This window comes from Pinus tabuliformis, chromosome Q, assembly GCF_031772625.1.
Source record: "Pinus tabuliformis cultivar Carrire ecotype Pingquan chromosome Q, CPIR1, whole genome shotgun sequence".
Taxonomy (NCBI): domain Eukaryota; kingdom Viridiplantae; phylum Streptophyta; class Pinopsida; order Pinales; family Pinaceae; genus Pinus; species Pinus tabuliformis.
The window spans coordinates 1,261,609,114-1,261,897,471 of record NC_142296.1 but is presented as its reverse complement, the minus strand read 5'-3'; the positions used below and the strand labels follow the sequence as shown (position 1 = coordinate 1,261,897,471).

Below are 288,358 nucleotides of genomic sequence, written 5' to 3'. Positions count from 1 at the left end.
ATAGAATTATGCTTGAGTAAAGTAGTTGCACTAACAATAGGCCTAGAAAGCATATCAACAACTTTATTGTAGATACATTTCTTATACCTGATTACCAAGTGGAATTGTTGAAGAAAACCCATCCATCAGAAGTGCCTTGATTGCTGCAACTTTTATTGAGATTGCAAGTATTGCAATGGTTGATGATCAATGTGAATGATTGTTTCCTTACCCATCAAGTAGTGTTTCCACTTTTTCACACTTTGCACCAATGCATATAATTCCTTGTCATATGTAGGATAGTTAATCACTGCACCATTAAAATTTTCCGAATGAAAATAGATAGGCTTACCATGTTGCATGAGGACTGCACCCATGGCGTAGTCACTAGCATCAGTCTGAATCTCAAATGATTGTCTCAAGTCTGGAAGTGAAAGTACTGGAGCTAAACTAATATTTTCCTTCAATGCATCAAAGGCCTTTTGTTTTTTGCCTCCCTACTAAAAAACCTTTTCACACTTGTCAATGCATGCAAAGAAGCTGCTATAGAAGAAAAATTAGTAATGAATTTCCTCCAATATTGGGTTGCTCCTAAAAAAATTCTTACCTCAATAACTGTCTTGAGCCTTGGCCAATTCAAAATGACATCAACCTTGGAGGGATATATTTTCAACTCACCCCATCCAACAATATGACCGAAGTAAACTAAAGAAGTTTTTCCAAACTCACACTTTGACATCTTAAGATACAATTGTTCCTTCTTCAAGACATCAAGTACTTTTCTTACATGCATGACATGTTCATCACAACATTTACTAAAAATAAGATGTCATCTAAGTATACTATAACAAACTCATCAAGAAATGGCCTCAACACATCATTCATCACACGCATGAATGTAGCAGGATCATTACATAAACCAAAAGGCATAACTAGCCATTCAAGAAAACCTTGTTTTGTTTTGAATGTTGTCTTCCAAATGTCTCCTTCAACTATTCTAATTTGATGGTAGCCACTCTTTAAGTCCAACTTAATAAAATACTTTGCATCTTTCAATTGATCCAGTAAATCATCTATTCTAGGCAGTGGGTAAGGGTTCTTTACCGTAATTTTTTTCAATGCATGGAAGTCCACACACATGTGCCACGTTCCATCCTTCTTTGGCACCAAGAAAATAAGTGAACCACATGGCGAGGAAAATGGCCTGATGATCCCTTTATCCAACAAATTATGAATTTTCTTCTTCATTTTTACACTTTCCATCACTGACATCCTGTACATGCCAATGTTAGGATGAGGACAATCTTGCTGCAACTGTATCTCATGTTGGATTCCTCTCTCGAGAGGTAATCCCTTTGGTTCTTGAAAAATCTCATCATATTGGTTAACTACATCAACCAATTCAGATTTCAATTTTGAATCACAAGCTTTAAAAGCTTCATTATCAACATCATTCTTGGGTTTGATCATTAGAAGCACAACATTCTTGCTTGAATTCACTAGTCTCTTCATCTACGCCACATTAACAAGTGAAAGATTTAGTTTCTTGTTATGAGCTCTCACAATATATTCTACTCCATCTTTGAACAAATGGTATTTGTTTTCATGTCTATGGAAGATAGATTTTTTGTCATAAAGGTATGGGCTGCCCAAAACTATCCAACAGATGTCTAATGGCACAACATCAAGCTCCACTTCATCTATGAAATTTGTAGTAATGGCGAATTTTAGTTTACACTTTCTAGTAACCTACAATTGTGAATTGTCACACACCCATCCAAGTGGATATGGTTTATGATGTGGAATGGTTTCCAAGTTTAAAATTTTGACAATTTTTTCAGAGATAAGATTGCCTTGAGAGCCACTGTCGAAAACTGTATCAATCTTGTTATGTTTTGAGATCACCCTTATGTGAAAAAGTTCTATCATCTTCTTTTCATTTGGAATTTCATTTTGTGAATTTGGAGAACTAGTGCTAGCAATGCATTCTTTTCCTTTTATACACATGGCTGTAATTTTAGTTTCATCACCTGAATCAGATCCCAAATCTTGTTGAGTTGTTGTAGTTGTCTTTTATTTTCCCTTGTGTTGATTTCTTTTGGTTTCATTTCGGGATGAAGCTTCCAACAATGAGCTTCATCGTGACCCTCTTTGGAACAATGTTTGCATGTTAATTTCTCTCCTTATTTCTTGATAGATGCATTTTTCTTTTCCTTCCCTTTGAAACCCTTTTCTTTTGCTTTACTCTTAAATGGATTTTTACTACCTTCTTCTGGAGTGTTTTTCCCTCTTGCCTCAAGATGAGTGCTTTGCGCCCACACATCATCTAGATTATTGGGATTAAACATTAAGATAGTATGCCTAAGGTAACTGTGTAAACCCCCTATGTACTTGAGCAACGTGTCTTGTGATTGCAAATATATGCCTAACATTAAAGACCTTTTTCTGAATTATTGGGTGTAATCTTGGACATTTTGACCTTTAAGCTATCTAAAGTTCTGCCAATTCATGATGGCTTTCTGCATATAAGCTAGAGGGTAGAATTTTATTTTAATTGCAGCAATGAAATCAGACCAAGAAATTGAGATCTTACCATGTTTTTTTATCTCCTCTTGTGTCTTTGATTCCCACCATACTAGTGTTGCACCCTCCATTCTTAAGGAAGCTAACTGAATCTTTATGTCATCCTCTTGAAGGTTTTGAATTCTGCAATATACCTCCAACTAATGAATCCAATTATCAAGCTTATCTGCATTCACTTCACCATTATACATGGGCAACTCAAATTTAACATCAATTTTTAATGAGGGTGATTTACCAGTTCCTTTTGAGGTATGTTGATGAGTATGAGTCAGGGTTATGTTAGTGGAAGAGGGTGAAGATGCTTGTGAAGAAGAAGATGAAGAAGATGGTGGAGAGGGTGGAGGATTATCTCCATTTCCATTACCTCCTCTTAAAGAACCTTCTCCTTTGGGAGGTTTGGAGCTTTCACCTTGCAGCCTGGTATTCCTCTCTTCATAGAGGAGCTTCACGATCCATGTCATATCAAAGAAAGCCTTCCTGAAGACCTTCTCATCTTCTATCATGTTTTTAGGTTCTCCTTCATGAGACATGCTATCTGGAGTCTCGACTGTAACTTGAGGATGAACTGGTGTTGGATTTTGTGGCAACCTTTCCCTCCTTCCCCTTGACCCAACTTCAGGGCTTCCAACCAACTTCCCTTCTCCTCTTTTGAGTTAACCTTGTAAGCATGACATAAACTTGAAAACAGTTAAATCCTTCTTTCACAAAGGAAACCTAGTGCTCTGATACCAAAATGATCTGATTAATAATATTAGTTTGTTGTGCTAATATCCTCCTAAGATTAGAAACAAAATGGTATTCATGTGCTTAAGGATTCATGAGTTCTGAAAGTGAAAAATGAGTTTTTATGTTAATTTTTTGAGCAATTTTAACATAAATAAAATAATGAAAAGTAACATAAAAATGTACAGAACATCACCAAAAACACATCACAACAGGAACATGATGAAGTAGTTCACCCCTCCTGGGCTACGTCTCCTTTGTGTAGCTTTCATGGCTTGGGCCTCTCTATTATGCTCAAATGTGTAAAAATATGTGTTTACAATACTCAAATGCTTCTGAAACCTGCTCCAATGAGTCTAGAATGTCAAAAAATGGCTACCTAGCCTCTTTCTGCATCCAATTTGGTCGAAAACTGGAGAATTTATGACCTCTCCTAGTTTTCCCACTATTCGCTCTACATTTTCCTCAAAATTCGGCATCATCCTACAATTTCGCACACCAAGCGCTCTAAAAGAGCGAAAATTTTGCCAAAAATCGGGAGAAATTGTCGGATCATTAAAAATATCTCTAATGCTTAACTTCCAAAAATTTTGGCCATGTGGGGGGCCACGTGCCTGGGTATTAAGGCCAACGGCCCACCCCCACTGGTTGGGCCTCCCACTCCACCTTCGTCGTAGCATTCACATGGGCGGTCATGGTTTATGTTAACATGGCTGTGTAGAACACAATTTCTGAGGCATTCACATGGGTGGCTACATATTGTTTTGGGGGCCGTGGTTAGCCCCTAACCATGGTCCGTGGAGCGGGGTTGGGGGTTAACCACGATCCCCATCCCCCAACTGCATGCGGTGTAAACTTCAAATAGAAAGCGCCTCGCACTATGGTTAAGAAGCATCAAGTAGGTGGTGTGGTAAGGACTTGTGTTGTGTGTTGGGAGGTACCGGTTCCAAATCTTTTGGCCTTCGCTCGGTCATTGAACCAACTTTTAGTGGCCTCCGCTCGGTCACTACTTCTGCAATCGCTACGTGTGAGCCCATGGTTGGCCATTGTTCCAACCAATAAAAATGCACAAATTCTAACCAATACCAAGGTGCCACTTGGCATGATCTAATTCGCTAAGAAAACCTTGACTCATTCAACTACCACATAAAATGTCTAGTCAGCGCCGCATTAGCAGTATGGACTATTGACTGGGTTGTCCATTTTTTTTGAAAATTTACCTATTTGAGAAAACAGATAGAACACATTTCTGGGAGCATACGGTGTTCGTTTTGTGCGAAACAAGTTGCGTCAGATTCAAGATGACGATCACTATGTGGTCGTTCAGGTTCCACACCATTCTAACGACTTTGATTTTTGAGCATAATTTTGAGCACCTGGTCAACCAATAAGGTTGACACCTCAACAAATGGATGAAAGAAGAGAAAAGGAGCAAAGGGACTATGTTTTGATTGTAATAGGAAGTAGAGTAATGGGCATAAATGTAGTGAGAAGAAATTATTTTACATAGACTATGAAGAGGAAGAAGATCAAGAATTAGAACTATCAAAATATTTGGAGCTAGAAGAGACTACTCCAACAATGTCTTGTCATGCATTGCCTAGCGTCAATACTCCAAGAACATTGAATATAGAAGGGTATATCAAAAATAAAAAGGTAATAGTGTTGATTGATTTAGGTAGTACCCATAACTTCATCAATTACAAATTGGAAAAGCTTCTCAATTGCTTTGTATTTCCAACACCATAATTTCAAGTAATAATTGTAGATGGAGGTACCATAATTTTTTCAGGGAATTGCCATCATATTAAGTTGAAAATGGGGGAGTATTTCTTTGATATTTCCATAATTGCAATCGAAATGGGTGGTGTTGATGTTGTATTATGGGTCCAAAGGTTACAATAATTGAGATTAGTGGCATTTAATTTTCAGGATATTTGATCAAAAGATCTTAGGTCAAGTGGTTTGGTGAACAATTTGTTTTCCTAACTACGTGGGTTAAGGTCTCCAGAGACATGTTGTAATTGGCTTGTTAGTGGCATTTACGAATGCTTGTATATGGTGTAATAGTGGCAGTTGATCTATCAAAGTCGTTGATTCTCTAGAGATTCTCATTACTGTTATATATATATATATATATCTATATCTATATCTATATATATATATATATATATATATATATATATATATATATATATATATATATATATATATATATGTATATGTATATGTATATGTATATGTATATGTATATGTATATGTATATGTATATGTATGTGTATGTATGGATGTATGTATGTATGATATTTTCCTCAGAAGGCACCCTTTAAAGTGATAATACCTAACAGCATGAAAAAATTACTTAGAAAGGGACACCATGGTGTAATTACACAATTATTTTCATTGAATGTTCAAACATCTATATCCTCTACTCCAATGGATTTCCAAAAATTTATCAACAATCATTCCAAGGTATTTGGAGATATTCCTAAGGGCCTTCCACATGCTTAATATCATGACCATGCTATTCACTTACAATCTAGAAGTGTACCACCTAAGATTAGGCCTTATAAGTATCCATATGCACAAAAGAGTGAGATTAAGCATCTAATTTAAGAAATGTAGAGGTTGGCTTCATTCAACCCATCCAAAGTGTTTTCTCTTCACCAATGATGAGGGTTAAAAAAAATGTGGGGTTCATGGAATATGTTTCTAAATAAATTAATGTTGAGGTATTATGGTCCTTATAAGATGCTACAAAGGATTTAAAGTATGGATTACAAGTTAGAATTGGATCCATCTTCATGTGTGCATCCAATATTCCACGTTTATTTCTTAAAGAAGGTAATCAATAACAAGATGACAATCAAATTATTTTACTAAAGATTAATGAATAAGGGAAAATTATACTAGAACCAAAAGCAATCCTTTAGCAACTAGGAAATTGAATAATAATTGAATACCTCATCAAGTGAAAAATATACTAATGGAAGAGATGAAATGGGAAGATGAGTTATTCATTCAAAAACACCTATATTTAGTCAAGTGTTGAGGACAACACTTGTTTGAAGGGAAAAGGTGTGTTAATCCCTAAATAAACTATGTTTTAACCCTAAAACCCAACATTAAGCCCTAAATAAAGAGTTATGGAATTTCTATTGTCATATTATTATGTCGACTAGAGATTTTCATTATACCCTTTCATTATAATTGTACTATTGGTCTCCTATATGTGTGTGTATATGTGTGTGTAACAAGGAGACCTAATCTTAGGATAATCATATCTTGTCTTGTATTGTATTAATTATAAAAGGAGGTTCCACCCTCAAAGTGGATTTTAGTGAAAAATATACTAATGGAAGAGATGAAATGGGAAGATGAGTTATTCATTCAAAAATACCTATATTTAGTCAAGTGTTGAGGACAACACTTGTTTGAAGGGCAGGGGTGTATTAATCCCTAAATAAGCTATGTTTTAACCCTAAAACCCAACATTAAGCCCTAAATAAAGAGTTATGGAATTTCTATTGTCATATTATTATGTCGACTAGAGATTTTCATTATACCCTTTCATTATAATTGTACTATTGGTCTCCTATATGTGTGTGTGTATGTGTGTGTAACAAGGAGACCTAATATTAGGATAATCATATCTTGTCTTGTATTGTATTAATTATAAAAGGAGGTTCCACCCTCAAAGTGGATTATTCATTGACTTCTTATCATTTCTTTTTAACAGAGTCGGTTACTGGATTTCTATTCCAAAAAATAAAAGCGGAGGCAAGCCCCCATTACATCAATGCCAAATGGAGAGGGACGACCCAGAAGAAAATCAGTGGGCAAACATTCCCTATCTTCCAAGCCCTTCCCTTTTTGATTCTGAAAGTACTGATTGCACTATCCTTATAAATACCTACGAACTGATTCAACAAGAATATACATTTACATAACATAATAAACTATTAGAGGAAGAGCTTTGCAGAAAGAAGAAGAGAAGAAATGAGGAGACTATTTTTTGTTGACTAAAGATTCATAATGAGACGGAAGTCGATTCTTGTTGCTTTGATAGTTAGAGTTCTCTCCCATCTGGTTAATTAGTAAACTCTTCAAATAGTTGATCGTTTCTTCCATATGCTTGCATTTGTGCTTTAGTTCTGCAATTTCCTTCCTCTGCTCTTCTAGCTGTCTCTTCAGGAATGAGTTCTCAGATTTTGCTTCAAATTTATAGTCCTTTATCATTTCTCTTATTTGTTCGATCATGAATTTGTTGGCTCTACACACAGTGCAGCTCTCGCACTTAGGTACATTTTCCACAGGATTCCATTCCATTTTTCCTGAGGGATGAAGGCGTTCTTTCCAGCAGGGAGAAGAATAGATGTTGATTTTTCCACAAGACAGGCCACCAATAATTATAAACCAAGAGTCAAAATTGGAAATAATCCACTAGAGCAACGCTAAAGGAAAAAGCACGGGCCATTAGGAATGCGCGAGGGGAGGCAGAGACCTCTAGAGCTACGCGATGAGGAGAGGCAGATACCACCAGAGCAGCGTGAAGGGGAGAAACGAAAACCACCAAAGCTACGCGAAGGGGAGGGGAAAGACTATAATTGAGAGGAAAAGCAAGACCAAAGGAGTGTAGAGACAAATATAGGGAGATTGAGAGCTTCTTTTGTGACTAGGTAGAGAATTAAGGAGAGGAGAGGAAAAAGAGTGACGATAGAGGTGAAGGCATCCATTCCAATAAGCCAAGAGTTGAAGCAAGGAAAGAAGCCACCAGAGCAGTGCGAAGGGGAGAAGCATGATCCACGAGAGCTGTGCGAGGGGGAGAAGAGGCAGAAACTCCCAGCTCAATGCGAAGGGGAGGAACCTATACCACCAGAGGTGCATGAAAGGAAGGGGCTAGACAATATCATAGAGGATAATCACGAACACCCAAGGGGCACATAGACAGATGTAGGGAATTTTAAAGCTGGATCTGGAACTCGACCGAACTAAGCCCAGGGATGGGAGAAATACAGAGAGAGAGAGAGCAGCGAAGAGATGGGAACAAGCACTCAGAGAGAAATATTATATATCTACACTGAGGGCCTCTACAGGATAGATAATTTGTTCATTTCATCGGGAGCCTGAGTGGATGAGACTCGCTTGATTGACAGAGTCTGACAATGTTGTCTGTACATTGTGATTTTCCTAATTCTATTATGCTTCTGAGTTCTAGATTTTTGTATTGAGGTGACTGATGCCCACCTTGATGACCTCAACTTGAGTGCAATTCTCTACACTTGAGAGCTTGAAGTCCTATGGGATGGATTTTTGAGCAGTTTCATTGTCAATTCTGGATTCTCCCATAGGACGATTGACAACCAAATTGGCCTGCATATCAATTGTACCATTATTTTCTCTTAGGATATGATTGAAGGTGACTTCTCCAAGATACTGAAGATTTTTTTCCACCCTTTTGATTATTTGACTCAGAATCTGGTTCTTGAGGCTTCTTCTCTCCACCATCGATTGAATAATTATTTCCAAATCCCCCATTATGACTGGGTTCTTCATACCTCGTTGCCTTAATATTTCCATTCCCAAGAGGAGGTTGTATGATTCTGCCCTATTGTTGGATAATTATCCTAATCCCCATTCATAAGTGATGGGATTTATTCCTCCTGGATCAAAGATGAGACCTCCAGATCTAGCCTTGCTTGGATTAGACTTAGAAGCTCCATCAAACAATAAGAAGGGCCTATTTAATTTCTCCACCCATGCTTTAAAATCCTCTTTTTTAATTCTGATTTTCCAACTCTAAGTGCTAATAGCATATCTACAGATGGTTGATTTGCTGGTGTTTGATTTTTGCTGCTTGCTCATCGCGAATTACAACCAGGTTCTTTCTTGATGTTGCATATGTTTGATATCTATAGCTTTAGCTCCTTTGGAATTGATGAACTCGACTGTCATGCTCCAAGTTTTAGCCAGTACTGTTCTGTTGCTTGGAATGTGATCTTTGAAGATCCTCTGGTTTCTTGCTAACCAGATTTTCCAGCACATAAATGAGGGCAAGCTCAGCCAATATCTTTTGATTGTTTCTTTACTTTTTAAAGTATAAGGATATTTTTTTTTCCAATTTGTTAGGAGTGATTGTAGAGGCAGAAAATGTTGAATACTTACCCCCAAAGGTCTTATGAGCTCTTGCCAACAGGCACGAGCAAAGGGACATCCCACGAAGAGATGTTGGATGTTTTCTTCACTTTTCTGACACATTGCACAATGTAAAGGGCCTTCATAGCCTTTCTTTTTAAGATTATCAACAGTAAGAATCTTGCCTTTCAGGAGTGTCCACATGAATACTTTGATTTTTGGTAGGGATTCTATTTTCCATGCCTCCCTCTAGTGATCCAAATCACTATTTTCTTGCTGATGTAAGGAGGCATATCCAGATTTGACTGAAAAAATCCTCCATCAGGATCCCAATGTAGAGAGTCCTTTGAGTCCAAGCTCAATGGGGCAACCCCTTTAAGATGCGAGATTAGAGACCTCCACTGAGGGACAAGGCCTTGGGGAAGATTGTGGACTCTCCAGTCCTCCCAATCTCCATCTCTCCAAATAGAGATGTCTTCCAGCATACTGATACCTTTTGAATTCATCCACCTTCTCAGGTCTTGAAGATTTTCTTGGAAAGCTATAGGTTGATTTCCCATTATTCTGTCCTTCCATATTTTGATGAGTCTACCATTCCCAGGGATCTTAGAGGAGTTTTCTTTGATTAGGGGAAGGGTCTTTTTAATCAAACTCCAGATCTGGGAACACGGCCTTATTGGGAAACCTTTTTCTAATAATAGGATTCTATTATGGTTCATATATTTTTCTTCCAAGATTTTCTTCCACCAACAACTCTCTCCAGTTATAAATCTCCAAGTGATTTTTGCCCCCAGTGCCAGATTCATTATCCCAGGAAGTCTTATTGCCAGGCCACCTTTCTCATAGGGTTGCGTTACTTCATCCCATTTCACTAGACTGTGCTTCTTTGTTTCTACTTTACCTCCTTGCCATAGGAACCCCCTGATTACTAGCTCAATTTGTTTATGTATGCTTTCCGGAGCTAGTATTGTTGCGTACTGATAAATTGGGAGTGTTGTGAGTAATGCTTTGATTAATACCACTCTTCCTGCCATGTTTAGCCAGTTCATTCCCCAGTTTTTCACCTTTTTTTCATTTTTTCTATGTACTTATTCCATATCTTAGTCTTCAGATTTTCTTTGGAGATAGGGAGGCCTAGATAATGAAAGTGGCTCCATTTTTCTTGTAAGGGAATTTCCATAATTTCTGAAATTTTTTGTAGATTGCAAAGAGGAGAGTTCCATCCAAAGATTCTACATTTTTTATTATTTAGAAGTCCACCAGAGACTTCCATAAAATTGTTCAACACCTTTTTTATTCTTCTTTCCATTATACAAGAGGCCCCTCCCATGACCAAGGTGTCATTTGCGAATAGAGAGTGGTTTATGCTTTTTACTGCAGGAGAGATTGAGAGACCTGTGATAGACCGCTCTTGTCTGCATTTCTCAAGATTTCAGCTCAGAGAGTCCACCATTATAATATATAGGAAAGGAGAGAGGGGGTAGCCCTGATAAAGCCCTCTTGAACTTTGAAAATATTCACTTGATCTTCCATTGATCAATGGAGAAATCCAGGGACCTAATATACAAGCCTTAATTATATCTATTGCCTTTTTTGAGAAACCAAATTGCTGAAGGACTGCCTAATCCAAATGGATCCTAAAAACCTCTCAGTCTTCACATAGTTAAAAACTATCACATAAAGAAAACATTTAAAAAAAAAATATGGATTACACTATCGGGAGCAAAAAACATGGAGAAATCGTGGAAAATAGGCTTATCGGCGGTCAAAGGTATAATGCAGAGGAGCCGTCGGATCTGGCTGATCAACGGTACAGATCTGATCAACATATCGCAATCGGTAATGGCAAGCAGAGGCAATCGAGGGCTATCACATGATAGTTGCGATCGGGATCAGCACGGGTCAACGAGAACCGTCGATCAAGCGCGTAGATTGACGGCCTAGGTTAACGCGCGATATCACAATCGGAAAATATAGAGGAGCACTTACCAAATGGCCCGAGGGTCTATGCGATATGCGATTAGCGACAAGTCACAATCACAGTATCACGTCGGAGCATTACAAGGAGCGGGGCCATACATATATGTGCGATGCGATGGCCGGACCCGACGGGATTATGGACCAAGTTTAAAATATTTTCAGTTTCGTAAAAAGGTGTTTTGCTATGTATTTCATGTATTTCGTTTAATAAACAAAATACGAAGGGAAGCACCAATGTGATGAAACTAGACCCGAAATGGTTTGTAAATGCCACTTCATAAATATTTCAAGTTCACCATAAAGCTGTTTTGCGATATTTCAATGTTTTATGTATTTTTAAATACAAAGGGAAATCACGATACAAGCGGGATTTCAGGTGGGCCGAAGGTGTAAGAGGTTTTGGCCAAGCTCCAACCGAGCCCATACACTGACTGCCACGTGTCCAGGCCTTGGAGAGAGAAAACCATCATTTTCGGGCAGTTAACCCCCGTACGAATGGGCCGCCTGAAATGAACCACAGCCGTTGGATCTAGATCTCCCAAATCAACGTGGAGATGCGATAAGCGACATAAAGGCAAACCCGATAGGAGTTATAATGGGAATTTATAGTATTTCAAGTCCGATAAATGATAGTTTGGCGAATTTCCTGTGTTTTTAGTGTATTTCTCTATGAACATAGAGAATGCTATCATTGGGGATTTCAAAGGCCCGATGAACCAATCAGTTACAGAACAGGTGGCCACCATCCTTGAAAGAATTTAGCAATGATTGCTAACGCTCAAAGGGGGATATGAGCGGACAGAGGCTGGGGAGCCAGAGAGCCCGAGAAGGAGAAACGAACAGACAACGTCAATTGGCTTTAAATCCATAGATTGACAGGAAACAGACTTATCTAATGCTAAGACAGAGAGCTAACAGAGACAGAGAGGCAATGAAGAGAGTCTGTGTACTCAGAAAGACTTGGGGGATCCAAGTAAAGCCTTGTTGTTTGTATCTGTGTGTGAGACTCAAATTGAGCTCACTTTTGTAAAACTCTATTTTTGAAGACATAATATAGAGGTCACCACTGAATGCTAGACCAGGAGATGTAGCCCATGAGTGTTGAGTGAATTCCTTATTAAACTTGTCGTGTTTATGTGTGTTTGTCTATTATGCTCTTTAACTAATTCATTGTCTATGTATTTCACAATCTTATCGATCCATTGCACAAAGTAACATAGGCAAATCTATGCACATGAGTCTATAATACCTTAATAATTGTCTAAGATCTCATAAAATCTCATAACTAGATCAAGTGGTATCAGAGCTTTAGGTTTGCTAAGGTTAGACAAGCTTGTCTTGGATCGTTGAATGCTAAATAGATCAAAGCTCAAACTAGGAGAAGGAGAACTTGTTGAGACTAATCCAAAAATTGGAAGAGTCTATCCTAGGAGGAGGATGGTAGAACAAACCTCATCAGAATCAGACTCTCAGTTCATGGATAGTTTCATGACCATGAGAGCCATGGTGGAAGAGATGTATAGAGAATTTAAGAAAGGCAGAGGTGAAAGCACTTCAACATCTCAAACAGAAAAAGGAGCAGAGGAACCTCTTCTAGATGGCCATCCAGAAGGCAAAGGGAAAGAAGAGAAGCCCTCTCCACCATCTACTCCATCATCACCATCCTCATCATCTTCTTCACATAAAAATAGCCCTGAAAAGAAAAAGAAGAAAAATGTTGTGATTAAATTAGATGTGAAATTTGATTTACCAATTTATGATGGTGAATTAAATGCAGAAAATCTAGATAACTGGATTAGACAGATTGATGTATATTGCAGGGTGCAGAACATCAATTCAGAAAGGAGAAAGATTTAGCTGGCTAGCCTTCACCTTGGAGGAACTTCCCTAGTGTGGTGGGAAGGCAAGACACAAGCAGATTTGAAGAAGCATGGTAGAATTCTTTCTACCCGGAATGAATTTGTTTCTGCCATTAAAAAGCAATTCTATCCACTAGCTTATATGCAGAAATCAATGATGAGCTGGCAAACTCTTCGCCAGCTAAAGGGCCAAAGTGTACAAAGCTATACCCAAGAATTTAGAAAAAGAGCTTTAATTCTAGGCATTTCTCTAGACTCACCTGAAACTTTGTTGAAGTATATCAGTGGTCTACATAGCTATTTGAGGCACACCATTCTCATGTTTAACCCCACTAGCATAGATGAGGTATCCATTCATGCTACACATCTAGAGGCTAGAGGCAAGAATGTGAACCCGGAGATTGGGGGATCATCAAAACCCACTGCAAGCAATAACAAGGAAAAGAAGAAGCAAAAATGGAAGGAGAGAAGACAAACACTGTATAGAAAGACAAACCTTCATGCACTCACTGCAAGAAGGATGGGCATGATGAGAAGTTCGGTGGTAAGAAGAAGAAGATTGTTGCTGCTATTCAGAAAGATTTGGGGTCAGACTCAAGTGATGAAACAACAGTCACAGCCACAGGTATAAAAGGTTATCCGCTTTAGAGAATGTAGAGATCAAGAAGCAGGTACATGAGTTGCTCGATAAAGGGTTCATAAGGCCAAGCACATCACCATGTGGATCTCCAATTGTGTTGGTGAGAAAGAAAGATGGTTCATGGAGGATGTGCATTGACTACAGAGCACTGAATAAAATAACGATCAAGAATCGTTATCCTCTTCCTCGCATAGATGATCTATTAGATCAGCTGAAAGAAGTTGTTTACTTTTCCAAGTTGGACTTGCATAGTGGCTATCATCAGGTTAGAGTAGCAGAACAAGATGCATGGAAAACTGCTTTCAAAACAAAGAAAGGGTTGTATGAATGGCTAGTTATGCCTTTTGGCTTAACTAATGCTCCTGCCACTTTCATGAGAGTTATGAATGATGTACTCAGGCCTTTTATTGATGATTTTGTAATTGTATATTTAGATGACATTCTTGTTTTCAGTAAAACATGGGAAGAACATTTAAAGCATGTAAAGCAGACTCTAGATGTTTTGAAAAGAGAAAATATCTATGTTAAGTTATCAAAATGTGAATTTGGCAAAACATCTTTGAATTATTTGGGTCATATTGTAGGGGGTGGTGAATTGAAGATAGATCCCTCTAAGGTTGAAGTCATTGTGAACTGGCCTAAACCCAAATCTACTACAGAAGTTAGGAGCTTCCTAGGAGCAGCACAATATTGGAGAAAGTTCATTGCTAACTTTTCCTTGATTGCAGCTCCCTTACATGCTTTAACAGGATTGAACAAGGTGTTTCAGTGGGGAGTCAAACAATAGAAATCCTTCGACACCTTGAAAGAAAATATTAGTACAACACCAATACTAGCATTGCCAGATCTTCAAAGACCATTTGAGATTGAAACAAATGCCAGTGACTATGCCATGGGAGCAGTGTTGATGCAACATGGTAAACCCATATGTTATCATTCTGAGACATTTAATTCTGTAGTAGTTAATTATCCCACATATGATAAAGAATTGTATGCATTAGTACAGAGTGTGAAAAAGTGGAAGCATTACCTAATGGGCAAAGAAACAGTTATACATACTGATCATCAACCACTTCAATATTTGCACTCACAAACTAAATTGCAGCAATCAAGACACTATAGGTGGATGGGTTTTCTACAATAGTTTCATCTTGTCATTAGATATAAGAAAGGCATACACAATAAGGTTGCAGATATGTTATCCAGACCAATCATAAATGCATCTACTATACTTAAGCATAACTCAGTATTGCATGAAAGCTACATTGAACAATATGCTCAAGATGTAGATTTTAAAGATGTATATGCAACTTTAAGTCATGGCAAACAAGTAGAAGAATTGGATTATCATGTTAAGGACCAACTCTTATATCATTTGGGAAAGTTATGCATTCCTCAAACTGAAAGAGTTAACATAATCCGAGAAGCACATACTTCTCTAATATCAGGTCATTTTGGTGTAAGTAAAACAGTTGCACAACTGCAAAGGTTCTGTTATTGGCCAAGAATGCATGAAACAGTTTCTAGATATATTAAAGGGTGTACCATGTGTGCTAAAAGCAAGCCCAACAATAGAAAACTAGGCTTGTACACTCCACTTCTAGTTCCTTCTCATCCTTGGGAAAGTGTTTCCATGGACTTTGTTGGGGGATTGCCAAAATCTAGAAAAGGTCATGACTATTTATATGTTATTGTGGACAGGTTCAGCAAAATGTGTATTTTAATACCTTGTAACAAGCATATTACAGCTGAACAAATAGAAAAGTTGTTCTTTTAGCATGTATGGGTTCATTTTGGGTTACCCACTTCTATTGTCTCTGATCGAGATTCCCGATTTGTTGGGAAGTTTTGGTCAAGTCTATGGGAGTTGATGGAGACCAGATTGAAGAAGAGCACAACATTTCATCCATAAATAGATGGCCAAATAGAGATGGTCAACAAGACAATGATCCAGTTGCTCAGAGGTTATTGCATCAAGCATCCCAGGCTTTGGGATGAACATTTGTGTTATGAGAACTCCTTATTAAACTTGCTGTGTTTATGTGTGTTTTTCTATTATGCTCTTTAACTACTTCATTGTCTATGTATTTCGCAATCTTATCGATCCATTGCACAAAGTAACATAGGCAAATCCATGCACATGAGTCTGTAATACCTTAATAATTGTCTAAGATCTCATAACTAGATCACCACCACAATGAAGTCTAGATTGAAATTAGGGGAATTTTGAGGTCTAAAATGGACCTCCTTAGGAAATCATAAAATAATAGTGGAAATAATAAAATAAGATTACATTACATCATCAAATTTTAGAGGGGAAAAAGAAAAAACAAGTTTTTAAACTTGTATTTTCAACTTATCTCCCTATGGGATTACTAAAATTTCGAGCGGAAACACCCGTTGGATGAAAAATTTGATTCTTCATCCAAGGAGTACCCATGTTGCATACTTTAGATAGATCCTACTACACGAAAAATGAGAAATACATGAAAAACGTGATTACAGTCACATTTTTTCATGTATTTCTCATTTTTCTTGTAGCAGGGTGCATCGAAAGTATGCAATATGAGTACTTCTTGGATGAGGAATTAAATTTTCCATCCAACAACTACTCCCGCTCGATATTTGAGTAAAACCTTAGGGAGATAAGTTGAAAATACTAAATGAAGAAGTAGTTTTATTATTATTATTTTTTTAATATTTTTACTTTTTTACTCCAAAAATGGTGAATCATCCCCCATGGTTCACATCATCATCTTGAATACTATTGGTTCTTATAAATTTTATTTTGGTTGTACATTTTTCATAGGAGGCCCCTTTTAGACCTCAAAATTCTGCTAATGCCCTATCAAAGGCATTTCCCATATCAAGCTTTATAATCATACCTTTTTCCTTTTTAAGAAGGCTAAAGTGCAGAGATTCTTGGACAATTAGGATAGTGTCAAGAATTTGTCTTTTTGGAATGAATCCTCCTTGATTTTCTAAGATAATTTTTGGGAGCATTGCTTTTATTCTATTTGCCATAATCTTTATAATAATTTTGTAGGAGGAGTTACATAGAGAGATCGGCCTGAACCTACTAAAAGTGTTTTCATTTGGTTCTTTTGGAATTAGAGCAATGAAGGAGGAATTTGTGAATCCTCCTATCTTGAATTTCCCAAAAAAAATTCTAATCATTCTTATCAAGTCTTTTTTTATGGTACTCCAATTATTTTTATAGAAGGAGATAGGGAACCCATCCAGGCCTAGAGCCTTATCTGGATGTAGATCCCAAATAACAACAACCACTTCCTTTTCTTCAACTTCTTTTGTTAATTCATTGTTTTCTCCATCGTTGATTTTTTTGGGGTATGCTGTAGAAAATCTTCATACTCACTATTTGGTGCTGAGGATGATAACAAATTTTTGTAATATCTAAATGCCTCCTTCTTTATTTCCTCTTGTCCTCTCACTTCTTTGCCCTCATTATCCATAATTCTATCAATATGGTTTTGCATTCTCCTGATCCTGGTAGTATTATGGAAGAAGGTTGTATTCTTATCACCTGCTTTAAGCCATAAACTTCTGGACTTTAGTCTCCACTCTTCTTCTTCCACTCTATTTTTCCTATACAATTCCCAATACGCTTGTTTTTCCTGCCATAGACTCTCCTGCATTTCCACTTGCTTCTATTTTTCAACTTGGATTCTCTCTATTTTTTTTCTGTTATTTCTAGCTTTCTTTTTTGTGTTTCTATTTGTTTTCTCCTTTCCCATTGTTTCAGCTCTTTCCTCAATGATTTAAGTTTAGTTTCCCAGACATAATTAGGAGAGCCAATGATTTGATTTTCCCAAACATCTCCAATGATTTTTTTAACTTCTTCATCGTCGTTCCAAATGGAACTGAATCTGAAAGGAACAGGGCCAAGTTCTCTAATAACCCAAGTGAGAGTGCCACTAGTTTGTGATCTGATGCTATGTTATGAATGATTTTGGACTTTATTTCACTGAAGGAGGTGGCTATTGTGTCTTGGATTAGGAATTTGTCCAGCCTTTCCTTTATATTATTTTTACCAATTCTTTTGTTACTCCATGTATACTTCCCATTCCTAGGAGGCATGTCCATTAATATGCAAGTTTCCATGATAGATTCTACCATTTCCCTTGATGGATCAGCATTATATTTCCCACCAAACTTCTCCTCTGCATTCAGTACCAAATTAAGGTCCCCTCCTATTATTATGCCTCTGTTTTGGACCTGCAATAGATGATTTTTTAAGGTGTCCCAACAGACTTCCTTATCCCTATAATGATTTGGGGCATAAATGTTGACAATGTAGTATATCTCCTTTGTCTTTTTGTTTTTCAGATCTATTTTCATCCAATGCAGCTCTTTTTGTGTTTGAATCAACTCCCACTTCTTTGTTTTCCATAATGTACAAATCCCTCCTGAAGCTCCTATTGCTGGGATTGATGTTCCTTGGTAGTTTTTCATTTTTTGAATCATTGTTTCCATTTCCTTTTCATTTATCTTTGTCTCCTGGATCATAAAAATATCAGGCTTCTCTGACGCTATTAAGTCTTTCATTGCCTTGATTTTTGGCATACTTCCCATTCCTCTACAGTTCCAGGAGACTATATTCATTATCACTTGGAGTTGAGGGTAGAGGGACCTTTCCCTTTGTTGGGTTGAGTGGGTTTCTCCTTGTTTTTTTCTAGAAAGGTGTCCAATGGTTGTTGGGTGCCCAGAGCCATATCCTTTTCCACTGCTTCATCTTTGATTTCTCGCTTGGATTTTCTGCCTGCCCATTTAGGGTGTTCGAGGGAGGAGAGGAGATCTTTGGAGATGGTTCGAGTGATTATTCAGTTGAAGGAGGAATGGGAATGGCTATGGGAGAGGATGGGAGAGGAGGGGGAAGGAATGGAGGGGAAGGGGAGGAGAGGAGTGGAGGAAGGAGGGGAGGAGGGAAGATCAGGGTCCCCAAGAGAGCTAAAGGGATTAGAAGCCAAAATATCCAAAGAGGGGGGGTGGGGATAGAAGAAGGAGGAAGAGATGAGGAGGGAGAGGAGGGATATTTATGAGGAGAAGGAAAAGGAGCCGAGAAGGAGGGATGGGGGTGGGGGAGGGTTGAGGATGGGAGGGTGGAGACAGAAGAAGGATGGGATGAGGGTTTGGGTTTGGTTGTTGACTTTTTCTTCTTGCTTGCTCTCATTTTGGCTCCTGGTTTTCTATTTCTTCAGATTCCTGATTTTTAGCACATCTATTTGCAAAAATGACCATATTCATGACAGACCCTGCATTTGAATGGAATTTGTTCATAATCTAGTTGTTGAATGTGAACCCAACTATCCACTTGTGATCCATAATGTAGTAAGCAAGTCTTTTGGATTAATCACATCAGAATTATTTGGTCAACGTTTCGAACCAGCTAATGTGGTTCATCTTCAAGACAAAGGTGAAAAAATCCATAGATCCAAAGGAATAAATAGAAAGAGAGCATCAGGGTCCAGAATTAGCCGTTTAGAAACTAGTTAATTAATTAATGAAATAATATATTTTTAATTTTTAATTACTAATTGAAAACTAGTTGTTATAAACTAGCCGTTAATTGTTTATATAAATGTTTAACTATTTGTTAAAAATATAAAATTATTATCTATATATATATATATATATATATATATATATATATATATATATATATATATATATATATATATATATACATTAATTATTATAGTAACCAAATAAGAAATTATTAATAATATTAAATTGTTATGTACTCACCCTATTTCGTATCATAACTAACAAAGAAATTAATAAATGGAATAATAAAAATAGAAATATTTATTAAGAATGATAAAATTATATATATATATATATATATATATAAATTATTTGTGACCGAATAAGGAATAATATTAAAGAATTATTGATATTAACAATCAATTTTTGTTTCTAAAACAAATTAATATTACATAAAAATTCTATCTCTATTTCGAAAGTAGATATAATGTAATATTTACTAATAATATATATATATATATATAGAGAGAGAGAGAGAGAGATATAGATATAGATATATATATGCAATTACAAAAAAAAATACTAATAATAATAATCAAGGTAAAAGCGCTGGAATCCAGCTTTTACTTAATTTCCACCCATCATCCCTATTGAAATTGATAGGATGTTTCTCAATCTCAATGGCCTCTCTTAGCTTCCTATGGTGGAAATGATCAACCCTGGCAATGACCTTAGTATCCTCAATGCAAACATGGCGCTTATATTTCTGAGCATGCTCAACAAGTGTTGATGAGAGAGATTGGTTGTGCCCAATGTCAGCGGCATGTTCCTGGATTCTTTGTTTAATAGAGCGGTCAGCTTCCCCAATGTAGGGAATACCATAGGAACATGGGATTGAATAGATGCATTTCATGTCCTTGGGGTTAATAGGGCCCTTTACCAAACTAAGAGAATTTATAATGATATTAAGGGGCTTGAAAGAAGAGGAGACATTATTCTTCTTCAAAATATGTGCAATCCTGTTAATGGTCCCCTGGATCTTGACTGCTTCTGTAAGTCCTTTCCCCAGATCTACTTCCACACATATTCTCACACATGCATGCATGTTTTCCTTTGGCTCACTTCTGTCGATATATTTCCCCACTGCATTTCCTATTGCTTTAATAGATTCATCTCCCCAACAATGTAGAGGAAGATGGGGAAGCCTCACCCATACTGGCACTACATTTGGCACGTCCAACTCTAGATCGAAGTCTGGAGTCCATCTGTTGAGATAAAGCCCTCTTGAATCCATGAAATATGGTCCTCTTTCGATTCAAAGTGGAAGGTAAAATAACCTCTTCCACAAAACCTGATGGATATTTTCCCCATGATAGATGAGGTCCAGTTTCTTTCCACCCATTTGAGGACCGAACGGGGAGAGGGTCAGAGTCCAGTAAACTGACACACCAAACCATGTTTAGAGAGGGACAGATCTACGTGGTGAGGAAGGGAGGGAGGAATAATTATTTCAGGTATTTCATCGATCTTCTTAACAAACTTTGATATGGACGGTCTGGGACAAGATGATCCCAAGGAGGAGAGAAGAGAGGCAAAGGCTTTTGCATTTTCTCCCAGCTGAGCTGAAGTTCCAGCAGATGAGACTGGAATCGATGTAGCCTCAGGAGGAGTCTCTGCATGGTTTGTCGCGCACCAATTGAGGGAAGCAAGCCCCAGGAGCAGGAGGCCCCGGGAGCCGAAGGAAAAAGGTGCGCTCCGAGATTGAAATCGCCAAGGCGGGAGTAGAGTGCTTCAGTTACTTGGCTATGAAATAATCAACTCCTTATCATTTTTAAGGTGCATTGTTCATAATAGGAACCATAGGATTAAAGCGCATATCCCTCAGGAATTTTGTTAAAATGGATCTTGAAGTCTTTGTTTCCTTACATATCAATGGATGTTTCCCTATTAAGGACCACAATGAAATAAGAGTCCATCTTGATTTGGTTTATTCCCAATCTATGGTTCTATATTAGATCCTTCACAATGCATTAAGGCTAGACATGAACCCCACAAAGCCAAATCCTAGATCATAAATTGATGGTATGGTTGGTTCCATACAAAATTCCACATCTATTCAAATGAAAATCCAAATGAGAAAAATGTATCTTCATCCACCTATGGCTCCACAAGTTATTACTTCTACCTATGACTGCTTCAATTCTTAGATGTCCACAATGTCTAGAAACCTAATTCTAAGGACAACCAAAAACCAAAATGAAAGAATAAGAAAAAGGATAAAAAGGGTGGTGCAAGAAATAATATGAACAATAATGATGACAACGATGGTAAAAAAAAGGTTAAGTCTCCATACAAGCTTTGTTAGGACGACTTTTTGATGCATCAATGCCCCAAATTTGAGGAGGCCCAACAATTGTTTGCACAATGAGATTCCCACTAGCAACCTGTTTTGTTGAATAACCCATCCCATCCACATGGCTAGCAGATGACTGCTATATTTCTAAATAACCATGCACCTCTACAAGGGGGAAAATCAAGGATCCCCTTAGAAAGTGGGAAGCCTAGTGAATTTATACATATGTGAGTGAGATGTGAATGTACATAATAGAGCTTGTTATTATGATTCCATTGGGTCTAACTCCAAAGGAAAGGAAGATTCCTCATATAAATGACATAATCCTCTTCAAATTGATCCCATGTGTGTGTAAGGGTGTGCTTAAAAGGTTAATTCACAACCCTAATACCAAGGTTTCTCAAAACTACTCCATTGTAGAAGATATATCATATGCCTCATGTGAAATTTCAACCTTCAATTTTCTTCAAAGTTTACCCCAAATATAGGAGGGCATCACTTTCTACCATAAGATCTTTTGTTCTTATATACTTTCAATTGATAATATTTGACCCAAATAATGTAAATCCATGGCTTCCTCACTACATTACTTTAGGTTTTATATCAAAAATAAACATATTTTGGAAAATGGTAGATGAAGGAACATTGACTTGTGTTATGTCCTCATATCAAAGAGCTATCAGCTCCCCTAAGATCTTCCTTCACCAACCATGTTAAATTCCTTCAACAAGAATTAATTAAGGCCTCATGAAATTATCCCTTCATTCCCTATATAATTTGGGAGAAATATAATTTATGCAAAGGTGGGAGTGGTTGATAGTCATCTTGACTACAACCTCCTCTTGGTATATCATTGTACACATTCTATGACAGTTGTGGTCTCCATAGTATTCCACATGATTTTGTCTCCCGATTAAGAAAAAATCATGACTATTGACTAGTTGTCTTATTTTTTACCCAATCAAGCTGCTTCATTGGGACCTAATGTGCCTTTGATTGATAATTCCATGAGATCCTATAGAAGTGTGGGTATATGGATCTACCTTGCTCTAATGGGAACATTTTAGATCCTAGCACCCATAGCTTACATTGACTCTACTCCAACATGTGTGACCTCATTAGTTGATATGAACACCACAACAATGAGTCATCACTTCAGGACTTTATATTTTGAGGACCCATTGGTACTGTCAAATCCCTTTGCTTTCATTAAGGAAACTAGGCATACTAGATTAGTTATCTTTTAGTAGTATAAGTTGTGAATAAATCCATCGAAAGGGCTTCTACAAACTTTGATATGACTTCAAACTCAATAGAAGATTCAGACCAATTCACTTCATCCATGTGTGATTCAAACTCCACTCTCACCATGGATTCCTTCAATATGGTTTTTCCATCCAATAAATTAACCATCCTAGATGCCATGGCTAGCTTTAAGAATCTATGGAAGGATATGCATCATCACTCATATTTTCTTCCCAAACTAAGTGAAGTGGAGAACAAAGAATTCAATGTCTCCATTTTGATATAAGTTGATTGCTGTGTGAAACCCCTAGTTACACATGATGTGTATCCTAAGGGGAACATGGAAAAAATATCCAAAACCATGTCGATCAACATACGAGAAACTCTAGCAACATGTAAAATGTGTTGGTATGGGTATATTTATCTCAAAAATAGATTCATATGTATACTACCCTATTCAAATAATTATGTGATATTTTTGGATGGACCTATGAGAAAATACATGGCATTGATCCTCAAATTGTCGAGTGTGAAATTAAAACACATGAGAATCTGAAACTTATTCAATAGAAGTTATAATTAGTCAACCCTAGGAAGTTTGTTGTGATCAAGGTTGACGTAGAGAAGCTATTAAAAGTTGGCTTCATTTACTTGGTTCCCTTAATCGAGTGGGTTTCCAACACCATACATGTTAACAAGAAATGGGGAACTATTCGTTATGCATGGATTTTCATGATATGAACAAGGCTTGTCCAAAAGATAGGTATCCTAATCCTTTCATCCATAAAACTATTAATGAGTGCACCAAGAGAAAAATATTCTCATTTAGAGATGGATTTTCTAGCTATAACTGAATCCAAATTTTACATGAGGATCAACATAATACTATGTTCATCTATCCTTATGGTTCTTTTACATATTAAAAAATGCAATTTAGCCTCAAAAGTGTTGGGGCTACTTTCTAGTGAGTTGTGCCATATACCTTTCATGACATCAAACACATCATTGAATCATACCTAAATCAATTGGTTGCATGCTCTAGCAAGAAAGTAGATCATCCACACACCTTCATGTAATGCTCAATAGACATTGATACTATAGGATTCATTTATATCCATAGATGTATCTCTCTTATTTCGTGTCAAGAAAATTGTTAGGATTCCCAATGTCCAAAATGTTGAAATATGTAACAAGGTTAGATCTATAATCATGATTTTATGTATTTAATGTAAAGAGAAAAACAAATTTATTATTGTTATTCATGAGGCATGGGTTTCATGCTCAAGGGAAATTTACTTTTTAGGTTAAGCACCCATTGAGTGCTACTAGGTATTTTCATTAAGTCAAAAAGTCATAAGATTCATTAACATGTATGAAAGACCCTTCTTGGGTATGTTACATACTATAAAGAAAATTTATTTGAGTCAAAATAGAGTCAAAAGACCCTCCAAGGCCAATTCATGGCGTAAAGATCAATTCAGCTTACATGAAGGGACAATTCAGCCTAAAGATAACAATTCACACCCCTCAAAAGCCTATATATAAGAAGGAACTTAACCTCATTTGGACACACTCTAAAGCAAGTTCAATCTCCTCAAGATAGAAGCTAGAAAAGGACCTAGAAGAAGAAGAAGAGCAAGATCGAAGTTTTAGGACTCTCTCTATCTCTCTCTCTCTTTGCTAGGGTTTCTATAGTTACTAGGCAAGACAAAATTCTAAAGTTGCATTGAAGTTGTGAAGCTACATCTAGGTTGAACCTGCATCGAAACTATGAAGCTACATCGAAGCTGTGAAGCAACATCGAATTTGTGAATTTGAATCGAAGATGTAAAGCTACAGCTAGGTTGAAGTTGTGAAAGGTTGAATTTATGAATCTGCTGGAGAGGTTGAAGTTGTAGTAGAATCTACTGGTCAAAGTTTGAGAAGAATTTATTGGGTAGAAGAATTTGTTGGAGGTCGAAATTGCAGGAGTTGCAGAGGAACTGCTAGAAGGAAAACTCATCAAGGGACTTGTTCATGGAGGGTCTTGGTGAAGGGTCACAGGTCTTGGAATTCATCAATTAAATATTCTATAAGAAGAGAATAATTATTGTTGTTTTTCCTCTCAAGTGGAGATGTTTTGGCCCTAGTTGATCACCTATATCTTATGTCCTCTTGTCTCACTGTTATTTATGGTTTGGTAGTTGTTTGATGAAAAGAACACAATAATAACTAAGTTGAATAAGAATCTAACTAAGATAAGAAAAAATACATTGCAAGCTGTTATCAAAGTCGAAGAAATCACATAATCTAGTTGCGCTAGATTTCTCAACATGGTTTCAGAGCTAAGGTGACAAGACAAGGAAAGGTATCTTAAATAAGGACACTCAAAGGCTGAAGCACAAGAAGAGAATCAAGAGCATGAATCATCAAGAAGGACCATTCATCTCAAGGATCATCACATCTTGAAGAATAATACCTCAAAACCCTAGCTCATTTGAAGAAGGGTTCTACATTTGAAGCATTATTGAGAAGCTCATACATTCCTCAATCATCATCACAAAGAAGATCTCAATGACTCTTTCTTATCTCAAAGAAGGACTTCACATTGGAGCATCTTGAGGTCTCTATATCAAACAAATAAATGAGAATACGTTGTCATAATCATCCAGAAATCAAGGTGATCTCCCTCTCTGAGAGCCAAGGATCACCTTTGAAAGAAGACATATTCATCAACAAGACATTTTCTATTATCGACATCATCATCGAAATCAAGGAGGCATCAAGTTGAAGTTATTGTCATCAAGGAGTATCTTCATAAGTAAGTACCTTTATGTCCACATCTGGATCTATCAAAATGTCTTCATTTTGCAAGGAATTAGTTGGGTCAATGAACTATGTTGCATGGAAGAAGAGGACAGATTTAATCCTCATAGAAAATGAATTCATTAATGATGTTAAGGGTTTAATTGTCTAACCTCCAAAGGAATAAGCTAAAGTTCTATTAAAATACATGAATGTGGGAATAAGGGATGAAATAATCCTTATAGAATCAATCAAGGATTCTCTCATCCCATATGTAGCGAAGTTAGAAAAGTCAAAAGACATATATGAAAAACTAGTAGAATTATTCTTCGTTAGTACTGCAGGAGAAGTGATATCATTAAGAACCAAGCTCTACAAGATGAATATATCAAAGAAGGAATAGCCTCATACTTTATGAGGGTGTCAGAAATACGAGACCAACTGCAAGAGTTGGGGGAAATAATGTTTGCTAAGAAAATGACCATTGTGATGCTCAACGCACTTTCGGAGTAATGGGGAAACTTTGTATCAAGCGTTTATGGAAAGAAAGAAGCCACCCCATTCAGTGAAATTTAATCATTATGTAAGATTGAAGAAACTAGGTTGAAGAAAAAAAGTGACATGGGATCAAATGAACAAATTCAAGCATTTGTTGCCATAAGAAAAAAAGAAATTTTGGGAATTTTGGTCCTCAGAAAAACAAGAAGAATATGTCAAAGATCCAATGCTGTGGTTGTTAAGAATATGGGAACTACAAGAGAGATTGTCCAAAATTCAAGAAGGAAAACAATAGGAAAGAAAGAAATGAGGCTCATATCACTAAAGAAGTGGAAGAACCTAATTAGAATAAATACAAAGGGATAGATATTCACTATTAAGGTTTCTCCAATAGATAGTAAGGAAAAGTGGGACGTGAAAAGACCTCAACCATGGCAGTCAATATGAGAAGCATTATGACGAGATGCATCTTAGTAGAATGATGGAATCATACTAGAAGCATACCACTGAAGCAAGAACTCGTGATATATTTAGAAAATATTGAAATAATAGTTGAAGTAGAAGTCTACATAGATGTAGCAATCATCATAGAAAAGAAGTGGCTCTTGGTAACCTCATTAAAAGCATAAGTAGTACTTATGGGTAGAAGAAAGTCATCTAGCATAGAGTTCATCATACATCATCATCATTAGAAAATAGCATTTGCAAGATGAGGATAATCAAGATCCTTCATTGGAATCTTCATTAGAAGGTTCACCTCTCTTGGGAAAAGCAAGTGTCTCGCTAAGAATTCCATCTTGTATGGGATTCATGGTTTAAGAAGGATGATGGTATGGTGACAAAAAATGCAAAACTTTCAAGCAAGGAAAGGAAGTTGTTGAAGGAATCCTAGATGACCAAAAGAAGGAAAGAGGTATGTATGCATGTATTTTGGTTGAGTCATGTCATCATATGGTTGCATGGGTAAATGCTCTATCTCATGAGCATGATCAAAGAAAAGGGATCTCCTCACTTGGAAAGATACATGAAGGCATGGTTCACATATTGACTAAATGAAATCAACATAATATGTCCTCATATAGAATATGAGGTGGTTGACAAAGATGAAGGAACTATGGATGAAAGTTCCTGGGGAGAAATATGTGAAGAAAGAAAGAAGAGATCATGAAAAGTGAAACTATGGTCACGTGGAAAAGGAAATCAACATCCAATGACTAGAATAATTGGCCATGATATCTCCATAGAGAAGGCATGAAGACCCTGATAAGGTCTATAAAGAAAGGAGACCCTTGACATTGAAATTATTGGAGATGTTCTTATGAATGTGCAAGATGTTGATGTTGCAAGCAAGATGTCATGATGAAAGGCCATCACAAAAGGTAACTTTGATTTGATGTTCATTTTTTATTTTTGAACAACATATGGATGGATTGATACAGGGCTACTGAAAGAGAGTTGTAGATGTCACCTACAACTAGCACTCATGTGGTTGGATGAAAGATCCTAAAGGAAACATGACTTGGAAGAGGTAGTTATATGAAGAAAAGCTAGATGTGGATTAGAAGATCACTTTATGATGAAGAAAAAGGATGACATGACTGACATGGTTTGTGAAGGAAAGTGATCGATGGTCGATGCCCTATGAAGAAGTCCCAAAAGATGAAGGATCCATAATGATAAATATGAAATTCATGACATTGAAAGGAGGAGCTCTTCAAGTAACTGAAGGTACCATGATCTCTGCCAAATGACAGTAAGTCACTGAAAACAAGTCCCTAGTTAACAGGGAGCTTGGACAATTCCCTAGATAAAAGGGAGCTTGGGTACATTCCTTTTATATGAATGGGTATATCTTCTATAATTGAGAGGTAGAGATAGACACATCATTCTTGTATTCATATTGTGAAGAAAGAATGGAGGATTGGGTAAAGCATATGGCATCTGATACTCTTTGAGGATGAGGTAGGGCATCGAAGATACGAGTAGTCGAAGAGGACCGATATTCTTTGAGGATTGGGAATCCAATATAAGAAGAGTCCAGGAAGGACATACCCTGTGAACACTCGATTGGGGTATGTGCCTTGAGAGACAATGATAATGGCTATCAGTCATTCGTCTTGCCAGCATTGTGCTCTGATCTTGTGGAGAGATGGAGTTCTTAGTCAAGGCCTTGCTATGTGACAGTGTTGGTTGGTATGATGTTAAACAGATGGCTTACCATTCTGACTCTTCTTATGAGAATTCCTCAGATTGAGAATGTCCAAGTACCTTGTATGGATTATGAATACCTCCCTAGTTAAGAGGGAGTGTTGAAATATGTAGCTAGGTTTGGTCTTCATAATGACATATGTAATCATGAGTTTATGTATTTGATGCAAAGAGAAAAATAAATTTATTATTGTTATTCTTGAGGCATGGGTTTCATGCTCAAGAGAAATTTATTTTTAGCTCAAGCACCCATTGAGTGCTACTAGGTCTTTTCATTAAGTCAATAAGTCATAAGATTCATTGTCATGTATGAAAGACCCTTCTTGGGCATGTTACATATTGTAAAGAAAATTTATTTGAGCCAAAATAGAGTCAAAATACCCTCCAAGACCAAGTCATGGCGCAAATATCAAGTCAGCCTACATGAAGGGAAAATTTGGCCTAAATATAGCAATTTGAACCCCTCAAAAACCTATATATAAAAAGGAACTTGGCTTCATTTGGACATACTCTAAATAAAGTTCGATCTCCTCATGATAGAAGTTGGAAAAGGACGTAGATGAAGAATAACAACGAGATAGAATTTTTGGGCTTATCTCTTTCTTTCTCTCTCTTATGTTATAGTTTCTATAGTTATTGGGCGAGACTGTTAGGATCCAACCCTAACCCCTTTATTTATGTAATAGGGTCGAGTCATAGTTATAGTTAGTTAAAGAGTCAATAAAGCCTGTATTAATAATTGTAAGTGGTTGACTCACATTTAAGAAAGGGGCCACAGTTAGTTGCAAACAGGCCATGGTATTAGATAGATGGTATTGAGAGAACGGTGGTAATGACCCATGGTATTGTATGTATGAATCCTATATAAAGGATAGAGACTCCCCATTGAGGAATATCAAGTATTATTTTGTAATCAAACTCTGCTCTGCTAGAGGCTGCCCCCTCGAAGAGGTAAGTGAACATTACTTTCATCTCTGAATAATAAAACACTTTCTATTTTTCTCATTTTGTTCTATGTTCTGGGTTGTATTTCTTCGCATATTTGGTATTCTGGAATTTCTCCCAGATCAAGAACGTAAAACGTGGTATCAAAGCACTTTCCCGGGCTAGTGGTACCTCCATTTTTTGCAGATATTTTTTTTTAGGCTAGAGACGTGTTTCGGTGTCTTTAAACCACACGATCTATCGTTAAGCGCATAAACCTGCAGATTTGGGGAGGCATGCACACAAGAAATACAAGAGGTGGCCACGCTTGTTGGACTCCCTTGTAACCCCTTCGAGTAGTAGTGCATTAGACAGAATTACGCACGGACTGCCTTCCACATACCCTCTAGGTATATCGGAAGCCCCATAGGCTCACCTGAAACCTCGCCTTAGATAAATCGTCGGTCGTCTTGCTGCTACAATACGCCGAGAAAAACACTCGGGGAGATTACTTGCGCGTACGATACGGTAGTCAGGTAGTACGACTAAGGGTATGGTTGATCCTCCTTAGTTAGTGCCCTGAAAGATTGGGTTGAGTACTATTGTTGGACCCTTATGTATATTGCGATCTGTAGCACCTGACACTCCTTTGAGACCATAGTTCCCTCGACTCTCTAAAGATCGCCCATTATCTTATTTTCTAGATCAGATCTAGAAGTTGGGGTTCTGTCATTATCGCAACAATCATATCCACCAGTTGAGGTTCTACTGCCACAATACCATTTAGATCTAGTAGTTGGGGTTATGTCGCCACAGCAATCCAACTCACATTTAGCAGTTGGGGGTTTCGTAGGCAGATCTGACCATTTGCGCAGTGAGGCTTGTGGATCCTATAACATGGGCCAATTCTCACAGGACATTGGGGAGGATCAAGTTTTCTGGAATTTGTCCATTGCAGTATTGATCAGCGGGGAGTAAAACTCCATTCGGAGTAAAAAAAATAAAAATTTGAGGCCTTCCCGGGACACTTACAAGAGACTTAGCCCATAAGAATCAGGACAACGAGCTGATCGTAGTGGTACCATTCACTTGTCAGCTTCAATTTTCGGGCAGTCCCAAATTTTTTCAAAGTGACAAGTGACCAAGATCTGTGTATGGTAGCAACCAAAGCTCAAGTCATGGCCAACGAGAAGATCGAGCGCCTTGAACAAAAGTTGGATTCTTTCCAGAGCCTAGCGGACCAGATGAAGGAATTCTTGGCACAATTCAAAGTGAGCACGTCAGGGTTGCATTTGGAGGCACATGGTATTAATGAAGACCTTGAAGGAGAATCTAGCCATCATCTTCACTTCCATGGAAATCACCAACATTCCCACCCTCGCCCACCCAAGCTGGACATGTATAAATTTGATGGCTCTAATCTAACAGTATGGGTAGCACAAATGGAACAATATTTCATTCTGAATGATATCCAAGATGATCAAACTAAACTACGTGTGGGAGCCCTTTACTTGGACCAAGAGAGATGGCAATGGTGGTAGTGGCATAAAAAATGCTATCCCGAGAACATAATTTGGCAGGTGTTCTCAAAATCTCTTTGTAACCTCTTTGACAGAGAATCTAATTTTTTGGGTCGTCTTACTAAGCTCTGACAGACAGACATAGTAAAAGACTACATTGTAGCCTTTGAGACATTGGCCATCCATACAGAAGGTCTGGGAGATGAATTCTACTTGGAATGTTTTATAAGTGGTCTCAAAGAAGCCATCCAAGCCCATGTCCGGATGCACCACCCACCTACATGGATGGACTCTTGCACAAAGGCTATCAAAGTGGAATGTGCTTTAGTTTCCTAGTCGCCTCGTCCAAATTTCATAGCCAAGGGATGCCCCACCCAGGCTTAGGGCCCTACCCAAACACTTAAGGTTCAAAAGGTGTCTCCAGTAGAAATGGCTAAAAGAAGAAAACAAGGATTTTGCTACTACTGTGATGACAAATACTCCCCCAGGCATAAATGCAAGAAACCCAAATTCTTTCAAATTGATGTTACTGATCACAACTCATCTGAGGAAGCCCCACCCCTTGAGGGACCAGAGGACGAAATTGAGGAAACCCAGCAGGACAATGAATTCCCATCTACGGCAGAGGAACCATTTATCTCGCTACATGCTTTGGCAGGCATTTCTGCGCCCCAAACTCTCAAAATCAAAGGCTTTATTAAGCATCGCTTTGTAGTAGTATTGATTGATAGTGGAAGCACTCACAACTTTATCCATCAGCGAGTCGCTGAAGCTGTTCATTGTTTTGTCAGGGCAGTCTCTAATTTCCAGGTCCAGATTTTTGATGGGGGGACTATGAAATGTGAAGGCCACTACGAAAATATCAAACTTCAGATGGGAGACTACCATCTAAAGACCCTCATGTTTGTGATTAACATGGGTGGTTGTGACATTGTCTTGGGTGTTGAATGGCTTTGCACACTAGGCCCAATCACCATGGATTTCCAGGAGTTATATAAGATCTTTAAGCAGAATGACCACATGCATACCCTCTGTGGACTCGAGGCATGTGATCCTTCTATCATCAGCTCACATCGCATGGAAAAGTTGTTGAAAAAGGGCCATCATGGAGTTATTTCCCAGTTTAATGCCATCTAGGCCATCAAGCCCACTACTCTTCATCTTCATCCTGACATGCAACAGGTCTTGAATCGACACCAGTAGGTATTTGACAAACCTAAAGAGATTCCACCCTCTAGAGGGGAACATGATCACAGCATCACTTTGGTCTCAGGAGCATAGCCGCCGAATGTGCTCCCATATCGATATCATTTCGCCCAGAAGAATGAAATTGAAAAAATCAGCAAGGAACTCCTTGAATCCATTGTCATTCATCCTAGCATCAGTCCTTATTCATCACTAGTGGTCATGGTGGTCAATAAAGATGGGGAATGGCGCATGTGTCCAGACTTCAGGGCCCTCAACAAGCTCATAGTCAAAGACAAATTCCATATCCGAGTTGTTGATGATCTGCTGGATGAACTACATGGTGCTTAATTCTTTACTAAGCCAGATCTTCTCTCTCGCTATCACCAAATACACATGAAAGAAGTAGACATTCCCAAGACTGCTTTCCAAACTCATGAATGCCATTATGAATTCTTGGTCATGCCATTTGGTCTCTGTAATTCCCCATCCACTTTTCAAGGCCTCATGAATCACCTGCTGAAACCATATCTCCGAAAATTTTTCCTTGTTTTCTTTGATGATGTTCTCATCTACAGCCTAACCTGGGAAAAACATATTCAACATTTAGACCTTCTCTTGCAACTGCTCCGTAATCACAAATTATTTGTCAAATTGTCCAAGTGCTCTTTTGGCATGGAAGAAGTTGAGTATTTGGGCCACATTGTGGGTTGTGAAGGTGTCCAGGTGAATCCCAAAATGATACCGGCAATACAAGATTGGCCCCAACCAAAAACCTTGAAGAGTTTGAGGGGATTCTTGGGTCTCACCAGCTACTATCAAAAATTTGTCCACAATTATGGTCACATTGCTAGACCCCTCACTAACCTTCTCAAGAAAAATTCATTCCTCTAGACTGATGCAACACAACAGGCGTTTATGGATCTCAAACAGGCCATGTGTTCCACTCCCGTATTGGCACTACCCGACTTCACCAAATCTTTTTTGATTGAATGTGATGCTTCAGGTACTGGTATTGGTGCTATCTTAATGCAGGAAGGTCGACCCTTGGCTTTCACCAGCCAACAACTGAGTGGGAAACATCTGGGACAATCTACCTATGAGAAGGAGATGATGGCCATCTTACATGTAGTAGATACCTGGCGACCATACTTATTGGGGCAGCATTTCCAAATCTGCACAGACCATCAAAGCCTCAAATATTTTTTGGAGTAACGTCTATCCTCGCCCCAGGAAAATAAATGGCTGGCCAAAATGCTTGGATATGATTATGAAAATTTTTACAAGAAAGGGCATGACAATGTAGTAGCAGATGCTTTATCACACCAATTTGATGATGAAAGCACCCTACTATCAATCTCTCTTCCCATACCAGATTGGATTGAAGAAGCCCGCCAGGAATGGTTTTCACACCCCTCTCTCCCAACTCATTAATACCTTGAGAGCATATCCTAATTCCTTAGTTGGCTACTCTTGGAAGGATGTGATTCTTTGCTACAAGGATATAGTAGTTATATCGCCAACATCCACCCTCAAAACGCGCATTTTGGCATAGTTGCACTGATCTCCCACTGTAGGCCATGTAGGCTTTCAGAAGACTTATGCTCATACCCGTCGTTCTTTCTTTTGGACAGGCACGAAAACTGACATTCTTTCTTTTGTAGCTAAATTTGATGTGTGTCAATGCCACAAAAGAGAAATAGTCAAGTCACCAGGCACCTTACAACCATTTCCCATCCCTGCCTCAATCTGGACATATGTTTCTATGGATTTCATTACTGGTCTTCTGAAGTTAGGCAACAAATCAATCATCATGGTGGTTGTGGACAGACTTTCTAAATATGCTCATTTTTGCGCTCTACCCCACCCATTTATCCCCACTTTGGTGGCTCAATATTTCGTGGACCAGATCTTCAAACTGCATGGCATGCCCACTTCCATTATGTCTGATCTTTACCCAACTTTCACCAGTAACTTTTGGCGAGAACTTTTCAAGCTACAAGGCACCCAACTCCAACTAAGTACTTCCTATCATCCCCAAACTGATAGTCAAACTAAAGCAATAAACAAATTTTTGGAGACATACCTAACGGCTTCACTTCAGAAAAGCAAAATCAATGGGTACAATGGCTACCTCTAGCTAAATGGTGGTATAATACTAACTATCATGCAGCCACCAAGATGACTCCATATGAAGCAGTGTATGGCCAACTCCCATCTTCACCTACTTGTTATATCCCTGGATGCTCTAAGGTGCAAGTAGTGGATCAATTCCTACAGAACCGTGCAGCCATGCTAGCTCATCTCAAAGATAATCTCCATCAAGCTCAGAATTGCATGAATCAAAAGGCAAACCAACATCATTTAGAGTGCACATTTCAAGAAGGGGATCAGGTATTCCTACGGCTGCAACCATATAAGAAAACATCGCTCAAAGAAAAGGGCTGCCAAAAATTAGCTACAAAATTCTATGGACCTTATCAAATACTTCAGTGCATTAGAGAAGTAGCCTACAAGCTAACCTTGCCACCAATTTCAAAAATCCATCCAGTCTTCCATGTATCATGCCTCAAGAAAGTGGCGACGAATGTTTGCAGAATTCAAACTAGTCTACCTGAATTGGATGAAGAAGGTTCACTCTGGCTCCAACCTGAACAAGTTCTCGATACGCGAGAATGACATCTGCGTGGCCACACGATCAAGGAAGTCCTCATCAAATGGAAAGACACCTCTCTAGAAGATGGGACTTGGGAACCAGCCACTATTCTTCAGCAGTTTCTGCAGCTTCAACCTTTAGGACAAGGCTACTTTTTATGGGAGAGGGCATGTTAGGGTCCAACCCTAACCCCTTTATTTATGTAATAGGGTTGAGTCATAGTTATAGTTATTTAAAGAGTCAATAAAGCCCGTATTAATAATTGTAAGTGGTTGACCCGCATTTAAGAAAAGGACCACAGTTAGTTGCAAACGAGCCATGGTATTAGATAGATGGAATTGAGAGAGCAATGGTAATGACCCATTGTATTGTATGTATGAATTCTATATAAAGGATAGAGACTCCCCATTGAGGAATATCGAGTCTTATTTTGTAATCAAGCTCTGCTCTGCTAGAGACTGCCCCCTCGAAGAGGTAAGTGAACATTGCTTTCATCTCTGAATAATAAAATACTTGCTATTTTTCTCATTTCTTCTGTGTTCTGGGTTGTATTTCTTCACATATTTGGTATTTTGGAATTTCTCGCAGGTCAAGAGCATAACAAAGATGAAATTATGAAGCTGCATTGAAGTTATGAAGCTACATATTGGTTGAAGTTGTGAAGCTATATCGAAATTGTGAAGTTGCATCAAAGCTGTGAAGTTGCATCGAAACTATGAATTTGCATCAAACCTATAAATTTGTAGCTAGGTCAAAGTTGTGAATCTGCTAGAGAGGTCAATGTTGCAGTAGAATCTATTGGTCAACATTGTAGAAGAATTTGCTAGGAAGAAGAATTTGCTGGAGGTCAAAACTGCAAGAGTTACAGAGGAACTACTAAAAGGAAAGCTCATCAAGGGACTTGGTCTTAGAGGGTTTTGGTAAAGGGTCATAGGTCTTGGAAATTTTCAATTGAAAATTCTATAAGAAGAGAAGAATTCTTGTGGGTTTTCCTCTCAAGTGGAGAGGTTTTGGACCTAGTTGATCACCTATATCTTGTGTTCTCTTGTCTCACTTTTCTTTATGGTTTGGTAGTTGTTTAATGAAAAGAACACAATAACAATTGATTTGAAGAAGAATCTAACTAAGATAAGAAAAAAAACATCATAAGTAGCTATCAAAGTAAGAGAAATCACATAATCTAGTTGCCCTATATTTTTCAACACAAAAGGGGATCATGGTTGATCCAATGAATTTTGAGGTAGTATTTTAATTACCTCCCCTCTATAACATGCACCAATTACAAAGCCTTCAAGGAAATGCTAACTTCTTGTGATAATTCATCACAAACTATGATGAGGTTACCAAATTTTTCATGTACATATTAAAAAAGGGAGTCCCATTTCTGCTCGCCCCCCTACCAGGTCCTCTAAACTACAATAAATATTTCTTATTATATTTCACAACATCTAAATAAACCACTGGGATTACTGTCCTTTAGTAATATGATTTGCACCAAGAGAACATGGTGTATTACATTAGCAATCATTAGAGAAATGTTGAGGTCTAAAATGGGCCTCCTAATGAATATTATAAAATAATAATGGAAATAATAAAATAAGATTAGATTACCTCATCATGTTTTGGATGGAAAAAAGGAAAAAACAAATTGTTTTTCCAACTTATCTCCCTACGATTTTACTCAAATGTCGAGGGGGAGAACTCGTTGGATGCAAAATTTAATTTTTCATTGAAGGAGTACCCATGTTTCATACTTTGGATGGACCCTACTACATGAAAAATGTGAAATACATGAAAAATTGTGATTTTAATCACATTTTTTCATGTATTTCACATTTTTCATTTAGTAGGGTCCGTTGAAAGTATGAAACATGGGTATTCATTGGATGAAAAATTAAATTCTACATTCAATGAGTGCTCGAGCTCGAAATTTGAGTAAAATAAGTAGGGAGATAATTTGATTCACCTCTTAGTGCAACATGAAGGACTGCTTATCATTGTCATATCGGTATGTCTCCAGTGACATGCATGGTGTCAAGCACTTAAAGCCATTCCATGTGTTTCCTCTAAGTGTCTTGCTCCCTTTCGCTTATTGGATCAATTGTCACCTTTTAGCATTTTTGGTTGTTATTTCATGTTTGTGAACCTTTCTAGTGACCTTGAAGGTTGGTCTTTGTGTATACAAGTTGTCTTAGCCATATAAACACCTGTCACTTTCATACACAAATTTTTAAGCATTGTCGCACAAGTGTCGTCACGATTGTCCTAAGGCTTATCTCAAGTGTCGTACTCGTCACATTTTTTTGTCTAGATAGTCTCACAGAGGGTAATTCTTAGTCTTGTTGTTCCAGTAGTCTATGTTGTCATGTTGTTGAAGTATGCTAAGTGTGTGATCACAATCTCAAGTTCCTCACAATTTCACCTACCTCCCACACTTAGCCATTTTTCTGAAAATCCTCCCGACTGGGAAACTCTCTTTCACTGGACCTCGAATGAACTGTGCACTGCGCAGTCTTAGCCCTCAGTGATGCAACCCTGCTACCTAGAACTGCAAACTATGCAGTCACTGCCCCCTAGGGAATTTTCACTGCGCAATTCTAGAGTTGGGCAGACTGCCTTCATCCCGAGAATTGCTCAGTAGATTGTCCTAGCCTTACCTGAACTATACATTTCGCAAGATCAGTCATCAAGCGTCCTCCCTACCTGTTGGAACCCCACAACATGTAAAGAACTAATCCTGCCTTTCCTCCCAAAACTGCACAGAAGTGTATCCCCAGTGTCCTCCCTCAGTCAAGACTCACAGATCTCCATAAGTGTGCAGACATGTCCTCCTTGGCCCCTTGTTACCCATTCCCACCTTGCCTTTGAAAAATGCATAGACCTGCCTCCTAGGGTCCCATCTTGTAGCAACCACTGACGGTCTCAACTTCACAATCCTGTCTCCCAATGGCCTTTATGCAATTTTTCCCAACAGTGAAGACTATGCTCGGGAGTTCCTCAGTTAAGCCTAATCTGCGCTCTGCGTGTTGGGTTGTGTTATAGTCTTTCCACGACTAGCCCCCCTAGTTGAACTGGGGGGTTAGAGGGGGGGCGGAGCCCCCATTTGTTGTGCTGATGCGCAGCAGGGGGGTCACAAGGGGGGCGGTAGGCCCCCCTAAACGGGGGGTTTGAGGGGGGTGGTTAGCCCCCTTCTACGAGGTCTGGGGTAGCGCCCCAGGGAAAAAAAATTTGGACCCTATATTAGGTGGGCGAACCTACCTATAGTTTTGTGCATGGTTTTCGCACATGGTTTTGGGCGCGATGGTTTTCGATCCATGGTATTGGATGCTTCAGCATGTATATATATGTATCGTAACATTGAAAGGAACATAATGAAAAATCAATCTGTTAGTCTCAGTTTTGGGATCTAGGGGAAATTCTCTGTGTTTATTTGTTTTATGTGTTATGATCTTGCTATTGTTTATTTTCTGTGTTTTAGAATTCGTATGCAGGTAATTTTTGTACGGGGTTAAAACTTACATTTGGTATCATAGTTGTTTTGGCTTCAAGGGGACGTCTTTGTTGCTAAGGGGTTTCACTCGGGCCTGTGGTAGACCCTGTTTAGTGGGAGATCTACGAGATCGATTCTGGTGGTGAAAGAATATTGCGAGCAGTGGAAAGATAGAGATCGAGAAATTTAATGGTCAAAGTTTTGAGTTATGGAAACTCAAGATGGAGGATCTATTGGTGGATAAATATCAGTGGATCGCGGTAGATCTGGGTACTAAACCAACGGGAGTTTCCGATGAAGAATGGAAGAAGTTGGATCGGAAGGCAAAGAGCACAATATGATTGTGTGTCTCAGATTCAGTATTGCTGAATGTATCAGGGGAAGCTACGACGAAGGCTTTGTGGGACAAGTTAGGAACTTTGTACCAATCTAAGTCTTTGGTGAATAAACTGTTCCTACAGAAAAAGTTGTATAACCTGAGGATGAAAGATGGAGACTCAATGACAGAGCATCTGAACGCATTTAATACTGTGGTAAGTTAGTTACTATTTGTTGATATTAAAATTTCAGATGAAGATAAGTGCATTGGATTGTTATGTTCTCTACCAGATTCGTGGGATAGTCTGGTTATTGCAAGAGGTAGCAATGCAACTGCCTTGTAGTTTGGTGAAATAGTCTCATCCTTGCTTATGGAGGAGATGAGACAGAAAAATATGGAGAGCCAGAATGGTGATGCCTTGTCTATACGAGGATGGTCCCAAAATAGAAACAAAAATAAGTCATCGAGTGGGAGATCTAAATCTCCTGGAAAACCTGTAAGGATGTGCTGGAAATGCAAAAAGGAAGGGCACTACAAAAGGGAATGTAAATCTAAAGCTCCTAGAAAAGGTAAGGGATTTGATGATGCTCCTTCTGCAGAGGCGAAAACCACTTTAGATGATGGTGGGGATGTGTACTTACCTTCTTCAAGTACACATGTAGATCATGAGGCATGGTTGATTGACTCAGGTGCATCCTTTCACTTCACTACCCATAGAGAGTGGTTCTACGAGTATGAGAAATATGATGGTGGTGATGTCCTCTTGGGGGATGACAGGAAGGCTAAAATTGGTTGTCGTGGAAAAGTTAAGTTGAATTTGCAAGGTGGAAGGATTAGAACACTTCCAGGTGTTCTGCATATTCTTGCATTGGCCATAAATCTGATTTCTGTAAGCAAGTTGGATGATGCAGGTGTAAAAACAATGTTCGAGAAGGATACCTGCAAGATGGTTCGGGGAGCACTGGTATTGATGCTGGGAGTTTGGATTGGAACTCTGTACAAGCTGCAAGGTAGCATTGTTTTTTATGGGTGTAACAATTATGTGGTTCCTGAAAGTGGAGTAGAAAATCTAGTGGTCTCCGGGGAAAAGACCATGTTATGGCATCAAAGGCTTGGACATATTGGAGAGAAGGGCCTTCGAATACTTCATGGTAAAGGTATGGTAGAAATGACTAATAGCTCTCTAGATTTTGATTTCTGTGAAAATTGTGTATATGGGAAGTAAAATTAGGTGAGTTTCCCCTCTGGTGGTAAGAGGGCAAAGCAAATATTAGAGTTTGTGCACAGTGATGTGTTTGGACCTGTGAAGGTTCCATCACTGGCTAAGTATGTGTACTATGTATAATTTATAGATGACTTCTCAAGGAAAACATGGATATATTTCCTTAAGAATAAATCTAAAGTCTTTGACAATTTTAAATAATTTAAGGCTCTGGTGGAAAACCAAACAGAGAAGAAGATAAAGTGCTGAGGACAGACAATGGTGGAGAGTTTTGCAAGAAGCAATTTGAAGAATTCTGTAAGAAGTGTGGTATATCACAGTAGAAGACTACTCCATACACACCTGAGTAAAATGGAGTTGCAGAAAGAATGAACAAGACATTGATGGAAAGGGCAAGAAGCATGCTCAGTGGTGTCGGGTTAGGACAAGAATTCTGGGCAGAGGCGATGGAGACTGCATGTTATCTGGTCAATAGATCACCTTCATTAGCGTTGGAGTATAAGACTCCATAAGAGATATGGATTAGTAAGAAACCCTCTCTTTCACATCTGAGGGTATTTGGATGTGATGCATATGTACATGTTCCAAAGGAGAAAAGAGCAAAGTTGGATAGTAAATCTGAAAAGTGCATCTTTATTGGGTATAAGGATGGTTTAAAGGGTTACAAGCTTTGGAACCCAGTAACAACGAAGGTTGTGTACAACAGAGATGTGGTGTTCAGAGAGGTCAAATATGTTATTAAACATGAATTCCCATCAAAGGAGCTTGAGAAGATAGAGTTTGAGCTTAAGGAGGAAGAATCAAACTCTACAATAGAAGAGGAATCAGAAGATGAAGAGCCACAAACTCTGGTTGTGAGAAGATCAGTTCGAGAAAGAAGGTAGCCATAAAGGTATAGTCGATCTGCTTTCTGTTCAAATTTTGCTTTATCTATTACTGATGATGATCCCAGAACTGTGAAGGAAGCAGTAGATTCAGAGAATGGCAAACTCTGGAAAGAGGCCATGGTTGATGAAATGGCATCTTTGCACAAAAATGAGGCTTGGTATCGCCAGCAAGAAGGAAACCCATTGGCAGCAAATGGGTGTTCTAGAAGAATACAAATGAAAAAGGAAAGGTGGAGACATACAAAGCTCAGTTGGTAGAAAAAGGTTATTCCTAGGTGTCAGGAATTGATTTTGGTGATATTTTTTCTCCTGTTGCCAAGGTAGCTTCTATTAGATTACTTTTATCTATTTTTGTTGCTTTTTATTTTGAGGTAAAACAGATTGATGTGAAGACAACATTTTTTCACGGGGATCTGGAAGAGGACATCTATATGAAGCAACCTGAAGGCTTTGCGGTGCAGGGTAAGAAAGAACTAGTATGCAAGTTAAAAAAAGTCTCTGTATGGGTTAAAACAATCACCAAGGATGTGGTATCATAAATTTGATACATTTATATGGGGACTTGGCTTCACTAAAAGCAAAGCAGAGCATTGTGTGTATTTTAAACTAATTGGTGATCGTGTTATTTATCTGGTCTTGTATGTGGATGATATGTTGTTAGTTGGAAATGACAAAGAAATTATCCATGATTTGAAGACCCAATTGTCATCCAAATTCGACATGAAATATCTTGGTGCAGCAAACTATATTTTGTGCACGGAAATTAAGCGAGATCGGGCAGAGAGGAAGCTCTAGTTAAACCAGAGGAAGTATGTCGAGATAATACTGCAGAGGTTTAATATGCAGGATAGTAAACCAGTGAAGGTTCCTATTCCTGTAGGTGTGAAGTTATCTACTGAACTGTGTCCAAAGACACAAGAAGAGAAAGAGGACATATCCCATGTTCCATATGCAAGTGTAGTCAGTAGCCTGATGTATGTGATGGTTTGTACTAGAACAGACATTGCACGTGCATTGGGAGTATTGAGCAAGTTTATGTCAAAACCAGGGAAGGAGCATTGGACAGTAGTGAAGCAGGTTTTTAGGTATTTGCGTGGCACTAGTGATTATGGTTTGTGCTACAAAGGAAGACTAGGATTGGACAGAGAGTTTGATATTTGTGGCTTTGTTGATGCAGACTAGGCTGGAGATCTGGATCAGAGAAGATCTACAAGTGGGTATGTGTTTAATCTATTTGGAGGTGTAGTTTGTTGGATGAGTAAGAAACAATCTGTAGTGGCACTATCAACTATAGAGGCAGAATACATGGCAGCACTCATGCAAGCAATGAAGCAGTTTGGTTGCAGAGATTGTGTTCAAGTATGGGATTAGTACAGGGAGCTATAAGGATAGACTGTGACAACCAAAGTGTAATTTTCTTGGCAAAGAACCCTGCTTATCATTCAAAGACAAAGCACATTGATTTTCAGTATCACTTTGTGAGGAATATGATAAAAGACAAAAAGGTGTTGCTGGTAAAGGTGGACACTTTGAAGAATATTGTAGATGCATTGACAAAATTTGTGAGCTCTGAGAAGTTCTCTTGGTGTAGAGAAACAATGGGCGTTGCAGGGCTGGATAAATGACTAAACTCTCATATGGAAAGAAAACAACAAGTAGGAGAATGTTGGGTTGGGTTATATTCTTTCCACGACTAGCCCCCTTAGTTAAACTGAGGGATTAGAGGGGGGACAGAGCCCCCCTTTCGTTGCACTGATGCGAACTGGGGAGGTCACAAGGGGGTTTGAGGGGGACGGTTAGCCCCAATCTACGGGTTTCGGGCAGTGCCCCGGGGGAAATTGTTTTAGACCCTATATTAGGTGGGCGGACCTACCTATGGTTTTGTGCATAGTTTTCACACATGGTTTTGGGCGCGATGGTTTTCGGTCCATGGTATTAGATGCTTCGACATGTATATATATGTATTGTAACATTGAAAGGAACATAATGCAAAATCAATCTGGTAGTCTTGGTTTTGGTATCCAGGGGAAAATATTTGTGTTTATTTGTTTTATGTGTTATGCTCTCACTATTGTTTATTTTATGTGTTTTAGAATTTGTATGCAGAATTCGTATGTAGGTAATTTCTGTACGGAGTTAAAACCTACACTATGCAATCTCAGTGATCAGTTTCCCTCCCTATCACTTGGAACTACGTAATGCACTGTTACTGGCCCCTATTTCCCAGTGTGTCACCTGTATCTGGCTCAGTCCATGGATAATAATGCATCATCTTAGAATATGGAGTTTTTGGATTTGATGTTGTCCCTTCATGAGTGAATTGTAGGAACAAGTACACTATTAGATCAGGGTGAGACGATGAAGAAGGAGAAGGATGAGTGAACATGATAGAAGACTCACTTACACCTGGATGAACCAAAAATCTTATCAAGCACAAGAAAAGGGAACACATGCATGCAACCACCTCTCAAGACCAAAGATCGTTAAAGACCCTGCATCATCAAGCTATGTGAAGGAGAAGAGAAAGTGCATCCAAGAACACATCTATCACCCAGCCGCAACAACGGCTTGACATTGCCACCTCTGCAAGCTACTCCATGTCAATAGTGTCATGTCAAGTCGTGTCATGAGTTGTGAAAGGCCACATCATTATTATGAGCCATGTCTATTGTAAATCAAATGTAAGGTAAAGTGGAAGTCCAATGGAAACACATGAATATGAAGAGTCATGTCAGTTGAAAAGTCATAGGAAGTTGAATAGTCATGAGGGTAATCATAGAGTCACAAGCATCACGCCTTGGTTATATAAACCCCCTCACTATATGAGAAAAGGAAATTTCACCTTGGCTCCTCCCACAAAGCATAGAGAGTTTCAGTCAGTTCTTTAAGGATCAAAGAGTGGCTCCAATGTCGCACTATTGGGGCTAGTGATGTATGATGTAAATATGTGTCTTGGAACTTTTTCTTAATACAAAAGCCTATTCAGGCATGCATGTTTCCATGCATGACTTGTGGATTTTTCTAAGATTATTCTCTGAGAATTTGTAATTCATGTTTTTTTCACATGTACTATGATAGTTGAACTATTGAGGTTGTTTTAGTGCTTATCTTGTTGGGAATGTGTTGTATTGGTTATCACTGTTGTCTCATCCTTGTGGACTACTTCACATGATACTAGACAGACCTTCCTCGATTTTTGGTTATAATGGTTGTCACATCTATTATGGACTATTCCTCTGGATGGTGGGGAAGAATATTCCCTTGTCCTTTGGTTTTAACGATTTCCATGTCCGCTTGTGGACTATTTCATTGGATGTTGGATAGACCTCCCTGGTTCGCGTGTGTCTCTTCCTAGGTGGTAATACTACCTCTCACTTAAAGGCTCACTTTTCTCCCCCATTTTGTAGTAAGAGAACCTTGACACAGTTGTGTTGCACACTCACCAGGCATACTTACCTTGTTGTTCAAAGATACCAATGTAACACTCTCATGTGTTGAATATCAAGATCCGAGGAAAATCTATAAGTATATGGCAACCGAGCATTTATACCAGATGGGACTCCTACACCAAAAAATGTGATGTCTAATTGGGACTTCATATTAGGGAGATCCCCTTGGTTGATGGACTTCCAGTACTGTTAACAAAATGGCGCTAGAAGGAGGAAGAAACGACAAGTTTTGCCCTTAGAGTCTAGTTCTAATCTCTTATTTTCAAATGGCTCTTCCTGAAATCATAATCCCATGATGTTTTTCTAAAGAGCCTAATTGTACCATCCCTGTGGAAGTTATTCATGACCTGTCTGAATTTAAGTTCGATGGTGAGGGTGAGTCCATTAGGGGTTTTTTTAGGTCTAAAATGGGCTTCCTAAGGAAATTATAAAATAATAGTGGAAATAATAATAATATAATATTAGATGACATCATCAATTTTTAGAGGGAAAAACAAAAAACTATTTTTTCAACTTGTATTTTCAACATATCTCCCTATGGGTTTACTAAATTTCGAACGAAAACATTCATTGGATGCATAATTTGATTCCTCATCCAAGTAGTACCCATGTTGCATAATTTCAATGGACCCTGCTACACGAAAACTAAGAAATACATGAAAAACGTGATTGCAATCAAGTTTTTTCATGTTTTTCTCATTTTTCATGTAGCAGGGTCCATCGAAAGTATGTAACATGGATACTCTTTGGATTGGAATTAAATTTTTCATCCAACAAACACTCCCACTCAAAATTTGAGTAAAACCTTAGGGAGATAAGTTATCACATTTTTCATGTATTTCTTAGTTTTCATGTAGTAGTGTCCATCGAAAGTATGTAACATAGGTACTCTTTGGATGAGGAATTAAATTTTTCATCCAACGAATACTCCCACTCAAAATTTGAGTAAAACCTTAAGGAGATAAGTTGAAAATACGAGTTGAAAAAGTAGTTTTATTATTTTATTATTTTTTAATCTTTTTACCTTTTTACTCCAAAAATGGTGAATCATCCCCCATGGTTGAAATCATCATCTTGAATCCTATTGGTTCTTATAAAGTTTATTTTGGTTGTACATTTTTCTTAGGAGGCCCATTTTAGACCTTAGACCTCAAAAATCCCCTAATGAACCTTTCCAGAACATCTGTTTCAAGTTATCTGTCTCTCACTTTGTCACAAAATAGACTCCAAAGATGTCATAGCTAGATTACTCATCCTCACATGCAAAGGTCGTGTTAGTCAATGGTGTCATACATTACCAATTGCTTCTATCCATTCATGCGCTCAGCTTGTCAAGAATCTTCACAAAGCATTCGATAGGTATGACCACCAAGATGTTAGTGAAAGAATCTGATGTTTAAGAATGAAGCCTAATGAATCATTTGAGGATTTTTCTGATCGGTTCCTTCACCTCTGTTGAGAAATTCCTGGGGAAAAAAACAACAATAAAAACAAAACAAAAAACAAAAAACAAAAAAACAAAAACAAAAACAAAACAAAACAAAAAAAACAAAAACAAAAACAAAAACAAAAAACAAAAACAAAAACAAAAAACAAAAAACAAAAAACAAAAAACAAAAACAAAAAAACAACAAAAACAAAAACAAAAACAAAACAAAAACAAAAAACAAAAAACACGAAATAAAACAAAACAAAACAAAACAAAAAACAAAAACAAAAACAAAAAAACAAAAAAAAACAAAAACAAAAAAACAAAAACAAACAAATAAAAATAAAAACAAAAAACAAACAAATAAACAAATAAACAAAAACAAACAAACAAAAACAAAAAACAAAAATTTGAACTTACATTTCTTGAGAGAAGAGTTTAAACGCTTGGTTCATCTCTCCTTATACGGTGAGCTTGAACCTCCTATTTTCCCTTCTTCCCCAACTCATGCGGATCATGAGACACCTCAAATCGTAGAGGAGGAGCCTACTACCCATTTTGTTCCTTGTCTTCCTTTTTCAGTCCCAATGTGAGTGCCTCCTTGCAGTGATGGTAAAGCTTGGAAATCTACAAATTAAATCTCCATCTTGTCTTCTCATTCTTCTCCCGCTTCAATGGAGGAAATTCCAGAATGGCTCAGGAAGCCTACAATGAAGACTCACTCCTCCATTGCGCAAGAGGATGTCACCGTTCTAAACACTAATCTCAAGGCTGATCCAAATTTATGTTATCCTCTATCTTCTTCACATCCTAACTCCTTGTACCATGACCCTCTTGATCAATTTTCTTCACCAATTGTTTCTTCACGTTCTCTTGATTCTCAAGTTGTTGGCTCAAATTGTGATCAGGTACAAGGAAGGCACATTACGCAGGTAAAGTAGAAGAAATGTGAGGGCACTTTCTCTCTATTTCAAAATCTTCAACGTCAAAAAGAGGAATTCCCATTCTTGAATGGCTCTCAATATTCTAATATCGGTGGAAAATCTAGTACAATTAATCCTTCCAATCAACCCCCAGCCTTGGGCAGTAATCATTCCAATGATGATAATTCTATTTCTGTGTGTCGTGACGAATGCCCAAGCACATCATATGATCTTTTGGTTCCTCATGAAGATTTTAATTTGGATCTAGAATCTGCTTCGGTCAAAGAAGATGTTCATATCAAAACTTCCCCTTCACCTCACTATCCTTTGTGTCCTACCATTCACAACACATTCACTTGCGACGAGGATACTCCATGTTCTTTTGTTTCTTCATCCAATGAGTCCTTGATTGACACAAGGTGGTGAGGTTGTCCATGATGAAATTGAAAACAGTCAAATCATAGAAAACTCTTCCCACCCCTCATCATCTCTTCTTTTGCATGAAGACAACCCTTCAAATCAGATTTCTCATAATATCTCACTATCAGAAGAGCCTCTTCAATTGAGTAATTTGATTGTTGTTGAAGCTGAAAATTTTGGTGAAACTTGTGACAAAGATTGCTTCCATCCAGAGAGAAGTTTTGAATTCAGCAACAACAACCACCCTCAAACCATGCATGATCTAATTCAAGCTTCAAAATCTGATTCTACAATCCTAGAAATTTCAGGAACCTGCCAGGGAGTCGAACCACTTCAACTTCTGTTGATGCTTATGTCAAGACCTCGCGACTTTGGTTAGCCCCTTGAGCTAAATCAGATCTAGTCTCTCTCACACAATCTATCTATTTGCATGGTTTCACTCAATGTGGATTTCCGCTTGAAAATTGTTTGGTATTTTAGGTGTGATCTTTCAAATTTTCAAGACTTTACTTATGACCAAATTAAAGAATATGTTACATTTCATTCGTCTTCATGAAAATATCTCACATCAAACTCGGGTTGAGAGTGTCCATCTCTCATGAAGTCATTGAATTATGAATATGATCATCTCAAAGACTATATTTTCCCACAATAATCATACTTATCAAATTTCTCCCTTAATGGTCAGCTCCTCGGTCTTTTTGTGAATATTATATTGCAAATTTGTCCTATGATCAGACCAGATTACCTCTTGAGCGACAATCAATGCACAAGTTGTGACTTGAATCAATTTCTTCTCTATTCACCACTCCTTAACCAGTTTCATACATTCATGGTGCTAGCATCCTTTTAAAACTCTTTTGATGACTATGATGCTTGTACAATTGGTCACTAGTTGCAGGAAGGTGGTATTTCATATCTGGCTCGCAAGAAAATTGGTTCGATTGTTCAAATCATTCACAAGATTGTTCAAATTTATTTTTCTTTGTTCATCACAAACTGGGAAACTGATGTTTCAATCAGCTCATCTAACCATTTATCTATCTTGGGTCACTATCATTCAACTTATCATTTTCCCATCTACATATCCAATGACATTTGTTTCACACTCTTTTATCTTCATTGTTCAACATCTCTCCATTCATATTTTTGTCAAGCAGGTGAGGCACTTCAGCCTTCGTTGATGGTTATGGCAGGTCCTCACTGTCTTGGCATGACTACCAAGAATGATCAGATATATTTTCCCTTACAAGACTCACATCATGATCCTGCTTCTCAAATTGAAAATTCATCTTTTCAAATATCATGAGGCTTTCAAGGCGACCATCATGAATTTTACGATTTAATCGATGAATGGTTGGAACAAGCTTACTTGGAAAGCTCCGTTGTAGACAACAAGTTTCAATTTCTTCATGTTGGCTAAGAAGCTGGATGTAGATGAGGACACATCTACAAGAGGCTTCCAAGGTTTGTTGAAAAATGGTACTCATCGAAAAGATAAGCATGTGGATAGGATGAAAGTAATGGTTGTGACACATCTTGCTGCCCACGCGAAGGACCTTTTGTTTCTTGTGCAATTTTTTGAAGTTTTTATATCTTCTATTGCACATTACTTTATATTTGTTTTAATCATTCATATCTTTGTGGATGCAGGTTGGGAAAAATCACAATGGCTTCACTTGAAATTTCATTTTACGTGACCCTGACCTTCTAGTTGTTAGGATAGGGTAGGATTAGTTGCATCTTAGTTTTCTTTCCTTGCAATCATTTCCTGTAGGTTGTCTTGATTTTCTTATTCTAGTTTTGAGTCATGTTTTCTTTAGTCATTTTGTTCTCTTGTCTTTTGGTTTTGTTTCTTGGTTCTGTGTTTTCTTTCTTTTTGCTTGATTTTCGTCCTTGTTGAGTTTTCCTTTGGTTTTCATCATACACGAATAAGTGTTATTCCTTGCTGCTTTGTGGCTTTCGAGTAGGTATGTTGCTAAAGTTCAAAGAGTCTTGTGACACTTCAACATTTGGCCAATCCTATGTCTGGATTCCTTGTAATTGGTTGTATCTTTTGGCTAATGAATTTCTAAATGAAAATACCGTTGGCATAGGTTGGGCTGAACCAGGTTCGAACTTCACTGCGCACCAACAAAGACCCTCAATCACTGGCCCTTTTAGCAACGACCTGCAAGCAAGTCGCAATCTCACCTGAAGTGACTATGGGAGGTTACAGAACCAGGTTTCTATGGCCTGAGGGATGTTGCGATGTATCAATTTTGTATTTTCTTTATACTTTAACAATTATAACTACTTTGCATTACTTTGCCACATTATAAATATTATTGTGTTGTGGATACATGTAACTTCTATACTACCCAAGCTACTTTGCATTCCTAAACTACTTCACACTTATATATTACTTTGCAGAATTACATTCATTACTTAAACATTCATAAAATTCATAGTACTAAAATAAAGTGCAGGTAATAATAAAATCAACACATGAAGGGACACATTTTATCATGGTTCATACCAATGTGGGACTACGTCCATAAGAACTGTTGCTTATAATATAGAATTTGTACAATGAATAGTTCTTGACCTGTGCACTCAGTTGCAGGTCATATGCACACTCAACTACAGACTTAGGCCTCTGTACACTCAGTTGCAGAGCCTTTCCTTCGCCACAAAACCCAGTCACAAAGATTCAACCATTCAATACATGATATGATCCTAAGATGATCCTCTTCTTTATTATTGATCCCTATATATACTATTACATTGAGGGATTACATTGCTACATTACCATGGACCCAATACCATGGTTTCCAAAATACAAGGGACTATGGTCCAAAACCATCAACTTTTACAATATTTTATATTTTTACAAAAAGGGAGGGGCTTCGCCGCGAAGCCCCTATGTTGCACGAGGAATTTGTTGCGCAGTCTTTGTTGTGCTTTGCTGATCTAATGTGCGGTCCACTTCGTACTCCACAACATCTTTTCTATTGTGCGCTCCAAAAAACTCAGGTTTCTTGCCCAAAATCTGGCCAAGGTGGGTTGCGCCCATCAGGACCCCAACACTCACATGTGATTTGTCCTAAGTCACTCAAATTCTTTGCCTCTGATTTTTTCTACAATGTTATTATAGGACTTGTTGAACTGTTGGAGCACTTTTACCATCTGTTTATCCTCATTGTGTGCTTCCTCCAACAATGCTTTTGTTACATGTTTTGCAGCCTTCTGTAGTAATGTTGCCTCCTTGTTTTGAAGCTCCTGATGTTTCTCATCTACTGTCTGCGAGGGTTGGAGGGCCTCATCCTACCAAGGCTGAGTCTCTTCCCTCTTCAACTCTTCGATCCTCTTCTACAGCACATTTGATTAATTGATCTTTGCAAGCTTCTGCAATATAGGCAATGTCTTCGCATCTTCTCGACTCTCATCTAACTATTATTTTCTCTGTTGCATTTCCTCTTGTAGTTTCTCAATATTTGATTCTTCCTGCAGCGAAGTCAAAATTTGCAAAATTTCATCCAGTGGTTTGTTGTAGTTCGCTAATGTTGCAGAGATGCTAACCATGACTAACTTCTTACTTCTGGTGGCGTAGTTGGTTGCAACTTTAACTCCAACTCAATGATATTTACCTCATACTCAAACTACACATCTGCAATTTTCTTCTTGGATTCCTTGATTGCAAGGCCAAGCTTTGTGACCTTATCTTCCATGGATTCCTCCTCGCAGAAATCCATGTCCAGCACTTCCCTACAAGTGGCTTTGACCACTTCTTTCAACCTCTATTGTTGTAGCTCTGCCTTCTCTTTGTCCTTGATGGCCTGGTCCAACTATTTCTTCAGCATAACGTTCTCTTTCTCTACATGAATGTTCAACTGTGCTATGCACTTCTCTCACTCCTTGAGCTCATTTACGATGCCCTGGTGTAAGTCATGCAATATCGGAATGCATAGAACTTCCATGTTCAAATTGAAATGATCCAAACATTTAATCTACTGCTTTACTTCGGCAGAGTCGAACTCTATAGCTCCAGCTGATATCTCATGATCCTCATCCTGAATGTTGTCTCTATCATCCTTTGTGGGTGAAGTTCTTGGATTATCTGCATTGTTGTTCTTGGTGCTTGCACCAAGATCTTCAGCTCTGCAATACTCTATTGCACACCTGTGATGAGATTTTCCATAGTGATCTTCCACCCTATTCCAAGATTCCATTGTTATCTCTTGAACCTTGTCTCCAATTTGATCCAGGTCACCTTCAATTAGAACCATTGGTGTGATTTGTTTTTATTTATCTGCCTTATGCTTCTTTCTACTGCTCGATGAAGCTCCACTCTGCATCTTCCTTTTCTCCGCTGTAGATTTCTCTATTTTTTCCTTCTCTATCTGCTTAGTTGTATCTTCACCTCCTTGAGGTTCCTCCTCATGTTCTTCATCATGGTGTTCTTCTTCGTGGTGTTCTTATTCCTCTTCCTCTTCCTTGATTTCCTTCTCCTTGTCTTTTCCACTGCCTTCGCCATGGTGTGAAGTGTCCAACTCTTCTTCTTCTATTGTATGGTCTCCTACCTCCTCCAGTGGAGTCATCCAATCTACAGGCCATGTCTGCACTACTTCTACCAAATCATCCTCTTTGACCATATATGGCAATGCACGTCATTCCTTTTTTGTGTCTTTGCGCACCTGTATGTACAATTTATGTAAATCTACCTTGAACCTCGTCATAGGGCTGTACTATTTGTGCAAACTCGGGGAAAGGTGTGAATGTTAGTTTATGAGCATGTGTAGATCCATCTGGTATAGTATAAAAAAGATTATATTTTCTTGTGCGATTGATGGTTGAGTGGTATGCCACAACAAAGCATACCTCACAGCCTCACATACATCTTCTTCTATCGGAGGAAACTGTGTATCCTTCAGCTCCTTCCATGCCAACATAGTAATGATCAATATTAACTAGGCATAATGGAAAGATGTACCTTTCTCCTAGACCTCGCGGTAGTTGTCCAGGAATTCCTTGCATAATTATCCAACCCAATTATACTGGACTCCATTTGTGCACTACACGTCTAAATACACCACCGTCGCAGGAACTTCATTTGCGCAACACTTCCTCATGACTTTTCTGACCAAAATATGTGCGATGAAGTAGACTAATTAATCACTGATCAATTTTATGTCATAGCCCCTATTTCCTTTGACCAACCCATACTTCTTCTTCATATTCTCCACCACAGCGTGGTCCTCATCCTTTCCCACAAACTCATCCATGGAGTCCCGCCCTTGGTACAGTAATTTAGTGATCCTCCAGATCAACATTTGGTCTATGGGGATTTCATTCCCCATCCACAGGTGTCCATCATGTATATTAACACCAAAAATTGTCGCATGCACGCTGTGTTTGTTGAGCTTCTGCCGACGTGCGGCACATTCAACATGTTGAGCAGTCCTAACTACGCCAACCCATTTTCCCACCGGTGTGGTTCCAATCTTGTCACTCCGTTGTTTGGGTAGTGAACCTGATACAGGTACCGATCTGGTGCGAAATGCGGGTACTTCGTCCAGTCATTAAAAATTTTCCTAAAATCTCTCCTTTGAATGGCACATCCTTCGACAATAGAGGTGTGAATGTGATGTACTTCGCCTCTTTGGCATCTTTTACTGGTTTAGTGTTTGGCTTCATTGGTAGGATGTATGAGGGAAGAGGTGATGTGAACGTTGTGCAACCTTCCTTTGCATGTATTTCTTCCACTTCTTCAATATTGACCTGCTCCAGTTTCTTCTGAGGTTTCAGAGGTTTGGCAGGCTTAATGTCCTGCTTTTTCTTGGTTCTTTCCTTGGTTTGTTTCTGCCTCGGTGATGCCCATGGCTTCTGTGGTGGCAGTGCTGCTACTATGGGTGATGCTACTGTGGGTGTTTCAACTGCTGGCATGGACATATCTGTGGCTTCCATGACTTCAGAAATCCCTGCTCTCGAAAATTTCATGCAATCTCCTCCCAAGATCGCTCATTCGACATACACATCGGAATCTCTTGCAACTCCTTCGCACTATTAATCACTCCATCTCTTCAATTTAGCAAAGTTATTAATCTAATTGGGAGTCATCTATTTATAAAAATTTCGGCCTTCGAACCTCATCATTAGATTTGATTTTGTCTCGATTATGTTCAGATTTCATCATTAAATGTGTATTTATCGTTAAATTCTACCAATTGTTGTCTTAAATGAAAATTTACACCTGTCTTTTCCCTTTCAACGGTCATATTTATATTTTTCTAAGGAACTTCAGTACATCCCCAATTGTAGCACACCTTTTTCTTATGGCGTGGCTTCCTGTGAACTTCGACATATTCCTTACTGTAGCGAAGTACTTTCTTCATCGAAGCTCTTTCTGCAACGTAGTTTATAGTCCAGTGTCCATTTTCAACTACATGTAACACTAATACCTTCCTTCTTTCTTCTTTAGGGTGAAGTTGTAGGGGCAGGGTTGTTCTTGTACAACTTCAACCTACTTCCATTTACTTTTCCCTAAATTAATTCTCCATTTAACTTCGCTAACTTCACTACACCTCCATTAGTAATATACTTAATAGCATATGGGCCTAACCAATGTGTTTTGATTTTCCCTGGGAATTTTACAAACTTACTTTCATAGAGGAGAAAAAGGTATCCTATCTGGAACTGGTTTTGCTTAATGTGCCTATCATGTCATGCCTTTTCTCTTGCTTTTTGTACTTGTTCATGAAATCCTGCTATAAACCTGTCTATGTCTAGAGAAAGTAACTACATCATCCTTTCTTCCATTATGTCGGGGTCTGCCATATTTTTAAAAGCTACAATTATTAGGCTAGGGATAATGTATTCCATGGGCAGCACAACTTATTTCCCATGAACCAATCTAAAGGGTGTCTAGCCTGTCAACTTTTTGGATGTAGTCTTATAACCCCGTAATACTGTTGGAATCCTAAGATCCCAATCATTCTTATTTACATTGCATACCTTTGTCAGTGCATTCTCCAAAATTTTATTGAATTCTTCCATAGTTCCATTTTCCTAAGGATGATAAGGAGTGATCTTTTGGTGGTAAACTTGAAATTCCTCAGTTAATGCTTCAATGGTCTTATTCAAGAAATGTGATCCTTGATCACTCATCAATATCTTTGGACACCCAAATCTAGACAATATGTATTCAAAGATGAACTTTGCAACAATTTCTGCATTGCAATCCTTCACTAGTTGTGCTTCAGCCCACCTTGTCAAATAATCAGTCACAGTGATTATATACCTCGCACCAGTCCTTTTCCCTGGTGGATTGATAGGTCCAACAAAATCAATAGCCCATTTATCAAAAGCCTGCAATGTTACTTGTGGCACTAGTGGCATTTCATCTCTTCTTGAAGGTTTTCCTGTTCTTTGATAGATATCACAAGCTTGACAATACTCCTTTGCATATTTGTGTAGTGTAGGCCAACATAATCATCCTCTTCTTGCATAATGTCCTCCAGTTGCGCCACTATGAGCTTCTGTTAAAATTATCTGTCTTTCATGCTCACGAACATACCTTTGCAATATTTCATTTGGTCCCATTTTATATAAATGTCCTTCTATTAGTGAAAATTTTGTTGCCTTAACCACCAATTCTTTCTTTTGTTGCATAGTTTATCTGAAGGGGTCATCCTGTGGTTAAGAATTGAATAATATCAGCGAAGTTATCATCTTCAATCTTGATTGCAAACAACTGTGCATCAGGAAGATTATCCTCTATATTCGTTGCTTCTTCTCTTATTTCCAACCTTGATAAATGATCAGGTCCATCATTTAGTCTTCCTATCTTAACAACAACTTCGAAGTCATAGTCCTGAAACAATAATTTCCATCTGAAAATCTTTCCTCCTAAAACAGGCTTATTGACCAAGTACTTTAGTGAAAAGTGATGTGTGAACATTTTGAAATGTGATCCCAACAAATAATGTCTAAACTTATGTAAATCATATACCATAGCTAGTTCTTCCCTTTCTGTAGTTGTATAGATCTTCTTTGCTTTAGACAGTTTCCTACCTGCAAAATCTATAAAGTGATTGATTTCTCTTGCACCAGACTATGCCAATACCACTCCTAAAGCTATGCATGAAGCATCCACATGAACATGAAATTCCTTATTCCAATCTAGGAATACCAGTATAGGAGCAGTTACCATATTTTCTTTTAGTGTGTCGAGGCTCTTTTGACATTCTTCATTCCATAGGAATGTTACATCTTTCTTCAGCAATTTTTCCATAGGCGTAGTGATCTATGCATATCCCTTGATAAATTTTCTGTAATATCTTTTACGTCCTAATGTGGTGCGAATTTGTCTTACTCTCTTTGGTGGACGTAAATTCAAAATAATATCAATATTCGCAAGATCCACCATCAATCCTTGCTTGCAAACAATATGTCCTAGTAATATACCAAAAGGTACACAGAATATACACTTTTTTATATTCAGAGAAATCTGATACTTCCTGCATGTGTCAAGCATCAGTCTTAAGCTCGCAACATGTTTCTTCAATAACCCAAATATTGTCCAATCATCGAAGTATACTTCTAAAAACTTGTGAATATATTCTTTGAAAGCTGCAACCACCACTCTTGAAAATATGGCAGGGGCATTCTTCAATCCAAAAGGCATCATTGTATATTGATATGAACCCCATTCTGTAGCGAAGGTGGTCTTATGTCGATCTTCTGGTGCAATTCTAATCTGATGGTATCCTGAAAATCCATCTGTAAATGAATAGGCTTCTTGACCTCCTACATTGTCCAATACTTCATCAATGAAAGGAGTAGGGAATGGGTCATGTAGACATGCATCATTTAACTTTCTTAAATCAACACAAATCTTGATTTCTCCTTTTGTTTTATTTTCTTGTACCACAATAGGACTTACCCACTCGAATTCTTCAACAGGTTCAATGATTCTAGCTACTATCATTTTTTCAAGTTCTTTCTTGACTTTTACTTTGTACTTTGGATTCAGTCTATAAGGCCTTTTCTTAACTAGCTTCGCATCAAGCTTTAGAGGAATCTTCATAACTCCTAAATATCCTAATATGCCCTTCATATCTGAAAACTTAGTGGGAAATAACTCCTGGTATTCATGTAGAAGATCTGTCACTTTGTTGACTGTTTCTACATCCCAATAATCTCATATCATTGCAAACTTCGGCTCTTCTTCTGATCCTATATTCACCCTCTTTGTCTTTAATGGATTTTTTATATTAGGCATTTCTAACTCAAGTCCATTCACTTCACGGTAGCCTTCAGACTATGTTATATCAATATTGCGAGGGTCTTCATCTTCTTCTATAGTGATGTTGTAGCATTCCAGTACATTTTGTAGCATCGCAACCCAATCAAGCTGCCAAGTGAGTGGAAATTCATTCTCAAAAATCTTATTTTTAACTATTGGAAGGGTTGAATCCATATATGGACAGTCATCTTCAAAGCTAAATTTCAATATAAATCCATCAACCATTTCTGGCCAACTCGCAGTTCCATGTCGAAGTTCTATTTCTAGGTGCCAGTTTTGAGGAATTGTCTCTTATATGTGGATGAACCCATGCACCCATTCTTCTCGTGGAATTTCCTTCCATGATGTCATGCAAAGATGGATGTGCTCTCTAGGATCAGTTTGACCGTTATACTTATCTGCCAACTCTATTTCTACCTTACCAAACCTTATCCATATCAACCTTCAACATTCTTTCCAAGTTCATATATTCTTCTTATGTGTACCACACCATCTAGCAGGAGTAACTATTAGGGCTATATCTAGGGCTACCAATATTTGACACTCTGGTGCCTGTTCTTCATATTCTTCAAGAAAAGTATTTATATCACGCAAACCATCATAAAAAGGTATATCACATACCTCAATTTTCATACAGCGAACTGCTTTAGTAACTCTTGCACATCGCCTTGTAGACACTTCATGTAACCTATTTTTCCAATTTTCCAATTTTCCAATGCTTCTTCTGAATTTGAAGCACACGAACTGTCATGCTCCCAACTCAACTTTCCTTCATTAGGGTTAACACAGTTTTGTTCTTTTTCTTTCATCTGATAGATGTTATCTATATCAGCTACATTGTATTCCTCTTTAATTGGTTCATTATACCTTTCTCCTTCTGATGGATCCAAGGGAACAATCACTCTCGTATTGTTGCTTTCAAATAACATTTGCCTCTTCTTTTAGTTGAATATATCCATGTTGGAAAATGCCCAATATAGTCCAAGTAATGTAGGATAGGGGTTACTATCATCCACAATTTCTATTACTTCAAAATCATTAATAGTGTGCACCCCTTCAATGTCCATTGTAATTCCTGATAATCTTCCTAAAGGAACAATCTTTTGGTTTTTCACCATTCTTAGTTGAATAGGTGACCATTGCAACTTCAGTTTACCCATTAACTCTCATGTTTTCTTTGTTAGGAAATTAGCTTCAAATCCCAAATCTAAAATAACTTGGTCCATGTCATATTCTCATATTTATGCGCTAAGCCTCATTTCCTTTCCAGATATATTTTGTCTATGTAAATTGTTAGCTTCACTCATCTCACTCTGCGGTACTTCTTTAGATGCACAAGAATTTATCAATTCCTGAAGTCCTTCTACAGCTCTTTGATCTCACAACAATTTCATACAAGTTTGAAGAAAATATTTTAAAGTATCTACCTTATATGATGCATCATGTTCTTGTAATTTCAGAGCTTAGCCTTGTGTCGAAGATGACACACTGCATCTATTATTCTGATTCTGTCGCATGCTAGATGTCGAAGCTCCTACATCCATAAAGACTTGTTTTTCCTTTTGAATATCAAAATAGGGGATTTTTCAATAGTCTTTATAACCCGTGTAGCTTCATCTTCCTTTTTTCCATCAGCTTTATCATTTCCAGTCATAGCTCCACTCCTTATTACAATATTAACACAAGGTTCATTGGAACTTGGTCTTGCATTCATCATCTGAATGTTCTATGTTGGCTTTTTCTTTTTGTCTTATTGCATTTTTTCCATAAGTACCAAACACTCCTCAATTACATGATCAAATGATTTGCAATACTTACATTTCGTAGTAGGATTCTGAAAATATCTTACGAAGTGACCTGCCTGGTCGTAGTTGTAACAAATTATATGTCCATGATCTTGACCAGCTCCGTCACCTCGGCTTCTACCTTGACCTTGGCCTTGATAACCACCTTGACCAATATATTGTCCATGATCTTCAGCTTGCATTCTATAGGCATCAGTATTGCACTCCATCTTCAGTTCATAAGCTCGACAGTTGTTCTCATCATGCCCTACTAATTTTTAGAATTTTCAAAATAAGTTTCTTGGAGTCTAGATATACTTTTGCAATAAGTAGAAATCTTTTGCGCAATTTTCACCTCTAGTTTTACATATCTCGCACCTTAAGCTGGATTCAGGATTCAACGGATATGGTGCTCCACTAGCCATGTAATTTCTGAATACATGACATTGTTCGTTAGAGTGACCTTATGATTCGCAAAGTCAAATTTTCCAGTTGATTCTAGATCTGCTGCATACATGCATTGGTATCCCCTATACGTGAAGCTTCTAATTTCATCACAAGTTCTAAAGCTTCGGCTTGAGTTTTGATCTTTTGTTGTGACAAAGGCAGTCTTATATGTGGGAGCAACACAACTATCAACCATTCTTTATGTTCCTACGAAGCTATTTCAAAGCTCACCTTATCCAATAATATCTTGAATCTTTGGTCAAATTCCCACACAGACTCAGTAGGATTTTTCTTGATTTCTTTTAGCTCTATGATGCATTGTGACTTAGACTTCAGCTTCTTAAATTCTTTTACCAACGATGTTTTGATGTCTGCGAATGATTTGATCTAATTGCTTGAATACTGCATGTACCATGTCAGTGCCCTATCTCGGAATGTTGTGAAAATCTGTGCTTTCTTTATAGTTTCTTCATGGAGCTGCTTCGTTTTCCATACTACTTCACATAAAAACTAGAATTTCTCTAGATCCTCTGATCCAATCCCTTTAAAGATAGGTAGATTAATATCATCGGCCATAGTTCTTCTTGGAGGGGAAGGGGGAGGGGTATATGTAAGGGGAAGGGGATGGGGGGTAGGGGGCTTCGTAAAGGGAGGGGGATGGGGTGTTTAGGGGAGAAGGAAAACCAAAATCACCCTAATTAATACTTTATTCTAACTTCAACAAAATTTCAAGCTAGAAGGGTGAAAACTGTGGAGTTCCTTTAGGGTTCTCAGGGCGGTTTTCTTCGCTTTCAAACTCACTTAACAAGGGGCTATAATTAGTTTCTACATTATTCTTTGGATCTTGGCCATGATATCTCTTCCAAGTGTCTATTCTATATCTTTTTCCACTTCAAGTTGTTCCAGTTTCTTCTTCGGATCTTCTCCCAAACATAACTAATAATCTGACCGCATTCGTAAAATTCCCTTTTCACACAAAAGCATCTTAATCCAAAGTTTTAGAGATTTCAAGAACGTACCTCGTTGTCCTTTGAAAAAAATCCATTCTTCTTTGTTATAGGACACAATCGAGTCTACCATGAAATCAGTAATGAATCCTTCCAAGATGTTGTCAATCCAAAAGTCAACAGCTCTTAAGATCCTATTGTTAGTGTTCTTGAGTCATTGTATTAGTTCAGGAGTCCACTCCTTAGGTTCGTCTCCATTAAAATAGTTATTTCTCTTAGTCAATATTGATATCCACTCATATAGCTCCACATGGAATGAGCCAAAGAATATTTTGTATTAATCTTCGAAAATATACTTCTCCAACCACCTCCTAGTTGATAGACGAGGGTTTCTATTTTCTTTTTCTACAAATTCTTGTTCCTTCTGTTCTACCCAATCTTGAATTTATTTCTTCGATGGATGCCACATAAACATCCCTCAAACAAATCCTAGTCCTAACAATGAAAACATTTGTTGGCTTAGGTTGGGCTGACCCAGCTTCGGACTTTACTGCACACCAGTAAAAACCCTCAATCACTAGCCCTTTCAACAACGACATGCAAGCAAGTTGCAGTCTCACCCGAAGTGACTATGGGAGGTTGTAGAATCAGGTTTTTGCAGCCTAAGGGATGTTGTGATGTGGCACTTTTGTATTTTATTTATACTTTACCACTTATAACTACTTCGCATTACTTTTCCACATTATACATATTATTGTGTTTTGAATACATGTAACTACTATACTACATAGGTTACTTTGCATCCCTGAACTACTTCTCACTTATATATTTATTCATAGAATTACATTCATTACTTAAACATTCATAAACTTCACAGTACTGAAATAAAGTGCAGGTAATAAGAAAATCAACACATGGAGACACATATTTTACCGTGGTTCATCTCAATGTGGGGCTACGTCCACAAGAATTGTTGCTTATAATATAGAATTTGTACAACAAATATTTCTTGACCTGTGCAATCAACTGCAGGTAGTTCGTGCACTCAGGTGCAGACTTAGGCCTCTATGCACTAAACTGCAAATCCTTTCCTTCACCACAAAACCCAGTCATTAAGATTCAATCACTCAATACATGATATGATCCTAAGATGATCATCTTCTTTATTATTGATCCCTATATATATTATTACATTGAAGGATTACATCGCTACATTACCATGGACTCGATACCATGGTTTCCAAAATACAAGGGACTATAGTCCAAAACCATCAAATTTTACAAAATTTTATGCTTTTTGCAAAAAGGGAGGGGCTTTGTCGCGAATCCCCTATGTTGCGCGATGACTTTGTTGCGCGGTCTTTTTTGTTCTCCGTTGCTCTATTGCGTGGTCCAATTCGTACTTCACGGCATCTTTTCTACTGCACTCTCCACAAAACTCGGGTTTCATGCCCAAAATGTAGCAAAGTTGGGCTGCACCCAACAAATACAATCCATTTGTAAGGAGAAATTTGGTCCAAACATGAACCTATGCCCAGTCTGGCAACCTCATTCCTATACTTATTTTTTTCCTCTGGTGTTTTCAAGCGTATCCAACTAGTAGAAATGGAGAAGGGGTAAATCTAAACGAGAAAACCTAAATCATAGGCCTTTATATGCTTCTATGAAGGAACAACCTCTCCTTCTCTCAATAAGTCAGGATCTCTCTTCCACCCCAAAATAAATAAGTGTCGATGCATAGTTCTATTTTAAAAAATAATAAAGGTGAAAGAAAAGAAAGGCTTCCTGCGTAGAGAGGTGAAGTAGGAAACTCCACCAAGGTACTGTCCAGGCTCACTGGTAGTGGAGTAATGTTTGTGTTCCTATGTGACTCCATTGGGGTACTATCTAGGCCTGCTAGTAGCGGAGCAACACCAAAGATGAAAAACTATACTCTGAAAACCTTAAGCTCACGAGCTAAACTACGCTTCCCAATTTGAAACATTGTGATCTGCCTGAATCTTATGTTGTGTTCAACTGAGAAGGTACAAAGGAGACCATGTCTGCCCATGGGGTAGGGGAGAAGCCAAAGTAGTCTACAAGGTGAATCAATACTCCCTGAAGTACCAAGGCCCTGCACGAAAAATGAACCAAGACATAGAAGTTGGAATTCAACTAGTGTGTCGCCAAGTCTTGTAGTAGTTGCAACACCCTCCAAAATTTTGGCCTGCAATCAAATTTCAGAGCCTACTGTGGATCCTATGATCGGTCGTTCCTTAGTCCCTTATTGGTAAGCTCATGATTTCAAGCTCCCTTCCTAAATCTTGAGAGTCGTTCATGATTTTATCTTTATATAGTATGTGTCATCTTTGGGCATGGGGATTATCGCTTATCATGCAAAGGGAAGTTTGTGTTGCTTCAAGGGGAAATCTTTGTGAGAATGGGTTGTTCTCATCACATAGACATGTTTTGCACTCATTTCACGCACTCTTGAACAATTGTTGCCTTTATCCTCCCAAAGTCTATCATTGGAGCCGCATTTGTCATAAGTTGCCACAAATGTTGTTTCATTAAGCGAAGTATGTTTTATATTTTCTAGATGGTCTATGTTGCATTACTAAGTGTTCAAGTGTGTGATCGTAGTCAAATTATATCATTGTTCACATTGGTTCCATTGATCGCACACTTTGCCAAACTATGGAGTTTCCCTCGCAACCTAGGATCATCCATCTTTCCTAAACTGCGCACTTCACATCTGCAACCCACAAGCTTTACCTTTCCTGTTGGAACTGTGCAATACATATAAAGATCAGCGTCCCTTGGCATCCAAAACTACGCAGTGGCTTCCTCTATTTTCCTTCCCTCAGCCGCAACCCATTTTCTCCAAAAACTGTGCATTTTTCTCCCTTAGCCATCTCAACTTCCCAATCCACCTTGCCTCCTGAAACTATGCAGATGTGTCCTCCCGTAGCCTTACCCCGCAGTAGCCATTTCCCACTTAAACTGTACAATTTTGTCTCTTAATGGCCACTAAGAAGGATGACATGTTAGATGACTCTCAAGGAGTTGAGGAGGAAAGATAAGGAGACCAAGGAACCCAAGGTATGATAGAAGATTGGGACCGCATGAAGACTCCATCTAATGCATAACCCTTTGGAGGGTAGGTATGGAAAACAAAGCACATCTTTTGAAATACACCTCTTAGTGTAGCATGAAGGACCACTTATCATTGTCATATCATTATGTCTTCAATGACATGCATGGTTGCAAGCACTGAAATTCATTCCATGTGTTTCCTCTAAGTGTCTTGCTCCCTTTCGCTTGTTGGATCAATTGTCACCTTTTGGCATGTTTAGTTGTTATGTCATGTTTGTGAACCTTTCTGGTCACCTCGAAGGTTTGTCTTTATGTATACAAGTTGTCCTAGCCATGTAAAGACCTATCACACTCATACACAAAGTTTTAAGAAATGTCGCAAAAGTGGAGTTACGGTCATCCTAAGGCCTATATCAAGTGTCACGCTCTTCGCTTTTTTGTTCTAGAGAGTTTCACAAAGGGTAATTGTTTTTCTTGTTGTTTCAGTGGTCTATGTTGTGATGTCGTCAAAGTATGCCAAGTGTGTGATCACAATCATTAGAGGAAATTTTAGCCTAAAATTTCACATGAAATTTTCTTGTATTTTCCATGACATTGTTGGGCTTCAGTTTTGATCTTATTTTGCTTTGAGAAACTTATCTAAGTATCCATTTATCCCTTATTTTCACTTCATCCATCTCATTTTAATGAATATTTGATGTCTAATCAGGTATTTAGCTTTAATTTATCAATTTCTAAAGTTTTTATTAAAGTTTGATTTTAAGTGCAATTTTGGCAATTTCAAAAATTCCCGTAATCACTTCATGGTTGATATGGATGCAGGCCACTTCAGCACGAATGGGATGCATGAATAGGAAGCTTGGGAACTAGGACCAAGCCACCTATGCTTGGTTCCAACAGAACGAGTTTTCTTATGCCTTTTTGGAGCTAGTCAATCATGACTAGTCATCCAGAAATCCCATCTAAATAGGGCTGTTTTGGGATTCCAAGATATTAGTCATATTTCTTGGGATGAGGGAGTTGGATTCGACTTGGATAGGTGGACTAAAGTAGATATGATTGTTAGAGTGATTTTAGATCAGTTGGTTTCATGAACTCCTTATTTAAGAGCCACACTTTGATGGCTCAACACACTTGACATATGATACTTTTATGCTGTAATATTTTTGGTTTGAAGACTTAAGTTGGAGACTTGTGTTACTTTCATTTTTCTGATCAATACATGGATGTTTGGCTGATCTAAAGCTTCTGATATCATCTTCGTAAGTGTGCAAGGCAAGGGTGGAGGGCCCCCACTCCAAGCTAAGTACACTTTCAAGTTAGACTAGTTTTATTTCATTGCAAATTGGGTTGATGGTACCTTTAGTTTTTCAAAGTCTTATTTCAGATTGCATCATGGTTATGAATAGTGATTGATTTCATTTGTTAATGGTTTATTCATCATCTAATTGAGTTGGAAAACAAGTGTTCAAGTTGGGCATTCTCTCTATGAAATGGTGAATTAGAATTAGTCTCTTTTATTTACATGCAAATAGTTTGTTTCCATTTAGATTTATATCTTGAGATGAATGAGTTATTATGGAAAGATTTAAGTGTCTCTTAAGTTAAGAGCCTTTTTCATGTATGATTTATGCATCTTGAGTTTTTGATTATAATCTCTAATTCATGAAGTAATACTTGAGGTGGAAGTAGATTTCTTGAGTCAAGAACTCTTTCAATGTTTCCTCTTTTAAGCTGATTGAATCAAGAGTTTTAAGATATATTTCCTCTTAGTTTTTAATCATTTATCTTTCAAGAATTGATTATATTAGATCTTCACAAATAGTGGTTTGCCTCCAAGAATAAACAACCCGGATTGATAGTAAATAATTGTGTTAATTTAGGAACATAAATTAGCTCAACATTTTGGCGCCGTTGCCGGGGAGGCAAATATCAGCATAGTCAATAGAGAGATAAAATCCAAAATAAACAAAAACATTAGTTACATTTCATTTCTTTAATTATGTTTCTTTATGCCTAGGGTTAGAGATCCTCAAGGTAGATTTATCAAAAACCCCCCACAAGTAGAAATAGGATCATCACATACACCTGTTACTGGTAATCCAATCATTGAAGAGCTGATTGAAAAACAAAGAAGTGGCCAAAGATTAACTTTGATTGAAAGGCACACTTTGTCAGCTTGGGAAGCAAAGCAAAAATTCTCCACTTCCGGAAAACCAAAAGAGAAAGGAAAACAACTTGTTTTTCCATCCATCGATCCTCCTATCTTTCCACAACTTGAACCTCCACCTGAAATTGAAACAAATCAAACAATGGCAGAAGGACATGGATCCGTTCATCTTAATGTTGAAGAACAAAGAGCTGAAAATGAAAGACAAGAAAGGGAATGGAGGAGGAAGAGAGAAGAAGACATGAAACATGAAAATGATAGGAAGTTAGAAAATGATAGAAAAAGACAAGAAGATGGACTTGACCAAGAATCAACATTTGGTTTCCCAATAATAGATACAAGTGCAATACTAGGAGAAGAAGTAAAGATGAAAAACATTCCACCTTCTGTGTTGCCGAACTTCTATGGAATGTCTACAGAAGATCCGGATTCATTCATGTTTGAATTCAATATCTTATGTAGAACATATGGCTATACTGATGATGTCCATAAGCTTCGTCTTTTTCCTGCAACATTAAAAGCAGCAGCATTAAAATGGTTTATGGGGTTAGGAGAACAAACAATAGCCTCCTGGGATGATATGCAAACTGTCTTCCTTAAGAAATACCAACCTTATTGTAGATCTAGAGATTCAAAGGAAGATGTGTTTAGAATGACACAGCAAGAAGATGAAAATCTAGAAGAATACTTAGAACGGTTTGCATATAATCTTCAGAAGTCTAAACAGCATTCCCTAAATCAAGAAACTGTTCGCACAATCTTCCTCAAAGGTATAAGAGATGAATACCTTGACATTTTAAATGTAATGGGTAAAGGAGATATTTCAAATCTTCCATTTGATGAAATTGTTGAGTTATGTCAGAAATATTCTAGATGAAGGTCAAAAACCGGAAGAAGAGAAGTAAGTTCTAAAGCAGCAAAGTCAGCTGCAGGAGGGATAACAAGGGCTGAAATAGGAAGTCTATTGGAAAATTTCAAAACAGATCTTTTGAGTACATTAGGGACACAAGTAGATGTGCTAAAGGCAAATAAGAAAAAGGAAGAACAAGAGCAAGCCTTAGCAATATTTTGTTCAAAATGTAAAAAGAAACATCCTCTGAGAGACTGTCCTTTAGATAGCATTCAAGTGTGTGGTCTTTGTACAGGCAATCATTCCACTGAAAATTGTGTAACATTGAAAGAATTGCAAAATCCTTCAATGGACGAAATGCAAGGAGCAGAAGGTTTCTATTATGTTGCACCAAGAAGACCATGGCCACCTAGAATGCCTCAGCCAAATCAGCAACAAATCCCTCAGCAAAATTATGCTTATCCATCTTATAATCCTTGGGCCCCTCCTATGCCATGGCAAGCTTGGCCTCCACAACAATATCCACAACAACCTGCACAAGGTTGGAGAGGATATGGTTATGGAAACCAACAACCACAACAGTCTCAACAATATCAACAACATTACCAGCAACAATACCAACAGCCATTTCCATATCCTCCATCCATGCCATTTCCGCAACAAAATTCTGCATATCCATTCCAACAGCAGAATCCACCACCATTATTCACACAACAACAACAGTTACAGTTACCTTCAAATCAACCCAGACCAACGCAATTGCCAGCCCAACCGGTTGCCAATCCAAATAACAAAGTGGACAAATCTGCATACATTGTAGAAGAAGCAGCATATTTTCCAACTTATTCTATTCTTCCTTTGAATGATGTCCATCTAAGGTCTGGAAAAGTGGTTAAAAAGGATTCTCCTCCAATTGTAGAAGAACCAAATGAACAAGGAGAGTCATCTGAAACATCACAAACAAAGATACAAAATCAGAAAGGAACAAATGTTACAACACAAACACCACCTTATCCTGAAAGGTTGGTAGAACAACAAAATCAAAATCAGATAACCCTTCCTGAATTTGATATCTTAGATGAGTTAAGGAATGCATATGTTAAGATTCCTTTGTTAAAAGCTATTAAAGAAATACCTATATATGCAAAAACAATAAAGGAATTATGCATTCGAAAAGAAAGAAAGAAAAAGGATCCTACAACAGTCCAAGTCATTGGTAAATTAGCAAGTCTCATGTCTACTCAACCCATGGTAGAAAAATATATTGACCCTGGTATCCCAATGGTTACCATATCAATAAATAATTTCTCTGTACCAAACACTTTAATAGACTTGGGAGCAGCTATCAATGTAATGACAATGGAGACAATGAAAACTTTGCAATTAAACAACATTAGATCAACTTCAACAGTTTTGGAATTAGCAGATAGATCTAAAGTTGTTCCTGAAGGAATGTTAGAAGATATCATAGTCTCCTTGGACTCATGGGAATATCCTGTTGACTTCCTGATCCTGCAACCAAAGACAAACTTGGGAGGACATCCTTTAATTTTAGGCAAACCATGGTTAGCCACTGCTGATGCCTTCATAGGATGCAGATCTGGAAGCATGATAATTTCACATGGAGATGAAAAGAAACATATCACTCTTTATTCACCTGCACAATCCACTTCTTTAGAATCAACACTTGAAACTCAAGAAAAACAGCAAACAAAAGCAGTTTTAAGTATAAATCAATTCTTTGATTTTAGAGAAGAAGAAGAGAATGAAGATTTGATGGATCTTTTTATCTCAGAGCCAAGTATTTCAGAGCAGCTTAGAAAAGTTCAATATGAAGCTGCAGATGAACTTCTGAATCAATGTTTTCAGGAAACATGTACTATTCAAACATTGCAAAACTCTTTGGTAGACATCTTTCCTGTAAACACAATCAATAACCCAACCATTAAAACAATTGAGATACATCCTGGAAAACATTTAAATATTGGAACCCAGCTGCAATCACAACAAGAACAAGAGGTAATTGCATTACTACAGAAATACTCAAAAGCATTTGCCTGGGATTATACTGATATGCAAGGAATTCATCCTAATACATGTATCCATCACATCTACACAGATGATAAACTGAAACCTGTTAGACAACCTCAAAGACGAATGAATCCTATGATAAAAGAAATCGTGAAAGAGGAATTGCAAAAACTATTAAATGTTGGATTCATCTATCCTATTTCAGATAGTCAATGGGTTTCTCCACTGGTTGTTGTACCAAAGAAAAATGGAAAGTGGAGGGTATGTGTAGACTATAGAGAACTAAACAAAGCCACATTAAAAGATCATTTTCCTCTACCATTCATTGATCAGGTGTTAGACTCTTTAGCTGGAAAGAAATACTTTTCTTTCTTGGATGGGTTTAGCGGATACAACCAGATTAGAATAGCAACAGAAGACCAAGACAAAACTACATTTACTTGCCCATGGGGAACCTATGCATATAATGTTTTGCCATTTGGTTTATGCAATGCACCTGCAACTTTTCAAAGAGCAGTGCTTGCGATATTTGCTGATCTAGTCCATGAATGTGTAGAAGTTTAGATGGATGACTTCACAGTGTATGGAAACACATATGATGATTGCCTGAACAATCTTGAGAAAGTCTTGAAGAGATGTATTGAAACAAATCTATCATTAAGTAATGAAAAATGCTACATGATGTTGACAGAGGGTATAGTTCTGGGACACCATATTTCCGCTTCTGGAATTAAGGTGGATCCAGCTAAAATTCAAGTCCTAGTTAACCTGATGCCACCTACAACACAAAAGGAGGTCAGAAGTTTCTTGGGATATGCGGGCTATTATAGACGATTCATAGAAAACTTTAGCAAAATAGCTCAACCTCTGTTTAAATTACTAGCACGAGATGTTGAATTCCAATGGACAAATAGCTGTCAGAATGCTTTTCAAATTTTAAAAGATAAGCTGTCAGTGGCACCCATACTTAGAGGACCAAATTGGTCCTTGCCATTTCATATTTCCACTGATGCATCAGATACAGCAATAGGTGCCTCTTTAGGACAGAAAGAAAATTTGTTCAACTATGCAATATACTTTATCAGTAAAAATTTGACACCTGCAGAAACAAATTATACAGTCACTGAAAAGGAAATGTTAGCCGTCATACATGCAGTAAACAAATTCAGACATTACATAACAGGATATCAAGTTTTTGTTCACACAGATCATTCAGCAATAAAATACTTGATGAACAAACCCATCACTAATGGACGAATTACAAGATGGCTCCTGTTATTGCAAGAATTTAACATTACAATCCAAGACCGGCCAGGCAAAGAAAACCAAGTGGCTGACTTTCTGTCCCGTATCCAATCACCAGAAGACCCAAATCCTGTGATAGACAACTTCCCTGATGAACATCTGTTTGCCATAACAGTTAAAACACCTTGGTTTGCAGATATTGCTAATTACTTGTCATCTGGAAAATTTCCAACTCAATTCACAAGTAAGCAAAGAAAGAAAATTGTTAGAGAAAGTTCTAGATATAGCTGGGTGAATGGTGATTTGTTTTATACTGGTTCAGATCTAATGATTAGAAAGTGTGTGCGTGAAGATGAAATACTAGATATACTCAGGGCATGTCATGACGAACCATGTGGTGGTCATTTTGCAGACAAACGAACAGCATATAAGGTGCTGCCACTGGGCTATTACTGGCCATCTGTCTTCAAGGATTCTAAGGCATATGTCAAACAGTGTGACAGTTGCCAAAGAATAGGAAGACCCATCATGTCAGATGAAATGCCGCTCAAGCCACAAGTCCTCATTGAGCCATTTGAACAATGGGCATTTGACTTTGTTGGACCCATTAATCCACCGTCAAATGGAAAAAGATACATTCTGGTATGCACGGATTATGTAACCAAATGGGCGGAAGCTAAAGCAGTGAGCAGAGCAACAGAAGACACAGTGGTCACATTCCTCTTTGAAGAAATTTTTGTGAGATATGGAGTACCTAGACAAATTGTAACAGATCAAGGAACACAGTTTACATCAAAGTTAGTACGAGATCTGACAAAGAAATACAAGATTAAACACAGAAAGTCTACTCCATATCACCCTCAAGCAAATGGTCAGGTAGAATCCACAAATAAGGTCTTAGAAAACATCATGACTAAGACAGTGCAGCTGAACAGGAAAGATTGGTCTGAGAAGTTAAAGGATGCACTATGGGCTTACAGAATCACATGGAAAAATACAACTGGATTTAGTCCATATCAGTTGGTCTATGGGAAAGAAGCCCTATTGCCTATTGAGTTCCAGATACAAACATATAGACTAGCAGCTGAATTGGGCATAGACTTGACAGAAGCACAACAACAAAGGATCATGGAACTGAATCAATTGGATGAGCATCGACAACAAGCTATAGAACATACAACATGGGTGCAACAGCAAAGAATGAAGTGGCATGACAGATATATCAAAACCAAGACATTTCAGAAGGGAGACTGGGCCTTATTATTTGACTCCAAGTTCAAGGATTTCAAGGCAAAGTTTACAACACACTGGCTAGGGCCATATGAAATCGAGGAAATCTTTGATAATGGAGCAGTGAAGATAAAGACCATTGACCAGGACCCCACCTCATTTGTTGTAAATGGTCATAGGCTGAAAGTTTATCATCAGCCTATTAGTAAAGAGACATTCATGAAACAACTGGTAGAAGAATCAGGACTGGAAATTATGGCTCTGCCATCTTCCAGTTCAGAAAAAGAATAAAAAATATAGATATATAAAAAAAAACAAAACAAAAAAATAAAATGTTTGCTGGTGAAAACCAGGCAACTGGCACTAAGCAAACACGAATTCATAGGGGAAAACCAGGGAAACCTGGACTCTATGAATTCACTATTCTTGTTTTACTATTCTCACATCATTTCAATGCAGGACCTTTCCACAATTGACTTGAGGACAAGTCAAACATTCAACAAGGGAGAGTCTTGTAGCAAGCTTTTAGCTGTCACAGCTAAGGTATTATGTTGATCATTTTGGACCTGAAACAAATTTGTTGCAGCAGAACCTGAAGGGACCTGAGTTGAAACATTATTCAGTGGGACCTGAAGCAAACTTAGTTGCAGCAGATCAAATCATTCCAGAAGCATTTGCAGAGGGACCTGAGATAAAATAATATTGCAGTGGGACCTGAAGCAAACTTGTTGCAGCAGAACCAGAATAGAACCGACACAATATACCAGAAGCATTGCAGAGGGACCTGAAATGAAAACATTATTCAAAGGGACCTGAACAATTCAAGAAGCAGAGCATAGTGAACAAGGAGCAGTAATAAAAGTCTACTATCCACAACATTTTGGATTCCATTCCACCTGAACAAACAGCATTCAACATTCCACCTGTACAAACAACAGCAAGGGAGTATATTCACAAGCCATTTTGTGCTTGAAATTCAATTTTTTTTAGAAACTTCTAGTTTTGATTTAATTGAAGTTAGTATCTGCAAATATTCATTAATATTCATTCCCAATATATACCCTACATTCCCTATCCACATTTCATTTCATTCACATAAAACTTCCCTAGATATTTTCCTTAAATGCAAAAAGATCAAACTGGGACCACTCTTTTCACCTGCACATGAACTCAAAGCATTAGAATGGTTATAATTTTAAAAATGACCCCATGGTCATTTTAAAATTATAAAAGCTATGTTATAAAAGTATGCGCTAAAGTTATTAAAGCATTGAACATAAACATCATAGGTTATAAGGCGCTAAAGTTATTTCAAATGAGCATAACCTAATAATGTTGCAAAAAGGAATATAGTATGCGCATATATCAAAGGTATTGGGTATGAAAGTATTGCGCATACAATATGAAGACATATATATAACCTAATGCGCATATCTAAACAATCAAAGGCATATAACATAGTGATAAAAGGGCCGCGGGCAATGTAATGGTGCAAGTGATATATGTGATGATATAAGTGGAGGCCGTAAGCATTCAACTACAATGGTGAGCGAAACTATGATATGGCGTATATATATTACAAAGTTATGGCATATATATATATCAAACGCACCAAACCGTAAGCATTCCAATACGATAGTAAGGGAGGAATAAGATATAAACAAAGTATGGACATAACTATGATATAACGTTGCGGAGTGCAAAGGTTATACAGTTAAACCATAATCTTTGTGTATAAATCGTATGGAATGGAAGGAATAAGTTTACGGCACAATTTGCACACGCCATATGACAATGATCACACAGCAGTGCTGCGGCCAGGTAATACAAATGATAATAATCAAATGATATCATTATAGTGAAGGGCATGAAAGCGGCCATAATCAACAACACAGCAGCAGTGAATGGAATGACAAACCATAAGCACCACGCAGGCCAACACATAGATACGGCGGGTGACACGGTGTTATGGCCGTCTGCGGGTATTGGTTGATGGAATGGCGGAGAATAAGTATTTGAAACAGCCATACGGCCATCCTCCCGACTGAGTCAATGAGGACGGCCAGCTAACCACGTCTACCAACAAATGAACCGCAGGGTACAGGAAGGAAACGGTCATATGTTAACCTTCCCTGCGCTGTTCAAACCACCATTCTTCATTGCCAGAGCTCAGAGAGTCGGGTTTGATGCCAAAACAAAGCAAAAGGCGGAAGGAGTGTGTTGAGAGGGATTTTAAAGGGAAAATCTGAGTCGAAGAAGCCGAGTTTACCAAACAAACAAGGTAAGAACTCGAGTTCTTTTCGCTCGGCGACTGTAGATAGGAATGAGTCCGCCATTACTCACAAGGTTTCGTTGTTTGACACCAGTGCGACTGACCGAGAAAGGAGGGATTTGAATGTTTGTTTGCATCCCACGCGGCCAGTGACAGCCAGGTAACTCTAAATCCGGGATAACTCTCAGTCTACAGCACGTAGGGAAAGATTGAATAGATATCAATGCGTAGATTGTGGTGTGAAAACAATGGTAATCGCCCAGCATTTAAAGTCACATGTTGCATGCATAACACGATAGAGGAAAATGAGAAATCTAATGCATCCAACGCGGAGAGGTAGTTTGAATGACTGAGCGTGAGGGTTGTTATATTTATGAGCACTCATTGTTGAACTATGGTTGCATTTATTTGTTTGCCGAGAGCCAAGTCTTGATATGCATGTAAATGCGTTTTCATTGTGCGCAATTGTCATCGGCTGCCAAACAGAGAACGCCTAAGTCATGAAGTGTTTGTGAATACGTGGTTGCCCAGAACAGAGTGTTGTCATATGCGTTGGGAAAAGCATTAAATTAGATTTTTGAAGTGCTGTTGTATATATGTATGAGCTGTAAACAGAGTGCGCATTGGTATATGCTGTGAAGATTGTCAAATAGAACAGAGGAATGCTGTAAGATGCATGTCAAAACGAGTCAAACGCATTCATGTTTCACTGTGCGCCTATATATTCATATATTTGTGCCATTGAAATGCATGGGATTGTCTGCAAACATGTTGTATTGACTGCAAATCCTAGTTGAAAGTCGACTTTGCATTGTTTGTGCCTTGAGGCCGAGGGTTCATAGACTGCGTTTTTTTTTTTAAAAATTGTTTGCCATTTGTTATGAGCAGTAAGGAATATGAGGCCGAGCGCATGTGATTAGTCCTCTAGGCTTATAACGTTGTCTGCAGTCTTTATAACACAGTGATATTTTTGTAAAATGATGAAAGGATTGAGGCCGAGAGCAATTTGCTTGTTTATACAGTCATGTTTTTAAAGAATTTGTTGAAAGGCCAAGAGCAACTTTTGCATTACACAGTCATGTTTTTCCATTGTGAATAGGCAGAGAATGTTTTTAAGGATCTGTTGAGAGGCCGAGAGCAAAATTTTTTAAGTTTTTGTTTGTTTAAATACACAGTAACACATGTTATTTTGATTGAGAAAACATGGTTAATTCTACATGTGTATTTACTTTTCAAAAACAAACAGAGGACAGTGTATTGATAATGGATATTCAGGTGTGGTGTGCCTTGAAACAGGGAATTGAAACAGGTTTGTACAGAGGAAAGACAGCAGAGATTTAAGTTGAATCAGAGAGGGCAGGTAAGCCTCGTTGCTTCTACAATTTCATTTAAAAACAATAATCATTATCCTTGTTAAAATGAAGTTAGTAACAGCAGAGGATTATATTTATTGGTTCACAGAAATCATGACAAACCGGGTAGAACCAAGATTTCAAATAGAGAGTTGGGGCAAAGAAACTGTAGAAAAATTGTATCAGTCAGGGATGATAGGATTTCTACAGAAGTTTAATGGCTATTCTGAGCAGATAACTAAAGAATTCATCAATAATTTCAGCCAAGACAAAACTCAAGTAGGAGAAATCAGTGTCCCCGTAACTCAAGAGTTCTTATCCAAAGCCTTAGAGTTGCCTATGATAGGAGAAAAATATCATAAGGGTTTACATTTCAAGGAGAAAGCATGGACTTTCTTCCTTGAAAAGAACCGAAAAGGCACATTTGATAGAGCTAAAGGGATACCCAGGGAGTGGTTCAATGAACCATGGGGTGAATTAGTCATGGTTATTCAAAAAATTTTGACTTGTGATCGTCAGTATAGCATTGCTCATCTATATCATGTTAGATTACTGCAGCATATCAAAGGGGATGATAGAATAAACTTTCCATATTTTCTATATAAAAGTCTTGTGAAAATGATTGAGACAGTGAAACAGGAGAATAAGCCAAAGGCAACACAGGTATATCATCAGGGGCTAATTAAAATCTTAGTGGAACATCAGGTGAAATCAAAGGGCCTAGAATGGAAAGAATTCATGCATAAAAATCATTTTACTGAACAATTTGTTGATATACAAGACAAAGTAGAGCAAGAAAACAGAAGCATGATGAATTCTCCCCTATATCCAAGAACTAGAGCTAGACATATGGCCATGCATGAGATTGACACATCTGTTATGTCTGTTCCTAGGACTAGGAATTCTATTGATTTTGAAAAAGAAGTAGAAGCATATTCTCCTAGGAAACCAGAAGAGCATGATGTAGCACAAGAACCCCTTGAAAGAGATTCCATATTTGATAATGATGCAGGAGAATCATTAATGAAAACCACCCAGGATTTTGAAAAGGAACTTAATTTGGCCAAGATCCAAGAATTAACAGATCAGATAGACATAAGCAAAATTGTTGAAAGGCAATTAAAATCAGAGAATAAGGCACAGAAAAAGGACAATGCAAAGTTAATGAAAACAAATGAACAATTACAAGAAGAAATAAGCAGGTTGAAAAGGAGAAATGAATTGCTTTCCAAACAGGCATTCCAGTGGTTAAAAGATAAAAACATGTGGAGAGCTAAATATGAAAAGCAGAAAGTTAAGGCAGCAATGTTAAAGGCAAAACAGGAATCAGAATCTGATTGTGTGAACAGGGAAACAGATACAGGTACAGCATCCACTTCAGAGGGCAGAAGGTCCAAGAGGAGCAAGCAAGCATGGGGACATGCTTGATCATAAGCATGGGAGAGATGTTGGGCTTCAGTTTTGATCTTATTTTGCTTTGAGAAACTTATCTAAGTATCCATTTATCCCTTATTTTCACTTCATCCATCTCATTTTAATGAATATTTGATGTCTAATCAGGTATTTAGCTTTAATTTATCAATTTCTAAAGTTTTTATTAAAGTTTGATTTTAAGTGCAATTTTGGCAATTTCAAAAATTCCCGAAATCACTTCATGGTTGATATGGATGCAGGCCACTTCAGCACGAATGGGATGCATGAATAGGAAGCTTGGGAACTAGGACCAAGCCACCTATGCTTGGTTCCAACAGAACGAGTTTTCTTATGCCTTTTTGGAGCTAGTCAATCATGACTAGTCATCCAAAAATCCCATCTAAATAGGGCTGTTTTGGGATTCCAAGATATTAGTCATATTTCTTGGGATGAGGGAGTTGGATTCGACTTGGATAGGTGGACTAAAGTAGATATGATTGTTAGAGTGATTTTAGATCAGTTGGTTTCATGAACTCCTTATTTAAGAGCCACACTTTGATGGCTCAACACACTTGACATATGATACTTTTATGCTGTAATATTTTTGGTTTGAAGACTTAAGTTGGAGACTTGTGTTACTTTAATTTTGCTGATCAATACATGGATGTTTGGCTGATCTAAAGCTTCTGATATCATCTTCATAAGTGTGCAAGGCAAGGGTGGAGGGCCCCCACTCCAAACTAAGTACACTTTCAAGTTAGACTAGTTTTATTTCATTGCAAATTTGGTTGATGGTACCTTTAGTTTTTCAAAGTCTTATTTCAGATTGCATCATGGTTATGAATAGTGATTGATTTCATTTTTTAATGGTTTATTCATCATCTAATTGAGTTGGAAAACAAGTGTTCAAGTTGGGCATTCTCTCTATGAAATGGTGAATTAGAATTAGTCTCTTTTATTTACATGCAAATAGTTTGTTTCCATTTAGATTTATATCTTGAGATGAATGAGTTATTATGGAAAGCTTTAAGTGTCTCTTAAGTTAAGAGCCTTTTTCATGTATGATTTATGCATCTTGAGTTTTTGATTATAATCTCTAATTCATGAAGTAATACTTGAGGTGGAAGTAGATTTCTTGAGTCAAGAACTCTTTCAATGTTTCCTCTATTAAGCTGATTGAATCAAGAGTTTTAAGATATATTTCCTCTTAGTTTTAATCATTTATCTTTCAAGAATTGATTATATTAGATCTTCACAAATAGTGATTTGCCTCCAAGAATAAACAACCCGGATTGATAGTAAATAATTGTGTTAATTTAGGAACATAAATTATCTCAACAGACATAATATGTAATCCAATCAAAATTGTTTAAATTTTTAAAAAGAGGTACAAGTAAATATTTTGGAGGGAAAGGAAGAAAACTACTTTTTTTAATTATATTTTTAGCTTCTCTCCTTATAAGTTTACTCAATTTTCGAGTGTATACACTCATTGGATGCAAAATTAAATTCCACATCCAACTAGTGCCCATTATACATACATATGATAAGACCCACATTGATTAAAATTGAAGATACATTAAAAAAACATGTTGAACACGCTTTTTTAGTGTATCTTCAATTTTTATTATTGTGGGTCTTCTCAGAAGTATGTATAATGGGTACTCATTCGTTGTGGAGTTTAATTATGCATCCAATGACTATCTACACTCAAAAATTGAGTAAATCTATAAGGTGGTAAGCCAAAAATACAATAAAAAAATCAGTTTTCTTCTTTTCCCTAAAAAATTTGTAACTCTTATTTTATTATTTTAACTATTATTTTATTATTTTTCCTTAGGAGGCCACTTTTAGGCTGAAATTTCCTTTAATGCTCAAGTTCCTCACAAGTTCACCTGCCTCCAACACTTAGCCATTTTTCTGAAAATCCTCCTGACTGGGAAACTCTCTTTCACCGTACCCCGACTAAATTGTGCACTATGTAGTCTCAGCCCTCAGTGATCCAACCTTGCTTCCTAGAACTGCGCATTCACTGTCCCCTAGGGCAGTTGCACTGCACAATTCAAAAATTGGGCAGACTACCTTCATCCCCAAAGTTGTGCAATAGCTTCTCCTAGCCTGACTTGAACTACACATTTCGCAAGTCATCAAGCTTCCTCCATGGCTGTTAGAACCCCACAACACACAAAGAACCAAGCCTGCCTTTCCTCCCAGAACTACGCATAAGTGTCTCCCCAATGTCCTCCCTCATCCGAGACTCACTAATCTCTAGAACTATGCAAACATGTCCTCCCAGTCCCCTTTGCTGCCCAGTCCTGTCTTACCTATGAAAAATGCACAGATCTACCTCCCAAGGTCCCATCTTGTAGCAACCACTGACAGTTGCAACTATGCAATCCTATCTCCTAGTGGCCTCTCCGCAATATTTCCCGACAGTGAAGACTGTGCTTAGGAGTCCCTTAACTAAGCCTGAGTTGTGCTCTACGCAATCTCAATGACTAGTATCCCTCCCTGTCACCTGGAACTGCACAATGCATAGTTGTTGGGTTCTCTTTCCTAGTCTGTCACCTGTCACAGGCTAAATCCATGGATAACAATGCATCATATTAGACTAGTGAGTTTTTGGATTTGATGTCGTCCCATCATGAGTTAATTGTAGGAACATGCACATTGTTAGATCAGGGTGAGATGATGAAGAAGGGGAAGGAGGAGTGAACATGCTAGAAGACTCACTTATAGTTGGATGGACAAAGAATATTATCAAGTAAAAGCAAAGGGAATACATGCATGCAACCACCTCTCAAGACCGAATATCATTGAAGACCCCGCATCATCAAGCTATGCGGAGGAGAAGAGAAAGTGCATCCAAGAACACAACTATCACTCAGCAGAAACAACAGCTTGACATTTCCACCTCAGCAAGCTAGTCCATGTCAATAGTGTCATGTCAAGTCATGTCATGAGTTGTCAATGTACACATTACTATTATGAGCCATGTCTATTGTAAATTGAATGTAATGTAAAATGGAATTCCAATGGACACGCATGAATATGAAGATTCATGTTAGTTGAAAAGACATAGGAAGTTGAACAGTCATGAGGGCAGTCAAAGAGTCACAAGGGTCAAGCATCACCCCTTGGTTATATATACCCCCTCATTGTATGAGCAAAGGACTTTTCACCTTGGCTCCTCCCACAAAGCATAGAGAGTTTCAGTCAGTTCTTTAAGGAGTAAGGAGTGGCTCCAATGTCCCACTACTGGGGCTAGTGATGTATGATGTAAATATGTGTCTTGGAAATTTTTCTTAATACAAAAGCATGTTCAGGCCAGCACATTTCCATGCATGACTTGTGGATGTTTGTAAGACTATTCTTTGAGCATTTGTAATTCATGTTTGTTTCACATGTACTAAGATAGTTGAACTATTTCGGTTGTTTTAGTGCTTACCTTGTTGGGAATGTGTTGTATTGGTTATCACTGTTGTCTCATCCTTGTGGACTACTCCGTAGGATACTAGACAAACCTTCCTCACTTATTGGTTATAATGACCATCACATTTGTTGTGGACTATTCCACTAGATGGTGGACGGATATTTCCCTGTACTTTGGTTTTAATGGTTGCAGCATCCATTGTGGACTATTTCGCTGGATGTTGGATAGGCCTTCCTAGTTCGCATGTGTATTTTCCTAGGTGGTACTATTACCTCTCACTTAGAGGCTCACTTTTCCCCCCCAATTTTAGCAGTAAGAGAACCTTGACACAGTTGCACACTCACCGACACACTTACCTTGTTGTTCGAAGATACTAGCGTAACACTCTCACGTGTTGAACAGTAAGAGTCGAGGCAAATCTCTAGGTATATGGAAATTAGGCCTTTATACTAGATGGCACTCCTACACCAAACGGTGTGAGGTCTAATTGGGACTTCATATCGGGGAGATCCCCTTGACGAATGTCCATCACCGTCAACACCTTCCAATAGATTCAACCATTTATCCACAACATTTGCATCTATTTGACCTTTGAATGCAGGGATATCAAAGTTTACGTGTACCTTGAAGGGGACAGTGCCTCTGAAGTGACTTTTGGTTGAATATGTGTTGGCGGTGGGAATCCACCGAAGGATCTGGGTAAAGTTGTCCATCATTGCATTCCTTTTTCGCCCAAGGCTTCTTCAAGCAATATTTTGGAAGCATCTCTTGCTCACTCATCTTTCTTTTCTTCCGTCATTGGAGGTTGCTGGGGTCGGCGAGGTCGGTCTTGCAAAGGTTTAACCAATTTGAGCCCTAACTCCTTATACCCAAAACGTGTTGGGGACATGCACAAAAAAATAGAGAAAAAACAAAATTCTCTAATACCACTGATCAGGATTTATGAAGGAACAAAATTAAATACATATATGAACAGAAGCACAGAGATACAGCAAAAGCATAACTTCAATTCATTAATAACAAAGTACTGAAAATTGTTTACATGTAGAATGGAAATAAACTAGCTTGGGCGATGGTATCTTACCTCTGAGAAGATATGTAGTGGCTACATTGCTTCTAAACTATCTTACAATGAGGATCGAAGGCCTATTTATTATTAAGAAACAATAGAAAACCCTATACATCCAAAAATCTAACCCTAGGAGAGAAGTGCCAAAAGTATGTGGGCCCAGTTGGGGTAAATTGGTACTTTGGCATACGATATTTGTTTGACACGTAAGATACCTTGTTAGAAATATCTATCTGATGACTATAGATTTTGACTACAAACTCCTACCATAACCATTTGCTTTGCCCATTTTCCAAAACAAAAATTGTTTGGGGCCTCAAAACGGCTCTGGAAGTTCAAGACCCGAAAAACTGCTGAAATAGTAAATTGTGCTACAATTAAGGAAACTAGAAGAAAAAATTGTGGGGTTCCAAGTGGAATAGGTGGGTGGCCACCAATACCCACCTGGATCATCATCCCTTTAGAAATTTAGCTACCTTGTTATTTCTCCAACACTTTACACAACCTTATTGGAACTATAGCTACGTCTTCTATCAAGGGTATTCAACCTCCATGAGCATAGATTAGCCATCCTAGGGCTTTCTTAGCACAAGAGAGCTCACATATCTCTTACAAAAAATTTGTTAGACCTCACCTTATATCTCTTCTATTTATCCTTTTCCCTTGGGTCATTTAGGAAACCTCTAGGCTTAGGGTTTTATCCTCTCAACCCATTAGAATAAACAATTATTCTCCTTTGGTCCGAAACCCACTACTTTGGGTGAAAAACCCCACTTTTGGGTAAATCTACCCAAAAAATTACTTTTGGTGGGTTTTCCTCTCTCAGAAATACCTTCTAAGTTACCCAAAATCTAACACTCCCTCTTAGTGAGGAAGGTATTCCTTCATGCCTCCAACTCCATGAATTTCCTTTCATACCCATGAATGTCATCGCACGAGTCATGAATTTCCTTATGTAGTTATATCCATCCTCATATGTTCCATGACTTATTTATACTTGGAAAATATTTTTCTTTCATGGTGCATGCATGTTCTCACATGCAACATGACTTTTCCAATGTGATCCATGTATGTCCTCGCAGGATATACAACTTTCCTTGCACTAGCATGAATATTATCAAATGGTTTATGAATTTCTGTGCATGGGCTAATACTCATCTATCTTGTTAGAACCTAAATATTCAAACTTCCATAAGACAAATAACAATCCTTCAAAGTATCCCTCTAAATCTAGACTCCCTCTGAGTCTACACAACCTCCACTAAAACATTGTTATTTCTATGCACACTCTGATCCACTTCCTTCAAAGTGGTTATGATACCATGTTGAATTTTCCATAGGCCCTAGATCTAGTCTGAGGCTAATCACACACACAGACACACTAGGAACCCTCAACCTTCTAACACTTTGTACAATGAAATATCAAGTCGTGAAATTAATTAACTACACATAGATCTAAGCCAAAAGCTCAATTATTTTACTATTCAATCAATAAAAGAATCATGGGGCTTTCGTACCATGGATAATGGCCCTCGATCACTAGTACAACTAGCATGCATAGTATAAAAACTAGGGCTTTCGATATGCTACTTCAGATCTGGAATCTACCCAGTGAGAAGATAAGAAAAAACACACAACTTACTCGTTGCATAAGCCCTTCTCCTTCATCCTTTTCAATACACATTTTCCTTGACACTTAACAATTCGTCTGCCTCCTTTATCACAGAGAAATACCCCCTTGTACTTCTTTATTTACGAGTTGCTCATTGAGTATTTTTTGCTCCAAATACTTGCATATATCAGCTTCCAAGTTGGTTTTCTACTATGTTGTAGCGGCTACAACCACCCTCCAAAAATTTTCCTTAGCTTCATTTTGGAGCCTCCCTACCAACCATCCTCAGCAGCATGTCTTGCACATTCAAGTACATAAGCTTCATTGGTTTTTCAACAACTTTCCATCTTGGGTGTGATATCTTGCTTCACTCCCCTCACAGGCTACTACTTCGAAGTTGGTCCAGTTGTTGGTTGAGCAGCTCCCTCAGAAAACTTCGCAATTCCAGAGGGGAACTAGCCTTCCCGCCAGAAATTGCGCAAATCTGATTGGCAGCCTGCAGGGCCCAAGAACTACGCAATCCTATCAAGCAGCCTTCCTCTGGAAAATTGTGCAATCTTGCCTATCAACGCTGCTCAGCCTAGAAATTGCGCAATTTTGGGTAGCATTAAGTTTTCCTCCCAGAAATTGCACAATCCCTCTCGACAACCAGCCCAACTTCCTCCCAGAAATTGCACAAAATCCCTCTTAGTCAAGCAGGTTGTTGCATGTGCCTTTAGGTTGATTGGTTCCCTCCGGGACTGAGAAAACTTGACTTGCATGCATGGGATGCTTTTTCCCAAAATATCAAATAGAAACATGCAAAAAGCATCCCTAGATTTTAGGGATCTATTTTTAGTAGCTAGAGGTTACATGCAAAGGTCATTTTAGAAACCTTCCTCCATGTGTCGCTTTTTCCTTGATTTGTGGCATGCATGTCATGAACTTAAGACTTATTTATTCGATGCTTCAGAGCTCATTCTTCACATAGATCTTGGAGCTATGACATCCCACAGCACATCCAGGAGTCTTCGACACATCCATCTATTTTTGGGTAAGTCCACTAAACTTGTCTTTTGCAAAATTTCTGTCGCTTTTTGTGTTTTGGCTTGTGTGAGTGTTGTCTACTTGTCGTTTGCATGCATGTTAGCTTGTACAAGCTTCGTTTCAGTTTTCATTAGCATCTCACTACTATCACATGCATGACGTTGTTTTGCACGAATGGTCACTGATTCGGTGGCTCATTTTACACACATGCATGTTATTCCATTTTCTGAATCTTGCATTCACTATTTGCATGCACGATCATTCACTCCTGCTTACACTTAGTACCGCCATGCATTCACATATCCATTTGCTTTTAGTTGACCGTTGGCGGGTCTAGGCAACCTTGGCCCAGACCCTGCCTTACATGGCCCAGAAAATGAAAACTTTTGGCTAGTCACTGCCCTCCATTCTTTCTTTGTGCAATTCTGAGAGGCAATGACTGTTAGCCAAGAAAATTCCGCAATGTAGTCCCTGGGCCTGCATCACTTGCCAACTGAAATTGTGCATTCCACAATCTCATCACCTAGCAGGCCAGTCTAGATTGTGCATTATGCAATTCTAGCAGTAAACCAGCCTCCCAACAGTGCAAACTGCCTTTTGTGCAGTTCCAGCAGTCAGTCTCCTGACCTCCAGTGAAAATTGCGCAATCCTTGCCAGCAGTTCTCCAGGTATGTTGCATGTTGCTCCTCAAGTTTGATTTGGTTTTAACTGACATATTTCTTTCCATGTGTGTCACCATGTCTCCAGATATAGCAAGTGTTCATCCATCTCTCAGCAGTTCAGGATCAATGGCGTCCAAGAGAGCAGGGTAAAAAGACATTGATGGAAGCGCAACTGGAGTAGCAGTTGAGCGAGTGTCTATGAGTTTGCCGATATACGAAGAAACCAAGTTGATCATAGACAAAGACATCAAAATGAAATGGCAAGAGGTCAATGATGCATTCTTAGGCACATTTTGGGAAGATCTCTAAGACCTCCAAGTCTATGTGAACATTCACAAGTCTGACTTGTACGGGATTGCATTCGGGTATCCTGCGTTCCCATACACGGACATGATACATTGGATCGTCTCGCACACTGATCCCGAGATAATGAAATTGAGCAGTGTCAGCGGGACAAAGATTGCTACCTTCAGGGCACAGGATTATTAGCAGATGTACCACTTGTCGAAGCCAATAATCACCATGGAGACACCCTTCAGCATACCCAGCAGCAATGCCAACTCCAGGATATCTTGAAGAATTGGGTGAAGGATCCAGCCAAATTCAAGATGACACCCAACCATATTTACAAGACGAAGATACTACGGAAGTCATATCAATACTTGGTCATCTTTTCATGTCACTTGTATGGCCAAGTGAGCACGAAGACCTTCCCGCAGATTTGGGTGATCGCGTTGGACCAACTGGCCAATGAAGGCAAAGTATGAAACTGGTCTGATATGTCTGCTCACAGGCTGAAGGAATGGGTAACAAGAGATCGGCAGCCGCCCAAAGGTCAACAAGTTGTCCACCTACATATTGGATGCAATGTGTGCCCATCAGGAGTTCCCAAGCTTGATGTGGGCATGGACACCAGCGGAAACCTCTGTCAATACTTATTGTAGACTGTTTTTTGAATGCAGCTTTAGAGGAGTTATCACACAACTGTTAGATCATTTTGCCACCTCGACGTACAAGTTGATATTTGAGCAGGATCCACCTTGCATGTCAAAGGTAGCAATGGAGGCACTGATTGACATAGCGGATTGGTATGACTCACCATCTTGCACCTTCATACGGATGTACAGTGTGGAGAAGCCTCCGCATGTTTTGCCGAATTTTGCCATGGACAAGCTCATCATGCAAGAAGTATCATACCACATCTCGGCAGGACTGTCAGCTAGGTTGCACCAGAAGAAGAAGGCACCTTGGCCCACTCTTATGTTGTGGATCGGGTTATACGAGATACAAAATCTCAAGCATGCGGATGTCAAAATAGAGGAGGTAAAGAAATATCATTTTGACGCCTGAAGATTCAATTTGTAGGACCTGCATTTTTTTGTGAAGGATCACTGTAAGAGAGTACAATTTCAATGGATCCACGTGGCATGTCATTGGGCGGAGAAAGACCCGTGGAGATATTGTCACAGCGTCTTCAGGACCAATGAACCGGTCAACATCATTGTGGAATGTTTAGTGAAGCAGTGTGAAGCAGCATCCAGGAGAGCACCAGCACCAGCATCAGAGGTAAACATACCGGTGTGGGACAAAGGAAAGAGAAAGATTGTTGATAGCGTAGAGAAAGAGCAAAGCTTCAAGTTCAAAGAAGACTCACTTGTGCAAAAAGAAGCTTTGGAAATAGAGGCGACGAGGCAACAATGCAATAGGAGGATAGCGCAAAGGCAGAGAGAAAAATAGAGAATGGAGGAAACAGTGAAGGAGTTGCATGAGTTGAAGGAGAAACTTCAAAAGGAACAGGATCTGCACAAATAGTAGAAGGAAGCATAGCAAGGATAGGTAGAGCAGATGCGCAACATGTACAGATAGATGAAATTGTGCCCGTACAGGTAGTAGACTAATCCAAACAGCTGGCACAAAGCAGGCAGGGTGAGTAGTCGCGGGAGTAGTACTTCGCTCAAGAGATTGAACAAGCACTTGAGCAGATGGATATAGAGACAGAGGAGCCAGAGTTAGAGAAAGACATCGAACTCATGCCTTACCACCAAGAGGTCGACCTACCAGCGTCACCGAATCTGGAAGCAAATCAAGTCCCAAGCGACCAAGGAGACACTGATATCCTTGGAGACAATCCGGAAGAAGAGATGCACAACATATCATTCAACGAGTCGCAGCTTAGGGTTGTGAAACCACGCAGAGTGTCTACTCCAGATGACAACACATCTTCTGCGCAGTTTGAGGAATGATTGATCGTGCCTGATGTGCGCAAGCATCCAACAGCATTGGTTGATGCTACCAGAGCATATGTCAAGCCACTAGCTCGAGTGTTCACTTCTTGATAGCAGAGAATGAGTGAATGGATAAGGAGTTAAAGATGGACAAGCAAGGAGGAGAACTAGTTATGCATCCACCTGAGAAGAGTTGAAGAAGTCGATACTGGATGAAGTATCGTCCCTTGAGACAGTCATGCAGGCATTGTATTCCAAGTTTGGTACCGTGCATAAGGCAGTTGTTCATCTCAATGGTTGGCATCAACGATGTACTAGGAGAGCACGTATCTTGTCAAACTTTCATGCTATTGTAAATCACATGAAAACATGGACAACGAGATACAAGGGAGCCTCGTTACAATTGCCGAAGATGATGAAGCCCAAAGCGATCAAGCTGAACCTCCGGAGTCAAATCCAGAAGTATGAAGAACTTCCATAGCTTATCACTATTTTGCAGGCTTCCCATGCATGGGTATTCAGAAGCATGGATGTTGTTGAGCGCACACATGTGATCCCATCTATTAGGACACTCACTGAGGCAAAGACAAAGGCACAAGTTCGACTAGAGATTGACTTGTATTTTTAAGAGTTGATGCGCATAGCCATGAGCGCAGACTTAGCAATCAGTGCAGACACCATGCATCAGTATGTCACTAGTCTGGCACTCAAGACAATGATGCACATGTTATTAGAGGAGTTGGACAGAGAAACCAGAGTAGTGTACCCAGATGCAACAGAGGCAAGAGATTGTTTCCAGAAATATGTCACCACAGAGTACACGGTCACCATCGCAGGCTACCGGGCTTGGCATTAGTTCGCCACCATTGACCATCATGAGGATGTCAAAGAGCTGGTCTTTCCACATTTGTCCGAGTCATAGTTAGGTCCTGCATGGCTTGCTCAAGCCTATTTTTTCTCCCATGGGTACATGTACAGATTGTATGTAACGTCTTGTCAAGTGGAAGTTCAAGTGTCGATAGTTGGATGTAATAGTCGTAGAGTAATTGAAGAGTCATGAGGGTAGATGAACAGTCACAAAGGGGAATGTCAAGGGTTTCCCCACCCATATCTATATATAGTCCCTCATAACTCATTGTAGAGGCTTTTGGTTAGCCAAGATTCCGATAGGAGTATCTTAGAGAAATCTTGGAGAGTATTGTAACGAGCCTTGGCTTCTCCACTGTGCAACGCTAGTATATCTCTTTGGAGGAGCAAGCGGCAGTGATTGTAACGTTCCGCTGTCGGGACTAGTGGCTGGTCATGGTTGTATTTTATGATAGGAACTTTCACTTCTTAATATAACAGAGCCAACATGTTTCATGCATATGTTATTATTGTATTTCAGCTAACTTTTTTACTCTAATGATATATGTATATGTTTTCTTAGGCATGCATGTATGGAATTTTCTGTATAAGTATGTATGAAACTTACTGAAATCTGATGTTGCTTTAACCATCACTTTGTATTGCTAGCTTACTTACTTTCTAGTTGGTGATGCATCTTTGCTCGTGTGTTCCCTTCTTAGCCACATGCTTTCATAGGTTTCCAATGGGCGCACTTACCTCACCCTCCATGTGTTACCACCGTTCATGCACCTTCCTTGACTTGCTGCATATGTCACACCCTTGCTACCAACAGGGACATCTTACTTATCTCTGTGTGCAACCGCAGTCAAGGAGATACTGTACGACCCACTGCTCGAACTCCTACACCAAACGGTCTGAGTTCTAGTTGGAACTTCTACAGGGGAGATCCCCTGACGTGTTGGCAGGTCCAGTACCGTCAACATTTCTAGCACTAGAAGGAGGGATAGATGACAAGCTATGTCCTTACATCCTGTTTTGAACCTTTGCACATCTAGCATGGATTCTATTACACTCATCCCTCTATGATGTATTTCGCATGTCGAACCTCTCAACATCACGAGGGAGTTTTTTGATCTCTTGTCTAAATTCGCATATGATGGTGAAGGTGAAGTAGCCTAGCCTAAGTACTTAGAAAGAATTCTATGTATTCCTCGAGAATGTAGACAAGTTCTATGAAGAAGAGGTCAGTATGTTTCTTGCATACACACTTCGTGAATCCCCGTAATGATGGTGCTAGAGTTTGCCTCCTGGCAGCGTGCACTCACTTGACCAGTTCTGTGATCTCATTGAATCTACTTTCCATCATTTTGATCCAGAACCTCTTGACAAAATATTGTTACAACAATGGAAGGCCCCGCATGAATCGCCTATGGAATTTTGGGAACACTTTCGTGTGTTGCAGTTTCAAGCTTCGAAAAGTCAGATGAAATTCCAGTATCTCATGGAAAGATTTGAGTATTGTCTTACCAAATCTGTTAATCCTAAAATAAATTTTAAGCCCAATCCCTACTCAGCATACTACAGTGATGAAGCTACGCAATCATAGATGAACACAGTCACTATCACAAGTGATTGTCCGTCATCCCCTCATCAAACATCTCCACCACCGCAAAGTGATGGGGAGAAGAGGCGCACACATTCGTTCAATTGTTACATCCTCCCAACATCACTTCCGCACAGATCTAGTTGTGAATCCCATGGGTTGTCACATGATTGTTGTTGGCTTATTGGGGCTTGACCTAGGTTCAGAGTTGATTTATCCAAACAAATCCTAGTACTACTGGCCCTTTCGGCAACAGTTCGCAGAGCGTGGACTAAGGTCTCACCCAAAGTAGTATGGAAGGGTGCTAGAACTAGGTTTCCACACCGTGGAGATGTCTGATGAGTTCAAGTGGTCCGCGGTTCGACACTGCACGCACGTCACTACGCGCACTTTCCCGTACCTTACAGCCTAAGATGCTGCCTTTGCGCAGCCCTACTCAGGGGCCGAACGTTATTACCCAAGTCCTTACTAGTATTCCAATGTTAGTTGATTATTTTAGCCTACTTGTGTGCTTTAAGTTATACTTAACAATATAAAGCTTTCATACAGGTGCGCAGAGTAAATAAACAGTGTATTTGCAATTTATATCAAACATGCATTAACCCAAGAACAGATACACAAATTGGTAACAGAATTTCTCTTTATTAATTTCTTCCTTGGTTATAGACTCAATTGCACCCTACACACTCAGCTACAGGGGTCCGCGCACTCAGCTGCAAACCACTAGGACTCTGCGCACTCACCTGCAAAGCCTTTTCCTACTCTACGACCCAAAGACACACTTAGTCACTTAGACTCTTGCTCTTCTCTCTACTACTTCCTTACTATCCTTTACACTTAGAGTCTCGATCTATTTATACAATCCCATGGTCTGCGAACCATGGGTAGGCCGACATTACATTACAAGACTAGGGCGGACAACCGTGTGACTCTATCATACATTTCGTGCTCCGTGCCTACAATTCGCGGAGTCTTTACAACAATATCGAGTCAAAACTTGGGCTTTAAGCCCCAAAACATGCCACGCCTTCCCATGCGCTCCCACGTCTGCTTTGGCAGGACGTTCACGTCTGACCCTAGATCCAAAATCACTTGATTCATCTCATATTCTTTGATTTGTGCAATCAATCTCATCTCCCTTCCTAGTCACATTGTGTGCTTTCCGAGCTTCCGGACTACGCGCAGTTCTCCTGGTCCAGCACATCTAGTGATGAGTTCTTGCAGTTGTTTCACCGCTTTTCTATCACGAAGCAGATTCATGCATGTCTCCAGAAAGGTAGTGAGCATGGATGGGTCCATCTCTGGTTCTAGTTTGTCTTTACTGCCTGAAGTGGAGGCCTCTGTGAAGCTCTTCTTAGCTTCCATGAATGTCTCCTTAGCGCTCTCCAAATCAAATTCTGGTTCCTTTGTTGGAGCCTTGCAAACCTAGGCACTCTCTTCGGGCTACTTGCCCTTCTCCTTTTGTGATACAGCTTCGGAGCATGATGTTTACATTCGGGTCCTCCTCGCGCGGCTCATACCTCATAATTTGCAGGTTTTGAGTCGGGGGAGGTTAGAGTGTTCCTTTATCACGCAACCTCGCTATTAGTGTGGGGCAGTCCTCCATCTCATGATCAAACTGGGTACAATATAAACATGATGCTCTCGTCGGATTTGTACAATCATGGGCATAATGCCCTGGCCCTCCACAATTGTAACAGATCAGCTGTCTGCGACCCCTTCCTGGCCCCATTCCACCTCGACCTCATTCGCGCCCCTGAAATCCAATGCGCATCCCTACATTTTGATCGAGGGCTTGCGTTTTGGTCTGAACTCTGTAGGTAGGAGTCTGATCCATCATTAGTTCATAACTTCTATAGGTACACTCATCATGGCCTACTGACCTGCAGAAATTACAGAATGGTTGCTGGGACGTCTGTGTGTACTTTTGTAATAGATGGTAGTTATCTATAGCATGCTTCCCTCCTATTTGACAAATCGTGCACCATAATGTAGGTGTCGCGCTCGGTCCTACTTGTGCCTCTGGTCTCAATGGCATTGGCCCTCCTCCCACTAGGTAGTTCGCGAAGACTGGACAATGGTCCTTGTCATGTCCTTGGCCTTTGCACTTTATGCACCATACCTCCTCGCGCGCTTCTGGGCAAGTTGTCCTATCTTGTTTCAAGCTCTGCATCTCAAGACACAAGTTTTTCAACTGCGCATGGATCTATTGGACCCCCAAGTTAGGATCTTGTATCGGGGTCTTGTGCAGTCTCATTGCGATCTCCAAGGCCTCAGCCTGAGTGGATAGCTTCTGTTGTGATAATGCGGTCCTTAGATGTGGCGTTAGAGACACTACAAACCATGCGCAGTGTTGCCTATCTGTCAAGGTCATATTGGCTTCACGAATCACACACTTCAGTCTCTGATCTAGCTTCTAGGGGGTCTCTTCTGGAAGCATTATGATTTCCTTAAATACAATAATCAACTATGTCTCTGATTTTGGCCTGCTAAATTTCGTGTTTAGTGAAGCTTGGATTTCCGTGATCCCTGCATTTGGATTGTCATTGGAATGCTTAATGTACCACGTCAATGCGTGATCCTGCAAGGCGCTGACCAGCATTGCTTTCTTTATGTTGTCATCTGTGACTCCCTGCGCTTCCCATACAGCCTTTACCACGAACCAAAATTGGTCTGGATCTTCGTTCCCTACTCCTTTGAACATCGGCAACTTTATCATGCTCACCATATTGAACTGTGGTGGTGGCGGAGGTGGTGTGGGCGAAGATGGGGGTGAAGATGGTGAAACTGGTGGTGGTGTAGGTGGGGGTGGTATGCACGGAATTCGCTTCCTTATCAAACTGATTGCACTTCTTGGTGAAACTTTTGCGAGTATCTACCGCGAACTCAGTGATAAACCCTCCTATAATTATATCGAGCCAATGGTCCACAGCACGCGCGATCTTATCTTATGATGCTTCTAGTCTGCGCACCAACTCTGGATTCCACACAATAGGTTTGTCGATCCTACACCTTCCTTGATTGTCTGTTAGCTTTGCGATCCACTCATACAACTTAGAGGGGAAGGATGCAAAGAAAATTTCATGGATTTCCATATATAAGTAGCGATCTAACCACTCTTCCTTCGATACTCGCGGATTCCTATTTTCCTACGTCGCGAACTTGTGAATTTTCATGTCCAACCACTCTTCAATTTCTTTCTTTGTTTGATTCCAGTGACACAACATCAGACATCTCTTATGTAGATCCCGGTCCTAGAAACAGAACCATTTGTTGGCTTATTGGGGCCTGACCCAGGTTCATAGTTGATTTAGCCAAACAAATCCTAGTACTACTGGCCCTTTCGGCAACAGTCCGTGGAGCACGGACTGAGGTCTCACCCGAAGTAGTATGGGAGGGTGCTAGAACCAGGTTTCCGCACCCTAGAGATGTCTGATGAGTTCAAGTGGTCCGCGGTTCGACCCTGCGTGCACGTCGCTACGTGCACTTTCCTGTACCTCGCAGCCTGAGATGTTGCCTTCACGCAGCCCTACTCGGGGGGCCGAACACTATTATTACCCAAGTCCTTACTAGTATTCCAATGTTAGTTGATTATTTTAGCCTACTTGCGTGCTTTAAGTTATACTTAACAATATAAACCATTCATACAGGTGCGCGGAGTAAATAAACAGTATATTTGCAATTTATATCAAACATGCATTAACCCAAGAACAGATACACAAATTGGTAACAAAACTTCTCTTTATTAATTTCTTCCTCAGTTACAGACTCGACTCCGCCCTGTGCACTCAACTGCAGGGGTCCGCGCACTCAGCTGCAAACTACTAGGCCTCCCTGCACTCACTTGCAATGCCTTTTCCTACTCTACTACCCAAAGACACATTTAGTCACTTAGACTCTTTCTCTTCTCTCTACTACATAGTAAACATGCGTGCACGACGCAAGTTGTCTTTATTTCTTTCGTTTGCTTGCATGTCACAGTCAAGAGTATGTGTATGTTTAATAGCTGCATGCAGTGTCACACAACACCATGATAAGTCCACAGATTGCATGTCAGTCACTTGCACTCACTTATGCTCTCTGGACACATTTAAACTTGTAGTGTGTTTGTCTTCATTGTTATATCTTTCATGTTTTCTGGTTTGCACAGCTGTGTTGTTTGCGAATCGTGCCTTCACCAACATGGGTTGACCAATGCGCTGGTGGCTGCATTGGAAGTATCACTTCATGTGAGCAAACCCATGACCGTTAGCTTAGGAGTAGGAGTAGTGTTTTATTTTGAGTTTTTTTGCTTGCATGCATGTTTGCTTCCTACTTTGCATGTTTGTTTGTTTGCCTGCTTGTTTTCTTACTCGCTTTGCTTATGCATTTACTTCTTCTTATGCTTTATTTTTTGTTTGTTTTCTCATTTACATTCGTAGGTTAGTTTCACATGGAACCGTGTGCAACTCTTGAAACAAGTTGGGTAAATTACAAGAGGACTTGTGAAGTTATCAATACTTGGTTATCTTTCATATTGCCTCTGCATGAAGAACTTGTTATCTTCAGTCCATGATACATCAATGGAACATACATATTGTTCGAAGTGAACCTTGGTGAAAACACAACACTTGTACGCTAACTAGTGTCACCTACTCTAGTTGGTTGTTTTTGGGTTAATCCTTGTCGGCTCAGTCAAGTAGAGTAAGGTGAGGAGGAAAACCTTAACAAGCACATCAGAGATATACAATCAACTACTTCTCTAAAGGAACAACCTCTTATGCTCTCAATAAGTCAGGATCCCTCTTCCACCTTTGAAATGAATAAGTGTTATGCACAGTTACGAAAATGAAAAATGAAAAAAAATGAAAAAGTGAAAATTTTCGAAAAAATGAAAAATGAATAAGGCGAAAGAAGAGAAAGGTTTCATACGCAGATAGGTGATGCAAGTAAATCTACCAGGGTACTGGCCAGGCTCGCTGGTAGTGGAGCAATGTTTGTGTTCCAGCGTGAATCCGTCGGGGTACTGTCCAGGCCTACTGGCGGTGGAGCAACACCAGATATGAAACTAAAACTCTGACGACCATACTACTTGTGCACCAATATACCTCTCATCCCCAATCGAAACAACTTTATTGGCTTGTCCTGGAATGTGTGTCGACCGACTAAGAGCTTGGAAAATGCTACATCTTACAATCAAGCAAGTGTGGAAACCAAGACGAATAGAGAACTGGACAATATTTCCGGAGGTGTTAGACTTTCTTTTCATGAACAAGGTCCATTCAGAGAGCTAGAGTTCTATCAGTGTATCACCAAGCGTTCTAGCAGCTACAACCACCCTCCAAAATTTTGACTTAGCTTCATTTTGGAGCCTCCCTACGAACCATCCTAAGCAGCATGTCTTGGATAGTCAAGTACATAAGCTTCATTGGTTTTTCAGCATCTTTCCAGCCAGTGTGTGATAGCTTGCTTCAGTCCCCTCACAGGTTGCTACTCTGGGCTTGGTCTAGCTGTTGGCTTAGTAGCTCCCTCAAAAAACTATGGAATTCTGGAGGGGAACCATCCTTCCCTCCATAAATTGCGTAAATCTAACTGGAAGCCTGTTGGGCCCAGAAATTGTGCAATCCTCTCAAGCAACCTTCCTCTAGAAAATTGTGCAATCTTGCCGAGCAGTGCTTCTCAGCCCAGATATTGCGCAATTCTGGGTAGTAGTCAGATGTTCCTCCCAGAAATTGTGTAATCCCTCTGGACAGCCAACCCAGCTTCCTCCCAGAAATTGTGCAAAAATCCCTATGAGTCAAGCAGGTTGTTACATGTGCCTTCAGGTTGATCGGTTCCCTCCAGGACCGAGAAAACTTGACTTGCATGCACAGGCTACTTTTTCCTAAAATAGAAAAAAGAAACATGCAAAAATCATCCCTAGATTTTAGGGATCTATTTTTAGCAGTTGGAGGTTACATGCAAAGATCATTTTAGAAACCTTCCTCCATGTGTCACTTTTTCCTCGATTTGTGGCATGCGGGTCATGAACCTAAAAATTATTTATTTGATGCTTCAGAGCTCATTCTTCACATCAATCTTGGAGCTCTGACATCCCGTAACACATCCAGGAGTCTTTGACACATCAAGGTCAGCTATTTCCAGGTAAGTCTGCTCAACTTGTCTTGTGTAGCATTTCTGTCGTTCTTTTGTGTTTTGGCTCGTGTGAGTGTTGTCTATTTGATTTCTATGAACACTTGTTGTCGTTTGCATGCATGCTAGCCTGTACAAGACCTATTTCAGTTTTCGTTAGCATCTCACTATTTTCACATGCATGACGTTGTTTTACATGAACAGTCGTTGATTTGGCGACTCGTTTCACACACATGCATGTTGTTTCATTTTCTGAATCTTGCATTCATTGTTTTCATGCACGGTCATTCACTCCTACTTACACTTAGTATTGCCATGCATTCACATCTCCATTTTCTTTCAGTTTCCTATCGACGAATCTGGGTGACCTTGGACCAGACTCTACCTTGCCTAGACAGCATTACACAATTCTGAGAAGGAAGGCTTTGCCTTCCTCCCAGAAAATGAGAAATTCTAGCCAGTCACTACCCTCTAGTCCTGATTTGCGCAATTCTAAGAGGCAATGACTGATGGCCCAGAAAATTGTGCGATGTAGTCCTTGGGCCTGCATCACTTACCATTTGAAATTGTGCATTGTGTAATCTCAGCACCCAGCAGGCCAGTCTCGATTGTGCATTGCGCAATTCCAGTAATCAACTAGCCTCTCAATAGTCCTAACTACCTTTTGCGCAGTTCTAGCAGTCAGTCTCCTGGCCTCTGAGTGAAAATTGTGCAATCCTTGCCAGCAGTTCCTCGAGTATGTTGCATGTCGTTCCTAAAGTTTGCTTTGGTTTTAACTGAAATATTTCTTTCCATGCATGTCGCCATGTCTCCAGATATAGCAGGTGTTCATTTTTCTCTCAGCAATTCAGGATCAATGGCCTCCAAGAGATCAGCGTCAAAAGACACTGACGAAAGCACATCTGGAGCAGCAGTTGAGCGAGTGTCTATAAGTTTGTCGATATGAAAACACCAAGTTGATTGTAGACAAATACATCAAGCTAAAACGGAAAGTGGTCAATGATGCATTCTCGAGCACATTTCGGGAATATCTCAAAGACTGCCCAGTCTATGTGAACATTCACAAGTCCAACTTGTACCAGATTTCATGCAGGTATCCCGCATTCCCATGCGTGGACATGATACATTGGATCGTCTTGCACACTAATCCCAAGATGATGACATTGAGTAGTGTCAGTAGGACAGAGATTGCTACCTTCAGGGCACAAGATTATCAGCAGATGTACCACTTGCCGAAGCTAGTGATCACCATGGAGACACCCTTCAGCATACCCAGCAACAATGCCAACTCCAAGGATATCTTGAAGAACTGGGTGAAGGAGCCAGCCAAATTCAGGATGACACCCAACCAAATTTACAAGATGAAGATACTGCGGAAGGCGTATCAATACTTGGTCATCTTTGCATGTCGCTTGTATGGCCAAGAGAGCACAGAGACCTTCCCATAGAGTTGGGTGATCACGTTGGACCAACTGGCCAGTGAAGGAAAAGCATGCAACTGGTCCGACATGTTGGTTCACAGGCTGAAGGAACAGGTAACAGGAGCTCGGCAGCTGCCCAAAGGTCAGAAAGTAGAAATCTACATGTCTGCCTACATCTTGGATGCAATCTGTACTTGTCAGGAGTTCCCAGGCTTGAAGTGGGCATGGATACCAGCGGAAACTTCTGTCAATACTTATTGTAGACTATTTTCCAAATGCAGCTTCAGAGGAGTTATCACATAGTTGTCAGATCATTTTGTCACCCTAATGTATAAGATGATATTTGAGCAGGATCCACCTTGCATGTCGAAGGCAGCAATGGAGGCATTGATCGACATAGTGGATTGGTATGCCTCACCGTCTGGCACCTTCATATGGATGTACAGTGTGGAGAAGCCTCCACATGTTTTGCCGAAGTTTTCCATGGACAAGCTCATCATGTAAGAAGTATCAGACCACATCTCAGCAAGATTGTCATCTAGGTTGCATCGGAAGAAGAAGGAACCTTGGCCCAATCTTCCATTGCAGATCAAGTTGTACAAGATAAAGAACCTCAAGCATGTGGATGTCGAAACAAAGGAGGTCAAGAAATATCCTTTCGACACCTGAAGCTTCAATCCGTATGAACCGCATTGTTTTTTGAAGGATCACTGCACGAGAGTACAGTTTTTGTGGATCCACGAGGCATGTCATTGGGCAAAGGAAGACCCATGGAGATATTGTCACAACTTCTCCAGGCCCAATGAACCAGTCGGCATTGTTGTGGAATGTTTAGCGAAGCAGTGTGAAGCAGCATCCAAGAGAGCACCAGCACTAGCATCAGAGGTAAACATACTGGCGTGTGACAAAGGTAAGAGAAATATTGTCGACATCATAGAGTTAGAGAAAAGCTGCAAGTTCAGAGCAAACCCACTTGTGCAAAAAGCAGCTTTGGAAATAGAGGCGAAGATGCAGCAGCGCAACAGGAGGATCGCACAAAGGCAGAGAGAAAAATAGAGAATGGAGGAAACAGTGAAGGAGTTGCATGAGTTGAAGGAGAAACTCCGAAAGGAATGGGAGCTACGCAAATAGGAGAAGGAAGCGCAACAAGGATAGGTATTGCAGGGGGTGAAACATGTACAGACAGATGAAACTGCACCCGTACAGGTAGTAGACTCATCCGAACATCTGGCACAAAGTAGGAAAGGTGAGTAGTCGCAGTAGCAGGACTTCGCTCAAGAGATTGAACGAGCACTTGAGAAGATGGATACAGAGATGGAGCAGCCAAAGTTAGAGCAAGACATCGACCTCATGCCTTACCACCAAGAGGTCGACCCACCAACTTCACCAGATCTGGAAGCAGAGCAAGTCCCAAGCGACCAAGGAGACACTGAGATCCTTGGAGACAATCTGAAAGAAGAGATGCACAACATATCATTCAACGAGTCGTAGCATAGAGTTGTGCAATCGCACAGAGTGTCTACTCCGGATGACAACACATATCTTGCGCAGTTTGAGGAACGAGTGATCATGTCTGACGTGCACAAGCATCCAGTAGCATTGGTCGATGCTACCAGAGCATATGTCGAAGCCACTAGCTCGAGTGTTTGCTTCTTGATAGCAGAGAATGAGCGAATGGCTAAGGAGTTATAGACGGCCAAGCAAGGAGGATAACTAGTTACAACATCCACCCAAGCAAAGTTGAAGAAGGCCAAGCAAGGAGGATAACTGGTTACAACATCCGCCTGAGCAAAATTGAAGAAGGTGATTATGGATGATGTAACACCCTTGAGACAGTCATGCGGGCATTGTATTCCAAGTTTGGTACCTTGCATAAGGCACTTGTCCATCTCAACAATTGGCAGCAGCGATGTGCTAGGAGAGCACGTATCTTTTAAAACTTGCATGTTGTTGTTGATCACATGAAAACATGGACAATGAGATACAAGGTATCCCGATTACAATTTCCCAAGATGAATAAGCCCAGAGCAGTTGAGCTAAAGGCACACATCCAGAGTCAGATCCGGAACTATTAAGAACTCGCGCAGCTCATCACTATTTGATAGTGTTGTGGGGAAAAATGCCTATTTAGGACGATCCTATCCACCTAAAGTGTGATAGTACTTTAGCAACAAACAAAGACAGTTATCTAGATTTTACTTCCTTTGTGAAATGAAAAAGAGGGAGATCAAGGGGCCTACTGATGTCTTGCGTTTGTCCCTCGATCAAAAATCCTCTTCCTCTTTGAGTGTTTGCAGCTCCTTATCTCCTCGCTTGCCCAGCTTCAAGAGAACAGCTACTTGATACCTGCGAGATCACAAGAGAACAGCTACAAGAACACAGCTCAAAGATACATGTTCATATTCACAAATGATTCAGGATTAGATAAATCAAAGACACCAATGTAAACATACATCATATAAACACCAGCATATAGGAGCAAATCAGATAACTTTATTGATAAGTAGTAAGGGTTTGAGAAGAGTTACAACCCAGAGGGCTCCAATCCAGCGCCTCCTCCCAGCAAATGAAATTCCTATCTTCACCCCCTTTCAAATCATAAACATCCAATGATTCTGATCACAAACTAGCAGCAATTCTTTGCAATTACAACATTCCAGCCTCCCTAGACCTCATGAGAGAGTTCTATATATAGGAGATTTGGAGAAAGGATGAGTCAGCTTGTAACTGGTGTGAAGCTGACTTGTGTCCTCTACCACTTGAGTTCTTGAGTCCACTTGGAGGATCTTTCTTCCACTTGGAGAATTAGAGCCTCTTACTCATCACCAGTCGAATTCCTTGATGCAAGTGTCATTTTGGAAGCTTCCCGTGCATTGAATCATTGAAAAACGAGCCTGCCACTTGTCCAAGTACGCTCAGCGCAGGTAGCCTTTGTTGGAGTTGCATTTCAACGCAGGTACACAGTGGAGCACTTGACATTCAGCGTAGATGCTCAGTGGAGCAGTTGACATGATCCAGAATTGGCTTGTTCTGAGTGTTTTTCAGTGGAGAACTTTTGTGAATTGCTGTAGTTTCTAGCTTTTGTTCCTTTAGGGGTAGGAACAACATGTTTAGGGACTTTGGATCCCTTTTCTTATGGACATTTCATGCTTACTGTTGCAAGGCACAAAAATGTCTATAACAGTTGCCCCCTAAAGTATGAGTTTGTTTACGAACGAAATGCTTTATCAAGGGGGATCCGAAGTTCATTCATTGCTGGTAGGAGACCTGTAATACAATACAATACAATACATTATTTTTCATTCTGATTTCATGATCTAGCTGAGTCGGGCATTCCCATGCTCAGCTTTATAAATTCATTTTTCTGTACATGTAACAGACAATCGTCTGATGGTAGACTGATGATTTGCTGAAATCATCATCCTTTCTGAAGGATGATTATCTGTTGCAATGTTGTACAAGTCAATGTCTTTATTTCCTGAATATATATCGCAGCCCGGATGGATGAAACTAGATCCGGGGTCTTCAATCTCTTCTGATCTTCACTCGATGTACAAGTCGATCCATGTGAGAATTTCCTGAAGTCGAACATGGAAAGACATCGCTTGATTACCGGTCAATGATGTAAACCGTTAACAAGCGCGAGAGGAATCACCGATAAGGATGATGACCCTCAAGGTACGGCAGTACAATTCACGTGGTGGGAATAAAGGACTTGGCGTCGACCACCTCGCAAAATCTTCTGGTCGAAGGTCATTGATGTATACTTGTCGCCGGAAGTGAGAAACTTGCCATTGAGGCATGCAAGCTTCAAAGTACTGAAGGGGTTGTTCCTAGATCAACTCCTTGGATAATGAGCTGATGTCGACAAGGAGCGATCCGTCAAAGGAGGGCCTTAATGAATCCCACATCAATGACACGGAACGGAGCTAATGATTTTGATGAGGTGAAAACAAACTGTGAAATATGATTCAGGGTGGCGGTCATGAATGGATGAAGGATAATGTATGGTAGTGGATGGGACCCGGTTGACACTTTTCAAACGACTTCTCTTGAACATATAACGACACTGATGCGATGGATCGGTAGCATTACCCCAAATGTGGATGGTATGGCGAGGACCATGGATGTGACCGGTGAATGAGACAACCCAACCCGATGTACGGAGGAAAAGTGTCATGTTCAAGAGCGACTTGCTACCATCAAAGTTTTCTTATTGCTCCCAATTTTTCCCCAGTCATTTCTGACCAGTACCTCTTTATTTTTGTCAAGCTTGAGGAGGATAACATATGCTTGTTCTATAACCTGCCCTTCGGGCAAGCCCATCGCTATGTTTTAACGAGCCTAGCGATAGGGAAACTCGTTCTCGTCTAAAGACAAGTTTGTCGCTATTTAATACTTTTAACGAGTCTAACGACAAGGATAACTCGGTCCTTTTCATTTTTAGAGAGTCTGAAAAGGTACATAAAGTTAACTCCAAAATTCATTTTTCGTCATCTAATCCCTTAAGTCCGAAAAAGTATAAAACAATACAGAAGGGATGAATTTTCGATAGTTTAACGAGCCGAACTAAACAAGCGCTCGATCTTTTTGTGCAATAATCCCTCAGGTCCAAAAAGATTAAAATCTAGAGGAGGGATAGCTCTTCCGGACGTTTAACGAGCTGGTAGGCCAAAACTCGGCTATCTTTTCATATTTTATGAGTCAGTTGAAAAGAGCTTAAAGAAGACTCGTCTTTCGAGGAACGAGTGATGAACAGGGCAGCAGCAGATTCCAGGTACAGGTTGGAATATTCCAATCACGGCAGTGTCACAAGGATGGCTTAGTGAAATCACTCTTCGCAGCTGTTCCTCAAAATGGGTAAACAATCATATGGAGGTGAACGATCGGCCAAATGAAAAGTGGAGGTGAGGCTGCAGAAACACGACCAAGGCTTTTATGGCTGATGGGTTACATTTACCAAGGTTATTTACCGGGATGGGTTCATTTTTTAACGAGCTTGAATGCGCCAAAACACTGCTCAAACTTATGTTTATTTTTTAACGAGCATGAACTATGCGCTAAAACTGCTCGGATCTTGCGTTTATTTTTTAACGAGCATGAACTTTATGCTAAAACTGCTCGATATACCAGTCATAAGATAAGAAATGCCTCTCAGAGATTCTATTTTTTATGGAGCTTCGCCTCCAAAGCTATGCTCCTAATTTGGCAAATTTTGACCTTTGCCCCACATCCTTTCTTTATGCAAGTTAGGAAACGACCAATCCAAAAAACGGATAAATGACCGCTCTTTGCTTACACTCCAAAAGGTTTGCATGCCCCTAGGTATAAAGTACAATTTCAAGGCTGCCCCTCCTCTTTCTCACCTCTGTTTTTCTTTGGGTGTTCACAGCTACTTGTCGTCTTGCTTTAATTTTAACGATACTTGTCTTCTCGTTATTTTTAAAGTGTCTACGATACTTGTCTTCTCGTCAGTCCACCTTTCAGATTTTTGCAAGATCGCAAGAGAACAACTACTTGCGACAAGAGAGCAGCTACTTGCGACAAGAGAAGAACACTACTCAAAGACAAAACATTTGTGTTACTGAGGGAGGCTTACCTCTTTCTTGTTACCCAAAGATGGTTCTATTTGCTGCCGCAAATGAAACACTTCCTCGGCAATGTCAACTAATCTTTTCAGATAGGACAAGGGTGAATGACTTGAACCCATCAAACACATAACTTTGACAAAAGAATCCTATTCTAGAACAACCCTCTCTTCCTTTTCGGACGGGGTACGGACTAGTCATATTCTTCCGCGGAAATTTACTCTATACCCAAGGTTTCCTCTGCCCAAGGCAGGCCAGGGTGCATGCCCCCTGGGTCCCAGTTACTTGCTTCCGAATCACTCGCACTCATCTGGAAGAAGAACCGAGGGTGGAGGCATTTCTTGAGTGAATAAGCCATTTAGGGTTGGTATTTGACTATTTGCGATGCGTGTTCCTGGAAATGAAAGTTGGTCTACGAGCTTGACCATTCTTCCTTCGTGTGGAAAACACATTACTCTAAAGAGTGAGGAGACAATGGCTCCCATGCAATATATATAGTCTCGTCCAAGGAGTAGGTTATAATCCAAGGGTCCTTGAACAACCATGACGTTCATTTGAACTGTCTTCTTCCTCAATGTAACTGGTACATTAGGGAGAATCCCTAAAGGGCGACTGGTTCCCTTATCAAAACCTGATAGATTTCTCATCTCAGGTAAAAGCGCTGGCGAACCAAGCGCTTTCCAAGCAATAGAGGAAAGGATACTCACAGATGCCCCCTCATCAATAATAGTGCCAGCCATTACCATTCTATAGATTTGAACTATAATTCGAAATGGAATGCTTGCTGGCAACCGGGGTCTACCTAGTTGGTTCCAGTCAAAGGACACAACCAGGTTGCTTGGTGGTGGGACCGAATACACGACCGGATATGACTCTGATGAGCTTCCTTCCTGCGATAAAGGAATGGGAGCATTGCCCCCTTGGTCATCTGAGTCTGTGTTGATGAAAAGAATCTGGATGGTGTCATCCTTCTTCTCTTCTGTGATGGAGTCATTCGAAGATGAATCTTCTGAAGACGAAACCGGGTTAACTGTCGTTTCAACCTTTTGACCTTCGTCAGGCACGGACTCAGTAGGTTCATTTTCAATGACCGACGCTTCAGCTGACCACTTGAGCGGGCCAGCTGGATTCTCAACTACCGAGGGACTTGGCACGAGTTTTTTGTATCCAGGAGGAAGTCGTGATGGTGAAACCGGACGATCTTCCAAAACTCTCTTCGCCTCATCTAAGAATGGACAACGGTGGATGGCGTGATCGCCATCACACAGTCTGCAAGGAGATCTTGTTCTCCCTCTCTGTCCTTCACTCTCGCTAGTTGACAGAATGCATTCAACATGGCTATCAGAGGTTGATGCTACCGAATTGTGCAACCTGGGGGACCAGTCCTTTAGTATCCGGGGAATACAGGGACAATCATGATGGAAGTGGTCTCCTTTGCATATGACACATGGCGATTTAGGCCCGGTCTGTGCAGTGTGTGTATTTTTTCTAGATGAGTCACGTTTGCCCCCAGTCGCCTTTGGCTCCTTCTGCTTCTTCTCTTTCTTCTTCTTCTCTTTCTTCCCCTTAGGAACCTGGTTTTTATCATTACCAGTTCCTTTAAGCGAAGAAGAAGGGGGAGAGGAAGAGTTAGAGGAAGTGGAAGGCTGGAGGTTAACTCTAGACTCATCTAGCTGTCGATTCGACTGTTCAGGATTTGTGGTGGTCTGAACTACATTAGTTGAAAAAAGCCATACAGGTAGGCCAATTGTCAGTCCTGGAAGCGACAATGTGGCCATGTGGGGCGCACCAACATCTCCCCAAGAGGAGAAGGGACTAGGATTTCCACCAAGGGGAATTCCTTGGTTGGTGGGCTCCATTTTTCAACTAAAAGATCAACGCAGGAATGGGAGGTGATTATGTTCCGTTTAAAATAAATTTTATTAACGACGCTTTAGACACAACTTGATTTTTCAGTTTTAAAGAGTCGAGAAAAAGCTAAAGATGACTCTAGTCTCCTTCGATGTTTTAACGAGCCCGAAGTGACAAATGCTCGGATGGACTTTTTCTGTTATAGAGTCTGAAAAAGGCCAAAAGAAACTGCTCTGGAGTTCTAGGTAGAGGGTGTGCCAAACTTTTCACAAAACCACAGAATACGTTTTACGGTACGGGTGGTCGATCTTCGTGAATGCTGTGTTCACTGCATTGCGAATCGTAGGGCGGCCGACACGGCTTCCTATGGATAAAGGCTTTATTCCTATAGGGGTCTCCCAATATATACGCGACGGTACGTGGGAGCACAAGTCCGTATTGATACTCACCGCTTCACCATGGAGGAATCACCCAACCACTCAACGATAAGATACCAGGTTTAACGACGCCGGAACACGTCTCTAGCCTAGACCTTCTATGTTTGTGTTATGTTTCAAAGCGTTGTTAAGTAAATTCAGTTTATTTTAAGGTTGATCTTGTTTAGCAGTTTGCCTTTATGGATCACCACGAGATGTATTGATACAAATTCCTAAATGCAGTCTAAAGATGATAAGCAAGCTTTAAAATCTTTTCAACAGATGAAAATCCTAACTACAAGGGAAAAGAAAGACATCATCTTTTCACAATGAGCAATCAGCACACTCTAATGCACTTTCCTAAATCAGTCATGCAAACTTTATCAAATGCAAAATGCACAATGCAAGTGTTTCTTTTCAACTTTCTTTAGTATTGATGCCTACAAAAGAAAGCTTTTTGCACAATTCTGAATTTGCTTTTAAATATTCAACACAAACAAGATTACTTTTTCTTGAAATCAGCAAGGGTAGAAGAGATTACAATCACTTAACGATTTCTTGAAACAAATACTTGTTTTGATATTCAAAAGAGACAAATTCAAACCGTAAACAAAAGCAAATATGGATAATCACACTGCAATCAGCCAAAGAACTCTCTCCTAAGATCACAATCAGATCTGAATCAAGGGCTACAGGATGATTACTTTACTTTTGCAAAGGAAAACTTCGAATGATGTAACAAACACTTAAAAAAATTCAAAGCTTTTTGTACAAAAATGAGGTGGAATGCAAGCAAGAAAAGGAGTTTTCAGATCAGTACCAATGCTGGTTAATGGCTACAAAAATAGAGAGCAAAACAAGGCAACAGAAGGCAGAGAAACCCAGTAGGACTAGGCCAAACTGGATCAACGCAGGTGCAGCACTGTCAGTTTGACATTCAGCGCAGATACTCCCTTCGGGACCTGCGTTGAAATGCAGACAGGCTTCACAGTGCCTGCGCTGAGAGGAGAAACTCTCGTTTCCCTCAAGTTCTGGGTCACAATTTGCTCAAAAATGCACCGTTTCAGGCCAAATCAAAAACACAGGCAAGGTAACATCAAAGGAATACTTTGAAAGGGTGTACTAAGATCTATCACAAGGATCATCAACCTATTTGTGAATCTATTGTTCAGATTATAGACTCATCCAAAGACTGGATCAAGGCAGCACTATCTACTTTGCAATCCGTGAAACAGATGCAGTTCGAAAAGTAGCTGTTGAGTCTATAAAATAAACAAATAATGGAGACACAAATGAAGCTAACTAAAACAAGTTCTTCCCCAGCGGAGTCGCCATTTTGTTGTGGGGAAAAATGCCTATTTAGGACGATCCTATCCACCTAAAGTGTGATAGTACTTTAGCAACAAACAAAGACAGTTATCTAGATTTTACTTCCTTTGTGAAATGAAAAAGAGGGAGATCAAGGGGCCTACCGATGTCTTGCGTTTGTCCCTCGATCAAAAATCCTCTTCCTCTTTGAGTGTTTGCAGCTCCTTATCTCCTCGCTTGCCCAGCTTCAAGAGAACAGCTACTTGATACCTGCGAGATCACAAGAGAACAGCTACAAGAACACAGCTCAAAGATACATGTTCATATTCACAAATGATTCAGGATTAGATAAATCAAATACACCAATGTAAACATACATCATATAAACACCAGCATATAGGAGCAAATCAGATAACTTTATTGATAAGTAGTAAGGGTTTGAGAAGAGTTACAACCCAGAGGGCTCCAATCCAGCGCCTCCTCCCAGCAAATGAAATTCCTATCTTCACCCCCTTTCAAAGCATAAACATCCAATGATTCTGATCACAAACTAGCAGCAATTCTTTGCAATTACAACATTCCAGCCTCCCTAGACCTCATGAGAGAGTTCTATATATAGGAGATTTGGAGAAAGGATGAGTCAGCTTGTAACTGGTGTGAAGCTGCCTTGTGTCCTCTCCCACTTGAGTTCTTGAGTCCACTTGGAGGATCTTGCTTCCACTTGGAGAATTAGAGCCTCTTACTCATCACCAGTCGAATTCCTTGATGCAAGTGTCATTTTGGAAGCTTCCTGTGCATTGACTCATTGAAAAACGAGCCTGCCACTTGTCCAAGTACGCTCAGCGCAGGTAGCCTTTGTTGGAGTTGCATTTCAACGCAGGTACACAGTGGAGCACTTGACATTCAGCGCAGATGCTCAAAGGAGCAGTTGACATGATCCAGAATTGGCTTGTTCTGAGTGTTTTTCAGTGGAGAACTTTTGTGAATTGCTGTAGTTTCTAGCTTTTGTTCCTTTAGGGGTAGGAACAACATGTTTAGGGACTTTGGATCCCTTTTCTTATGGACATTTCATGCTTACTGTTGCGAGGCACAAAAATGTCTATAACAGATAGGCTTCCCATGCACGAGTATTCATAAGCATGGATTTTTTTGTGTGCGCACATGCAATCCCATCTATTGGGACACTCACCAAGGCAAATACAAAGGCACAAGTCCGACTAGATCTTGACTCGTACTTTGACAAGTTGATGTGCATAGCAACCAGCGCAGACTTAGTGATCAGTGCAGACACCATGAATCAGTATGTCGTTGGTCCAGCCACACTCAAGACAATGAAGCGTGTGTTATTAGATCAGTTGGAAAGAGGAACTAGAGCAGTGTACCCAGATGCAATAGAGGCAAGAGTTCGTTTCCATAAATATGTTACCACAGAGTACACGGACTACCGGGCTTGGCATCAGTTTGCCACCGTCGACCATCATGAGGATGTCAAAGAGTTGGTCTTCCCACAGTTTTCTGAGTCATAGTGATGTCTTGAATGGCTTGCTCAAGCCTATTTTGTCTCACACGGGTACATGTACAGATGTATGTAACATCTTGTCAAGTGAAAGTTCAAGCGTCGATAGTTGGATGTAAGAGTCATAGAGTAGTTAAAGATTCATGAGGGTAGATGAACAGTCACAAAGGGGAATGTCAAGGGTCACCCCACCCTTTTCTATATACAGTCCTTCATAACTCATTGCAGAGGTTTTTGGTCAGCCAAGCTTCCGATAGGAGTATCTTAGAGAAAGCTTGGAGAGTATCGTAACGAGCCTTAGCTTCTCCACTGTGCAGTGCTAGTATATCTCTTTGGAGGAGCAGGCGGCAGTGATTGTAACGTTCCGCTGTTGGGACTAGTGGTTTTTCATGGTTGTATTTTATGATCGGAACTTTCACTTCTTATATAATAGAGTCAGCATGTTTCATGCATATGTTGTTATTGTATTTCAGCTAAATTTTTTACTCTAATGATATATGTATATGTTTGCTTAGGCGTGAATGTATGGAATTTTGTATATAAGTATGTATGAATCTTACTAAAATGTGTTGCTGGCTTAACCATCACTTTGGATTGATAGCTTACTTTCTGTCTAGTTTGTGATGCATCTTTGCTCGTGTGTTCCCTTCTTAGCCACGTACTTTCACAGGTTTCCAAGGGGCGCACTCACCTCACCCTCCATGTGTTAGAATCGTTCATGCACCTTCCTTGACTTGCTGCATATGTCACACCCTTGCTACCAACAAGGACATCTTACTTGTCTTTGTGCGCAACTGTGATCAAGGTGATACCGTACGACCTACTGCTGGGACTCTTAAACCAAACAGTCTGATGTCTAGGTGGGAATTCTTATCGGGGATATCACCTTACATGTTGGTGGGTCCAACACCGTCAACATACTCATAGTGGATTCACCATTCAAAGCCAATATACATCAGCCCTTATAGCACGTTGTTCACAATTTCATTGTGAAAAAACTTCGAGATATATGTCTCTGCAATTAGTTTTAACAAATTACTAACTGATCCAGGTGGATATTGGTGGACACCTGCCAAGTCCACCTGGACCCCCACCATTGTCTTTCTCAGTATTTTCAGTTTCCTTAATTGTAGCACAACTTACTATTTTTAGCAGTTTTTCGGGTCCTGAACTTCCGGAGCCGTTTTGAGGCCCTAAACGACGTTTTTTGGGAAATCCACCGCCAACGATTTTTTTGCTAAAAACCATCTTTTCCGTCGTAGTCCTCGGAGAGATCTTTCCAACGGGCTATCATGCGCGTCAAACGGAGATCATATGCCAAAGTTACGACCCCGGGAAGTTGATGTACCAACTTACCCCCAAACGGGGCCCACAGTTTGGCGTTTCATCTCCTAGGGTTAGGTTTTGGAATGTTAAGGGTTTTCCATTGTTTCTCAACAATAAATAGGCCTTCGAGCCTCATTGTAAGACAGTTCAGAGGCATGTAGCCATCACATCTCTTCTCAGAGATAAGCTACCATCGCCCTAGCTAGTTTATTTCCATTTCTAATTGTAAGCATATTTCAGTTTTTCCTATTAATGAAATGAAGTATTATTTCTGCTGCATCTTTGTGTATATGGTTATCTCTGTAAATTGTTGCGTTCCTGTTTAAATCCAGATCAGTGGTATCAGAGCGGTCTGCTTTTTCTCTGTTTTTCTTTGCATGTCCCCAACAAGGTCGGGATATAAGGAGTTAGGGCTCGAACTGGTTGAACCTTTGCAAGACCAGCCTCGCAAATCCCGACGGCCTCCCATGGCGGACGAGAAGAAAGACGAGGGGGCAGGAGATCCCATCAAAATCTTGCTCGAAGAAGCGCTCGAGCGACAACGGAACGCGATGATGGACAGCTTTGCGCAGATCCTTCAGCGGCTACCCAGAAGCGGCGCATCGGCTTCCAGCAGCTCTTCTGGAAACGCCACACCCTTTAAGGTACAAGTTAATTTTGAAATCCCCATATTCGAGGGTCAGATAGACGCCGATGCCGTAGATAAATGGTTAAATCTGCTAGAGGGTTATTTTTCTGTTCATGAATTTTCGAGTCGCGAAAAGATTGTTTTTGCTCTTCTCAAAGCAGCCCCCCACGTCAAGGACTGGTGGGAAACCTACTGCGAGCAGAAGGATGAAAGTACTGGCTCACTATTTTCAGCCGCACCCACCTGGGATTCGTTCCGGGATGCCATCAAGGAGCAGTACTACCCTGTCGGGAGCTATGAGGATGAATACATAAAGTGGACCACGCTACGGCAGGGAAGGGACCAAGACGTGCCGGAGTTCACCAATCTTTTCCATACCCTTCGCACAAAGTTGGGTATCAAGGATTCAGAGCAACATTTGATACTCAAATACCGTGGCTGCCTTCACAAGTACATTCAGGAAGAAATACAGTTCCTAAACATCCCCTCGCTCGGCGCAGCATACCAGTATGCCGTCAAGGTCGAGCAGAAGTTTAAACAAAAGAAGCGAGACTTTGGATCTGCGAATCCAAAGCAGGGGAAAGGTGCCCCTAAACCACAGAACAAAGGACAAAGCCAAGGCGGGACAGCCCAAGACAACCAGCCGAAGATGCAAGCAAAGAACAGCGTCGCGAAGCCAAGAAAGGACACTGGAAAATGGTGCGAGTTCCATAAGAGCTCCACTCACAACACAAGTGAGTGTCGGGCCAAGCAGTCACTGGTGGCTGAGCTAAAGGTTTCAGAATCAGATGCATGTTCCGACTCTGAGTCAGAACCCGATAAGGGGTATGAAAAAGGGAAGCAGATCATTGATGCGGACCCCAACGCCACTGTTGCTACCGCAAAGATCCAGAAAAGTGAACCCGAAGATCCAGAGGAGGAGGAGCGTCTCTTTCACTCCCAGATGTGGGTAAAGGGCTCCCCGATACAGTTCATTGTTGATAGCGGGAGTCAAAAGAACCTCATTTCGGCAGAGGTCGTGAAGCGGTTGGGCTTACCGACCACAGCACATCCACAGCCATACACCATTGGGTGGCTTCACCAAGGACGAGATCTTCGCGTGAGCCAGCAGTGTCGTCTTCCGTACAACATCAAGCCCTTCACGGATGAGGTATTGTGTGACATTGCTCCCCTTGAAGTTTGTGATGTATTACTAGGACAACCATACTTGTGGAAGCGACATGCTGTGTATGAATCAAGGCCCCGTGCTGTTATTATCACATTGGGAAATAAGTTGTTTAGGATACCAGAGGTAGCACCACCTGCCACCATCTCTTTGATTACTGCAAAACAATGCAGTAAGATCATTTCCAAAACCAGGAAATTTGTTTTCCTGATGATACGCCCTCAAGGGAAGAAGAAGACAGTGGCCGCGGCCTCCAAACGGGGTCCCTCTGCACGGCAGCTGCAGATGGACAAGATTGTGGAGGAGTACGAAGACATCTTCACCTCCCCGGCAGGGGTTCCTCTGCACTGTCAGGTCAAGCACTCCATCGATCTGACCCCAGGTGCGCCGCTACCCAATGGACCAATTTATCGGCGCTCCGTTCTGGAGAACAATGAAATCAAGAGGCAGATTCAGGAGCTCCTGCAGAAAGGTCACATCCGTCCGAGTTCTTCACCCTGTGGGAGCCCGATAGTGTTGGTACAGAAGAAGGATGGGACATGGAGACTCTGTATTGACTATCGGGCGCTGAACAAGATCACTGTCCGTAATAGGTACCCGATCCCGCGAATTGATGACCTCCTAGACCAACTAAAGGGGGCGAAATATTTCAGCAAGATCGATCTGAAGTCAGGATATCACCAGGTACCAATCGAACCCTCAGATGTGTGGAAGACTGCCTTCAAATCCAAGGAGGGCCTCTTCGAATGGTTGGTCATGCCTTTCGGATTGACGAATGCTCCTGCAACCTTTATGAGGCTAATGGATGACATCTTGCGGCCATTCACCAACTCCTTTGTAGTAGTATACTTGGATGACATTCTGATCTTCAGCCAGAGTTGGGAAGAGCACCTCCACCACATTCGACAGGTTCTCCAAACACTGCGGCAACACAAGCTATGTTCCAATTTGGAGAAATGCACTTTTGGCATGACCGAGGTTCAGTATCTGGGATACATCATTGATGAACAGGGGGTGCATGTCGATCCAGCCAAGGTCCAAGTCATTCGGGATTGGCCCTCTCCAACCACTCTAACAGAGCTCCGCAACTTTCTAGGTCTTGCCAACTTCTACCGCAGGTTTGTGTTGGGGTTTTCTCATATTTCTTGGCCCTTGAGTCAAGTCACCAAGGGCGGGGCGAAAGCAAAATTCTTTTGGTCTGAATCTCAACAGAAGGCATTCAGGGAGTTGAAGGATCGCCTCTGCACGGCACCAGTGCTCGCGTTACCAGATTTACAACAACCATTTGAGGTCGAGACAGATGCCTCTGACTATGCTATTGGGGCAGTCCTTACTCAACATGGACATCCAGTGGCATATCACAGTGAAACACTTTCAGACACAGTCCGGAAGTACCCCACTTATGATAAAGAGATGTATTCCATTGTACAGGCTTGCCGACAATGGAAGCATTACATTTTGGGGAAGGAAACGGTCATCCACACAGACCACCGACCTCTGCAGTTCATACAGACCCAAAGGAAATTGCAGAATGATCGCCATCAGAAGTGGTCTACATACCTGCAACAGTTTCACTTGAATATCAAGTATAAAAAGGGCAGCACCAATAATGTTGCAGATTGCCTCAGTCGACCACCGATCATGGCGCTAACCACCGTGCTCAACTCTTGCGGGCACGAGACTTCTGATTGGCCACTTCTCTACAAAAGCGACCCAGAATTCGGCCACACATACCAGACACTCTTAGAGGGTCGGCAGGTTGCAGATTTTCACCTCCAGGATGCCCTATTATGCCACCTCGGTCACCTTTGTGTTCCTTCAAGCGAGCGTGCCAAGATGATTTGGGAAGCACACTACAGTCGGGCTGCTGGGCATTTCGGGGTTGAGAAAACAGTGGCAGTACTGCAAAACTATTTCTATTGGCCGAATCTTCGACAGGATGTTGGGAAGTACATCTGATCATGTACTGCCTGTGCCATTGCCAAACCGACCATTAAGAAGCAAGGCCTCTATACCCCGTTGCCTACCCCTAGTCGACCTTGGGAATCCATCTCCATGGATTACATGTCAGGCCTTCCTTCCACTAAGCATGGAAATGACTGTGTTTTTGTGGTCGTCGACAGGTTCTCAAAGATGGCCATTATGATGGCCTGCAAGAAGAATATCACAGCAGAAGCCACTGCTAAACTCTTCTTCGAACGAGTGTGGGTGCACTTTGGGATCCCACAGTCTATCATCTTAGATCGGGACAGTCGGTTTCTCAGCACATTTTGGTCCAGTCTCTGGTCAATGCTGGACACCAAACTCACGAAGTCCACAGCCTTCCATCCTCAAACTGATGGCCAGACAGAGGTTGTCAATAGGATGATTGTGCACATCCTGCGCATGTATAATTCAAAGCATCCACGCACATGGGACGAGAGCCTCCCCTATGTTCAGCACAGCTACAACCGAGCTCTTCACAGCTCCACTGGCCATAGCCCTTTTCAGGTGGGTTTGGGATTCCAGCCACTATGTCCCATTGATGTGGCCATGCCACTTGCAGCCACTCACACGAATTCAGCTTATGTCCAGTCCGAAACAAATAAGGCCACCAGCTTCATTGAGCGCATCCAACATATTCGCCAGCAAGTCCATGACATTCTTGAGAAATCAAATTACAAGTATAAGCAGCGACATGATCAACATCGGGTGCCACACAAGTTTCAGGTGGGCGACAAAGTCTGGTTGCATTTGCAAAAGGAACGCCTTACTGGAGCCTATCGAAAATTGAGACCACTCCGATATGGTCCTTACACCATTACTAAGGCTATGGGAGACAATGCATTTGAGCTCAGCATTCCCCCATTCCTTGGCCTGCACCCAGTGTTCAATGTGGACCGCCTTCGGCCATACTTTCCACCATTGCTAGACACATCCGACATTGCAGAACAGCTCAAACCCACAGAATTAAATCCAGATTGCATGGAACAAGCTGCAACTGATCGGATCATGGACACACAGATCAAGAACACTCGCCAACAGAATATCCAACTGTATCGAGTTGTCAAAGCAGGCCAACTCCTTCAGCAGGGCAAGTGGCTCACCAGGGAACAAGTTCAGCAGAAGTTTCCTCATCTCATGGAGGAGCTCAACGCAATGGGGACCATTGCTTCCTAAGGGGGGAGGAATGATCCAGGTGGATATTGGTGGACACCTGCCAAGTCCACCTGGACCCCCACCATTGTCTTTCTCAGTATTTTCAGTTTCCTTAATTGTAGCACAACTTACTATTTTTAGCAGTTTTTCGGGTCCTGAACTTCCGGAGCCGTTTTGAGGCCCTAAACGACGTTTTTTGGGAAATCCACCGCCAGCGATTTTTTTGATAAAAATCGTCTTTTTCGTCGTAGTCCTCGGAGAGATCTTTCCAACGGGCTATCATGCGCGTCAAACGGAGATCATATGCCAAAGTTACGACCCCGGGAAGTTGATGTACCAACTTACCCCCAAACGGGGCCCACAGTTTGGCGTTTCATCTCCTAGGGTTAGGTTTTGGAATGTTAAGGGTTTTCCATTGTTTCTCAACAATAAATAGGCCTTCGAGCCTCATTGTAAGACAGTTCAGAGGCATGTAGCCATCACATCTCTTCTCAGAGATAAGCTACCATCGCCCTAGCTAGTTTATTTCCATTTCTGATTGTAAGCATATTTCAGTATTTCCTATTAATGAAATGAAGTATTATTTCCGCTGCATCTTTGTGTATATGGTTATCTCTGTAAATTGTTGCGTTCCTGTTTAAATCCGGATCACTAACCATAAAACCCTTCATTAGCATGTACTTAAGCATGAAGTAACTTAGCCTTGTGCATCCAATTTTATGAGGCCTCTCAGTCCTATAACATCCCTCTTGAAGCCTCCTAATCAACTTGTGGCTCTCATATCTCAGCCTGCAACCCTCATTTTAGCTCTATGTATGACCTAAGGAAGCTCGACCCTCTTTCCAACAACATCACAACCTTACAACCTCCCTATTCACACAAAAATAGGGTTTTGGACCTCTCCCAAAGCATATGAATTAACTAGGCCTAGACAGAGATACTTCATGACCCTTTTTTGGATGCACAAAACCATTCATTTAGAAAACCTATCTTCTCTAAGATCTACAACTTAGGGTTAGTAGTCTTCACAATATTAATTACAATTAAGTTATCTCTATTCATGGAAACCCTTACCATTGGCCCTTTTCTTCAGTACTGGTGCACACTTAGCCTCCTTCAAGGTTTAGTAACATGGTAGATCTTAGCTTAGATCAATCCTTAAGCAAACTTGACCTGATCTCAGCCCGTCAGAACTTCAATTACCTTGTTGCTTCTCCAACACTTGACATGACCTTCTTGGAATTGTAGTTGTGTCTTCTCTCAAGGGTATTCGACCTCCATGAGTAGAATACAATCCTCCTAAGGCATGCTTAGCATAAGAGAGCTCACGTCTCTATTACACATAATGTGTTAAACCTCACCTCATATCTCCTCTATTTATCATTTCCCTTGGGTCATTTATGAAACCTCTAGACTTAGGGTTTTAGCCTCTCAACCCTTTAGAATAAAAATTTATTTTCTTTTGGTCCTAAACCCACTAATTTGGGTCCAAAACCCCACATTTGGGTAAATCTCCCAACAAACTTATTTTTGGTGGGTTTTTCTCTCTCGAAAATATCTTATGATCTACCCAAAATCTAACAAGAAAAATCCTCATTAAACTTGAACTAAGGTTCTCTCATGTTAAAAAATTGGTTTTAGCAATAATTCATGCTATCAAACAAATATGACATTACATCCTTCTCCATAAACACTATGATCACAAATACAAATCCTTTCCAATTTCTCTAAGCCTAATGAGTTATTGGAGGAAAATGCAGTACATGGATAGTGATTTTGCAAGAGTTTTATTTAGAATTTTCATCGACCAAGTCGAAGAAATATCTAGTTTTCATTGAATTAATGTTGGAGTTTCTTGAGGGTGAGGATGATATGCATTTATTTTTCATAGCCTTGAGTGACCCTTGGTATAGAGACATACTTGTATATATCCAAACTCAAAGGTATTTTCTTGAATTCTCTCTTAACGAGCAGCATCATGTTCACCACACAAATAACTACCATATCATTGGTGACACTTTGTATTGTCAAGTGGTAGATTCAATTTTGGATCACCGTTTAACTCATGAGGAAGAAGAAAAGTTTTAAATTATTTCCACAGTATATCCTATGGAAATCATCTTTGTTGATTGTAATAGCCCAAAAAGTATTGTGCGATATATATTTTTGGCCATCAATATTAAAGATTGTGTTGAGGCTATCAAAAAGTTCCATCTCTATCGAATTTTTACTAGGAAAACACACACACATCAATCTCCACTCTTTCCCATTGTCACGATTATCCCTTTTCACCAAGAGGGGTTTGATTTCATAACATGTCACCCAACTTTGATTAAGCAGAACAAGTACATTATCATGGTCGTCGACTACTTCATCAAGTGGGCCAAGGCCATGCCAACATTCTCAAAGGATTGTGAGACTATGGAACTAGTCATATTCAATCAATTTATGGCTAGATTTGATGTGCCCAAGGAGATTGCCATTGGCCATGGTATTCATTTCCAAAATAAGATAATTCTAAAGTGTTAGCTAATTTGGGGTTCCATAAAAAACATTTGTCACCTTAATATCTACATGTGGATGGTCAAATAGAGGCAGTAAATACGTCCTTGAAGACAATCTCTTGAAAGATATTAACATGAACAAGGAAAAATAGCATTTAATTCTCTTATTGGCACTCTAGGCTTATCAAACATTTTTGAAAACCACTATAGGGTTCACGCCTTTCCAACTTTTTCATGAGGTGGAAGTGGTTCTCCCAATTGAGTGTGAAGTTACCTCATTGAATATAGCCATTGAGCTCCTCCCTAATACCACTTCTTTAGAGGAATGCCTCGTTCACCTAATATAGCTTGATGAGAAATGCAGAGATGTGGTCATAATGAATGAATTGCATAAAAAGTGTGTAAAGACACAATATCATAAGTTTATCTCCCAAAAAGTCTTCTCCAAAGTAGACTTGGTCATGTTCTATGATCAAGATAAATATACCTTAGGAGCAATAAAATTTAATACCATGTGTAATTTTCCTTACATTATGAGTCATGTCCTTATAAAGGAGGTTATGAGTTAAAATACTATGAAGGGAATGAGCTAGATGAGCCCTACAATAATCTCTACCTCAATATATAGTATGCTTAGGCAACAATCTCAAGTGCATCCTCTTGTCATTGCTTTACCTTAGTGGTTTTTAACTTTATTATGCATTAAATTTATTATTTTTGGTATTTGTTTATCCTTCTTTTTCCTTGGTTGGTAGATTTCATCATATACACCTACGTTGGAGGAATTTGTAGTTGGTGTTGGCCACTAGACTCAAAACTTTGCTTTTGTTGCTTGTATAACTTATTCTCCAACTAGATAACTCATGACCTTAGGAGGTGCTTGCCACATTCCAACAACTAATATATGGCTAAATATAGTGTCATAATCAAATACTCCCAAAGGACATTGGGCATGCAATTCAACATCTAGTTGTTCACCTAGATTCAAAACTAGTGATGTTGCAATTGAATATTTTGTATAGGGTTTGCATTCCTACACTTATTGAAAGTTCATACAATTTCATCTTATCAAGTGCATTTTGAGTTTATTACTTACATTCATATTCTGAGGAGTTTCAATTATTTATCTGATGCATTAGCTAAGTGTCATATTGGCATTTTTCACATTTATCAAAATCAAAGGATTCATGTACATATCATGGAAAGCAAATGAATCATCAATGTGAATATAAGTAAAGTTGAAAAAAAATTTGTATATTATATCATAGTGTCATCAAGTACAACATGTAGTACAATCAATAAAATTGGGCATTCATACATATGTATGATTAGTAGTAATAGTTATGCCTCAATCCCTATCCTATCATGGAGATTTTTTTTCAATAAGAAAAAACAAACAAACTTTCTATTAATATAAAAATATGTTTACATATGCTTTGTAGTTCCAAATTTTCTTCATATTTCTCATAGCCCACAAAATTATTTTCTTCCAAAAAACTATTTTATACTTCTAAAATCGATAACCTTCTTACTAATGTATTGACATGTTACTTTCCTCCCTCGTCCTAAAAGGTTACATGTTCTCCAGAAAACTCTCTAAACAAAATCTCTTCAATAGAAACTAATATGTATAGGAAAAACAACCTAATAATGAGACAGACTAAGCTATGTTTATGCTTCCTAAATCATGGAGACTTCAATAAGAAAAATATAGAAATATATATTCGTCGGCATCTTGTAGCATCCCTCTTTGGAAATAGAGTTTGTTGTTTGATTCTGAACCTTGTAGATATGAGTGAAAGACAAGTTCTGGAAGGTTTTGATCAATGATCTTAAGCATTGCATCCATTTCGTGAGTGGTGGCGAATCAAAAGTTAAACACTGTAAAATCCATTCTATGATCAACTTGGAGTCTCCAAAAGTGTCCAGAGTGTTTATGCCTAGCCATTTTGCACAGAATAATACCCCCCACAATGCTAACATCTCGTCCCTATTATTTGAGCCATCCTAGCATGGATCTAGTAGTAACCAACTATGGCATTTTCCACCCATCAGAAAAGTTGTGCCTAGGATTTTAGCACTCCAACCACCTAAAGTTACGTGATGGATTAAGTCCTCTAGGTTCCTCCATATTGATGGTTGAACCCTATTAGCATCTCCCCTAGGTTGGTTCTCACCTCTACTCATGGGCCTATATCATGGTTAGCCCTCCAGTTGCACTGGTCAAAGTTATGCATCATCATAGCATTGTGTTAGCCATAATTCACACCAAAAAAAAAAATATTTTGATTTATTATGAATTTAAAAAATAAAAATAAAAAAATGAATAACTTGAAAATTTAAAATAATTTCATTTATTGATGTCACCACAAGCGTCATCCAAATGCAACACCAAATCTAAATCTCTCCTAAAATCTGAGCCAATGTAATGGTAGTAATCTATGGTTGTGAATTAGTGAGACCATATGTCAAATAAGGCATCATAAAAAAAATTGTGACATGCCCACCTTTAAGTCTACACATCAAATTTTGCCACTAGAGTATCCTAGGACCCCACTTATTTCATGAGGAGTGTGCAATTACACAAGGAGACATCAATGAAACTCCAAGAAGAGTGAGCATAATATGTTGTTGTAACCAAATCTATTTTGGTGCCCCATCTTTTATTCTACCAATTGGGCCTTCATGTTTGCTACGAGCTCCATGCACTAATCAAACAGCATGGGATGCAAGAACTTCGCCCCATAGTACACTTGTGGCACCAATCTTGGTGAAGCACTACCTAAATATATATTCCCACTATCATGAGCAAGATGATATTTATACATAGGTCTTCAATACTATTTATAGGAACTTAGGAGCCCACATTTTGGGTTCACGAGGAGCAATAGGTGTTGATATACTCCCATATGGACATCTCACCTCCACCATGTCCACATCCCTTTAAGTCGATTGGTGCCCCATACTAGGATAGACTTGCTATGAATAGGGGTTCATTGTCATCAATGCCTCTTGATCAGGATTCAAATACCTAAATAGTGTTTATAATTATTGTTTTTGTGCGCACATATTGGGAATGGTGAAAAAATTGAGGAAACCATATTCCTATAGGGTATTCATGGCCTATATATCTTCAATGACATGACTATTAATTTCATCATTCCATATTTCAAATTCCATGCTATAGCCATCTGCATTTTCAAGAATATTTTGCATGTTACATTCAATTTTTTGCAAAAAAAAATTGTTTTTGACACTCTTAAGGGGTACATGTGTCTTCCCTTGAGGATAGGTGTGTGTACAAATTTCTTACCTTAGGGAAATTCACATGTAGAGCCTTCTACATACACCTCATCTAAAGTAAGGGTGCATGTACACATTCCCTTCACTAAAAAGGATCCCCCAAAGCTAAATTTTTAAGAAATTTTGAAATAGGTTTATAAATTGAAAGAAGATGGGATGATAAGTTACCTAGATTTGATGAATTTAAATTTTTATGGTAGCAACTCCCACAATACGTGCATGAAGTTTTGGGTTTTTTGAGCTACAAACAAGGGCTTGGTTGAAATGACACAATAACTTGGTAAAAAGTAAAATTTTCAAATATATCGCAAATTTTATATCCACTCTTATATATTTTTAATTTCCTATTTGTAATTTCTATGAACCCTTTTATCATATTTAATACATAACATGGTAGTGTAAATTGTTCTCTCATTTTTCAAATGCAACAAAGTTCTAAGGTCACTAATTAGCATTTTTCATCAAATTCATTCCACAATTATCTGTCTTGACATATATTAGACTTGAAATTGGCCGATAAGTTAAGGCTTCTACCTTGTATTTTGTTTAGAAATCACTAGGACGGAAATTAGGGTAGATTTCTCTTTACTTCATAATTACATGTGAATATATATGTTCGCTTCTTATTAATTTTGTTATGTTCTTTTCATCAAACAATTACCAAAATCATAAACCATGAATATCATAAAAATACAATGAACACAAGATGTAGTCTCAAGCCAACCCTACAAGGGGAAAAAACCCAATCAAATCTTCTCTTCTTATAGAATCAAATCAAAGTGAGAAATCCAAGACCCAAAATCCAAGACCAAGACCTCCCACAAGACCCAAGTCAGCCCTCCTTCCAAGCTCTTCCAACAAGTCAAAGTCAACTCAAGTCAACAATAGTCAAAGCCTTCCAAATCTGGTCAAACTTCTGAGATTTGGCCCCTGTAATAGATTTTCGTCCCCCCTACAATAGGTCTGCAATTTTCAGCCCCCTGAAACTCCTGCAATTTCTCACATGTGATAGAAACTAGGGAATATTTTTGCACATGTGGAAGAAATTCTTCCTTCGTTGACCCTCACTATCTCTCCTTTGACTTTAGCTCTTCTTCTTGGCTTCTTCATTGGTCTTCTCTCTCTTTTTGGCACAGAAATAAAACTTTCTTTCTTGTCTCCAAATGAGCTCAAATTTTCCTCTATTTATACACATCCAAGAGGTCAAATGGGTCCCTTAAAGGGCCAACTTGTCCAGGTGGGGCCAACTTGGTCTTATGGGGACAAAATTGACATTTTTTACTCAAATACAATAATTTGACTCATGAAAAAAATTATTTTGACTCAATAAACTCTGGAAGCATGAAGAAAGTGCTTGACCTAAATAACAATTTGACTTGAGCATGAAACCCATTCTTGAAAAATAAATGTTTTTCTTCTTTGTTTTTTATATGAAATATACATAATGATATAATTACAATGATAATAATGAAGACTGAACCTAGTTACATTTTCCAACACTCCCTATTAATTAGGGAGGTATTCATAATTACACAACTGGTACAAAGATACTCTCAAATTGAAATATTCTCATAAGAAGAGTCAGATTGATAAGCCATCTTCAAACATCAACATCATAACCAACATTGTCAATTTTGTAATGTAGCAAGGCCTTGACTAAAAATCTCTAACCCTCCACTAGATTAGAGCACAATGTTGGGAGGCATACATATGGACACGAACACCACAACCTCTCAAGGCACATACCCCATCTAGATGTTCACCGGGTATGTCCTTCCAAGACTATTATAATCTTGGATTCCTAATCCTCAAAGAATATTGGTCCTCTTTGACTACTCTTACATTTGCTACCATGTCGTATTCTCAAATAGGATTGGTCCACGGGACTACTTGCTACCTTGGATTCCCAATCCTCAACCCCGTATCGATCCCAAATGCTTATCCAATCTTCCATTCTCCCTACCAGTTCCTTCACTAGACTTATGGTTGTTATTCCTGGTCTACTATATGACACATGGATAATATGGTGTCCCTCATCACTCCCTCTCAACCAGGGAGGAGATCCTTAATCCCTCTCAACTAGGGAGACATCATCACAATCCTTAGCTAGTCTCAATCATAAGCTTCATCTTGTCTCATTCATCATCTACTTGTTTTTCCGTGGAGATCATAGTAGCAGATACAAGTCTCCTCTCTCACATCATCATATCATACCTAATATTTGACCTTATAAATGTAATGGAGCCAAACTCTTTCTCAATCTATCTTCGTGACAAGGCTCTTACCATTGAAATTTTATATCAGTTTCCATTAACCATCATTTATAGTATCTATGTCATCAAAAGTATATTTTCAAACCAATCAATGTAGAGCTAATCATAGCTCCCTCCATCTATCTAGGAAAGTGAAACTATTCATCATAAAAACCGACACAACCAACAGGATATCGCGTGGCTTGCTACCTTTTTCTTCCTTTGCATATTTATGCCATATAATCCTCCATACCATTATCCACTCAATTCGTGTTCTCTTGGATTGAGTTAAACCAAACAGTTGTAGATACATCATATTATCTCAATTGTTGTATTTCCAATCAATACTTATGCAATATGTTCTTTCAAGTAGCCAAATTATATGTCAAACAAATCATCTATATCATAGTTACCAAGTCATGATAGCCTCTAGTCAAGAAGTCAATTTTTTCTACTTGCTCCCTCTAAGGTCAACATCCCTTTGCATGTTCTATCTCCATACTAGAATCCTTCTTCAAGTTGATCACCTTTAAATCATCAGTCAATGTGTTCATGGAACGAACCAATTAGCAAGCTCCAATATCGTATCCATAAGGGTCTTCACATCTCACTCTAAAGTTATCATTACTATCTTTCTTACGTTCTTCAAGAGACCATGTGGATGTTGATCATGCTCATCTATCATGATTCTATGTATCAAATAACCATATGGAAGAGTCTTGCCTTATCCATTATTCACTAAGACATTCTATGCATATGATTTCAAGTATATTTTCGCATCCAATTATTCCTACAAAACTTCTAAAGACAAGAATTCTACTTTATACTAAAGAGATATTTTCTAAATTTGTGCATACCTCTTCCCTTCATATTGTCATCCAATTAAATTCTTTTGAGGGAGTTACTTATTTACTATCTTTATACTTTCAATCCTTTTAGACTACTTTAGTTACCTCTTCCGTAAACTTCTAGCGGAATATACTCTTGCCATGTCACAATGATTTTTCCATATACTGAAGAACCTTCTTATGATGGTTTTGTTACTATCAAGAATCATTTTGATCCTTTCTTGCTAAAAGACTCCTTCAACATGATGCAAACAAGTAATTGCAATGTTGCATGAACTCTGAAGTGTTAGATGGTCCAAATCCTTATATTCTTACTTTTCTAGATGACTGCTTCCAATAAAATGCAACTAACCATGTATACTCTAATCCTTTCAATGTTATGTGCATCTATCCATGATGCCATTATTTGCAAAATCCAAGACTCTTCTATAAATGCGACTACATGTTCTATTCTAGTTTCCATCTTCTAATAAAAGGAAAAAAAAATTGATAGTATGCTCGGTAGTAGTGGAGTTCTTCAATAATAAAGATCCTTAGGATCTTCATTCTTTAGCTTCTTTTCAAGTTCTTCATTTTCTTCAAAAATGTGAGCTCCACTACTTTCCTTCCTCTTATTGTTTTGTTGGTTTTAAGGATACTTAGGACAATCTCTTTTAAAGTGTCCACAAATCTATTCTCTCCTTCCATGCTTGAAAGTTTGGTGACCCATCAAGCTTGTTTCCTTCCTTACAAAATGAAGTCATTTGATTTTAATATTAAGACATAGAGAGTAATATATTACTTACTTGTCAAAAGAGTGACCTGCTTGATGATGATGTCTTCAAATGTCTTGATGCTTCAATATTTCCAAGAGACTTGAAAGATGTCCTATAATGATGAATTCTATGATGGTTGGTACACTAGTATCTTCAAGTTTCTTCAAAGATGAATGATGATGCTTTCAAGAGTGTAGATGATGTTCCCAAGAATTTTCTTTCTTCTTAAGTGATGACTTCTGTAGAGATGTCTTCCAAAAGAGTAATGATCAAAAATCTTCCAAGAGAGAGAGATTGATAAGATGGTGATTCTCTTCAAAAATATGATGAGTAACCAAGAGCCTTCAATGATAAATAGAGATGAATAGTTGATGTAGTAGTCTTCATATGAATCTTCTTCCTTGTGCACTTCCTTATGTCACTTAGAAAATGATGTCCTCCAAAGTATCTTGGATTAATGTCTCCCTCTTATGCCAACAATAGTGATCTTCAAGTTGCTTTCTCCTCACCTTAGCTCTGATACCATGTTGAGAAATCACTAGGGAAGCAATTAGGGTTGATTTCTATTTACTTGATAATTTCTTGTGAATATATATGTTGGCTTCTTATTAATTTTGTTATGTTATTTTCATCAAACAATTACGAAAACCATAAACCATGAAGATCACAAAAAGACAATGAACACAAGATATAAGCTCCAAGTCAGGGAAAAACACCATAAGGGGGAAAACCAAGAATTCTTCTCTTCTTATAGAATTAGATCAAAGTGAGAAATCCAAGACCAAGACCTTCCACAAGACCCAAGTTAGCCCTCCTTCCAAGCTCTTCCAACAAGTCAAAGTTAACTCAAGTAAACAATAGTCAAACCCTTCCAAATCTGGTCAAACTTCAGAGATTTGCCCCTTGCAATGGATTTTCAACCCCATTCCATAGGTCTATAATTTTTGACCCCCTGCAACTCCTACAATTTTGCACGTGTGACAGAAACTAGGGCATATTTTTGCACATGTGGCAAAAATTCTTCCTTCTTTGACCCTCGCTCTCTCTCCTTTGAATTTATCTCTTCTTGGCTTCTTCATTGGTTTTCTCTCCCTTTTTGGCACATAAATCATACTTGCTTGGATGTCTCTGTTGAGATTTGCAACAAGAAATGCTAAAAATAGCACTGCTATAAATAGTCAGGCAATAAATAGCAGTTCAGCGACTGGAGATCTTAGCAACAATGGGTGAAAAGTGAAAGTGCTAAAAATAGCTTTTCTAAAAATAGCATTTCGGGATCCCTTCTTATTTTAGTCAGTCCCTGGACTAAACATAGGAAGTAAAATTCGAATTTGATATCAACAGCAGTTTGGAAATTAATTAATTAATTCATCTTGAGTTAATTAGTTAAGGAAAATCAAACTTGAAGTCTATGTGAGGACATGCAACAGTTTCTCCTTTGATTGAGGAATTTAACCTTCAGTTAAAGAGATAAGGATGAGTTGTAATATTGAGTTGTAATTAGTTGACTTAGTTTAACTTAGTCAAGTCTAGTTAGATTAATTTAACAGTTTTTTAAATTAATGAGAGTTCAGTTAGTTAATGCTTGCATGCATGTAACTACTGTAATTCAGATAACTGAAGATTCACTCATGGATAACTCATGCATGTCAGTTCAGTCAGAGACCTAGTTGAGATCAGATGGAGGGACAGTGTACTATCAGTTGCTAGGATATTCCTTGGTGAATATTCCTTGCATGCAGAAGGAATATTATTCCTTATGGATTGTGCAGTTGGACCTGAGGTTACAGTGAGTGTGATGAGGCCAATTCACACATGTGATATCATTGGACCCCAATCAAAACTGCGCAAGGAAATAGGAGGCTTGGAGGGCTTGAGGAAGATATATTCTATGTCTATTGAGTCTGTGAGTTGTATTGTTTGATTCCAGAGAGAGTGGGATATCTTGAGAGCTTATTCTTTTTGTAACTTGAACAAGATTTCCACTTGTATGATAATACAGAGTTGGGGTTTTAGGCTGGTGCTTTCCCCAGTGATATATCTTCTGTGTTATGGTTGATTACTTCTCATTCTCAGTTATATCTGTTCATGCTTGATGTTGCTCATGTTCGATTAAGCTTCCGCTAAATTGTTTGTAGAAGTAGATCAAGTGTTTTGCTTTAGTACATTGCATTACCAGGTGATCTACATGTGGGAATTTATACATGGTATGAGAGCAAAGGTGATAAAGGAAGAAAAGTATACAAGCAGAAGAAGTACAAAGTTTGGTTTCTGAATATTGAATTGAGTTCTTATCACATCTATTTCACCAATGGCATTCAGTGGTTTAAGACTCAAATATGCCCTTGATGGCAATTCGAATTATATAGCCTGGAAGGATCGCATGGAGGCAGTATTAGAAGATAACGACCTAAAGGACTTCATTGATCAAGAAGTCCAAAAGCTGACTGATGCTACTCAACTGGCGGAATGGAAAAAGTGTGTGGCTAGAGCAAGGAGAATCCTCCTAGAGGGAGTTCGAGATCACATAGTCTCGAGCCTCCATGGGAAGGAGACTCCATTTTCGATGTGGAAAAAATTGAAAGATCTTTATCAGAATAGCAGTGATCAGAGGAAGCTGGCGCTGAAGGACAAACTTCAAAATATCAAGTGCGAAAAGGGCGACACAATCTCTACGTTCTTGAACAAGCTCACCACCTACAGGGATGAGATTGCAATTGTAGGGGTCGTGACTGCTGATGACGACATGGTGAGTCTAGCACTCCTCAGTCTTCTTAAGAGCTGGCATAGCTACCAAGACTCAGTTAATGGAAGAGAGAAACTGCCATATTGGGAACGAATTTGGTCGGATCTGATGCAGCAGGGGATAAGGTGGAGCACCAGGGATGGATCTTCATCAAAACAAGATGATGAAGAAAATCTAGCTTTAGCGAGTAAAGCTAAGAAAGGGAAAGGGAAGGCGTCCCAATCCAAATCTTCTCATGGTGGGAAGAAGGTTGACAAGTCGAAGGTGCGATGCTTTCACTATCATGAAGTGGGCCATTATGCTATGAATTGTCCATAGAAGAAATCTAAGAAGGGTTCCTCAAAGGGATCTGATGGTGATGCACTAGCTTCACAATTTGAGCTGGATTTCTCGCTTATCACATGCATGGTTTCATCCATGGTGGGATGTGTTTGGTACCTGGACAATGGAGCCTCTTTCCACATGTCAGGTGACAAGAATATTTTCAGTACCTTGGAGGAGAAGGATCTCCAGATGCGGATTAAGATGGGCGATGATGGAAAATATTGTGTCTTAGGTGAAGGTACAGTTGTGTTTTAGAGGGAGTGTGGTGCTCCTCTCACCAAATCTGTTGTTAAGTATGTACTAGGTTTGAAAAATAATCTTGTGTATGTTGCTATGCTAGAAGATAAAGGCTATGATGTAGTCTTCCGTAAAGGAAAAATTTTTACTGAGGCATATCGGCACCGGAAAAACCAAGCGAATAGGGATTCGAGTAAAGAATCTCTACAAGCTGGAGGTAGATGACTGTGCTGCACTAAGTTCCAAAGCAGAGGTGGTGCAAAGCCAAGATTTTGGTGAGCTGTGGCATAGAAGACTGGGCCACTTGCATCACGGGGCCTTGAAGATCATGCAACAAATTTCTACCAGCTTACCCAAGGGAAAACTGGAGCAAATAGATACATGCAAAGGTTTCACCCTGGGTAAGTATGTGAAAGCTTCCTTTCAGGATTAGGATAGTAGAGCTGGAGCAATCCTGGAGCGAGTTCACTCAGATGTATGTGGACCATTCTCTACAACCTCCACCGCTAAACAAAGGTACTATGTTAGTTTTATTGATGATTTTTCTCATAGATGTTGGATCTACTTTATGTAAAAGAAGGATCAGACCTTCTTGAGGTTTTGTGAGTTTAAAGCCTCGGCAGAGAAATAATCTGGGAGGAAAATAATAGCCTTGCGTAGCGACAATGGTGGAGAGTATATTTCCCAGCAGTTTAAAGACTTGTGTGTAGCAAAAGGAATTAAACGAGAACCGACGACACCCCATAACCCACAACAGAATGGGGTGGCCGAAAGGAAGAACAGATCTATTGTGGGAGCAGCTCAAGCGATGTTGCATGACCAAGGCCTACCACTTCATCTGTGGGCTAAGGCATGCAATACAGCAGTGTACCTTCAGAATAGAAGTCCTCATCATATTTTTGGGATGAAGACACCTATGGAGGCTTTTTCGAGGAAGTGACCAGATGTGAGTCACTTCCACATCTTTGGATCACCAGGTTTCTGTCATGTGACCAAAGATGCTCGGAAGAATCTAGACCCAACAACTGAGTTGGGGATGCTTGTGGGGTACACAGATACACCCCACAACTATTGTGTGTTTCTACCTGCCATTCAGAGGACCGTAGTGCGCAGGGATCTGAAGTTCAACGAGAAGAGATCCATGCAAGTGTCATTTGAGAGGGAGCTCATGTTGCATGGTGATGAGGAACTTTTAGTTCCAAAGGAGGAGGAGCCTCCTGATGATGTGGATCAGCCACATGCAGAGGATCCCGTAATGGAGACCACCACTCCTGGAGAGTCTTCCAGAGACGAGTGGAAACGCTCGTGGGAAGCTAACAGATTGATGCAGGATGCGAGAGAGAATGTGGGGCAACCATCCTCTTAGCACAGACAGAGGAGATCTCCTGAGAGATACATTGGCTACATGGCCCTGGTTGGGGAGTGTGTAGCGACCGAACCTTCTTCTTTTCAGGAGGCAGTGCAGCAACCAGTCTGGGTTGATGCAATGGTAGAAGAGTATGATTCTATCATGCGAAACAGTGTGTGGAATGTTGTCCCTAGACCTGTGGACAAGTCAGTGGTTAGTTCCCAATGGCTTTACAAGGTAAAGCAGGCAGCTGATGGCAGTGTTGAGAAACACAAGGCAAGGTTTGTTGCCCGAGGTTTCTCACAGGTTGAGGGGATCGACTACGATGAGACCTTTGCTCCCGTAGCAAGGTACTCATCTATCAGATCGATGCTATCTCTATTAGCTCAGATGGGTTGGAAGATCCATCAGATGGATGTGAAGACGGCGTTCCTCAATGGGAAGATTGAGGAAGAGGTATACATTGAGCAGCCCGAAGGATTTGAGACCTTCGATCGCAAGTCGCATGTCTGCCGACTCAAGCGAGCACTGTATGGGCTGAAGCAAGCACCCCGTGCTTGGTATACCAGGATCGATAGCTATTTCATCGGATTGGGCTTCACCAAGAGTGAAGCAGATGTGAACCTTTACCACATCATGGTAGAAGGTAAGCCATTGATTATTGTACTTTATGTCGATGATCTGATTTTGACAGGTGATGATCAGCTGATCAAATCTTGCAAGGAGTACCTTGCAATAGAGTTCGAGATGAAGGACTTGGGGCTCGTGCACTACTTTCTAGGCATGGAAGTGTGGCAGAAAGATGGGGAAGTATTTGTGTCTCAAGGCAAGTATGCCAATGAGATACTCAGGCGCTTTCACATGGAGAAGTGCAAGCCCATGGAGACTCCTCTAGTGGGGAACTGGAGGAAGGAGGATGCTACTTTAGGTGAGGTAGTAATTGCTATTGTTTATCGGCAGCTAGTGGATTCACTCATGTATTTGGTGAACACACGACCCGACTTATGCTTTGCAGTGAACCAGCTGATTCAAGCTATGGTTCAGCCTACCAAGCTGTTTTGGAAGGCAGCGAAGCATGTGCTGAGATATCTCAGAGGCACTACATAGTACGGATTATGGTACAGACAGACAGAGGGAGTGAAGCTGCAAGGCTTCATGGATGCGGATTGGGCAAGTAGTCCATCAGACTGGAAGAGAACTTCTGGAGGAATCTTCAACCTTGGTTCAGCTACAGTTTCTTGGTATAGCAGGAAACAGAGATCAGTTGCACTTAGCTCAGCAAAGGCTGAATACATGGTTGCCAGTTAGGCAGCATGCGAGGCCATTTGGATGTGGAATATTCTAGTGGGATTATTTGGTCAGATGATGGATCCTATAGTGATATATTGTGATAATCAGAGTTTCATAAAACTCTCTAAGAATCCAGTGTTTCATGACAGGTCCAAGCATATAGATATCCATTACCATCATCTACGGGACTGTGTGGTCAAGAGGATCATGATGTTGTAGTATGTTTCAGCCGAGGAGCAGGATACAAATATTTTGACTAACGCATTGTCAAAATGCAAGTTCGAGTTCCACAGAGACAGGATCGGGGTTACTGATAATCCTTTTCTTGTTGAGAGGTAGTGTTGAGATTTGCAACAAGAAATGCTAAAAATAGCACTGCTATAAATAGCAGTTCAGCCATTGGAGATCTTAGCAACAATGGGTGAAAAGTGAAAGTGATAAAAATAACATTTCGGGATCCCTTCTTATTTTAGTCAGTCCCTGGACTAAACATAGGAAGTAAAATTCGAATTTGATATCAACAATAGTTTGGAAATTAATTAATTAATTCATCTTGAGTTAATTAGTTAAGGAAAATCAAACTTGAAGTCTATGTGAGGACATGCGACAATTTTTCCTTGATTGAGGAATTTAACCTTCAGTTAAAGAGATAAGGATGAGTTGTAATATTGAGTTGTAATTAGTTGACATAGTTTAACTTAGTCAAGTCCAGTTAGATTAATTTAATAGTTTGTTAAATTAATGAGATTTCAGTTAGTTAATGCTTGCATGCATGTAACTACTGTAATTTAGATAACTGAAGATTCACTCATGGATAACTCATGCATGTCAGTTCAGTCAGAGACCCAGTTGAGATCAGATGGAGGGACAATGTACTATCAGTTGCTAGGATATCCCTTGGTGAATATTCCTTGCATGCAGAAGGAATATTATTCCTTATGGATTGCACAGTTGGACCTGAGGTTACAGTGAGTGTGATGAGGCCAATTCACACATGTGATATCATTGGACCCCAATCAAAATTGTGCAAGGAAATAGGAGGCTTGGAGGGCTTGAGGAAGATATATTCTATGTCTATTGAGTCTCTGATTTGTATTGTTTGATTGCAGAGAGAGTGGGATAGCTTGAGAGCTGATTCTTTTTGTAACTTGAACAAGATTTCCACTTGTATGATAATACAGAGTTGGGGTTTTAGGCTAGTGCTTTCCCCAATGATATATCTTATGTGTTATGGTTGATTACTTCTCATTCTCAGTTATATATGTTCATGCTTGATGTTGCTCATGTTCGATTAAGCTTCCGCTAAATTGTTTGTAGAAGTAGATCAAGTGTTTTGCTTTAGTACATTGCATTACCAGGTGATCTACAGGTGGGAATTTCTACAGTCTCCAAATGAGGTTGAATTTTCCTCTACTTATACATATCAAGAAGGTTGAATGGGTCTCTTTTAGGGCCAACTTGGTCTTGTGGGAACAAAATTGATATTTTTGACTCAAATAAAATTCTTTTTCTTGCTTCTTTCAAAATTCAAAATGGGACTTGACTCAAGTACAATATTATGTTGACTCAATAAACCCTAGAAGCATGAAGAACATTCTTGACCTAAATAACAGTTTGACTTGAGCATGAAACCTATGCTTGAAATAAATAAATATATATATATATATATATATATATATATATATATATATATATATATTATTCTTTTGATTTTTATATGAAATATACATAATGATATAAGTACAACAATAATTATGAAGACCGAACCTAGTTGCATTTTCCAACACATTGTGCAATATGAATTCTAGAACGAATCCCACTAGGTTGCAACGTGAAGCTTTCTTCTCATTTAAGAAGTTTTGTAATTCACATGGTAGAGCCTACTAATAGTGGGTGCCCTAGTTAGAGCCCCATTTTTCATTTTGGTGCCCATGTTGAGGCTTTTCATAGGCTTGAGAGCCCATTTAGTCCCACCATAATTTGCATTTAAGTTTCATGAATTCCTCTCAATCTATTTCCCACGAGGCTCCAATTTTTATGTTTGAGTTGTATTGTTTCATTGCATATCATTGCGTGTACTCTTGGGCATAATGCCCACTTTAGTTTTCCATCTACTACTCATTATTCGTGCATTCTATTTGGCCACTTTCCTATGAATTTATTGCTTCTATAGCATGGAAACCTACATCCATGGAGGAATCACCCCAATGAGTGTTCATATCTCACGTCCTTGCACTTTTCACAATTATGTTTGATGTGCTTAGAGCTAGTTTTCTTGCCCTGTGACCCTCATTTCCTCCACTATATTTTAGCATTATTTCATTTTTTTCAACCTTTAATAACATGAAAAAAATCCAAATATGATAAAAAGAGAAGTGGGGAAAGGAAAACGATCTCCATATTGTTCGCGTTATTTGACATGAATATATCGTTGTCATTAGTTTTGATTCATCTGCTCAACAAGTTGGGTTTTAGTATGACCTTAGGAATTTTAACCTTGAATTTTGAGTTTATTACTCGCTTCCAATCGCTATGAATAGCTTGTTGACTTCTCCTTTGTCACGGACTTATATCATAATTCCACTTCGTGACAAATGCTACCCAAGTCCCCATTGTGTCATGCTTATGTTCAAGGAAAGTCTTAACATGTGTCAGTCATTCCTCAAATTTCTTGACCATCCATGTTAATCTTCCTAGTTATCAATTTGTTCTCAATGTTATCAATATCCATTTTATTCACCCAATTTAGGTGGAAGGTTCTCATTTACTTCTTGTTGGTGAGTCATCTTTGATCAACTACAACACAATGTTTTGAGAGTTTGACCTAGATTCGATAACAACTATTTTCATCATTGGTAGGTTACCTTGTGCTCAATAAAATACATTTCATCAATGATCGTTGATGAGAGGTTTCTCATGTGTTCAACATCAATATCTCTATTCACTCATCGGGATTCATGATGTACCATGGTTTCCATTTTCATTGTTGGTGGAATCCCTTTCATCTATCATTGATTTTTGTCATCAATAGCTACTCAAAGGGTCTCTTTGTGCACTATTCCATCTAGTATGTGTGAGATATGTACTCACTGATTTGTCCATCTATATTTTTTCCATTATTTTCAAATAATTTTCTTTGTGTCTACTCATGTTTGGTGTTGAGGGACACCCGAATGTCCTCCTTCCAAAAGCAACCTTCACTCATTTACTTTGGGAGTGGGATATAGATACTTTATCACACCTTAGGTCTTGCAATCATGAGTGGTGTGATCCCTCACTATAGAAAATGGGAATACATCAACGTCCCTCAATTGAGAGATTCTACAAGTGTGTTGTTTTGCACTTGTTAATGGTAGACATTAAATACTAGTAATAAAATGATTTCTTCCATCTTCAACATCAACTCATCTATTCACATGGGGCAAATTCATATATTTGGTAAGTTTAGATTGAAAACCTTGGGCCATTGGTAACATCTTCCCGTTATGTTGTTTCTTGAGTTGTGTAAGACAATACCACTCTCGATTGAAAACCTTGGGCCATTGGTAACATCTTCCCATTATGTTGTTTCTTGAGTTGTGTAAGACAATACCACTCTCTCATATGGCATTGTTACATTCACATGATCAATTTTTTCATCTCATTATTGTAATTGTCCTTCTAATATATATTGGGACATAGACCAGTAGTGGCCACAACACCCCCCATAATTTTTCAAACTTATTATGGACCCTCCATGTAAATTTTGGTCAAATCACTTCTTTATACTTTAATTTTGTTAATTTTGTGGGATTTTCACTTTTCTCGGTTTTTTTTAATTGCTCTATTGTGTGTGTTTCATCGCCAACTTTTCAATGGTTCAAGTTTCGTGTTATTTAGACTTATGATTTGGAGATTAAGATTAGTCAGAATTTGGTTGAATTTCATCGTCTCAATTTAAAATATGTAAAAAAAGAATTTTACTTTTTATTTGCATAAATTTAAAATATAATTATTTAGTTAATTAATTTTGATTAATTTAATTAATTTTTAAATATTATTTTTAAAAATATTTTGTTAATTTTTAATTATTAAGTTTAATTATTCATTAATTTAATATTATTTAAAAACCACCGGATTCAAAAGCATATATATATATATAATGAAAACAATATATTGTAAATTTAATATTAAATATATATAATATTTATATTAAAAAAAACATACATATTTTAAAACCTTCAGCCAAACCATGAGAGGCTTGAAAGGGCCTTAGGCTTAATAAGAAGAGCGGTGTATCATGAACGAAGACTTATTTCAAAGTTTAAATAATAATGGGAAAGGTGCCCATGTAGGCTTCTCCCCTCCCTCCTCCACGTTCATGACTTTAAACGAAGTCATGAACCATGTCAATTAACCTCATTTGTTTTATTAATTTCATGTTATTTTAAATTTTATTACTGATTTTTGTTTTATTGGTTTTGTATATATTATTTAATTTAATTAAAATTTGATTTTAAATTTTAAATTCGTGAAAATTAATAAAAAAAATTAAATTTTTAATAAAAAAAATAGAAATTTAATAAAATATCTAGTACTATAAATATAAATTTCAGTAAATTATTAATTTTGAAATTTAGATTTTGGAAGTTGATATCTTAAGTTTTATTTAGTTATATGAGGCAAATGAGAGTTCGTTAGAAAGCTAATTCGATGGAGAAAAATTTGGAAACATTAAATCAAACAAATTTAGAGATTTACTGTGCCAAAAAAATAGCAGAAGTGAAGCCTACAAAACTACAACAAACAAACAAAAACAATTTTGGAATTTGTTTTGAAGCATTTTGATTTGGTCAAAATGACTTCTTGTTGCAAATTCGTTTTGAATGATCATTTTTTTCAGAAAAATATCTCCATAAGGAAACAATCGCAACATGGGTCCTCTTTTATTTTAATTTATCAAATTTAATTTTGATTTGAGAATGTGTTGGGAGAGTTGGTATTTTGGATTATATTGTGCAAACTTATTAGGTTTTATTTTATTTTAAATTGGTGTTGGGAGGAAGCAGGTGGGAAGTTCAGGCCCAAAACTTTTTGGGAGCAACGAGATTGCACCAACTTGAAGAAAAAGGAATATTCCCAAACTAAAAGTTATTGGAGCAAAATTGTCTTTCAACGGCTTTACAATTTTAAGGTTTCATTTTGTAAATTATAAATAGGGATTTTGAGGAGTCAAGGGTTCCAATTCTCTGCAAAAAAGGGATTTTTTGCGCTACTATAGGGGACAAATTTTTTAGAGAATTAGATATATTTTGGGTCAAATATTAAGAGATGTATCATAGTTCTGAAAATTTCATGTTATCATGAAATTTGCGATTTTTTATTCGGATTGTCTACAACCTCCATTTTTCAATCTACATTTCGAGCCTATAACAAGACTCATCATCAGGACCAATGTGCAAAGAAGAGAAAGGAGAGAGTGAATAAATAAGAGATGAAAGAAAAGAGGAGGAGAGCCGACCAGCAAATCCACAGAGTGAAGAAAACCCTAGGAAAGATAAAACTACAAAAAATAACATGAACACAATATCTAATTTTAATATTTTATATTTAATTAATTTTTATTTTTATTATTAATATTTAATATTTAATATTTAATAATTCTTAATTTTTTATTTTAATCAATATTATTATAATCTTATTTTATTAAGATTAAATATTAAAAGACAAAGTTAATAATAATAATATTTTATTATTAGTATTCCTAACAAAGTTATTAGCCCTAATTTTCATATTACCAATAAAATGCATTATATTACTACTAATAAAGTTTATTATTATTAATTTTATATTATTATTAATTTTATAGTTCAATATTAGTTAATAATAATAAAATTTATTAGTAGTATTATAAAGCATTTTATTAGTAATATGAAAATTATCATTAATAACATATTAATTTTATAGTTTAATATTAGTTAATAATAATAAACTTTATTAGTAGTATTATAAAGCATTTTAATAGTAATATGAAAATTATCACTAATATTGTTATGAATATTAATAATAAAATATTATTATTATTAACTTTATCTTTTAATATTTATTTTTAATAAAATAAGACTATAATAATATTAGGTCCTTATAATAAAATGAATTTGATTTCATTTTATTTGAATTTAGATGTATGTGTAACATAGATCTGAAGATTATTTATCAAATAGTTGAATGTATATACTTGTATGAATTATTAGTAAGTCCTCGAACTATTTTTTTAGCTTATTGACTTCACTTTATTCTAAATTTAAGGTTAATCCAAACTTCATTATATTACTCACAATTTGGACCAGATCTAAATCTTCCCGCTCGAGATAGATTTAGGGTTTATTTTATGTTGTTTTCACCTTAGAGTAGTTTTACATTTAGAATAAATTCATTTAATTTTAGAAGTCTCCTTACGTGGGAGAAAACTCTAGTGTGGCTTGGTTGAGTCCTTGTTTCATCTTAAGGGTTTCTTTCTGCCAAGAGCTCTCGGAGAGGGCAAACCATATATCTTTCTTCTTGTTGATGAATAATTAGATATATCATAAGTCAGTATGAAGGTTGAGGGGGTAACTAAACCCATTAGAACCAATTGGAACCACCAACCCAAATGGATAAGAGTCTAACTCAAGGCTTTGAATGAGTGGTCTCCCTAAATGTTGATGAGGTCATTTTTGGCCACCAACATTTTTTGCGCCAGAAAGAGGGTCGTGATAAGTTTTCTTTTTGGAGTTTTTTTTTTTTAATTTTAAAAATTCTATCTATTTACAGTGGATCCTTCTAAAATTCCTATTTGGAGTTGCTTCATTGGACTTCCACTTGCCACTACTCCAAAAAAGGTAGTAAAACTCCTATCGAAAACAATTTTTAATGGTAAGAAGAATGTTTATGCTCTTTTTCATGTTCTTCATTTCATTCTAAATTCTAATAATTATGATATTTATGAAGGTGTGATTTGCAGGATATTCACTCTTACTTTGAAAAGCCAAGCTAAAGACTCGCATCAATCATTACCAGTTGCCTCTGTACATAGTTAGGATGAGTTTACAAAAATATTCCTTCATGATTTTCAGGACTACGATGATGACAAGGTTTGTGATCAACTTGAATCACTTCATATATTTGAAAGTAAGTCTTTGGAGGTTTTCTTACTAAATTTAAATTGATTTGTTTACAATTTTAATGTAAAGATTTACCTCCTCAATTTTAGTTAATAGGATGGTTTAAAATTTTAGTTTCTCTTCCTTGTATTTCTAATAATTGTGAAGAACCCAAAGATATAACATTTTCAATCATGTTCACTACTACTAAAGAATCATTTGCTCAAAATGGCACGTTGATCCTTTTCAAACAAAATGCAAAGAATGTCGATGAAGAATTTCAGGAGGAAACAAGTGTTGTTAAAATAAATAATGTTGATCTCAGAGATGCTTTAATTCAAAATAGTTTTGCTAATCCAAATCTTGATAATTTTGTTGAAGATGAAAACCAACAAGCTGCAAAATCAACTAGTAGCAATCAGCAAGCAAAAATGCAAATTGAAAATTCTAATAATGAGTTTTCTATGGTAAATAATTATGATTTTTCTCTCACTAAAACTAATGATCAGTCACAAAGTTTGAGAAATAATCTTCAAAAGAGTATGGTTAGTAAAATGCATAATCAAGAATCTAAAATTTAGATTATGAAAAATGAGCAAACTTTTGCAGGCATAGAAATTTTTAAGTACATATCTTCAACCGTAATCATTTATCCTTCTATCATTATCTTTTTAATGACAATAATTCATTTGATAATCCATCAACAATTCAATTTAGAAAATAGAAGGGCTACCATATATAAAACAAATAACCAATTACTGATCAAGAAGAAGACTTTTTAAATGATCATATCTTAAATAAACCTTAAAATTGCCATGTTTCTGAATTCAATCATTCTTCTTGTTCAAAACTACGTTATGAATGTAAAGAGAGTGTTAATGGAAACTGCGAAGTCATTTATGATGATGACTTGAGGATTGAGACTAATGAGGTACTTCACCCTTTAGTGATGGTTATGTCGGGTTCTCATATTCGTAATCTTTCAAGTCAATCTATATTTGAAGATGAGAAAAGCCCTACTTTAGTAAATGTTCCAATAGATTCTCATTTTCGAACTTCTAATCATTTTTATGATTTGAATGTTCAAAAATCCATCCCAATTTATGATTCTTATGATGATCAATTTTTCATTCTTGTTCATGGTCTTGAGCCCCTTCCACTTCCACAAGTAGATGTCAATAATATTTTTAATTTCATTATCTTGTCAGACAATTGTGAAAAGGAAATGTTTTCAAATAAATCCCAATTATCTTGTAACATTATTTGTAATATTAGTGTAAATAACCATGTAATTGTATTGTCTTCATTATTCTTCTAGTTTTTATTCAACTTTTATATTTCATCCTTTTGATAGTTTCTATCTATGGTGGTATTTTGAGTACTCAAGCATTGAACGCGCGTCAAGTGTATTAATAGGCAAACGTGAAAATCAATTTCAGGGCTTTCATCATGAGCATCAAAAGCTTCTTATCTTTCAGTTCTATTTGATGTTCATGTCATATAAACATATCAATTATTTTCAAATGAATTCTTCACGAGTTGCAGCACTTAAGAGTGCATCAATCTAGCCAGCAATCTAATCTATCTAAAGATAGTCTGAGTTATTTATTAAATTTCCGTTCACTTTCTATTGATTCATTTGAAGGTTGTTTGGAAATTTTAGTAGCACAGAAGATTGTTAATGTTATGCCTTATGTATATAATACTAGCTCTTTTCCACAGTTTTCAGCATTTAAAGATACACATTTTTAGGATGGCATGCGATATTTCCCTCTTTTGAATCTCTTCCAATCACTAACAAAACTTCATCTCGATTTCTATGATCCAATTGAAACATGTTTGGAGAATTCCATTCAAGAGAGGGATCTTGTAACTAAATTTATTTTGCTAAATTTATTAGAAACTAATGTACAAACTAGGATTACATTTTCTTTTGATAATTTAGTAATAATTTTATTTATGTTACTAATATTTGACACGCACATATGTGCAGGGAAAAATCTAATCGAATGGCTTCATTGCAAGTACGATTTTACTTAGTTTTAATTTTCTCATATGTGCAGGGAAAAATCTAATCGAATGGCTTCATTGCAAGTACGATTTTACTTAGTTTTAATTTTCTCTATAGAGTAAAGTAGGAGTAGAATTTGTTGAATCTAGATTGCTTTCCTTTTGTTTATATTTTAATAATGCAGGTACAGGAATAAGTGAATAAAGTAGGAGTAGAATTTGTTGAATCTAGATTGCTTTCCTTTTGTTTATATTTTAATAATGCAGGTACAGGAATAAGTGAATAGAAAGCCTTTTGATTTTTTATGGAAAAAAGAAGAATTCAAAGCCATCCAAATAAAATAGGCTTGCAGACATGTTCAGGGAAGTTTACAATCATTTATCAGAATTTTAATTTTCCAACTCAGTATAAATATTTGGCTTTATTTACTTCACTTCACATGTTTATGAGATGAATTGTAATGATTGTGTGCTTGTTCTTTTTATGTAGAAAAATATAGCCTATTTCTCACTGTGTGTTTTGTCGAACAATAAGGCTTTAAAGGAAATGCAAGTTGTGTGGGAAAGTAAAATTGAAAAGTGAATTATAGCACTAGACTAAACTGAGAAACTGTGGTTAATATTTTACCAGTTGGCAAAAAGTATTCATGTCCATTATCGTGCCCCTATGTTTCCTAAAATTCCTTATTTGCTCAGGTCGTGCCAAGTTAAACATCTTTACCAGGGCAATGCTCATTTTAGTTGTGGTGCTTTTATAAACCCTGAGATGACTCAGTGCCTAAACAATCATCTAGTTTACATGTCATATGCACATGGGCCCCTTTTTTTTGTTTTCAATAGGCATCTATTTCCCGCTTTCCACATGGTCCTGAAGTCATGTCACCCTGACTATTATTTAGAGAACACTCTTTGTTTCTTCCGAGATTTTATCCTTCCATAATGACGTGGGCAAGCAGGTCTCTTTCCTTCACTATCTTCCTTGTGCATGTTACAAGTTTCTCACCCATATATTATCATTGCCTTAATTTTCCACGCAGCCCAGAGGTTCTTCTTTCGGGGCTTTCACAAATTTCTCCTTTCAATCCTCCCAGGGATTACCTTCTGGGGTGATGTAAGCATACATTGTGGCATATGTTAGTCCTTATTCAAATCAAACTGCAACACCCATCATGCATGAGTAGTTATCATATTAACACGGAAAATCGATAAGCACACCCAGAATATTCAAAGGTAATTGGATTTTTTATTATATATATATATAAAGGTAATTGGATTTTTTATTTTATATATATATATATAGATCCACTCTAATGATCAATACGAAAAGGTCCAAGTCCTCTTCATATATATACATAAATTGCTGCATCGGTTGGGACGTTGACTTGATTCCATGAGATTTTAAAAAAACTTTGGGGTTGATATAAAATCAGAAGAGGCAAAGAGAATAATCTCAGTTGCAATACAAAGCGAAGCACATTTGGTAGATTTTCATTATTTTCATTCATATTTTTGATGATTTTTATTCTTGATTCCTTGAACATGAACTATTTTTTTTCCACCTTAATTCTTGCTTAATGTAAATTCAATAAAATGATAATTTTGGACATATGTGAATTTCATTAATATACAACTACTTCATGCTTTCAATTTTGATCATAAAAAGAATTTACTTCGAGGTAAGTCTCATATGCTTATTTTGATCCTCTATTATTTTTAATTTTAATTTTAATTTAGTTTCAGTTTTGTTTTAGTATTTTCTAATTTTAAGATTTATTTTCGCAAACCCTCACTAGTAACATTCAAGGTTTGATGTTGCTAACAAGATTTCTTTAAAATCCTTGAGTTTACTTTACACCCCTTCTGGCTCATAAAAGCAGTTGTGGTGAGGTTTAAATGGCAATAAGTGACATCAGGGAGTCTCTTTACTTTACCTTGTTTTCATTTAGTGTCATGTTCTTATTTTTTCAAACATATTTTGAAACAAGATATTTGTTTAAAAAGAGACATCTAATGCAACTACATCTCTTATCCATGGTTTCCCTCTAGTTGTAAGATTCCTTTTTCAACAAAATCCTAATCATTTTCTCCTTGGAAAGACCTAATTAATTAACATCTCAACTTAAGTACAAACACACATGCTTTTATTATATTCACTTTTGCTTAGACATATTTTCATAAGTGGTCTTATTGAATTTTTCAATCAATCATGACTTTTTCACTTATGTTTTTTGTTTCAATTTTGCATTTTCTTTCTTCAAGCATTCTTTGTAAGGTTCAATTTCATTTTAATTATGTTGGATTTTGTGATATTTCCAAAATATATATGGGGGAATTTTTCTTACCCAATATCAGTTGGTCTACATAGGGAAATATTTACTCTATCTCTTCAATAGGATTTCATTTATCTAAAAGTCATTTTTATCAAGTTTTCACTTTCTCGTACATCCACCATTATCTATGGGGAACATTGAGATATGATTTAAATAGTATAATTTCATCTTTTATAACGAATTGTATACAATATTTGCTTTGAATCCTTCTTATACCCCTCCACATTTAAAAACCTCTACATTAGTAGATGAAGAGAATACTAGTGAGGCAAACTTAACTAGCATCGCATATATTTCTTCAAATAAAAAATGTTGTGTACCACCCTACTCTCTTCACCCAATCGCTAAAAGCAATTTTCCAAATAAAAGTTTATCAAAGGGTGGCACAAAAGAGTGTTGAAAGCACATATGTGTGAGAAGTATATGCAAACCCCATGGGGGTACCAAACGGGCTCGTTGACAGCGGGTCAATGCATACATAGTATTAAGATAACTTCATCAGGGTACTGAACAAGCCTGCTGGCAACAAAGCGATGTTGAGAAAAGAGGTGATTTTATTTCTAATAAATGCATGCTAATCTTAAAAGCCTCATAGTTATCTTTACTACCCAATAGTAGAGAGAAAATTTAAAAATAATAATTATTCCTTACATTTGGATTCATTGTTTTAGATTGGGCATTCAAGTACTTTCATTTTTATGAGCTTATTTACCTTGATTCATCTTATGTGGTACCCTTCGAAGTCGTGTAGTGTGCAAGAAAAAATTGAAATCTTCTATTTCGATCTTTGATAAATTTATTCTTATTATCCGAAACCAGAGATAACTACTTCGTCCCCGTGTGTCTCCGATTGTTGTGGTCACAACACCCCCCATAATTTTTCAAACTTATTATGGGACCCTCCATATAAATTTTGGTCAAATTACTTCTTTATGCTTTAATTTTGTTAATTTTGATGGATTTTCATTTTTCTTAGTTTTTTGTTTTAATTACATCATTGTGTGTTTTGTCACCAGCTTTCCAATGTTTCAAGTTTCATGTTATTTGGACTTATGGTTTGGAAACTAAACATATTCAAAGTTTGGTTGAATTTCACCAACTAGACTTCAAATATGTAAAAAATATATTTTACTTTTATTTTATAAATTTAATTTATTTAAATTTGTAAATACAATTAATCAATTATTTTTAATTAAGTAAATTAATTTGATTAGTTTGTAAATATTATTATTATAATAATAATTATTATTATTATTGTTATTGTTATTGTTATTGTTATTGTTATTGTTATTGTTATTGTTATTGTTATTGTTATTATTATTATTATTATTATTATTATTATTATTATTATTATTATTATTATTATTATTGTCCTAGAGGAATCCAATTGTCTGCCTGACACGTAACTACTAGTAAATTTTTGGGGGTCTATGGCTTGTCTTACTCATCATAAACTGGGTCACAACTGGGGGATTTAAACCTTGGATCTCTCATTTTTCATAAATTCCGTATTACTTCGATCACCAATTGAGCTGCTTCCCTGGGACATTTTTTAATTATTTTGTTAATTATTATTTATCAAATTTATTTATTTATTTATTTATTTATTTAATATTATTTAAAAACCACCATATTCAAGACCATACAATATATTGTAACTATATAATAAAAATGGTATATAAAATATTATATTATAAATATAATATAAATTATAAATTATAAATATATTTAAAAAAAAAAAAAAAACAATACAGGGAATATTCCTCCTCAGTGGTTTAAGCTTTTGCATATTTTAAAACCTCCTGGACTAACTAAGCAGTGGGAGGCTTGAAAGGGCCTTAGAATTAATAAGGAGAGAGGTGTATCATGCATGGAGGTTTGTTTCAAAGTTTAAATACTAGCAATTGCCCCAAAAAGTGCAAAGATACGCTGATAGGATTGTTAAATTGAAAATTTTGTATTTCAATTTTCATAATCAAGTAAATAATAATAGATATATTAAATTTAAACTTTTTAGTGTATATATATGTACATGCACTAAGTAGTGTGCATTGCATGTTGCATTAGTAAAACTCTTATCTTTTGTTATAATTGTCACACATGTGGTGTCCTTCAACACTTTCATAGATGGTTACAATCTTTGCTTTAAATTTGACCCAATGCATTTAATGATTTTTTCCAAGTGAAATTTTATCCATTTGATTAAAATTAAAGTCTTCGAAGAAATTTAGGCTAAATAATTTCATTAAAGAAAAATTTGCAACCAAATTTATGATTAGAGTTATGTTGTGTGCATATGCTTATTTTTTTTGTTTAAATATATAAAGATTTTCCACAAACATATACTATTTTTTTTATATTTTCATCCAATAAAAATAATTGAATCTCAAATTTTTGGAACTACTGGTTATATGTGAATAATTAGTTAGTATAAGCAACTCATTAGAAGACCATCAATTTTTAATTAAAATAATGTAAATTTATGTAAGAAAAAAAAAAAGTATTTACTACTTTACTTCTATTACTTTTTTTCACTTCTTCCATCTTTCGTAAATTAGTATAAACTTCTCAATGAAAAACCATATATTTTAGATTAACCTAGAGGTGAGAACTACGAGAATTAAAATGGGTTTTGTAATTCCAACAATTTTTTTTACGTTGTGGTTCACAGACATTGGGTGGTCGTTACATCCTTGGGAAAATCTGGGCAGATCAACCTTGAAGGGAATCTTTTAAAGCTCGTCGACCATACTAGCAGGGCCTAACCCCAAGGGTGTGGAGGAGAATTGACCATGTGACCTCCTAATCGGCGAGGCACTTAACAACAGGGAATCGACTAGTTGAGCTAACCCTTGGGGCTTGTAATTTCAACAATTAGCTATTCTTATATACAAATTTTTATCCAATCCTCGACCTAAACTAAAACTTGAAATTGAAATGTTATCCTGGTTCTCCTCGATTCTATTAAATTCTTGTACAATATCTTTGATTTGTCTTCCATCATTTTTTGGTTTCTGATTAAAGATTAAATGCATACAATTAGCCATGTTTATATGCAAGTATTATTAAATACCTAGGCTAAATTTAGACATGAAATGGTATCTGCATCGATTTTGAATCTGTAAGCGCACGATATGATTTAATACCAACTAGATAAGTTAGATTTATGTTCAATCTTGTTATATGTCTTCTCTTATTCTTCTTTTTATGGATTATAGATTAATATTTACAGAAATCTGCAGGAATTAATTGGATCTTCGTAATTTGCATTGGGGTTTATGATACAAGTTGTGGTATGAGGAATGGTCAACGCCTATTGAGTTTTAATCTGGGTAATGATGCATAGGTCATGGCCGACCAAGTCTACCCCATCTCTTGGTTTGCCTTTTTGACACTGAGGAAAATTTCTACGGGATTACTACCTCCTGCAAGTGTTTTGAACTTCACACGCTCTCATTAGATATTCATGGTACTGAGTATAGAACTAATGGGATCCAAACTATAGGTGCTAGTTTATTTTTGTTGTGGTTTCAGAAAATATTCCCTTCATCCCCTTAGATTTACTAATTAGTTGAAAATGTGATCAATTCACAGAGTAATCCTTTAACTCGGAAAATCAAATTAGAAACCAACACTATCAAATAGAAATTAATCACGCAAGGTAAGAATAGATACAGAAATTAGAGTCTAAAAAATCCTTTCATTGATTTTATGAAACCTCACATCAAGAACTACGAGGATGATACCACAACTTGGAACATAAGGTTTCATTATGAAGTATATGAGATCAACCCTCAGTAAGTTGGAATTTTATCTTAATGGATGCTATGCCATAGACATTATCCTAGAATCTACTCACCGTTAGTCAGGTAGTCTTTAGTTATAGGCTTTGCTTCGCCATAAAATGGCCTGATGCTATATAACTTTTCTATATCCATGTTGCCAAGTAATCAACGTTAATTTTCACCCTAAGAATCTTTGTTCAAAACCACGAGTACATTAGACTCTATTTTCCCTTATCTTATGCACAAGTTTGTCGGCAAAAAGGCATGTAGGTCCTTTGAAGAGATTAACTTATTCATTTCGTGACTTTTACTTAGGCGTGTAGATTTTAAGTGTGTGCTATACAACGTAGGTACACAAATTATGGGTTGAGGAATAACTAAACTCAACTTTGGTTCAAACCGTTTTTATAAATTATTTTCTTCAATATCGATGAGGTGTTTCAAGGAGGCAAGCTATCCTAACTATTAAGAAATCTAGATAGTATAGAAGATAGATAACGTGGACTACAATTTTGTTCTACCTTTTGTGTTTCATGGACGAGGTATAACCCTATGTTGGTGACTAAGATCATTATTCACAGTCAGGATCCTTTGAATTATATTATGGGATAGCACCTTGCATATGTTTTCAACATCATTACAAATTATCTTATTATTCAATTTCTATTCTTCTAAATATTTCAATGTCACAACAAATTTATGTTGAAGCTACTGCTACAATTTTGGAAAAGAGTTAATCAAATATTATTTGGTATTGTCTCATGTATCTCATATAAACAGACATATGCAATGGAATAGGCACAATTCCTCCTATATGCACCATCAAGGAATAAGTGGACACTATTTTATAAAATTATATTAGGTTTTTATAGTGATACATTCTTGAATTTTCATAAGGAAATCTCCATTAACAAATCTTCAGTTGTGTAGTAGCAGAAATTATTTTGTGACATAACATTCATGCAATATATATGTTGAATGGATTTCTTCCAAATGGCATTCATACCATCTGACCACATTTACAAAGACTTTTTTTTTTAAATTATGAATTGATAATTTAGAAATGGGTTTTCTTTCTGTTTTTCATGGACCTTATCATGCTTTTCCATTGTTTCTATAGATTCTGAAGCAACAATTATTAATCCATCTACTTCCAAAGACAGCACAGATTTGATAGATTATCTGATTGCATAGGAATCATTATACCCTTTACAATGTTCTCCTAGGAAACTTATATCTTAGACGAAATGTTTATTTCTTGATCACTTAGAATCCCCTCTGACAAGTCAATATTTTATATCAAAAGGCAACAAAAAGTGAAAATATACCCTCCAAGGTATAACCACGACCTATTGAAACCTATGAAGTCTTTGTATCCTTAGGTTCATGAACCCTGTCACACCTGATGCAAATATAACATCATACAAAGCATCAATGAACCTTATATGCCAAGAATTTTTATCAGGACAAAGGTAGAGAGCATATGCTCCAGCCTCCAATGAATCCCAATAGAATATAGGAGCATTGTTTCTGAAGCCATGAAGGGATTTTCTCTACATTCCTTGGTTAACTTGTTGATATGTGATCCTACCTTACACAAAAGACCAACATTGGGTCCCTCAACTTCTATCCAATATACATAAAAATTTGTGACGAGCTTGACATCTGGGGATAAATAAGGTAATTTCATTTCCAAAACAATATGACTCCCTTTTTTTCACTCTAACCAATATGAATGTGTTAGATCCATGATTCAGTATGCACTAAGAAGTAGATATTTTCTATTTTGTTCACAACAATCCCTCAACTAAGTTTGATATGACATCAATACAAGTCAATTTTTGTGTGAAGTGAATTCCATAGGAATTTTCCATAAATTACCAAGTATATGAACTTTAGATAAAAAAATATTAGTGCTTAGACAAAAAGAAGAGAAAGGTAATTTTCACAAATTACAAAGTATATGAAGTTTAGATAAGAAAAAAAACCATTGGTATTTAGACAAAAAACATAGAGATTTCAGATATATAGCTAAATATTGATGAGAGCTCCTTCCAAAATATTTACATAAGTGCATGGAAGGGTAGATATATGAGGCGTCCCCTCGGAGATTTTTTACTAATTATTTAACTCCTTTCTCACTCCTCTACTCTCCTCATAAGAAGGAGACTCTACTCAGGTATCTCTTCGCCTTTTGAGGTTGTTCCAAGATCCCTAATAAATCACATATGTGAACCCTTTGGGTGTAGCACAAGGACTGATCTATTTTTTCTAACTAGGAAGGCTCCACACTGCATGAATAAGAAAACGTCAGTGCTTAGACAAGAAGAAGAGAAAGGAACTTTTCACAAATTACAAAGTATATGAACTTTAGATAAGAAATAAATCATTGTATTTAGACAAAAAAATAGTGAGATTTCAGATATATAGCTAAATATTGATCAGAGCTCCTTCCAAAATATATATAGATGATCCAAAATGGATCTAGAATAGACTTCTAAGTCTAAAGTGTTCCTCACAGGGGAAAATGAAATTCCAAGGATGCTCCTGGAAATAGTCCCATTGCGTAGATATTTTCCTCTGAATCTACTGCAATTTGAATGGGCTAAAATGGACTTCGGATGATGAAGTTATCGTATTAGTAAGATTGCCTTTGTCCTTTGAAAAGGAGGCAAAATCTTATGAAAATGGGCTTAAGGCCTTAATCGCATGTGAAAGGTTTAAAGGGCGGACCCGAAATATTATGTTCCGCAGGTTAAACCCTTATCGGATCCATGAGATGTATCGGATCGGAGAGATGAATGGATAAAGGCCTGGCGGGAGGACAAGGCGACATGCGATTAGCGATTGTGATATCGGCGATTGGAATGATCGGGGTGGTCGGTGATCGGAGATTGGCACAGCCAAAGGAAAGAACCCCCGGGCCGTTGCCAATGTGATATGCCGATACGATTCGCGATGTGCAATATCAGCGATCGGCGGATCGGTGGATCGGCGGATCGACGGATCGGCAGATCAGCGGTCGGTATGGTCGAAGGGAAGACCCCCGGAGCCGTTGCAATTGCGATGTGCAATACAGCGATAGGGCCGATAGCGATACACCGATATCGGTGATCGGTGATCCCCTATACAAGGGCCGTTGACATGCGACGTGCGACTGCGATTACGATAAGCGATAAAGTGGCGGACCCGATGGGTTTATAGACTCGATTGCATAATATTTGAAATCCGGGTTTTTCAAATTTTTTGTGTATTATTTGTGTATTGGGTTTTTAATCCCTACACCATGCCATAGCGATTTGCGATAGAATGGCAGACCCTATGGGATTATAGGGCAGATTTCATAAGTTTTGAATTTTGTATTTTGCACCCGATAGTGTATTTCTGCGCATATTCTCTGTGTATTGGAAATTTGGTCATTTTCAGGATTTCTGCACAAGAAGGCCAAATAACCAGGTTCTCCATGCCCACCAATCCATTTCTATTGGAAATAGCCATCACACATGTGCGTTATGAATCAAAAAGAACCACAGAGGCGAAAGGGAATGATTCCTCATGATTGGGAACAGAGGAATGGATGGAAGCTACAGAGTCGAGGGTTCCTCAAAGGTTCTTGCTTCGGAGAGCACAGCTACTGAAAGTAGTTGCTGAAGGTCCCTGGAAGGTTTCTGAGAGTCGCTTGGAGGTCAATCGAACTATAGAGGCACGCAGAGGCTGAGAGAAGCTCAGAGCACCAAGAGCGAAGAGCTAGAGCCAAAGCCGAAGAACCAGAGCCAGAGCTAGAGCCAAGAACATCAAAGAGATCCAATGATCCAACTGTTACTGGTGTCCAAAGGGTGTTGAAGATAGAAGAAGGCATTCCAGAGACAGTGGAAGAATTCTAAGGGAGTTGGTGCAAGCTAGAGCAAGATAGCTCAGAGCACTGATTGAAGGAGTCAAGTCCAGAGAAGCCTAGATCTGTCTGCAGAGTATGGATAGCCAGCGGGATAAGATGGTATTCTAAACCCATAGGTTCAGTGTAAACCAATGGAGTTGAGCATGGAGCTTGTAAAAGAATTTATGCCATAATCCCAGAGCCGAAGAACCAGAGCCAGAGCTAGAGCCAAGAACAGCAAAGAGATCCAATGATCCAATTGTTACTGGTGTCTAAAGGGTGTTGAAGATAGAAGAAGGCATTCCAATAGACAGTGGAAGAATTCTGAGGGAGTTGATGCAAGCTAGAGCAAGATAGCTCAGAGTGTTGATTGAAGGAGTCAAGTCCAGAGAAGCCTAGATATGTCTTCAGAGTATGGACAGCCAACGGGATAAGATGGTATTCTAAACCCATAGGTTCAGTGTAAGCCAATGGAGTTGAGCATGGAGCTTGTAAAAGAATTTATGCCATAATCCTAGAGATCCTAGTTGAGTTGACTAGAGCTCAAGGAGACGTAGCCCAAGGGGTTTGGGTGAACTCCATATTATATTGATGTTATGTGTGTTTGTTTATTGGCTGCATTATTTACAGTCACATGTATTTAAATATCAGCATAAGCAATAGAAATCAAAGCACTTAACAGTTTAAAAAAAAAAAAAGCATACACCTATTTTCAAGCATTATTAGTTCCATAATTGGTTAATCATAATATCTTGGGAATATATAAGCTTTGGAGTGGGAGAGGTTCTTGTAAGCTTACAATAAGCCTTTAGAGCCCCATTTCATATCAGGTGGTATCAAAGCCTGAGTTTGATTAACCCCACCTTCAAAGAAGGTGATATCAAAGTTGGTTATACCAGAGCAAGTGGTATCAAATTAGAATTCTTGATTGACAAAGCAAAGATTACTTGTTTGAAAGGTGTTTAAACAGTCAAAGGTTGATTTTATGCTTGTTTGCAGACTTACTATTGTTTGAGTTTGCAAAGGTGAAGGGAAAGCTATTGATAGATAAGTCCAGAAGGGGACAAGAAGGAAGAAGGGCTGAAGGCATTCTTCTTATCCCAAAGGACCTTGAAGCAATTCTTGAAGCACAAGAGGTTTGTTGTAAAAGGTTGCTTGAATAAGCTCTTTAGTAGTCTTGTTTGAAGTTCTTTTGTTCATTTGCATAATGACAACTTCTACAAGTGAATCCTCAAATTCCTCCTTCATCACAAGATTCTTTGGTGGAGACATGAAGCAATACTTGTTCATCATGATGGACAAGGTGAGAGAAATGTATGAGGATGGAAGGAAGAGCAGCATACTTAGAGAGCAGTTGAATTCCGTGGAGGAAGAGAAGCAGTTGCTTTCTGACAAATTACAGGAAATGCAGAGGCAACTTGATATTGCAAATATGAACCTGAAAAGGATGCATGAGTTGGAGACATAGCTCTTTGTTGCCAAAGAAGCCTTGGTCAAGTATCGGCTTGAATAAGAGGTAACCCATTCCAGATTGTCTTCAAATTCTTTTAAGAATGCTTATATTGGTTCTTTTGAAAAGTATACCAGAGGCATAGGTTCCAAGTTAATGTCCAAGATGGGATATGAAGGAAAAGGCTTGGGTAAGCATGCACAAGGTATTTTGAGCCAATAATGGTTGAGGAAAGGCCTAAGTATTTGGGTCTTGGCTATGGGAAATATTATGGAGAAAGTTCCAAAGCTGCCATGAAGACAATTGAAACAGGTCCAAGAAGGAGTTTCATTTCAGGTCTTCTACCTCAAGAGTGTAAAGATTGCATTTAGGAGAAATGCAATAGCTTGAAACATCATTTTCAGGATGAAGGTGTTCAAAAGCATACACTTGAACCAGAGAGTTGTGAAAACTCTGAAAGCCTTGAAGAGATTGATGATGTTCCAAAGGGAGCCACTTCTTCATTCAATTCACCTCCCCACGAAGGCAATAAAGGTGAAAGAGAAAGGTATAAATATGGTTTTAATCATATTCCTTTTGATTATGTTAAGCATGTTAAATCTCCATATAAGTATGGTAAAAGAATTGCATGTTCCTTTTGTGGTTCGGATAACCATAATGTTTCTAGATGTTGGAAGAGAATGGACACACACAGGAAACTTTTGAAGGAAAATAAGAAAGAAGCTAGAGTTCCATTGGACAAGGCAAATCATGCTGTCAAGAGGATGCACATGTGTTGCACTTACTGCCATAAGCAAGGACCTATTGCTAAAAAGTGTTAGACTCTTAATCCAGCAATGCTTCCACAAAAGTTGAAGAAGGTGGAAAGAGAAAATGGCAGAAATGGAAAGGAAGTTTCCATGATTGATGTGTCTCAGGATGATTCACATGTTGATGTTGATGTGCAGACAAAGGAAGGACCTTTGAAATAGATTGGTAAGAAATGGTTAGAGTTCTTATCCAATTAAGATTGCATGTCTATTGATGCATCTATTTTCATTTCTTTGTTAATGGGATGAAAGTTGCAGTTTTTTTACCAAGAAGGTGAATGGAAAAAGTTGAGTAGGAGACTCACTTTGTTGTTGCAACATTATGTTCATTTCAGCTTTGAAAGTACAGTGTGCTTAAGTGAAAGTTGAAGGATGAAATGCATGCACGAGCATGATATGCATGAACACAGGGATGTTAATGTTTTCCTTGTATTTGAACATGTATGTGTAATTAACTCGAAGGGTTGAATGCTTTGTTGTAAACATGCATGTGATGTTAATATTGACTTGAGAAAAGTTGATTTGGTCTCTGTTGTGACCAGCAACAACCCCCCCCCCCCCCCCCCTTTTTTCATTTAAGTGTTATCCAAAAATACTCAAATGTGTGGGGACCCTTAGTTAAAATTTAGGAAAAGCAAGAGTAGGGCTTAAGTTTCTTTTCCACAAAATAAAGTTACCGTCGTAAGCTTAGGAAACTCCTTCGAATACTTGAAACCTAAGTTTATGATAAGGGAAAAATCTTTAAAAAATCGCATCGAAAATCGGTAATAGATAACCACCATTCAAGTACAATCCCGACATGTGCGAGATTCTGGTATTTGACAACTATCGCGTTGCAATAAGTAAAACTAATAAGGAAAAACTTCAAGATTTACCGATTTGTGATATCGCCGATCGCAAGATCGCACATCGCAGGAAACAGGCTAACGAAATTTCTTAAACATAAAACTTCTGCGATCTGCAATATTGCGATATCATGATATAGCGGCGGCTGTGATGTTAATCCAGACCAATGTTGCGATGACGCGATCTGCGATGTTGCGAAGCAAATCACAAAATCACTCCATTGTGAATCTTTCGGGCACTATATTCAAGAAAAGTCGATTGCCATAAGCTGACTCATGATCATGCGCTTTAAATGCTAATAAAGGAGTTAGTTGTCAATTATTAAAATATGAACACGTGCTTTTCAAAGAATTACTTCACGTAAGGTGGTGTGTTTGGTATATCTGTTGCATTTAAAGCTCTCCCATCACCTTTCCTAGTCAATCATTTCCACCTCACTTGTGAATTACAGGAACGGAGAACGGAGGACGCTACAAAGCGATACGCAGGCTGAAATGGGGAAGAAAAACAAGGCTCAGAGCTCCGAAGTGAAGGAAATGGCACTTTTATATACAGACACATCCTGTAACAGAGACGCAGGGATATCAACATGGGAAGGCATGTATAGACTGCTCGAAGAAGAGAATCCCAGAGTAATGAAGGTTACTGTTGTCGCAAGCTCACAGGGCTCTTCCGAAGCATCCCTAGAAGAGCTAGCATGCTCATTCCTACATTGAATAGCGGCGATGCCCAAAATTCTCCCATACACGAACATGATCAAGTGGATACTTGATAGCGCAGAAATGAGAAATAGACAGTTCAAGATTCAGGGACAAGGGCTCATCGGGTCATTCGCTGCGCAGGATTTAAAACTTATGTATCATCTGCCTGAGCCGCATGAAACTTATAATACGCAATTCATAGAAAATTTGTGGCGGAGAACCCGAACCTGTCAGAGACCACCAAAGAATGGTCCAGAAAAGATGAACCGCTCAAGAAAGATAAACACGGTATGTACAGTACCGGTTCCCTTACCTCCCCTTACTGTTTTGCTGCTACCATGCTTTGTAGATTATTTGGAATGCCAGATATCAATAAATTTTCATCCGAATGGTTGCCATTACTAGATGCTGCCACAAATGTCACTATTGTAGATTGGGCCAAGATTTTATCTGATAACCTAATCACAGCTATTGTCAGTTACCGGTCCAAAATATCTACGTCCCAAAGGATTTACCCTCCTTTTTACCTAGCCGCATATTTTATGGATTCAATATGTTATGTGTCAAAATTCCCTGTTATGGGTTGGAAGTGGACAACTCAAGATCCCTTGCCCATCCATGTCTATCATAAGATATTGTGGGACTCTCAGTTCACTCCATATTTCTACCAAATTTGCCACGGACTTATCCTACCCCTGTATAGAATGTTGTATGATAAAGACCCCCCGAGGTGCTCACCTGAATCACAGATAGATATCATCCCCATCGCAAGATGGTTCGGAGAAGAATTGTTCACTTATGTTAGAGTATTCGGAAGCACTATCCCCCCTCATGTTCTACCCTTATATATCCTTGATAAACTTATGGCTCAAGAAATCACATATCAAACCTGTTCAAAAGGCGGTCTAACTAAGGATTTAAAGGATAAAAAGAAGGTTATATGGCCACAATTTCTTGTGGTTTGTGGGGCCTTTTCGCTGTTCGATGTAGGCCACGCGTTCACCGAAGTACAGAATATGACGTGTCTACAATTATTTAAATTCCCGGCAAGACCATTTGACCCAAATGAGGTTGCCCAGAATTTCATAACCACAGTCAAGATAAAAGTGTTCTGTGGGAAAAAGGATTTATTTGATGACATATTCCAGAGTAAAAGCTCACTCCAAGAAATTTTGCGGGATGCCCAATTACAATTGTCTCCAGAAGACCTTCAAAAATTCATGGTATACAGGGAAAGAAGACTAGCCAGTATTCCTCTAGAAAAGTTGCGACTGTCCGCTAGAGAACCGACTCCAAGCGTTAGCCTCAGTGGGAATTCAAGCACTTCCAGATCTAAATCTAAGACTGAAAAAGAGATGCCTGAACATTCTAAAAGATCTGAAAACAACCAAGATAGGAGCGAAGAGTCAGCTAAGGACACCGCTCCGTCAATGAAACTTCCAAAACAGCAGGTTATTACCTCCCGGCACAGAGATCTTCCGCCCCTCGTCATTGAAACACCACCCGTCACAACAGAATTAGATAAGGAATGGGAATCCTTCAACGAACTGATCAATATTGAAGGACAAGCCCCAAAAACACCTGTGAGCAATACACAGGTAACACAAGAAGTGGTCCCAACCATAGTCAGCAATGTCACAGAAACAGAGCATATTCCTATCGCTCCATCTTCTAAGCTTCTACTTAATGTAGAAGAAATTCCCCCTCTGGACATATTTTATAGTCCCCAACATAAAGCGGTTGTGAGAAGACAGAGAAAGAAGAGGAAGTTAGAAAATACACTTTCTCAGGATGCTGAGCAATTAGACGTCTTATGGAAAGATCCTACCAGTAATCCAACTGAAAATCTCACCAAACTGTCTCAGATCGCAGGAGCGTATGCCTCTGCGACTATTGACAAAGCATCAGAAGTACAACAATTGTTGAAAGAGCGAGAAGATCAGATACAGGTACTGCAGCTACAATTGCAACAAGCCAATACTAATAATGAGGCACACAAACAGCTTGAAAAGTTGCATCAAGACTTCCAGCAAATGCAAATAGGTTATCAGAGAAGTTTGGACGAAAAGGGAAAACAGTTATAGGATTTACAAGAGATGAACAGAGACGACCCTAAGCTTACAGAGTTTATTTCAGAATCTATTGCCTTGAATGAACAACTACTGCAGCAACAGTAAGTGTTGGGACAAAAGATATCACAGTGGAATTATTATTGCGAAATGAGTGATAAAATCACCAATCAAGTGGTCGACTTATGAAGTGACTATGATCAGATTGACAAACGGGTGACTGAGTACTTGGCTTGGCAGGATGAAGACGAGGGAAAAAGAGCAGGAGCACCCAGGATAAATGAGAATCATAAAGAGTTTCTCTTTAACAAGTGGGACGATCAAATTAGGGAGGCATAATAAGCAGCAGAAGCAGCGGCCACGACAGCAAGCATTCTTATTGACTGTGTAAATGAGAATTTGCAGAGAGAAAATTTAATCGCAGAAACCACCCCAGGGTATTTACCAAACAAACTACAACTAGAGGCAAAATGGAAGCAGAAGGCGCAAGAAAAGGCAAAAGCGATCCAAGCACTAAACAGGTTAAATTGGGAATGTTACTGGGCATACTTGGTCAAGCCGCAAAGTCAATGGATGACTGTGAAATGCATCATAAATGTGGCTGAAAAAGTGGTACCAGCTCTCATCAATTCCGTTTTCTCAGCCTAGCTCAAAGCAGAAGTCGGCCAACCGACTCTCCTTAAGCAAATGTTGAACGCATGCAGCTTTAAAGACCATATACAGAAATAGCTTAATTTGGAATGTTTTTTTTACTTAAAAATTAGATTAGAAAAAGGACGGTCATTTGAAAACCGCATCCTGAATTTTTGTAAATAAACTATTATTAGAATTAGGAAGTAGTATTTAAACCCTTCTCATGCATTTAGAGAAGGGTCCAGAAATTTGTCAAAAACTTGTCCTCAGAACATGCACTTTTGCACCCTCAGAGGAGGTTTTGGTGAATGAATGGATCAAGGTTTATTGATGTTTGCATTTGATATCTGCTACTGATGTTGCACTTCTGTACTCTTGGTAGATATTAGAACAAGGAGAGATAAATCATTGTTGCTTGACGCTTATGAGTAGGACCAGTCATAAATGGTACTTTTATCTCTTGACCATTTCTGCTTACATTCTTAAAGTGATATACAGTTTTTAGTTGTTTATATGTTATTGCATGAATGTTTGAGTTACCATTTGGCACTTTTGTACGATGGAGCCATTTATTTATGTTTGATGTATGAATAACTTATTATGCGATATGCTGTTCACAACTATTTTGCCTAACTTTTTATGCAAAGTGGTTCATCTTAATTGATTTCTATTCTTATAATCGCTGAATGATCTTTATTACCAGTTATTATTTGAAATCTCTTTAGATCGCATAATAGAAGAAATACATCCCGGGTTAGCATAGATTAGATGTGTTGTTTTCATTAGATTACAATAGCATATAATTAGATTAAAGTAGCTTAGATTAGAGCTTTTAGATCAGTATCATCCAACTTTGCACACACACACCCTTAGATTGGGAAACTGGTCCCATTATCCCCAGTCGGACCCGCTATACCAAACGGATAAGGAGCTGCCAACCAAGGTCCAGACCGGGCGGGTATCCCCCTTGTTGTCGACCCGATTTTCGGGGCTTCAACATATTTGGCGCTAGAAGGAGGGCCTGAACATGTTGTCTGTTGGAGTTGTTGGCAATTGTGATATTTGGATTAGGATGGCTTCTCACAAACTTCCCATTTGGAGTTGTATCCATGTTCGTTCCTCTTCCAACACTCCACCTGAAGTGGTAAGACTCTTGTCTCAGGTAAAATTCAATGGTAAGAGTAATTCTTTTGCTTTTAATCATGCCCTTCAATTTATTCAAAATGTTTCAAGTTCGAACATTCAAGGAATTGATGAAGGCATTTTATGCAGAATTTTTACTCTCACATTCACGACGGAAGCTAGAAACTGGTGTAGAACCCTCCCAGTTGCCTCAATTCACAGCTGGGACCAATTTGTCACAGCTTTCATTTGTAAATTCGATTGCTATGATTACGATCAGGTATATGATGAAATTGAATATCTACGTAAAGAAGACGAGTCTGTTAGGGATTTTAATATGCGATTTCATCTTAATTGTCTGAAATATGATGTTGAGAATGAACTCATGAATGAAGAATCTTCAGATTGTGTTGAGCATAACTATTCCCTGCCTCCTATCCCCGATCCAGCAGAAATTAGTCCAAGCTTTGTTCCATTTTCTTCTAATATGAATGAGAATTCCAATTTGAATGTGCGACTAAGTCATGATGAAGAAACTTCCCAAAGCTTAGGAGACATGCCTGCTCTAATACAAGAAGACAAAAGCGGGAATGTTGAAAGAAAGCCTACCTTGGAACCAGAAAGCAACTTGGAGACAAGGTCAGATAATATGATCGCAAGTCGACAAATGCAGATGCCAAGGTTAGAACAGCAAAGTAATTCTCTTTCGGAAAAAATCAGTACACAAAGGTATGATCTAAATCCCGATGTCTATGATGAATCTGGTGAACAAGGATTTTTTCACGATGATAGTTTCAAATGCATTGTTTCAGAGTCACATTTTTCTCTTTATCCTGATGTTTTTAGTGATGATAATTTTCCCCCTCTCAGTATTAAAGATATCTCAAAAAGTACAGAGGATTACTCAAATAAATCATCATTAGGTTTTCAAGATAAAGAGGCAGCTATAGAGCACCCTTTGGTCATTTACAAACAAGAACGACTTGACCTTCCTTTTCTGAAAATATTGGATGAAAAAGAGAAATCTAGGGAAACCTGTAAAATCATTTATGATAGCTACTTTGATGATGATGATGTTGATTTATCTCAAGTAACTCAACAGAGCTCAGATAATAAGAGATATTCTAATTCAAGAATCATATCAGTCAATCCTCATTCCAGAGTGACGGATCATTTGCATGATTTTACTATCCAAGACAATATCCCGATATATGATTTATATCATGAGCAAACCCCCATGCCTATTCCCAATCATAACTTGTTTTCTAATTCACAAGACCGAATTCGAAATTACTCGGATCCCATAATTCTTGCCAGTTCTTGTGAAAAGAAGATATTTCAAGTCAATCCCAGTTGTGCTGTAACATTAGTTGTACAGATAATCATTACATTCTTTCTCGCTTGCATTCATTTTGTATAAAATCGGATTGCGTTTTAAATTTTCAGACTTTTGATAGATTACTATGGTATATTGAGCACCTTATCAAAGAACATTCGAGAGATGTGTTACCATTTTGGAAAACTAAATTGTGTCAAGGAAGTATAGAACTTTTTCAATTCCAAGATCAATCAATATCAGCCTTCCTTAAAAAACTTCTATGTCATCCAAAACATCATCAACGAGAGAAAGTATTTTTGGAAACTTGCCAGCAATTCACGATAATTGATAATTCTCTTTTGGAAAATTTCCATCTATTCTTCATTGATTTATTTAGTGATTTATATGTGGAAACTTTCCTTTTACGAGAAATTGCTAAAAGCTTGACTTTAACGCATAATAGATTACAGGCCATTAAAATTAAAAGCTCATATTCACAACCTAGCTTGTCATCTTTCCTATTGAATGATCACCAATCCATAACGGAAATTCATCCTGATTTTTATGATCCAATAGGTATCCAATTGGAAAGAAGATTTCATAAGAAAGAAATTTCAGGCAGAATTCCGACTGAAGTTACACTTTCTAATTCTACATTCAATGTTCACAGTCCAAGAAAAGTTTTATTCTTAACACTGATGTTTAAAAGGTACATATGTGTAAGAATAAAAATGAAAAGATGGTTTCACTCGAAATATCATTTTACCTAGTCAATTTTTTTCTGTATAGTTAGAATAGGAGTAGAAGTAATTTAGCTAGGTTGTTAGGTGGATAATTTACTTTTAAATTTTGGTAGGCAAAATAAGAGAAGAAATTATCCCTATCATGTACATAATCCAAGGGAATAGTTACCTCTCATTTCGTTAAATATTTTTCTCCATAATAAAATCTGTTGTGGTTAACAGCTTTTGACATTTACTAAAGATACCAATTCTCTTTCAAGTTTTGAACTTTTTGCTTGTATAAATAGCAAATCTTTTGGAAACTTGATCTTTATTATTAATAGATGCAGTTAAAAAACTTTAACCCAGATATGATACTAGTTTCAACTTCAAAAAATTTGATGAAAGTAATCTTTAGCGAAGAAATTGTTTTATATCAGCACAATGAAAGGTATCAATAACAAAATGAAGATTCTCTGTAGAACAGCTGTATCCAAAAAAAAAAAAACTCTATTATTGTCATCCAGAGCTTTCTTAAGGAAACAATGACTTCCTCCCTGCTAAAGAAAATTGCAGCATTTAGAGAAACAATCCAAGGATACACTATATCTTAAAGCATAATAGATCTCATCACGAGCCGGCTTATCATGATCGCAGATATTATAACTTGCTGACTTTGCCATTACTGTCCACCAAAATAGGGCAACGACTTAAGATTGTTGAAATCAAAAGACAAGGGGTCTCATCACGAGCCAGCTTGTTCAGCAAAAGTGTAAATCAAGTGAATGACTGTGTCATAATTTGGCTACCAAACCAAGACATTGTTCTTTAAGAATAAAAAAGAAAATCAAAGCAATAAGTGTCAATATGGGTTTTTCCTTGAAAGTTGAAGATCACCTTAAGTAGGATAAAGGATCATTACTGGGTAACAGGTAACCCTGTCGAGGATATGAACGCCTGCTGGCAACAGAGGCTCTACCTACGACAAATGAGCATATTTAAAACTGGTACATAGGGAAGACCTTATTTTATCTTTACAAGACCAAGTAATGGCTGATGTAAATACAAGGACAAGCTGAGGAAGCAAATAATTAAAATAGAAAGAGGTTGAAACAAAATATCATTGACAGTTTGGAGTATAATGTGCTTTATCTTTTTATAATAAAGTTTAATTTTCTGAAAAAATTTCTGTTTTGGAAGTTTGAAAAATTTAATAGGAAAGCAAAGATAACTGGTTCTCCCAAGTGAATCGCCAATTGTTGTGACCAGCAACAACCCCCCCCCCCCCTTTTTTTCATTTAAGTGTTATCCAAAAATACTCAAATGTGTGGGGACCCTTAGTTAAAATTTAGGAAAAGCAAGAGTAGGGCTTAAGTTTATTTTCCACAAAATAAAGTTACCGTCGTAAGATTAGGAAACTCCTTCGAATACTTGAAACCTAAGTTTATGATAAGGGAAAAATCGCATCGAAAATCGGTAATAGATCACCACCATTCAAGTACAATCCCGGCATGTGCGAGATTCCGGTATTTGAAAACTATCGCGTCGCAATAAGTAAAACTAATAAGGAAAAACTTCAAGATTTACCGATTTGCGATATCGCCGATCGCACATCGCAGGAAACAGGCTAATGAAATTTGTTAAACATAAAACTTCTGCGATCTGTGATATTGTGATATCATGATATAGCGGCGGCTGTGATGTTAAGCCAGACCAACATTGCGATGGCGTGATCTGCGATGGCGCGATTTGCGATGTTGCGAAGCAAATCGAAAAATCGCTCCATCGCGAATCTTTCGGGCACTATATTCAAGAAAAGTCGATTGCCATAAGTTGACTCATGATAATGTGCTTTAAATGCTAATAAAGGAGTTAGTTGTCAATTATTAAAATATGAACGCGTGCTTTTCAAAGAATTACTTCACGTAAGGTGGTGTGTTTGGTATATCTGTTGCATTTAAAGCTCTCCCATCACCTTTCCTGGTCATTCATTTCCACCTCACTTGTGAATTGCAGGAACGGAGAACGGAGGACGCTACAAAGTGATACGCAGGCTGAAATGGGGAAGAAAAACAAGGCTCAGAGCTCTGAAGTGAAGGAAATGGCACCTTTATATACAGACACAGCCTGTAACAGAGACGCAGGGATATCAACATGGGAAGGCATGTACAGACTGCTCGAAGAAGAGAATCCCAGAGTAATGAAGGTTACTGTTGTCGCAGGCTCACAGGGCTCTTCCGAAGCATCCCTAGAAGAGCTAGCATGCTCATTCCTACATCGGATAGCGGCGAGGCCCAAAATTCTCCCATACATGGACATGATCAAGTGGATACTTGATAGCGTAGAAATGAGAAATAGATAGTTCAAGATTCAGGGACAAGGGCTCATCGGGTCATTCGCTGCGCAGGATTTAAAACTTATGTATCATCTGCCTGAGCCGCAGGAAACTTATAATACGCAATTCATAGAAAAATTTGTGGCGGAGAACCCGAACCTGTCAGAGACCACCAAAGAATGGTCCAGAAAAGATGAACCGCTCAAGAAAGATAAACACGGTATGTACAGTACGGGTTCCCTTACCTGCCCTTACTGTTTTGCTACTGCCATGCTTTGTAGATTATTTGGAATGCCAGATATCAATAAATTTTCATCCGAATGGTTGCCATTACTAGATGTTGCCACAAATGCCACTATTGTAGATTGGGCCAAGATTTTATCTGATAACCTAATCACAGCTATTGTCAGTTACCGGTCCAAAATATCTACGTCCTAAAGGATTTACCCTCCTTTTTACCTAGCCGCATATTTTATGGATTCAATATGATATGTGTCAAAATTCCCTGTTATGGGTTGGAAGTGGACAACTCAAGATCCCTTGCCCATCCACATCTATCATAAGATATTGTGGGACTCTCAGTTCACTCCATATTTCTACCAGATTTGCCACGGACTTATCCTACCCCTGTATAGAATGTTGTATGACAAAGACCCCTCGAGGTGCTCACCTGAATCACAGATAGATATCATCCCCATCGCAAGATGGTTCGGAGAAGAATTGTTCACTTATGTTAGAGTATTCGGAAGCACTGTCCCCCCTCATGTTCTACCCTTATATATCCCTGATAAACTTCTGGCTTGAGAAATCCGGTTCACACAAAAATAGGGTTTTGGACCTCTCCCAAAGCATATGAATTAACTAGGCCTAGACAGAGATACTTCATGACCCTTTTTTGGATGCACAAAACCATTCATTTAGAAAACCTATTTTCTCTAAGATCTACAACTTAGGGTTTCTAGTCTTCACAATATTAATTACAATTAAGTTATCTCTATTCATGGAAACCCTTACCATTGGCCCTTTTCTTCAGTACTGGTGCACACTTAGCTTCCTTCAAGGTTTAGTAACATGGTAGATCTTAGCTTAGATCAATCCTTAAGCAAACTTGACCTGATCTCAGCCCTTCAGAACTTCAATTACCTTGTTGTTTCTCCAACACTTGACATGACCTTCTTGGAATTGTAGTTGTGTCTTCTCTCAAGGGTATTCGACCTCCATGAGTAGAATACAATCCTCCTAAGACATGCTTAGCATAAGAGAGCTCACGTCTCTATTACACATAATGTGTTAAACCTCACCTCATATCTCCTCTATTTATCATTTCCCTTGGGTCATTTATGAAACTTCTAGACTTAGGGTTTTAGCCTCTCAAACCTTTAGAATAAAAAATTATTTTCTTTTGGTCCTAAACCCACTAATTTGGGTCCAAAACCCCACATTTGGGTAAATCTCCCAACAAACTTATTTTTGGTGGGTTTTTCTCTCTCGAAAATATCTTATGATCTACCCAAAATCTAACAAGAAAAATCCTCATTAAACTTGAACTAAGGTTCTCTCATGTTAAAAAATTGGTTTTAGCAATAATTCATGCTATCAAACAAATATGACATTACATCCTTCTCCATAAACACTATGATCACAAATACAAATCCTTTCCAATTTCTCTAAGCCAAATGAGTTATTGGAGGAAAATGTCGTACATGGATAGTGATTTTGCAAAAGTTTTATTTAGAATTTTCATCAACCAAGTCGAAGAAATATCTAGTTTTCATTGAATTAATGTTGGAGTTTCTTGAGGGTGAGGATGATATGCATTTATTTTTCATAGCCTTGAGTGACCCTTGGTATAGATACATACTTGTATATATCCAAACTCAAAGGTATTTTCTTGAATTCTCTCTTAACGAGCAGCATCATGTTCACCACACAAATAACTACCATATCATTGGTGACACTTTGTATTGTCAAGTGGTAGATTCAATTTTGGATCACCGTTTAACTCATGAGGAAGAAGAAAAGTTTTAAATTATTTCCACAGTATATCCTATGGAAATCATCTTTGTTGATTGTAATAGCCCAAAAAGTATCGTGCGATATATATTTTTGGCCATAAATATTAAATATTGTGTTGAGGCTATCAAAAAGTTCCATCTCTATCAAATTTTTACTAGGAAAACACACACACATCAATCTCCACTCTTTCCCATTGTCACGATTATCCCTTTTCACCAAGAGGGGTTTGATTTCATAACATGCCACCCAACTTTGATTAAGCAGAACAAGTACATTATCATGGCCATCGACTACTTCATCAAGTGGGCCAAGGCCATGCCAACATTCTCAAAGGATTGTGAGACTATGGAACTAGTCATATTCAATCAATTTATGGCTAGATTTGATGTGCCCAAGGAGATTGCCATTGGCCATGGTAGTCATTTCCAAAATAAGATAATTCTAAAGTGTTAGCTAATTTGGGGTTCCATAAAAAACATTTGTCACCTTAATATCTACATGTGGATGGTCAAATAGAGGCAGTGAATACGTCCCTAAAGACAATCTCTTGAAAGATATTAACATGAACAAAGAAAAATAGCATTTAATTCTCTTATTGGCACTCTAGGCTTATCAAACATTTTTGAAAACCACTATAGGGTTCACGCCTTTCCAAATTTTTCATGAGGTGGAAGTGGTTCTCCCAATTGAGTGTGAAGTTCCCTCATTGAATATAGCCATTGAGCTCCTCCCTAATACCACTTCTTTAGAGGAATGCCTCGTTCACCTAAGATAGCTTGATGAGAAATGCAGAGATGTGGTCATAATGAATGAATTGCATAAAAAGTGTGTAAAGACACAATATGATAAGTTTATCTCCCAAAAAGTCTTCTCCAAAGTAGACTTGGTCATGTTCTATGATCAAGATAAATATACCTTAGGAGCAATAAAATTTAACACCATGTGTAATTGTCCTTACATTATGAGTCATGTCCTTATAAAGGAGGTTATGAGTTAAAATACTATGAAGGGAATGAACTAGATGAGCCCTACAATAATCTCTACCTCAATATATAGTATACTTAGGCAACAATCTCAAGTGCATCCTCTTGTCATTGCTATACATTAGTTGTTTTTAACTTTATTATGCATTAAATTTATTATTTTTGGTATTTGTTTATCCTTCTTTTTCCTTGGTTGGTAGATTTCATCAGATACACCTACGTTGGAGGAATTTGTAGTTGGTGTTGGCCACTAGACTCAAAACTTTGCTTTTGTTGCTTGTATAACTTATTCTCCAACCAGATAACTCATGACCTTAGGAGGTGCTTGCCACATTCCAACAACTAATATATGGCTAAATATAGTGTCATAATCAAATACTCCCAAAGGACATTGGGCATGCAATTCAACATCTAGTTGTTCACCTAGATTCAAAACTAGTGATGTTGCAATTGAATATTTTGTATAGGGTTTGCATTCCTACACTTATTGAAAGTTCATACAATTTCATCTTATCAAGTGCATTTTGAGTTTATTACTTACATTCATATTCTGAGGAGTTTCAATTATTTATCTAATGCATTAGCTAAGTGTCATATTAGCATTTTTCACATTTATCAAAATCAAAGGATTCATGTACATATCATGGAAAGCAAATGAATCATCACTGTGAATATAAGTATAGTTGAAAAAAATTTGTATATTATATCATAGTGTCATCAAGTACAACATGTAGTACAATCAATAAAATTGGGCATTCATACATATGTATGATTAGTAGTAATAGTTATGCCTCAATCCCTATCCTATCATGGAGATTTTTTTTCAATAAGAAAAACACAAACAAACTTTCTATTAATATAAAAATATGTTTACATATGCTTTGTAGTTCCAAATTTTCTTCATATTTCTCATAGCCCACAAAATTATTTTCTTCCAAAAAACTATTTTATACTTCTAAAATCGATAACCTTATTACTAATGTATTGACATGTTACTTTCCTCCCTCGTCCTAAAAGGTTACATGTTCTCCAGAAAACTCTCTAAACAAAATCTCTTCAATAGAAACTAATATGTATAGGAAAAACAACCTAATAATGAGACAGACTAAGCTATGTTTATGCTTCCTAAATCATGGAGACTTCAATAAGAAAAATATAGAAATATATATTCGTCGGCATCTTGTAGCATCCCTCTTTGGAAATAGAGTTTGTTGTTTGATTCTGAACCTTGTAGATATGAGTGAAAGACAAGTTCTGGAAGGTTTTGATCAATGATCTTATGCATTGCATCCATTTCGTGAGTGGTGGCGAATCAAAAGTTAAACACTGTAAAATCCATTCTATGATCAACTTGGAGTCTCCAAAAGTGTCCAGAGTGTTTATGCCTAGCCATTTTTCACAGAATAATACCCCCCACAATGCTAACATCTCGTCCCTATTATTTGAGCCATCCTAGCATGGATCTAGTAGTAACCAACTATGGCATTTTCCACCCATCAGAAAAGTTGTGCCTAGGATTTTAGCACTCCAACCACCTAAAGTTACGTGATGGATTAAGTCCTCTAGGTTCCTCCATATTGATGGTTGAACCCTATTAGCATCTCCCCTAGGTTGGTTCTCACCTCTACTCATGGGCCTATATCATGGTTAGCCCTCCAGTTGCACTGGTCAAATTTATGCATCATCATAGCATTGTGTTAGCCATAATTCACACCAAAAAAAAATATTTTGATTTATTATGAATTTAAAAAATAAAAATAAAAAAAATGAATAACTTGAAAATTTAAAATAATTTCATTTATTGATGTCACCACAAGCGTCATCCAAATGCAGCACCAACTCTAAATCTCTCCTAAAATCTGAGCCAATGTAATGGTAGTAATCTATGGTTGTGAATTAGTGAGACCATATGCCCATAAGGCATCATAAAAAAAATTGTGACATGCCCACCTTTAAGTCTACACATCAAATTTTGCCACTAGAGTATCCTAGGACCCCACTTATTTCATGAGGAGTGTGCAATTACACAAGGAGACATCAATGAAACTCCAAGAAGAGTGAGCATAATATGTTGTTGTAACCAAATCTATTTTGGTGCCCCATCTTTTATTCTACCAATTGGGCCTTCATGTTTGCTACGAGCTCCATGCACTAATCAAACAGCATGGGATGCAATAACTTCGCCCCATAGTACACTTGTGGCACCAATCTTGGTGAAGCACTACCTAAATATATATTCCCACTATCATGACCAAGGTGATATTTATACATAGGTCTTCAATACTATTTATAGGAACTTAGGAGCCCACATTTTGGGTTCACGAGGAGCAATAGGTGTTGATATACTCCCATATGGACATCTCACCTCCACCATGTCCACATCCCTTTAAGTCGATTGGTGCCCCATACTAGGATAAGCTTGCTATGGATATGGGTTCATTGTCATCAATGAAAGCCTCGTGATCAGGATTCAAATACCTAAATAGTGTTTATAATTATTGTTTTTGTGCGCACATATTGGGAATGGTGAAAAAATTGAGGAAGCCATATTCCTATAGGGTATTCATGGCCTATATATCTTCAATGACATGACTATTAATTTCATCATCCCATATTTCAAATTCCATGCTATATCCATCTGCATTTTCAAGAATATTTTGCATGTTACATTCAATTTTTTGCAAAAAAAAATTGTTTTTGACACTCTTAAGGGGTACATGTGTCTTCCCTTGAGGATAGGTGTGTGTACAAATTTCTTACCTTAGGGAAATTCACATGTAGAGCCTTCTACATACACCTCATCTAAAGTAAGGGTGCATGTACACATTCCCTTCACTAAAAAGGATCCCCCAAAGCTAAATTTTTAAGAAATTTTGAAATAGGTTTATAAATTGAAAGAAGATGGGATGATAAGTTACCTAGATTTGATGAATTTAAATTTTTATGGTAGCAACTCCCACAATACGTGCATGAAGTTTTGGGTTTTTTTAGCTACAAACAAGGGCTTGGTTGAAATGACACAATAACTTGGTCAAAAGTAAAATTTTCAAATATATCGCAAATTTTATATCCACTCTTATATATTTTTAATTTCCTATTTGTAATTTCTATGAACCCTTTTATCATATTCAATACATAACATGGTAGTGTAAATTGTTCTCTCATTTTTCAAATGCAACAAAGTTCTAAGGTCACTAATTATCATTTTTCATCAAATTCATTCCACAATTATCTGTCTTGACATATATTAGACTTGAAATTGGCCTATAAGTTAAGGCTTCTACCTCGTATTTTGTTTAGAAATCACTAGGATGGAAATTAGGGTAGATTTCTCTTTACTTCATAATTACATGTGAATATATATGTTCGCTTCTTATTAATTTTGTTATGTTCTTTTCATCAAACAATTACCAAAAGCATAAACCATGATATCATAAAAATACAATGAACACAAGATGTAGTCTCAAGCCAACCCTACAAGGGGAAAAAACCCAATCAAATCTTCTCTTCTTATAGAATCAAATCAAAGTGAGAAATCCAAGACCCAAAATTCAAGACCAAGACCTCCCACAAGACCCAAGTCGGCCCTCCTTCCAAGCTCTTCCAACAAGTCAAAGTCAACTCAAGTCAACAATAGTTAAACCCTTCCAAATCTGGTCAAACTTCTGAGATTTGGCCCCTGCAATAGATTTTTGTCCCCCCTACAATAGGTCTGCAATTTTCAGCCCCCTAAAACTCCTGCAATTTCTCACATGTGATAGAAACTAGGGAATATTTTTGCACATGTGGAAGAAATTCTTCCTTCGTTGACCCTCACTATCTCTCCTTTGACTTTAGCTCTTCTTCTTGGCTTCTTCATTGGTCTGCTCTCTCTTTTTGGCACAGAAATCAAACTTTCTTTCTTGTCTCCAAATGAGCTCAAATTTTCCTCTATTTATACACATCCAAGAGGTCAAATGGGTCCCTTAAAGGGCCAACTTGTCCAGGTGGGGCCAACTTGGTCTTGTGGGGACAAAATTGACATTTTTTACTCAAATACAATAATTTGACTCATGAAAAAAATTATTTTGACTCAATAAACTCTGGAAGCATGAAGAAAGTGCTTGACCTAAATAACAATTTGACTTGAGCATGAAACCCATTCTTGAAAAATAAATGTTTTTCTTCTTTGTTTTTTATATGAAATATACATAATGATATAATTACAATGATAATAATGAAGACTGAACCTAGTTACATTTTCCAACACTCCCTATTAATTAGGGAGGTATTCATAATTACACAACTGGTACAAAGATACTCTCAAATTGAAATATTCTCATAAGAAGAGTCAGATTGATAAGCCATCTTCAAACATCAACATCATAACCAACATTGTCAATTTTGTAATGTAGCAAGGCCTTGACTAAAAATCTCTAACCCTCCACTAGATTAGAGCACAATGTTGGGAGGCATACATATGGACACGAACACCACAACCTCTCAAGGCACATACCCCATCTAGATGTTCACCGGGTATGTCCTTCCAAGACTATTATAATCTTGGATTCCTAATCCTCAAAGAATATTGGTCCTCTTTTACTACTCTTACATTTGCTACCATGTCGTATTCTCAAATAGGATTGGTCCACGGGACTACTTGCTACCTTGGATTCCAAATCCTCAACCCCGTATCGATCCCAAATGCTTATCCAATCTTCCATTCTCCCTACCAGTTCCTTCACTAGACTTATGGTTGTTATTCCTGGTCTACTATATGACACATGGATAATATGGTGTCCCTCATCACTCCCTCTCAACTAGGGAGGAGATCCTTAATCCCTCTCAACTAGGGAGACATCATCACAATCCTTAGCTAGTCTCAATCATAAGCTTCATCTTGTCTCATTCATCATCTACTTGTTTTTCCGTGGAGATCTTAGTAGCAGATACAAGTCTCCTCTCTCACATCATCATATCATACCTAAGATTTGACCTTATAAATGTAATGGAGCCAAACTCTTTCTCAATCTATCTTCGTGACAAGGCTCTTACCATTGAAATTTTATATCAGTTTCCATTAACCATCATTTATAGTATCTATGTCATCAAAAGTATATTTTCAAACCAATCAATGTAGAGCTAATCATAGCTCCCTCCATCTATCTAGGAAAGTGAAAATATTCATCATAAAAACCGACACAACCAACAGGATATCGCGTGGCTTGCTACCTTTTTCTTCCTTTACATATTTATGCCATATAATCCTCCATACCATTATCCACTCAATTCGTGTTCTCTTGGATTGAGTTAAACCAAACAGTTGTAGATACATCATATTATCTCAATTGTTGTATTTCCAATCAATACTTATGCAATATGTTCTTTCAAGTAGCCAAATTATATGGCAAACAAATCATCAATATCATAGTTACCAAGTCATGATAGCCTCTAGTCAAGAAGTCAATTTTTTCTACTTGCTCCCTCTAAGGTCAACATCCCTTTGCATGTTCTATCTCCATACTAGAATCCTTCTTCAAGTTGATCACCTTTAAATCATCAGTCAATGTGTTCATGGAACGAACCAATTAGCAAGCTCCAATATCATATCCATAAGGGTCTTCACATCTCACTCTAAAGTTATCATTACTATCTTTCTTACGTTCTTCAAGAGACCATGTGGATGTTGATCATGCTCATCTATCATGATTCTATGTATCAAATAACCATATGGAAGAGTCTTGCCTTATCCATTATTCACTAAGACATTCTATGCATATGATTTCAAGTATATTTCGCATCCAATTATTCCTACAAAACTTCTAAAGACAAGAATTCTACTTTATACTAAAGAGATATTTTCTAAATTTTTGCATACCTCTTCCCTTCATATTTTCATCCAATTAAATTCTTTTGAGGGAGTTACTTATTTACTATCTTTATACTTTCAATCCTTTTAGACTACTTTAGTTACCTCTTCCGTAAACTTCTAGCGGAATATACTCTTGCCATGTCACAATGATTTTTCCATATACTGAAGAACCTTCTTATGATGGTTTTGTTACCATCAAGAATCATTTTGATCCTTTCTTGATAAAAGACTCCTTCAACATGATGCAAACAAGTAATTGCAATGTTGCATGAACTCTGAAGTGTTAGATGGTCTAAATCCTTATATTCTTACTTTTCTAGATGACTGCTTCCAATAAAATGCAACTAACCATGTATACTCTAATCCTTTCAATGTTATGTGCATCTATCCATGATGCCATTATTTGCAAAATCCAAGACTCTTCTATAAATGCGACTACATGTTCTATTCTAGTTTCCATCTTCTAATAAAAGGAAAAAAAAACTGATAGTATGCCCGGTAGTAGTGGAGTTCTTCAATAATAAAGATCCTTAGGATCTTCATTCTTTAGTTTCTTTTCAAGTTCTTCATTTTCTTCAGAAATGTGAGCTCCACTACTTTCCTTCCTCCTATTGTTTTGTTGGTTTTAAGGATATTTAGGACAATCTCTTTTAAAGTGTCCACAAATCTATTCTCTCCTTCCATGCTTGAAAGTTTGGTGACCCATCAAGCTTGTTTCCTTCCTTACAAAATGAAGTCATTTGATTTTAATATTAAGACATAGAGAGTAATATATTACTTACTTGTCAAAAGAGTGACCTGCTTGATGATGATGTCTTCAAATGTCTTGATGCTTCAATATTTCCAAGAGACTTGAAAGATGTCCTATAATGATGAATTCTATGATGGTTGGTACACTAGTATCTTCAAGTTTTTTCAAAGATGAATGATGATGCTTTCAAGAGTGTAGATGATGTTCCCAATAATTTTCTTTCTTCTTAAGTGATGACTTCTGTAGAGATGTCTTCCAAAAGAGTAATGATCAAAAATCTTCCAAGAGAGAGAGATTGATAAGATGGTGATTCTCTTCAAAAATATGATGAGTAACCAAGAGCCTTCAATGATAAATAGAGATGAATAGTTGATGTAGTAGTCTTCATATGAATCTTCTTCCTTGTGCACTTCCTTATGTCACTTAGAAAATGATGTCCTCCAAAGTATCTTGGATTAATGTCTCCCTCTTATGCCAACAATAGTGATCTTCAAGTTTCTTTCTCCTCACCTTAGCTCTGATACCATGTTGAGAAATCACTAGGGAAGCAATTAGGGTTGATTTCTATTTACTTGAGAATTTCTTGTGAATATATATGTTGGCTTCTTATTAATTTTGTTATGTTATTTTCATCAAACAATTACGAAAACCATAAACCATGAAGATCAAAAAAATACAATGAACACAAGATATAAGCTCCAAGTCAGGGAAAAACACCATAAGGAGGAAAACCAAGCAAATCTTCTCTTCTTATAGAATTAGGCCAAGGTGAGAAATCCAAGACCAAGACCTTCCACAAGACCCAAGTTAGCCCTCCTTCCAAGCTCTTCCAACAAGTCAAAGTTAACTCAAGTAAACAATAGTCAAACCCTTCCAAATCTAGTCAAACTTCAGAGATTCGGCCCTTGTAATGGATTTTCAACCCCAGTCCATAGGTCTATAATTTTTGACCCCCTGCAACTCCTACAATTTTGCACGTGTGACAGAAACTAGGGCATATTTTTGCACATGTGGAAAAAATTCTTCCTTCTTTGACCCTCGCTCTCTCTCCTTTGAATTTATCTCTTCTTGGCTTCTTCATTGGTTTTCTCTCCCTTTTTGGCACATAAATCAAACTTGCTTGGATGTCTCTGTTGAGATTTGCAACAAGAAATGCTAAAAATAGCACTGCTATAAATATTCAGGTAATAAATAGCAGTTCAGCGACTGGAGATCTTAGCAACAATAGGTGAAAAGTGAAAGTGCTAAAAATAGATTTTCTAAAAATAGCATTTCGAGATCCCTTCTTATTTTAGTCAGTCCCTGGACTAAACATAGGAAGTGAAATTCGAATTTGATATCAACAACAGTTTGGAAATTAATTAATTAATTCATCTTGAGTTAATTAGTCAAGGAAAATCAAACTTGAAGTCTATGTGAGGACATGCAACAGTTTCTCCTTGATTGAGGAATTTAACCTTCAGTTAAAGAGATAAGTATGAGTTGTAATATTGAGTTGTAATTAGTTGACTTAGTTTAACTTAGTCAAGTCCAGTTAGATTAATTTAACAGTTTTTTAAATTAATGAGAGTTCAGTTAGTTAACGCTTGCATGCATGTAACTACTGTAATTCAGATAACTGAAGATTCACTCATGAATAACTCGTGCATGTCAGTTCAGTCAGAGACCTAGTTGAGATCAGATGGAGGGACAGTGTACTATCAGTTGCTAGGATATTCCTTGGTGAATATTCCTTGCATGCAGAAGGAATATTATTCCTTATGGATTGTGCAGTTGGACCTGAGGTTACAGTGAGTGTGATGAGGCCAATTCACACATGTGATATCATTGGACCCCAATCAAAACTGCGCAAGGAAATAGGAGGCTTGGAGGGCTTGAGGAAGATATATTCTATGTCTATTGAGTCTGTGAGTTGTATTGTTTGATTGCAGAGAGAGCGGGATATCTTGAGAGCTGATTCTTTTTGTAACTTGAACAAGATTTCCACTTGTATGATAATACAGAGTTGGGGTTTTAGGTTGGTGCTTTCCCCAATGATATATCTTCTGTGTTATGGTTGATTACTTCTCATTCTCAGTTATATCTGTTCATGCTTGATGTTGCTCATGTTCGATTAAGCTTCCGCTAAATTGTTTGTAGAAGTAGATCAAGTGTTTTGCTTTAATACATTGCAGTACCAGGTGATCTACATGTGGGAATTTATACATGGTATCAGAACAAAGGTGATCAAGGAAGAACAGTATACAAGCAGAAGAAGTACAAAGTTTGGTTTCTAAATATTGAATTGATTTCTTATCACATCTATTTCACCAATGGCATTCAGTGGTTTACTCAAATATGCCCTTGATGGAAATTTGAATTATATAGCCTGGAAGGATCGCATGGAGGTAGTATTAGAAGATAACGACCTAAATGACTTCATTGATCAAGAAGTCCAAAAGCTGACTGATGCTACTCAACTGGTGGAATGGAAAAAGTGTGTGGCTAGAGCAAGGAGAATCCTCCTAGAGGGAGTTCGAGATCACATAGTCTCAAGCCTCCATGGGAAGGAGACTCCATTTTCGATGTGGAAAACATTGAAAGATCTTTATCAGAATAGTAGTGATCAGAGGAAGCTAGCGCTGAAGGACAAACTTCAAAAGATCAAGTGCGAAAAGGGCGACACAATCTCTACGTTCCTGAACAAGCTCACCACCTACAGGGATGAGCTTGCAAGTGTAGGGGTCGTGACTGTTGATGACGACATGGTGAGTCTAGCACTCCTCAGTCTTCTTAAGAGCTGGCATAGCTACCAAGACTCGGTTAATGGAAGAGAGAAACTGCCATATTGGGAACGAATTTGGTCGGATCTGATGCAGCCGGGGATAAGGTGGAGCACCAGGGATGGATCTTCATCAAAACAAGATGATGAAGAAAATCTAGCTTTAGCGAGTAAAGCTAAGAAAGGGAAAGGGAAGGCGTCCCAATCCAAATCTTCTCATGGTGGGAAGAAGGTTGACAAGTCGAAGGTGCGATGCTTTCACTATCATGAAGTGGGCCATTATGCTATGAATTGTCCATAGAAGAAATCTAAGAAGGGTTCCTCAAAGGGATCTGATGGTGATGCACTAGCTTCACAATTTGAGCTGGATTTCTCGCTTATCGCATGCATGGTTTCATCCATGGTGGGATGTGTTTGGTACCTGGATAGTGGAGCCTCTTTCCACATGTCAGGTGACAAGAATCTTTTCAGTACCTTGGAGGAGAAGGATATCCAGATGCGGATTAAGATGGGCGATGATGGAAAATACTGTGTCTTAGGTGAAGGTACAGTTGTGTTTTAGAGGGAGCGTGGTGCTCCTCTCACCAAATCTGTTGTTAAGTATGTACCAGGTTTGAAAAATAATCTTGTGTATGTTGCTATGCTAGAAGATAAAGGCTATGATGTAGTCTTTTGTAAAGGAAAAAATTTTCTGAGGCATATCGGCACCGGAAAAAGCAAGCGAATAGGGATTCGAGTAAAGAATATCTACAAGCTGGAGGTAGATGACTGTGCTGCACTAAGTTCCAAAGGAGAGGTGGTGCAAAGCCAAGATTTTGGTGAGCTGTGGCATAGAAGACTGGGCCACTTGCATCACGGGGCCTTGAAGATCATGCAGCAAATTTCTACCGGCTTACCCAAGGGAAAACTGGAGCAAATAGATACATGCAAAGGTTTCACCTTGGGTAAGTATGCGAAAGCTTCCTTTCAGGATTAGGATAGTAGAGCTGGAGCAATCCTGGAGCGAGTTCACTCAGATGTATGTGGACCATTCTCTACAACCTCCACCGCTAAACAAAGGTACTATGTTAGTTTTATTGATGATTTTTCTCATAGATGTTGGATCTACTTTATGTAAAAGAAGGATCGGACCTTCTTGAGGTTTTGTGAGTTTAAAGCCTCGGTAGAGAAAGAATCTGGGAGGAAAATAAAAGCCTTGCGTAGCAACAATGGTGGAGAGTATATTTCCCAGCAGTTTAAAGACTTGTGTGTAGCAGAAGGAATTAAACGAGATCCGACGGCACCCCATAACCCACAACAGAATGGGGTGGCCGAAAGGAAGAACAGATCTATTGTGGGAGCAGCTCAAGCGATGTTGCATGACCAAGGCCTACCACTTCATCTGTGGGCTAAGGCATGCAATACAGCAGTGTACCTTCAGAATAGAAGTCCTCATCATATTTTGGGGATGAAGACACCTATGGAGGCTTTTTCGAGGAAGTGACCAGATGTGAGTCACTTCCGCATCTTTGGATCACCAGGTTTCTGTTATGTGACCAAAGAGGCTCGGAAGAATCTAGACCCAACAACTGAGTTGGGGATGCTTGTGGGTGTTGAGATTGCAACAAGATGATGGAGCTTAGTGAAAAGAGTCGCCTTCACTAAGTGGGCCCGCAGGCTATTTTTGGCGCAAGTCTATTTTTAGACTATGTCTATTTTTAGACATATGGATCATGTCTATGTTTATGGATGATTGATCAAGTTGGGAAAAATAGATGGACTTCTATTTTTGATGAAAGTGTGAGTGATCACAGTGTGAGTGATCAAGTCTATTTTTAGACTGGCTGTCAAAAATAGAAAAGTCAAATATTATTATCTCACAATAATATTTGGACTATAAACTTAATCTTATTCTCTTGGAGCACTTCAGTTTGAGCTACGGAAGTGGCACATGCAGCTGTCAGAAGGAAATTCGTTTTTCTTATGAGTCAGTTGAGTTGTTGCATGCATGACTTCAGTTAGAACTCAAGTGAGTTGAGTTTAGTGGACTGGAGGTACAGTTGATGGAGTTGTGTTCAGTTTAACTTAGTTAAACTGGTTGTAGTTAGTCTAACTGAAGATAGACTAATGATGAGTTGTTAAACTAATTATTAACTCATAATACAACTAAAGAATACATCAGTTAACTCAGTTGCATGTCAGTGCATGTCAGTGCATGTTCAGTTCAACAGGGACAGGTGGTAGAGAATCAGATTGCTATCAGTTGTGACTATAGTTGTGCACCAGATCTTGCACAATCAAAGGATTGAGTATGCCAATGAGTTTGCTCACGTATTTGGCCCGCATTTTAGCCTTTGCTCACGTCCAAAAAAGTGTGAGTGACTATTTTGCAGGTGAAAATCGAGTTTGGGAAGCTATTCTCATCAGTTCTTGAGCAGGTATTGAGCAGTGGAGGCAGGCAAGCAGTGGAAGAGATTTGGAGATCAGATCTGAGCTGTATTGTGTGTAACAGAGGTGGAGATACTTGTGAGAAGTATTATGCTGTGTAATGTTACATGACTCAATCATTAATATACAGATAGTGTGGGGTTTTTAGCGCGATGCTTTCCCCGTGATACATACTGTGTTAATGTGTGAATGCTCTTGATGTTTTTATTGTTATTGATGCTGCTATATTCTTGATCAACGTAGAGGAGCTTATGTATTGTGTATGTTTTCCGCATTAGTACATGATCAGGATAATCTCCATTGAATATGTGTTAAATTATTCAAAATTTCTACATGGTATCAAAGCTAGATAATTGTAGAAAAAGTTTCTACATGGTATCGGAGCTGTTGATCATCAGATCTACTATTCAGGAAGTGTTTACATTCTATTTCTTTAGGCAGAGTCTATAATCGGGCCAGGTAGCCTCTGGATTCATCCTTCCTCTGGAAGGTGAGATATCTGGTGAATGCCCATACAGTCAATCTCTGTACGAGAAATATTGTGTTCTCACGAATTCTAGATCGGAGGCGGTTGAGTTTGGAGCTGGTGGAAATCGAATTTGCAGTAGTGTTGTTGAAATGTCTTTCAACGGATTGCAAATGTTATTCCAAAGCAAGAGCGACCTGGCGCTCAAGGATAAACTCAATAACAATAAAGGTGAGAATGGATCTTCATCAAAGGTATCTGATGAAGAGAATTGTGCTTTGGCTGCCAAAGCAAAGAAGGGGAAGAACGAGAAAGCTTCTCATTCTGGTGCGAAAGGCAAGAAGCAGGATATGTCCAAAGTGAAGTGTTTTCACTGTCACCAGCATGGACACTATGCCACAAATTGTCCGCAGAAGAAGAAGAACAAGCAAGCTGCTGGATCTGCAGGGGGAGAGGCTTTAGCTTCTCAGTTTGAGCTTGATTTTTCATTGATCGCATGCTTGGTTTCAAGTGTGATGGGATCAGTGTGGTTCTTGGACAGTGGTGCGTCTTTTCACATGACGGGAGATAGAGATTTGTTCTCTGATCTGGAGGACAAAGATCTTGGAGTGCACATCGAGATGGGCGATGATGGTAGATACAGTGCGACCGGTATCGGTACCATTTCCTTTGAGAGGGAGTATGGTAAACCCTTTGTATTGAAGGAAGTCATGCATGTTCCAGGATTGAAGAAGAATCTCATCTCAGTGGCGATGTTAGAAGACAAGGGGTATGATGTTGTTTTCAGCGAGGGAAAGGCCTTCCTGCGCAGCAAGACAACTGGTGAGACCCGGAAGATAGGGGTTCGAGTGAGGAACCTTTATCAGTTGCATGTAGATGGATGCGCAGCAATGGCAGGCAAGGCAGAAGGATTGGTGATTCGGGATGATGGCGAGTTGTGGCACAGGAGATTGGGTCACCTTCACCATGGAGCCTTGAAGATACTGCAGCAGATCACTACAGGGCTTCCTAAAGGCACACTTGTGCAGTCAGATCAGTGCAAGGGGTGTACTTTGGGGAAGTTTGTGAAAGCCACCTTTCACGAGAAGGATAGTCGCGCCACGACGATCCTTGAGAGAATTCACACAGACGTGTGTGGACCTTTCTCAGTTGCTTCGACAGCAAAACACAGGTATTATGTGATTTTTGTTGATGATTTCTCTCGTAAGTGCTGGATCTTCTTCATGCAGAAGAAGAGCGAGACATATTCAAAGTTCTGTGAATTCAAAGCACTGGTCGAGAAGGAGTCGGGGAAGAAGGTGAAGGCTCTTAGGAGCGATAATGGTGGTGAATACATCTCGGACGAGTTCAAGGATTTCTGCAAGGCAGAAGGGATTCGTAGAGAGCTCATAGCTCCCCATAACCCACAGCAGAACGGGGTAGCTGAGCGGAAGAACAGAACGATTGTGGGTGCTGCACGGGCAATGTTGCATGATCAGGGCCTACCCCTTCACTTGTGGGCGGAAGCATGCAATACAGTAGTTTATGTGCAGAACCGTTGTCCTCATAGGATACTTGGCATGAGTACACCCGAGGAGGCTTATTTTGGTAAGAAGCCTGATCTTTCTCATTTAAGGATTTTTGGTGCTAACGTTTACATGCATGTGACGAAGGATGCCAGAAAGAAGTTGGAGCCGACTGCAGAGGTTGGGATATTTGTGGGGTACACTGATACGCCCCACAACTATCGTGTGTATTTGCCAGACAGTGGTAAAACTGTTGTGCGACGGGATATAAAATTTCAGGAGGAGAAAGCCATGAAGTGTTCGCTTGAGAGGGAGCTACACTTGCATGCAGATGAGGAGCTATTAGTTCCTAAGGATGAGCTTCAGGACGTGGATCAGCCACAGGACGAGGTTCATGGAGTGGAAGAGACCACTCATGCAGCGCCAACCATCAGAGGGTGAAAGCGCTTGACAGAAGCTGAGCGACTGGCTCAAGATGCAGAGAAAGTTGTAGGACCACCTACAGCGCAACGCAGGCAGAGACAGTCACCAGATCGGTACACTGGATACATGGCTCTTATGAGCAAGTGTGTTGTGACTGAGCCATCCTCTTTCGAGGAAGCTGTGGAGGATCCCGCATGGGTAGACGCCATGGTGGAAGAATATGATTCTATTGTCAGAAACAGTGCATGGGAGATTGTTCCTAGACCGGAAGGGAAATCAGTGGTGGGTTCGAGATGGATCTACAAAGTTAAGCAGGCAGCTGACGGGAGTGTGGAGAAGTACAAGGCAAGATTTGTTGCCCGAGGCTTTTCACAGATTGAGGGGATCGATTATGAGGAGACCTTTGCACATGTCGCAAGGTATTCTTCCATACGGACGGTTCTTGCTCTCTCAGTGCAGATGGGATGGCACATTCATCAGATGGATGTGAAGACTTCGTTCCTCAACGGAGTCATTGAGGAGGAGGTGTACATTGAGCAACCCGAAGGCTTTGAAGTCTTCAGCAGCGAGTCGCATGTGTGCAGGCTCAAGAGAGCGCTATATGGGTTGAAGCAAGCACCACGTGCTTGGTACACACGGATAGACAGCTATTTCACAGGACTTGGATTCTCCAAGAGTGAGGCGGATCCGAACCTATACCAGATTGTGGTGGAGGGTAAGTTGCTTATCATTGTACTGTATGTTGATGATTTGATTCTAACGGGTGATGAGCTGTTGATACTGTCATGCAAGAAGGATCTTGCTACAGAGTTTGAGATGAAGGATTTGGGCCTCCTTCACTATTTCCTAGGATTGGAAATATGGCAGCGCAGTGATGGACTGTTTGTTTCTCAGGGCAAGTATGCTCGGGAGATACTGGAGAAGTTCAACATGCATGGCTGCAAGCCTGTTGATACTCCTCTTCCTGGAGGTTGGAGGAAGGAGGATGCCACTTCGGGAGAAGAAGTGGATGCCACTGTTTATCGATAGTTGGTGGGGTCGCTGATGTATTTGGTCAATACACGACCTGATATATGCTATGCAGTTAACCAGCTTTCACAAGCTATGGTTAAGCCTACCAAGCTCTTCTGGAAGGCGGGCAAGCATGTATTGAGCCACTTGAGAGGCACATCGAGATATGGATCTTGGTACAGACAGGAGGATGAGGTGAAGCTATGTGGCTTCACGGATGCAGATTGGGCAGGGAGCCCAACGGACAGAAAGAGCACATCAGGAGGGGTCTTCAGTATCAGATCGACAGTAGTTTCTTGGTACAGCAGGAAGCAGAGATCTGTGTGGATGAGGATGATCCTGGTCGGGTTTTTCGGGTCCAAGCACATCAGGTACCATCATATCAGAGATTGTGTGCAGCAGAGGATCATGTTACTTTCGTACATTCCAACGAAGGATCAAGATGCTGATATTCTGACGAAGGCTCTCACCAGGAGCAAATTCGAGTACCACCGAGGCAGGATAGGGGTTGCTGATAATCCATATCTTGTCGAGAGGGAGTGTTGAGATTGCAACAAGATGATGGAGCTTAGTGAAAAGAGTCGCCTTCACTAAGTGGGCCCGCAGGCTATTTTTGGCGCAAGTCTATTTTTAGACATATGGATCATGTCTATGTTTATGGATGATTGATCAAGTTGGGAAAAATAGATGGACTTCTATTTTTGATGAAAGTGTGAGTGATCACAGTGTGAGTGATCAAGTCTATTTTTAGACTGGCTGTCAAAAATAGAAAAGTCAAATATTATTATCTCACAATAATATTTGGACTATAAACTTAATCTTATTCTCTTGGAGCACTTCAGTTTGAGCTACGGAAGTGGCACATGCAGCTGTCAGAAGGAAATTCGTTTTTCTTATGAGTCAGTTGAGTTGTTGCATGCATGACTTCAGTTAGAACTCAAGTGAGTTGAGTTTAGTGGACTGGAGGTACAGTTGATGGAGTTGTGTTCAGTTTAACTTAGTTAAACTGGTTGTAGTTAGTCTAACTGCAGATAGACTAATGATGAGTTGTTAAACTAATTATTAACTCATAATACAACTAAAGAATACATCAGTTAACTCAGTTGCATGTCAGTGCATGTCAGTGCATGTTCAGTTCAACAGGGACAGGTGGTAGAGAATCAGATTGCTATCAGTTGTGACTATAGTTGTGCACCAGATCTTGCACAATCAAAGGATTGAGTATGCCAATGAGTTTTCTCACGTATTTGGCCCGCATTTTAGCCTTTGCTCACGTCCAACAAAGTGTGAGTGACTATTTTGCAGGTGAAAATCGAGTTTGGGAAGCTATTCTCATCAGTTCTTGAGCAGGTATTGAGCAGTGGAGGCAGGCAAGCAGTGGAAGAGATTTGGAGATCAGATCTGAGCTGTATTGTGTGTAACAGAGGTGGAGATACTTGTGAGAAGTATTATGCTGTGTAATGTTACATGACTCAATCATTAATATACAGATAGTGTGGGGTTTTTAGCGCGATGCTTTCCTCGTGATACATACTGTGTTAATGTGTGAATGCTCTTGATGTTTTTATTGTTATTGATGCTGCTATATTCTTGATCAACGTAGAGGAGCTTATGTATTGTGTATGTTTTCCGCATTAGTACATGATCAGGATAATCTCCATTGAATATGTGTTAAATTATTCAAAATTTCTACATGGTATCAAAGCTAGATAATTGTAGGAAAAATTTCTACAGTGGGGTACACAGATACACCCCACAACTATTGTGTGTTTCTGCCTACCAGTCAGAGGACCGTAGTGCGCAAGGATCTGAAGTTCAACGAGAATAGATCCATGCAAGTGTCATTTGAGAGGGAGCTCATGTTGCATGGTGATGAGGAACTTTTAGTTCCAAAGGAGGAGGAGCCTCATGATGATGTGGATCAGCCACATGCAGAGGATCCAGTAATGGAGACCACCAGTCCTGGAGAGTCTTCCAAAGACGGGTGGAAACGCTCGTGGGAAGCTAACAGATTGATGCAGGACGCGAGAGAGAATGTGGGGCAACCATCCTCTTAGCACAGATAGAGGAGATCTCCTAAGAGATACATTGGCTACATGGCCCTGGTTGGGGAGTGTGTAGCGACCGAACCTTCTTCTTTTCAGGAGGCAGTGCAACAACTAGTCTCGGTTGATGCAATGGTAGAAGAGTATGATTCTATCATGCGAAACAGTGTGTGGAATGTTGTCCCTAGACCTGTGGACAATTCAGTGGTTAGTTCCCAATGGATTTACAAGGTAAAGGAGGTAGCTGATAGCAGTGTTGAGAAACACAAGGCAAGGTTTGTTACCCAAGGTTTCTCACAGGTTGAGGGGATCGACTACGATGAGACCTTTGCTCCCGTAGCAAGGTACTCATCTATCAGATCGATGCTAGCTCTATTAGCTCAGATGGGTTGGAATATCCATCAGATGGATGTGAAGACGGCCTTCCTCAATGGGAAGATTGAGGAAGAGGTATACATTGAGCAGCCCAAAGGATTTGAGACCTTCGATCGCAAGTCGCATGTCTGCCGACTCAAGCGAGCACTGTATGGGCTGAAGCAAGCACCCTGTGCTTGGTATACCAGGATCGATAGCTATTTCATCGGATTGGGCTTCACCAAGAGTGAAGCAGATGTGAACCTTTACCACATCATGGTATAAGGTAAGCCATTGATTATTGTACTTTATGTCGATGATCTGATTTTGACAGGTGATGATCAGCTGATCAAATCTTGCAAGGAGTACCTTGCAATAGAGTTCGAGATGAAGGACTTGGGCCTCGTGCACTACTTTCTAGGCATGGAAGTGTGGCAGAAAGATGGGGAAGTATTTGTGTCTCAAGGCAAGTATGCCAATGAGATACTCAGGCGCTTTCACATGGAGAAGTGCAAGCCCATGCAGACTCCTCTAGCTGGGAACTGGAGGAAGGAGGATGCTACTTTAGGTGAGGTAGTAATTGTTATTGTTTATCGGCAGCTAGTGTATTCACTCATGTATTTGGTGAACACACGACCCGACTTATGCTTTGCAGTGAACCAGCTGATTCAAGCTATGGTTCAGCCTACCAAGTTGTTTTGGAAGGCAGCGAAGCATGTGCTAAGATATCTTAGAGGCACTACATAGTACGGATTATGGTACAGACAGACAGAGGGAGTGAAGCTGCAAGGCTTCACGGATGCAGATTGGGCAAGTAGTCCATCAGACCGGAAGAGCACTTCTGGAGGAATCTTCAACCTTGGTTCAGCTGCAGTTTCTTGGTATAGCAGGAAACAGAGATTAGTTGCACTTAGCTCAGCAAAGGCTGAATACATGGTTGCCAGTTAGGCAGCATGCGAGGCCATTTGGATGTGGAAGATTCTAGTGGGATTATTTGGTCAGATGATGGATCCTACAGTGATATACTGTGATAATCAGAGTTTCATAAAACTCTCTAAGAATCTAGTGTTTCATGACAGGTCCAAGCATATAGATATCTGTTACCATCATCTACGGGACTGTGTGGTCAAGAGGATCATGATGTTGCAGTATGTTTCGGTCGAGGAGCAGGATACAAATATTTTGACTAACGCATTGTCAAAATGCAAGTTCGAGTTCCACGGAGATAGGATCGGGGTTACTAATAATCCTTTTCTTGTTGAGAGGTAGTGTTGAGATTTGCAACAAGAAATGCTAAAAATAGCACTGCTATAAATAGCAGTTCAGCCATTGGAGATCTTAGCAACAATGGGTGAAAAGTGAAAGTGATAAAAATAACATTTCGGGATCCCTTCTTATTTTAGTCAGTCCCTGGACTAAACATAGGAAGTAAAATTCGAATTTGATATCAACAATAGTTTGGAAATTAATTAATTAATTCATATTGAGTTAATTAGTTAAGGAAAATCAAACTTGAAGTCTATGTGAGGACATGCGATAATTTTTCCTTGATTGAGGAATTTAACCTTCAGTTAAAGAGATAAGGATGAGTTGTAATATTGAGTTGTAATTAGTTGACTTAGTTTAACTTAGTCAAGTCCAGTTAGATTAATTTAACAGTTTGTTAAATTAATGAGAGTTCAGTTAGTTAATGCTTGCATGCATGTAACTACTGTAATTTAGATAACTGAAGATTCACTCATGGATAACTCATGCATGTCAATTTAGTCAGAGACCCAGTTGAGATCAGATGGAGGGACAGTGTACTATCAGTTGCTAGGATATTCCTTGGTGAATATTCCTTGCATGCAGAAGGAATATTATTCCTTATGGATTGCACAGTTGGACCTGAGGTTACAGTGAGTGTGATGAGGCCAATTCACACATGTGATATCATTGGACCCCAATCAAAATTGTGTAAGGAAATAGGAGGCTTGGAGGGCTTGAGGAAGATATATTCTATGTCTATTGAGTCTGTGAGCTGTATTGTTTGATTGCAGAGAGAGTAGGATAGCTTGAGAGCTGATTCTTTTTGTAACTTGAACAAGATTTCCACTTGTATGATAATACAGAGTTGGGGTTTTAGGCTAGTGCTTTCCCCAGTGATATATCTTATGTGTTATGGTTGATTACTTCTCATTCTCAGTTATATATGTTCATGCTTGATGTTGCTCATGTTCGATTAAGCTTCCGCTAAATTGTTTGTAGAAGTAGATCAAGTGTTTTGCTTTAGTACATTGCATTACCAGGTGATCTACAGGTGGGAATTTCTACAGTCTCCAAATGAGGTTGAATTTTCCTCTACTTATACATATCAAGAAGGTTGAATGGGTCTCTTTTAGGGCCAACTTGGTCTTGTGGGAACAAAATTGATATTTTTGACTCAAATAAAATTCTTTTTCTTGCTTCTTTCAAAATTCAAAATGGGACTTGACTCAAGTACAATATTATGTTGACTCAATAAACCCTAGAAGCATGAAGAACATTCTTGACCTAAATAACAGTTTGACTTGAGCATGAAACCTATGCTTGAAATAAATAAATATATATATATATATATATATATATATATATATATATATATATATATATATATATATATATATATATATATATATATATATATATATATCTTTTGATTTTTATATGAAATATACATAATGATATAAGTACAACAATAATTATGAAGACTGAACCTAGTTGCATTTTGCAACACATTGTGCAATATGAATTCTAGAATGAATCCCACTAGGTTGCAACGTGAAGCTTTCTTCTCATTTAAGAAGTGTTGTAATTCACATGGTAGAGCCTACTAATAGTGGGTGCCCTAGTTAGAGCCCCATTTTTCATTTTGGTGCCCATGTTGAGGCTTTTCATAGGCTTGAGAGCCCATTTACTCCCACCATACTTTGCATTTAAGTTTCATGAATTCCTCTCAATCTATTTCCCACGAGGCTCCAATTTTTATGTTTGAGTTGTATTGTTTCATTGCATATCATTGCGTGTACTCTTGGGCATAATGCCCACTTTAGTTTTCCATCTACTACTCATTATTCGTGCACTCTATTTGGCCACTTTCCTATGAATTTATTGCTTCTATAGCCTGGAAACCTACATCCATGGAGGAATCACCCCAATGAGTGTTCATATCCCACGTCCTTGCACTTTTCACAATTATGTTTGATGTGCTTAGAGCTAGTTTTCTTGCCCTGTGACACTCATTTCCTCCTCCGTATTTTAGCATTATTTCATTTTTTTCAACCTTTAATAACATGAAAAAAAATCCAAATATGATAAAAAGAGAAGTGGGGAAAGGAAAACGATCTCCATATTGTTCGCGTTATTTGACATGCATATATCGTTGTCATTAGTTTTGATTCATCTGCTCAACAAGTTGGGTTTTAGTATGACCTTAGGAATTTTAACCTTGAATTTTGAGTTTATTACTCGCTTCCAATCACTATGAATAGCTTGTTGACTTCTCCTTTGTCACGGAATTATATCAGAATTCCACTTCGTGACACATGCTACCCAAGTCCCCATTGTGTCATGCTTATGTTCAAGGAAAGTCTTAACATGTGTCAGTCATTCCTCAAATTTCTTGACCATCCATGTTAACCTTCCTAGTTATCAATTTGTTCTCAATGTTATCAATATCCATTTTATTCACCCAATTTAGGTGGAAGGTTCTCATTTACTTCTTGTTGGTGAGTCATCTTTGATCGACTACAACACAATGTTTTGAGAGTTTGACCTAGATTCGATAACAACTATTGTCATCATTGGTAGGTTACCTTGTGCTCAATAAAATACATTTCATCAATGATCGTTGACGAGAGGTTTCTCATGTGTTCAACATCAATATCTCTATTCACTCATCGGGATTCATGATGTACCATGGTTTCCATTTTCATTGTTGGTGGAATCCCTTTCATCTATCATTGATTTTTGTCATCAATAGCTAATCAAAGGGTCTCTTTGTGCACTATTCCATCTAGTATGTGTGAGATATGTACTCACTGATTTGTCCATCTATCTTTTTTCCATTATTTTCAAATCATTTTCTTTGTGTCTACTCATGTTTGGTGTTGAGGGACACCCGAATGTCCTCCTTCCAAAAGCAACCTTCACTCATTTACTTTGGGAGTGGGATATAGATACTTTATCACAACTTAGGTCTTGCAATCATGAGTGGTATGATCCCTCACTATAGAAAATGGGAATACATCAACGTCCCTCAATTGAGAGATTCTACAAGTGTGTTGTTTTGCACTTGTTAATGGTAGACATTAAAGACTAGTAATAAAATGATTTCTTCCATCTTCAACATCAACTCATCTATTCAGATGAGGCAAATTCATATATTTGGTAAGTTTAGATTGAAAACCTTGGGCCATTGGTAACATCTTCCCGTTATGTTGTTTCTTGAGTTGTGTAAGACAATACCACTCTCTCATATGGCATTGTTACATTCATATGATCAAGTTTTTCATCTCATTATTGTAATTGTCCTTCTAATATATATTGAGACAAAGACCGATAGTGGCCACAACACCCCCCATAATTTTTCAAACTTATTATGGACCCTCCATGTAAATTTTGGTCAAATCACTTCTTTATACTTTAATTTTGTGGGATTTTCACTTTTCTCGATTTTTTTAATTGCTTTATTGTGTGTGTTTCATCGCCAACTTTTCAATGGTTCAAGTTTCGTGTTATTTAGACTTCTGATTTGGAGATTAAGATTAGTCAAAATTTGGTTGAATTTCATCGTCTCAATTTAAAAGATGTAAAAAAAGAATTTTACTTTTTATTTAATTAATTTAAAATATAATTATTTAGTTAATTAATTTTGATTAATTTAATTAATTTTTAAATATTATTTTTAAAAATATTTTGTTAATTTTTAATTATTAAGTTTAATTATTCATTAATTTAATATTATTTAAAAACTACCGGATTCAAAAGCATATATATATAATGAAAACAATATATTATAAATTTAATATTAAATATATATAATATTTATATTAAAAAAAAACATACATATTTTAAAACCTTCAGCCAAACCATGAGAGGCTTGAAAGGGCCTTAGGCTCAATAAGAAGAGCGGTGTATCATGAACGGAGACTTATTTCAAAGTTTAAATAATAATGGGAAAGGTGCCCATGTAGGCTTCTCCCCTCCCTCCTCCACGTTCATGACTTTAAACGAAGTCATGAACCATGTCAATTAACTTCATTTGTTTTATTAATTTCATGTTATTTTAAATTTTATTACTTATTTTTGTTTTATTGGTTTTGTATATATTATTTAATTTAATTAAAATTTGATTTTAAAGTTTAAATTCGTGAAAATTAATAAAAAAAGTTAATTTTTTAATAAAAAAATGGAAATTTAATAAAATATCTAGTACTATAAATATAAATTTCTAGTAAATTATTAATTTTGAAATTTAGATTTTGGAAGTTGATATCTTAAATTTTATTTAGTTACATGAGGCAAATGAGAGTTCGTTAGAAAGCTAATTCGGTGGAGAAAAATTTGGAAACATTAAATCAAACAAATTTAGAGATTTACTATGCCAAAAAAATAGAAGAAGTGAAGCCTACAAAACTACAACAAACAAACAAAAACAATTTTGGAATTTGTTTTGAATCATTTTGATTTGCTCAAAATGACTTCTTGTTGCAAATTCGTTTTGAATGATCATTTTTTTCAGAAAAATATATCCATAAGGAAACAATCGCAACATGGGTCCTCTTTTATTTTAATTTATCAAATTTAATTTTGATTTGAGAATGCGTTGGGAGAGTTGGTATTTTGGATTATATTGTGCAAACTTATTAGGTTTTATTTTATTTTAAATTGGTGTTGGGAGGAAGCAGGTGGGAAGGTCAGGCCCAAAACTTTTTGGGAGCAACGGGATTGCGCTAACTTGAAGAAAAAGGAATATTCCCAAACTAAAAGTTATTGGAGCAAAATTGTCTTTCAACAACTTTCCAATTTTAAGGTTTCATTTTGTAAATTATAAATAGGGATTTTGAGGAGTCAAGGGTTCCAATTCTCTGCAAAAAAAAGGGATTTTTTGGGCTACTATAAGGGACAAATTTTTTAGAGAATTAGATATATTTTGGGTAAAAAATTAAGAGATGTATCATAGTTCTGAAAATTTCATGTTATCATGAAATTTGCGATTTTTTATTCGGATTGTCCACAACCTCCATTTTTCAGTCTACATTTCGAGTCTATAACAAGACTCATCATCAGGACCAATGTGCAAAGAAGAGAAAGGAGAGAGTGAATAAATAAGAGATGAAAGAAAAGAGGAGGAGAGCCGACCAGCAAATCCGTGGAGTGAAGATAACCCTAGGAAAGATAAAACTACAAAAAATTGCATGAGTGCAATATCTAATTTTAATATTTTATATTTAATTAATTTTTATTTTTATTATTAATATTTAATATTTAATATTTAATAATTCTTAATTTGTTATTTTAATCAATATTATTATAATCTTATTTTATTAAGATTAAATATTAAAAGACAAAGTTAATAATAATAATATTTTATTATTAGTATTCCTAACAAAGTTATTAGCCATAATTTTCATATTACCAATAAAATGCATTATATTACTACTAATAAAGTTTATTATTATTAATTTTATATTATTATTAATGTTATAGTTCAATATTAGTTAATAATAATAAAATTTATTAGTAGTATTATAAAGCATTTTATTAGTAATATGAAAATTATCATTAATAACATATTAATTTTATAGTTTAATATTAGTTAATAATAATAAACAGTATTATAAAGCATTTTAATAGTAATATGAAAATTATCACTAATAATTTTGTTATGAATATTAATAATAAAATATTATTATTATTAACTTTATTTTTTAATATTTATTTTTAATAAAATAAGACTATAATAATATTAGGTCCCTATAATAAAATGAATTTGATTTCATTTTATTTGAATTTAGATGTATGTGCAATAGAGATCTGAAGATTATTTATCAAAGCAGTTGTCTATAACGCGACTTTTTGAAAGCCTTTTCGGCGTGTTTTTCCGGTCGAAATCCGGCACGAATTTATTGGAATCGCAAGTTTGATAGCTAGTTTCTGCACAATGAAAGCGTCCCAAGGGTTTTTCAGGGTGCTGAATCCAAATATGCAGTTAAAAAACCATTTTTACTGCAACAAATCAAGATTTAACCTCAATTTCTTCCGCCGGATTCCGTCACCGGAATCTCCAAAAAGTCGCATTATAGACAACTCCTTTATCAAATAGTTGAATGTATATACTTATATGAATTATTAGTAAGTCCTCGAACTATTTTTTTAGCTTATTGACTTCACTTTATTCTAAATTTAAGGTTAATCCAAACTTCATTATATTACTCACAATTTGGACCAGATCTAAATCTTCCCGCTCGAGATAGATTTAGGGTTTATTTTATGTTGTTTTCACCTTAGAGTAGTTTTACATTTAGAATAAATTCATTTAATTTTATAAGTCTCCTTACGTGGGAGAAAACTCTAGTGTGGCTTGGTTGAGTCCTTGTTTCATATTAAGGGTTTTTTTCTGCCAAGAGCTCTCGGAGAGGGCAAACCATATATCTTTCTTCTCGTTGATGAATAATTAGATATATCATAAGTCAGTATGAAGGTTGAGGGGGTAACTAAACCCATTAGAACCAATTGGAACCACCAACCCAAATGGATAAGAGTCTAACTCAAGGCTTTGAATGAGTGGTCTCCCTAAATGTTGATGAGGTCATTTTTGGCCACCAACATTTTTTGCGCCAGAAGGAGGGTCATGATAAGTTTTTTTTTTGAGTTTTTTTTTTTAATTTTAAAAATTCTATCTATTTACAGTGGATCCTTCTAAAATTCCTATTTGGAGTTGCTTCATTGGACTTCCACTTGCCACTACTCCAAAAAAGGTAGTAAAACTCCTATCGAAAACAATTTTTAATGGTAAGAAGAATGTTTCTGCTCTTTTTCATGTTCTTCATTCCATTCTAAATTCTAATAATTATGATATTTATGAAGGTGTGATTTGCAGGATATTCACTCTTACTTTGAAAAGCCAAGCTAAAGACTCGCGTCAATCATTACCAGTTGCCTCTGTACATAGTTAGGATGAGTTTACAAAAATATTCCTTCATGCTTTTCAGGACTACGATGATGACAAGGTTTGTGATCAACTTGAATCACTTCATATATTTGAAGGTAAGTCTTTGGAGGTTTTCCTTACTAAATTTAAATTGATTTGTTTACAATTTTAATGTAAAGATTTACCTCCTCAATTTCAGTTAATAGGATGGTTTAAAATTTTAGTTTCTCTTCCTTGTATTTCTAATAATTGTGAAGAACCCAAAGATATAACATTTTCAAGCATGTTCACTACTACTAAAGAATCATTTGCTCAAAATGGCACATTGATCCTTTTCAAACAAAATTCAAAGAATGTCGATGAAGAATTTCAGGAGGAAACAAGTGTTGTTAAAATAAATAATGTTGATCTCAGAGATGCTTTAATTCAAAATAGTTTTGCTAATCCAAATCTTGATAATTTTGTTGAAGATGAAAACCAACAAGCTGTAAAATCAACTAGTAGCAATCAGCAAGCAAAAATGCAAATTGAAAATTCTAATAATGAGTTTTATATGGTAAATAATTATGATTTTTCTCTCACTAAAACTAATGATCAGTCACAAAGTTTGAGAAATAATCTTCAAAAGGGTATGGTTAGTAAAATGCATAATCAAGAATCTAAAATTTACATTATGAAAAATGAGCAAACTTTTGCAGGCATAGAAATTTTTAAGTACATATCTTCAACCATAATCATTTATCCTTCTATCATTATCTTTTTAATGAAAATAATTCATTTGATAATCCATCAACAATTCATTTTAGAAAATAGAAGGGCTACCATATATAAAACAAATAACCAATTACCAATTATTGATCAAGAAGAAGAATTTTTAAATGATCATATCTTAAATAAACCTTAAAATTGCCATGTTTCTGAATTCCATCATTCTTCTTGTTCTAAACTACGTTATGAATGTAAAGAGAGTGTTAATGGAAATTGCGAAGTCATTTATGATGATGACTTGAGGATTGAGACTAATGAGGTACTTCACCCTTTAGTGATGGTTATGTCGGGTTCTCATATTCGTAATCTTTCAAGTCAATCTATATTTGAAGATGAGAAAAGCCCTACTTTAGTAAATGTTCCAATAGATTCTCATTTTCGAACTTCTAATCATTTTTATGATTTGAATGTTCAAAAATCCATCCCAATTTATGATTCTTATGATGATCAATTTTTCATTCTTGTTCATGGTCTTGAGCCCCTTCCACTTCCACAAGTAGATGTCAATAATATTTTTAATTGCATTATCTTGTCAGACAATTGTGAAAAGGAAATGTTTTCAAATAAATCCCAAATATCTTGTAACATTATTTGTAATATTAGTGAAAATAACCATGTAATTGTATTGTCTTCATTATTCTTCTAATTTTTATTCAACTTTTATATTTCATCCTTTTGATAGTTTCTATCTATGGTGGTATTTTGAGTACTCAAGCATTGAACGCGCGTCAAGTGTATTAATAGGCAAACGTGAAAATCAATTTCAGGGCTTTCATCATGAGCATCAAAAGCTTCTTATCTTTCAGTTCTATTTGATGTTCATGTCATATAAACATATCAATTATTTTCAAATGAATTCTTCACGAGTTGCAGCACTTAAGAGTGCATCAATCTAGCCAGCAATCTAATCTATCTAAAGATAGTCTGAGTTATTTATTAAATTTCCGTTCACTTTCTATTGATTCATTTGAAGGTTGTTTGGAAATTTTAGTCGCAGAGAAGATTGTTAATGTTATGCCTTATGTATATAATACTAGCTCTTTTCCACAGTTTTCAGCATTTAAAGATACACTTTTTTAGGATGACATGCGATATTTCCCTCTTTTGAATCTCTTCCAATCACTAACAAAACTTCATCTCGATTTCTATGATCCAATTGAAACATGTTTGGAGAATTCCATTCAAGAGAGGGATCTTGTAACTAAATTTATTTTGCTAAATTTATTAGAAACTAATGTACAAACTAGGAATACATTTTCTTTTGATAATTTAGTAATAATTTTATTTATGTTACTAATATTTGACACGCACATATGTGCAGGGAAAAATCTAATCGAATGGCTTCATTGCAAGTACGATTTTACTTAGTTTTAATTTTCTCTATAGAGTAAAGTAGGAGTAGAATTTGTTGAATCTAGATTGCTTTCATTTTGTTTATATTTTAATAATGCAGGTACAGGAATAAGTGAATAGAAAGCCTTTTGATTTTTTATGGAAAAAAAGAAGAATTCAAAGCCATCCAAATAAAATATGCTTGCAGACATGTTCATGGAAGTTTACAATCATTTATCAGAATTTTAATTTTCCAACTCAGTATAAATATTTGGCTTTATTTACTTCACTTCACATGTTTATGAGATGAATTGTAATGATTGTGTGCTTGTTCTTTTGGCTTTATTTACTTCACTTCACATGTTTATGAGATGAATTGTAATGATTATGTGCTTGTTCTTTTTATGTAGAAAAATATAGCCTATTTCTCACTGTGTGTTTTGTCGAACAATAAGGCTTTAATGGAAATGCAAGTTGTGTGGGAAAGTAAAATTGAAAAGTGAATTATAGCACTAGACTAAACTGAGAAACTGTGGTTAATATTTTACCAGTTGGCAAGAATTATTCATGTCCATTATCGTGCCCCTATGTTTCCTAAAATTCCTTATTTGCTCAGGTCGTGCCAAGTTAAACATCTTTACCAGGGCAATGCTCATCTTGTGCTTCTCCTTTTAGTTGTGGTCCTTTTATAAACCCTGAGATGACTTAGTGCCTAAACAATCATCTAGTTTACATGTCATATGCACATGGGCCCCTTTTTTTTGTTTTCAATGGGCATCTATTTCCCGCTTTCCACATGGTCCTAAAGTCATGTCACCCTGACTATTATTTAGAGCACACTCTTTGTTTCTTCCGAGATGTTATCCTTCCAGAATGACGTAGACAAGCAGGTCCCTTTCCTTCACTATCTTCCTTGTGTATGTTACAAGTTTCTCACCCATATATTATCATTGCCTTACTTTTCCACGCAGCCAGAGGTTCTTCTTTCGGGGCTTTCACAAATTTCTCCTTTCAATCCTCCAAGGGATTACCTTCTGGGGTGATGTAAGCATACATTGTGGCATATGTTAGTCCCTATTCAAATCAAACTGCAACACCCATCATGCATGAGTAGTTATCATATTAACACGGAAAATCGATAAGCACACCCAGAATATGCAAAGGTAATTGGATTTTTTATTTTATATATATATATATATATATATATGTATATATATATGTGTGGCTCCACTCTAATGATCAATACGAAAAGGTCCAAGTCCTCTCCATATATATACATAAATTGCTGCATCGGTTGGGACCTTGACTTGATTCCATGAGATTTTAAAAAAACTTTGGGGCTGATATAAAATCAGAAGAGACAGAGAATAATCTCAGTTGCAATACAAAGCGAAGCACATTGGGTAGATTTTCATTATTTTCATTCATATTTCTGATGATTTTTATTCTTGATTCCTTGAACATGAACTATTTTTTTTCTACCTTAATTCTTGCTTAGTTTAAATTCAATAAAATGATAATTTTAGACATATGTGAATTTCATTAATATACAACTACTTCATGCTTTCAATTTTGATCATAAAAAGAATTTACTTCCAGGTAAGTCTCATATGCTTATTTTGATCCTCTATTATTTTTAATTTTAATTTAGTTTCGGTTTTGTTTTAGTATTTTCTAATTTTAAGATTTATTTTCGCAAACCCTCACTGGTAACATTCAAGGTTTGATGTTGTTAACAAGATTTCTTTAAAATCCTTGAGTTTACTTTACACCCCTTCTGGCTCATAAAAGCAGTTGTGGTGAGGTTTAAATGGCAATAAGTGACATCAGGGAGTCTCTTTACTTTACCTTGTTTTCATTTAGTGTCATGTTCTTATTTTTTCAAACATATTTTGAAACAAGATATTTGTTTAAAAAGAGACATCTAATGCAACTACATCTCTTATCCATGGTTTCCCTCTAGTTGTAAGATTCCTTTTTCAACAAAATCCTAATCATTTTCTCCTTGGAAAGGCCTAATTAATTAACATCTCAACTTAAGTACAAACACACATGCTTTTATTATATTCACTTTTGCTGAGACATATTTTCATAAGTGGTCTTATTGAATTTTTCAATCAATCATGATTTTTTCACTCTTTTTTTTTTTCAATTTTTCATTTTCTTTCTTCAAGCATTCTTTTTAAGGTTCAATTTCATTTTAATTATGTTGGATTTTGTGATATTTCCAAAATATATATGGGGGAATTTTTCTTACCCAATATCATTTGGTCTACATAGGGAAATATTTACTCTATCTCTTCAATAGGATTTCATCTGTCTAAATGTCATTTTTGTCAAGTTTTCACTTTCTCGTACATCCACCATGATCTATGGGGAACATTGAGATATGATTTAAATAGTATAATTTCATCTTTTATAACAAATTGTATACAATATTTGCTTTGAATCCTTCTTATACCCCTCCACATTTAAAAACCTCTACATTAGTAGATGAAGAGAATACTAGTGAGTCAAACTTAACTAGCATCGCATATATTTCTTCAAATAAAAAATGTTGCGTACCACCCTACTCTCTTCACCCAATCGCTAAAAGCAATTTTCCAAATAAAAGTTTATCAAAGGGTGGCACAAAAGAGGGTTGAAAGCACATATGTGTGAGAAGTATATGCAAACCCCATGGGGGTACCAAACAGGCTCGCTGACAGCGGGTCAATGCATACATAGTATTAAGATAACTTCATCAGGGTACTGAACACGCCTGTTGGCAACAAAGCGATGTTGAGAAAAGAGGTGATTTTATTTCTAATAAATGCATGCTAATCTTAAAAGCCTCATAGTTATCTTTACTACCCAATAGTAGAGAGAAATTTTAAAAATTATAATTATTCCTTACATTTGGATTCATTGTTTTGGATTGGGCATTCAAGTACTTTCATTTTTATGAGCTTATTTACCTTGATTCATCTTATGTGGTACCCTTTGAAGTCGCGTAGTGTGCAAGAAAAAATTGAAATCTTCTATTTCGATCTTTGATAAATTTATTCTTATTATCCGAAACTAGAGATAACTACTTCGTCCCCGTGTGTCTCCAATTGTTGTGGTCACAACACCCCCCATAATTTTTCAAACTTATTATGGGACCCTCCATATATATTTTGGTCAAATTACTTCTTTATGCTTTAATTTTGTTAATTTTGATGGATTTTCATTTTTCTTAGTTTTTTGTTTTAATTACATCATTGTGTGTGTTTTGTCACCAGCTTTCCAATGTTTCAAGTTTCATGTTATTTGGACTTATGGTTCGGAAACTAAACATATTCAAAGTTTGGTTGAATTTCACCAACTAGACTTAAAATATGTAAAAAATGTATTTTACTTTTATTTTATAAATTTATTTATTTAAATATGTAAATACAATTAATCAATTATTTTTAATTAAGTAAATTAATTTGATTAGTTTGTAAATATTATAATAATAATAATAATTATTATTATTATTATTATTATTGTCCTAGAGGAATCCAGTTGCCTCCCTGACATGTAACTACTAGTAAATTTTTGGGGGTCTATGGCTTGTCTTACTCATCATAAACTGGGTCACAACTGGGGGATTTAAACCTTGGATCTCTCATTTTTCATAAATTTCGTATTACTTCGATCACCAATTGAGCTGCTTCCCGGGGACATTTTTTAATTATTTTGTTAATTATTATTTATCAAATTTATTTATTTAATATTATTTAAAAACCACCATATTCAAGACCCTACAATATATTGTAACTATATAATAAAAATGGTATATAAAATATTATATTATAAATATAATATAAATTATAAATTATAAATATATTTAAAAAAAAAAAAACAATACAGGGAATATTCCTCCTCAGTGGTTTAAGCTTTTGCATATTTTAAAACCTCCTGGACTAACTAAGCAGTGGGAGGCTTGAAAGGGCCTTAGAATTAATAAGGAGAGAGGTGTATCATGCACGGAGGTTTGTTTCAAAGTTTAAATACTAGCAATTGCCCCAAAAAGTGCAAAGATACGCCGATAGGATTGTTAAATTGAAAATTTTGTATTTCAATTTTCATAATCAAGTAAATAATAATAGATATATTAAATTTAAACTTTTTAGTGTATATATATGTACATGTACTAAGTAGTGTGCATTGCATGTTGCATTAGTAAAACTCATATATTTTGTTATAATTGTCACACATGTGGTGTCCTTCAACACTTTCATAGATGGTTACAATCTTTGCTTTAAATTTGACCCAATGCATTTAATGATTTTTTCCAAGTGAAATTTTATCCATTTGATTAAAATTAAAGTCTTTCGAAGAAATTTAGGCTAAATAATTTCATTAAAGAAAAATTTGCAACCAAATTTATGATTAGAGTTATGTTGTGTGCATATGCTTATTTTTTTTGTTTAAATATATAAAGATTTTCCACAAACATATACTATGTTTTTTTATATTTTCATCCAATAAAAATAATTGAATCTCAAATTTTTGGAACTACTGGTTATATGTGAATAATTAGTTAGTATAAGCAACTCATTAGAAGACCATCAATTTTTAATTAAAATAATGTAAATTTATGTAAGAAAAAAAAAGTATTTACTACTTTACTTCTATTATTTTTTTTCACTTCTTCCATCTTTTGTAAATTAGTATAAACTTCTCAATGAAAAACCATATATTTTAGATTAACCCAGAGGTGAGAACTACGAGAATTAAAATGGGTTTTGTAATTTCAACAAATTTTTTTACGTTGTGGTTCACAGACATTGGGTGGTCGTTACATCCTCGGGAAAATCTGGGCAAATCAACCTTGAAGGGAATATTTTAAAGCTCGTCGACCATACTAGCAGAGCCTAACCCCAAGGGTGTGGAGGAGAATTGACCATGTGACCTCCTAATCGGCGAGGCACTTAACAACAGGGAATCGACTAGTTGAGCTAACCCTTGGGGCTTGTAATTTCAACAATTAGCTATGCTTATATACAAATTTTTATCCAATCCTTGGCCTAAACTAAAACTTGAAATGTTATCCTGGTTCTCCTCGATTCTATTAAATTCTTGTACAATATCTTTGATTTGTCTTCCATCATTTTTTGGTTTCTGATTAAATATTAAATGCATATAATTAGCCATGTTTATATGCAAGTATTATTAAATACCTAGGCTAAATTTAGACATGAAATGGTATCTGCATCGATTTTGAATCTGTAAGCGCACGATATGATTTAATACCAACTAGATAAGTTAGATTTATGTTCAATATCTCTTATTCTTCTTTTTATGGATTATAGATTAATATTTATAGAAATTTGCAGGAATTAATTGGATCTTCGTAATTTGCGTTGGGGTTTATGATACAAGTTGTGGTATGAGGAATGATCAACGCCTATTGAGTTGTAATCTGGGTAATGATGCATAGGTCATGGCCAACCAAGTCTACCCCCTCTCTTGGTTTGCCTTTTTGACACTGAGGAAAATTTCTACGGGATTACTACCTCCTACAAGTGTTGTGAACTTCACACGCTCTCATTAGATATTCATGGTACTGAGTATAGAACTAATGGGATCCAAACTATAGGTGCTAGTTTATTTTTGTTGTGGTTTCAGAAAATATTCCCTCCATCCCCTTAGATTTTACTAACTAGTTGAAAATGTGATCAATTCACAGAGTAATCCTTTAACTCAGAAAATCAAATTTGAAACCAACACTATCAAATAGAAATTAATCACGCAAGGTAAGAATAGATACAGAAATTAGAGTCTAAAAAATCCTTTCATTGATTTTATGAAACCTCACATCAAGAACTACGAGGATGATACCACTACTTGGAACATAAGGTTTCATTATGAAGTATATGAGATCAACCCTCACTAAGTTGGACTTTTATCTTAATGGATGCTATGCCATAGACATTATCCTAGAATCTACTCACCGTTAGTCAGGTAGTCTTTAGTTATAGGCTTTGCTTCACCATAAAATGGCCTGATGCTATATAACTTGTCTGCATCCATGTTGCCAAGTAATCAACGTTAATTTTCAACCTGAGAATCTTTGTTCAAAACCACGAGTACATTAGACTCTATTTTCCCTTATCTTATGCACAAGTTTGTCGGCAAAAAGGCATGTAGGTCCTTTGAAGAGATTAACTTATTCATTTCGTGACTTTTACTTAGGCGTGTAGATTTTAAGTGTGTGCTATACAACGTAGGTACACAACTTATGGGTTGAGGAATAACTAAACTCAACTTTGGTTCAAACCGTTTTTATAAGTTATTTTCTTCAATATCGATGAGGTGTTTCAAGGAGGCAAGCTATCCTAACTATTAAGAAATCTAGATAGTATAGAAGATAGATAACGTGGACTACAATTTTGTTCTACCTTTTGTGTTTCATGGACGAGTTATAACCCTATGTTGGTGACTAAGATCATTATTCACAGTCACGATCCTTTGAATTATATTATGGGATAACACCTTGCATATGTTTTCAACATTGTTACAAATTATCTTATTATTCAATTTCTATTCTTCTAAATATTTCAATGTCACAACAAATTTATGTTGAAGCTACTGCTACAATTTTGGAAAAGAGTTAATCAAATATTATTTGGTATTGTCTCATGTATCTCATATAAACAGACATATGCAATGGAATAGGCACAATTCCTCCTATATGCACCATCAAGGAATAAGTGGACACTATTTTATAAAATTATATTAGGGTTTTATAGTGATACATTCTTGAATTTTCATAAGGAAATCTCCATTAAAAAATCTTCAATTGTTTAGTAGCAGAAATTATTTTGTGACATAACATTCATGCAATATATATGTTGAATGGATTTCTTCCAAATGGCATTCATACCATCTGACCACATTTACAAAGACTTTTTTTTTTAAATAATGAATTGATAATTTAGAAATGGGTTTTCTTTCTGTTTGTCATGGACCTTATCATGCTTTTCCATTGTTTCTATAGATTCTGAAGCAACAATTATTTATCCATCTACTTCCAGAGACAGCACAGATTTGATAGATTATCTGATTGCATAGGAATCATTATACCCTTTACAATGTTCTCCTAGGAAACTTATATCATAGACGAAATGTTTATTTCTTGATCACTTAGAATCCCCTCTCACAAGTCAATATTTTATATCAAAAGGCAGCAAAAAGTGAAAATATACCCTCCAAGGTATAACCAGGACCTATTGAAACCTATGAAGTCTTTGTATCCTTAGGTTCATGAACCCTGTCACACCTGATGCAAATATTGCATCATACAAAGCATCAATGAACTGTATATGCCAAGAATTTTTATCAGGACAAAGGTAGAGAGCATATGCTCCAGCCTCCAATGAATCCCAACATAATATAGGAGCATTATTTCTGAAGCCATGAAGGGATTTTCCCTAGTTTCCTTGGTTAACTTGTTGATATGTGATCCTACCTTACACAGAAGACCAACGTTCGGTCCCTCAACTTCTATCCAATATACATAACAATTTGTGACGAGCTTAAAATCTGGGGATAAATAAGGTAATTTCATTTCCAAAATAATATGACTCCCTGTATTTCACTCTAACCAATATGAATGTGTTAGATCCATGATTCAGTATGCACTTAGAAGTAGAGATTTTCTATTTTGTTCACATCAATCCCTTAACTAAGTTTGATATGACATCAATACAGGTCAATTTTTGTGTGAATTCCATAGGAATTTTCCATAAATTACCAAGTATATGAACTTTAGATAAAAAAATATTAGTGTTTAGACAAAAAGAAGAGAAAGGCAATTTTCACAAATTACAAAGTATATGAAGTTTAGATAAGAAAAAAAACCATTGGTATTTAGACAAAAAACATAGAGATTTCAGATATATAGCTAAATATTGATGAGAGCTCCTTCCAAAATATTTACATAAGTGCATGGAAGGGTAGATATATGAGGCGTCCCCTCGGAGATATTTTACTAATTATTTAACTCCTTTCTCACTCCTCTACTCTCCTCATATGAAGGAGACTCTACTCATGTATCTCTTCGCCTTTTGAGGTTGTTCCAATATCCCTAATAAATCACATATGTGAACCCTTTGGGTGTAGCACAAGGACTGATCTATTTTTTCTAACTAGGAAGGCTCCACAGTGCATGAATAAGAAAACATCAGTGCTTAGACAAGAAGAAGAGAAAGGAACTTTTCACAAATTACAAAGTATATGAACTTTAGATAAGAAATAAATCATTATATTTAGACAAAAAAATAGTGAGATTTCAGATATATAGCTAAATATTGATCAGAGCTCCTTCCAAAATATATATAGATGATCCAAAATGGATCTAGAATAGACTTCTAAGTCTAAAGTGTTCCTCACAGGGGAAAATGAAATTCCAAGGATGCTCCTGGAAATAGTCCCATTGCGTAGATATTTTCCTCTGAATCTACTGCAATTTGAATGGGCTAAAATGGACTTCGGATGATGAAGTTATCGTATAAATAAGATTGCCTTTGTCCTTTGAAAAGGAGGCAAAATATTATGAAAATGGGCTTAAGGCCTTAATCGCATGTGAAAGGTTTAAAGGGCGGACCCGAAATACTATGTTCCACAGCCTAAACCCTTATCGGATCCATGAGATGTACCGAATCAGAGAGATGAATGGATAAAGGCCTGGCGAGAGGACAAGGCGACATGCGATTAGCGATTGTGATATCGGCGATTGGAATGATCGGGGTGGTCGGTGATCAGAGATTGGCACAGCCAAAGGAAAGAACCCCCGGGCCGTTACCAATGTGATATGCCGATGCGATTCGCGATGTGCAATATCGGCGATCGGCGGATCGGTGGATCGGCAGATCGACGGATCGGCGGATCGATGGATCGGCAGATCGGCGGATTGGCGGATCGGCAGATCGGCGGTCAGTATGGTCGAAGGGAAGACCCCCAGAGCCGTTGCAATTGCGATGTGCGATACAGCGATAGGGCCGATAGCGATACACCGATATCGGTGATCAGTGATCGATGATCCCCTATACAAGGGCCGTTGACATGCGACGTGCGACTGCGATTGCGATAAGCGATAAAGTGGCGGACCCGATGGGTTTATAGACCCGATTGCATAATATTTGAAATCCGGGTTTTTCAAATTTTTTGTGTATTATTTGTGTATTGGGTTTTTAATCCCTACACCATGCGATAGCGATTTGCGATAGAATGGCAGACCCTATGGGATTATAGGGCAGATTTCATAAGTTTTGAATTCTGTATTTTACGCCCGATAGTGTATTTCTGTGCATATTCCCTGTGTATTGGAAATTTGGTCATTTTCAGGATTTCTGCACAAGAAGTCCAAATGACCAGGTTCTCCATGCCCACCGATCCATTTCTATTGGAAATAGCCATCACACATGTGCGTTATGAATCAGAAAGAACCACAGAGGTGAAAGGGAATGATTCCTCATGATTGGGGACAAAGGAATGGATGGAAGCTGCAGAGTCGAGGGTTCCTCAAAGGTTCTTGCTTCGGAGAGCAGAGCTACTGAAAGTAGTTGCTGAAGGTCCCTGGAAGGTTTCTGAGAGTCGCTTGGAGGTCAATCGAACTATAGAGGCATGCAGAGGCTGAGAGAAGCTCAGAGCACCAAGAGCGAAGAGCCAGATCCAGAGCCGAAGAACCAGAGCCAGAGCTAGAGCCAAGAACAGCCAAGAGATCCAATGATCCAACTGTTACTGGTGTCCAAAGGGTGCTGAAGATAAAAGAAGGCATTCCAGAGGCAGTGGAAGAATTCTGAGGGAGTTGGTGCAAGCTAGAGAAAGATAGCTCAGAGCGCTGATTGAAGGAGTCAAGTCTAGAGAAGCCTAGATCTGTCTGCAGAGTATGGATAGCCAGCGGGATAAGATGGTATTCTAAACCCATAGGTTCAGTGTAAACCAATGGAGTTGAGCATGGAGCTTGTAAAAGAATTTATGCCATAATCCCAGAGCCGAAGAACCAGAGCCAGAGCTAGAGCCAAGAATAGCAAAGAGATCCAATGATCCAATTGTTACTGGTGTCTAAAGGGTGCTGAAGATAGAAGAAGGCATTCCAAGAGACAGTGGAAGAATTCTGAGGGAGTTTATGCAAGCTAGAGCAAGATAGCTCAGAGCGCTGATTGAAGGAGTCAAGTCCAGAGAAGCCTAGATATGTCTGCAGAGTATGGAAAGCCAGCGGGATAAGATGGTATTCTAAACCCATAGGTTCAGTGTAAACCAATGGAGTTGAGCATGGAGCTTGTAAAAGAATTTATGCCATAATCCTAGAGAGCCTAGTTGAGTTAACTAGAGCTCAAGGAGACGTAGCCCAAGGGGTTTGGGTGAACTCCATATTATATTGATGTTATGTGTGTTTGTTTATTGGTTGCATTATTTACAGTCACATGTATTTAAATATCAGCATAAGAAATAGAAATCAAAGCACTTAACAGTTTAAAAAAAGCATAAGCATACACATATTTTCAAGCATTATTAGTTCCACAATTGGTTAATCATAATATATTGGGAATATATAAGCTTTGGAGTGGGAGAGGTTCTTGTAAGCTGACAAGAAGCCTTTAGAGCCCCATTTCATATCAGGTGGTATCAAAGCCTGAGTTTGATTAACCCCACCTTCAAAGAAGGTGATATCAAAGTTGGTTATACCAGAGCAAGTGGTATCAAATCAGAATGCTTGATTGACAAAGCAAAGATTACTTGTTTTAAAGGTGTTTAAACAGTCAGAGGTTGATTGTATGCTTGTTTGCAGACTTACTATTGTTTGAGTTTGCAAAGGTGAAGGGAAAGCTATTGATAGCTAAGTCCAGGAGGGGACAAGAAGGAAGAAGGGCTGAAGGCATTCTTCTTATCCCAAAGGACCTTGAAGCAATCCTTGAAGCACAAGAGGTTTGTTGTAAAAGGTTGCTTGAATAAGCTCTTTAGTAGTCTTGTTTGAAGTTCTTTTGTTCATTTGCATAATGACAACTTCTACAAGTGAATCCTCAAATTCCTCCTTCATCACAAGATTCTTTGGTGGAGACATGAAGCAATACTTGTTCATCATGATGGACAAGGTGAGAGAAATGTATGAGGATGGAAGGAAGAGTAGCATACTTAGAGAGCAGTTGAATTCCGTGGAGGAAGAGAAGCAGTTGCTTTCTGACAAATTACAGGAAATGTAGAGGCAACTTCATATTGCAAATATGAACCTGAAAAGGATGCATGAGTTGGAGACATAGCTCTTTGTTGCCAAAGAAGCCTTGGTCAAGTATCGGCTTGAAGAACAGGTAAACCATTCCAGATTGTCTTCAAATTCTTCTAAGAATGCTTATATTGGTTCTTTTGAAAAGTATACCAGAGGCATAGGTTCCAAGTTAATGTCCAAGATGGGATATGAAGGAAAAGGCTTGGGTAAGCATGCACAAGGTATTTTGATCCAATAATGGTTGAGGAAAGGCCTAAGTATTTGGGTCTTGGCTATGGGAAATATTATGGAGAAAGTTCCAAAGCTGCCATGAAGACAATTGAAACAGGTCCAAGAAGGAGTTTCATTTCAGGTCTTCTACCTCAAGAGTGTAAATATTGCGTTTAGGAGAAATTCAATAGCTTGAAACATCATTTTCAGGATGAAGGTGTTAAGAAGCATACACTTGAACCAGAGAGTTGTGAAAGCTCTGAAAGCCTTGAAGAGATTCATGATGTTCCAAAGGGAGCCACTTCTTCATTCAATTCACCTCCTCATGAAGGCAATAAAGGTGAAAGAGAAAGGTATAAATATGGTTTTAATCATATTCCTTTTGATTATGTTAAGCATGTTAAATCTCCATATAAGTATGGGAAAAGAATTGCATGTTCCTTTTGTGGTTTGGATAACCATAATGTTTCTAGATGTTGGAAGAGAATGGACACACGCAGGAAAATTTTGAAGGAAAATAAGCAAGAAGCCAGAGGTCCATTGGACAAGGCAAATCATGCTGTCAAGAGGATGCACATGTGTTGCACTTACTGCCGTAAGCAAGGACCTATTGCTAAAAAGTGTTGGACTCTTAATCCAACAATGCTTCCACAAAAGTTGAAGAAGGTGGAAAGAGAAAATGGCAGAAATGGAAAGTAAGTTTCCATGATTGATGTGTCTCAGGATGATTCACAAGTTGATGTTGATGTGCAGACAAAATAAGGACCTTTGAAATATATTGGTAAGAAATGGTTAGAGTTCTTATCCAATTAAGATTGCATGTCTATTGATGCATCTATTTGCATTTCTTTGTTAATGGGATGCAAGTTGCAGTTTTTTTACCAAGAAGGTGAATGGAAAAATTTGAGTAGGAGACTCACTTTGTTGCTGCAACATTATGTTCATTTCAGCTTTGAAAGTACAGTGTGCTTAAGCGAAAGTTGAAGGATGAAATGCATGCATGAGCATGATATGCATGAACACAGGGATGTTAATGTTTTCCTTGTATTTGAACATGTATGTGTAATTAACTCGAAGGGTTGAATGCTTTGTTGTAAACATGCATGTGATGTTAATATTGACTTGAGAAAAGTTGATTTGGTCTCTGTTGTGACCAGCAACAACCCCCCCCCCCCTTTTTTCATTTAAGTGTTATCCAAAAATACTCAAATGTGTGGGGACCCTTAGTTAAAATATAGGAAAAGCAAGAGTAGGGCTTAAGTTTCTTTTCCACAAAATAAAGTTACCGTCGTAAGCTTAGGAAACTCCTTCGAATACTTGAAACCTAAGTTTATGATAAGGGAAAAATCTTTAAAAAATCGCATCGAAAATCGGTAATAGATCACCACCATTCAAGTACAATCCCGGCATGTGCGAGATTCCGGTATTTGACAACTATCGCATCGCAATAAGTAAAACTAATAAGGAAAAACTTCAAGATTTACTGATTTGTGATATCGTCGATCGTAAGATCGCACATCGCAGGAAACAGGCTAACGAAATTTGTTAAACATAAAACTTATGCGATCTGCAATATTGCGATATCGTGATATAGCGGCGGCTGTGATGTTAAGCCAGACCAACGTTGCGATGGCGCGATCTGCGATGTTGCGAAGCAAATTGCAAAATCGCTCCATCGCGAATCTTTCGGGAACTATATCCAAGAAAATCCGATTGCCATAAGCTGACTCATGATCATGCACTTTAAATGCTAATAAAGGAGTTAGTTGTCAATTATTAAAATATGAACACGTGCTTTTCAAATAATTACTTCACGTAAAGTGGTGTGTTTGGTATATCTGTTGCATTTAAAGCTCTCTCATCACCTTTCCTGGTCAATCATTGCCACCTCACTTGTGAATTACAGGAACGGAGAACGAAGGACGTTACAAAGCGATACACAGGCTGAAATGGGGAAGAAAAACAAGGCTCAGAGCTCCGAAGTGAAGGAAATGGCACCTTTATATACAGACACAGCCTGTAACAGAGACGCAGGGATATCAACATGGGAAGGCATGTACAGACTGCTCGAAGAAGAGAATCTCAGAGTAATGAAGGTTACTGTTGTCGCAGGCTCACAGGGTTCTTCTGAAGCATCCCTAGAAGAGCTAGCATGCTCATTCCTACATCGGATAGCGGCGAGGCCCAAAATTTTCCCATACACAGACATGATCAAGTGGATACTTGATAGCGCAGAAATGAGAAATAGATAGTTCAAGATTCAGGGACAAGGGCTCATCGGGTCATTCGCTGCGCAGGATTTAAAACTTATGTATCATCTGCCTGAGCCACAGGAAAATTATAATACGCAATTCATAGAAAAATTTGTGGCGAAGAACCCGAACCTGTCAGAGACCACCAAAGAATGGTCCAGAAAAGATGAACCGCTCAAGAAAGATAAACACAGTATGTACAGTACCGGTTCCCTTACCTCCCCTTACTGATTTGCTGCTGCCATGCTTTGTAGATTATTTGGAATGCCAGATATCAATAAATTTTCATCTGAATGGTTGCCATTACTAGATGCTGCCACAAATGCCACTATTGTAGATTGGGCCAAGATTTTATCTGATAACCTAATCACAGCTATTGTCAGTTACCGGTCCAAAATATCTACGTCCCAAAGGATTTACCCTCTATTTTACCTAGCCGCATATGTTATGGATTCAATATGTTATGTGTCAAAATTCCCTGTTATGGGTTGCAAGTGGAAAACTCAAGATCCCTTGTCCATCCACGTCTATCATAAGATATTTTGGGACTCTCAGTTCACTCCATATTTCTACCAGATTTGCCACGGACTTATCCTACCCCTGTATAGAATGTTGTATGATAAAGACCCCCCGAGGTGCTCACCTAAAGCACAGATAGATATCATCCCCATCGCAAGATGGTCCGAAGAAGAATTGTTCACTTATGTTAGAGTATTCGGAAGCACTGTCCCCCCTCATTTTCTACCCTTATATATACCTGATAACCTTCTGGCTCGAGAAATCGCATATCAAACCTGTTCAGAAGGCGGTCTAACTAAGGATTTAAAGGACAAAAAGAAGGCTATATGGCCACAATTTCCTGTGGTTTGTGGGGCCTTTTCGTTGTTCGATGTAGGCCACGTGTTCACCGAAGTACAGAATATGACGTGTCTACAATTATTTAAATTCCCGGCAAGACCATTTGACCCAAATGAGGTTGCCCAGAATTTCACAACCACAGTCAAGATAAAAGTATTCTGTGGGAAAAAGGATTTATTTGATGACATATTCCAGAGTAAAAGCTCACTCCAAGAAATTTTGCGGGATGCCCAATTACAATTGTCTCCAGAAGACCTTCAAAAATTCATGGTATACAGGGAAAGAAGACTAGCCAGTATTCATCTAGAAAAGCTGCGACTGTCCGCCAGAGAACCGACTCCAAGCGTTAGCCTCAGTGGGAATTCAAGCACTTCTGGATCTAAATCTAAGACTGAACAAGAGATGCCTGAACATTCTAAAAGATCCGAAAACAACCAAGATAGGAGCGAAGAGTCAGCTAAGGACACCGCTCAGTCAATGAAACTTCCACAACAGCAGGTTATTACCTTCCCGCACAGAGATCTTCCGCCCCTCGTCATTGAAACACCACCCGTCACAAAAGAATTAGATAAGGAATGGGAATCCTTCAACGAACTGATCAATCTTGAAGGACAAGCCCCAAAAACACCTGTGAGCAATACACAGGTAACACAAGAAGTGGTCCCAACCATAGTCAGCAATGTCACAGAAACAGAGCATATTACTATCACTCCATCTTCTGATCTTCTACTTAATGTAGAAGAAATTCCCCCTCTGGACATATTTTATAGTCCCCAACATAAAGCAGTTGTAAGAAGACAGAGAAAGAAGAGGAAGTTAGAAAACACACTTTCTCAAGATGCTGAGCAATTAGACGTCTTATGGAAAGATCCTGCCAGTAATCCAACTGAAAATATCACCAAACTATCTCAGATCGCAGGAGCGTATGCCTCTGCGACTATTGACAAAGCATCAGAAGTACAACAATTGTTGAAAGAGCGAGAAGATCAGATACAGGTACTGCAGCTACAATTGCAACAAGCCAATACTAATAATGAGGCACACAAACAGCTTGAAAAGTTGCAGGAAGACTTCCAGCAAATGAAAATAGGTTATCAGAGAAGTTTGGACGAAAAGGGAAAACATTTACAGGATTTACAAGAGATGCACAGAGACGACCCTAAGCTTACAGAGTTTATTTCAGAATCTATTGCCTTGAATGAAGAACTACTGCAGCAACAGGAAGTGTTGGGACAAAAGATATCACAGTGGAATTATTATTGCGAAATGAGTGATAAAATCACCAATCAAGTGGTCGACTTACGAAGTGACTATGATCAGATTGACAAACGGTTGACTGAGTACTTGGCTTGGCAGGATGAAGACGAGGGAAAAAGAGCAGGAGCACCCAGGATAAATGAGAATCATAAAGAGTTGCTCTTTAACAAGTGGGACGATCAAATTAGGGAGGCAGAACAAGCAGCAGAAGCAGCGGCCACGACAGCAAGCATTCTTATCGACTGTGTAAATGAGAATTTGCACAGAGCAAATTTAATCGCAGAAACCACCCCAGGGTATTTACCAAACAAACTACAACTAGAGGCAGAATGGAAGCAGAAGGCGCAAGAAAAGGGAAAAGTGATCCAAGCACTAAACAGGTTAAATTTGGAATGTTACTGGGCATACTTGGTCAAGCCGCATAGTCAATGGATGACTGTGAAATGCATCATAAATGCGGCTGAAAAAGTGGTACCAGCTCTCATCGATTCCGTTTTCTCAGCCCAGCTCAAAGCAGAAGTCAGCCAACCGACTCTCCTTAAGCAAATGTTGAACACATGCAGCTTTAAAGACCAGATACAGAAATAGCTTAATTTGGAATGTTGTTTTTACTTAAAAATTAGATTAGAAAAAGGGCGGTCATTTGAAAACCGCATCCTGAATTTTTGTAAATAAACTATTATTAGAATTAGGAAGTAGTATTTAAACCCTTCTCATGCATTTAGAGAAGGGTCCAGAAATTTGTCAAAAACTTGTCCTCAGAACATACACTTTTGCACCCTCAGAGGAGGTTTTGGTGAATGAATAGATCAAGGCTTATTGATGTTTGCATTTGATATCTGCTACTGATGTTGCACTTCTGTACTCTTGGTAGATATTAGAACAAGGAGAGATAAATCATTGTTGCTTGAAGCTTATGAGTAGGACCAGTCATAAATGGTACCTTTATCTCTTGACCATTTATGCTTATATTCTTAAAGTGATATACAGTTTTTAGTTGTTTATATGTTATTGCATGAATGTTTGAGTTACCATTTGGCACTTTTGTACGGTGGAGCCATTTATTTATGTTTGATGTATGAATAACTTATTATGCGATATGTTGTTCACAACTGTTTTGCCTAACTTTTTACGCAAAGTGGTTCATCTTAATTGATTTCTATTCTTATAATCGCTGAATGATCTTTATTACCAGTTATTATTTGAAATCTCTTTAGATCGCATAATAGAAGAAATACATCCCGGATTAGCATAGATTAGATGTGTTGTTTTCATTGGATTACAATAGCATAGAATTAGATTAAAGTAGCTTAGATTAGAGCTTTTAGATCAGTATCATCCAACTCTGCACACACACCCTTAGATTGGGAAACTGGTCCCATTATCCCCAGTCGGACCCGCTATACCAAACGGATAAGGAGCTGCCAACCAAGGTCCAGACCGGGCGGGTATCCCCCTTGTTGTCGACCCGATTTTCGGGGCTTCAACATATTTGGCGCTAGAAGAAGGGCCTGAACATGTTGTTTGTTGGAGTTGTTGGCAATTGTGATATTTGAATTAGGATGGCTTCTCACAAACTTCCCATTTGGAGTTGTATCCATGTTCGTGCCTCTTCCAACACTCCACCTGAAGTGGTAAGACTCTTGTCCCAGGTAAAATTCAATGGTAAGAGTAATTCTTCTGCTTTTAATCATGCCCTTCAATTTATTCAAAATGTTTCAAGTTCGAACGTTCAAGGAATTGATGAAGGCATTTTATGCAGAATTTTTACTCTCACATTCACGGTGGAAGCTAGAAACTGGTGTAGAACCCTCCCAGTTGCCTCAATTCACAGCTGGGACCAATTTGTCACGGCTTTCATTTGTAAATTCGATTGCTATGATTACGATCAGGTATATGATGAAATTGAATATCTACGTAAAGAAGACGAGTCTGTTAGGGATTTTAATATGCGATTTCATATTAATTGTCTGAAATATGATGTTGAGAATGAACTCATGAATGAAGAATCTTCAGATTGTGTTGAGCATAACTATTCCCTGCCTCCTATCTCCGATCCAGCATAAATTAGTCCAAGCTTTGGGCCATTTTCTTCTAATATGAATGAGAGTTCCAATTTGAATGTGCGACTAAGTCATGATGAAGAAACTTCCAAAAGCTTAGGAGACATGCATGCTCTAATACAAGAAGACAAAAGCGGGAATGTTGAAAGAAAGCCTGCCTTGGAACCAGAAAGCAACTTGGAGACAAGGTCAGATAATATGATCGCAAGTCGACAAATGCAGATGCCAAGGTTAGAACAGCAAAGTAATTCTCTTTCGGAAAAAATCAGTACACAGAGGTATGATCTAAAGCCCGATGTCTATGATGAATCTGATGAACAAGGATTTTTTCACGATGATAGTTTCAAATGCATTATTTCAGAGTCACATTTTTCTCTTTATCCTGATGTTTTTAGTGATGATAATTTTCCCCCTCTCAGTATTAAAGATATCTCAAAAAGTACAGAGGATTACTCAAATAAATCATCATTAGGTTTTCAAGATAAAGAGGCAGCTATAGAACACCCTTTGGTCATTTACAAACAAGAACGACTTGACCTTCCTTTTCTGAAAATATTGGATGAAAAAGAGAAATCTAGGGAATCCTGTAAAGTCATTTATGATAGCTACTTTGATGATGATAATGTTGATTTATCTCAAGTAACTCAACAGAGCTCAGATAATGAGAGATATTCTAATTCAAGAATTATATCAGTCAATCCTCATTTCAGAGTGACGGATCATTTGCATGATTTTACTATCCAGGACAATATCCCGATCTATGATTCATATCATGAACAAACCACCATGCCTGCTCCTAATCATAATTTGTTTTCTGATTCACAAGATCGAATTCTAAATCACTCGGATCCCATAATTATGGCCAGTTCTTGTGAAAAAGAAGATATTTCAAATCAATCCCAGTTGTGCTATAACATTAGTTGTACAGATAATCATTACATTCTTTCTCGCTTGCATTCATTTTGTATAAAATCGGATTGTGTTTTAAATTTTCAGACTTTTGATAGATTACTATGGCATGTTAAGCACCTTATCAAAGAACATTTGAGAGATGTGTTACCATTTTGGAAAACTAAATTGTGTCAAGGAAGTATAGAATTTTTTCAATTCCAAGATCAATCAATATCAGCCTTCCTTGAAAAACTTCTATGTCATCCAAAACATCATCAACGAGAGAAAGTATTTTTGGAAACTTGCCAGCAATTCACGATAATTGATGATTCTCTTTTGGAAAATTTCCATCTGTTCTTCATTGTTTTTTTTAGTAATTTATATGTGGAAACTTTCCTTTTACGAGAAATTGCTAAAAGCTTGACTTTAACGCATAATAGATTACATGCTATTAAAATTAAAAGATCATATTCACAACCTAGCTTGTCATCTTTCCTATTGCACGATCACCAATCCATAACGGAAATTCATCCTGATTTTTATTATCCAATAGGTATCCAATTGGAAAGAAGATTTCATAAGAAAGAAATTTCAGGCACAATTCCGGCTGAAATTACACTTTCTAATTCTACATTCAATGTTCACAGTCCAAGAAAATTTTTATTCTTAACACTGATGTTTAAAAGGTACATACGTGTAAGAATAAAAATGAAAAGATGGTTTCACTGGAAATATCATTTTACCTAGTCAATTTTTCTGTGTATAGTTAGAATAGGAGTAGAAGTAATTTAGCTAGGTTGTTAGGTGGATAATTTACTTTTAAAAATTGGTAGGCAAAATAAGAGAAGAAATTATCCCTATCATGTACATAATCCAAGGGAATAGTTACCTCTCATTTCGTTAAATATTTTTCTCCATAATAAAATCTGTTGTGGTTAACAGCATTTGACATTTACTAAAGATACCAATTCTCTTTCAAGTTTTGAACTTTTTGCTTGTATAAATAAAAAATCTTTTGGAAACTTGATCTTTATTATTAATAGATGCAGTTAAAAAACTTTAACCCAGATATGATACTAGTTTCAACTTCAAAAAATTTGATGAAAGTAATCTTTAGCGAAGAAATTGTTTTATATTAGCACAATGAAAGGTATCAATAACAAAATGAAGATTCTGTTGGGTCCCTATAATACTAGTGATTACCCCATTACTATTGTAGTTATACCCCTTATTTATATTGTTGTGCCCCTATTACCCCCATATTGTTATTTCTGTGCCCCATAGAATCCCTCTATTGTTATTTTTGTGGCTTTATATTATTATTGTTAGGTCGGCTGGATTATATTGTGACTCCTTAGACTCCTATATATAGAAAGGAGGTTTTGTCATTTGTATCATCCAAGAATTGTTCATTTATGTAATGTAAAGGAGGTTTCCCCCTCGAAGAGGCTGAATTCTAAGGCGTTGATCTTTCTTTTCTATCTTTTCTTGAGCTGGTTTCATAACATTTGGTATCAGAGCTTTGGATTCTAGGGTTTCGCTGCTCCAAACAGGTCATCGTGGCATTTTCGCTATAACTTTTTTTCTGTGACGTTTCAGAAGTCGCAAAAAAAAAACCCATTTGAGAAGAAATCGCGCTGAACCTTGGGTCCGAATTTCAGAGCTTTTCGCGCGATATTTGCGGAGATATGATCTGAGGAAGTTGGTCTTTTTGCAGACTCCTGAATTACATTCAAAACAGGTGACCTGGGGAAAATCGTCATAACTTTCTCTCTGGGGATCGGATTGAAATTTTGTAAGAAGGTACAGAAAGAGGACGGACTGTAGTTTCTTGTGGGTGTTTTTTAGATCCAAAGGTCGAAACAGTGACTCGTGGCACGTCGTACAAGTTCGCTCTACTGAACTAGTCTATAATCAAGTCACTGTGGGAGATTTCGCATAACTCTTCCTTGGAGAATCCAATTTGGGTCAGACTTGTGGCATTGGAAAGAGGACACAGAGAGCTACTACAGGTCACAATTTCAGAACTAGATGATTGGAAAGTACAGAGATACATCAGAGGCAATATCGAGCTCCTACAAAGTGAAAAAAGGTGTGTAGATTTTTTTTTAATTTTTGCTTAAGCTTGGTTTGAAAATTTATTTTGAAGGAATTCAAAGGGCATAGTAGAGCATTATTATCGGTAACTGATGCCCCGAGGAAAGAAAATGCAAACACCTAGTAAGGAACCTGAAAGCTCTAGCATGACTCATGAAGAAGAGGAAGAAATGCTACATGATATATCAAAATTACAAGAACAAGTGCAACAAATGTCACGCTCACAAAAGTTAACAGATGCTAAGATAAATGGCGTGGAAGCTAAGATGAATGGCATGGAAGCTAAGATGGACAATTTGAAGATAGATTTGAACACAAATTTGAAGACAGGCATGGCAGATTTGAAGACAGATTTGACTAATTTTCTACAAGAAATACTTACTAATGGTGAAAAGGTAGTAAAGGAAACTCATGATGAAAACAAAAGAAATGTTAATCATGATTCCATAGACGCTAATGTTGGATCGAAGAATCACCATATTCCAAAAATCGATATGAGGAAGTTTGATGGCAAGGATCCCGCCACATGGATATTACAGATGGAGCAATTCTTCGATCTCAATAATGTGCAAAACACACAAAAGGTACGTATGGCAACTTTATATTTGGAACCAAATCAGTTTGTATGGTATCAATGGCTTTGTTCTCGTAAACAATTTATCACTTGGGCAATTTTTACGGAAGAATTGATAGCACATTATGAGGATACAAAAAGCAACACTTTTTTTAGCCAATTGATAAGTCTCAAACAAAAGGGTTCAATAATGGAGCACATTGAGGAGTTCCAAAAATTGAACATAAGGGTAAAAGATATTCCAGAGGAGCATAGGATTGATGTGTTCATAGGGTCTTTAAAGGATAATATCCAACATGATGTTCGCCTTTGGGAACCTGATTCATTAGAGAAGGCATTCAGGTTAGCAAGAAAAATGGAAAGCAAAATTATGGCAACTAGGAAGCATACCATTCACAACTATAAAGACGGAAGTGTTGTTGCCCATAGTCTTCCACAACCTACAAGGTTGACACCACAACAATTGGAAGAAAAAAGAGCAAAAGGGCTTTGTTACAATTGTGATAGCAAATACACAAAAGGTCATAAGTGTGCTGAGAAGAAATTATTCTACATAGATTGTGAAGAGGAAGAAGAAAAGGAGCAAGAAAGGTCAAAAGAAGAGGATATATTCCAGGAACAAAGCCTAGATGAAGAACAAATAAATCCGACCATATCTTGTAATGCATTGGCGGGAATTACCACTCCTCAAACCATCAAGATAGAAGGACAAATCAAGAAGAAAAAGGTAATAGTGTTGATTGATTCAGGAAGCACCCACAATTTTATTCATTGTAGGGTAGCAAAAGAATTGAATTGCTTCCTATATCCAGCACCAGAGTGTCAAGTGATGATTGCAAATGGAGGAACAATAAATTGTTCTGGAAAGTGCCATAATATCAAGCTATCCATGGGAGAATATGTATTGACTAGCCCAATGCTTTCCATTCCAATGGGAGGTGCTGATGTTGTACTAGGAGTCCAATGGCTACAATCCTTGGGTACAATAGCTTTTAATTTTCAAGAACTTTTCATGAAATTTTCTGTGGAAGGAAAGGAAGTTGAATTAAGGGGTATTGCAGGGAAACCAGGAAAGATAATCAGCTCTAATGGCATGACAAAGCTTCTAAAAAAGGAGCAAAGAGGTGTAATTGCACAATTATGTTCGCTAGATGTTTCCACATTGGAATCATCTATTTCTCCAGATCTCCAAAAAGTCCTGGACAATCATTCCAAGGTATTTGAGACTCCCAAAGGTCTCCCACCTATGCGTGATCATGATCATGCTATTCATCTGATTCCAGGAAGTGTTCCTCCAAACATCAGGCCGTACAGATATCCCTATGTCCAAAAAAGTGAAATTGAACGTATGGTTGCAGAAATGCTAGAGGCTGGTATAATTCAACCGAGTCAAAGTTCTTTCTCAGCTCCAGTAGTATTGGTGCACAAGAAGGATGGATCATGGCGCATGTGTCCAGATTATAGGGAGCTCAACAAGCTCACTATTAAAGATAAGTTCCCCATTCCTGTCATTGATGAATTACTGGATGAATTGCATGGATCAATTTACTTCACCAAGTTGGATCTTCGTTCGGGATATCATCAAATCAGAATGAAGATTGAAGACATTCCGAAAACGGCATTTAGAACTCATGAGGGTCATTATGAATTTTTGGTCATGCCTTTTGGCCTTACCAATGCACCTTCAACATTTCAAGGTTTGATGAATTCAATTTTCAAACCATTCCTTAGAAAATTTGTGTTAGTATTTTTTGATGATATACTAATCTACAGCAAGTCTTGGAAGGATCATGTTGAACATGTTGACAGGGTGCTACAACTATTGGAGGAGAAACAATTATATGCAAAAAGATCCAAATGTTTCTTTGGAGTCCAGGAGGTGGAATATTTGGGTCATATTGTATCTCATGAAGGAGTTAAGGTAGACCCTAGCAAAATTAAAGCCATTAAGGAATGGAAAATCCCCACATCCATAAAGCATCTGCGAGGATTTCTTGGGTTGACAGGGTATTATCGCAAGTTTGTTAAGAATTATGGGAGAATAGCAGCACCTCTAACAACATTATTGAAGAAAGATTCATTTTCATGGACTCCGGAAGCAACAAAGGCCTTTGAACATCTTAAAGAGGCAATGTGCCAAGCACCGGTCTTAGCTACACCGGACTTCACAAAAACCTTTATTGTGGAATGTGATGCTTCAGGAAATGGAATTGGTGCTGTTCTAATGCAAGATGAAAGACCCATTGCTTTTGAAAGTCGTCCAATCAAGGGAAAGTTTTTAAGCAAAGCTATTTATGAGAAGGAAATGTTGGCAATACTCCATGCACTTAAGAAATGGCGACCCTACCTAATGGGAAGACACTTCAAGGTAAAAACGGATCATGATAGCCTTAAATACTTTTTAGAACAAAGATTATCCTCTGAAGAGCAACAAAAGTGGGTCACAAAGATGTTGGGTTATGACTTTGAAATCATCTACAAAAAAGGGAAGCAAAATGTGGTGGCAGATGCACTCTCAAGAAAGGATGAGGATGTGGAAGCATTGTTGTGTGCCATTTCTATTATCCAACCAGATTGGATAAACGAAGCAAGGGAGGAATGGAAGAATGACGAAGAAGTGTGGGCACTTATTCGAAAGCTACAACAAGATTCCAGTACTTCTGATACATTTAGCTGGCAAAATGATTCGTTATGGTACAAAGATCGCTTATACCTCTGTAAGAATTCCCAGCTAAAACAAAAGATTCTTATGGAATTGCACACTTCTCCCTTAGGAGGGCACTCAGGATTTTTAAAAACTTACCACAGGGTTAAGAAGGAATTTTTTTGGGATGGCCTTAAATCAGATATTCAAAAGTTTGTGGCGGAATGTTTGGTTTGCCAACAAAATAAAGTTGAAACAATTAAGACACCGGGTCTATTACAACCTTTATCCATTCCAAGCCAACGTTGGGAGGAGGTTTCAATGGATTTTATCACAGGTTTACCCAAGTCTGAGGGAAAGAGTGTCATCATGGTGGTAGTTGACAGACTTACCAAGTATGCACACTTTTGTGCATTATCACATCCATTTAAAGCCAGTACAGTTTCTACTGCATTTATGGAAACAGTTCAAAAGCTACATGGAAACCCAAAGATTATTGTAAGTGACAGAGATCCCATTTTCACTGGAAATTTTTGGACAGAATTATTTTCTTGTCTTGGTACTCAGTTAGCTCATAGCTCATCTTATCATCCTCAATCTGATGGGCAAACTGAGATAGTAAACAAATGTTTGGAAGGATATCTTCGTTGCTTTGTATCTGATAAACAGACACAATGGGTCAAATGGTTGCCTCTGGCTGAATGGTGGTATAACACTTCCTTCCATACAGCAACAAAAATGACCCCATTTATGGCACTTTATGGGTATCAACCACCATCCATCACATCATATTTAAGAGAAAATTCTAAGGTTCAGGCAGTGGAACATCACATCGAACATCAACAACAAGTCCTCCAACTCTTAAAGGATAACCTCGTGTTGGCACAAAATAGAATGAAACAACAGGCAGATCAACATCGCAGTGAAAGAAGTTTTGATGTAGGTGATTGGGTATTCCTACGGCTACAACCATATAAGCAAATGTCCCTAAAGCAAGCTAAGAAGGATAATAAATTATCACCAAAGTATTATGGTCCGTACAAGGTGTTGCAAAAGATTGGTACTATGGCATACAAATTGGAGCTTCCTGCAGCTTCTCGATTGCACCCAGTTTTCCATGTTTCATGTTTAAAGAAGGTTATAGGCGACAAGCTCCCAGTTCAAACAATATTGCCAGAACTTGACGAGGAAGGAAAAATTATATTGGAACCGGAAGCAGTCACAGAAACAAGAACTCGACAGCTACGAAATCGATCAATTTCAGAGTATCTTATCAAGTGGAAGAACTTATCCGCTGAAGATTCCACATGGGAGGATGAGAATTTTATGCAGAAGTATCCAGAACTACTCAAGCGTTGAGGACAACACTTTTTTGAAGGAGAGGGGCATGTTGGGTCCCTATAATACTAGTGATTACCCCATTACTATTGTAGTTATACCCCTTATTTATATTGTTGTGCCCCTATTACCCCCATATTGTTATTTTTGTGCCCCATAGAATCCCTCTATTGTTATTTTTGTGGCTTTATATTATTATTGTTAGGTCAGCTGGATTATATTGTGACTCCTTAGACTCCTATATATAGAAAGGAGGTTTTGTCATTTGTATAATCCAAGAATTGTTCATTTATGTAATGTAAAGGAGGTTGCCCCCTCGAAGAGGCTGAATTCTAAGGTGTTGATCTTTCTTTTCTATCTTTTCTTGAGCTGGTTTCATAACAGATTCTCTGTAGAACAGCTGTATCCAAAAAAAAAAAAAACACTCTATTATTGTCGTCCAGAGCTTTCTTAAGGAAACAATGACTTCCTCCGTGCTAAAGAAAATCGCAGCATTCAGAGAAACAATCCAAGGATACACTATATCTTAAAGAATAAGAGGTCTCATCACGAGCTGGCTTATCATGATCACAGATATTATAACTTGCTGACTTTGCCATTACTGTCCACCAAAACAGGGCAACGACTTAAGATTGTTGAAATCAAAAGACAAGGGGTCTCATCACGAGCCAGCTTGTTCAGCAAAAGTGTAAATCAAGTGAATGACTGTGTCATAATTTGGCTACCAAACCAAGACATTGTTCTTTAAGAATAAAAAAGAAAATCAAAGCAATAAGTGTCAATATGGGTTTTTCCTTGGAAGTTGAAGATCACCTTAAGCAGAATAAAGGATCATTAATGTGTAATAGGTAACCCTGTCGAGGCTATAAACGCCTGCTGGCAGCAGAGGCTCTACCTACGACAAATGAGCATATTTAAAACTGGTACACAGGGAAGAGCTTATTTTATCTTTACAAGACCAAGTACTGCCTGATGTAAATACAAGGACAAGCTGAGGAAGCAAATAATTAAAATAGAAAGAGGTTGAAACAAAATATCATTGACAGTTTGGAGTATAATGTGTTTTATCTTTTTATAATAAAGTTTAATTTTCTGAAAAATTTTCTGTTTTGGAAGTTTGAAAAATTTAATAGGAAAGCAAAGATAACTGGTTCTCCCAAGTGAATCGCCAATTGTTGTGACCAGCAACAACCCCCCCCCTTTTTTCATTTAAGTGCTATCCAAAAATACTCAAATGTGTGGGGACCCTTAGTTAAAATTTAGGAAAAGCAAGAGTAGGGCTTAAGTTTCTTTTCCGAAAAATAAAGTTACCATCGTAAGCTTAGGAAACTCCTTCGAATACTTGAAACCTAAGTTTATGATAAGGGAAAAATCATTAAAAAATCGCATCGAAAATCGGTAATAGATCACCACCATTCAAGTACAATCCCGGCATGTGCGAGATTCCGGTATTTGAAAACTATCGCGTCGCAATAAGTAAAACTAATAAGGAAAAAATTCAAGATTTACCGATTTGCGATATCGTCGATCGCAAGATCGCACATCGCAGGAAACAGGCTAACAAAATTTGTTAAACATAAAACTTCTGAGATCTGCGATATTGTGATATCGTGATATAGCGGCGGCTGTGATGTTAAGCCAGACCAACGTTGCAATGGCGCGATCTGCGATGTTGCGAAGCAAATTACAAAAGCGCTCCATCGCGAATCTTTCGGGCACTATATCCAAGAAAAGTCGATTACCATAAGCTGACTCAAGATCATGCACTTTAAATGCTAATAAAGGAGTTAGTTGTCAATTATTAAAATATGAACACGTGCTTTTCAAAGAATTAATTCATGTAAGGTGGTGTGTTTGGTATATCTGTTGCATTTAAAGCTCTCCCATCACCTTTCCTGGTCAGTCATTTCCACCTCACTTGTGAATTGCAGGAACGGAGAACAGAGGATGCTACAAAGTGATACGCAGGCTGAAATGGGGAAGAAAAACAAGGCTCAGAGCTCCGAAGTGAAGGAAATGGCACCTTTATATACAGACACAGCCTGTAACAGAGACGCAGGGATATCAACATGGGAAGGCATGTACAGACTGCTCGAAGAAGAGAATCTCAGAGTAATGAAGGTTACTGTTGTCGCAGGCTCACAGTGCTCTTCCGAAGCATCCCTAGAAGAGCTAGCATGCTCATTCCTACATCGGATAGCGGCGAGGCCCAAAATTCTCCCATACACGGACATGATCAAGTGGATACTTGATAGCGCAGAAATGAGAAATAGACAGTTAAAGATTCAGGGACAAGGGCTCATCGGGTCATTCGCTGCGCAGGATTTAAAACTTATGTATCATCTGCCTGAGCCACAGGAAACTTATAATACGCAATTCATAGAAAAATTTGTGGCGGAGAACCTGAACCTGTCAGAGACCACCAAAGAATGGTCCAGAAAAGATGAACCGCTCAAGAAAGATAAACACAGTATGTACAGTACCGGTTCCCTTACCTCCCCTTACTGTTTTGCTATTGCCATGCTTTGTAGATTATTTGGAATGCCAGATATCAATAAATTTTCATCCGAATGGTTGCCATTACTAGATGCTGCCACAAATGCCATTATTGTAGATTGGGCTAAGATTTTATCTGATAACCTAATCACAGCTATTGTCAGTTACCGGTCCAAAATATCTACGTCCCAAAGGATTTACCCTCCTTTTTACCTAGCCGCATATGTTATGGATTCAATATGTTATGTGTCAAAATTCCCTGTTATGGGTTGCAAGTGGACAACTCAAGATCCCTTTCCCATCCACGTCCATCATAAGATATTGTGGGACTCTCAGTTCACTCCATATTTCTACCAGATTTGCCACGGACTTATCCTACCCCTGTATAGAATGTTGTATGATAAAGACCCCCCGAGGTGCTCAGCTAAAGCACAGATAAATATCATCCCCATCGCAAGATGGTTCGGAGAAGAATTGTTCACTTATGTTAGAGTATTCGAAAGCACTGTCCCCCCTCATGTTCTACCCTTATATATCCCTGATAAACTTCTGGCTCGAGAAATCGCATATCAAACCTGTTCAGAAGGCGGTCTAAGGATTTAAAGGACAAAAAGAAGGCTATATGGCCACAGTTTCCTGTGGTTTGTGGGGCCTTTTTGTTGTTCGATGTAGGCCACGCGTTCACCTAAGTACAGAATATGACGTGTCTACAATTATTTAAATTCCCGGCAAGACCATTTGACCCAAATGAGGTTGCCCAGAATTTCACAACCACAGTCAAGATAAAAGTGTTCTGTGGGAAAAAGGATTTAGTTGATGACATATTCCGGAGTAAAAGCTCACTCCAAGAAATTTTGCGGGATGCCCAATTACAATTGTCTCCAGAAGACCTTCAAAATGTCATGGTATACAGGGAAAGAAGACTAGCCAGTATTCCTCTAGAAAAGCTACGACTGTCCGCCAGAGAACCGACTCCAAGCGTTAGCCTCAGTGGGAATTCAAGCACTTCCGGATCTAAATCTAAAACTGAACAAGAGATGCCTGAACATTCTAAAAGATCCAAAAACAACCAAGATAGGAGTGAAGAGTCAGCTAAGGACACCGCTCAGTCAATGAAACTTCCACAATAGCAGGTTATTACCTCCCCGCACATAGATCTTCCGCCCCTCGTCATTGAAACACCACCCGTCACAACAGAATTAGATAAGGAATGGGAATCCTTCAACGAACTGATCAATCTTGAAGGAGAAGCCCAAAAAACTCCTGTGAGCAATACACAGGTAACACAAGAAGTGGTCCCAACCATAGTCAGCAATGTCACAGAAACAGAGCATATTCCTATCGCTCCATCTTCTGAGCTTCTACTTAATGTAGAAGAAATTCCCCCTCTAGACATATTTTATAGTCCCCAACATAAAGTAGTTGTAAGAAGACAGAGAAAGAAGAGGAAGTTAGAAAATACACTTTCTCAGGATGCTGAGCAATTAGACGTCTTATGGAAAGATCCTGCCAGTAATCCGACTGAAAATCTCACCAAACTGTCTCAGATCGCAGGAGCGTATGCCTCTGCAACTATTGACAAAGCATCAGAAGTACAGCAACTGTTGAAAGAGTGAGAAGATCAGATACAGGTACTACAGCTACAATTGAAACAAGCCAATACTAATAATGAGGCACACAAACAGCTTGAAATGTTGTAGGAAGACTTCCAGCAAATGCAAATAAGTTATCAGAGAAGTTTGGACGAAAAGGGAAAACAGTTACAGGATTTACAAGAGATGCACAGAGACGACCCTAAGCTTACAGAGTTTATTTCGGAATCTATTGCCTTGAATGAACAACTACTGCAGCAACAGGAAGTGTTGGGACAAAAGATATCACAGTGGAATTATTATTGCGAAATGAGTGATAAAATCACCAATCAAGTGGTCGACTTACGAAGTGACTATGATCAGATTGACAAACGGGTGACTGAGTACTTGGCTTGGCAGGATGAAGACAAGGGAAAAAGAGCAGGAGCACCCAGGATAAATGAGAATCATAAAGAGTTGCTCTTTAACAAGTGGGACGATCAAATTAGGGAGGCAGAACAAGCAGCAGAAGCAGCGGCCACAACAACAAGCATTCTTATCGACTGCGTAAATGAGAATTTGCACAGAGAAAATTTAATCGCAGAAACCACCCTGGGGTATTTTACCAAACAAACTACAACTAGAGGCAAAATGAAGCAGAAGGTGCAAGAAAAGGGAAAAGCGATCCAAGCACTAAATAGGTTAAATTGGGAATGTTACTGGGCATACTTGGTCAAGCCGCAGAGTCAATGGATGACTGTGAAATGCATCATAAATGCGACTGAAAAAGTGGTACCAGCTCTCATCGATTTTGTTTTCTCAGCCCAGCTCAAAGCAGAAGTCGGCCAACCGACTCTCCTTAAGAAAATGTTGAATGCATGCAGCTTTAAAGACCAGATACAGAAATAGCTTAATTTGGAATGTTGTTTTTACTTAAAAATTAGATTATAAAAAGGACGGTCATTTGAAAACCGCATCTTGAATTTTTGTAAATAAACTATTATTAGAATTAGGAAGTAGTATTTAAACCCTTGTCATGCATTTAGAGAAGGGTCCAGAAATTTGTCAAAAACTTGTCCTCAGAACATGCACTTTTGCACCCTCAGAGGAGGTTTTGGTGAATGAATGGATCAAGGTTTATTGATGTTTGCATTTGATATCTGCTACTGATGTTGCACTTCTGTACTCTTGGTAGATATTAGAACAAGGAGAGATAAATCATTGTTGCTTGAAGCTTATGAGTAGGACCAGTCATAAATGGTACTTTTATCTCTTGACCATTTCTACTTATATTCTTAAAGTGATATACAGTTTTTAGTTGTTTATATGTTATTGCATGAATGTTTGATTTACCATTTGGCACTTTTGTACGGTGGAGCCATTTATTTATGTTTGATGTATGAATAACTTATTATGCGATATGATGTTCACAACTGTTTTGCCTAACTTTTTATGCAAAGTGGTTCATCTTAATTGATTTTTATTCTTATAATCGTTGAATGATCTTTATTACCAGTTATTATTTGAAATCTCTTTAGATCGCATAATAGAAGAAATACATCCCGGGTTAGCATAGATTAGATGTGTTGTTTTCATTAGATTACAATAGCATAGAATTAGATTAAAGTAGCTTAGATTAGAGCTTTTAGATCAGTATCATCCAACTCTGCACACACACACCCTTAGATTGGGAAACTGGTCCCATTATCCCCAGTCGGACCCGCTATACCAAACGGATAAGGAGCTGCCAACAAAGGTCCGGACTGGGCGGGTATCCCCCTTGTTGTCGACCCGATTTTCGGGGCTTCAACAGTCTCCAAGATGGAGATAATGATGAAGTGTTTCATCTTTTGAAAAGAACCCTTGAGATCTTTTCTACTTGCTTGACTTGAAGGGTCATTTGTTTAAAGGCATGTTTTGTTGGCTTGTTATCTAGTCAATCATTTGTATGTAGATGTAAGACATGGAGGTGTTCACAAGATGTGAAAACTTGTCGCTTCGATGGCCTAAACTCCATCCAATTGTTGTCTGTATTTATGTTGTTGTTAACAATTGTTGTTGACAGCATGTCAAACAGGTACAAATGAAAATTTTGTAAAGCAGATGTAACTTCACATTTGTTTGAGCCACCTTGGATCAATGATCAAGGCAGAGAAGTTCAAACTACCTTCTGTAACCTTCTCAGCAGGAGTTCTGTAGGAAGTCAAGGAGGAAGACAGTTCTTCCGAGAAGGACCAGCACATCCAGGAACGAAAGTGGTTAGAGACTTTGGTTCAAAGGAACTATGCAAGGCAAGTGTATGGAGGCTGAAAGAAGAGGGTGTTGTCACTCTCATTTACTGTTCAGGTCAGTATGTCAGTATTTTGGAGACCAAAAGTTCTTTTAGTGGGAAGGTTTGATCCAAAATGGATCTAGAATAGACTTCTAATTCTAAAGTTTTCCTCACAGGGGAAATTGAAAGTCCAAGGGTTCTCCTGGAAATAGTCCCATTGCGTAGATCTTTTCATTCTGAATCTACTGCAATTTGAATGGGCTAAATGGACTTCGGATGATGAAGTTATCGCAGAAAGAAGATTGTCTTTATCCTTTGAAAAGGAGGCAAAATCTTATGAAAATGGGCTTAAGGCCTTAATCGCATGTGAATGGTTTAAAGGGCGAACCCAAAATATTGTGTTCCGCAGCCTAAACCCTTATCGGATCCGTGAGATGTATCGGATTGGAGCGATGAAGGGATAAAGGCCTGGCGGGAGGACAAGGCGACATGCGATTAGCGATTGTGATATCGGCGATCGGAACGATTGGGGTGGTCGGCGATAGGAGATTGGCACAGCCAAAGGAAAGAACTCCCAAGTTGTTACCAATGTGATATGCCAATGCGATTCACGATGTGCGATATCAGCGATCGACGGATCGGAAAATCAGCAGTCGACATGGTCAAAGGGAAGACCCCCGAGGCCGTTGCGATTGCGATGTGCGATACAGCGATGGGGCCAATAGCAATACGCCAATATCGGTGATCCCCGATACAAGGGCCGTTGACATGCGACTGCGATTGTGATAAGCGATAAAGGGGCGAACCCGATGGATTTATAGACCCGATTACATAATATTTGAAATCTGGGTTTTTCAGATTTTTTGTGTATTATTCATGTATTGGGTTTTTAAGCCCTACGCCATGTGATAGCGATTTGCGATAGAATGGTGGACCCGATGGGATTATAGGGTGGATTTCATAAGTTTTGAACTCCGTATTTTGCGCTCGATCGTGTATTTCCACGTATATTCTCTGTGTATTGGAAATTTGGTCATTTTCGAGATTTCTGCACAAGAAGGCCAAACGACCAGGTTCTCCATGCCCACCGGTCCATTTCCATTGGAAATAGCCATCACACCTGTGCATTATGAATCACAGAGAACCACAGAGGCGAAAGGGAATGATTCCTCATTATTGGGGACAGAGGAATGGATGGAAGCCGCAGAGTCGAGGGTTCCTCAAAGGCCATAGAGCCAAGCGAAGCAGACTAGTTCTTGCTTCGGAGAGCACAGCTACTGAAAGTAGTTGCTGAAGGTCGCTGGAAGGTTTCTGAGAGTCGCTTGGAGGTCAATCGAACTATAGAGGCACGTAGAGGCCGAGATAAGCTCAGAGCGCCAAGAGCGAAGAGCCAGAGCCAGAGCCGAAGAGCCAAAGCCAGAGCTAGAGGCAAGAATAGCAAAGAGATCCAATGATCCAACTGTTACTGGTGTCCAAAGGGTGTTGAAGATAGAAGAAGGCATTCCAGAGATAGTGGAAGAATTCTGAGGGAATTGGTGCAAGCTAGAGCAAGAAAGCTTAGAGCGCTGATTGAAGGAGTCAAGTCCGGAGAAGCCTAGATCTGTCTACAGAGTATGGACAGCCAGCGGGATAGGATGGTATTCTAAACCCATAGGTTCAATGTAAACCAATGGAGTTGAGCATGGAGCTTGTAAAATAATTTATGCCATAATGCCAGAGAGCCTAGTTGAGTTGACTAGAGCTCAAGGATATGTAGCCCAAGGGGTTTGGGTGAACTCCATATTATATTGATGTTATGTGTGTTTGTTTATTGGCTGCATTATTTACTGTCACATGTATTTAAATATCAGCATAAGCAACAGAAGTCAAAGCACTTAACAGTTTAAAAACAAACATAAGCATACACCTATTTTCAAGCATTTTTAATTCCACAATTGGTTAATCATAATATCCTGGGAACATATAAGCTTTGGAGTGGGAGAGGTTCTTGTAAGCTAACAAGAAGCCTTTAGAGCCCCATTTCATATCAACAGAAGTGCATGGAAGGGTAGATCCATTAGGCGTCCCCTTGGAGGTATGTTACTGATTATTTCCTTGTAGATTAGTTGATTTGTTGCTCATTTCTCTTATCTACATATCAACTGCATAACCAAGCAATGAAGAATTTATTATAGAACTCAAAATTATGAAGTTCAAGCTCCATCTATCCCCCTTAATTTGTTCACAAAACTCTGAAGATTATTAGGCTAATAGTTTTCTTACAGAAATTATTGTCATTTGCATAAGACCCTCTCCTTGATCTCGATGAATTTGTATTATGTCCTTAATTGGTACCATTCTCTTGTACTTTGGAGATATCGGGACTATGGAGATACCAGCAAACATAAGCATGCAACTAAAAACAAATGAAATCAAGAATCACAGGAAAGTCCAATTTTAGATTTGTTGTTCTACAGGAATTTAAAAGGAAATGTAAGGAATAATACCCTAAAGGGTCCTCTCCTTAACAGTCGAGCCTGCTTACGCATCCTTAACAGTCGAGTACCTAAAGGTCCTTATGGTCGAGTACCTAAAGGTGATGGCGGCCCTATGGTCGAGCCTGCTTACGCATCCTCTCCCTCTCCCTTATGGTCGAGTACCTAAAGGTCCTTATGGTCGAGTTTAATATCAACTTTGTACTCCATTTCCTGCTCTTCCATGCCAAAAATCTGAAGAAGAAAAAAAAAAAAAAAAAGAGGACGCCAACATCATACTTTCGTAGAAATAATGAAAATCCAATGCTATGTGCTTTAATTTTATAAAAAGTGACATCAAACTGCTCATTGCAGGAGTTAAAGTTTCATTAGCCACTGTTGCAAGGGGGTGAAGTGTCACTGTGCCGACCATTGCAAGGTCCAGCTACGGACTTTAAAAGGGAAAACGAAAGGATGGTGGAGATTTTGTGTAACCATTTCCAATTTATCTTGTGCATCTGTCGGCGTTCAATACGATGATAAGAGAAGGGGTTGAGAATTCCATGGTCAACATTAACAAATCCATCGAATGATGGAATGCGTAAAAATGGTGGGCATTCACGTTAGATATCAAATTTTCAAGAAAAAGAAAAACAGATCAGAAGTTACACACGAATTGAATTCCACCTGTAGTTTGGATTTAGTTCATCTAGTTGAGAAAAGACATGATGCTTTCTTTACTAGTCAAAATATGGAAATTTAACAAGTCAATCCTTCAATAAAATTTGATAATTTGAATTCCACAAGTTTGAGGGCACAATAGGGTTAGAATTTAAATTGATCGCTTAATGGTGAAATGAAAATGCCATTTTTATATTCCCTTATGCTGAAAAAAATAGAAAGTCAACTTCTTTTCACATCCAAAACTTAAACCCTAGACTTTGACCTTAAAAACATATGAATAAACACCATAAACAAACAACCCACCAGAGAGCTAAGCACAGTCCAAGGACAAACAAATATCCAAAAAAGATAACATGTAGGAAAGGGTGGTTTAGTTTTTGAATCATGAATAAACCCAATAATTTATCTTTGCAACTCGGAGACAAAATCCCTAGACTTCCTCATATCCCAATCCAACTTCTCTGCAACTTTACCAAAGAGAATGCATGGAACCCTCTACACAAAGGGATCAACACTAATAATAGGGTGGTTTCCTTTTGAAGTTTGTAATTTCCAGGTTAGACTTGTTGTCCCACCTAGTATGAGAGAAAATCATTCTGTAATTGGCAGGCACGTCACCTCATTGCTTGGGATTTTTCTTGAGCACTATAAGTGTGATATTTTTTCCAACAAAAACTTGCATCCCCTATGCTAAGTTAAACAAATATTGTATGGGTGACATTTGGTCAAACAACTGGAAAAGGCTTGCCAGTCGTGTCAACATTTTTTCAAATGGTTGGCTTTCATTTTTCAGTCTCTGGCATTCACCAACCATTCGTTTAGAAACGGGCATCACTGTTATTCATCAAGAATAAGTACAAAGTATTTTTTTGTGGTTTCAAGTCTATCCTGTCAAAACCAAAAAATAATGAATCAATGTATCCACTTTAGTATTGCTTGCAAGGCCTCAATCCTATCATTGAGTCAAGACAGAAATAAAGGTCCAACATACACAATAATGGTATCAATAATTGCAATCTGAATAATTTCCCCATAGGAAACAGCACGAGGGTATTAACCTTACACAAAGGAATTAACGAACTGAACCATGTTTGGGGTTTGTAAAACTAAATGCAAAGTTTATCATAAAAGTTTTTTTCGTTTGTGAAAGCCTACTGAAAACTTATCACAATAGTAAACTAGGAAGTACTCAACCTCTGCCATGGTCATTTCTGTTGTACATTGTTTACCCATCTCATTCCCCACTACCTGCAGTTGGAGGTTATGAGGGAGTTGGAGAGGTAGAAGCTTTGGGACCTAGTGTGAAACATCTTTTGGGCAATGGTGGCATCTTCAAAATCAGTAGCAATAGTTATGAGGGACTCATCTGAAGGATAGTGGCATGGATGACATAACCTTCGCCATGGCCGTTTTTGTTGTTCATGGCTCGCATATTGATGGCAGGTAGATCTTGTGCACTAACCTTCAAGTGTCATACCAGAAACCCAAACAACATTGCGTAGAATGTGGGTGTATGGCGAAATATTAGGTGGTGGAAAATCAAAAAAATTGGGATGTGTAACGGTCAAAACCCTATTATGGGTAACAACTGGCTACAAAATCGACAACGAAACCGCACTTCAAATCAACGTTTAAAAGTGTCACACATGATCGAATGGAGGAGGGTAAATGGGTAGACGAAAATGAGAGGTGAAAATGTTCAAAAGGAATGCCTATCAGCGTAAATAGTGGGAAGGAGGGCCCATGTGTGCTTACCCCCTTCTTCCTCCACCATACGCCACGTTCGTGACTATAACCATGTCAATTAACTTTATTTGTTATATCAATTTTGTTTTATTTTAAATTTTTACTATTTATTTTTGTTTTATTATTTTAAAATATATTATTTAATTTAATTAAAATTTATTTTTAAATTTTAAATTAATTAAATTAATAGAAAATTAATGAAAAATAGAAATTCAATAAAATGCCTAGTATTATAAATTTCCATCAAACAATTAGTTTTGGAACCCAGACTTTGGAGGTTGATATCTTAAGTTCCACTTAGCCAAATGAGGCAAATGAGAGCTCATTAGAAAGCTAATTCCATGGAGAATAATGTGGAAATATTAAATCAAGAGAATATACAGATTTACTATGCAAAAAAATGATCATAGTTAAAGCCTATGAAATTGCAACAAACAAATCAATTTTGGAATTTGTTTTGAAGAATTTTGATTTTCCCAAAATGGCTTGTTGTTGCAAATTCGTTTTGAATTATCAATTTTTCCAGAAAATGTCTCCCCAAGGAAACAATTGCAGCATGAATCCTATTTTATTTTAATTTATCAAATTTAATTTTGATTTTAGAATGTATTGGGAGAGTTGGCATTTTGGATTATACTATGCAAGAAAAAGGAGTTTTTCCAAACTGAAAATTGTTGGTGAAAATTTGTCTTTCAACAACGCTCTAGTTTTAAGATTTCATTTTGTAAATTATAAATAGGGATTTTGAGGAGACAAGGGTTCCAATTCTCTGCAAAAAAAGTGATTTTTGCACTACTATAGGGGACATAATTTTGTAGAGAATTAGGTATCTTTTGGGCCAAATTTTAAGAGATGTATCATAGCTCTGAAAATGTCATGTTATCATGGAACTCTATGAGAATTCCATGTACTCAAAGAGCTTTGATATGATATGCAGCTTATGTACACTATCGTCAAGGTTAAAGGTTGATTGATAGCCTTCTTTTAATTCAATTTGATTCCATTCTTAATCGAAATAAGTGTTTAATTTATGATTTCTGCATTATTGTGAATTCAATTTAATTATATGTTTATTTAATCGATGAAAAACTATATTTTCTTGGTGGATCTAACTGATATCAAGTTGAATAATGGATTTGAATAGATATATTTGTCGTTTATGTTAGTTATTTAGAAAATTAATGTTCATTTTGTCTTTCTTTTAATCACAATTGTATCATGAGAACTATTTCCTTAATATAGTTTTACTTCTAAATTTGAATTCATTTTATTTGAATTTAGATGTATGTGTAGTGGAGATCTGATGAGTATTTATCAGATAGATAAATGTATATACTTGCTTGAATTAGTAGTAAGTTTTGGAACTATTTCCTTGAGACATGTACACGCATTGTTGCTACAACAAATTTATCCTCTCACTTGAAGTAGTCAGAGCCATCATACTCTTAAAGCTTTTATGACCCTCATTTCCCATGAAGCTCTATTTCCTAGATTTCACATCTCCCTTTTCCTATATTGAAGCCTAGTACCCCCTAGTCTTCCTCATACTCATGCACTGACAAGAGGGTATAAGATGAAGCAATATTGAGAGACTTGGGGATGGATAAATCCAAACAGTAGTTACAAATAATGCCAACTGCAAACTCAAGTATACATTTCATATAGTGTTGTTAATTTCAATAAAATGAAGATCTCCCTTATTTTCCTCCTTTAAATTATAAGTCATTTGAATGAATGTCATCTCTTTTAAATGTTTATTTGTAGTTCTAATTCACTTAAGAAAAGTTGGTTAGAACATCTATTTCATGTTTCTTTTTGTTTTTTTCCAATAGTTTAAGAAGGTATTTGTTTCACTGTGTGTAGGTTTGTGAAACGATTAATAGTGGACAACCCACAGTATTCATCTTCAACCAACTAGCAAAATTGGGTGAGTCCCTCATAACTAACTGGAAGTTACATTAGAATTTTTATAGGCTACTTCAAGGAATGAATGCATTTTTCTTCAATTTTGACTCTATTGATGGTCCACCTTGGACATGACTTATGAAAGTAATACTATAGACATTGACTAGGAAATAAGCTTGTTCCTCCCACATAAAATTAACACAATGATGTTGCCTCTACTAATGAATTTAAAGTATAATAATACTTTTTCTCCCTGTATCTTTAGTATAAATGGATTTGCTAATGCATTGATTAATTTTAGTCATAGCCTTTATTTTTCCTTTGATTATCAGTTTGAATGGATTTGTCGATGCATTGATTAATTTTTCATAACCCTTATTGCTCCCTCGATTGTTAATATGAATTGATTTGCTAATTTATTGATTAATTTTATTCATAACCTTAATGAAAACATATTAATGATTGAGTTGGTGGATATTGTAGGGAAGGAGTAGTGTGCAAAGGAAATGAAGAGAGAAAAGGGTATTAGAAATAATGTTTGAAAATATGGGACTGGAAAAATCATATTTGAAAGAAGCTTTCCTAGGAGCAATGAAAATGGCAAGAATACCCATTCTTTGGCATTAAAATGTCCTATTACTTGCCATTCTTGAGGCCAAATCTCGTAAATGGAATCCTTCCATGATATGGACATCAGTAAATTCGTTTTGTTGCTACAAGATGTTGAAGTTGATGACCTTCAAGTTCTCAAGGAAAATACTTAATTCAACATCCAACTCATTTGATATGCAATTACTATTGACATTGGTGATCAATTGGAGGTATATAAATGTATATAATAAAATATTGAATGTTGTTTTGTGCATGTAATTTGTCCAAAAACATTGAACACCAAGGTTTGTGGGTGCATGCAACACAAGTGATGAAGAACCAAAAATACAACAACATGCAGTATCATGTGCTTGTTAAAATGGATGCAAACTAAAGGTCAATGGGAGCATTTTATAACCCATCAAACGATACAAAGGTATATCCTACATTGCAACTTCTTGGCTTGGTAGTTGGAATTGGGAAACATATAATTATCCAAAGTTCATTTCAACATGTTATTTTAGTTTATACTAGGTAGAAGTTCCTACCCAAAGCACCTCATTTTGAGGTCATGACGACAATCATTCTATAGATTTGTAGAGGCAAGCAAGGCTTGGATGTTGTCACTCCCCCTTGCCTTGGAAGCACCTTTCCACTGTCAAATCTAGCCCTTTGATATGATAGGAATGATTCTTTAGGATGGATCTAGGGCCTAAGATGATAATAGTTGTTCCTCCTCTACAATTTCATTTTCCATCCAATCCAACAACCCACTCCTTTGCTATTACCTTCTATTCTTTGATCTTTTTCGTCCAATCCAACTGCCCATCTCTAAGCCTTTCCAAAATTGCAAACATAGTAGGTATTGTTGTTGCGAAATCTTTTTTGAAAATTAAAGGATTCACGCATATCTTATTTTATATTGGTTACATCAACCTTGAAATCAAATCATTATTAATTGATTTAGAGGTTGCATACCAAGATTCACTTTTAACGCTTTTTCAAATCAATCAAAGTACTACTTGCACAAAATAGCAACCAAGATTCATCATGGGCTTACATAGATTTCTAGATCCAAACCATTTCTAACAACAATCTATCCTCCACAACAAAGATTTCATTCATCCAAACAAAACATGAGTATTAATAAACATAATTAATCATTACAACATTTTCAACAACACATGAAATAATATTAGAGTTATGTTCCACTAATAACTCAAATCACTTTCAACTATTAGCATATGAAACATAATAAATTTCCATTCACTATATATGCATTACTTAGAAACAAAATGATTATCATAATTCAATCAAACATATGTGCCAAAACTTGAGGATGGATAACCACAAATTTACATAATATTTGTGTTTCAAAATTCATTATTAGTTAGTTTTATTTTAGTCTGGGAGGGTACCTCCCTCCCCTTCCTGCTATATTATAATATATAGGGTAATGAAAATTATATATAATTAGTGCCAAGACACTCCTTTCACATACAATAATTGCAACCTTGCATTGATTTAAAAATACCATAATTCCAAACTATAAAAATTACCATGACAAGTTGAAAAGTCCATCCAACACCTCAACGTAACATCACTCCCCAATCCCTCAACACTAACATCCATCCATCTTCCCCAACACTTGTTCGATTATCTAGACACCTTCCTCTCTAGCCAAACACAACATCAAAAAAAATGCCCTTTATCAGGGATACTAAAATGCCTTTCCCTTCTATATTCATAGTAGTCCATAGGAAACCCTTACCCTTCTATGGCACTCTCTAGGTTGGCAAGAGGATGACACGGTGAAGTGGTTATTTTTCAATCCTCCGTCTCCTCCTAGTCTCATGGGTATTAGGTATTTCTCTACATTGTAACACACTTGGTGAGGAGAGAAATTGGATTTCTTTAGTAGTTTGTATAACATGGAATAATATTAAATTGGCATGTTTCCTTCCCCATCATGACTAAATTAGTAAGGGAGGATCAATATTTCCCATTTGATTCATTTTTTCATTATTTTTCATTCCCAAAGTACATATCATCTTAAAAACTTGAAGAGTGCTTTATTCTTCATTTCTACGAATGGAAAACACTTAAATTTTACTTCTACTAGTTCACTCTCAAGTGAATTAAATTGTACATAATAGGTAGAGTTTCTTTATTGCTTTTAAAATAACTTATTTATTATACTCATAGATTACATTTCCCCAATTTTGCATCTTTATTTGTTTCAATAAATGGTTAGGTGTTATTGGTTTCTTTGCAATTACTTAGTGGAAGAAACTTGAGCATCACTTGATTGAAAACTTTGGAATTTGTCAAAGCAAGAACATTAGCATAACTCTAAAACTTATTGGGCCTCGCCAACTTTTACCATAGGTCTATGTTGGTGTTCTCTCATATCACTTGGTCCATGAGCTAGGTGATAAAGGGTGGAGCCAAAGCCAAATTAATGTAGAAATTAATAGAAATTTGCTACTACTGATGAAATCGAACTGAAATCAAGAGATTACAAATTTCCTCTACTATTTTGTGAAATGGAAATCACAATTTAGAAAAACATGCAATGACATGCAACCATTAAAACACCACAATAAGACAATGATTTACAGGGGAACCCAACTAGGAAAAACTCATCTTCTGCTTTTCATTAATCAAATGAGAATGAGAGAATATTACAATGTCTTGCTTCAATTTTGAAGCACACCCTGCATGATTGTAAACATGTTCTCCTGCTGACTATCCTGCTCTAGCCAACACTTGGCCAATTTAAGGCCCCAACTTGCTCTTATTTTCTTGCGCAATCCTGGAGGAAATTAGTTCCTAAAAGATAGGAATTTTCTCCTATTTGCTTGTGCAATTCCTGAGGAATGATTCACCATATTAACTGCCAATCTTGTACACTCAACTAGTATACAATTGATAATTACAATGTGCCTTTGCCTCCACTCCAGTTAGACAATTTGAATTCCATGCATATCTGGGCTATTTTTGGTTGATTGACTAGTTTAGCTTAGATATAACTGAGTTAACAAGAGTTATACTACTCACTTGACTCAACTAGGTACTTGAGCTCATTTAATTGAGTCAAACTAAAAACAACTGAACTAGATTGATAAATTTTAGCAATCGCTACATGCACGTCTCTACCTCTAGCCTATAACTCGAATTTATTGAGTAAACTAGTAAACAAGGCCATGTCACACAAGTTAATTACAATCCAAGTCATCTTACTCAGGTAGAAAATCGAATTACTAAATTTGACTAAGGCAAAAATCAAATTTAGCTTTTCTTGCTACAATTTCTGACACTCTCTCTTAACAAGAAAGGGATTTTTCATCACCCCTATGGAATTCGAATTTGCCTCTTGACAATTGACTGTAGCATCATAATTACCCCTTAGTTGGAATTGACTGTAGCATCATAATTACCCCCTACACGAATTTGCCTACCAGAAGCCATACTCGGTTGTGACTCTGAGGTACCTCAACACATGCTTTGTTGTCTTCCAATACAGCTTGGTAGGCTTCACTATGGCTTGACTCAACTGATTAACTGCATAACATATGTCGGACCTTGTGTTCACTAGTTACGTCAAGGATCCCACAAGTTGTATGTAGATGGTAGCATTTGTTGCCTCTCATGAAGAATCACTCTCCTTCCTCCAAGTTGTAGCTAGAGGTGTGTCCATAGGCTTGTAGTTCTCCATGTGAAATCCCTGAAGTATTTCAGAGGAATACTTCCCTTGACTCACAAACAACTCACCACCACTCTGCTATACTTCCAACCCACAGAAGTAATGAATCAAGTCCATGTCCTTCATCTCAAATTCTCTTGCAAGGTCCTCCTTGCAATAGCGGATCAACTGCTCATCCCCTATAAGTATTATGCCATCAACATACAATACCAAGATAAGCAACTTGCCATATACCGCAATGTGATAGAGATTGGCATCTGCTTCACATTGGGTGAAGCCCAATCCACTAAGATATATGTCAATTTGAGTGTACCATCCTTAGGGCGCCTAATTGGGACTATGCAAGGCTCTCCTAAGTCTACACACGTGTCGCCTTGTTGTATGTCTCAAATCCCTATGGCTGCTCTATGTAAATTTCTTCCTCAACAACTCCATTGAAAAAGGTGGATCAAACGGGAGATTACCTAGTACCCGTTTCTTTTAGGTAGCAAAAAATTACCCGATTTTGAAAACTGTTGATTCAAAATAAACCTTTTTTTTGGAACATATTTTTGGCACTTTAAATTTTCTTATGTATCAAGTATGAACATTTTTTTTAAATGTTCGTGATTTTCATGTTGATTTTGAAAAGTGTTGATGGAGCATCAATACATTTTTTTAGGACTTATTTTTGACACTTTAAATTTTTTTATGTATCAAGTATGAACATTTTTTTTAAATGTTAGTGATTTTCATCTTGACTTTGAAAAGTGTTACTGCAACATCAACCATTTTTGTTTAGAGAGCTTATTTTTTACACTTTAAATTTTTTTATGTATTCAGTGTGGATTATTTTTTTTAAATGTTAGTGATTTTCATGTTGGTAATAAAACATAAAAAAATAAATAAAACAACATGGTAAAAAAATTCGAATATAAAAAAATATTAAAATACAAAATTAACTTCTAAAAATAAAAAAATTTGAAAAAAAATAAAATAAAAAATAAAACAAAAACCATACATATATATATATAGATATACAATTTAAAAATGAGGAAATAATTTAAAATAAACACACGTAATTTAAAGAAAAAAAAGGTAACACAAAAAGACATCAAAACCAATTTTTTTAAGTTAAAAAAAAAAACTTACTAAAATAAAAAATTATAACATAATTAAAATTTAAACATTAAAATTTTAAAATATACAAAAATAAATATAATAAAAATACAAAAATTAAAATAATTAAAATTTAAAAAATAAAAAAGAAAATTAAAATAATTAAATTAAAAATAACAATTTCAAAACATTAAAACAAATTCAAAAAAATAAAAAATAAAAACAAAATTTTTAAAAATAATAATAATAATAAAATTTAAAAAAAACAAACAAACAAAAACAAAAATATATATAAAAAAAGAGGCTAGCCACCTAGGCAGGGAGGCCAATTCCCAGAATCGGCTTTCCCTCTCACAAAGCCAAAGGGCAGGCAATTTCTTTTCTTTATTTAATTTTTAAAAATTGTTTTTATTTTTAATTTTTCTTTTTTAATTTTATTTATTTATTTACTTTAATAAATTGTGATTTATTTATTTATTTTTAAATTTTTTTTTTAATTTTTAATTTATTTAATTTTTATTGATTTTTTTCATTATTATTTTTCATTTTTTTAAGATTTTAATTTATTTTTTTATAATATGTTTTTTTTTCCAATTATTTTCTTTTTTATTTTTTTGTTATTGAAAAAAACAATGTTTTCTTTTCAATGTTATTTACTTTTGTAATGCTTTTTTAAATAATTTTTAATTTGTATTTGAATTTTTAATTTTTATTTTATGTTTTTTTTTCAATTTTTTTTTAATATTTTTTTATAAGCTTAACTTTTTTAAATGTTTTTATTTATTTCTATTATTTCTTTTAAAAAAAAATATTTTCTCTTTTTCCATGGTTTTTATTGTGTTTTTTTAATTTTGTTTTAATATTTGTTTATTTATTTTTATTTTTTTATTTGATCTCATCAATATTATTTGTTTATTTTTTATGTTTCATTTTTTTTTTTTTTTTTTTTTTTTTTTTTTAATGTTTTTTTTTATTTTGATATTTTATAAGTTAATTTTGTTTTTTTTAATTGTATTTTTTTGTCATGTTTTTTATTTTATTTTTTTGTTAAAATGTTATTTTTATTTGCTTCTTATTAATTTTTTTTAAAAATTGTATTTTTTTTGTTTGTAGTTTTTATTTTTTCAATGTTTTCATATTCTCAATATATTTTTTTGGATATATTTTTTTTATTTACTTGTTATTATTTTTTATAATTTTTTGTGTTTTTTTGTTTTAGTTTTTATTTTTTCAATATTTTCATATTTTCAATATATTTTATTGGATATATATGTCAAAATAAAAAAATATGTAGAAGCAATAAGTCTAAGAGAACAATTTTTCGTTGGTGTACTTCCTTAGCGGAAATGACAAAAAAAAAATTGCATAATCTTTAATATGATTATTAGTTTTGAATAATTAAATTCAAACGAAATTCAATTTTAAAATTAAATCATTATAGTTTTTAAAAACAATCTGCAAATTTCAAAATTTTAAATTTATTTAAAAATAAAATATTGACACAAATTTCTAAAAAAAATGTTTTAGTGAAGAGAGTATCAAAAACTCTAAAATCACATATAAATTCATTTATTTTGTAAAGTTGTTCATTCATCATAACTGAAGTGTTTCCTATCGAGTGACTTCAATACATGATATAAAAAAGACATTATATTTAATAAATTGTTATTAATATATAAATTTAAAATAAAAATAAATTAATATAACTTAAATGGTAATAATTTTTTTAAATAATATTAACACCATGGCTAAAAATTGTTGGAATTTTAAGGATTATCCTAGAGGTGATATTTTATATTTAATGTCATCTTTGGAATTTTAAGACTTTTTAGAGACATGATATTTTATCTTTAACCTATAAATCGTTGGAATTTTAAGACTTGATATTTGATCTTTAATGTCATGACTATCGTTGGAATTTTAAGACTTTTGATATTTGATCTTTAATGTTTCTATCGTTGGAATTTTAAGGTTTTTGAGTCATGATATTTTATCTTTAACGTCATTATTAAAAGATGTTGTTATTCCAGCATCAACACTTTTCGCTTTCAGGATGTTTTTCGCACGAAAAAAAATTGTCTTTTACTTTTATTTTTAAAAAATGTTGAAAATTTACCCCGAAAAAAAGGGTTATTCTAGCATCAACACTTTTCGTTTTCAGGTTGTGTTTTCATGTTTTTTGGGGGTTTTTGGGCTAGAGTACCTGTTTTGAGGTAATAGTTCTCATTTGATCGATAACTATGTTCACATCCATCCAGTGGATTTTCCACCCCATCCGCGTAGCTAATGCTAGAATGGTTTTGATCAAGGAATATATTTCCATTGGGGAAAATGTTTCCTCGTAGTCCACTCCCTCTACCTAAGAGAAGCCTTTGGCCACAGATCTGGCCTTGTACTTCTTGATGCTCCCATTAGTTGCATGCTTCACTTTGTAGATACATCTGGAACCAACTACTAACTTGTTATTTGGTCATGAGACCACCTCCCATACATTGTTCTTCATGATGGAGTCAAACTCCCCCACCATGGCATCAACCCACACTAGTAAAGAAATTGCTTCCTCAAATGAAGAAGGCTTTGTCTCAATGAGTTATGTCATGAGAGCCATAGACCCAGTGTATTTGTTTTGTGACCTCCTCTGCCTACATTGAGATGAATGAGCTCCCACATTTTGTTGTACATCCTATACCAATTTTTCAGCTTCTCTAGTTCTCTTCCTCCCCTTTCTGGAATATTCTGGTTGAGTGAGTGCCTCCACTCGGCCTCCTATCTACTCTTCATGTGGTTGCTCCACAACATCCTAAAGTTATACATGAGGCTCCTCCTTTGGAGCTAGAAGAACCTTCCTCCAGTGGGATACTCAGTTGTCGCTCTACAGAGCATCTCATAACATTCTCCTCATCAAATTTGACATCTCTCCTCACTATTGTCACCCTAAGTGAGGGAAAATTCACCATGTAGTTATGTGGTGTCTCTGTGTGTCCTACAAAGACTCCCATCTCAGTTGTAGGCTCAAGTTTCTTCCTATTATCCTTAGAGACATGACAATACATATTAGCTCCAAAAATTATGAAATTAGATACATCAAGCTTCCTCACAGAGAAAGATTCTTCAGGTGTGATCATGCCAAGTATTATATGAGGGATCATGTTCTGCAAATAAAGAGTGGTGTTGCATGCTTCTTCCCATAGATGTAATGGCAGCCCGTGATCATGCAACATGGATCTTTTTTCTCCCACTATGTTTTTGTTCTTCCTCTCAACCACCCCATTTTATTATGGGTTATGAGGTGTTATTAGTTCTCTTCCAATACCTTCTTTGGCCTAAAATTCCTTGAAGGTGTTAGATACATATTCTCCTCCACTATCACTTCTCAGGACTTTCAATTTCTAACTAATCTCCTTTTCAACCAATGCTTTGAATTCAACAAATTGTGAGAAAACTTCATGCTTCTTCCGCATGAAGAAGATCTAGCATTTCCTTGAAAATTCATCAATAAAAATTACACAATACTTGTGTTTTTCTATAGAGGTTGTAGAAAATGGTCCACGTACATCAAAGTGGAGTCGCTCCAAGATTGCTCCAACTCTGCTATCTTGACCCTGGAAGGTGGATTTGACATATTTCCCCAATGTGCATCCCTTGCAGACATCATGTTAGTCAAGGGTTCATTTCGAGAGACCGGTGGTAATATGATGCATGATTTTTAAAGCCCCATGGTGTAAGTTTCCCATGCATATGTACCAAAGTTATCCAACATCTAGACTCTGCACTCTTTCTGCTTGTTACTTAGTGTAGCGCAAGCTTCCACCTCAAGTTCGTAGATATTCTTCACTTGAACTCCAATCTATTTCACTTTCACAGTAGATACATGTCTCAAAAATACTTTCCCCTTACTGAAAACAACATTATAGCCACGATCCTCCAATACAGCTATAGAGATCAAGTTCTTCTTCAGTCGAGGTACATAGTTGACATCTTTCATATGAAGGTGAGAATTTGACTCCCTCTTAAAGGTTACAGTACCAATTCCTTTGGTACTGTACCACTCATCATCCCCAAGTTCTATGTGCATTTGGAGATCCTTCTCCTCTAGGCTACTAAAGAATTCTTTGCATCTCGTCATATGGAACAAGGCACTTGAATCTAGATACCACACACTCCCCATTATAGTGCTCATCATTCATGCAATCAGGGTGAATTCTAATTTGAATTGTGAGGCAAGTGCTTTACCTCTTGCTCCTCCCAAAGGCTTCTTGTTATACTTCTTGTGCGAACACTTTGTTGCATAGTTCCTGAATTCGTGGCAGTGAAAACATTTTATGTTGCTTAAGTCCTTCTTGTCATTGTTCTAGCTGGGCTCTAGTTTGCTTTGGGCCTTCCTGCCCTTGCCTTTCTTACCCTTCCCAACCAAGGCAAAATTTTATTCCTCCTTAGATTTGGATGTTACTCCATCTCTATTGTTCCTTTGAATTTATTCTTGCACCAAATTGGACCAAAGTCTCTCCCAATTTGGCAATTTGTCCCTTCCATTTACAGAGTCCTGGTAGTTGTGCCAGGATTTTGGAAGGCCTAAGAGAGATAGGCTCACTAGTTCTAAAGAGAGAATATTTTCTCCAACTCCTCCAAGCTCATCTCGACACTGAGTGAACCTGGAGAGGTAATGTGGAATGGTTTCTCCTTTCTGCATGCAGATGTTTCTAAGCTTGTCCCTCAATGTTAATTTCTTGGCATCACTACCATTTTCAAATAACTCAGTGAGGGTCTTCCACATAGAAAAGGAGTCTCCTTACCATATAAATTCGATACTATGTGGTCTCTCACACCCTCCAAGATGATCCTCCTAGATTTTGTGGTATCCTTCTTCCACTAGGCTAACTGTTGTGCATACGATATTGCTAACTTTGGAATTTCAGTTTTGATGTACTCCAGCACACCATTATCATTGAGCATTGCTTCCATCTTGTCCTTCTAGGATATAAAATTTGAGGTTCCCTAAAGGGCATACTCCAATCTCAATCCATTGAAAGACATTTTCTCGCATGGAAGAAAACTACTTCATTGAATCTGCAAATCGAAATCTCTGAAGGAGAGGCTCTATAGACTAGTTTCTAGTGTGATTTTTTTTTTTATACCATGTAGAAATTAATAGAAATTTGCTACTACTGATGAAATCAAACTGAAATCAAAAGATTACAATTTTCCTCTACTATTCTGCAGAATTGAAATCACAATTTAGAAACACATGCAATGACATGCAACCATTAAAACACCACAAGAACACAATGATTTACAAGGGAACCCAACTGGGAAAAACCCCTTCGTTGCTTTTCATTAATCATATGAGAATGAGAAACTATTACAATGTCTTTCTTCAATCTTGAAGCACACCCTACATTGTAAACATGTTCTCATGTTAAATGTCTTGTTCTGGCCAACACTTGGTTAATTCAAGGCCCCAGCTTGCTCCTATTTCTTTGTGCAATCCTCGAGGAAATTAGCTCCTAAAAGATAGGAATTTTATCCTATTTTCTTGCGCAATTCCCAAGGAATAATTCCCCTGCTTCACTACCAAGCTTGTACACTCAACTAGTATACAATTGATAATTACAATGTGCCCTTCCCTCCACTCTAGCTAGGCAATTTGAATTTCCTGCATGTCTGGGCTATTTTTGGTTGATTGACTAATTTAACTGAGAGATCATCGAGTTAACAAGAGTTCTACTACTCAATTGACATTCAACTGACTCAATTAGGTACTTGAGCTCAATTAACTGAGTCAAACTGAAAATAACTGAACTAGATTGCTAAATTTTAGCAATCGCTACATGCTCAACTCTACTTCTAGCCTATAACTCAAATTTATTGAGTAAACCGGTATACAAGGCCATGTCACACAAGTTAACTGCAATCCAAGTTATCCTGTTGATGTGGAAAATCGAATTAGTAAATTTGACTAAGGCACAAGTCAAATTTAGCCTTTCTTGCTACAATTCCTAACAATTTATTAGGTCGAGGCATAATAGAAAGTATTTGGCAATCCAAAATTCTACCTCTACTCTATACCAATCATCATTCTACCAAACTTGCAACAAAAATTCAAGAATGAGAATAATACCTCAAATTATGTTTTCAATGTAGTGCTTATTTAGATAGACTCTTAACACAATTAATATGTACCTCGCTTATAACAAAAATATGTATTCCATTGTGCAATTTTCAACAATGGAAATATTATATTCAAGAAAAAGAAATGGTTAACTTCATTGCTTGCATTTCATACAAATGCAAGTTGCATAAAAACCACTATCAGAAGTGGTTCTTGTTTCAAATCAAGAAATGTTCCTTAGCACTTCCACCTCCAAACCAGTCCACAAAAAGTGGTAGTCAACAATTTTATTGTGCATATCCCCAAAGTGTTTCTCCAAACATTCATCTACATCGGATGTGAGCCTTCCTTATGTTCAACATTATTAGAATCAATTCCTTCACAATTCTATCATCTACGATACTTCTCAAGCATGCACAGGTTCCAATGATTGGCCTCAATTGACAAGGCTTCACCTATTGCATTTACCAAAAAATCATCATCCCATACTCAAATGAAGCAAACAAAATAACCAAACTTATTGAACAAATTCAATGCATCCTACAAGAAGTTCATGATCTTTTGTATAAATTCAATGTAAAGTACAAAAAAAAACATGATCAACATCAAGTTTCATGTTGGAAAGGCAAACAGAGTAACCAAACTTGTTGAACTAATCCAATGCATCCTACAAGAAGTTCATGATATTTTGTAGAAAGTCAATGCAAGTACAAGCAACATCATGATTAATATAAATTTTCACACAAGTTTCCAGTTAGCGATAAGGTATGGTTTAATCCAGGTGGATATTGGTGGCCACCTGCCAAGTCCACTTAGACCCCCACCATTGTTTCTTTCAGCTTTTCAGTTTCCTTAATTGTAGCACAGTTTACTATTTTTAGCAGTTTTTCGGGTCCTGAACTTCCGAAGCCGTTTTGAGGCCCTAAACGACGTTTTTTGGGAAAATTGAGAGCAACATGGCTCCATGGACCAATGTTTTTCTTCCCAAGGTTGTATTTCTCGAATAGATATTTCTAATGAGATATTGTGCGCGTCAAACAAAGATCGTATGCCAAAGTTACGACCCCGGGAAGTTGATGTACCAATTTACCTAAACGAGGCTCACAGTTTTGCATTTCATCTTCTAGGGTTATGTTTTTGGATGTTTAGGATTTTTCATTGTTTCTCAACAATAAATAGGCCTTCGAGCCTCATTGTAACACATCTCAGAGGCATGTAGCTGCCACGTCTCTTCTCAGAGATAAGCTACCATCGCCTTAGCTAGTTTATTTCCATTTATGTTTGTAAACATATTTCAGTATTTTAAAATAATGAAATGAAGTATTATTTCTGTTTCATCTCTATATGTATGGTGATATCTGTAATTTTTTGTGTTCTTGTTTAAATCTGGTTCAGTGGTATTAGAGCAGTCTGCTCTTTCTCTGTCTTTCTTTTCATGTCCCCAACGAGGTCGAGATATAAGGAGTTAGGGCTTGAACTGGTCGAACCTTTGCAAGACCAGCCTCGCAAATCCCGACAGCCTCCCTTGGCAGACGAAAAGAAAGATGAGGGGACAGGAGATCCTATCAAAATCTTGCTCGAAGAGGCCCTCGAGCGACAAAGGAATGCGATGATGGACAAATTTGCCCAGATCCTTCAACGTCTACCCAGGGGTAACACATATACTTCCAGTAGCTACTCTGGAAGCGCCACATCCTTTAAGGTACAAGTTAACTTTGACATTCCCATATTTGAGGGTCAGATAGATGCAGAGGTCGTAGATAAATGGTTAAATCTGCTAGAAGGGTATTTTTTTGTTCATGATTTTTTTGGCCGAGAAAATATTACTTTTTCTCTTCTCAAAGTTGCACCCCACGTCAAGGACTGGTAGGAAATCTACTGCGAGCAGAAGGATGAAAGTACAGTCTCACTGTTTTCAGCCGCACCCACTTGGAATTCATTTCGGACTACCATCAAGGAGCAGTACTACCCTGTCAAAAGTTATGAGGATCATACATAAAGTGAACCATGATGCGGCAGGGAAGGGACCAAGACGTGACGGAGTTTACCAATATTTTCTATACCCTTCGCACAAAGTTGGGTATCAAGGATTCAGAGCAGCAATTGGTACTCAAATACCACGGCTACCTGCACAGGTACATCTAGGAAGAAATAGAATTCCTGAACATCTCCTCACTCGACACAGCATACTGATATGCCGTCAAGATCGAGCAAAAGTTTAAATAGAAGAAGCGAGACTTTGGATCTGTGAATCCGAAGCAAGGGAAAGGTGCCCCCAAACCGCAGAATAAAGGACAAAGCCAAGGCAAGGTGGCCCAAGACAACCTACCAAAACTGCAAGCAAAGAACAGCGCTGCGAAGCCGAAAAAGGACACAAGAAAGTGGTGTGAGTTCCATAAGAGCTCCACTCACAACACAAGTGAGCGTCGGGCCAAGCAGTCACTGGTGGTCGAGCTAAAGGTTTCAGAATTAGATGCATGTTTCGACTCTTAGTCAGAATCCAATAAGGGGAATGACAAAGGGAAGCAGATTATCAATGCGGAGCCCAACGCCACCATTTGAAAGTACAGTCTCACTGTTTTCAGCCGCACCCACTTGGAATTCATTCCGCACTGCCATCAAGGAGCAGTACTACCCTGTCGGAAGCTATGAGGATTATACATAAAGTGAACCACGCTGCGGCAGGGAAGAGATCAAGACGTGACGAAGTTTACCAATATTTTCCATACCCTTCGCACAAAGTTGGGTATCAAGGATTCGAAGCAGCAATTGGTACTCAAATACCACGGCTACCTGCATAGGTACATCCAAGAAGAAATAGAATTCTTGAACATCTCCTCACTCGGCACAGCGTACCGATATGCCGTCAAGATCGAGCAAAAGTTTAAACAGAAGAAGTGAGACTTTGGATCTGTGAATCCGAAGCAAGGGAAAGGTGCCCCCAAACCGCAGAATAAAGGACAAAGCTAAGGCGGAGTGGCCCAAGACAAGCCGCCAAAGCTGCAAGCAAAGAACAGTTCCGTAAAGCCGAAAAAGGACACAAGAAAGTGGTGTGAGTTCCATAAGAGCTCCACTCACAACACAAGTGAGCGTCGGGCCAAGCAGTCACTAGTGATCAAGCTAAAGGTTTCAGGATCAAATGCATGTTCCGACTCTAAGTCAGAACGCGACAAGGGGAATGACAAAGGGAAGCAGATTATCGATGCGGAACCCAACGCCACCATTGCCACCACGAGGACCCAGAAGGAGGAACCTGAAGATCCAGAGGAGGATGAGCGTCTCTTCCACTCCCAGATGTGGGTAAAGGGCTCCCCACTACAGTTCATTGTCAACAGAGGGAGCCAAAAGAACCTCATTTCGGTAGAGGTCGTGAAGCAGTTGGGCTTACCGACCACAGCACATCCACAACCGTACACCACCGGGTGGCTTCACCAAGGACAGGATCTTCACGTGAGCCAGTGGTATCACCTTCCATACAACATCAAACCCTTCACGGATGAGATATTGTGTGACGTTTCTCCCCTTGATGTTTGTGATGTATTATTAGGACAACCATACTTGTGGAAGCGACATGATGTGTATGAATCAAGGCCTCGTGCTGTTATTGTTACTTGGGAAATAAGTTGTATAGGATACCGGAGGTAGCACCACCTACCGCCATCTCTTTGGTTATTGCAAAACAATGCAGTAAGCTCATTTCCAAAACTAAGAAATTTGTTTGCCTGATGATACGCCCTGGAGGAAAGAAGAAGATGGTGGCCACGACCTCCAGATAGGGCCCCTCCACACGACAACCACAGATGGACAAGGTCGTGGACGAGTATGAGGACATCTTCACCTCCCCCATAAGGGTTCCTCTCCACTGTCAGGTCAAGCACTCCCTCGATCTGACCCCAGGTGCGTCGTTGCCCAATGGACCAATCTATCGGTGCCCTGTTATGGAGAACGATGAAATCAAGAGGCAAATTCAGGAGTTGTTGCAGAAATGTCACATCCTTCCGAGTTCATCGCCCTGTGGGAGCCCGATCATGTTGGTATAGAAGAAGGATGGGACTTGGAGACTCTGTATTGACTATCGGACGTTGAACAAGATCACTGTATGTAATAGGTACCCGATCCCACGGATTGATGACCCCCTGGACCAACTGAAGGGGAGGAAATATTTCAGCAAGATCGATTTGAAGTCAAGATATCACCAAGGGCCAATCGAACCCACTGATGTGTGGAAGATTGCGTTCAAAGCCAAGGAGGGCCTTTTCGAATGGTTGGTTATGCCTTTCGAATTGACGAATGCTCCTTCAACCTTCATGAGGCTAATGGATGACATCTTGCAGCCATTCACCAACTCATTTGTAGTGGTATACTTGGATGACATCCTGATCTTCAGCGAGAGTTTGGAAGAGCACCTCCACCACATCTGACAGGTTCTCCAAACACTACGGCAACACAAGTTATGTGACAATTTGGAGAAATGCACTTTTGGCATGACCAAGGTTCAGTATCTGGGATACATTATTGATGAACGGGAGGTACATGTGGATCCAGCCAAGATCCAAATCATTCGGGATTGGCCATCTCCAACCACTCTGACAGAGCTCCACATCTTTCTAGGTCTTACCAACTTCTACCGCAAGTTCGTGTTGGGATTTTCTCATATCACTTGGCCCTTGAGTCAAGTCACCAAGGGAGGAGTGAAAGAAAAATTATTTTGGTATGAATCTCAACAGAAGGCATTCATAGAGTTGAAAGATCGCCTTTGCTCGGCACTAGTGATTGCATTACCAGACTTGCAACAACCATTTGAAGTCGAGACATATGCCTCTGACTATGCTATTGGGGTAGTCCTTACTCAACACGAGCATCCAATGGCATATCACAGTGAGACACTTTCAGACACAGTCCGAAAGTATCCCACTTATGACAAAGAGATGTATTCCATTGTGCAGGTTTGCCGACAATGGAACCATTACATTTTGGGGAAGGAAACGGTCATCCACACAGACCACCGACCCCTGTAGTTCATACATACCCAAGGGAAATTGCAGAATGATCGCCATCAGAAGTGGTCCACATACCTGCAACAGTTCCATTTGAATATCAAGTATAATAAGGGTAGCACCAATAATGTTGCAAATTGCCTCAGTCGACCAGCGATCATGGCGTTAACCACCGTGCTCAACTCTTGTGGGCACGAGACTTCTGATTGGCCACTTCTCTACAAAAGCGACCCATAATTCAGCCACGCATACCAGACACTCTTGGAGGGTCATCATGTTCCATATTTTCACCTCCAAGATGCCCTATTATGCCACATGGGTCACCTTTATGTTCCTTCAAGCAAGCGTGCCAAGATGATTTGGGAAGCACACTACAGTCGCGTTGTTGGACATTTTTGGGTTGAGAAAACGGTGGCAGTACTACATAAGTATTTCTATTGGTCGAATCTTCGACAAGATGTCAGGAAGTACATCACATCATGTGTTGCCTATGCCATTGCCAAACCGACCATCAAGAAGCAAGGCCTCTATACCCCACTACCTACCCCTAGTCGACCTTGGGAATCCATCTTCATGGATTACATGTCGAGCATTCCTTCTACTAAGCATGGAAACGACTGCGTTTTTGTGGTCATCAACAAGTTCTCGAAGATGGCCATTATGGCGGCCTGCAAGAAGAATATCACAACAGAAGCCACTGCTAAACTATTCTTTGAACGAGTGTGGGTACACTTTGGGATCCCACAGTCTATCATCTCAGATCGGGATAGCAAGTTCCTCAGTACATTTTGGTCCAGTCTCTGGTTGATGCTGGACACCAAACTCACTAAGTCCACAGCCTTCCATCCTCAAACTGATGGCCAGACAAAGGTTGTCAATAGGATGATCGTACACATTCTGCGCATGTACAACTCAAAGCATCCACGCACATGGGATGAGAGCCTCCCCTATGTTCAGCACAGCTACAACCAGGCTCTCCACAGCTCGACTGGCCACAGCTCTTTTCAGGTGGGCTTGGGATTCCAGCCACTATGTCCCATTGATGTGGCCATGCCATTTGCAGCTACTCACGCAAATTCGTCTCATGTCCAGTCCGAAACAGATAAGGAAAACAACTTCATTAATCACATCCAACATATTCACCAGCAAGTCCACGACATTCTGGAGAAATCAAATGCCCAGTACAAGCAACGACATGATCAACATCAGGTGCCACACAAGTTTCAGGTGAGTGAGAAAGTCTGGTTGCATTTGCAAAAGGAACGCCTTACTGAAGCCTTCGAAAACTCAGACCACTCCGATATGGTCCTTACACCATTACCAAGGTTGTGGGAGACAATGCATTTGAGCTCAGCATTCCCCCATTCCTTGGCCTGCACCCAGTGTTCAATGTGGACCACCTTCGGCCATACTTTCCACCATTACTAGACACATTCGACATTGCAGAACAGCTCACACCCACATAGTTAAATCCAGATTGCATGGAAGAAGCTGCAACTGATCGGATCATGGACACACAGATCAAGCACACTCGTCAGCATAATATCCAACTGTATCGATTTGTCAAAGCAAGCTAACTCCTTCACCAGGGCAAGTGGCTCACCAGGGACCAAGTTCAGCAAAAGTTTCCTCGTCTCATGGAGGAACTCAACGCAACGGGACCATTGCTTCCTAAGGGGGGAGGAATGATCCAGGTGGATATTGGTGGCCACCCGCCAAGTCCACTTGGACCCCCACCATTGTTTCTTTTAGCTTTTCAATTTCCTTAATTGTAGCACAATTTACTATTTTTAGCAGTTTTTCGGGCACTGAACTTCGGAGCCGTTTTGAGGCCCTAAACAACGTTTTTTGGGAAAATTGGGAGCAACATGGATCCATGGACCGATGTTTCTCTTCCCAAAGTTGTAGTTCTTGGATAGATCTTTCCAACGATATATTGTGCACGTCAAATGGAAATCGTATGCCAAAGTTACGACCCTGGGAATTTGATGTACCAATTTACCCAAACGAGGCCCACAATTTGGCTTTTCATCTTCTAGGGTTAGGTTTTTGGATGTTTAGGGTTTTTCATTGTTTCTCAACAATAAATAGGCCTTCGAGCCTCATTGTAACACAGTTTAGAGGCATGTAGCCACCACATCTCTTCTCAGAGATAAGGTATCATCGCCCTAGCTAGTTTATTTCCATTTATGTTTGTAAGTATATTTCAGTATTTTACAGTGATGAAATGAAGTATTATTTTTGCTACATCTCTATATGTATGGTGATATCTGTAATTTGTTGTGTTCCTGTTTAAATCTGGATCATGGTTGCACTTGTAGAAACAATGTCTCATAGGCCCCCACAAAAAGCTCAAACCACTCCAATATAGACCTTAAATCGTCACCAAGGATATGGGTGAGAATGCTATTAAATTAAGTATTCCACCTTCCCTTGCTTAAATCCTATATTTAATGTGAAGTTACTTCAACAATTTTTGTTACATATGTTGGGCACCTCAAAGGTGGTAGAGCACTTGACCTTACAAAACTTAACTTTAAATACATTGGGTAGACTATATTAAATAAAATCTTGGACCAAGATGAAGGGCACCCACCAACAAAAATGTACAACTCATAGGTTGTCAAAGTAGGGCAATGTCATCACCAGGGCAAATGATTCATCAAGAACTAGATTTAGCAAAAGTTTATCCATATGATGGATGAACTTGACACAATGAGGACCATTGCTTCCAAAAAGAAGATAATTGATCTATGGGATACCAATGGCCACCCAAAACTCAAAAATATTGCTACACCTTACTAGTTATGCCAACATAATCCATATCATTATTAAAACCACTTTAAAGACATCTTGAGGGAGACTTTGCATAGAGATAAAATCCCTAGAGGGGATTGAAATTGTGTAACCCTAGAAAAGCCTCTTATCATAAGGCTCTAATCCTAATTGATATGAACACAAAATACAAAATGTGAATATTTTCAAACAATAATTAAAAACCCAAAAGATTCAATTATACAAGTAGAAAATAAATTGCCTTGATGAATATATATACCTTACGTGTATATCAATATAACTTTGTTGTCTAAAGGGGTTGGATCCACTAGTGAGAATGAAAAGATCTCCACCAATGGACAAGGTTCAATTCCTATGAACAATTTTCCTCAAGCCACGTGCACACCTCAAGGTAGTGGTTAAATGTGTGGTTACACCCAAAGAAATTATATTGAATGATCTCATGCACCATATACACATAAGTGAATCAAAATGCAATCCCATGTTCGAATGTTGCAATCCCATTTTAAAGAAAAGTTTTCCCTATGGTCTCTAGTTCTAGTCTTGTTCGAATTTGAGTTTGGCTAACTCTCATTGGTTCTAGTCTAGTTTGAGTTCCAATTCGCATAAGTTTCACTAGTTTACCAACCCAACGTTGTGGCCAACAATTAAGCCACCCTCCATATTGATATTCCAAGGAAAAATGGGTGGTGGGTCTCAAGAGGTTTTCCTTGTAACAGAAGTATCGTTAGAGGCATTATGAGGTCTAAAATAGGTCTCATGAAGAAAATAATAAAATTAAAAATTATGAATTTTCTGTGAAGAAAAGAAGTATTACTACTTATATAATCACATCATGAATTTATCTCCTCATAAGTTTACTCAAATTTCAAGTGTAGACACTCATTGGATGTAGAATCAATCATCCCCTCTACATGCTTTTGATAGACCCACGATGAGATAAACTATATATATATATATATATATATATATAGTTTATCCCAGATCTATCAAAAGTATGTTTCAAAAATTGTGTTATCTTCACATATTTCTAGTTTATGTTAAAATCGATTTATCAAAAGTATGTAGAGTGAGTATTGTTTAAGAATATAGAGCAATCATATTAAGGTGATTCTTCTTTAACATGATAACAATTTGTGAAGCATTTAAACAATTTATACTAGCTTGATAGTTACTTCATTATTAGCATGTGTTTGTTAACTTCATCAAACTGCTATCAGAACAAAAGAGACAAGAACACAAATGTTTTGGCTTCCTACCAAGGCCAAACCTCTCCCTCTTGGACAAGAAAACCCATGTGTAAATTCTTCTTATAGAGATTCCATTAACGAATACCAAGACCATGACCCTTGACACAATTTGCCTCTCCAAGACCATGACCCTTGACACAATTTGCCTCTCCAAGACCAAGCCATCAATCATCTTCATGTCACAGCGGAGATCACTATCTGCACCACTGTTGTGTCACTGAGATCATTGTTGCATCACTGAGATTGTTGTTGCATCACAGAAATTGTATCTTGAGATCTCAGGTCCTTACTGAGAGCATCCTCTTCTCTGCTACCATGCCAATTTCATCACACTGCTTGACTTGACTACATTGCGATAGGCTGAGACTATTCATGAGAATCATTACTTCAACATAATTACATCGATGTTGAGACTGGGATAGCAACTTCAGGATTATTGTGATCTTCATTAGACCGAAACAATGAGGACAGTAAGGGCACAGAAACACTTATATATATGTCAAGATTAATATCATAGACTTCATGCCAATGCTTTGACCTTATCCGTTGTCCTTTCTCCTTCATCCATCCGAGATCTCCTAAGTATGAAATCTGAGATCCATCTAGACTGCAACTACAGGTATGCCGAGATTGGGACCTAGTCCAGACCTTAGTTAATGTTGTGTCTTCATCCGAAGTAGTTCATGCACCCGAGATCTGGCTATGACTGCACCTAGTGCCCAACCGAGGTGCAGTCAAGCCCTAATACGAATCTCCTTCTTATTTGCGGATATGTGAGGTCTGTCTCTCCTTGACTGCGTATACCTGTAGCCCAGACTCATATGAAATTTCAGAGAGAATAGCAAGGTTCTGATCTTCCTTGACTGTGGCTCCTTCACCCAATATTTACCCGAAATTTCAAAGAGGAGAATGTGAGTTCCTTGCTTGCTGTTTGCGGATACCCTAGCCCACTGTAATGCGGATCTTCTACTCCTTCATCACCCGAAAGAATGTGAGATTTCTTGTCCTCTCTTCGCTGACCCTTCGTGGGTATTTATAGTGGTTTGTGCACTATAATTGAGCCGACATTACCTTATGAACTGACATGACCATTGCTTCAAGCCGACATGACATGTATTTATTTAATTCATTTCTTTGGAGCCGACGTGAGGAATTCTTCCTTGTTTTTGCTTGCATACTTCCTGGAGGATTTCACTTGGTCTTTGGAGGGTTGCTACACAACTTGTAGGCTAGAATATATTGTACGTAGGCTCTTAAAGAGCTCTTCAATACATGACATGACTCTTTAACAATTACATAAAAACCTAAAGGCATCAAGAAGAAGTCTTTGACCTAATTTACACTTCTTGCTCATGAAACCCATGAGGCAAGACCTACAATGATAATTCATTACATCATTTACAAAGATCATGTCACTATGAAGACCAAACCTAGTTACACTTTCTTCAACACTCCCTCTAAAATAGGGAGGTATTCATAATGGTACTTGGTCATTCTCAATCTGAAGAATTTCTCATAAGAAGAATCGGATTTGCAATCCATCTGTTATAGCATCATTTCAACCAACATTGTTTCCATATAGCAAGGCCTTGACTAACAACTCTATCTCTCACTTAGATCAGAGCACACAACGTTGGCGTGACCAATAACTGATAGACATGCATCGTCATTGTCTCTCTTAAGATCATACCCACCCGGGTGTTCTCCGAGTATGCCCTACTAGAACTATTCTCATCTTGGGTTCCCATCCCTCAAGAATATCGGTCCTCTTGCCCACTCTTGTGTTGGATGCCCTACCACAGCCTCAGAGTGTCAGATGCCAGATGACTACACAATCCTCCATTCTTTCTTCCAAACTGAAGACAAGACTGTCGTGTCTAACTCTCCCTCTTAACCAGGGATGAGTTCCAAGTTTCTCTTTACTCAAAAACTTGCTCGAGTTCCTTTACTCATAAGAACCTCCTAAAGCTCCCTCTTACCCAGGGACTCTATCATCAGTGCTTTATAGGGTCTTCTAGTTGACTAACGATCCAAGACTTCGATGTCATCAATTTCTTCACATGTAGGGTTCAGCCATCCATCACTTTCCTCCGTCATGTCATTCCTTCTTTCCTAGAAAGTATCCTTCTTGGCTTTACATCTGGGGCTTCCTTCATAAGCTCATCTTTCTTCATTTTTATTCGAGAGTGATTGCTCTGAATCACAAGGTACATAGTTGTGACATCCTTCACAACTCTCCTTTCCTTGATCCTGCACACATACCCAGACTTTTCCAAGAGGTCAGACACCAAAAACAAATCACATATTATCTTTGGGTGATGACCTTTCAGTGACATCTTCTTGTAGGCATCAATCATCCTGCATCTATGATGACACATCTCCCAATGATATATATTGTCAAGGGTCCTCATTTTTCAGACTTCCATCAAAGTCTACTCATCATTCCGGGAAGTTTCCTAGTCAAGTCTTCATGTTCCTCTGATGTTGACTGCCTTCGTCATGGTTGCATGTCTCACAATCTCTTTCATCCTCATGTCTTTTATTCCTAAGAACTCTCATAGTTCTTCAATGGTCATCAACTACCTCATACTACATTATGAGGACATATTATGTTGATTTCATCTAGCTTGACTTTCTGTATCCTTTCAGAGGGGGAGATCTTTTTCTTCTTGATCATGCTTGATCCATTTTATCTGCGATCACAATATCAAATACAAATACAATTATAATCATACATACCTTATTTTTCTTTAGGTATCTTTCAACAGCTTCCTTGATTGAGGGGTTCTGCGTCATTCTTCATGTCATTGAACCACCATCTCATGAGATCCAAGAGTTGGAATTTATGCTGAAACATTTATTGCCTTTCCGAACTCGGAGATCCTTTGCTGAAATCTCTATCAAAGATCCCTCATGATCTAGTATATCCCCAGCTGGAAAATGTTTCCTTTGACCTAGATGAACTCTTCCTCTCCTGCAATGTACAACGAGATTCCCAAGAGCTATGTTCTTCATGATTTCATACGAGCTCTTACTTCCATGATGCCATGATGCATCTTCTTACTATGTTCATATTCGCAGGGACTTCTGATAGAATTCTTTTGAGAGGGACACCATCTCATTCATAATGGAGATCCATTATTCCCTCTCTCTTTAGCTACCTCCGGCGATATGAGTTCCATAGTACTATTTTGTCTTGTTAACCTTCTTGCACTTATTTGAGTCCTATCAACTTGTCTTTCTCTATCTAACATAGAGACCACAAAGCTGTTGATCGAAGTGAACTTCTTGTTCATAGACATTTTCCACTTTACTTATCAATGATGATTGTCTATTCATCATTTTCCCAGATCTCTCAATTGAAATCTCATGAAGATATTTCTTCATTCTTTGGCACCTTTTTGTACTTCATTTCAAGGAGTATATCCTCTAGCATTTCATGTACCCTTCTTGTGTCTCCTTTCTTACTGCATAGAACCTTAAGAGTTCTTACAACTTTAAAGGAGACCTTGATGTGCTGACTTCATTTCCTCATACGGATTCTGTCAATCCTACTGCAAGACCTTTTGATGACCTGTCTAACCCATAGATCTTCTTGCAATGATGAAGTCATTAAACCAAACTTGATTATAAAATAAAAGATACTTACTTGATATGTGAAGATGAGATCTTCACCTTGATCATGTTGGCAGTTGATGAGGTAGATGCATTGATGCTACCTCCGGATAGGATCCTTGCTGAAGCTTATCTTCAAGCCTTCAAAATAATTGACTTGAACATCTGATCCTTGAGAGACTCATTAGATAGAGTTATTATGGATGTGTCAACGAACACTTTCATTCTTCATCGAGTTCTGTCCATAGAACTTGTGACTGAAGTGTAGTGAGACCCATTACTATGTTGTATGTGATCTGATTCTGTATGCCCTTGAACATCAGGCTTTTGACAATCCGAGTTGTCAAGACTATAGAAGTAAGATTGAAATCATTGTGGCATAGATCAAAACTATGGAAGTCACCAAAGTCATTGCCATGAATGCTTCATCCTTTGACTGTTGTCCTTCAAACCCTTTGTTGTAGATTTGATGATGTAGACTGCTTCTTGAATCTAGGTCTCGTTCTTTGATTGTAGATCCTTCAGCGAGATTGATGCCTTGACCTTTGAATGTCTCTTTTCTGCTCCTTTCATTCACTGCTGAACCAAACGCTCTGATACCATGTTGAAGAATCTAGAGCAATCATATTAAGGTGATTCTTCTTTAACATGATAACAATTTGTGAAGCATTTAAACAATTTATATTAGCTTGATAGTTACTTCATTATTAGCATGTGTTTGTTAACTTCATCAAACTGCTATCAAAACAAAAGAGACAAGAACACAAATGTTTTGGCTTTCTGCCAGGGCCAAAACCTCTCCCTCTTAGAGAGGAAAACCCATGCGTAAATTCTTCTTATAGAGATTCCATTGACGAATACCAAGACCATGACCCTTGACATAATCTGCCTCTCCAAGACCAAGCCATCAATCCTCTTTGTGTCACAGCTGAGATCACTATTTGCACCACTACTGCATCACAGAGATTGTACCTTGAGATCTCAGGTCCTTACTAAGAGCATCCTCTTCTCTGCTACCATGCCAATGTCATCACACTACTTGACTTGATTACATTGCAATAGGCTGAGACTATTCATGAGAATCATTAGTTCAACATGATTACATCGATGCTGAGATTGAGATAGCAACTTCAAGATTACTGTGATCTTCATTAGACCGAGACAATGAGGACAATAAGGGCACAAAAACACTTATATATATGTTGAGATTAATATCACAAACTTCATGCCAATGCTTTGACCTTATCCGTTGTCCTTTCTCCTTCATCCATCCGAGATCTACTAAGTATGAGATCTGAGATCCATCTAGACTGCAACTACAGGTATGCCGAGATTGGGACCTAGTCCAGACCTTAGTTAATGTTGCGTCTTCATCCAAAGTAGTTAATGCACCCGAGATCTAGTTGTGGCTGCGCCTAGTGCCCAACCAAGATGCAATCAAGCCCTAATACAAATCTCCTTATTTGCGAATACGTGAGGTGTGCCTCTCCTTGACTGCGTATACTTGTAGCCCAGACTCATATGAAATTTCAAAGAGAATAGCAAGGTTCTGATCTTCCTTGACTGCGGCTCCTTCACCCAATATTTACCCGAAATTTCAGAGAGGAGAATGTGAGTTCCTTGTTTCTTGTTTGCAGATACCCTAGCCCACTATAATACGGATCTTTTGCTCCATCACCCAAAAGAATGTGAGGTTCCCTATCCTCTCTTCACTGACCCTTGGTGGGTATTTATAGTGGTTTGTGCACTATAATTGAGCCGGCGTTACCTTATGAACCGACATGACCATTGCTTCAAGCCGACATAACATGTATTTATTTAATTCATTTATTTGGAGCCAACGTGAGGAATTCTTCCATGTTTTCACTTGCATACTTCTTGGAGGATTTCACTTGGTCTTTGGAGGGCTGCTACACAACTTGTAGGCTAGAATATATTGTACGTAGGCTCTTAAAGAGCTATTCAACACATGACATGACTCTTTGACAATTACATAGAAACCTAAAGACATCAAGAAGAAGTCTTTGACCTCATTTACACTTCTTGCTCATGAAACCCATGAAGCAAGACTTACAATAATAATTCATTACATCAATTACAAAGATCATGTCATTATGAAGACCAAACCTAGTTACACTTTCCTCAACAAGTACTTCTCGGATGAAAAACTTATTTTTGCATCTAATTAGTTACACTTGAAATTTGAGTAAACCTACAAGCAGATAAATCCAATAAATGATTAAAAAATGTGTTTTTCCTTTCCTTTCAAAACTATTTATTCTTAAGGTTAACATCATTATCTTGAATCAAATTAGTTATTTTAAAATTAATGTTGATAACACTTTTCTTGTATTGAAACCCATTTTTTAGCTCAAGATTTCTCTCATAAACATTGTTGAAAAGTCTTGTTACAATAGACCAAGTGTAACAAAGCGCTCTGAACTCTGCACAAGGGAAATGAAAATATCCAAGTCATATGTCTAAATTACAATAAAAACAGTCTAAATCAACTAGGAATTTAGTCATAAAATAGGCAATATCCAAAACAAATGCAAACCCCAAAATATATGGTAAACTAAACAATGTAACATAGTTCAAGGTTGTACAATTGAATTTCTAGTTTACAAGATTTTTGACTTTCTAGAGCATTGCTTTTGTAAAGAATGGTCAAGAAACATAATTAGAAGACAGTAGGGCATATCTCGAAGGACCATGTGCAACAAGAAAGTAAGAATAATTACTAGTGCATAATTAAAAGACAGTAGGGCATGACACGAAGGACCATGGGCAACAGGAAGATAAGAATAATTACTCGTAACACTAGTATCAGAATAATAGTCTGCAACCTTGAATAGTTCCTCTTCTATTAAATTGTTCACATAGAAGGGACTTTTTGCAAGGAAAGTGTCCAAACAAATAACGAAAAGAAATTAAGACAAAAAGCACTTAGAAGAATGATATCATGCTAGATATGCTCAATATATCAGTTTGAATTTTTGATGAATTTATGATTTCTTTTGTTTTGACTTGACTCAGTAAGAGATTCTTAAAAGATTAAAAATACCTTACTATAAAAACGAGTACCTTCAGACGCATGTCACGATGGAAATATATATACATATATAAGCTCACATATATAAAAGATCGAAAAATTCAAACAGGAACCAGACTGCAAAGAATAAAAGCTTGAAATTTATATATAAAGGACAGATGCAAAAAGAATTCTTCAAACAACCCCGCCAGAATACCTTATCCATTTATGACTTTTATATACCTCTAATATAAAATAAATGATTAATAGACAAATGGAGTTCTAGCCAATAGATCATAGCCCCTCTGACCACTGTAAGGCCCCTAGAACTAAAAACTGCGGAAAACCAAAAGGCTTCATAAGTTGCTCCAAAATCCAGGAAAACTGTTGACAGGCAACTACCACGAGTGCATCATGCCTTCTCCTTTTTTGCCAAGGCCTCCGTCCGATGCTCTGTCCCAGAAGCAATCACATACCCTGCTCCCACCTGTGGAATGCCCAAAACAGGTTCAGAATCAGTCTCTATACCTATAACATATTTTAGTAGACCAGGTCAAATAAGTATATAATCTCAACCTGGCAATCCTTTAATGTGGCTCGTTCTTGAAGGTGGACATTACTGCATATTATTGATCCTTGAATAAGGCATCCATCATCAATCGTGACGTGATTCAACACAACCGAATTAACAATCTACATAGAGAAGGACAAACTATTTAATCAATTGAAAATTGAAATACAGTATTCGGAGTCACAAACAAGAGACCAGCACCTGATAAAAAGTTTAGTGTTGTAAGATATTTTAGTGCTCATAATACCTTTACATTTGAACCAATTCTGCAGTGGCGTCCAACAACAGATCGCTTGACGCTACATTTGTCACCCAATTGTGAACCTTCTCCAAGCATGCAGTGTGGTCCAATCTAAACAATTGTAAGAGCATATTCCTTTGAGATTAAGCTATTAGATGCAATGGCTTAAATACACACAGTAAGACATAAACCAAAGTCAAACAGAATGAAGAATAGCAACAATAGTCAGGCAAAGTATCCAAAGTAAAGTTTACCGTAGTTTTCGCACCATATTCTGCTGAGGGATGGACAATGTTGTTATGACTAGACAGAGCGTAACCTGTAAGATGAGTTGCCTCTCCCACAACCTAAAAGGTAATTAAAAGCCTGTCAATCTCTCCTTGAACAGATCCTTACAAATTCGTGTAATACATGCATGACTAAACATTCCAATGCAAGATATCAACATAGAATCTTTGCACTAACAAGGAATTGAGTAGTTTTAAAAGTAATCAAGGTATCTTAAAATGGTCAGTCTAATTTCTAACCTATATATCATTTTCATGATTGTATGAGCTATTGGCGTATTTGAAACAAAATACTGATGATGGTTCAGATAACAAAAGCTTACATCTCTGTTTATGTCGCCAAAAGCCTGAATAGAATTCAATCTTGCACAATATTTACTCTTGCTCGCAATATAAGCACAGCATTTCAATACACTTCCATCAGCTCTCCGACCACTGACATCCATGGTGTATTGCGGGGGATATACCAGGCTACCAGGAATTTGCTGCTGCCATGAATTGCTGTTTTGCAGAGCAGGGCTTCCATTCCTAGTTTCTTCTGTTTGTACTTCACTGTTTGTTGAAAGTTCATATCTCTATAAACAAATAGCCTATTAAAGGTTAGAGAACATGATCTTTCAAACAACAACTAGCACTTGAAACGAAAAAATGGAAAATAACTATAAAAGAATGTAAAGTGGTTTAGCAGACATCAAACTTCAGCTCACTTACCAGCTGTGACCTTACAAGATACGGCACCAGGTCATGCTTTATGCTGCGGATTTCAGGCCTTCGATCCAGAACATCCTGCAATATAGTTCTACCAAATTCAAACTCTCAGATATATAAATAAAGACTTGTACATACATAAAATATAGAAGATCCCAAAACAAAAATAGCAACAAATCAGACCTTCAAACTACAAAAATTGTATAGCTTAAACAAATGGACCTTAAGGTGTATTCTCTGAAAGATGGTTCAAATCAAATTTTGAAGAGGAAGACATGAGAACAAATTAGTGAACGTACCTTCTGAAAGCATATAAATGTGCATCGACAAGATCAGAACGAATTTCCATCTGTAACACAAATAGGGGCAGATCAAACAGCTTCAGATAAAGAGCTTTACCATAGTTTGCACTTTCTCAAAAGCACTTGATGACAAAATCAACTATAAGAAGTTCGAAAACATGACTATTTGGCAGATAGTAAAGCAAACCTTCCTCGCTTTCCAAAATAAATATTTAAACAAAAATATTAAGTACATAATATGTCATAAAATACATGATATGGTGTGCATTAGCAAACAGTAATCATAAAAAATTTGAGATATCCAACATTGTTGATTGGAGTAGAGAAGTAAGGGTTTTGTTTGCCTAGGTGCTAAGGCTAGCAAAGGGACCCACAAGACAGCCACTTTAGCAGAATATTACTTTATTTAAAATTCCTAACTTATGATTTAATCTTAGCACTCTGTCAGGATTTAATCTCAACCATTGTAAGAGATGTTAGGGTTGACATTGAACTTATCAGAGGAGATACAGCAAGTGGCAAGTAAGTTGAGCACAAGCAATGTGTCAGATCAACAAGAGGAAAAGTCTAGGGTTCAGTAGATCGCAGTGGTTCAGCATCCAGGAGGAAGAGATCTAGTGAGGGACGAATCGCCTCAGCTCAGACAGCATTTGTGCAGTCTCCAATTTGCATGTGTGCGCAAGGAGGAGAGATCTGCGCTCATACATTTCTGCAGATAGGCAGGGCTGCATGGTCTTTTAGCGGATCAAGTGCGCAAAAGCAAGATCAAGTTACCTTGGAGGTTGATCAGTTGTTTTCCTGTGGTGAAAGGGAAGTTCTCCCTTGCTGTAATTTTCTGAAGAAAACCCTTAAAATAATAAAAGACACACCAAGTTGCAGGTTTCCCACGAAGTTGGGATTTACTAGGTATATCTTGTGTTCTATGTGTTGAATGTGTTTGTCTTCAGATTTATTATTTATTTTCCGTTGTTTATGCTAGGTTAGAAAAATCAGTATATTTGCAATTGAAGTTTCCAGTGTAGCAGTTGTTTGTATTTCTGGTTTTACACTTTGTAAATTGTTAATCAGTTGTTGGCTTTTAAGGAAATCTAACATGATATAAGAGCTTAGCCTTTTATTGAAAACCAAACAGTTTCTATCTTTGAGAGCAGGTGTTGCGATTCAGAGGGAGAGGGTTTAGCAAATCAATTTGGCCAATGGGGTTCTAGGCAGTGCGATTTGTTTTGAGCAGTGCGAATTGACAAGAGATTTATATTGAGCAATCAGCGGGATTTGAGACATGTAGCAAGGATACTCACATTTGCAGACTCAAGAGAGCCTGGCATGGGTTCAAACAGGCACCAAGGGCATGGTATGCAAGGATTGGGCTTCACCAAGAGTGGAGCAGACCTTGACCTCTACTACATTGTCGTTGGAGGTGAGCCGCTTATTCTGGTGTTATATGTGGACAATATTATTTTGATGGGCGTAGTTAAGCTCATCCAAGAGTGCAAGAGAAATCTTGCAGGCGAGTTTGAGATGAAGTATATGGGGTTAATGCACTTTTCCTTGGGCTAGACGTTTGATAGGGTGATGGAGATATCTTCTTGGGGTAGGGAAAGTACACCCTAAAGATTCGAAGGATGTTTCACATGTAGGATCGCAGGCCCACGACAATGCCTTTAGTCACAAACTTGAGGGTGGATACATCCAAATTGGTGCAAGTGAATCCCTCACTTTATTGACAATTAATTGGATAATTGATGTATTTGGACTTAGGAAAAAACTAAAAATTCCTAACTTATGATTTAATCTTAGCCCTCCGTCATGATTTAATCTTAACCATTGAAAGAGATGTTAGGGTTGAGATCGAACTTATCAGAGGAGATACAGCAAGTGGCAAGTAAGTTGAGCACAAGCAATGTGTCAGATCAACAAGAGGAAAAGACTAGGGTTCAGTAGATCGCAGTGGTTCAGCATCCAGGAGGAAGAAATCGAGTGAGGGACGAATCGCCTCAGCTCAGACAGCATTTGTGCAGTCTCCAATTTGCATGTGTGTGCAAGGAGGAGAGATCTGCGCTTGTACATTTCGGCAGATAGGCAGGGCTGCATGGTCTTTTAGCGGATCAAGTGCGCAAAAGCAAGATCGAGTTATCTTGGAGGTTGATCAGACTTTTCCTGTGGTGAAAGGGAAGTTCTCCCTTGCTGTAATTTTCTGAAGAAAAGTTAAAACCCTTAAAATAATAAAAGACACACGAAGTTGCAGGTTTTCCCCGAAGTTGGGGTTTACTAGGTATATCTTGTGTTCTATTTGTTGAATGTGTTTGTCTTCAGATTTATTATTTATTTTCCGATGTTTATGCTAGGTTAGAAAACTCAGTATATTTGCAATTTAAGTTTCCAGTGTAGCAGTTGTTTGTATTTTTGGTTTTACACTTTGTAAATTGTGAATCAGTTGTTGGCTTTTAAGGAAATCTAACATGATGTAAGAGCTTAGCCTTCAACTGAAGACCAAACAGTTTTTATCTTTGAGAGCAGGTGCTGTGATTCAGATGGAGCAGGTTTAGCAAATCGATTTGGCCGGTGGGGTTCTGGGCAGTGCGATTTGTTTTGAGCAGTGCGAATTGACAACAGATTTATATTGAGCAATCAGAGGGATTTGAGACATGTAGCAAGGATCCTCACATTTGCAGACTCAAGAGAGCCTGGCATGGGTTCAAACAGGCTCCAAGGGCATGGTATGCAAGGATTGGGCTTCACCAAGAGTGGAGCAGACCTCAACCTCTACTACATTGTCGTTGGAGGTGAGCCGCTTGTTCTGGTGTTATATGTAGACAATCTGATTTTGATGGGCGTAGTTAAGCTCATCCAAGAGTGCAAGAGAGATCTTGCATGCGAGTTTGAGATGAAGTATATGGGGTTAACGCACTATTTCCTTGGGCTAGAGGTTTGACAAGGTGATGGAGATATCTTCTTGGGGTAGGGCAAGTACGCCCTAAAGATTCTAAGGATGTCTCACATGTAGGATCGCAAGCCCATGACAGCCTTTAGTCACAAACTGGAGGATGATGGATACATCCAAATCGATGCAAGTGAATCCCCCACTTTATCGACAACTGATTGGGTCGTTGATGTATTTGGTAAACATGCGGCCAGACATATGTTTTGCAATTAACTCTTTGATCCAGTTTATGGCCAAGCCTACCAAAGTGCATTGGGTTGTTGCCAAGCATGTATTGAGATATCTTGGAGGAACAATAGAGTTTGGAATGTGGTATAGACAGGTTGATGAGATGCAGATTGGGCAAGGAGCTCGACAGACAAGAAGAGCACATCGAGATGCACATTTAGTCTTGGATCAATAGTTGTTTCTTGGTTCAGCCAGAAGCAAAGATTAGTTGCATTGAGCTCAGTCGAACCCGGGTACATGGTTGCCAGTTTATCATGGTGCGAAGCTATTTGGTTGAGGAAGCTTCTCGTGGGCTTTTTTGGGATAGAGTTGGATCCAACTATGATCCACTATGACAATCAGAGTTGCATCAAGCTCTCTAAGAATCCAATGTTTCATGATCGTTCAAAGCACATCGCCATACGTTACCATCACAATAGGGATATTGTTCAGAAAGGTAGAGTTACACTCCATTACATACCAACAAAGAAGCATACAGTAGACATTCTAACCAAGGCTTTGCCAAGGACCAAATTTGTTTACCTCAAAGAGAAGTTGGGTGTAGTGCAAAACACCTTCCTTTCTAAGAGGGAGTGTTGATTAGTGTAGAAATGTAAGGGTTTTGCTTGCCTAGGTGCTAAGGCTAGCAGAGGGACCCACAAGACAGCCACTTTAACAGAATATTAATTTATTTAACTATTTCCTAAATTTGATTTAAGAAAAATTAAAAATTCCTAAGTTAACTTATGATTTAATCTTAGCCCTTCATCACAATTTAATCTCAGTCGTTGAGAGAGATGTTAGGGTTGAGGTCGAAATTATAAAAGGAGATAGAGTGAATAAGTGGAAACTAAGTTGAGCACAAGCAGTGTTTCAAACGAGCAAGAGGAAAAGAATAGGGTTCAACAAATCGCAGTGGTTTAGCATCCAGGAGGAGATCAAGTGAGCATTGAATTGCCTCAACTCATATAGCATTTGTGCAGTCTTCAGTTCGCACATGTGCACGAGGAGAGATTTGATCTTGCACGTGTGCGCAGATAGGCAGATTTGCGTGATCTTTTAGCGGATCAAGTGCGCAGAAGCAAGATCAAGCTATCTTGGAGGTTGATCAATTGTTTTCCTGTGGCGAAAGGGAAGTTCTCCCTTGCTGTAATTTCCTGAAGAAAACCCTTTTGTTGAAGATAATAAAACACATAGAACGTTGCATGCTTTTCTAAATGTGTTTTTCTTCATATTTATTATTTATTTTCTGTTGTGTATGCTAGGTTAGAAAACTTAGTGTATTTGCGATTTAAGTTTTCAGTGCAACAGTTGTTTGTGTTTCTGGTTTTACACTTAGTAAATTTCAAATCAGTTGTTGTGTTTTAAGGAAGTCTAACAGAAGCCAGTTATATGTGAAAGCCATTACAAAATGTATACTAATATTGACAATACTTAGTACATAAATAAACTAGTTTGAATGTGAATAGGTAAGTACAAAAAAAATTCACAAACAGGAAAAAATTTCAAGTATACATCTTAAATACTATACAAATGCCAGCATTTTCCTCCTTAAATACCACTTAATGGGGTTTACTACTTCAATTTTATCTTTGCCTTCATTAGACTTCCAACTCTCATGTAATCATACTATGAAACAGCGTATCCCTCACCTTTGACCACACCATGGTATTAACCATCTTCCTTTCATATCTCACCATTCACCAAGATTCAGAATGCAATAGAGAACATACTAGCACAATATCTAGAGCATCCTATTAAAGGTTCAATTCATGTAAGAACTATAGATATTAGCAGTGTTCCACAGGGACGTGTCCCCTAGGGTCGAGTGCACGCACCCCACGCACCTGGGACAGGGGGACATCTGGGGTGTGTTTCCCCTATTGAAAAATGTGTAACTAGGTTTGGTCTTCATAAGTATGAAATGTATTTTTTAGTCTTGTAAATTATAAAATGAAAGGAAAATTATTATTATTATTTTGGAGCACGGGTTTCATCTCAAGGTCTTTTATTTTATAGGTCAAGCACCCATTGAGTGCTTTTAGGGTTTGTCCTAGGTCAAGAAGTCAAAAGAGTCATTGTCATAAGTTGAAGACCCCATCGGGCACATTGTAACTTGTAAAGAAAATTATTTTTGTCTTAAAAAGTGACATGATACACTCCAAGACCAAGTTGGCCTGGCAGCTGGCAAGTCGGCCTAAAGGAAGAGCCGCGTCCACCCTTGAAGAAGCCTATAAATAGAGAGGACTCATTCTACTTGAAGCACATTCACTCACCACTCATTCTAGCGAAGGAAGAGGAACGAGAAGGCAGTGAAGAAAGAAGAGGACGAAGAGGATCTTTTGTTTGGGCTATTTTCTCTCACACGTGCTAAGGAGAACTAGGGTTTCTGCAACAAGACCTAGGGTTTCTATCTTCAAGTTCGATCTTGGAGAAAAGGAGACAAGTAGGTCAAGCGAAGGTCACCAAGGGTAATCCTCATGCTCCTGAAGTGAGGGAAAGTCAAGCGAAGGTCAAAGGAGGGCTCAGAAGACAAATCGAAGCTCACACGTGTGGCAGCAAAAATTGTTGGGGGGCCGAAATTTCAAATCTGCAGTGGAACCCGAAATTTCTGTAGCTGAAGGTCGAAGAAGTTCTATTGGAAGAGATTCGACTGGGTCTGATAGGATCTGGGTTAGCACATCATCTGGAGAGGTTGGTCTTGGTCTTGGAGGGTTCTAAAGTCAGTATTAAGGTCTTGGAATTCCGCAATTGAAGAATTTGGAGAGGTTTTGGCCCTTGCTTGCAGCCTATATTTTGTGTTCTTGTTCTTCTTGTTTCGGTAGCTATTTGATGATTCACAGATATAATAATAAGTAACAAAGTTGATAAGTAAAAGAACATCACACGCAGTTATCAAGTAAAGAGAATTAATCATAATCATTGCCCTATTGAATTCTCAACATGGTATCAGAGGTAAGGTTGGCTAAGGGCATCATGAAGATCTCCACTACATTGAAGAAGTTCATCAAGAAGTGTTCAAAGGTAGCAAGCTATCTCAAGAAAGGCATCAAGGAAGCATGGAGCCTCTTATTCTCTACAAAGAAGGAAGTAATCAAGTTAAAGGGTGAAGGTTTCTTCTCGGCAATCACCGGCACATTCCAAGACGAGAACATTTGGGTAATTAATAGTGGTGCATCTAGGCACATGACAGGTCATCAAAGACAATTGAAGACTTTATCAAAGAGAAAATATTCTTACGAAGTGGAACTTGGAGATAACAAAATCTATCCTGTGAGAGGTATTGGATCAACCTCTATAGAGCTGGAGAATGGAAGCAACATTCACCTCAACAACATCCTATTTGTTCTAGGTTTGCATAAGAACTTACTTTCCATTTCAAGTCTAGAAGATAAGGGTGATAGAGTAGCTTTCATTGATGGAAAAGTTGTAGTATGGAGTAAAAACTCAAGCATAGAGAATGCTAGAGTAATTGGCATCCGAGAAGGAAGACTTTACAGGTTGATATCTCCTCTAGCACAAGCTTTGGTTCACGTTGAAATTAGCCCATGTGAACTCTGGCATAGAAGATTTGGTCATCTACATTTCAAAATCCTTCCAACTCTAAGTTCCATAGTAGATGGAATACTTGAACTGAAAGAAGATCATGAAGGAGTATGTAAGGGATGTGCATTGGGTAAGAATACCAAGAGACCATTTGGAAGCAGTGTTTCATGGTCAAAAGAAATCTTGGATCTCATTCACTACGATGTATGTGGCCCTATGACTCCTAAATCACTTGGAGGTCATCTATATTATGTCACATTTATAGATGATCATTCAAGAAAGACCTGGGTTTACTTAATGAAAACCAAGGACGAAGTATTTACAAAATTTCAAGAATTCAAAGTTGAAGTAGAGAACCTTACAGAAAGAAGAATCAAGATACTAAGATCTGATAATGGAGGAGAGTATACATCCAAGGAGATTATAGCATTCTGTAAGGAGTCTAGGATTAAGAGGGAGTTGATAGTCCCATATAATCCCGAACAAAATGGAGTTGCAGAACGAAAGAACTAATCCATTGAAGAAAGTGTAAAGGCGATGTTACATGATCAAGATCTACCAAAATTTTTGTGGGGTGAAGCCACAAAGACAACAGTATATATTCAAAATCGAAGTCCCCACAGGTCGTTGGACAATAGGACTCATGAAGAAGTATTCACTGGGAAGAAACCTATTGTAGATCATCTTTGAATCTTTGGGTGTTCGTATATATTCATATACCAAAGGACAAAAGAAAAAAGTTGGATCCATCAGGCATGATAGGAACATTTGTTGCCTACAGCAACTCCTCTAAGGCTTATAGCATCTATATAAAGGAAGGACACCATATAGAAGTAAGTCGAGATGTCATATTTGACGAGAATATCACATTCAAGAAATCTAAGGAACTTCCCATAGACTCCGATGACGAAGAACTTCCAGTATTTGAAGAAAAAGTTAATAGGGAAGAAGAAGAATCTCATCATGAAGATGAGAGTCCCATTGAACCCATTCAAACTGTGGTCCTCCCCGAATGAAGAAAGAGACTGAATTGGTTGAAATCTACACTACTTGATGCAGAAGGTCATGGGGCAACGAAAGGATCATTTAGAGAAAGCAAGAAACACAAGGGATATTTTGGGTATGTTGCATACATGACAAAACCAATAGAAGTAGAACCATCCACTTTTGAAGAGGTTGTCAATCATCAGGAATGGAAGGATGCCATGAATGAAGAGTATCAATCTATAATGAAGAATGGAGTTTGGGAGATCATACCTAGGCTCGAAGACAAATCTATGGTAACTTCCAAGTGGATCTATAAGATCAAACATGCGGCAGATGGAAGTATAGATAAGTATAAGGCAAGATTTGTGGCTAGGGGCTTCTCTCAACAAGAAGGCATCGACTATGAAGAGACATTTGCTCCAACAACAAGATATACAATGATTTGTTCATTGGTCTCTCTAACAACATTGATGGGATGGAACATCCACCAAATGGATGTCAAGACTGCATTTCTGAATGGCACAATAGATGAAGAAGTCTATATAGAGAAACCCTTGGGATTTGAAGTTAAAGATAGGAAGACATATGTTTGCAGATTGAAGAAAGCATTATATGGCCTCAAGCAAGCACTAAGGGCATGATATGCTAGAATGGATGCATACCTACAAAGAATAAGCTTCACAAAAAGTTATGTTGACATGAACCTTTATATCAAGGTTGTAGATGAAGAACCTGTAATCATTCTTCTATATGTAGATGATCTTCTCTTAATAGGTGTAGAAAGTCGAATTGAAGAATGTAAGAAGCAACTAGCAACAGAATTTGAGATGAAGGATCTAGGGTTGATGCATTTCTATTTGGAACTAGAAGTCTGCCAAGGACCTCATGAAGTTTATTTGGGTCAAGGAAAGTATGTGATCAAGATGTTGAAGAGGTTTGACATGATGGACTGTAAACCTATGACCACTCTGATGATCACAAACTTGAAGAGACTAAGGAGTTACGAATCGAGCCCTGTGGATCCTTCCAAGTATAGACAACTGATTGGCTCATTGATGTACTTGGTGAACACTCAACCAAACATATGTTTCACAGTAAACATTCTCAGTCAATTCCAAGTGGAGCCAAAGAATGATAATTGGATAGTAGCAAAACATACACTGAGATATCTGCGAGGAACTATCCACTACTGCCTAAAAGATGATAGGAGGAATGATGTCCACCTGATTGGATATACATATTCTGACAGGGGAGGTAGCGAGCAGGATGGACGAAGCACTACGAGAGGATGTTTCAGTTTGGGATCCTCTATGATCTCATGGATGAGCAGAAAGAAAGACATATTTGCTTTGAGTAGTGTTGAGGTTGGGTATGTTGCAGCCTGTGAAGTAAGGAGAGAAGCGACCTGGTTGAGGAAGCTGCTATCCGACCTATTCAAAGGACCGATGGACCCTACAGTGATACTTTGTGACAACACCAGTTGTATAAAATTGTCTGAGGACCTAGTTTTTCATAGAAAAACAAAGCATATAAACAAGTATCACTATATTCGGGAGCTAGTACAAAATGTTGTGCTACAGCTACAGTATATCTCCACTGGTGAGCAGGTAATTGACATATTGACAAAATCTATTCCTAACAAGAAGCTTGTGTACTTGAGAGACAAGCTTGGCTTGGTTAATATATCCTCCCTAGTTGAGAGGGAGAGATAAGCACATCATTCTTGTCTTCACTTGGGAAGACAGAATGGAGGATTGGGTAACCATATGGCATCTGATACTCTTTGAGGATGAGGTAGGGCATCCAAGATAAGAGTAGTCGTGGACCGATATTCTTTGAGGACTAGCTATCCAAGACAAGAATAGTCCAAAGAAGGTCATACTCGGTGAACACTCAAGTGGAGTATGTACCTTGAGAGACAATGATGATGGTGTCTATAAATCATTGGTCTCGCCAGCATTGTGCTCTGATCTTGTGGAGAGATAAATTTGTTAGTCAAGGCCTTGCTATATGACAATGTTGGTTGATATGATGTTAAACAGATGGGTTACCAATCCGACTCTCCTTATGAGATCTCTTCAAATTGAGAATGTCCATATACCTCTTATGAATACCTCCCTGATTAAGAGGGAGTGTTGAAAAATGTATAACTAGGTTCAGTCTTCATAAGTATGAAATGTATTTTTGATTCTTGTAAATTATAAAATGAAAGAAAAGTTATTATTATTATTTTGGAGCATGGGTTTCATGCTCAAGGTCTTTTATTTTATAGGTCAAGCACCCATTGAGTGCTTCTAGGGTTTGTCCTAGGTCAAGAAGTCAAAAGAGTCATTGTCGTAAGTTGAAGACCCCATAGGGCACATTGTAACTTGTGAAGAAAATTATTTTTGTCTTAAAAAGTGACTAGATACCCACAAGACCAAGTCGGCCTGGTCGCTGGCAAGTCGGCCTAAAGGAAGAGCCACGTCCACCCTTGAAGAAGCCTATAAATAGAAGAGGACTCATTCTACTTGAAGCACATTCACTCACCACTCATTCTAGCGAAGGAAGAGGAAGGAGAAGGCAACAAAGGAAGAAGAGGACGAAGAGGATCTTTTGTTTGGGCTATTTTCTCTAACATGTGGTAAGGAGAACTAGGGTTTCTGCAGCAAGACCTAGGGTTTCTATCTTCAAGTTCGATCTTGGAGAAAAGGAGACAAGTAGGTCAAGCAAAGGTCACCAAGGGTAATCCTCATGCTCCTAAAGTAAGGGAAAGTCACGAAGGTCAAAGGAGGGCTCAGAAGACAAATCGAAGCTCACACGTGTGGCAGCAGCAACTACCGGGGGCTGAAATTTCAGATCTATAGTGGAAGCGGAAATTTCTGCAGCTGGAGGTCGAAGAAGTGATAGTGGAAGAGATTTGACTAGGTTTGACAAAATCAGCGTTAACACATCATCCGAAGAGGTTGGTATTAGTCTTGGAGGATTCTGAAGTCAGTCTTAAGGTCTTGGAATCCGTCAATTGAATAATCTATAAGGAAGAGAAGAGATTTGCGGGTTTTCCTCTCAAGTAGATAGCTTTTGGCCCTGGCATGCAGCCTATATTTTGTGTTCTTGTTCTTCTTGTTTCAGTAGTTGTTTGATGATTCACAGATATAATAATTAAGTAACAAAGATAATAAGTAAAAGAACATCACAAGCAGTTATCAAGTAAAGAGAATTAATCATAATCATTGCCCTATTGAATTCTCAACATCTCCTCGCACCCCTTTTGGGGAGTCGTGGGGAGACGCAAGGGGTGTGTTTCCCCAGTGTGGGGGATGCAACTCCCCAAATGGGGTGCTTCTGGGTGCCCCCCTGGTGCATCCCCCCTCGAAGTTTTCTAATAACACTTAATAGAAAAAATTATTGAAAATTCACGTATTAAAAAACTTAAAAATAAATAAATAAATAAAAATAAAACTAAACTAAACTAAACATTAAAAAGTTAAAACTTGCCTAGCTTAACTTACCTATTCATTTCCCAAATTCTCTTTCCTATTGTCGAGCTTTGTCAAGTGCTCTCTTGTCGTCGTCGAGCTTTGCTCACTTGCTCACCATTGAGCTCTTCTAAAATGATGAATGATGAATTTAATTGTTAAATCAATGTAGATTATAGAATGATGAATGATGAATGATATAGATCACTGTATTTGAATATTTCATTATTGAATTCATGGTATGGATGAATGATAAGTATGTCACATGAATGATGTATGTATCAAAATGAATGATGAGGATGGATCAATGTATGTCACTATTTATTTCAATTATGAATTTAAATTTTATGTGTGGATCAATATATTAATATTAGTCTATTTATGTTGTCATTATTGAATATGAACTTGAATTATATATATATATATATATATATATATTAAAAAAAATCCCCAATTCCCCCTGCACCCCCAAAAATTCCCTAAAATTTGAGGGGATTCCCACACGACCCCCCTATGCGTCTGCCCACACCTGTGTCTCCCCACACCAAAGTCTTGGTGGAACATCGAAAATTAGTTGTTTGAACTTTGCATGGTGTTAAAACTCTAGACTTTGATAAACAGACCATTGATAAAGGAAATGCAATGTGAGGGGAAGAACAAACAACAATGAAGTATTTTTGATCCACAAGGGAGGTCATCTAATATTTTATCACACCCAAAAGTAGTATGAAACACTAATTGACATCAATAAGGCATTTTCTCTGAACCAAATCCAATTTCAATCGATTAATTCATCCATACCAAATTATTTCTGAATTTTTGAACTTTCGGGCTCAATTCAACTAAATTTGTTAACAACAAAACAAATAACATCATAAACCTAGAACCCTACACTCTAGAATGACCAACGATAAATGATACCCATCCACATACGAGTAACCCTAGGAGAAAAAATTTCTCCTATGCCCCAGCATTTCAGCCAGCAAACCCTACCATGATCCCCACAGATAACCAGGTTCATATGTCTCTTGCCCATTCTCTAGTTGGTAGACTCATTGGTCTAGCCTATGTTAGAAATACATGCACCCCAGGTCTAGTCTATGCTTTAGCTAGAAAACATAAACACATTGAAAATGCCTTACTATAAAAACTTTTGCACAACGGAATATATCAGCAATTAGATCATGCATAAGACACAGTGTTAAATGCCCGTATATGATTTCTTATTATTCGTTTAACAAGAAAATCACATGTCTCCGGTACCAGGGATAATGACCCTTTATATCCCAATAGAATGCCAAACACAAAGTCAATCCTTTGACTATATTACCTAGGGTTGATGCTTTGTCCCCTAGGCCTTTCCTCCCCAATACTTACGCGCCTACAACACTTAAATCATAGAGTTGTAGCAATATTAGGCTTAACCAGCCCACCAAAAAATTACCAAAACAACAATTTACTCACCTAGGCATATTCCTTTAGCCCGCAATCCTCCACAACAAGCCTGCTGTCCCATGCAACCAACTCTTTTAGCCTTCTTTGTCAGCGCTTTGGCCTGTCATTCCAACCCTTTGCCTTCTCCTAGGCCTGTGGTTACTCAATTATGCCCTCGGCCAGCTACTATAGGTTCTCGACCTCCCTGTATCTTCATCTATTCAGCCTCGACTAGCCATGTGGCCTTCTGCAGCTCTGCAGCCTCCTGTGTCTTGACCTTTGTCCAACACTTTAATACATGTGTTCCATCCTGCAACCTATTCCTTTCCACTAACGGATCCCTTCCATCCTTGCAACATCCTTTTTCCACCAGCAGCCGACCTTACTAGGCCTCCTCTTAGCACAACGATCTGCTATTTAGCCTCGGCTCCCTCACAGCCTTCACTAAACCAGTTCACCAGACTTGCAACCAGTTACTCAAGCAGTTGCAACCTCCTTCAGCTCTCCAACCAGCAGACAGATCCCCACTCAACCTCCTTTCCTTGAGACTGTGGCTCCTTTTGCTACCCTTTCTCACACAGAAGAGGATTAGCTCCTTTTGTCTCCTTGCATTTGTATTTGTACTTTTCCAAGATGTGTGAAACCCGAAGGGTCATGTCTCGAGCTACCAAATTTCAACAGCCTACTCATCTAATAAAGGCGAGTCATCTATTGTGAAGTACATGAACCATTTTTTTATTCTAGTGCTTTTATTTAATGTTTAAGGCATTCTAGAATGGACCACTAATTGAAATTGGATTGTAGACGCTTATTAGTTGTGTACTTGTTCCCTTATTGCACATTGGTGGTTGATCATTTTCCCCTAGTCCAATGTGACTTTCCTTAGGGCCTTTATTTCACTGCATGCAGAGGCATAAATAGGAGGCTTTGATGGTGGCAGTGTTCCATGTTATTCATATTTAACACTTTTTCATCATTCCCCTCATTATGTTATCCCATCTTTGATTTTTTGTTGTCAGTCACTCGTATTGGTTCCTAGTTGGCCTTGTCCTAAGGGGTTGGAAATACCCAAGAGGTTGGTGCAATTGTAAGAAAAGAAAAAGCATAAGCCAAATGTCAAAATGCAAAAGAATGGCAAGCGATGTAAAGAAATCAAAATCCAATTATAGTTTGAGCTCTACGACATCTTATATAACCACTCCTCCCCATATCACGCCTATCGAAGTAAAAGGAACTCTCAATGAACACCCCAACCCTGATGAAGTGATAAACTGCCAATCATCAAAGGGGGAGTATATCATCATTATTACTTGATAAGTCAATAAATCTTTTTAAACAAACCATGTCAAATGAAGAAAAAGGAAAATATGGAGGCTTCAAAAAACAAAGGTGAGGGAAGGTAACTCAAACAACAAAGCACTCCCTCTACAAAGGTGCTCATGGACAATGGTTTTACATAACCTTGTATAAGACTATGATACCTCAAGACATAACACCTATCACTTGCACCTGTCATTTGAAAGGGTAGACCTAGGAATTTTTCCTCCACTTAGGCTTGGAAGCAAGGAATAGGCTCATGTGATAACCCTCCCATACCTACATCTAGTAACTTCTATACAGTCATAAGCTAGTAAGACATTTGAAGATGATACTTGTGTGAATAATCTTGATGTCTTTGACATTGAAAATGGTCCACCTTGATGCTCTTATGGTTATTGTACCCGTGACATTGATCTCACTTGATTCCTTAAGTATGTGTTAGATGATTCTTCTTGATGTAGCCAAGATCCCTTAAGGGGTGATATGATGCTTCTCCAACCCTTCATAGATGATGTCTAACCACTTTGATGATGACGTAGAGAACTTTGGCAGAGGACATGGTGCACCTTCTAAGGGACATTCACCTTGCAGTTGGCTTGGCACAGTTGATGAGACCCTCCCTAACGCTTAAAATATTGGACATTGATAATACAAGCTTGGATGTTGCTTAGAGATAATGTGTACCCAATAGATGACAGGAAGCCCTTAGGCTAGCATTATACCTTCTTGAAGGTCGTTGCTCTTCTCTTGATGATGATTGTTGATGATGATGACTTGGAACCCCTTTGGAGGGGATTATACAACTAACATAGTGACATCATGCCCCACCATGATGGTATCACCCTTGTGATGCATTTGATGATCACACAAACTTTGTAAAGGATGAAATTGGTCTTGAGAGGGTTTATTCGATGATGAAGCACCATTTTGATGAGGAGACATGACTTTTGGGATGAGGCAAACCCCTTGGATCATCCCTTGCACTTTTTCATGGACAGACATGCATTTTGGGAGATGGCATCACCCTTAGAGGCTTTTCAACTCACACGTGGGCCAATTGAGGCTTATTTTCATGTTATTTTATTATTTCGTTATCTATGGAGGTTAGCTTAATGACCTATCCACCTTGTATCATGGGTTTAGCATTTTTTAGGGCTTTTAGCCTAATTTGAGGATAAATCGACCTAGTTGCTCTCATATAAATAGAATACAAGTGTGACTACTTGCAAATCGATTCCAAACACCAAAACCCCAGAGAGCCAAAGTTGGTGGTGGGACTTGTTTTCATATTGCTTGTATCCTCCTACACTACGGGTGTATGGGTGACACCTCCAGAGATTTGAACACGGGTGGGACTACTTGCAAATCGATTCCAAACACCAAAACTCCAGAGGTCGGAGTTGGTGATGGGACTTGCTTTCATATTGCTTGTATCCTCCTACACTACGGGCGTATGGTTGACAACTCCAAAGATTTACCTCTTGGACTCATTGCGGGCGTATGGATGTCAATTTACCTCTTGGATTCATTGTCACACTTGGATATAATTTCTCCTAATAAGTGATTTCTCTCTCTCATGTGCAATGGAGGCCTAGTTGAGTGACTTTCTTAGGTGGATTTTGTTATGTGATGTGATCTCTTTTCATGGATGTTTATGGTGGACCATGGATGTTGCATGGTGAATTTTAGATAACAATGGTATGTTCTATGCTTAAGAGCAATTTATTTCAATTTTCTTATTAGCCCAATATCAATTTCCAGATTAGCAATCACATTAACATGATAGTAAATGCAGATAGAACATAAATAAAACAGTAGAAGACAAGACAAGAGGACACAAGATATGGCGCCAGCCAAGGACAAACCCCAATGTGGGGAAACCCTTTGATCAATTCTTCATATTATTCTTCAAAAGTTCAGTAGAGAGAAAGAGTACAATATGTAATATTCACTTGCCCAATCAAAGTGAAATTTGTCCAGTCAAACAGCGGCCACAGGAAGCCCTAGCCATAAAGTCAATGCTGGTCAACAGGGCAGATTTTGACCCCCAAAATAGCTCGGCCAAACCCAATCAACTAGGCCTCCAACAGTCATCTGAGTCAACCCAAAACAGTCCTGAAAAACTCAGTCAAACTTGGTCAACGCTACAGTCAATGCTAGTCAAACAATATGAATTGCCACGATTTCTATGCCCAGAAATGCGGCCTGCCCAAACAGAAATTATCCCACCTAAATCACATTCAAAGAAGGTCAACGTTGTTGGTCAAACACTCGTCAAACTTTGCTGAAATTTAGTCAACGTTGAAACAGAAAATTTGTCTTTTTCTTCGCACATGTGGAGAGAGAGAGGAGCCCAGAAATCCGTACCCAATCAGATGAGGAAAGAGAGATGTATGAGAAGATGAGTGATGTCCAAATGAGGCAAAGGCACCTTCTATCGTTGAGAATGAATAGACGTGATTGTTGGGCTTCTAAGCCTACATTAATTTGTTGGTCAACCTTGACAATTTGTCCATAAACAAAATAAATTCATAATTCCATTTGTACATGTCAGAATGAGATGATATTTAGATCAATCCTACACCTCTCGGAGAGAGGAATCCAATAAAAATATCAGCTGCATCATATTTGTTGTCCAAGGTGGAGTTTGGCCCTAGTTTCCAAATTTAACACTCCCTCTCAACTAGGGAGAACTCCACCTGCCAAACCATCTGACAATCAGTACCATCCCTATCATCCCTGCTCTGCTCTATTGAACCATGAAGAAATAATGAAGAATAAAATGATCGAGAATGTATCATACCATTCTCCACTAACCCGAAGTCAGTCTCCAATAATCGAGAGTGTATCATACTACTCTCCACTGACCCGAAGTTAGTCTCCATTGATCCCAAATCAATATCAAACATCCTAGCATAGGGAGTATGGTAGTACATGATGCGTCCATCAGTAGTACTATGGTCCCTATCCTCATTTCCCTACTCATTGGCCAGACAAGAGGTACTTCCCATGAGTCCCGGACTGCATGGGTAGGATGTGCCGGCAGGAGAAGGTGAACCACTCATCCTGCTCATATGCCATAAGAGAAGGTGAACCACTCATCCTATGCATATGCCACCATGGGGTATCACAAGGGAAGGTGAACCACTCACCCTGTACATCGTGCACCATTAGGGGAAGGTGAACTACTCACCCTATGGTCGCTCATCGCTCCAAGAAGTACACCTAGCCCCCCGAAGCTCCTAGAGCTCAACATCGATCTCATACGGGACCCTCATAAGAAGGTCTCTCAACGACTCCAAGTTGTTCACGAAAGGGTTAAGAATTTGACCTTCCCTAGGGGCTTCGTAAGAATATCAGCAACTTGATCATCGGTCCCAATGTGTTGGAGCCTTATTGCTCCCCGTTGTACCATATCCCGAATAAAGTGGTACCTGATATCAATATGCTTGGGGCAGTCATGAAACACGAGATTCTCTAAAAGACGAATCCCACTCTGGTTGTCGTAGAAGATCACGGTGGTATCCAGCACATGTCCAAACAACTCACTAAAGAGCTTCCTCAACCAAACAACTTCACAGGAGGCCAAACTAGCAGCAATGTATTCAGCCTCAGCGGTGCTCAAGGCAACCGACTTCTGCTTCCTACTCATCCATGATATCAAAGCAGAACCTAGAGAGAAGCAACATCTAGATGTGCTTTTACGATCCACCACACTACTAGCCCAGTCTGCATCAGAGTAACCATGGAGCCTCACATTCCCGGCAGTGTATCTCAGTCCATAAGTGATTGTGCCTCGAAGATATCTCAAGAGATTCTTGGCAGCAATCCAATGTATGTGATGAGGCTCGACCATAAATTGGCTCAATGTATTCACTGCAAAACATATGTCCGGACGGGAGTTCACCAAGAACATCAGGGCCCCCACGAGTTGACGATACTCAGAAGGATTTCCCAAATCAGGCCCAGCAACACTTCCGCATAACTTCTTGAAGTTAAGTTCCATCGGAGTAGTCACGGACTTGCAGTCCACCATCCCAAATCTTTCAAGTAGCTTCACGATGTATTTTCCTTGAGAAAGGAAAATCTCACCTGGCTTTTGCCAGACCTCCAACCCTAGGAAGTAATGCATCAATCCTAGGTCCTTCATCTCGAATTCGGAAGCCAACTCCCTCTTACATTGATGAATAAGAGGGTCTGCACCAGTTAGAAAGAGATCGTCCACATAAAGTACCAAGATGAGAGGTCTATCATTCTCAACCTTAAAATAAAGGTTCGGATCAGCTTCACTTCTCGTAAATCCCAGTTTCATCAGATAGTCACCGATCCTCTCATACCAAGCTTGGGGAGCTTGCTTCAACCCATAGAGGGCTTTCATCGACCTGCATATATGTGTCTGACGATCTTGAACTTCAAACCCCTCAAGTTGTTTTACATAGACTTCCCCCCTTAATTGAACCATGTAAGAAGGCGGTCTTGACAACCATCTGATGTAGGTTCCATCCTTGAGAGGCAGAAAGGGCTATAATCAAACAGATGGTGGTATATCAAGAAACAAGTGCAAATATCTCATCGTAGTCCACACCTTCTTTTTGAGAGAAGCCTCGAGCAACAAATCTAGCCTTGAACTTTTTAGCACTTCCATCAGCTCCATGTTTGATCTTGTAGAGCCATTTCGAGGTGACAACAGATTTGTCCTTGGGTCTAGGGACCACATCCTAGACATCATTCTTTATTATCGACTCATACTCTTCGTTCATAGCATCCTTCCAAACTTGGTGCTTCACAGCTTCTTCGAATGTGCAAGGCTCGGATTGAACAATGGTGCTCATGGCAGTTAAGTACCCTTGGTACCTATTCGGCTTCTTACTTTCACGAAATGTTCCCCTTGGTGCAACATGTCTCTCGGCATCTTCGAGAGTTTCCCAAAGCCATGAGGGTCTCCTTTTCGAGGAGGAGGGCTCATGAGGGGGTGGATCAATGGGATCCATTGGTCCTTCAACATCGGGCATCGACTCATCCCGCGTTCTCCTTGCCTTCCTGAATTTGCTTCTTTGTCCTTCCTTGGAATAGGAAGGTTACTAATCTTCCCAAGGGAAGCATCCTCATCGAAGGTGACATCATGACTTATCTCCACTTCTCTTTGGCCAGGCACATAGATTCTATATGCCTTAGAAGTTTCAATGTAGCCCACAAATGTTCCTTTCTTCCCATAAGCATCCAATTTGCTTCTCTTTTCTTTCGGCACATGAAAATACACAGGGCTACCAAAAATTCTAAAGTGAGAAACATCAAGTTTCTTACCTGTGAAAACTTTTTCGGGAGTTTTGGAGTCGAACACTTGATGAGGGCATCTATTTTGAACGTGCACGACAGTGTTTGCAGCTTCGGCCCATAGAAACTTCGGAAGGCTTTGATCATGAAGCATGGCACGAGTGGCTTCTATAATAGAACGGTTCTTCCTTTCAACAACACCATTTTGCTTGGGAGTATATGCGGTAGTGGTCTCCCTATTAATGCCATCTTCTCTACAATAGTCATTGAACTCATTTGATTCATATTTAGTTCCATTATCGGTCCTCAATATTTTGATCTTCTTCCCGGTTTGATTTTCGACCAAAGCTTTGAAAGAACAGAACCATGAGAATACTTCGTCCTTCTTCTTCAAAATATAAATCCAAGTCTTGCAAGAGAAATCATCCACAAAGATAGCATAATATAAATATCCTCCCAAATAGTTCACGGGCATCATATCAGATAGATCAGAATGGACCAATTGCAATATGTCGGTAGTCTTGCTAATGCTTGAGGGGAATGGTTCCCTTGTATGCTTTCCTTCTGCACACCCCTGACAAACACCTTCATCTTCTACTTTAAATTCAGGCATACCTGTCACTATCTTCCTCACATCGGGTAGAGCCTTATAATGTAGATGGGCAAACCTCCGGTGCCATAATTTGGATTGAACTAATGTGTAGCAAGACATAGCTCCCAATGGACTTCCTCCAACATGATATAGGCTATCAACTTTGAATCGAAGTGTAAATGCATCTTTGAAATTTTTATTCCACACACGTACCTTTCCATCGATGAATTCCACCTTGAATCCTTTGTCCTCCATTGCCGAGATAGATATCAGGTTGTTCTTTAGATCAGGTACATAGAGTACTTCTTGTAGATGAATGGTGTTACCTTAATTCAATTGAAGAGTAACATTCCCAACTCCCTTCACGGGATAGGTGGCATTGTCTCCAAGGATGATTTCCAAATTTGTATCTTTTTCAATCAGATTTGAAAGAGGTTCCTTGTACCTAGTGAAGTGCCTTGAGGCACCACTATCAATCAACCAATTTCCCAAGGTGTCCAAAGAAGAGGTAGTGGAGAGGGCAGATATAAGCTAAAATTCTTTTTGCTTGCTATCAACAACATTAGATTCATCATACCTGCAGTTTCTTGATCTTTTGGGAGGGCGACCATTTCCATGTTGAGTAGCGGGAGCATTCCCTTTTCCTCTGTTGTTGAATCTGCCATTCCTTTTATTGTTGTTGCCCCTGAAATTGTTGTTGTGGTTTGTCATCATCATGAGGTGTATCCCTTCCCAAACTTGTTGCAAATGTTACATCTTCCCTTCCTTTCATTCTTGAAACTCAGTCTTCCTTGACATTGCTTCTTTGAACCTGCATTGTTCTTCTTTTTAGCATGAGCGGAGAATGCAGTGGGATCATTCCTATCTGAAGGCATATCTATTTCCATCATCCTTGTTTCTTCTTGAGAACATCTAGTCAGCATTTCTTCAAAACCTAGAATCTTGTCGTTGTTAAGAATAGTAGTGTTGAACATGTGCCATTCACAACGGAGTCCTCCAAGAGAAATGAGAGTAAGCTTCCTATCAGCAATAGCTTCCCCAATCGAAAGAAGATCATTTTTTATCTCAGTAATCCTCATGAAGTAGGATTGAATGTCTTCACCTCTTCCCTTCTTTATATCCTTCAGCTTGTTTTTGAGAAAGAGAACTTGGTTTGCATTGCTAGCTTTGAACATGCCAACCAACCTGTCATATATCTCCTTTGATGTGTTCAAATCGGAGACGTAAGCAACTAAATGCTTATGAATAGAATCCCTGATGATCTTCTTTGCTTTGACTTCACCCTTCTTGTACTTTGTCCTAGCAGTAGCCGATGCATTAAAAGGAGGTTCGATCATCTTTCCCTACACATAGTCCATAACATCTTGCTCTTCTAAAGTCAAATCAAGAGACATCTTCCATGCATGATAATCAGACTTATCATGAAGCTTGTCATCAAATTTGAAGTAGGATGTGGAGGCCATTGACTCTTGTCCTTGTCCAACAAATCTCAGTGATTGCTCTTTTCACTCTTGCTTGGGCTTTGTCTTCACCTCAGCTCTGATACCATGTTAATTTTAGATAACAATGGTATGTTCTATGCTTAAGAGCAATTTACTTCAATTTTCTTATTAGCCCAATATCAATTTCCAAATTAGCAATCACATTAACATGACAGTAAATGCAGATAGAACATAAATAAAACAGTAGAAGACAAGCCAAGACAAGAGGACACAAGATATGGCGCCAGCCAGGGACAAACCCCAATGTGGGGAACCCTTTGATCAATTCTTCTTATTATTCTTCAAAAGTTTAGCAGAGAGAGAGTACAATATGTAATATTCACTTGCCCAATCAAAGTGAAATTTGTCCAGTCAAACAACAGCCACAAGAAGCCCTGACCAAAAAGTCAACATTGGTCAACGGGGCAGATTTTGACCTCCAAAACAGCTCGGTCAAACCTAGTCAACTCGGCCTCCAACAGTCATCTGAATCAGCCCAAAACAGTCTTGAAAAACTCAGTCAAACTTGGTCAATATTGCAGTCAAACCCTTTTGCAGTCAACACTAGTCAAACAGTACGGATCGCCTCTATTTCTGCACCCAGAAATGCTACCAGCCCAAATAGAAATTATCCCACCAAAATCGTAGTCAAACAAGGTCAACGTTGTTGGTCAAACGTTGGTCAAACTTTCTTGAAATTCAGTTAACGCTGAAACAGAAAATTTGTCTTCTTTCTTCGCAAATGTGGAGAGAGAGAGGAGCCCAGAAATCTGTACCCAATCAGATGAGGAAAGAGAGATGTATGAGAAGATGAGTGATGTCCAAATGAGGCAAAGGCACCTTCTATTTATAAGCAAATGTTGAGGATCAATAGACGTGACCGCTGGGCTTCTGAGCCTATTTTAGTTTGTGGGCAGACCTTGACAATTTGTCCATAAACAAAATAAATTCATAATTCCATTTGTACATGTCAGAATGAGATGATCTTTAGATCAATCCCTCGAAGAGAGGAATTCAATAAAAATATCACATGCATCATATGAGTTGTCCAAGGTGGAGTTTGGCCCTACTTGCCAAATTTAACAATTGTGTTATGTGATGTGATCTCTTTTGATGGATGTTTATGGTGGATCGTGGATATTGCATGGTGAAGTAAGTTTATTTGCTTTATCTTGGTATTAGGTTCCACGGAATTAATGTTCATGTGCTAAGTTAGTTTATTTGGTATTTGCTTCATTGTCCCTAATTGAGCTAAACTCTTCCTCCAAGTATTTGAGGACTAAATATGGGTTTTTCTTTCCCTTAATCATCTAAAAAATTGAGATCCTAAATCTCAAAACCCTAGGGTAAGTTAGCTTATATACCCTAGTTTGTTTGGACTTAAATTAGTCTAAGGAAACCCCTAAACTCTTCCTCCAAGTATTTGAGGAATACACGTGGGTTTTTCTTTTCTTAATCATCTGAAAAATTGAGAACATAAATCTCAAACCCTAGGGTAAGTTAGTTTATTTACCCTACTTTGTTTGGAATTAAAATCACTCCAAAGAAACCCTAGAATAGTTTGTATGCTAGACTCCATATGCCCTAGATTAAAAAGGCACAAGTTTATCTCACTTGTGGCAACCTTTTAAAATACAAAAATCATTTTTCTTTTTATTTTATGGTAAATTACAGTTAAATTCCAGCAAAACCTTATTATTTCACCATTTAATGACTTGTTGATGTATGCCCTAGCGTTAGACATTGCTTAAAAGTGCATTAGAGAAGCAAAAAACCTTATATTTTCACCATTTAATGACTTCTTGATGAATGCCCTAGGGTTAGACATTGCTTAAAAGTGCATTAGAGAAGCAAAATTGAAGTTTTTCACGCATTTCTCAACCATTTTCTAGGATTGGCATCAAGGTTTTATTTGTTTTTATATGCCTTTACTCTCTAATTTAGCCTTTATTCTCATAGTTTAATCATTATTTTCATGGCTAAATTTGCTATTGTTATAAACTATTGTTTTGGATCAATTCACTAGTCTAAAACCCTAGTTTCTAGAAACCTTGAGTATTTTCTTGCATTGTTGTGTTCAGGCCACTTATTTGAGACTTTTTATATCAACCATAGCCTCTGGATTGATACATAGCTCCCTTGAACCCAAATCTAGAATTTACTCCATCTACCTCAAACCCTAATTTTGCTATATCTTCACCTAGTGGATTTACATTGTAGCATCTTTAGGGGTCCACTTACCTTAAGATCCTTAGGTACTTGATCCCTAAGCCCAACCAGGGAAGCCTCCCTTGTGTCGGATTATGTCATTCACTAAAGAGGGGAGTAGTTGTTGAGGTGATAGTAATGACACTCGCGTGTTGCACATTGTCCGACTCTTGAGACACTTCATCTTCAATGGAATCTTCTTCAATATGTTCATTATTCTAGACTTCCTTTCAGTGATCTTCAATATAATGTGCAAGATGTTAGTTTTCCTTGAACCCAGTAACTGATTTATGATTCTCTAAGCATGCAACCAGAAATACAACTAAACTATTGTTCTAAAACATAAATCACAAACACTACTGAGTTTTTAACCATAACATGCACAACGGAAGTAAATAACATTGAAGACAAACACATGCAACACATAAAACACCGGATATACCCAAGAAACCCCAACTCCGAGGAAAACTTGCAATTTGTGTGTGTGTGAAGTTCTATTAGCTTCAACAAATATTTCTTAAGAAATTCTTATAGCAGAGGAACACTTCCTTTTGACAGCAAAAACCCCTCTAAACAACTTCTAAACAAATCTTATTCAGCCCACAAGTGGCTCGACCTGTATAGTCTACGCAATATGGCCTTGATTGGTTCTACGACCACGTTGTACGACCCTCTCTAGGCCCTTCTACATGTTGGAGATGAGTCAGCCTAATGCTAAGATGAAGTAGAGGCCTTATGGCCCTCTCTTTCTCTCTCTTGGTCATTGAATTGATTGTTGAATTATTGAAACCCTTCTCTTTCTTGAGTTGAGCGAACACACACACTTTATGTCAATCGATCTTACTACCTATACGCCCTATTCCCCTTAGTAAGTCGACCTGGTCCCACCATGATCTCCAATGGCTGAGATTAACTCATGATGAAGGGTTGAGATCTAATCACTTGTTGACTTTAGGCTTTTTAATTTTTTCTAAGTCCAACATTAGGAAATAGTAAATTAAATTAATAATCTACTAAGTGGTTGTCCTGTGGGTCTCCCTGCAAGCCTTGGCACCTAGGCAAGCAGAACCCTTGTTGCTTTACTCCAATCAGCGCTCCCTCTCAGAGAGGAAGGTGTTTGCACTACACCCAACTTGTCTCTAAAATAAACAAATCTTCCCCTTGGAAAATCCTTGGTTAGAATCTTTGTTCTTTGCTCCTCCACTGGTATGTACTGGATTCTAACTATACCTCTCTGAACAATGTCTATGATGTGATGATAATGTATCTCGATGTGCTTTAAGTGATCGTGAAACACTAGATTCTCAGAGAGATTGATTTAACTTTTATTGTCACAATGGATGAAGGTGGGCTCTAGCTCTTGTCCAAACAAGACCACGAGCAACGTTCTCAACCAAATAGCTTCACATCATGTCAGGCTAGCAACCATGTACTCGACCTCTATTGTGCTCAATGCAACCAATCTCTACTTCTTACTAAACCAGGAAACAGTTGTCGATCCAACACTGAATGTGCAGCCCGATGTGCTCTTCATGTTTGTGGAATTCCCTGCCCAATCTACATCAATGAAGCCCTCAAGCCTCACCCCATCAACTTGTATATACCACAATCCATACTCTAATGAGCCCCTAAGATACCTAAAAACGTGTTTGGCAACAACTCAATGCACCCTGGTAGGCTCAACCATGAACCAGCTCAAAGTGTTACCTGCAAAACATATGTCTAGCCGCGTGTTCACCAAATACATAAGTGACCCTATCAATTGCTAGTAGAGCATGGGGTCTACTCACTCCAATCTGGATGTGTCCACCTTCCTCTAGTTTGTGACTAGAGGCATGGTCATGGGCCTGCAATCTTGCATGTGGAATCTCCTCATAATATTTAGGGCGTACTTGCCTTGTCCCAAGAAGATCCCCCCATCTCCCTGCCAAACCTCTAATCCAAGGAAATAGTGCATCAGCCCTATGTTGTTCATCTCAAACTTGCTTGCAAGATCTCTCATGCACTCCTGGATGAGCTTAACTATGCCTGTCAAAATCAGATCATCAATGTACAACACCAGAATGAGTGGTTCACCTCCAACAACAATGTAGTAGAGGTTGGAGTCTGCTTCACTCTTAGTGAAGCCCAATCCCTAAAGGTAACTGTCAATACGAGCATACCATGCCCGTGGAGCCTGTTTGAGCCCATACAAGGCTCTCTTGAGTCTGCACACATGAGTCTCCTTGTTGCATGTCTCAAACCCCTCCGACTGCTCAATATAAATCTCCTCCTCAACAACCCCATTGAGGAATGTTGTTTTAATGTCCATCTGGTGGATCCTCCACCCCATCTAAGCTACAATGGCTATAATGGTCCTGATAGATGAATATTTGGCCATTAGGGCAAATGTCTCGTCATAGTCAATGCCCTCTACCTGCGAGAACCCCTTGGCCACAAATCTAGCCTTGAATTTCTCGATGCTCCCATCAACCCCATGCTTGATCTTGTATACCCAGCGAGAGCCCACCACCGATTTGCCCTCAAGCCTCACCACCACCTCCGAAACATCATTTTTCATGATGGAGGCATACTCCACCATGGCATCTCTCCACACCTGCTAAGTGATTGCTTTCTTGTAGCTAGAAGGCTCAACATCCAATAACTTCGTCATGAGTGCCATATATCATGTGTACCGTTGTGGCTATTTGCTCTGTCACACTAACGTGCTAGGAGCACCAACTCACTCATGTGCCTCCTAGATCAATTGCTTTTCTTATCTCGCTCTCCTTCTCCATGTGCTGCGAGTCACACCCTGAGTAGGCTCCACTCTCTCCTCCACCTGTGTGCCCCCTTAGTCCTCATGCTACTCGGTCAACCCATCAATGTGTATATTTGTAGTATGAGGTGTTGGCTAAAAGTCTTGCTTAGGAGCCTGTTGCTCCTCTTGTGTTGTAGCCTGCTCATGCTCTATGGACTTCCTCAAAGCCCTTTCTTCAAACTTCACATCTCTCCTGATGTTTATCTTCCTGAGTGCTAGTGCGTATACCCTATACCATAGTATTCAAAACTAGTCAGTTCAAACCGAAAACAGTCAAACCAAAGGTTCATTAGCCTAGGCCATTGAACCAGTTGAAAAAATTGGTTATCTAAGTGAACCCCTGGTTTTTTGGTCTGACTGGGCATAAACCTACCGGTTTATGACGAAACCGACCAGTTTTCCCATAAACCGGCCAGTTTCGTCATAAATCCGTCGATTTATTGCCAGGCCAGCCACAAACCCCACAAAATGTGGTTTTGTGAGTTTTGAAGTGGTTTTGAGGGAAATTTGGGGTTGTTTCCCTCTAAAACAAGCCCTCCAAGAAAAACATGTCTCCCCTCCCGTTTGCCTCACACATCACAACCATAGCAACGTTAGCAATCAATGGTTATGTTAAATTCTTAAAGTAAAAGTGACATCTCCTTTATCTTTCATTTTCATCCTTAAATTTTTAACATTACCATGAAATGACTCAAGATGTTTGAGAGTGGTTTCGATCTCATTGGATTTCATATGGAGAAACTAGAATTTTATATTTCACTCAAAATTCAGTAGACTTAATGGTTTTCAGGATTTCATAGTTTGGGGGTTTGCATGTTTCCATTTAATTCTATCATGTGTGAGGGTATGAGATTGGCATTTGATCAAGAGCATGAAGCCCTTTAAGTACCTTGATGTTGGTGGCATTGATTGTTGAACTTTGTTGATGTTGGTGGTATTGATTGTTGAACTCCTCTACCATGGCCTTAACAAAAATGTACCCTTCACTCAAAGGAAAATAATTGGTTAGGCATGCTAAGCTTTTTCTACCACATTATAAGGTTGAGGAGATGAATCCTTCACTCAAACCAAAATCATTGGTTAGGCATATTAAACTTTTTCAATTCTATCATATTATAAGGTTGAGCAATCCAAATCTGAAGACTTTGAGCTAGATGATGTTTATGTATCTCTTGTTGATGATACCATTTCTAGCAGCGTCGAATCAATGATGAGTTTCATGAGTGATCGTGTTGATCAGTGATTTGTAGATTTATGTCTAGTTTCGCTGCTACTACTACCACTAATACCGTGGTTGCAGTGGAGTCTTAGGAGTCTTCAAACTCTGAGCCAGATTATTTATGCAGTTCATGTTGATGATCCCGTGTCTAGTAGTGGTGATGAGTTTTATCATGTTGACCACTAATATGTAGACTTGTAGTAGGCTAGTGTCCCCATAGCTTGTAGCATTGATTTTGGATTCTAGAGACCATTTAGAATCTCATTGATTATGTATTTTGTTGTTGATATGTATTGCACTCAGTGTCATTCTAATATATTCACCTCTACATGGTATACAGATGAGCAAACTTTGCATGTTTTGTCTCAATTGGTTTGGAATCATGGTTTTAAATCTTAAAAATAGTTTTTTTCATTAAAAAATAATTATTTCATGTATAAGACCAGTTCATTGAGAATTGGCCAGACCCGGTTTGACCAACTTTGGTTTGAAACACGATTTGATAGGTGGACCGATCTGGTCATTAGTTCCAATTTTGAATACTATGCCCTATACACCTTGGATGTCTTGTTGTAGCTCATGAAGATGCCCTTCTCTGCTATGGGCTCCAACTTCAACTTGTTCTCTGTTGGTACCATAGTATTCAAAACCAGAACCGGTGACCGGACCGGTCCACCTAATAAACCAGGTTTCAAACCAGAGCTAGTCAAATCGGGACTAGTTATATCTCAATGAACCGGTTTTTAAAAAACACATGAAATAATTGTTTTTTAATGAAAAAAACTATTTTTAAGATTTAAAACCATGATTCCAAACCAATAGATACACAATATGCAATTTTTGCTCGTATATATACCATGTAAAGGTGAATATATCAAAATGGCACCGAGTGATATACATATTAGCAACAAAATATATAATCAATGGGGCTCTAAATGGCCTCTAGAGTCCAAAAACAAAGCCTACAAGCTATGGGACCACTGGCCTACTACAAGTCTACATATATGATATTATTGATCAACATTATCACATGAAACTTCTCATCATGATCAAACTCAGTTGATTGAGTCTAGACTCCCAAACTTTGCAACTGCTTGAGTCACAAACTTCTTTGTTGGTTTAGTGACTTGTATCTCAAACTTCTAGAGGTATTCTACCCTAATATGCCTAATTACTTCATTTGGTGCTTTACATGGCTTTACATGGCCTCCTATCTTAGCCAAGTGTTGCTTGAACCTGTTAATACCCCCTCCTTCGATAGATTTTTCAGTTTTGGCAATATTTGCAGATCATTTTGTCATCAATCATATCACACTGAGCCCATGCAGTACCCTTGGCTTTTGGAGGCATGGTGGCTACTACTTAGCTCAAACTCTTTGTTGTTCCACTACTCCAGCAAAAACTCGACACTCTCCAAGACACAATGAAGCTCACAAAAACTCCAAATGAGATGTGCGAGGCAAATGAGAGGGGAGACCTCCTTTTATTGGCTTGGATGGGTTGTTTATGGAGAGAAACAACCCTTATTTTCCCTCCAAACCACCTCACAAGCCTCCAAGGATGCCTCTGGCAACTTCGTGGCCGGCCTGGCAATGAACCGGTCGGTTTATGGGAAAATCGATCAATTATGTCATAAACCGGTCGGTTTATGCCCGATTTGTCTTTAAAAACGGCGAGGGAGGGCAGTTGACCAAGTTTTTTGACCGGTTCAGTTGGGTTGGCTAATGAACCGACCGGTTTGACCAATTTCCAATTCAGACTAGCCAATTTTCAATACTATGGCTGGTACATGGCAATACACTAGGCTGCGAAATATTCAAAAATATGACATGTTTGATTTCTTGCCAGTAAAGGCCTCATCTGGTGTAACTCACCCCAACACTCTATGTGGGCTCCAGTTCTGCAATTGTATTACATGCCTCGGCCCAAAGAAACATGGGCAACCTCGGGTAATGCAACATGGCTTTGGTCACTCCAACTATGGCCCTATTTTTGCGCTCTGCCACCTTGTTTTGTTGAGGGTTATATGTTGTGGTAAGATCCCTCCTGATGCCTCCTTGGCACAAAACTCCTTAAATGCATTTGAGGTGTACTTCCCACAGTTATATGACCTCAATGCCATGATTTTCTTGCCAGTCTAGTTCTCAACCAAGAACTTAAACTCCTAAAACTTCGAGAAAACTTCATCCTTTTTCTTTCTCGAGTGCTCGTCTATGTAGGTGGCATAACACTCGTACCCCATGAAGGATACTGAAGAGGAGACCACAAACATTTGAACGAACAAGGTCCAAGATGCCCTTGGCCCTGTTGTTTTTGTTAGGAAAAGAGGTTTTGGCATATTTCCCAAGTGTGCGGCCCCCCTTGCACACCTCATGCTTTTCCACGCTACACTGTGGTAGCCTGTCACTATCTCCTAGGGAATTTTCAACGCACCATGGTGTTGATGCCCCATGTGCTTATGTCGTAACCACCCAAGTTCCCTGCTTGAGTCATGACTCCCTCTGTTGGTCAATGTTGTGATTGTGATAAACTACAATCTGTACAAACTCTTTTGTCTAACCCCAATCTACTTGGCCACCTTGGAGTCTGAGGGTTTAATGAAAACTCTACCCTGTCTAAAGGTCACCTTGTACCTATTATCCTATGATGCTAAAACTAAAATGAGATTCTTCTTGAGCCCTAGAACGTAAAGGACATCTCTGAGAAAGAGAGGGTTCTCTCTCAAATATGACTGTACCAATTCCCTCAACTCAGTACCTCCCATCATATCAAAACTCAATATGGAAATACATGTCCTTCTCTGTCGATTTGTTGAAGCAGTTCTTGTTCTCCATCATATGACATGATGCGCCGCTATCTATGTACCATACGCTAGTAGCCATTGAGCTTTCCATGCAAGTAATAAGTGAGAACTCCCTCTCAAAGTGAGAAGAGAACTCGTTTATCTCTGCAAAGGCTGCTACTTGGTCCTTCTTGGACCCTTTCTTCCGGTTAGGGCATTTAGTAGCATAGTGCCCAATTTGGTGGCACAAAAAGCATTTGATCTTGCTAAGATCTTTCTTCTTCTTTTCTCCCTTGGAGCTCGACTCACTACCACCACTATTCTTCTTCCCCTTCGATTTGCTCCCTTTACCAACAAGGGCGAAGTTCTTTTCATCTTCAATCTTGACACAAGACGCTGACTGAGCATGTCTGCGAATTTCTTCTTGGACACAATCACCCCATAGTTGTTCCTAGTCGAGAAGCTTCTCCCTGGCACATATTTTGTCCGTAAAAGTTTCTCAAGCTTTGGTGAAATCCTATAAGGAAAAACTCACTAGGTTTCTATCTGTAATTGTCTCACCCACACTAGCCACCTCGTCCCTTACTTGGGTAAAATTGGTGAGGTAAGACACCATGAATTCTGACTTGGACATTTTGATGATCCTTTGTTTATCCTTCAACACTAACTTTCTAGCCCATCTCAAACCCTGACA

At 38.1% G+C, this 288,358-nt stretch overlaps 1 protein-coding gene across 1 annotated transcript; it reads right to left on the bottom strand.

The window, feature by feature from the left end:
- Positions 1-255,445: 255,445 nt before the first annotated feature.
- On the bottom strand, positions 255,446-257,556 carry LOC149224392 (uncharacterized). The gene is made up of 7 exons (XM_089383551.1): positions 257,413-257,556; positions 257,117-257,204; positions 256,729-256,980; positions 256,373-256,465; positions 256,125-256,229; positions 255,883-255,999; positions 255,446-255,793 (listed from the first exon to the last, which is right to left on the bottom strand). Exons 1-7 carry the CDS (start codon positions 257,460-257,462, stop codon positions 255,719-255,721), a joined length of 780 nt encoding a protein of 259 aa, XP_089239677.1. The 5' UTR covers positions 257,463-257,556; the 3' UTR covers positions 255,446-255,718.
- Between the last annotated feature and the right edge of the window lie 30,802 nt (positions 257,557-288,358).

Excerpts from the sequence above, each read along its gene's own strand:
- LOC149224392 (XM_089383551.1), bottom strand. The coding sequence starts at position 257,462 with ATGGAAATTCGTTCTGATCTTGTCGATGCACATTTATATGCTTTCAGA. Across the intron at positions 257,205-257,412 it reads CATTTATATGCTTTCAGAAG|AACTATATTGCAGGATGTTC; the intron begins GTACGTTCACTA and ends TGAATTTGGTAG. Across the intron at positions 256,000-256,124 it reads GAATTGGTTCAAATGTAAAG|ATTGTTAATTCGGTTGTGTT; the intron begins GTATTATGAGCA and ends TTCTCTATGTAG.